This window comes from Podarcis pityusensis (assembly GCF_964106645.2).
Source record: "Podarcis pityusensis genome assembly, chromosome: 3".
Taxonomy (NCBI): Eukaryota; Metazoa; Chordata; class Lepidosauria; order Squamata; family Lacertidae; genus Podarcis; species Podarcis pityusensis.
The window spans coordinates 4,784,121-5,068,819 of record NC_138026.1 but is presented as its reverse complement, the minus strand read 5'-3'; the positions used below and the strand labels follow the sequence as shown (position 1 = coordinate 5,068,819).

At 42.7% G+C, this 284,699-nt stretch overlaps 12 protein-coding genes and 1 pseudogene across 25 annotated transcripts in view; 2 read left to right on the top strand and 11 right to left on the bottom strand.

Moving 5' to 3' along the window:
* Window positions 1-3,263, bottom strand: part of LOC308473009 (opsin-5-like) — a 4,270-nt pseudogene extending 1,007 nt beyond the window's left edge. Inside the window, exons 1-3 of the transcript XR_013991609.1 lie at window positions 3,108-3,263; window positions 1,520-1,664; window positions 520-830 (exon numbers count right to left, since the gene is read on the bottom strand). The product of XR_013991609.1 is annotated as an opsin-5-like (transcript). The remainder of the gene's footprint in view (window positions 1-519; window positions 831-1,519; window positions 1,665-3,107) is intronic.
* A 19,712-nt stretch (window positions 3,264-22,975) lies between these two features.
* On the bottom strand, window positions 22,976-40,585 carry MMUT (methylmalonyl-CoA mutase). 7 transcript variants are annotated; one of them, XM_080999082.1, is made up of 13 exons: window positions 40,469-40,585; window positions 38,182-38,599; window positions 35,048-35,415; window positions 34,790-34,947; window positions 34,114-34,285; window positions 33,190-33,438; window positions 31,577-31,688; window positions 30,105-30,220; window positions 28,694-28,809; window positions 27,482-27,613; window positions 25,962-26,109; window positions 24,673-24,840; window positions 22,976-23,428 (listed from the first exon to the last, which is right to left on the bottom strand). In XM_080999082.1, exons 2-13 carry the CDS (start codon window positions 38,558-38,560, stop codon window positions 23,300-23,302), a joined length of 2,247 nt encoding a protein of 748 aa, XP_080855208.1. In that variant the 5' UTR covers window positions 38,561-38,599; window positions 40,469-40,585; the 3' UTR covers window positions 22,976-23,299. The 7 variants fall into 7 exon arrangements, 6 of the variants coding, with proteins under 6 accessions (XP_080855208.1, XP_080855210.1, XP_080855209.1 ...); XM_080999084.1 differs by having other exon boundaries at window positions 38,182-38,613; window positions 40,469-40,563; XM_080999083.1 differs by lacking the exon at window positions 40,469-40,585 and adding an exon at window positions 40,330-40,462.
* A 75-nt stretch (window positions 40,586-40,660) lies between these two features.
* CENPQ (centromere protein Q) lies at window positions 40,661-52,474 on the top strand. Of its 2 annotated transcripts, none has more exons than XM_080999343.1 (8): window positions 40,661-40,857; window positions 44,306-44,363; window positions 46,145-46,265; window positions 48,116-48,184; window positions 49,641-49,770; window positions 50,505-50,624; window positions 51,345-51,422; window positions 51,860-52,474. In XM_080999343.1, exons 1-8 carry the CDS (start codon window positions 40,735-40,737, stop codon window positions 51,983-51,985), a joined length of 825 nt encoding a protein of 274 aa, XP_080855469.1. In that variant the 5' UTR covers window positions 40,661-40,734; the 3' UTR covers window positions 51,986-52,474. The 2 variants fall into 2 exon arrangements, with proteins under 2 accessions (XP_080855469.1, XP_080855470.1); XM_080999344.1 differs by lacking the exon at window positions 40,661-40,857 and adding an exon at window positions 42,187-42,228.
* A 2,340-nt stretch (window positions 52,475-54,814) lies between these two features.
* GLYATL3 (glycine-N-acyltransferase like 3) lies at window positions 54,815-63,524 on the top strand. 3 transcript variants are annotated; one of them, XM_080999329.1, is made up of 6 exons: window positions 54,815-55,180; window positions 55,919-56,028; window positions 58,083-58,190; window positions 59,247-59,373; window positions 60,136-60,262; window positions 62,778-63,524. In XM_080999329.1, exons 2-6 carry the CDS (start codon window positions 55,951-55,953, stop codon window positions 63,202-63,204), a joined length of 867 nt encoding a protein of 288 aa, XP_080855455.1. In that variant the 5' UTR covers window positions 54,815-55,180; window positions 55,919-55,950; the 3' UTR covers window positions 63,205-63,524. The 3 variants fall into 3 exon arrangements, with proteins under 3 accessions (XP_080855455.1, XP_080855457.1, XP_080855456.1); XM_080999331.1 differs by lacking the exon at window positions 58,083-58,190; XM_080999330.1 differs by lacking the exon at window positions 54,815-55,180 and having other exon boundaries at window positions 55,899-56,028.
* Window positions 63,525-69,244: 5,720 nt separating this feature from the next.
* Window positions 69,245-79,032, bottom strand: LOC308473517 (cytochrome P450 2K6-like). Of its 2 annotated transcripts, XM_080999207.1 has the most exons (10): window positions 78,848-79,032; window positions 78,068-78,283; window positions 76,776-76,938; window positions 76,169-76,318; window positions 74,933-75,093; window positions 74,233-74,406; window positions 73,659-73,800; window positions 72,961-73,145; window positions 71,147-71,288; window positions 69,245-70,131 (listed from the first exon to the last, which is right to left on the bottom strand). In XM_080999207.1, exons 2-10 carry the CDS (start codon window positions 78,248-78,250, stop codon window positions 69,944-69,946), a joined length of 1,488 nt encoding a protein of 495 aa, XP_080855333.1. In that variant the 5' UTR covers window positions 78,251-78,283; window positions 78,848-79,032; the 3' UTR covers window positions 69,245-69,943. The 2 variants fall into 2 exon arrangements, with proteins under 2 accessions (XP_080855333.1, XP_080855332.1); XM_080999206.1 differs by lacking the exon at window positions 78,848-79,032 and having other exon boundaries at window positions 78,068-78,385.
* Window positions 79,033-81,956: 2,924 nt separating this feature from the next.
* On the bottom strand, window positions 81,957-92,050 carry LOC308473516 (cytochrome P450 2K1-like). The gene is made up of 10 exons (XM_080999205.1): window positions 91,966-92,050; window positions 91,610-91,825; window positions 89,647-89,809; window positions 89,030-89,179; window positions 88,213-88,373; window positions 86,815-86,988; window positions 86,091-86,232; window positions 85,181-85,365; window positions 84,435-84,576; window positions 81,957-82,871 (listed from the first exon to the last, which is right to left on the bottom strand). The coding sequence occupies exons 2-10, from the start codon at window positions 91,790-91,792 to the stop codon at window positions 82,684-82,686; spliced, it is 1,488 nt and encodes a 495-aa protein (XP_080855331.1). The 5' UTR covers window positions 91,793-91,825; window positions 91,966-92,050; the 3' UTR covers window positions 81,957-82,683.
* A 2,837-nt stretch (window positions 92,051-94,887) lies between these two features.
* LOC308473515 (cytochrome P450 2K1-like) lies at window positions 94,888-114,051 on the bottom strand. 2 transcript variants are annotated; one of them, XR_013984100.1, is made up of 10 exons: window positions 113,659-113,976; window positions 111,615-111,777; window positions 111,005-111,154; window positions 110,171-110,331; window positions 108,269-108,442; window positions 100,416-100,557; window positions 99,484-99,668; window positions 97,431-97,572; window positions 95,607-96,270; window positions 94,888-95,110 (listed from the first exon to the last, which is right to left on the bottom strand). XR_013984100.1 is itself a non-coding variant. In XM_080999204.1 (10 exons), the coding sequence occupies exons 2-10, from the start codon at window positions 113,839-113,841 to the stop codon at window positions 96,083-96,085; spliced, it is 1,488 nt and encodes a 495-aa protein (XP_080855330.1). In that variant the 5' UTR covers window positions 113,842-113,874; window positions 114,015-114,051; the 3' UTR covers window positions 95,213-96,082. The 2 variants fall into 2 exon arrangements, 1 of the variants encoding a protein (XP_080855330.1); XM_080999204.1 differs by lacking the exon at window positions 94,888-95,110 and adding an exon at window positions 114,015-114,051 and having other exon boundaries at window positions 95,213-96,270; window positions 113,659-113,874.
* A 3,142-nt stretch (window positions 114,052-117,193) lies between these two features.
* On the bottom strand, window positions 117,194-141,432 carry LOC308473514 (cytochrome P450 2K1-like). Of its 2 annotated transcripts, XM_080999203.1 has the most exons (11): window positions 141,342-141,432; window positions 140,949-141,164; window positions 138,912-139,074; window positions 138,295-138,444; window positions 137,460-137,620; window positions 135,558-135,731; window positions 123,146-123,287; window positions 122,217-122,401; window positions 120,167-120,308; window positions 118,323-119,006; window positions 117,194-117,903 (listed from the first exon to the last, which is right to left on the bottom strand). In XM_080999203.1, the coding sequence occupies exons 2-10, from the start codon at window positions 141,129-141,131 to the stop codon at window positions 118,819-118,821; spliced, it is 1,488 nt and encodes a 495-aa protein (XP_080855329.1). In that variant the 5' UTR covers window positions 141,132-141,164; window positions 141,342-141,432; the 3' UTR covers window positions 117,194-117,903; window positions 118,323-118,818. The 2 variants fall into 2 exon arrangements, with proteins under 2 accessions (XP_080855329.1, XP_080855328.1); XM_080999202.1 differs by lacking the exon at window positions 141,342-141,432 and having other exon boundaries at window positions 140,949-141,267.
* A 4,887-nt stretch (window positions 141,433-146,319) lies between these two features.
* LOC308473513 (cytochrome P450 2K4-like) lies at window positions 146,320-163,185 on the bottom strand. The gene is made up of 9 exons (XM_080999201.1): window positions 162,583-163,185; window positions 158,571-158,733; window positions 156,738-156,887; window positions 154,183-154,343; window positions 153,350-153,523; window positions 150,763-150,910; window positions 148,321-148,505; window positions 147,809-147,950; window positions 146,320-147,118 (listed from the first exon to the last, which is right to left on the bottom strand). Exons 1-9 carry the CDS (start codon window positions 162,763-162,765, stop codon window positions 146,931-146,933), a joined length of 1,494 nt encoding a protein of 497 aa, XP_080855327.1. The 5' UTR covers window positions 162,766-163,185; the 3' UTR covers window positions 146,320-146,930.
* Window positions 163,186-163,229: 44 nt separating this feature from the next.
* Window positions 163,230-278,311, bottom strand: LOC308473029 (uncharacterized protein). The gene is made up of 18 exons (XM_080998278.1): window positions 278,017-278,311; window positions 276,927-277,089; window positions 214,434-214,583; window positions 197,032-197,192; window positions 195,888-196,061; window positions 195,160-195,328; window positions 186,389-186,573; window positions 185,881-186,022; window positions 185,315-185,499; window positions 181,382-181,570; window positions 175,339-175,501; window positions 174,497-174,646; window positions 173,248-173,408; window positions 172,547-172,720; window positions 170,716-170,863; window positions 166,915-167,099; window positions 166,403-166,544; window positions 163,230-165,776 (listed from the first exon to the last, which is right to left on the bottom strand). The coding sequence occupies exons 1-18, from the start codon at window positions 278,221-278,223 to the stop codon at window positions 165,589-165,591; spliced, it is 3,036 nt and encodes a 1,011-aa protein (XP_080854404.1). The 5' UTR covers window positions 278,224-278,311; the 3' UTR covers window positions 163,230-165,588.
* On the bottom strand, window positions 221,426-235,887 carry LOC308473511 (cytochrome P450 2K1-like). The gene is made up of 9 exons (XM_080999199.1): window positions 235,613-235,887; window positions 233,588-233,750; window positions 232,616-232,765; window positions 231,924-232,084; window positions 230,731-230,904; window positions 229,400-229,547; window positions 223,728-223,912; window positions 223,216-223,357; window positions 221,426-222,552 (listed from the first exon to the last, which is right to left on the bottom strand). Exons 1-9 carry the CDS (start codon window positions 235,793-235,795, stop codon window positions 222,365-222,367), a joined length of 1,494 nt encoding a protein of 497 aa, XP_080855325.1. The 5' UTR covers window positions 235,796-235,887; the 3' UTR covers window positions 221,426-222,364.
* On the bottom strand, window positions 246,063-260,883 carry LOC308473510 (cytochrome P450 2K6-like). Its single transcript, XM_080999198.1, has 9 exons — window positions 260,620-260,883; window positions 258,596-258,758; window positions 257,623-257,772; window positions 257,111-257,271; window positions 256,410-256,583; window positions 251,576-251,723; window positions 247,395-247,579; window positions 246,883-247,024; window positions 246,063-246,503 (listed from the first exon to the last, which is right to left on the bottom strand). Exons 1-9 carry the CDS (start codon window positions 260,800-260,802, stop codon window positions 246,316-246,318), a joined length of 1,494 nt encoding a protein of 497 aa, XP_080855324.1. The 5' UTR covers window positions 260,803-260,883; the 3' UTR covers window positions 246,063-246,315.
* Window positions 266,547-276,052, bottom strand: LOC308473007 (cytochrome P450 2K6-like; the record flags this gene model as incomplete). The annotated part of the gene is made up of 7 exons (XM_080998261.1): window positions 266,547-266,981; window positions 267,373-267,514; window positions 267,884-268,068; window positions 271,600-271,747; window positions 274,324-274,497; window positions 275,037-275,197; window positions 275,863-276,052. 7 exons carry the CDS (start codon window positions 276,050-276,052, stop codon window positions 266,794-266,796), a joined length of 1,188 nt encoding a protein of 395 aa, XP_080854387.1. The 3' UTR covers window positions 266,547-266,793.
* Window positions 278,312-284,699: the final 6,388 nt, after the last annotated feature.

Here is a 284,699-nt window from a genome sequence, read left to right as displayed (position 1 = left end):
TACATCATAATGGAATGTCACCTGTTTCAAATTATAGTCCTATAGAAGAAAATATGCCAGAGCTTTACCATCTCATAGAAAAGAAATACGTACACCACACGCTCTATGAGCCCATATCTTGCAAGATCTAAAAGTCTTACAGTATACAGGTTCATCATTAAGTTAGTCCCCAGTATGTATGTGGCTGCGAAAACCCAACCAGATAGGTGGGGTTTAAATATTTTGAATATTAATATTATTTCGCATTAATACAATAAGCTTTCATACCAATGAATCTAACAACTGAAAAACAGAGGAGTTGCTCAATGTCTGCAACTCAAATGGAACACAAACCATATATGAAGGCAAACACACACAAACAGCCCAGTCCATAGCATCCATAAGTGCTTTGGCATCTCCCCAATATTTTGACAATAATTTTCAATCTATAGGGACAGAATCAATGTCTGAGTCAAAGCAACACTGTCTTCCTATTGCTCTTTAAAATACAAAAATACTCTGCTCACAACACATACCCACCAATGTCAATTTCTTCTCCAGCTTTGCTGCATTTGAAGTCCTGTTGAAGTTCTGCATCTCATGAGAGGTTTTACGAACCCACCAGACTACACCCAAGTAACAGATGATGGTAATTGCTGGAGAATGGTACACAGAATGAACATGCTCAGAATAAAGGAAAGCCCATGAGACGAGTTGTGGGACTGGCTCCAGGCTATGGTGCAGGAAGTGCCAAATGGTTCTGCCTAGCAGAGGCAACATGGCCCAGAGGGCTGAATACAGCCAGATTAAAGCAATAGAAACATGGATGACTTTTCTGTTGATTGTATGACCTAGGAAAAGAAAAGAAAGTAGACTATAGACACCAACACTATTTAAATAACATAGAAATCTGCCAGGCAATTATCCCTGTAGCTCTGTTGTCCAGCTCTCCTGGTTTTCAGACTTCCCAGGTTCTATTTGGAGATGGCAAGGATTGAGCATGGGATCTTCTGCATGCTCTGTAAGCCATGACCCTTTGCTTGGGCTGTGGAGACATCATGTACAAGAATAATTCTTTGAGTTATGGCTATATAGACATACTTTAGAACACTTGCCTAGTGTGATACCTTCGTGTATATTGCCTGACAACATTTATAGGCCACCTTAAAGTATTCTCAGGGAAGCTTAGGACATTTCCATCGGTCACCAGATGTGGTTAACTATCTTTGGCTAATAGCAGATGTACACAGCCAATGTAAACAAGAACAGTGTTTTTCACACCAGCACCACAGTGCCAACTCCTACATGATATTATATGTTTCAATTTACAGCCCAAAACATATTTACGGCCAGACTGTATATCCGTCCTGATTGTTTACTGCAGTAATGCTGAATATATCTGATCTATAAACACACAGAAAAGGTTTTTAAAATACTATTCCATTGGCCTTGACATGAAGTCTAAAGCTTTGAAACTGTTTCACCTTTGCCACCCTTCTGTGCTTTGTTACTCACTATTGGACTTTGATGAGTGACTTACAGGAAAGCAGATTACAGCCGTCACAGACAAGGTCATCATGCTGGCAACACCAAAAAGGAAACCCACCAGGGCATAATAAATGCAAGTTGCATGGCTCCCCAACCAGGCATGGTTCCAGGTAGAAGCGATAGCCAGGGGATACATGCTAAAGGCCATTCCAAGATCGGTTACAGCCAAATTAACCATCAGGAGCTCAGGTGACCCTGAGATGGGAGCAGCGCTTCACAGTTACTGTCAGGACAGCCGAATTCCCCAGAACTGTCAGGATGCCTGAAAGTAGGAGGAGGAGGAAAGCAGTGTGGTTTTCAGGAGTTCACAATCCTTCATGAAACCAGTGCAAGATGAAAACATCAAGACCCACAGCCAGTGAATACTCTATAACTCAAAGTTTAGAAGCCATAGCAGTCTTCCTTTTAAAGAGAAGTGGGTATTTTATTCACAAGCCTTCCTCCACAATTAGGTGATGTGGTAACATGAAACAGCTTGTGAATTTATATCAGTGGATGTGTGACTGAAGGACAGGTAAGGGTCAGAACAAAAGTGGATTTTGTTTCAGCCACAAATCAGTCACTTTCTAGCATCTAGTCTTGATACCTGTGGTATGCTCTCTTCAACACTGTAGAGTTATTTTCTTGACATTGTAAAAGGTGAATTGAAGTGTGCATCCAAAAGAAAATGTTGGTGGGGTCACCTGACATTCCCAAGAATAGCAATCCCTAGAGTAGTAAGAAGTGGGGAGGGCGAGAAGGCTGTCCAGTCCTGATACCCTTGTTGGTGTAAACTCTGTGCTCAATAGCAGATTCTCAGACAAGACAAAATGGGTGGAAGTGATCGTGAATATGGTTCTGGACACTCTCAAGCTTATGATTCTGCAGGTCTCAATGTTCAAGCTCTCTCCCTTCTCCATCCCCAAACCTTGATAGCCATGGCTCAAGGTTTCATGGCCTCAGTGAAAACTACTAAGTAGCATCTGCACTCACCTGGTCCAATGCTTGATTTAGGCTGTAACCCAACACACAATTACTTACCTGGAAGTAAGTCACAATGAAGTCATCTAGCCTTACATTTCAGTAGACATGTATAGGATTGCACTGCCAGTTTGTTGTCAGCTCTGGTGTCCAGAGAAGTAGCTCCACTAGCACTAGAACTTCTGTTTGTGTACAGAACAACCCTTGCTGCTTCTTTCCTTGTGCCTGCTCCACAGATCTGCTCCGGAGGGTGAACAACAGAAAATAAGACAGAACCCTTTCTCTACCATTTACATGTGAAGAGAACATCTTGTTAAGGGCCACCCCAATCTCTGTCAAGTGGTGTGAGGTTCCAGGAGTCTTCGCCCTTATTCAGGGTTCATGTTTCCATTGGAAAAATGAGGCGCATTGGAGTCTTTAAGATATGGTTTTACTTACACATATATTCACCTTAACCTTGATGAAGGGAGTGCAGAGGGTGAATGTATTTTTTGCCAACCTTTCAGGGCAAAGTCTTCCCATTACAGCTTTCAAAAACTAGCTTATGACCACAATATCTAGTGATGGCTTTGATAGCTTAGGGGACCAACTGCAACCGCTGCAGATAAAAGTTTTCATACGACAGTTTCAGTCTCTGCACTCATTTCACAAGTCTGTGCCAACTCATCCAACAGGGATTCAGACACCATTAGGAGAATGTGTGAGGGGATCCATGTAGGATAGTAGCCACTTTGCTCCTCTTCCCTCTGCTGTTGCACTAGTGGGAGATAAACCATGGTTTGGCTTAATGTTACACCTGAACTGGCCTTGTAGTTTTTTCACTGCAAACAAACTGCAAGCTGTATCACAGCTCTCCAACTTCCATTCTTGCCAGCTCATTTATTGTGAGCTGCGTCTTCTTGCCAGGGTTAGGAATGCAGATCCATCACCTTCCTTCCTCCCCCCCCCTTCTTTTCTTTTTTTCAAAGAACTAGCATTGCATTTGAGTTCAGGTGAGATTTTGCAAGTACAGCATCTTCATTCCCCCCCACACTTAATTTATTTATTATTAATGTTGCAATACATATATGAAATCTTTACATATTGATACGTATACATTATATTCGTAAATTCACATTTTCACATTTCATTATGTACCAACATTTATCCATTTCTTATTTCTTACTCTGCGTCTTCCCTCCACCTGTACGTGACTTTCTTGTTATTATTTTGTAACTTTATTATTGAGATTGTGATTTTGTATCTTAATAATTAAATATTCAATCTTATATATCTGCTTAGCTTAGCTTACCGTATTTTTCGCTCTATAAGACGCACCAGACCATAAGACGCACCTAGTTTTTGGAGGAGGAAAACAAGGAAAAAAATTATTCTGAATCTCAGAAGCCAGAACAGCAGGAAGGATTGCTGTGTAGCGAAAGCAGTGATCCCTCTTGCTGTTCTGGCTCCTGGGATAGCTGCGCAGCCTGCATTCACTCCATAAGATGCACACACATTTCCCCTTACTTTTTACGAAATACGGTAACTTAACTTTGTGAAATCAGTCTATACATATCAATAAATTCTTGTTGGAGCATCTTTTGGTCATGTATTCTTCTACACATTTCCATTCCTGTTTGAGATTTTGATTAGATTGCATTCTAACTGTTGCCGTCATTTTTGCTAATTCAATCATTTCAAAAAATTTATTTTGCCAATCTTTCAATGTTGGTACTTCTTCTGATTTTCTCTCCCCTTTTTTAAAACTATATTTTTCCCTTAATATTTTTATATTATTATTATCCTCTCCATCTTCTATTACTTGATACATAAACGTCTCCCCTTTCATATATTTTAACCCCCTTTTAAAAAATCAACCCTTCCCCCCTTTCCTAAGTCTTCAGCCATTTACTTTATTATTATTGCTACCATTTTTAATTAATATTAATATTACTACCATTTTTAAAATACATCCATATATTACTTAAAACACACTTTCCACCCCACCAAAAAAGGAAAAATATCGGCGGTTAAAATGAATGTGTTGCCAAAAATGCTATTTCTTTTTCAATCAATACCAGTCATCCTGAAAGATGAATGTTTTAAAAAATGGCAGAAAGAGATTTCAAAATTTATCTGGGGGGGGGGGGGGGGCAAAAGGCCAAGGAGAAAATATAAAATACTTACAGACATAAAAGACAGAGGTGATCGAAGGGAAAGTGAAATTACTGAAGGCCGCATACAGCATACTATTAGAATGGGAGACGAAAGATGAAGAGGTAGAATCAGTTATGATTAAATGGGCACAAGATGTAGGTCACAATATTATGATGGAAGATTGGGAAAAATTATGGAAAACTGATTTAAAATTTACAGATTGTTCCCTATTGAAGGAAAATTATATGAAGATGATGTACAGATGGTACATGACACCAGTGAAGTTAGGGAAAATGTATAAAACTAGTTCAAATATATGTTGGAAGTGTAAGGAAAAGGAGGGGACATTTTATCATATGCGGTGGGATTGTAATGTAATTAAAAAATTTTGGGAAAAGATATACAACGAATTAAAGAAAATGTTTCATCTAACATTTGTTTAAAAAACCTGAAGCGTTTTTGTTGGGGATTGTAGGGAAAGACCTGCCAAAAAAGCTGAAAAACATCTTCATGTATGCGACAACGGCCGCGAGAGTCCAATAGCACAAGGATGGAAGACTGAAGAAACCCCAACTAAAGAATCGTGGCAAGAAAAATTGACGGACTATGCAGAACTGGCAAAACTGACATATAAGCTACGGGACAAGGATAACTGTGACTTTAAGGATGAATGGGAACCCTTTACAAAGTATCTGAAGAAGCAACAAAGTGAACTGGACTCCTTGGCTGGTTTTGAAAAAACATTCACAAACTTTTTATTGATAATAATCAGCTAAATAGTTTGAGGTTCTATACAACTTTGTAACATGCAGAAAACAGCATTCTTAGAGAAACCAAAGACTGGAACTGAGGGAAGTCGGGGGGGGGGCTATGTGGGAGGATGGGGGGAGGGAGGAAAAATGGGGGGGAAACAAGGATGATATGTTTTTGGATAATATGTTTTGTTTTAATTTTGAATTAAAAAAATTCAAAAGGGGGGGGGCACTTTCTTTTGTTGTTGTTGTTGTCCTCTTTCCTTTCCAATATATTTTATCTTCTTCCACCTCACCGTGCCACACACATTTTAAAAATCTTTCTTGATGTACCACCCAAGCATGGGATTGTTCTTTGAGCCCCCCAACACGGGGCAAACTTGAGTCAAGCTAGCTCTCCCCTTTCTTGACAGCAGTGTCCTGTTCCTCATACCACAATCCCCAATTTCCACTGGGGTCAGAAAAAGTTACTCCCAAGTAGAGCTATTTAGGAGGCTCAGGCCCGAAGGTGCACTTTCATGAGCAGGAGGCCTCTTTCTGACTTAGGGAAATATTCTTGCATGAGAAAAGACCAAAAGGACAGTGTGTCTAGAGATGTATTTTATTTAAGTACAGTGGTGCCTCACAAGACGAAAAGAATCCGTTCTGTGAGTCTCTTCGTCTAGCGGTTTTTTCGTCTTGCGAAGCAAGCCCATTGACGGATTAGCGGATTAGCGCTATTAGCGCTATTAGCGGCTTTTAGCGGCTTTTAGCGGCTTAGCGGCTTAGAAAAAGGGGGGGGGGAGGAAAAAAACCCCGCAGGAAACTCACAAGACATTTTCATCTTGCGAAGCAAGCCCATAGGAGATTCGTTTTGCGAAGCACCTCCAAAACGGAAAACTCTTTTGTCTAGCGAGTTTTCCGTCTTGCGAGGCATTCGTCTTGCGGGGCACCACTGTAATACTTTCGCCTGTATAATTCTAAGCACCATATCATGGGTTCCCTGGTGGTCTCCCATCTGGGCACCTCAGGACACCTGCCAAGTGTCCCTATTTTCAAGGGACAGCCCCAGATTTACAGAAGCCATTGTGACACCTCCCTCTGCTGGCTCACTGGTCACCAGAGTGCAAAAAGGCCTGGTGAACTCCTGTGGTTGGATCATTTCACGTTTGTTCCAGGAAGAAGATAGACATGTAAGTAGGATTTCTCTCAGCATCTGCATTCTGTGATGATAGTGAATTCCTCTTGAGCTTAGAGGCATGAGAGAGTACTAACTGTAAGCCCCATTTCTCTTTCTTTTCTAGGCTTTCCAGGCTGCGAAGAGCTATTTCAAGGATGGTGAGAAAAAATAAAGTTTGCCCTGTCCCAGAATCCTCCCCCCCGCCCACCCCTCCCCCTCCGGCCCCTTTTCCAAAGGACCACGAAGGTAAAACCTTTCAGCGTATAGATGCTGCTTCCAGTCCCTAATATTTCTTAGGAAAGGTCTCTGTCTGAGGCCTATTTTGAGGTTTAGATAATCATATCCCATGTGGGCTCTTTGTTTCCCTGTAGGCTCCACGTACTTCCTTGCCGCCTCAGGTGAAAGAGAAAGAAAGTCATCCTGAAGGTAATGTCTATTTCCATATATATGTTCAGTGTATATAAGATAGTCCCTAAAACACTTATAATTGATAGCCTTCTCTTCTTTTCCATTTAGATGACATAATCCTTGAAGACCTGGAGGCAGAGCAGGGGCAGGACAGCTTTGATACTGACACAACGAGCCACAGAACCTGAACACGGAGTTTGCCATCGCTCTCTACCAATGCTGGGCAGAGCTCCACCAAGGAACGACCCTCGCCATTTCCCCAGTGAGCGTGGCTCTTTCTCTGGGGTGCAAGGGAGCACACTGGCCCAACTGCAGCCTGCTCTGGGACACAGCACTCATGGTAAGGCAACCTTCTGAGAAACAGCTTTTCAGTGAGCAGCGCAGGCTGTCGTCGGCTTCGCCTGACAGCTTGGACTGTCCTGGTAGGCAGAGCATATAAAAACAAAAACATGTCATCCAAGGGGACTTACTTCTGAGTTAACCCCCTTTCATGCCATGGGCTTTACATGCACATCCTACACCTTTCAAGTACATTCTTTCCCCCAAAGAGTTCTGGGCACTGTAGTTCACTCCTCACAGAGTTGCCAGTGCCAGCAACACTTCAGGAACTGCAGTGCCCAGAATTCTTTAAGGAAAGAATGTGCCTCAGGGGTTGGACTAGATGGCCCTTAGGTCCCTTCTAACTCTACAATTCTATGATTCTGTGAATGCACATGGAACCATGTATTGGTGTGTGCTGAAAGCTATCCACACCTTGGTTCTGTTGAAATCAGTTAGTCACAGCTAGCTAAGTCCCATTGATTTATGAAAGTGTGGCTGATTTACAGCACAATCCTATGCATGTCTACTCAGAAGTAAGCCCTGTTGACTTCAATGAGGGTTACTCCCAAATAAGTGGGTATAGAATTGTGGATTCATATCAACAGAGGAGCGGCTTTTGATTTAACTGTCTCACCTGCTATGGACTATTTAATGCAAAGAAGTGACTAACAGTATAAACTTAATGATGTCTACTCAGAACTAAGTCCTTGTGAATTCCATGGGGCTTACTCCCAAGTAAATGGACGGAGAAGTAATTACATGTAAGAATGCCAGATAAAACGATGAGAATAATCTCAGAATAATTCTACCACTAGTATTGCGGTAGCATCCAGCACAATCCTATATACTCAGAAGCAAGTCTTGTTGAATGCAGTGGCTCTTACTCCCAGGTAAGTGCAGTTTAGGATTTCACCCTCAGGAAATCAGTTTTCAGCCAGTGGTCATTCATACTATCCCAGCCTCTTATTGGGGTCCCCCCCCCTTCTATTTTAGCCTTATGGTTATAAACTGGCCATCATAAATATGGATTATATGAATCTACAGGTATGCATGAATATCCCATAGTAACTAATCTTATAAGGCACAGTGAAGAAATAAGAAATAAGCAGGGGGGTAGCTGCCTCCCTAAATCAAGTAAATAAATAAAAATACTTTGCTAATTGACTAATCGCACCACAGATAGCTTGGTTCTGCCCCTTACCTACCAAGCTGCCTTCTCCCGAGTCAAAGCACTACACTTCCCAGCAGCAATAGCTTTCCAGGGATTTAGACAGGAGCTTGGCCCAGTCTAAATCCCAGGTGCTGGACCGGAGGCTCTCTGCACAGAAAGCAGACACTCCATCCACAGAGCCCTGGCCCAGGGGCCATCATAAATGTTATGTACTGATGTTCTCACCCTGGGCCAGCAGGGGGATACTGTAGATAGTTATGCAAATGAAGGATCGAAAAGTGACGTTCAGTGATTGGATAGTTTGTATGCAAATGAAGGATCGAAAAGTGACGTTCAGTGATTGGATAGTTTGTATGCAAATGAAGGATCGAAAAGTGACGTTCAGTGATTGGATAGTTTGTATGCAAATGAAGGATCGAAAAGTGACGTTCAGTGATTGGATAGTTTTAGAAAATGGCAACAGTTACATTGTTCTGGAGCTCTATATAAGCAGGCTGATTGAGCCCCTCAGTTTAGTTCTGTTCTGGCATCTGAATAAAGAAGAGCTGTTTAAAGAATCGCTGTGTCGTCTGACATATTCGCCCACAACTTAACAATAAATACGGACTGTATGAATCTACAAAAATGCATCTACAAAATATCCCCTCGTAACTAAGCTTATAAGCCATAGCGAAGAAAGAAGCAGAAGTATGGGTGTAGCCAGGAGTGGAGGGGGGTAGGTGCCCCCTAAATCAAGTAAATAACTAACTGACTAATTGTGCCACAGATAGTTTAGCTCTGCCCCCTCCCCAAGCATGAATCCGGAGCTGCCCCCACCTCCCAATCTGCCTTCTCCCGAGCCAAACCACTACACTCCCCCCCAGCAGCGATGCCCCTCCAGGGATGGAGACGGGAGCTTGGGCCCCCCTCAACCCCAGGGGCTGGACCGGGGGCTCTCTGCCAGGAAAGCAGCCCCTCCATCCCCCCAGCGCAGGACCAGGGGGGGCAAGCATGGTGCCTCTCCCCCCTTGCTAGAGGAGTGAAGACCCAGTTCTGGGCACCACAGTTCAAGAAGGACACTGACAAACTGGAACGTGTCCAGAGGAGGGCAACCAAAATGGTCAAAGGCCTGGAAACGATGCCTTATGAGGAACGGCTAAGGGAGCTGGGCATGTTTAGCCTGGAGAAGAGGAGGTTAAGGGGTGATATGATAGCCATGTTCAAAGATATAAAAGGATGTCACATAGAGGAGGGAGAAAGGTTGTTTTCTGCTGCTCCAGAGAAGCGGACACGGAGCAATGGATCCAAACTACAAGAAAGAAGATTCCACCTAAACATTAGGAAGAACTTCCTGACAGTAAGAGCTGTTCGACAGTGGAATTTGCTGCCAAGGAGTGTGGTGGAGTCTCCTTCTTTGGAGGTCTTTAAGCAGAGGCTTGACAACCATATGTCAGGAGTGCTCTGATGGTGTTTCCTGCTTGGCAGGGGGTTGGACTCGATGGCCCTTGTGGTCTCTTCCAACTCTAGGATTCTATGACCCCCCCTTGCCCAAGCAGAGCTGGAGCGCGAGAGGCAAAGGGAAGGATCCAGCCGCTGGGGGGCCGTTAGCAGCAGAACAGACCCTTGGGGGGGGGGGTCCTGTCCCTGGTCTCTCGCCTCCGGAGACGGAGCCCGCGCTGCCGCCCCTGCTGCGGCCCTGCCCGCCTCCCGGGCCCCCTCCGGCTCCCCTTCCTCCGAGAGAGGAGCGGGGACCACGGGGCGGAGAGAGCCCAGCAGCCCGAGTCCGTTGCTGGGCATGGGAGTTCTGCGAGAGGGAAACTACAATGCCCAGAATTCTTTGCGGCCAAGACTGGGCTGCTGCTGCCCGCGTGCTTTCAAAATACAGTGTTGGTGCAGCCTATGCACGCGCTTCCCTTTTCACACACCTCCCTTACTGTCCTGAAAAATTAAAATTATCCCCACCTAGCCTGGGGTGGGGATAATCTTTCTCCTTCTAGCCTGAAAAAAAACAACCCCTTGGGCAGCAGGGAGGGAAACATAGAAAATCATTTTTTTAAAAAGTCTCCCCATTTCTATTCAAGCAACCAGAGCGGAAGCAGGATCCTGCACTGAACATCCCTCGGTATATCATCATAGTCAAAAGTGCAAGGTAGAGCAGTGCAGAAAGCGTCTGTCAACCTGCCTGCCCTGAGTTAGGGACATTTCCCCTAATGTTTCCTCCCACTTCTTAACCTGCATGTGGAAGTTTCTGATCAGAACCGGAATTGTGCACTTGTACAGAGCTCTCTTTCTATCATAGATCTCTGGTGGAAGGAGACCTGCCCTTCCCTCTTTGTTCTCCCAAGCACTGCTGAAGGTGTGGTGCCCTCAGAGGCACGATTCCTTTTCAGGATTCCTATAGGAAGATGCAGAATCGGAGTAAGGGAGGCTCTGACACTTTTGACCCACCAAACTTCTCCCGTGGAAAAAGCATGTCAGCTTTTTGAGTTAGGAAAGGCTATTGAGAATTGAGCTCTTAGACTTAACACGCCTGCTTAAATTTGTGAAAATCAAAGGTGTATAAAATAAATGGTTGAAACTTAGTTCCCCTCTATCATCTGAAGATGGTTGAAAGGACACCCTATTGTGTTGTTTATTAAGAGATGGATACGAAATACTAAAGAGTATTATCTTCCCAAGTGAAGCAGCCTTGGCCGCTCTGAGAGAGGTTAACCTTTCCAGACCCTTGATTTCCCTGGCAGGTACTTGGGCTAGAAACCCGTTTACGCAAACTAGAATGAGATGGCTGTAGCTGTAAGGGACGCGGGTGGCGCTGTGGGTTAAACCACAGAGCCTAGGACTTGCTGATCAGATGGTTGGCGGTTTGAATCCCCGTGACGGGGTGAGCTCCCGTTGCTCGGTCCCTGCTCCTGCCAACCTAGCAGTTTGAAAGCATGTCAAAGTGCAAGTAGATAAATAGGTGCTGCTCCGGCGGGAAGGTAAACAGTGTTTCTGTGCGTTGCTCTGGTTCGCCAGAAGCGGCTTAGTCATGCTGGCCACATGACGCCAATAAAGCGAGATGAGCTTTATTTATTAAGCCTTGGCCGCTCTGAGCGAGGTTAACCTTTCCAGACCCTTTATTTCCCTGGCAGATACTTGGGATAGAAACTCCTTTTCGCAAACTAGAATGAGATGGCTGTAGCTGTAAGCAGCAGGCATCTTTGAGCAGGCACAGAGTATGGCACCTGGCAATCCCAGCAGATAGGAGAGGCTTTTTGCCGCCCATCAGCTGTCATCCTCTTATGACAGGCTGCAATTCCTCAAGTACTTGAGGAAACTGAGTGGCCACACCTGGCCGGCACCAGGGGAGCTTGAGAACATAAGAATCACAGAATTGTACAGCTGGAAGGGACCCAGCGGATCATCTAGTCCAACCCCTGCAATGCAGGAATATATGGCTGGCCCATCTGGGGATCAAACCTGCCGCCGTGGCAATTTATTTGTTAAGAGGGAAAGGGAACAGTTCTTCATAAGGATCAGAATAAATGTGGCTGAAATTGCGTCCTTGAAAGCACCATCCCGGATTTGGAAAACTGATACCAGGAGCCATAGGTGCAAACAGCATTTATTGTGGGGCAGGCTTTATTTTGGATGCTAAGGGCAGAGTAGAGTTATCTGTGATGCAATTGGTCAGTTAGTTAAGTATTTTTATTGATTTATTTGATTTAGAGGGGGCAGCTCCCCCCCCGCCTCCTTGGCTACGCCCATGCCAGGAGCCTGACACATCGTCTTGGGTGTGGTGATGCTTTCAAGAAAGGAATCCCCAATATTCATTTTCTTTCTTTTTATGAACTTTTATGGACTTCCAATCTATATAATGTGTTAAAGAAAGCAATAATATTTTGCTATCATCACAACAGCTTCTACGGATAAATATAATTCATACTTACCTCTTCTGGCTTGCCTAAGGAGAAAATTAAAATTCAGCTTTGAAGACAGGAGCCTGGGATCATTTTAGCAACACCATAGCTGTGTAGTAGAAAACAAATAGGGAATGCCTACTTTTATTTTTCTCCCTTTCATTCAATTCCAGAAGTCTTACAAGAAGCCCAAATTACCACGCTAGCGTTGAAATAAATGTCTGCCCTGATCAGTCGTGGTTGGTGCCATGGGGCAGAGATGCACCCCCAGTACAGGCGCTGCTGCAACTTTCCTGGATGGGGCAGCGGTGAGATTGGGGCTGTGTGTGGACACGGGTGGGAGAGCTGGATTGGCTCCACCTGTGTGTCTGCACAGTTCAGGTGAACTGCAGGAATGTGGGTGTCGTGGCTGATGAACACCATGCCCCTTCCTGGTGCACATATTTGCAACCCTTACCGTCTAACACAGGGAATATTCATGTGTTTGATTCCCTGCTGGCTGGGCCCTTGCACCTATGCAGATGCATCGGCTCTCGCCGGACTGAAAAGCTGTACCTTAGAGCATTGGGACATGATATTGAAGTGGTGTGTTTAACATTTAATGTTTTATTATGTTTTTGTATATGTTGGAAACTGCCCAGCGTGGCTGGGACAACCCAGTCAGAATTATAATAATAATAATAATAATGGAATAAGACATTCCTATTTGCATGGGAGAAATGTTGGAGAGTATGGGACAGGTGTAGGAGATAGCTAGTGCTCAGTAGGTGCAGGAACAGCTTCAGCTGGAATCGAAAGGAATAGGCACATTCTGCATACAGTGGTGCCCCGCAAGACGAATGCCTCGCAAGACGGAAAACCCGCTAGACGAAAGGGTTTTCCGTTTTTGAGTTGCTTCGCAGGACGAATTTCCCTATGGGCTTGCTTCGCAAGACGAAAATGTCTTGCGAGTCTTGAGATTTTTTTCCCGCCTTTCCCCCCCTTTTTCTAAGCCGCTAAGCCGCTAAGAGCCTTTTAGCAGCTAAGCCGCTAAGCCGCTAAGCCTTTAATAGCTGCTAAACCGCTAATAGCGCTAATCCGCTAAGCCGCTAATAGGGTTGCTTCGCAAGACGAAAAAACAGCTAGACGAAGACACTCGCGGAACGGATTAATTTCGTCTTGCGAGGCACCACTGTATTTATAAAAAGTGGAACATGGAAGAAAACCATATGTGAAAACTTAGCCGCGTCCCTTAAGAGGAGCAGGACTTGTGGCTACTGGTTTTCTCAGGGCCCGGGGGTGCCACATCGTAAGGTTCATTGTGACATCTCCCTCTGCTGGCTCACTGGTCGCCAGAGCTCTAGAAGGCCTGGGATCTCCTATGCTTGGATCATTCTGTGCTTGTGAGAGTAGAGAGAGCATGTAAGTAGGATTTCTTTCAGCATATCGGATCCTCTTAATTGAGGGTCCGCCTTGCGCACAGGCCATAGGTGCAGCCCCCTTCCTTGGGAGGGGTGGTGTGATCGAGGGGGGGGGAGGGCTTTAAAAGGCAGTGGTGCAACGTTGGGGGGGTTTGCCTGGGTTTGTGCCACCAAACACCTGCCCTCGATTTAGGTGTGTTCTGGCCTTGCTCTGGACTTCGTTGGTCGCCTGTTTTGGAACGGGCTGAGTAGGAATTTTTTCCATTTGGCAAATTGGTACTGGCCTCTTGGTTTTCGCCTACCTCTTAGCAATTGTCACAGCTTTGTAAGGTTTGGCAGTTAGGCATTGGCTTAGTGAAATGTGGGAGAGGGGAGGTGCGGCCATCACCTGCCCCTCCAGGTACAAGGGTATTCCAGTAAAGGAATCTGCGGGTCCGGATCTTGTTCAAAGTCTGCTTGGGAGGCTAGGGCCATGCCAGGACCCAGCGGGAACCCCTGGGTGAGTTTCAGTTGGTCACCATTGATGGAGCTCCAGACACGCTGAGAAGCTCCACAGCAAGAATGCAAGGAGAAGCATAAAATAAAGGTGATTAAAACCTATTTAATGATTTATGGACTGGAGGAAGGTCGTGGAGGGAAGTTACAATTTTGTTTAGGAAAGGCTGGCCTTATGAAATGCAAGATATAATAAGAGAGGAAGATGGTCGATGCTTAATAATTGTAATTAAAACAGAAGGGACAGAAATAGCAACAGTAAATGTCTATGCCCCAAACACTGAAGACCATAAGTTTATTCACAATTGCTTTAAGAGATTAAGCTTCCTATCGTATCAGCAGTTGATAATGGGTGGAGACTTTAATGAAATTTTAGATCCACAGATGGATACCACATCAGTAGCCAGGAAAAAAAGGACAAAGGTTAGAGAGACAATGAATAACTATATGATACAGTGGAATTTAGTGGATCCTTTTAATATATCATACTTAAATGGAAAAAAACTTCATTCAATATATAACCCAAGAAACACAAATATATTTTTAAAAAAACTACAAATCTTCAACCGCAAGACTGGTGGAATAGGAAGGATATAAAGGGAAGATATCAGAGGGAAGATAATATCCTTCTCTGCCAACAAAGCCAAGCTGCAAAGATTAAAACAATCTAAAAATTTATTTAAAAACACTATGGGGCGATATGTCAAATAACCCATCTAATGCTACATATGAAAGAATACAACTAACATTAGAACTGAATAATATACTAGCTCAAAAAAATGAGTTCAGCCTACTAAGTCTAAGACAAATATATTGGGAACAGGGTGAAAGACCGACAAAAATTCTAGCTAATCGTCTAAAACAAAAGAAAGCGAACCAAATAATAATCTTAATGAAATGAAAGAAATGAAAATAAAATCGCAGCGACCTCATCAATAGATATCAATAAAGAATTTTTTTAATTCTACAAAAAATTTATATCAAGGGCCAGAAAATATATCAGAGGATGAGATGGAGAACTTCTTTCAAGATATCAAAATACCAACTATTGAAGAAGATAAAAAAGATATGCTAACAGCACCCCTAAATATATTAGATATTGAGAATGGTATAGAAACAATGGAGAATGGGAAATCACCTGGACCAGACGGTTTTCCTATGGAATGGTATAAAATATTCAAAAATCTACTAGTCCCCAGACTTCTAGAAGTCTATAAGGAAATAGCTCATAAAGGTATATCTGCTACAACATTCAGTGAAGCTTTAATAATGATTATACCAAAACCTAACAAAGACCCTACTAAATGTGCAAATTATAGACCAATACCATTAATGAATGTGGATGCAAAGATTTTGAATGTAATATTGGCGGCAAAATTACAAAAAGTTATTCAGGACTTGATACCTAATAATCAAACAGGTTTTATAAAAACAAGACAAGCTGCAGATAACATCAGATTAACAATAGATTTGATAAACTTAAACAAAGATGAAGAGGAGTTTATGATATTGTCATTAGATGCAGAAAAGGCTTTTGACAGAATATATAAAGAATTCATAGGGTTTGTGTTACGTAAATTTGGTTTCCCTATAGAATACTGTAATTGGATTAAAATGAGTTATAAAAACCCAACGTCTCGGATTGTTACAAATGGAAGAATTTCGAATTTGATTAGTTTAAATTAAGGAACGAGGCAAGGATGTCCTCTTTCTCCATTATTATTTAATCTCTGCCTGGAACCATTAACAAGAGCAATAATTCAGGATGAGCATATCAAGGGTGTAAAACACAACAAAGATAATTACAAAATTGTATTATTTACAGATGATATCCTTTTATTTATTACAAAACCAGAAGATACAATTCCAAAAATTATGGAGAAAATAAAAACCTTTGGCAGAATATCGGGATATTCTATAAATTGGACAAAATCAGAGATTTTACCAATTGGGCCAAGGGCTACATTGTATAGAAACCATCAATTTCAGATGTGCAAAGACTTTATTAAATACTTGGGTATAATGATTTCATCAGATATAGACCAAATTGTAAAATTAAATTTGAATCAAATTATAAATGAGATTTCTTTTGATATTGAGAGGTGGGGACCTCTAAACCTCTCCCTTTGGGGAAAGGTTAATGTCCTTAAAATGAATGTTGTTCCAAAGCTTTTATACATTCTTAGAGGATTACCAATACATATTCCCAAATTTTACTTCCAAAAAATAAATCAACTATTTAGATCGTGCCTGTGGGGTACAAAGCCACCAAAAATATCACTACATAAAATGCAACTTCCAACTAAGGAAGGTGGTTTTGGTCTCCCAAATCTGGAACTATATCACCTGGCTTACCTGCTGAGTAAGACTAACGATTGGAAAGCTAGCAGGAATCCCAACTGGGCTACTCTCGAATATAGTTTCTTGGAAGCTCTTGTAGGGTGGACTCAACTCGGCTCCAATTTTATGAAATATCCTATTATCCTGGAGACTATTAAAGCACCTATAAAAATTTGGATGAATATAAATAAAAATAATCAACATGAGAAATTAACAATATGGGCCAACCCAAAATTAAAAATTGGAAATCAAGTAATAATTTGGCAAAATTGGATGAAAAAAGATATTTTGACATTGAATCAATTAATTGATGAAAATTATAAATTTGTGGACTATAAGACTTTGCAAGTAAAGTATGGATTAACCAGTGAAACACAACGGCAATACATCCAATTGAAACATATGTTGGAAAGGCAGTTTGGCCCTGACGCTATAGCAGCATCGGAAACACCCATGCTGCTACAAGATTTAATCTCTGCAGCAAAAACAAAAAACTCTACACTTGCACTATATAAAACCCTACTCAACAGGAAGAAATATGATTTAGAATACGATAGACAAAAATGGAGTGAAGAGTTGGGGCTCCAGATAACAAATGACATATGGGAGTCAAGTATAAAATCAACAGAAATAGCCTCTATGGATCTAAGACTAAGACTTATTCAACAGAAAATAATATTCGGAGTCCACTGGACTCCCGCAAAACTATACCAGAAGAAAATAACAAGTGCAGACAACTGCTGGTGATGTGGGAGTAAAAATGCAAACTTAGTACATGTGATGATTAATTGCCCGATGATAAGATCATTTTGGTGTGAGGTGAGGATATTTATAGGAAGAGTCATAAAAAGAAATTGTTATTTAGCAGAATTAAATTTAATTCTAAGTTATATTCTGGAAACGTGGGAGATTACAAGGGGTCAAAAAAAATATATGGATGTACCGTGCTCTATTAGAAGCAAAAAAAACTTGTTTTGATGATTTGGAAGAGCCGCAAAAAGATTCCATTGAGCACATGGATTGATAATATGGACAGACTAGCTACATACGAACGAATTGCATGTCGACGCAAATTAAGAATGGATAAATATGAAGAAATCTGGAAGGAATATTTAAGCAATAAGGTGGATAACGGTGGAAAGTAGGGGGAGGAGAGAGAGGCGGGGAAATATTGTTAAAAAGGTGTAGTCATAGGTATATCAGTGTATCCAAATCTGAATTGTCAAACTGTGTTATTAGTGTTACTATGTTTTTTGTTGCATGTGTCTTTTGCGATTCCTGTTGGTATTGAAAAAAATGATTAAATAAATTAAAAAAACAACCATTGATGGAGCGCCCTCTGTTGGTGGCTTACTCTTCCAGACTTCCTACAAGGCAGGCAGGAGTTATTACCAATGCCTAAGCCAGGCATGCCCAAAGTCCATTTTTTCTTTTTTCTTTTTTTATAAATGATTTTTATTAAGATTTCAATAAAAAGTTAGACAGAAAAACATGGGAAAAAAAATACACAAATACACAATACATAATCCAAAAAAAGAAGAAAAACACAAAGAGCAGAAAACAAAAAACAAAAAAAGAAACAGAACAATTAAAAACAATATCACCTTTTCATTTCCGTTTTTAAATTTACTTATTTTCTGGACTTCCTCATACCTCCCTCTTTTGTGTTCCAGTCCAAATTGTTTGTCCAGCAATTTCTTTTCCACTTTTTTAATCCCAATCTTTAATCTTAATGTAATATAGCATTAAAATTTTACCTCTTAAATACCAAATTTCCATTTCATTAAATTTCTTTAATCCTAATCTTTAATCTTAGTCTATCTATAACTTTATCCTGTACAACTGGAAACCACTTATTTTCAATTCAACATCACTCTAACATTCTTTAATTTTGCAGTGTTTCTGAAGATAGTCTTTGAATTTCTTCCAATCTTCCTCCATCGACTCTTCTCCCTGGTCACGGATTCTACCAGTCATTTCCGCCAATTCCATATAGTCCATCAGTTTCATCTGCCATTCCTCCAGCGTGGGAAGTTCTTGTGTCTTCCAATACTTTGCGATGAGTATTCTTGCTGCTGTTGTTGCATACATAAAGAAACTTCTATCCTTTTTTAACACCATTTGGCCGACAATGCCCAGGAGAAAGGCCTCTGGTTTCTTGGGGAAGGTATATTTAAATACCTTTTTAAATTCATTATAAATCATTTCCCAGAAAGCCTTAATCTTTGGGCACGTCCACCAAAGGTGAAAAAATGTACCTTCAGTTTCTTTACATTTCCAACATTTATTATCGGGCAAATGATAGATTTTTGCAAGCTTGACTGGGGTTATGTACCACCTGTATATCATTTTCATAATATTCTCTCTTAAGGCATTACATGCCGTAAATTTCATACCTGTGGTCCACAACTGTTCCCAGTCAGCAAACATAATGTTATGTCCAACGTCCTGTGCCCATTTAATCATAGCCGATTTTACCGTTTCATCCTGAGTATTCCATTTCAGCAGCAAGTTATACATTCTTGACAAATTCTTAGTTTTGGGTTCTAACAGTTCAGTTTCTAATTTTGATCTTTCCACCTGGAAGCCAATTTTCTTGTCCAATTTAAATGCCTCCATTATCTGATAATAATGAAGCCAGTCTCGCACTTTGTTTTTCAAAGTCCATTTTTTCAGGGTCCTAATCCGGTTAAATCTGGCCCCTGTGTCAGTTGATTTCCTCAAGCTCAACAACTTTGGTCAGCCCTTCACTTCATCAGATCTGGACTTCTTTGAAAAAAGTTTGGACACCACTGGCCTAAGCCAATACCACTCACATTGCTGTACTCAATAAAGTTGTGGCCTAAATTTTGCCCATTAACCTTCAGAGTCAAATTCTGTCTCAAGGTGTTCTTATTCTTGGGGGGTGCGCCGGGGCCTTGATGCGCAACTGAATTCTGTGGTGATGGGGAGCTTAGAGGCGTGAATGCAAAAACCAGTTTCGGGACGTAGATCAGGAGAGGACTAACTGTGAGCCCCATTTCTCACATTTTTCGCTTTCCTTTTTAGGCTTGGAAGACTGAGAAGAGTGATTTCGTGAATGGCGAAAAAAAATAAAGTGTGCCCTCTCCCCGAGTCCTCCCCCCCCGCCCCCCGCCTCCCCCTGTGGACCCCTTTTCGAAAGGACCACAAAGGTAAAACCTTTCAGCATATAGTAGTTGATTCCAGTCCCTGAGATTTCTTAGGAAAGGTCTCTGTCTGATGCCTATTTTGAGGTTTAGATAATCATACCCCATGTGGCTCTTTGTTTCCCTGTAGGCTCCCCATACTTCATTGGCACCTCAGGCAAAATAAAAAAAATGTCATCCAGAAGGTAATGTCTATTTCTATGTATGTGTTCAGAAAGCCTCTCTCTCTCTCTCTCTCTCTCTCTCTCTCTCTCTCTCTCTCTCTGTGTGTGTGTGTGTGTGTGTGTAAGAAGCCTCTCTAACTGGCAGCCTTCTCTTCTTTTCCTTTCAGAAGAACTCATCGTGGAAGACATTGAAGATCTGGAGGAAGAGGAGTAAGAGACTGTGCAACATTGGAGCAGCTTTATCAATCGTTAACAGTTCTTGGCTGTTGTAAAGTTTTGCTTTTGTGTCTTTCCTTGAAGGTGAAGCTTGCGGAGTTGTAGCGGTGTCCTGTCAGAATGCGCCACCCCAGGCCAAGGCCATTTGCTGGCCCAGCAGTGGAAGCAGCACGTGCAAGGTATTGGGGGAAATGCTGTGGTCCAGAGCATCTCTCCAGGGCTCTGCACTAACTCCCTGTGGCCCTGCTCTGGCAGCGCATAAGGAATGTGTCGGTCCATGTGTGTGACTAGAGAGATGTTTTCGATGGTGGAAAGGTCCAGATTTTAAAAGCTGTGAACCTCACTATGGGAAGTCAGTCTCTCAGCCTGATTTCCTTCACTGAGGGGCAAAGGGGTGGAGATGATGAGGCTAAATCATCACTGAGTTCTGTGCAGGAAAACCAGGAGAAAAAGACAACAAATTTATAAATAAAACCTGAATAAATATCTAAGGGAGGAGGAAAGCCAGAAGCAGCCACAACACATATTTTGCTTCTTTATATTCTCAGATGGGGCGCTGCTGAGACTGCTGCATGAGCCAGAGGTGTGCTTTGTTTGTACTAGAAATTGGCTTTTAGTAGTGTAGCTCCAGCCCTCTGGAATCCATTCCCAGCTGGAATTAAGACAGGTGCCTAGCATCATAATGTTTAGGTGTCTTCTTCAAGATATTTTATTTAGGAAAGCTCTCCCTAATGTATAACCCAGTAAGTCATCTGTAGGATCTGTACCATTCTGCCAGCAATTACCATCACCATCTGTTACTTGGGTATAGCCTGGAAGGTTCATAAAACCTCTCATGAGATGCAGAACTTCAACAGGACTTCAAATGCAGCAAAGCTGGAAAAGAAATTGACATTGGTGGGTATGTCTTGTTGTGAGCAGAGTATTTTTGTATTTTAAAGAGCAATAGGAACACAGTGTTCCTTTGACTCAGACATTGATTCTGTCCCTACAGATTGAAAATTATTGTCAAAATATTGGGGAAATGCCAAAGCACTTATGGATGCTATGGACTGGGCTGTGTGTTTGCCTTCATGTATGGTTTGTGTTCCATTTGAGTTGCAGACATTGAGCAACTCCTCTGTTTTTCAGTTGTTAGATTCATTGGTATGAAAGCTTATTGTATTAATGCGAAATAATATTAATATTCAAAATATTTATACCCCACCCATCTGGTTGGGTTTTCGCAGCCACATACATACTGGGGACTAACTTAATGATGAACCTGTATACTGTAAGACTCTCAGATCTTGCAATATATGGGCTCATAGAGCGTGTGGTGTACGTATTTCTTTTCTATGAGATGGTAAAGCTCTGGCATATTTTCTTCTATAGGACTATAATTTCAAACAGGTGACATTCCATTATGATGTAAAGCATCTGATAAACACAAAGGATGCTGTTCTTAATTTCTTATCCTAATCTTGTGTTATTTTTTACCACTAGAGGGCTGCTGTACTGCAGAGGATACTGCTTTTGGGTCTTAGGATAAAATGAATGGACAGCCTAAAATGAAAGCAAGAGCCAATTGTTTAAATATCTCTTAAATGTTGAAGCACTCATCCTTCATTTCTCTCTCACCGATTTAAAATAACAGATAGAGAAGGAGAAAATATAAAAAGCCAGCCAGTAACTAATTATAAGTGGTTGTTTTTACAGATGGCTGTACTGATCAGTGTGGGATTCCTCAGCGCATGGACACCATATGCCGCAGTCAGCTTCTGGTCAATATTTCACTCCAGTGAATGTTGCCATATCTTTTTGCTAAACCCTCAACAGCCTACAACCCTTTTCATTTACTATACTTTCAGCAAAACTTAAGTGCCTCCAGTGGTGCTGTAGTCAGAAAGTTTACTTTAGCACCTAGCATACCACCAATTGGCATGTGTCAGTGATTTGGTCAGGAAGGGATAACGCGCACATTTCTTCATTCAGAAAGACAGACAGTGGAGAAGTTCCAAATCCATCCGCTGCAGCTGCAGAAGTCTTATTCGAAAACGTTGCTCCAAAGTCCAGATCATGAAATCTCCCAGGGAAACACTGCAAGGGCAGTAATTCCTAGGAAGTTTATAATAAACTGCTTGCAGGATAATTCTTAGGTCTCTGTTTTTTAAAAAAAGACCTGCCAGCAAGAAATGAGGAATCTCAAGGAATTTTGAACACATGGACTAAATTAGAATTTGCTGTATTAATAGCTTGCAGAGGAGGTATTTATGCAGTTAAAAGAGATTGTAATGTTAGTGAACTTGGGATTTGTTTTTGTGCTTTTGTTGGACTGTATGGGATGCTGAGCTCAGGTGTCAATGATGGAGTCTCAAGAGGCACAGGCGTCTTGAAGAATAAGAAAAGACCTTTGCTTAATGGGCTGTTAACACCTCCCCCTTCAATACTTCTATTATGGTTGTTGAGCAAGAACCTTACAAAAAAGGACTTTTCATAAAAGGGTGGCTCTACCCATCTTGTGCATGTCATCTCAGTACAGGATTCGTGAGGTCACAGAACTGGAAACTGCCCATATCTCCTGCAAGGCCACCAACTTCAGACTCTACAGAGGCTATTGAGCAGGAAAAGAAAAAGGGAGACCAGGCATAGGCAACCTTCGGCCCTCCAGATGTTTTGGACTACAATTCCCATCATCCCCGACCACTGGTCCTGTTAGCTAGGGATCATGGGAGTTGTAGGCCAAAACATCTGGAGGGCCGAAGGTTGCCTGTGCCTGAGGCAGACTACCAGGGGTAGGAAATGGATATTTGTCAATCTGACAAGCAAACAAAGCTAGGGCAACGAGACTGGACCGAAAGGGCAAGAGGCATGTGAACAAACAGTATGAAATGACAGGACATAATTTCACCACCTTTCTGTATCAGTAACATTTATTTTAAATTGTAATTTGCATATCCAAAGATCTGAAGTGTATTTCAGATATAATGAAGTCTTATATGCAAAATTTTAAAATTTACTCATTTCATTTAGATTCTTTGATAGATTTTACATATGTATGTAATAATATTGCAGATAATTTCCCACTTTCTTAGAAAGCATAAGGCAACACCAGACATTGTAGATGAATTCGCATCAATTCCTTCTTTTTATCAACAGATCACAATGCATCAACACAAACTATAAGATTCACCATGAGATACAAAGTTTGTTATGAGACAGAAGTTTACACAGATTGCTGCCTCTTATCCAAGCATTTCTCAATATCTTCAAGAACTTGGACAGCTGCCTTTGGGATTCGGGTTCCAGGGCCAAAAATATTGGAAACACCAGAGTCATACAAGAAGTCATAATCCTGTGCAGGAGAAAAACAGACATAAAACATGCATGCAAACTTTGTAAAGTAAAATTCTGCAGAACACATGCTAAAAGAGCAGAGTTTAGCAATGGCAGGTCAAGAGGTAGTGCACATGGAGAAGGGAAAATAACTTAGTATGCTAGCTATGGGGGAAAGCAGTGATGCTCTCACCTACGTATACCTCGCCATGTGTGCAAAGTCCTAGTGACTACAGGTTCAAGCAATCTCTGTTCCTATCTAACATAAAGAATGAAATCATCAAAAGTGGGGAACATTTTCACCTGTGCTCCAAGACAACCAGAGACTTGTGGCTCTATACGAATCTTTTGCCAGGTGTAACAATTACCATATACCAAGGTCCAGAGATTTGAAGCAGAAAAGCAAATTCTACCCCACTCCACTTGCCATTTTCCCCTCCAGCCCTTTCTTCCCTTCTTCCTAATTAAACCAATTCATGAACTAAGAACTTCTACATTGACCACTAATAATGAAACATATGTTCTGGATATTTTCCCATATTTATTATGCTATTTTTGTGATATACAAATGACATAAGAAAACTTGGTACAGTATACAGTGTACCTCTAGTTACGAACTTCATTTGTTCCGGAGGTCCATTCTTAACCTGAAACTGTTCTTAACTAGGGGCGTGCTTTCGCTAATGGAGCTTATTGCTGCTGCTGCACCGCTGGCACACAATTTCCATTCTCATCCTGGGGCAAAGTTCTTAACTTGAGGTAACTCCAGGTTAGCGGAGTTTGTAACCTGAAGCGTTTGTAACTCGAGGTACCACTGTACTCATTTGTATAACATTATTCTTGTTTAAAACGCCCCACCACCCCCTGGAAAAAAACAAATTCTGGAAGAAGAAAAAATTATATATTTTCTATGTCAGTAAAGGAAACTAGTCCCTTTTTTCTTCATTTCTTAAAATGTTTATGAATATTTTTAACTTTAAAAAGTGATTTTTAAATTATTTGATTATATTGGCAGTTTTGGAAAGCTTTTGGGAGGCTGCTTTTCAACTGCGTTGTTCTGTGAACCCTAAACCCATAAACTACAATGCTTTCCAAAATTTGCTGAAGGATTTCCACATTTCAATAGCTAGATCTTACTTTAAAAGCCTTTCAATGGTGTTCATTTGCCTGGAGGAGGAGGAGAAAGTAGATGGAGACCCCACCTCACTGGGAACAAGTTAATCATCTCACAACAAGCCATCTTGTGATGGTGGTGCTCAGTACCTGGGGAGGGATGACTCCTCCACACATGACGAGAATGTCTGGGCGGCCAAGGGCATGCAGCTCTTTGAGGAGTTCAGGAACAAGCGTTTTGTGGCCAGCAGCCAAGGTGCTGACACCCACGCAATGCACATCCGCATCTACCGCCTGCTGGGCCACTTCACGGGGTGTCTAGGAAGAGAAAGCAAAGGAAGTGTCAAACAATATGGGAAAGAAGAATGCATAAAACCTAACACTGCATGCAGACCCACGCTTCTTTTTTCATAGAGCGACAAAAAAACACAGACACCAGCATGCACCGCTGAAGGCTGCTACTGGCATTTAGGTTAGACAATACAGTGGTACCTCGGGTTATATACGCTTCAGGTTACAGACTCCGCTAACCCAGAAATAGTACCTCGGGTTAAGAACTTTGCTTCAGGATGAGAACAGAAATCGCTTGGCGGTGATGCGGTGGCAGTGGGAGGCCCCATTAGCTAAAGTGGTGCTTCAGGTTAAGAACAGTTTCAGGTTATGAACGGACCTCCGGAACAAATTAAGTACTTAACCCGAGGTACCACTGTATGGGTGCCCAGAAAGTAGAGTACAGAGAGGAACATAGCCCACCTAACCCACTGCATCTTCCAACTCGGGAATCTGTAAAATCATCCCAGTACAACATATTCTGGTTGTTACCTTTAGTGCAAATAGGAAATTGAAACAATAGCTGCATGTATTTTTTACAAAATTATTTTACAAATTAATAAATTGCTTAAAAGCCCGAGGCCCTCATAGCTGTGTACAAAAATATAAAATACAAAAATATATTCAAAAAGTAAATAAAGCCATTCCTACAGATGACTTACTGGGAGCCTAGAGCTTGCCGATCAGAAGGTCGGCGGTTCAAATCCCCGCAACGGGGTGAGCTCCCGTTGCTCGGTCTCAGCTCCTGCCAACCTAGCAGTTCGAAAGCACATCAAAGTGAAAGTAGGTAAATAGGTACAACTCCCGGCGGGAAGGTAAATGGCGTTTCCGTGCACCGCTCTGGTTTTGCCAGAAGCGGTTTAGTCATGCTGGCTACATGACCCGGAAAAACTGCGGACAAACGTCAGCTCCCTTGGCCAGTAAAGTGAGATGAGCGCCGCAACCCCAGAGTCGTCCGCAACTGGACCTAACGGTCAGGGGTCCCTTTACTTTTAACTATCCTTTATTCAAGCGTCAGACATTTTAATTGCTAGGAGAAGCAAGCAAGCAAGCAAACAAACAAACAAACAAACAAACAAATAAAAATTTGAACGGAAGAGACTAAATACCTGGAAGAGTGGGCCTATATCCACATCAAACCCAAGGTCAGCAAATCCCGTAGCAATCACTTTGGCTCCTCTGTCATGGCCATCCTGGCCCATTTTTGCAACAAGAAGACGTGGTCTCCGACCTTCACGTTCCACAAACTTGTTAACTCTGAATTTAGAATTTGCTTTTGTAAGTTGCAGACGGTTGAAGTAACATTTTTAAGGGTATCTTAACAGCTGTGACTACAACAAAAAAGTCTTCCATTTTTAAAGATTTATCTATATGCATTTGAATTCTATTAGTAGTATGGAGTTTTATGTGTATATGGAAATTTTATAATCTCTCTCTCATTTACCTTCCTTTTGGTAATGATGAGATTGAATCAAATCAGGAACAAAAGGAAAAACAGGGAATACATTAAAATAACACAAAAAAATTCTAGTAACTCCTAATATAATAGATGCAAAATTATGCTGAGCTTGCTTTATTTATTTCATAAAAGCAATAAAATTATCAGTAACTTTTCCAAAACATTGAAAAAATAAAATCAGCAATACGCTAAACACAGATTAAAACACACACTACCATTCTCTTGGGTAGGTCTCTCAAAACAAGCATGCTTTTACCAAACAGAGTAACAGAGGTGCTTGCCTGATGTCACTAGGAAAGGAGTTTCCAAATGCAGATGTGGCTACGCTGAAGGATATTATTATTAACAAGTATTATGTGGTACCCGTAACCATGCCAGTTCTGCAGAATGAAGTGGCTGAGTGGGAAAATATGGGTTAAAGCAACCTTGCAGGTGAACTGGTCCCAAGGTGTTAAGGGCTTTATATACTACTGGTAAGACCTTGAACGCAGCCTGGTATTTTATCAGGTTCTCCTCATCATCAACAGCCTTAAATTAAAGGCGATGAGTTTATTTTGTTAAATGTCTAGTTTACAATACTTCCCATAACCAATTAATAAATACAGCGAATTTGCAGAACAAACCTGATAACAAACATAACTAACATGGTAAGGTTGAAAACCCAGCATTAACAAAACAAAACCCACCCATTTTAGACATGTGCAAAGAGGTAATAGCTTTAAGGTAATTGTTTGACTTTATAAAATTTGGAAGAACATTTATTAAGTAAAAATGGTTGGCTTATAAAGTGAATAAAAGAATGTAATCCCCCAATTAAAAATGGAGAAGATAAAAGAAATGCAGAAATTACAGAGGGCAGTATCAAATGAATACCTCCCATCAGTGCTAGGATTTCCACCTGTGAGACGGGCTTCCCCCCTCTGCCTCTTGTGCCCCCCTCAATCTGCTCTGGAGGGAAGAGGGCACAGCGGAAATCCTTGAGATGACAGGAACTAGCATTAGTGCAGTAAATTTGAGAAGTGTAAGAAATTCTGTGAAATACAAACTACTGTATAGTTTAAATATTCTAAAACTTTGGAAGTGAGATGGGACATACGTTCGCAGCATGCAAAAATTTGGAAGCCTGATAGCACACCATCTGATTTAATCCATAGAAACAGCACACCTTACCTGTTGATTGCTTGAGTAATTTCGTCACTCTCCCCAAACTCCTGACGGTAAGCTCCACTCACCATGCGGTCACTGGCTTTGTGCTCACCAAACACCTTTTTCATTGCATCCGTTATTTCACCAACTGTACATCTGAAAAAATATATGCAGCCCAAACATTAAGGTTGAGTAAACACACCTCAACAAAAAGAAATAAAAACTCAGCACCTATTTCAATGGCACTTGTCACAATAGTTTCATATTACAATAATCTAATCACAGCAAACATAATCTCAACTTTCCCCAATTCCACAATATTGGAAGTTAAAAAAGGTTAGGGACCCCTGACAGTTAAGTCCAGTTGCAGACGACTCTGGGGTTGCGGCGCTCATCTTGCTTTACTGGCCGAGGGAGCCGGCGTTTGTCCGCAGGCAGTTTTTCTGGGTTATGTGGCCAGCGTGATTAAGCCTCTTCTGACGAACCAGAGCAGCGCACGGAAACGCCATTTACCTTTCCGCCGGAGTGGTACCTATTTATCTACTTGCACTTTGACATTCTTTCAAACTGCTAGGTTGGCAGGAGCTGGGACCAAGTAATGGGAGCTCACCCCGTCGCGGGGATTCGAACTGCCGACCTTCCAATCAGCAAGCCCTAGGCTCTGTGGTTTACACTACAGCGCCACCTGCGTCCCCTATCGGAAGTTAGAATGGTGTATTAATGTTCAGTAGAGCTACGCTAAACGCTCCTAGGAGATGCCTTAGTAGGACCCAAAGCTAAGCACATACAATGGGCTTGTGGACCCTGACTTCCCAGTCATCCTCCCCACAGCAGTCTTGAAAATGCTCCACTGAGAATATAAAGGAGCAAAATATTTGTTATGGCTGCTTCTGGCTTCCCTCCTCCCTTAGATATTTATTCGGGTTTTATTTATTTAAAAATTTGTTGTCTTTTTCTTCTGGTTTTCCTGCAAAGAACTCAGAGTGATGATTTAGCTTCATAATCCCCACCCCTTTGCCCCTCAGTGAAGGAAATCAGGCTGAGAGACTGACTTCCCATAGTGAGGTTCACAGCTGAATGCCTTTTAAATCTGGACCTTTCCACCACTGAAAACATCTCTCTAGTCACACACATTACTTATGCGCTGCCAGAGCAGGGCCACAGGGAGTTAGTCAGAGCCTGGGAGAGATGCTCTGACCCACCCTTGGGTTAAATGCACAGTATTTCCCCCAGTACCTGGCACGTGCTGCTTCCACTGCTAGGCCCAGCAAATTGCCTTGGCCTGTGCCGGCGCATTCTGACAGGGCAGCAAGACAACGCTGAGCTACATCTTCATCTCTGCAAGCTTTCACCTTCAAGGAAAGACACAAAAGCAAAACTTTACAACAGCCAAGAACTGTTTGCAGCATAATTCTATAGGGCTCCCTGGTTCTGCTCAAGTTGTCCCTTTTATACAATTTGTGCTGTTTTTATATTGTAAGCCACACAGAGAGCTTTGGTTATAGGGTGGGATATAAATAATCAAAGTAAATGAGTAAGTACGGTAAGTAATAGAGACTGTTTTGTAAAAAAGAGTTTGAAGAGGACTCGTGTAATCAATATTTATTAGATTACCAGCTTCAATAAGACCTATATCAGTACATCTCCTTGGTGCCAGCAGTTTATCTATCTTACCATAAATGTCACTCCTGAAACTTAAATGAAATATCACTCATTGCCTTTGATATAATGCAAACAGATATGCTCCGAAGCCCCAAAATAGGAAACCTTCACAGAGATGCAGATTCACTTGTTTGCGTCTAAGAGGTTCCCAATCAGGGAACTTTGCTGACATCTACTATCACTGAAAAAGAACAAACCCAGGCATTGCACACACATGCCATTATTTAGTTCTAAAAATTACATCCTGACCATCAATGCTAATTAATCATCCGTCCAATATGTGTGTGTGTGTTGGGAGGATGCAGCCTGCAAACTAAACAGGTTCAGTACAGTTTTCTAACACAATTCTAGCAGTCAATTTAGGAAGGTGGTAACATTTAAAATAAAATGAAGGGTCCAGAAACAAAAAGCAACAAAGCTTTGTTTATGAAAATCAAGAATGTTCAAAATCAACAATAGTAGTTTGATAATGTATTTGCCTATTCTGGTAAAAAAGCCCAAACAGGATAAATTATTAGCTATACAACCTCCAGCTATGACTGAAATAAACCACTACCTTTGACTTTGTCAACTGTTCAGCTTCTGAAGTGTTATAATACATTTGTGAGCAATTAAAGTATGTAATTTTTTAAATAGCTATCAACACACAACAACAACAACAACCACATATTATTTATACCCCACTCATCTGGCTGGGTTTCCCCAGCTACAAGACATAGATAGACAGGACAAGAGAGGGGCTTCAGGAAAGAAGGGAGTAGAGAACAGTATTAAAATGCTATTTTCTCTGAGAGAGAGAGAGAGAGAGAGAGAGAGAGAGAGCACGCAATATGGAAAATGCATATTATTTCAATCAGTCAAAGTGATCCTAAGCATATTAAGTAGTATTCTTAACTGTAATATGGTTTGACACAAATATAAAATAACACTGTATGCTGATTTATAATGTCAATATTACTTCACCTATTAAATCTCTAACACGTACCTTTTTAAGTTTTTCAATCTGTTTGTTACGGACTGAAGTGTTATCAATTGCCAAAACTTCAACAGTCTCTTCTTTTTCCAACTGGTATTTATTCACTCCGACAATTACTTCAGAACCTGGGTATTTCCCAAACGTTAAGGATTTAAAATAAATTTCAGAAACTGACAACATAAAACAAGTTTCTATCAAGCCGCGACATGAAGTCAGATTTCTAAAAAGAAAAACACAACCTGAAAGCTTTTTCACCAACCGCATTCAAATTTTAATTTAGGTAGCTAAGATTTTCAGCTTGCATGCACGTAAAAACTGCAATGCTTCCACACAGGTGAACGTGTCGCGATCTGTATTGCAAAGGAGAGGAAACCTCAAATACAGAAAAGCCAAAGTCAATGGGACCCATGAACAATGTAAGAAACAGTGGATGCTATTAACAGAAATAGCTGTGCAATATGAAGTCACAGGCAAGATACACATATAAAAGGTAAAGGGACCCCTGACCATTAAGTCCAGTTGTGGCCAACTCTGGGGTTGCGGCGCTCATCTTGCTTAACTGGCCAAGGGAGCCAGTGTACAGCTTCCGAGTCATGTGGCCAGCATGACTAAGCTGCTTCTGGCAAACCAGAGCAGTGCACGGAAACGCCGTTTACCTTCCCGCTGAAGCAGTACCTATTTATCCACTTGCACTTTGACGTGCTTTTGAACTGATAGGTGGGCAGGAGCAGGAACCGAGCAACGGGAGCTCACCCCGTCACGGGGATTCAAACCGCCGACCTACTGATCGGCAAGTCCTAGGCTCTGTGGTTTAACCCACAGTGCCACCCATGTCCCTTATAGCAGCCAGAAAATACACAATTCCCCTATGAAACAGAGGACTTGTATAGGGCAATGAAAACCAGTTCAAAAATATAAACTACTTTTTGAAAGCCCCCCACCCCCTTTTAGTAGGTGGTTCATTATGCAGCATGGGGACTGCATGAGAAACACAATTTCCCCTGGGCTTGCAGCACTAGTTGCAGAGTTCACTGGAACCCAGCCATTGTTTCACGTATGGTGTCTAGCTCAGACAGGCAAAAAACAAATGCAACTATAGTGGTACCTTGTGTTGTGTAACCTCCGCCGCGTGTGTCCACAGAAGCGGTCCTCCAGTTACGAAATTTTCGGGATATGGCCAGGCCTCCGGAATTGATCCCGTTCGTAACCGGAGGTACCACTGTACTACTGTTTCCAAAGGATTTTATTTCATACACTGACAGACTTATCTTACTAGCAAGTGTTGCGGAAATTCAACTTGGATTCTACATTTTCATTCTCCTAATTTTGGACTAGAGTTTTAAGAGTTACGGGAACTTAAGTCTTAATATATGAATAAAGGTATTCAAGTTCAAGACTGATACTTGTCTATATGTCTGGCAGACTGCGGCTGCGCAGTTACGTAAATGTATGTTGTGTTTAAATAGTGTCCATTTCCTTACCAGAATCAATCCTTGCTTGTCTCCGAGCAGCACACTCTTCAATTCGAAGTTTGGGTATTCCTTCAGCTACAGCTTTGGCCATCCCACCCATTTCCTCAATCTCATTAATGAGCTAACCAGACAACAAAATTTGGATACTGTTAATGACTCTCAGTATGTGGCTGTCTAGCACTAAAATCACCATTAAAGTTACATTCTCTGACCCCACTATTTGCAAGGAAACTACTTACAAAACTGGGACAGATGAAATGCAACCATTTAAGACCAGGGGTGGGGAACTGCATCCAGCCAGTGTGCTGGCTCCCTAAGACTCTCACACTCTGGTGTCAAAGTCCAAAGGGGATTGTTGCAAACTGCCCAGCTGATGGGCAGTTACAGCTACCTCCTTTGAAGGTATGCTCCCAAGTCCAATCAGCTGACTGGTGCTGGGAGTGTGCCCTGAAACACAAAGCAGTTTCCATTGAAAGCATTATTTTATTTTTATTAATTATTAAATTTGTATACTGCCCTTCAGCTGATGATCACAGAGTTCCCCCTCTTGCTTTTACAAGCAGTTTCGGTGCTTCAAAAACAAACAAACAAACCCCTCCCCGATGCACTGGGTAGTTCCCATGGGGAAATTCCTGAGGAACTGTACAGCACTGAAGGGAGTTCCACTTGCAAAGGAACAATCAGGAGCTCACCCTTCCAAATGGCATTTCTTAAAACCAGGTTTGTGAATAGCTGTTTGTTTACCCACCTAAGTCAAGCAAGATGTTGTTCCTGCTAATCAGGACGGTATGTAAATTGGAAAGCATGTAGTTCTCTTATTTTAGGTAAAGGTAAAGGGACCTCTGACCATTAGGTTCAGTCGTGGACGACTCTGGGGTTGCGGCGCTCATCTCGCTTTATTGGCCGAGGGAGCCGGCATACAGCTTCCGGGTCATGTGGCCAGCATGACTAAGCCGCTTCTGGCGAACCAGAGCAGCGCACGGAAACGCCGTTTACCTTCCCGCCGGAGCGGTACCTATTTATCTACTTGCACTTTGATGTGCTTTCAAACTGCTAAGTGGGCAGGAGCTGAGACCAAACAACACGAGCGGGGATTTGAACCGCCGACCTTCTGATCGGCAAGCCCTAGGCTCTGTGGTTTAACCCATAGCGCCACCCATGTCCCTATTCTCTTATTTTTGGCATTTCCTAAGTTTGGATTGCCCAAGAGGTCAATCCAAACCTCTGACCAGTCATTGTGAAAGGGGGAGGGAGAGAGAGAGAAATATCCTTTCGCTATGCCAGCACCCAGGCTGGTGCAGGCCCAGAATGCATCTGCTGCAGTCACATGAGAACAGCAGGGTTGGCAAAGGATCAACTCTGCCAGCCAGTGATGGTAACTTCCCCCTGCCCACTGTTCAGAGGTGCCCTGGGACATTCCTCACGAATGGTGGAAAGAAGCTGAGCAGGGCAGGACAGAGGAACATTTCTGTCCCATCCAAACCCCAAACACAGCGGATCAAGGGTTTAGATCGCTCTGCAAATATACAGGCTAATAGGTTTTCAAGACTTATTTGCAAGGCTGCTTAAAATTACCAGCTTCCTTTTTCTCTCTGCCTCCCTCCTCAAAGCAAAAGACTGACCTTTAATGCAGCTTCATAGAGATCATTGGTGAGGGATTCCATCAGAAAGGAGCCACCCCATGGATCTGCGACTTTAGGAATCCCAGACTCTTCCTGTATTATAATCTGGGTATTCCGGGCAATTCGAGCACTTTTCACCGTCGGCAATCCCAAAGCTTCATCAAATGAATTTGTATGCAAGGACTGAGTACCACCAAAAACAGCTGCCATTGCCTCAATTGTAGTGCGGATGATGTTATTATAAGGATCCTAGAAGAAAAACCAGAGCATTTGTAAGGAATATAGTACACCAATATACAGAGGGCAGTAGATTAGCAATTAAAAAAACTGGGCTCCCCTACCTTTACTTTTTTTGCTGCCTCTCAGGGGATTCACGAAACTTGAATCCAGCCGATCCAAACCTACCAGTGTCCTGTCCCTATCCTCAAATGCCCTTTTGGGGCTTGTCCACAGGCCACTGCCAGAGGTAGATTCTTGCCCCACTGGGGCAGAGAGGACTGCCACAGCAACAAAGCCTTCCCTGGTGAAGGGTCCCTTTTGCCTTATCTTAACCCCCTTCAATGGTGGAGATTGGAGGCAGAAATTGTACTGTTTGGCCGTATTCAGAATTGCTGACCAGCTAAATATGACTTCCTCCTAAATATACACCACTGTTAACCACACATTTAGATACATTTAAATTGCATGTACATTTAAAATAAATTTAATTAAATATCAGGATGTAGGAAAGCTGAGCAAAATCTTATTCAGTAATGACATTAAGTAGTCAATACTACTTCCTTCTTCTCTTGGTCTTTTAACAGAAGCTGTTCGAAGGCACCCAGAGTTAGAAAAGCTACTGCTTTATTATCTGTGAGCATGCACCACTATATTTACTACTCTGAATATTACACTTGGGGTAGATAATTAAAATGGGATTCCTACCTGCTCAGTTAGTGACCACCCAGAAGTCTGACAATGAGCTCGAAGGAGAAGTGATTTGGTGTCCTTGGGCTGAAACATTTTCTCTATTAAATGAGCCCAAAGCCGCCTCCCGGCTCTTAGCTTGGCTATTTCCATGTAGAAGTTCATACCAATTCCCCAGAAGAAAGACAGCCTAGAATAAGAGCAAAATGGTCTTAACAGAGTAGAATAAGGAACAAATTACACTGTGGATTATACAGTACATATAAATAACAATGTTCTTGAACCCAAAATTGAAAGATGTGTCCTTCAGCCTATCTTGGAAATACTAAAGGGATAGCTGAGTTTTCAAGAGTACATTCGCAGAAAGTTCTGATCACAACCAACAGTCATGGCTGATAGATCAATCCCATGAAGCCACCAGATGGCCACATTTATCCTGGGGTTGGAAATGGTGGGTTGTATCTAACACTGTTGTTCCATTTCAAGCAACAGGCTTCCACTTGTGCAATGGAACTTCCCCCCTCTTCTCCAGTCCCTCCTTCCAGGGGACTGGGGGAACCTTCCAGAGCAGATTCCAACATAAGGAGAACAAAAGGTTTGTACATCACTTGCTATAGCATCAAACCATTTTATACATTGTAACCAGAGCCCAGTCTTGAAATTAAAAACAAGATTCACCCTGACAAAGATGTACCTTGGTGCAAATTCATCAATAGTGAGACCAGCCTGGAGTCCAGTTCTGCAGTACTCTAAGCCATCAGCTATAGTGTAAGCTAATTCCAAAATCGCATCAGCTCCAGCTTCTTGCATATGGTATCCACTGATGGAAATAGAATTAAATTTGGGCATGTGCTGCAATAAAAAAAGTATACAGCTTTGTTCTACAAGAGACATCAACCTATGAATGCTACACATAGTAATGATAATTAATTGATATTAAAGCAAATAATACCTTTGATGTATATTGAAATATGTCAGCAATTATCCGCATTGATGGTTCTGGAGGGAAAATATATGTATTTCGAACCATGAATTCTTTCAGTATATCATTCTGTATTGTCCCAGTGAGCTTGGATTGTGGCACTCCTTGTTCCTCCCCAGTTACGATGAACGTAGCTAGGACAGGAATTACTGCCCCGTTCATTGTCATTGAAACAGACATCTTCTCCAAAGGAATCCCATCAAAAAGTATCTTGGTATCTTCTACTGTATCAATGGCAACTCCAGCCATTCCAACATCTCCACGGACTCGGGGGTTGTCTGAATCATATCCGCGGTGAGTTGCCAGATCAAAAGCAACGGATAAACCCTGCTGGCCAGCTGGTATCATAAAAGAAAGATTAATAACAAAAGAGTTAAAATAAAAACCCCTAATATTACACATCTTAATTAAGAGTCAGACTGAATCACAATGTTCTGGCAGCATTTGAACAAGAATCATACAATAAATGTTAGCAGTAGTTTCTAACTAAAAAACTGACCACTGAGAGCTAATATAAGAATCTGCAAGTGATCAAATATTCTGCTTCCAGACCTACCCTTATAAACTACATGCCTGATCCTGCACATCAAACTCAGTGCTCCCCACTCCCAAGTAAGGGTGCACAGTGATGCAATCTTACAGCAGAATCCTATCCATAGCTACTTAGAAGAAGTGTCCTGGGTTCCTTCTAAGTATGCATGCCTAGGATTGCTCTCACAGTTATACATGAAATACTTTGGTCCCCAAACTACAGTGCAATCCTAACCATGCCTACTCGGAAGTAAGTCTTACTAAATTCAATGGGGCTTACTCCCAGGTTAGTGGGGTTAGGACTGCAGCCCTAGACCAGGCTTCCTCAGCCTTGGCCCTCCAGATGTTATAGGGTTTTTATGAAAACCTATGAGATGGCAGTGAAGGCCGCTAAGAAGTCTTACTTCTCGGCCTCCATTGCATCCGCTAGCTCTCGCCCGGCGCAATTATTTAGTATAATTCGGTCTTTAACGTCCCTTGAAGGACAGCCAAATTTAAATAACAATCTGACACACAGCTGTGAGGCATTTGCGAGCTTTTTTGCGGAAAAGGTCCTGTTGCTCCGCCATGACCTCCCTGCCAATTTGGATACAATAAAGGAACTGGAGGCCCCTTGACTGTCCTCGGGTCCAGTATTGGACCACTTTGACCGGATATCTCCAGCCGATGTGGACAGATTCCTCCAAGCTGGAAAGCCCACCACCTGTCCTCTTGACCCGTGCCCGTCATGGCTGATTAGAGCGTGTCCAGATGAGGTGCGGGCCCCCCTGGGGGATATTATCAATTTGTCCCTTGGCACCGGGATATTCCCAGGGGAACTGAAGGAGGCAGTGGTGCGTCCGCTCTTAAAGAAAACATCATTAGATCCCTCAGATCTATCCAATTACCGCCCGGTCTCGAATCTTCCATTCCTGGGTAAGGTGATTGAGAGAGCGGTTGCTGAACAGCTTGGTAGGTTTCTGGATGAAACATCTGCTTTGGATCCATTCCAGTCCGGCTTCCGCGCTGGTCATGGGACCGAGACGGCTCTGGTCGCCCTAACAGATGATCTCCGCAGGCAGCTGGATCGAGGTGGGCCGGGGCTGCTGATTCTTCTAGATCTGTCAGCAGCCTTTGACATGGTCGATCACGAACTCCTGGACCACCGCCTTGCCGACGTGGGGATCCAGGGCACAGTCCTTCAATGGCTGCGCTCGTTTCTCTCTGGTCGGGGACAGAGGGTGGCGCTTGGGGGGGAATTGTCATCGCGCCACTCCTTGGTGTGTGGAGTGCCTCAGGGTGTGATTCTCTCCCCGATGCTTTTTAACATCTTTATGCGCCCCCTCGCCCAGCTTGTCCGGAGTTTTGGGCTGGGTTGCCATCAGTATGCTGATGACACCCAACTCTATCTGTTGATGGATGGCCATCCTGACTCGGCCCCAGACACACTGACCAGATGTCTGGAAGCTGTGGCTGGATGGTTACGTGGGAGCCGGTTGAAGTTAAATCCTTCGAAGACAGAGGTCCTCTGGCTGGGGCGGGACGATATGGGATTGAGGGGGCAACTCCCATCTCTTGCGGGGGTGCAATTAGTGCCAGCACCGTCCGTTAAGAGTTTGGGTGTAATCTTCGATACCTCCCTTTCTATGGAGGCGCAGATTACAGCTATAACAAAGGCGGCATTTTTTCATCTCCGCCAAGCTAAGCAGTTGGCCCCTTATCTCTCTCGCCCTGACCTAGCCACTGTGATCCATGCGACGGTCACCTCCAGACTGGATTATTGTAACTCGCTCTACGTGGGGCTGCCCTTGAGACTGACCCAGAAACTCCAGCGGGTGCAGAATGCCGCGGCGAGACTCCTTATGGGGTCTTCGCTGCGAGATCACATTCATCCGGTACTATACCAGCTGCACTGGCTCCCGGTGGAGTACAGGATCAGGTTTAAGGTGCTGGTTTTAACCTTTAAAGCCCTATACGGCCTAGGACCCTCGTACCTACGGGACCGCCTCTCCTGGTATGCCCCACAGAGAAACCTACGGTCTGCAAATAATAACATCCTCAAGGTCCCAGGCCTCAGAGAGGTTAGGCTGGCCTCAACTAGAGCCAGGGCCTTCTCGGCTGCGGCTCCAATCTGGTGGAATGCTCTGTCACAAGAGACTAGGGCCCTGCGGGACTTGACATCTTTCCGCAGGGCCTGCAAGACAGAGTTGTTCCGCCAGGCCTTTGATCAGGGCGCAGCCTGACTCCCTCCTCTGGCAACCTGCACAGAACTTTGCTTAATTGGTTGCCATCAATTTGATTTAATTAATTTTTATAATGAAATATTTTTAGATTGTGTGATTATTTGATTTTTTGATTATTTGATTGTTGTTAGCCGCCCTGAGCCCGGCTTCGGCTGGGGAGGGCGGGATATAAATAAAATTTATTATTATTATTATTATTTTGGCCTACAACTTTCACGATCCCTAGCTAGCAGGACCAGTGGTCAGGGATGATGGGAATTGTAGTCTCAAAACATCTGGAGGACCAGGGTTGAGGAAGCCTGCCCTAGACAATATTTCCCCCCACCCCATTCCCTTAGCCCTGTGTCTCACCCCTGATGTTGTCCTTGTAGAATTTATTGCTTTCTTCAACAGTACTGAAACCAGCATACTGGCGGATGGTCCAAGGCCTATAGGTATACATGGTAGGGTAAGGACCACGGGTGAAGGGTTTGACGCCAGGTAGTTCCTCAGGAAAGTCCTTTGTGTCCCGAGTAGAGTACAACGGTTTGATGGCGATTCCTTCTGGGGTGTGCCATATCAGCTCCTCTGGATTCTTGCCCTTTAACTGCTTTTTGGCCATGGCCGCCCACTCTGGGTGGAGTACCTGTTCATGGAGCGAACGCCAAAACTGCTCACGGAGGTGTGGCCCTGCTTCTTTCCTGTAACAGGAGGGCCAGAGGCGCAGAAGTCCATTCTTGGCACGTAACATTATTATTTCTTACTGAAGTGGCAGCTGTTAAGCTGCAGCCTGTGGATTGAGATCTGAATATTACAATATGACATAGTGAGACTGTGAGTACCAGTCGCATCAAAAACTGTGTGTGCTAGAAAGGAGGAACAGATAAAGTTTGCAGATATTTTTTTTTGAAGTTTCTTTTGTTGCAGCCACCCTTAGCCTTGTTGCACAACGAAGGCTTTTAGGCAATTTAATCAGGGAGTTTTCTTATGCACTGAAGTTTTCCTTTTTTTGAAAAAAAGAGAGCGCACACAACAGCCTGCTTCCTGCCACCAGCTGAACAATGTGGCGTGTTCAGTTTGTGTGCTGACATTATTGTAGCAAGTGATCAACTACAGTGGTACCTCAGGCTACATACACTTCAGGTTACAGACGCTTCAGGTTACAGACTCTGTAACCCAGAAATAGTACCTCGGGTTAAGAACTTTGCTTCAGGATGAGAACAGAAATCGTGCTCCGGTGGCGCGGCAGCAGTGGGAGGCCCCATTAGTTTCAGGTTAAGAACAGTTTCAGGTTAAGAACAGTTTCAGGTTAAGAACGGACCTCCAGAACGAATTAAGTTCGTAACCCGAGGTACCACCGTAGTAGGTTAGTGGGGAAGCAACTAGGCAGCACCTTTCCCTTCAGCCTATCAGAATAGGAATATAGTAGGGATGGGGAGAGCAGTACATGGACTCATTTTGTTCAAGGGGAACGGAAGGCGATCTAGATCACCACTGCAGGAACACAGCTGCTGGGGAAGAAAGCACCCGAGTGGCTAGTTTTAAACTCTGAGCAGTGCCAGATGTACAATGGGCTGAGTAGTGGGCTGTAGCCCTAGCCTAGTGCCTCATAATTTAGCGGGGAATTGGGCCTCTTGCCATTTTAAAAAAAACAATCAGGCATATTTTACTATTTAGGCACAGCTGGTCTGTAACATCAAACACATGACGTAGGTGCCTGTGACTGGCCTGATTTTGTGTAATGTTACCACATAGCTACAATTTCCCTTTGAATGTTAGGAGTGAATGTCTTTGTAAATGCCGTATTTTTGCACACTTGTTAAAAGATCATGAATTTATAAGTTTTTTTTTTAATCAATGCTAACATTTCAGAGATATTCGACTTTCATCGAGCTCGATAGAGAAGAGAACGAGCTTTTGTTTTGAGATGCCCTTCAGTTTGGGCTCCCGGCCCAGGGCCTCCGGTTGCTTTCACCCGGGCCTGACTCCCCATTTTGCGCGGAAGGGAACACGCAAGCGTGCCTGTTTAGCATCACTGCCCTTATGCACTCTGCGCATGGACAGAGGCACCCTCCTCCTCCTCCTCCCTCTGGCTCATAGCTGTCAACGTTTCCCCTTTTTAAAGGGAAATTCCCTTATTCCGAATAGGAAGAAAAGGGAAAAGTTGACAGCTATGCTCTGGCTCCCAGGCAGGGCCGGGGCTGCCACGCGAATACCGTTCTCTCGCCTCGCCGAAGCTTCCGTTGTTACAGGAAAAGAGGACGACGTAAAATAAGTATTTCAAAACGGGCCTCCTGTCAGGTAAGAAGAGACCCCAACCCTCCCGTCTGCGCATGCGCGCTTGAACGATTTAACCTTGGGTCCGCAGCTGTTTTCTCGGAGGAACTACAACTCCCATCATCCCTCGCTAGCAAGACCAGCGACCGGGGGAGATGGGAACTGTAGTCCACCAGCAGCTGGAAACCCTGATTATCCCCGCTCGCTTTTCTCCTCAAGGGTCAAAGAGGCGTGGGGGGGCACCTGTGGAATCAGACGCCCGAGGGCTCTCCGTGACTGAGGGACGAGGCTCAAGCGGGAGCTGCGCGGGAGACGCTGAAGAGGAGGCCGAGAGGAAGGAAAGACAAAACCGTCTGCGCTTCTCGTCCGCCCATTACGGTACCTGCTACGGCCGCTTGCGGAGCCAGGGACGGAAGCGGAGGCGCCGTCCGACTGCAACGCGCAGGCGCCGCTGCGGCCAGGCACCCCCCCCCCCAGCGAGCCACTTCCGGGCGCCTGAGGCTTCTGCGTCTGTCTGCTCGTTTGTGTGGCCCCGCCCCCTTCCTAACGGCTCCCGGAACGTCGTCTCGCGAGAGTGGGCGGAGCGAGTGAAGCCGCCTAACGGCCTTGAGCGGGAGCGGCCGCCTGTTTCCCTCAGTTTCAGGAGCGATGAAACGCCGCCCGGGGAAGAGAGCGGCGAGGGCAGCGCCGGGGCCCAGCGGCCGGCCAGGACCCTCCGGCGCCAGAGGGGGAGCCGGCGGGAGGCGGCCGAAGAGGACGCCTGTGGGGAAAGTAAGCGGGCGGCGGTGCGGTGCAGTGGTTGGAGCGTCAGCCCTCCTGCTATTTGAGGTCCCCTTTCCGGGGACGCGGGTGGCGCTGTGGGTTAAACCACAGAGCCTAGGACTTGCTGATCAGAAGGTCGGCGGTTCGAATCCCCGCGACGGGGTGAGCTCCCGTTGCTCGGTCCCTGCTCCTGCCAACCTAGCAGTTTGAAAGCACACCAGTGCAAGTAGATAAATAGGTACCGCTCTGGTGGGAAGGTAAACGGCGTTTCCGTGCGCTGCTCTGGTTCACCAGAAGCGGCTTAGTCATGCTGGCCACATGACCCGGAAGCTGCACGCCGGCTCCCTCGGCCAATAAAGTGAGATGAGCGCCGCAACCCCAGAGTCGGTCATGACTGGACCTAATAGTCAGGGGTCACTTTACCTTTACTTTTACCTCCGTGGATGTTCATCTCTCCATTGATGAGGAGGAGGTTGTCATCTCTTTCATGGCAAACCACGACTGATAAAGAGGATTTCATGCTTGAGGGAGAGTTGTGCTAGAAATGCTGCTCAGCGTTGAAGCTCCGGATAGAGTGCTGTTTAAACGAATGCCCCCGCTTGGGAGGCGGGGTACTCGCACCACCACCCCCTTTCAGCCCTTGCTGCTGTGTTGGAGCTCACCTGGATAGATCAGGTGCAGGTAACCAGGTGCAGAATGGTTCTGCGCAGGTAACTCTCACGTGAAGGCTGCTTTCCCGTGCCATCGCAGCCTTGCACGGATTGGGGTGGGTGGGTTGGAAGTAAATGGAAAGCGGAGGGAACCCACTGTTCCCCACTCCCCTTTTATTTATTCCCACATGCGCACACCTGTGCACCTGGTGGGTTTTCCTCTGGCAGCATCCTAGCACCCCACCACCTTCCCAGCGCCTGCTAAGCAGCCTTCCCCACCTTGCAGGGGAGGGAGTTGCAGGAGTTACTGGCTTTACAGTACATGATTTCATGTTTACGTGTGGACCTCTGGAACACACATAGCTGCCAACGTTTTCCTTTTTTTAAGGGAAATCCCCTTACAGTGGTGCCCCGCAAGACGAATGCCTCGCAAGACGAAAAACTCGCTAGACGAAAGGGTTTTCTGTTTTTGCGTTGCTTCACTAGACGAATTTCCCTATGGGCTTGCTTCGCAAGACGAAAACGTCTTGCACTTTTTTTTTTTTAAATCCGCTTGAAGAGGCGCAGTTGCGACGGACCGTGCTTCGCAAGACGAAAAACATCGCAAGATGAAAAGACTCGCGGAACGAATTCTTTTCGTCTTGCGAGGCACCACTGTATTCCGAATAGGATTCCTCGCAAGAAAAGGGAAAAGTTGACAGCTATGTCCCCACAACCTTCCCAGCGCCTGGTAAGCAGCCTTCCCCACCTTGCAGGGGAGGGAGTTGCAGGGGTTACTGGCTTTACATGATTTCATGTTTACGTGTGGACCTCTGGAACCAAACCCTTGTGTAGGATGTGTGTTATGTGCACACAGTTTTGTTTCTTAGGTGTGTGTGTGTGTGTGTGTGTGTGTAGGATTGCATTCTTAGTATCCTGAAGCTGCATAACAAGCTGTGAATGTATTGCTGTATCTCTGCCATAAACTCAAGAACACAAACCTCAACCCCGTCCCACCCATCTGCAGTATAACTGACCTGCCTTAGAAGGTGATTGTAGAGATTGTATGATAATGTCATGCATGCAATGTGCTTTGTACATTCTAAATAGCTGTAAGAGTGCTAAGTAGTATCACCATAGGAAAGCCCAAATTACAGTGATGGTAGACTCAACTGGCCACTAGATGGTGGAGTTGTTCCAGAGATGTGCAACTGGGCAAGCCGTACAGTTAAATAAAGGACCAGAAGTATCCAGCAGTACATAAATGTTTGTGGGGAGGATCGCTTCAGTCATTCAGCAAAAGTTGGATGGTTACTCATAAGTTACACTATATTTTCTGATGCACAAGTGTTAAGATCTTTAGTTTGAGGCTGGAACTATGGAGAAGGAGGTTCTGCTTTCTGCTGCACAGAAAACCCCCCGCAAGTCGCTAAAATCTTTCTTTATTGGGCATGGGCCAGTGATATTTGGTTTATGTCCTGGCATGGTTGTAGGCGTCTTATGCAGGTTTCATTCTTGACTGCCAATTTGTATGATGACAACACTGCAGGTTTCTTTTTGCTGTGATGGAGCGTTCTGCCCATATTGTCTTCATACAACATGAGGCACAAAGTGTTTGTAAATTCAGAAGCAACAGACTGAAACTAACAAGAGGACAAATAGAAGAGGACACCTTCGCTCCAGTATAGGTCCCCTTTAATCACATACACAGCCCAACAAGACAACAAGAACCCACCGCCATACGAATCAATCTGGCATAGTTGACCCAACAAGCCACACCCACCCCTCATAAATGCAAACAAGCCCCACTGCAGCCAACCACAACCAACCAACCACACCTTGGGCCCCCTTAATCCCTCTCACTACCAAGGAAATTGTAACAAGTAAATAGAAAGAGAACCTATCCGGTCAGTGTTAGAAACTGAGATATGAACAATAGGAGCTAAATGGCACCTTAAACCAAGGTTATGGGCACAACAACGGAATGTCTAGGGACACATTTTTATAACAAGAATACAAAGCTGAAAATTAATTAACTGCAGCTAAAATATTATGTTCATTTTTCACATGGTCTAGTCCTTCCCCTTCCTACCGCCCATATATTATTAAGAGAGTCTCTTCTCCAGTCTTCAGAGAGTAGCTGGAAGTGGGGAGGCAGAAAAAGGTCCTCCTTTCCTTCCACTCTGCAGTTTTAATCTGAAATCTTAAGTGCAGTACTGCGCCCAGAGCTCAGAAACTGCTTGCGCTAATGATATTCCCTGTCGCAAAATGTGCCTATAACAATAGGAGTTTCGAACACTGTATCCAGTTGATGCTGACACAAACCCCCACATGTACTCTATAAAAAAGAAAGTAAGTTTCACCCCCTCCTCTCCCCCCTTTTTTCTTTTTCTTCCCCGACCTTATACTGTACTCGACACTGATGTCTCACTACAAACATAACTTCTGTAGAAAAGACCTTACAACCTGAAAAAAGAGGCAATGCATTTTCTTTTGTAAACTGAGAAAATCTTTAATAAAAAATATTTTAAAAAACCAAAAAACGAAGGGACTGACTGGAAGAACAGAGAGAAAGCAATGTATAGTGCAGATTCTGTGACTGCATACTCCACTGCATTTGATGAGGCTTACTGTCAGATAAGTGGTCATGGGAGTGCACTGAAGAATCTTGCTCATTAAGTATATGTTTAAACTTGATATGGTGCTCGTAAAGAAGCCAGTGTGGGCTTCAGTGGGTTGTGAATCAGGCATTTGTATACTACATTTGTAAAAACACATGGCAATTCAAGCATTTAATTGACTCTGTTTTCCTGTATGTTTCTCTATAGCAAGGTGTGCAAGCAGTACAGAAGAAACAAAGGCAGCAGAGAGCACAGTCTTCTGAAGGTATTAGTATTGGTATTAGTAATAATCTTATTATTAGCACAGAGATAGATCTCAAAGCTCTGTTACAATTGTGAATTTGTAGGCAGGGCAAGCCGTAGCCCATAAAGTGTAGGGATTTACTATATGAAAAGTGTATGAAAAATTAAGCCACTGTCACAATGTGTCCACACTCTGTTGGTGTTTAGTGTGGATGCATTGTGGGTAATTTAAATTGCTGACACTTCTAAGAGGCTGCTGCCTGTTTGGTCCATGGGGAGGAATCCCAGCATTCCACTGACCTCTTCCTCCCTGCCCTAACCTGGCCCAGATTATTCTCCTTTTTACTGTCTGGATATTTCCCTCATGTCTTCCCTTCTGCCTATCCAGACCCCTTCTAAAAAGGGGCAGTGTTCTGTGTTTGGATCCTGTCTCTCTGCAGGCTCCATTCTGCTCTCCTTCCTTCTTCCTTTATGTCAAAATGTAACAACCCCCTTTCTCTTCCCAACTTCTGTAAGATCCTTCCCCTTTTCTTTCAAATCTAAACTTCCCCCACCCCATCCTTTTTTATGGTGGTGGCCTATTTCTCTCTCTCTCTTGCTCTCATTCTCTCTCTTAGACTTTTTTGCACCCTAAACCCGACCAGCTTTGTGGGTCAAAACTCAAATAGCCTTTCCGACTTGTAGGAGCCGGTGGGGTCTCCTTCTTCATTGAGTGGTGTGTGGCTGCCTGCCCCTCAGCAAAGAAGTACCAGGCGGGAGGAGCAAGCTGCTTTGTGTTCTACAAGGAGGCATTTAAAAAGAACCCTGAAAGTAGGGTGCGTCCTCTCCTACTCCCAGCATCCCTTTCCCCCTCTTCATCTTTACCTCTCATCCTAGGCACCCCCCCCCTTAACAGTCACCCAGCTTTATAGGGATAGTCAGGAAAAGTCCATCCTGTGCCGGGTGCTTCTTGCTTTCCTTCCCCATAATAACAAAGTACAGTGGTACCTTGCGTTACAGACACTTCAGGTTACAGATGCTTCAGGTTACAGACTCCGCTAACCCAGAAATAGTACTTCGGGTTAAGAACTTTGCTTCAGGATGAGAACAGAAATTGTGCGACGGTGGCAGCGGAGGCCCCATTAGCTAAAGTGGTACCTCAGGTTAAGAACAGTTTCATGTTAAGAACGGACCTCCAGAATGAATTAAGTTCTTAACCTGAGGTACCACTGTATTTCTGTTTGTGATCTTGTTTTGTTCTCTCCACCCCTGTACTGCACACTAATTTCAGGAAAGGCAGGCTGGGACTGCCATGTGGAGTGTGTTAGCTCAGCCCTGCAGAGCAGTGACATTGCTTGGATTCCCCTTGGCACATGTGCTCCCACTTAAAGATGCACAAAAAATGGGCCAGTAAAGGGGCGGGGCAGAATGGGGAAATACTCATTTACACATGTACTGTAACAGAATCTTAGTGTATGTAAGTGGCTCCCACAAGGGAGCTGCAGAAAGAATGTGGTTTGTTAAGGGAGGCATGGACTCAAAAAGGTTGAAAACCACTGCTCTAGCACAACCAGGCCAGAGTTGTTAGGTATGGAGGAATCTTGAAAGGATCCCCATTGCTTAGAAGGCACTGGGCCATTCCTGGTTCCTTATTTACTATGCAAAGGGGAGGGTGGGACACATAGGCAGTATTAATTGTGGCTGATTTGCAAAGGCAGTGACTCTGTTGCCCTGCAAGTTGGTTACGAAGTTGTTGGCACAGCATTCTAGGCACATCTAGCTATCACAGTGGTGATACTGACAAACTCGCTTGTTCTTTGCCAGCCGAAACAACTTCTCTGTCTTCAAAAGTAGTGAAGGTGAGTGCAGGCCAAAGAGCAAAATGGCAGCCACTTTCAAAGAACACAAGAGAGCAGTTGGAATCCATGATGCATTGGTTAATAACGTAAGTATGAAAGACCTTTTCATCAGTACTATATTAACTTCTTTTGAGAGGCTTCAGCTATGTTGATAAATTTATTTGTGTCATCAGTAAATAGCTATACAATTACTAATAGAATTGTAGAGGTGGAAGGGACCCCGAGGGCCATCTCCCTGCAATGTGGGGATCTTAACTAACATCCCATTATATTCAGTTAGCCTTCTTCCACTCTTGTTAGCAGACCTTATATCTTGGGTGAATTAAATTTTAAGAATCACTTACAGTTTCAGGACTTCAAATGCTTTATCGATGCAGGAACTATTTACAGTGTGCGTGGAGATGAGAGACAGAAAACAGGAAACAAAATGGTTCAGCTTTTAGCAGTGGAGTTAAATTAGAGAGCTACACATGGTGGCTGGATTATTATATAAGCAGTGCCCCTTTGTGGTTTAAAGGAACACATGACTTAACTATGAACTCAAGAGAAGGAAATATATTTGGTTTTCTCCAAGAGAACTTGGCTTCCTGCCAACAAAAGGGAATGGCTTTTAATAAAAGTGGCATTGAAGCAATTAACATTTGCTGGCAGCAAATCTGTATAGTGTATGTATGGTGTGAGTGAACAGCTCAGCTGCTGCGCATACAGGTACACAGTCTGTACCCTCGTTTAACAATCATAGAACTGTAGAGATGGAAGCAGTTCTGAGTGTCTTGGTCAACCCCTTGTAATGTATGAATCTTAACTAAAGCATCCATGATCGATGGCCATCCAACCTCTGCTTAAAATCCTTCAAGGAAAGAGAGTCCAGCACCTTCCAAGGGTGTCCATTGAACAGGTCTTACAGTCAGAAAGTTCTTCCTGATGTTTAGTTGGAATCTCCCTTATTGTCATTGGTTTGGATCCTGGCTTCTGGAGCAGGGGAAAACAAGCTTTCTCCATCTTCCATGTGATAGCCCTTTGGTTGTTTGAAGATGGTTATCACATCTCCTTCCAGTCTCCTCTTTTCTAGGCTAAACATCCCCAGCTCCCTAAACTGTTCCTCACAAGACTTGGTTTACAGAACCTTGATTATCTTGGCCACCCTCCTCTGCACACATTCCAGCTTGTCAACATCCTTCTTAAATTGTGCCTAGAACTGGGCACAGTACTCCAGGTGAGATCTGACAAAGGCAGAATAGAGCAGTACTATAACTTCCCTTGATCAGAACACTATACTTCTGTTGATGCAGCCCAGAATAGCATTCACTTTTTTTGCTTCTGCATCACACTATTGACTCTGTAAAGCTTGTTGTCTATTAAGACCTCTAGATCCTTTTCACAAGTACTGCTGGCAAGGCATGGCTCTTATAATTGCGCATCTGGTTCTTCCTGCCTAAATGCAGAATGTGGTATTTTTCCCTATTGAAATTCATTCTGTTGGTTTGGGCCCAGTTCTCCAATCTATTAAGGTCATCTTGAATCCCAATCCTGTCCCCTGCAGTGTTAGCTACCCCTCCCAATTTGGTGTCATCTGCAAATTGGATGCTTATCCTCTCAATTCCTTCACCAAAGTCATTTATAAGATGTTGAATAATGACGGGCCCAGAAGAGAACAGTGCTGGACCCACCTGTTCCTTTTTTATTTTTCTTTTCTTTATAAATTTTTAATAAACCTTTTTCTTAATACAATAAGATAAAAGAAACTAAGAAAGAAAGAAAATGTAGAGTCCTCTCTGAAAGGTAGCTCTTAACCCTTATCATACACAGAAAGTGATAGCTATCAGGAAACAAAACAAATCAACCTAGTTCTTATCTGAGAGCAGCAGCAAATTCAGCAAACATTTTTCCACAAGGAAGAAATAAAATATCAATATGTTATTCTCTTTCCTTCCAGATCTCTTCAGTATGAAACTACACAGAATAACAATGAAGCTGAAAAGCACTTAAATTGCCTCAGGAAAAGGTAAGGAATATACCATAGCAAGTGGGGGAAAGGACTGCAGGTGTTTGTGCAACGTGACGCTGAGCATGTTTACATACATAAATGCTATTCAGTTACTTTTAATCCCTGGTATACATCCATTAATTTTTAGGGCTTCAGCCTTAAAGGTATAAGAGCAGGTATGGTGTGGTTAGAGTGTTGGACTAACACCTAACCCCACTTAGCCATGAAGTTCTCTGGGTGACCTTGGGTCAGTTACTGTGTCTCAGCCTAACCTACCTGAAAGGGTTGTTAAGATAAAATGGGGAGAGGGAGAACCATGTATGCCACCTTGAGCTCCTTCAAGGAACAGTGAGTTATAAACGCTATAAAATAAAATATCCAATGCAGGGATGTGCCAGATCCAGATGTGTCCAGGCCCCTGTCCCCATGGGCGATTTTGACAGGTGGGGGTGCCATGGATTTGTCAATCATCGGATCTTATATGACATCAGGTGATTGGGTACAGCTGCAAAGGAAGAATGAGGATCACATTCTGGTACTCTGTTCTTCCTTTGCCGCAGCTGCATCTTGAACTTTGCTGTAACTGATGTCATACATTATGTCAGGCTTGGGAAAGGTGGACATGGCTGGTCAAAAATAGGTTGATGGGGCAACCTCTGAGACCTTGCAGTCCTAGTCATGCACATGAGCCGGAGGTTCCCACACTTTCCTAATGCTAGGATGTCTCAGTTGGTGTCCCAGTGGATTAGGTCCCACATTATATTGCTTTACTTCTCCCCTTGGAAGCCTATTAAAGTGGTACCTTGGGTTAAGTACTTAGTTCGTTCCGGAGGTCCGTACTTAACCTGAAACTGTTCTTAACCCGAAGCACCACTTTAGCTAATGGGGCCTCCTGCTGCCGCCGCGCCGCCACTGCACAATTTCTGTTCTTATCCTGAAGCAAAGTTCTTAACCCGAGGTAATATTTCTGGGTTAGCGGAGTCTGTAACCTGAAGTGTATGTAACCTGAAGCGTATGTAACCTGAGGTACCACTGTATACCTCTGTGAAAGGAGCTGGTGAAATAGACATAGTTTCACTCATAATAAAATACGTGTTGTGAGAGTGAAACTTAATGGTAAACCTTTCCCTGAGATATTTATGCTCCAGTGTTCCTTAATTTTGAAAGCCTGGTGCCAGATTGCTCATGAGGGGGGTCAGTCTATGTGATAAAATACATTTAGACCTTTTAGCCTGTTATTTGGAGAATAAAGTGGTCCATGTGAAAACAGAAGTTAGCCATATGGGTTGACCATTTGGATTATATTGAACATTCTCTTCTTCCTCAGTCCAAAGCAGAAAATATTTATGTGCTGTTCAGTACTTCAAGTAAGCAAGGCTTGTGAGAACTCTAGTAATACAGTAATATAGTATTGCCCTTTCCATAAGTATAAATATTACACAAGGTGAGAATCTTGTTTATCGTTTTGCTCAAGGCTCGTCAAACATTTTGAGACCCTAAAGGTTCCCGTGGAGAAGGTGAGCAGCCTGAAGAATGTGCATAAGATGCTAGCAGAGGAAAAGGAAAAGAGTGTTTCTCTTGAAGAGGGTTTGGCAAAACTGCAGGTGAGGAAGGAAGAGAGGGTACATCTTGGGGATTTACATGGCATATCATCTGAGTACACAGCAAAGGACTAATCCATTCTGTGAATTAAGAAGATTATGAGCTTTAGGTGATTTGAAACCTGAAAACTTCCTCACTACTCTATAGTGCTTCAATTGGTATTCATAAAGGTTTTGTGTTATTATTGCAAGATATTTCAAATTATTTCACCCCTTCATGCCGTAATGCTACACTTCTGCACCCCTCTCTGAGGGGAAATGTAAAGCTTTTTGGTACAGATGGAGCTATTGTATTTTCCAAAATCATTATGCCTAGACCATCTTTATTGGTTACCATACAAAATCTGCTTCATGCTGCCAGTTTTTATGGCATTCTTCAAAGTAAGAGAGGTGGAAATTGGAGTAATGGACTCTTTTAAATGTCATAACAACCATGGCACCACAAATTATTGATAAGAGTTAATATTTGTGAATCATCAAATTAGCCCTTGCTTCCCAGGTTACATATTATAAACTATTATGTATTATCAAACAAGTGTTCCTTCTGTTCAAGTAGAAAAGAGATCTTTTGCAATCTATTCTGTAGAATAAATCATGAAAGATGGCGAATACTTGAGCTGCTTCAGCCTCTGATATGTAGCAGTGGGAGCTAATCTAATCCTGGCAGAATGTTTGCTACACAGATGGTTCCTTGCTTTAAATATATTTCTTCAGCTTCATTTTCCTTTGAAATGCAGGAAGAAATAAACAAAGTTTCGTCCACAGCAGATCTCCATGAAGGAAATATTCAACATCTCCAGAACAAAATACACAAATTAAAATGTCAGCTGGCTACAGAGAAAGCAACAGCAAATGAGGTATCTCTGAGATGGGGATGGAATTTTGAGTCTGGGCACGATGAACTGGGCTTGTCTCAAAGGACAATGGAGTGTGTCTCTGGGGATGAAGTCAAATGCTGTCTTCACAGCACTGAATTTACCTCTCCGGGGCACAAGCCTGGGCAGTGTGTGTGCAGGTCCTGTGCTGTCCTGACGACAAGACCTGCCTCTCGGCCTCGCTGATGTGGTCCAAACGAAAGCAGAGCAATATGTTTGGCGCCAGCTTGGCTGCAGGAGTTGCCAGAAGGAGGCATATAAGGCATCATCCAACTGTCTTAGGTCCGGATTTGTGTAGGGTTTACCCATTCTTTCCCAAAGGTATTATGCAAGGCAGTGGAGGTTTAGAATCAGAGTTGTCTTTCTAGATGAACTACTCCCCAGGTTGACCAGCCTCATCTGCCCAGACTCTTGAGTCCATGGAAGAATGAATTCAGGATTGCTGAAGGCGTATCGTTGACATAGCAGTTTGAAAAGGAGGTATAGCTAAATATATTGGAATGTAGCAGTATATAAGTATATTATAAATAACATATTAGATATGATTTAGTACAAGTACACCGGGGGGGGGGGGGATGAGGTAGATGTTTGATATATGCATGCATACATGCCGTTCCTCTCAAAGGAGCCCAGGGCAGCAAAAGATGAAACATTTTTAAAAACCCAATACAGATGCAGATATTTGCTCTCTTCCCTCTCTAGTTAATCCAGACAAATGGCAGTGATGATCTTGGTCTTCCTGATGTTGCACAGTACCGACTCACAGCACCCATTCTTCAGGTGAGTGGCGGGAGGGCTGTTTCAGAAGCCTCCCGAGAGTGAAGAGGAAGTTGCTCTTAAAAATCGCTTCTTGCAAAAGTATCTTTTCTATTTTGTTCCAGAACCAGCACCTTTCTTCTTGTTCACACAGTGATTAAATGGTATTTCCTAAACCCAGCCTCCCTCAGCCTGGTGCCCTCTAGATGATGATGGACAGCTCCCACCAATCCTAGCCGGTGTGGCAAGCAGTCAGCGGTGTGGGAGCTGTAATCCAGCAACATTTGAAAAGTTCCTGGGTGGAGAAGGCTGTCCAGAAACCATTCTTTCTTGCTGCTCCTTAATTTTGTCTGCCCTCTTTGCATCCTGAAGCTTTGCTGGAAATTGCACTGATTTCCTACCTGAAAATCCTTTGTTTTCCTCATACCATCTTAAACTTTCTCCCTTTTCACATTCTGTAGGATGAGCTTCTGAAGGTCAGGAACCAAGAAGGTCTTCTTAATGACATAAACACCATACAAGAATCAGAAGAAATGAAGACACTGTTTGCTTTTCTAGAACAGGCATATGACTACGTGGATGTCTGAAGAAAGTCAGCTGAAGGACATTACTTATTGAAGAACAAGGCTTAGCCCTATTTCTTGGTGCTTTTATCTTCCATGAACGTTTTGTTCTCAAAGCATGATGGTTATGATGGTACTCTGTCTTCAGGAAAGTGATGGATTGTTACAATCTGCGTTGTGTTTTGTGCAGACTTTTAAAACAAATTAATTGAGATATCTTAAAGTTAACCACCCTATCTGACAATATGTATATATCTTTGTAGCTTATTTGCCTGTATCATGAGAAATTTCCCTTTTATTGCAGTAATCCTGATAAATGAGTGCAATATTCTACAGTTCTAGTGATACAAAGAACTTGAGAGACTGGCTTCACACAAAAGAGCTCTATGAGACTTTTGCTTTTATAAATTTCTATTTATTTTTCCAGATAATGAAATGTAAATATTTTTCCAGATAATGAAATGTATTGTATTGATTGCTGGGTCTAATATGAATAAAGTAGCATCTGCCTCACTTTTGTGACATGCTGCAGACATATATTTTTGTGTAACCATGTGTAGCCATCCTTGCTACAAATAGGGTTGGTTTTGGCTACTCAAGTCAGTGCTGCTGCAGGTAAAACCAGTCAGCAGTTTGGTTTACTAATCTCATCAACAAGCTGATTTAAGTGTGAACAAGTTAGGCTTAGTCATTGTTTATGGCTCTTTCAAATCATCCAGGTGCAGCCCAGGCTGGGGGAGCAGCAGTTCCAAAAGATTAATTGCAAGAGGGGATGATCTTAAGCATGGCATGCTGGACATTTTAACCCGTTAGTAGTAGTAGTAGTAGTAGTAGTAATATGTTGTTTATATGCCGCCCATCTGACTGGGTTACACCAACAAATTAAAACACAATACTTTATTTAAGGGGTCTCAGTGCCCCACCCCAACCCATAGACACTTCCTTTTCCATCAACCAACATTAAGGGGTAGGGCCTATTGAGGGGGGGGGGCTTTCCTGATGGGATGAGCCAACCTAGCCTCTCCTTCCTATGTGTGCGACATTCAGTAGCTGAGAAGCTTGCAGTAAGTATCCTGGAGATTGAACTTGGCTCTCATCATCCCAAGTCATTGTCATACAGTGCTACCTCGGGTTAAGTACTTAATTCGTTCCAGAGGTCTGTTCTTAACCTGAAACTGTTCTTAACCTGAAGACCACTTTAGCTAATGGGGCCTCCTGCTGCTGCTGCGCTGCCGCTGCACAATTTCTGTTCTCATCTTGAAGCAAAGTTCTTAACCCGAGGTACTATTTCTGGATTAGTGGAGTCTGTAACCTGAAGCGTCTGTAACCCGAGGTAACACTGTATTCCGTTGATTCTAAGCAGAAGGAGCAGCTGCCAAGTGCCTCTTCTTTTGAAGTAAGCATGCAGAAGAAGGGTGGATAAGCAAATTTGACCTTTCCAATCTAGCAGAGCAACTCCCTGCTTAGCTCCCCAATGTAAGTTGTCAGGGTTTTATTCAGTGCTTCCTGCCTCAGTGCCCTAGAAATCTACTGAGTTTCTCATGAAAATCGTAAGGTACAAGAATAGGTTTTCATTTATATCAAATGGGAAGGGTTGTGAATGATTTAGGCTTCTATCTGCATTTTAAAAGAGGAAAATAAAGTCTTGCTTGCAATCTAACAAAATATAATTTTACCTACTTGCAGTCGCCTCTTCAAGTTAAATTTGATCTCATGGATATTGGAACTAATGCCAAAAAGAGAGAAAACTGAAATTAAAGGATTACATTTTATTTTCAAAGCAGGGTTTGGTTCCTTTTCAATAAGGAAAGTCACACCTGGCATTTCTTAGGTTTAGAAACCACAAGATTAAGGTGTAACTCTCCTTTCTTATAGTTCTGTTTTCTTAGGTTTAATTGTCAAGCGCCATTCAGTTTTGGAAAACAAGCAAAACAGGTATATCACATCTCTGGCTTGCATATTTTTCTCTCTGCATCTTCTGAAATAAGCCTGAATAAAAGAAACAGCTTTCCGCTACACCCATAAAGATGTTGCTAGAACACTGTACAGCCAAGAGAACTGTCGAATCAGTTTGTTTACATGCTACTGATCTCGGTTTTGTTTAATGACAAATGTGCTCTAGCCTGTGGTCCACAGGGAACTAAAAGTGCATGTATGGTTGCCAAGGATGAGACTTCAGCACCTAGGCTATATGGAAGACAGATTTTAGCTAGAAGTTAGAATTGCTTTGTTTCAAAAGAAGTATTCATATTTATATAAGTTTTAAGCAGGTTGTAAATCAGCCATGTTTCCCACACCTAATATTTAATCAGCTTATCTGTGCAATAAAGATCTATGGTAAAGACTGGGATACTGAGGTAGATACATAGGTAAATGCTTTAGAGAGAACAATGAAAATGAAATTATATCTGATTCCTGAAGTTTCTGCCTTCTTTGGAAGGGGTATGCAACTGGCCTGCTTCCAAACTTTAATTTCAGTTTAGGAATTTCAGTTTAGAAATCTATAGCCTTCTAATTTCTAAACTAAATTCAGTTTAGAAATCTATAGCCTTGCAAGTAATTGAAGATGGACACAGGATTATTCCACGTGTCTGTTCCAGATATAAGACTTTTAGGACCTCTTCTTACAGATGTCTTCTCAAGAGATGCAGAGCTTTTTCCTGACTCTGATAACATTCTAGTCAGTTTCTGTTCAGCAGATTCAGTCCGGCCCAAAGGATTGTGGGAAGAAGCTAGAGCAGCATTAGGAAAAGCCTAACCGAACAAACGGGGTTTTGAACATGGAGGAAATTGAGAGCTTTCAAAGGCACAGAGGTCTTCTGCTTCCCACAATATTTGCACAGTTTAGACCATTTCCCACAAGACTGTGTAGAACTATGACTAGTTCTTTGAAGTCTGGTTACACCGTTGTAATTGCTCAATAATTCCTTAATAATCATTGTAATTTGTTTTAAAGTATGTGGAAATGGGATATCTTACAAGAAACAGGGCTGCAATATCAAATGTCTTGTGGGCAGTGAGGCAAGTTTGCAGGGCTTTTGAGTTTTTTGACCTTTACTATTGTCTTTTAAAGCTTGTGTTGTAAGTCCCTCCTTCCGAAGGTGTGGCTATTTCCTCTTCATCTTCCACCTGCTCCCAGAAAATCTATGTAACCGAAAGTGCCTCTTAGCGTTCCAGCTGTTTCCTATATCTGAACAGCCAGTTGAAAATCAGCCCCAGGTATGCGACCTAGATATATGAGGGTTGTGTGGGATATTTGTATATTTGTATATTTTGTTCAGGGAGTGGCACGTGTCTGTGTCCGCAGCCCATTTTGACGCAAAATGCAGACATGGTGTCTTGAAACTTCCACCCAATTTAAAATGCCGTTTTGATCTATACGCTATCCGTAACGGGCTATGCATTTCTATAAGATGGTGTTTCTTTCTTACCCCATTGTAGAAGAATTTTGAGTTCTGCATTCCAACAAAATAATCTCTGCCTTGTGAATTTAGAGAGGGCGGCTGCCCATGTACAGCTCCCCACCCTCTCAGGTTTAGGGTGAAGACAGGCTCTCTGTATACTGCCCTTTATTGGGTTTAAAACTATGAGAGTGGACAAGAGTGCTGTCAAAGTTTTTATTAATTTTATTTATAAAATGTTTACCCCTTCAGACTTGTCACTCTCGTAGCTGCTTACAGCAAACTGGAAAAGGTAGAGCAGTAAAAACATCAAATTTGTGGCACTTACTGTGAAATTTTCTTTTCCAAGAAGATTGTAATGGGTTTTAGTCCAGAATAAAGTCCAGCTGATTATAGGGTGCTGGGGGGTGGGGTGGGCGATGGCACTGTATAAAATGTAATCTATAAATACAGAAGGGTATGATCTCTAGGATTATGTTTTGGGCTTCCATTTTTCCAGCGCACTGAAGTAACATTTGCTGCTGGTCACGGTTTTTCTTCTGCTTGTGCCCTCTAGTAGGCCACCTATGTTTGCATGAAGGTTGCAAGATGCTGGTGTTAAACTGTTCTACAAAGCTGCAAATACTGGAACACAAATTACTCAGTAATTTTCCTGAATCACTCAAGGTAATGCAAATCTACGTAGACTTTATTTATGGGCTTGAAAGTCTGAACTATCAGGGTGTATCTTTTAGAGAGATGGTGGAGTACAGATTTTTGCTATTAGACCTGAATTTGAACTTGTGTTCCATGCAGAAATTCAGTGGGGGGCTGTTTTTTGTCTTTTTGAAAAGATGGATGGTCTGTATACTTTTATTATATAAAAATGCATTTTATATTTATATTAGCACCCCCAGAACAACATTTAAACTTGCATAAAACAATTACAAAATGATCACTACAGTATTATGATAATGAACATTAGAATTTTATCAGGGGGTTGACAGTTATAATAATAATAATCTGATGCAAAATGGCAGGCTGGTTTTGTTCCTGCCTTCAAACATTGGCATCAGTGATTAATGGAGACCTGTTGAAAATTCATAAAGATGAAATGTTATATCTACCCTATAAATTCAGTTCGTCATAAATGTGCAACACATGCATAGACATAGATGCTCAGAGAGGGTAGCAGTGATTATGCTCTGCAGGTATGTGCCAGTTCTGAATGAAAAGTGCAAGGCTCCATTATGCTGGTGTCTCTCAGGTACCCACGTTCAACTGAGGTCTCAATTGCAGCCAGCAAATCAAGTGAGGTGATGCTTAACTCTGTAAGCTGAAGCATTCAAGAAAGCCGAATGTTTACTCCCTGAGAAAAACAAAACAAAAACTCGCCATCGTTTCTGATACAGAATTGTGCCTGATTCATTTCAGGTAAAACATACACAACTTTTCTGGAAAACATCAGAATTTGCAGTCTTTTGAAACATCTTTAAAGGCTCTTTTCAGTTTGTTGTTTTTGGAAACTTGCTTTGCTCTCCCTTGTGTTTTCCCTCCGTTTGAGCTCATTACTGCAGCCAAGCCTTTGGCTTGCAGAGTGTCATGGGAGTAGGGGAAGAACAACGGCCTCCATCCTCTCTGTCCTCTTTTCTCCGTAAATGTCAGTAAGATCTTGCTTCCATCTACAATGGTTCTCTGAAAACACATTTGCAGAAGAGAGAGGGAAATAACTCAACCTTTTAAAGCAGCCTAATTCTTAGTTCCTTAGGCAGTGATGAATATAGGTAAAGGTAAAGGGACTGCTGACTATTAGGTCCAGTCGCGGACGACTCTGGGGTTGCAGTGCTCATCTCGCTTTATTGGCCGAGGGAGCCCGCGTACGGCTTCCGGGTCATGTGGCCAGCATGACTAAGGCGCTTCTGGCAAACCAGAGCAGCGCACGGAAACACTGTTTACCTTCCCTCCGGAGCGGTACCTATTTATCTACTTGCACTTTGATGTGCTTTCAAACTGCTAGGTTGGCAGGAGCAGGGATGGAGCAACGGGAGCTCACCCCATCACGGGGATTCGAACTGCCGACCTTCTGATCGGCAAGTCCTAGGCTCTGTGGTTTAACCCACAGCGCCACCTGCATCCCTATTATGCATATATCCAGTGCTTTTTACTTCTTAAAAAAAAATGTTTAGGGGTCCTCTCATTTTCCTATTCATATTGAAATGCTGCCCCTCACTGAGGCCATACTTAGATTCACAAAATGTTTAGGGGTCTGCGTCCCCCCTGAAATAAAGCGCTGCATATATCCAACCTGAGCATAGGATGGGGGCACTCACAGCATTAACACCCCAACAGATCTTGCTTCCCTATTAGGTTTCCAGATGGGCACCAAAGTCCAGCGTAGAGGCCGACGCGTCTCTGTCTCCTCCAGCTTCCAGCTCTTATACACAACAGCTCTGTTGTTCTGCTGCCTAGGATCACCTGGCATCCAGCCAGGTGGGGGAAAATGCCTACCCCCCCTTTGTGGAGAGCACGGTCCCTTGGCTCATGTTTTCGGATGCTTATGAGCACTTAACTGGCCAGCGAAAGCCAAATGACTTAATTTGGCCGATCTTCCAGGTTCCCTCATGCAATCTAGCCTCACTGATACAGGATCACAGGTTTTGGAAGGGACCTAGGGTTTCATCCAGACTGACCCTCATAACAATATTTTTTCCAACCTCTAAACAGCTCATCTCCTTTTGAAGGTTTATGGAGCAGTGCTAAATATAAACAGAGGAAACCCCTTCAGGAAGGAAGTGGTGGTGGATTCATGGCCAGAATTTAAAGCTGTTATTACCCGCCGGCAGAGAACGGTATAGTAAAGGGTATAATCTAGTGTGCTCTCTCTCCATCTCCCTCCCCTCCCCCATACACACAACATTTAGGTACTGGGTGTTCAGCATTGCTTAAAAGAGCCAAGGATTTGTGAGTTATCCTCTTGTCTTGCAGCATGAGTGAAATACACTCGGAGTCGAGTGTGGATTTCATGCTCTTTGTTTAGCTCATAGTAGTGAGGAATCGAAGTTCCCCCAAAATGTCTGCTTTATATACATTATTTACACAATGGGCCCCACGTGATTGGCTAATTCCGGGATTCTCCTGTAGGCCAATCAGGTTGCGGACTCACTTCCACCTGGAGTTGGATTGGGTGGCTCCTGTGGACCAATCACACTGCTGCATTCTGGATCCTGTTGTTCTAGGACCAATCAGACTGCAGCATTCTGAAGCCTATTGTTCTAGGACTAATCAGACTGCTGCAATTTGGATCCTATTCAACTCAGTACATAACAATGAGCATGAGGGGAGAAGAAGCTTTCACTTCCGCTTTTTATTATGCCTGAAGCTGAACAAACCAGTTAGTTTTAAGCATGGTTTAGGGAGTCAGGCTAGCTTCAAACCATGTTTTATTATACTGGCTTGTTTGCCCTAAATCACAGCTGAGACTGATTACAGTTTAGGTTCATAGATAATGATGAACTATACTTAATTGACAATAGAAGTTTCAACATGAGTCCTTAAAGCAAACAAGCTTTTTCATTTAGTTTTCTTGATTTATATACAAATTTTCCTGATTTATATACAAATGACTGCTGAAACTTGCTGTTAATATTTGACATGCTCCCTTACTCCTGAAATTTGAAATGGGAAGCCTAATAAGAATCGCTACAAAACTCATTTATTGAGAAGAAATAAAGGCTTTTGGCCATTGTTTCTTCATTCTAAGTTCTCTTCACTTGACCAGCCGTTTGACCAGGCCTCCTGATTTGAGCCCTGTGGCACATCACAGTTTTGATCATAGCAACAAAACTATTATGTATATGTGTGTATAATGGGATGAACTAGGGGTTTTTGTGTCTTTAAAATCATAGGCTGAAAGTGATGACCTAGACCATTTTACCAATGGCTATGCTGTATTCTACAAGGACCAGCAAGCATATCAAGCGTTGCTGGAGAACCCAGAAACCGTGAACTGGGAGCAAGTCTTCCAAATACAAGGTAAAGCTTATTTCTTGCTGGGTATTGGAAATAAGGATGGGCCAATGCTGTGACTGACTTCTGAAGAAAGATTTCCAAGCAATATTGTCAGAGTGTGGAAAGAATTAGTGGCACAGACTTGAGAATTTCAGCAATGTGTCCTTTGTCACAAACTAGATTTTTGCCAGGGTATATTGTACCTGCAATATCCTAAGAATATCTAGATCAAACGCTGTGCTCTAAAGATTATCAAATGAATGGTGCAAATATAGCAGAAATTAAATGGTGTATGTTCTCTTGCAGGCTTTCACATAAACACTTGCTTATTTATGTGGCCAGCAGCAAAGTGATTCTCTCTTTCTCATACACACAGACATGGTTGGTTTTGCACTTGGGAATTTAATGTGATGATTGCAGCTAATGAAAATGTGTATACAAGTTGTTTTATTTAAACCATTGTGCTAGATTCTTTCAGCTGTTTGTTTAAACGCCCCAGGGTACCTTCTCACAAAACGAAATGAATTTAACTTTTAATCTGAATCATTCAGTGAGGGATGTAAATTTGGTTGTCAGTACAGGTGCCCCAAAATATCTATATAAAGCATCAAAATGAATTTTGGGTTCTGTCTTATGAGTGTGAAAAAGGAGCATTTCTAAAGAAATGACAAAAAGTATTTTGTGGGACACAATACAGCACCTTTAGCTAGTTTGGCTAAACTGAATTAGTCCATTTCCTTATATCTTGCATTTTAAAGGCTTATTCTCTCATTTATTTGCACGCAGGACTGCAGGATGGATTATACGACGCTTCCCAAGCTGTAGCTAGTTCCAAGCTTGTGGATGTAAAGCAGTCTTGTTTCCAAATGGTTATCCATCCAGATCCTGATACACTTCCTGAGGTTAAACTCCCGTATGTTCAGTCATATCATTACTATTTTCCACAGCAATGCCGCTCTTGAAATATGTGCCAAAATTAGACACTGATTTATGAAGGTGGGTGAAGACGCCCCAGTGCCCTCAAGGATTCCCCCACTCCACCCAGTCTGCTGATTCCTGTCCTTTTCTGTATTAATGTTTTGCAACATCGGGGGGCAGATTTCAGGCTTGTAGAATCTCATTTGTTGATGTTTTTTACTAGATCCACTGGCCAATGACAGGTGCAAAATACGATTGGAAGGAAAGTTGGGTGGGTGACACACAGCATAGTGTTAAACAAGAAGGTTTAAAATACACTCGCCACATTTTCTAAATTAGGATGCTGTGACAGATGAAGAAAAGAATCCCCTTTTTGTATTTTTTAACCATTTCCAGGAGCAACTCCATGGACAAAATTGCTACCCTGCAGGTGTGAAAGCAAAGAATGCATTGTTTCTGTTGGATGCATTCCTTGAAACTCACCTTTGGTATTAAGAATGGACTTGTATTAGCAGGATCCAAAGGGACGTGGGTGGCACTGTGGGTTAAACCACAGAGCCTAGGGCTTGCAAATCAGAAGGTTCGAATCCCCATGACGGGGTGAGCTCCCGTTGCTCTGTCCCAGCTCCTGCAAACCTAGCAGTTCAAAAGCACATCAGAGTGTAAGTAGATAAATAGGTACCGCTCCGGCGGGAAGGTAAACGGCGTTTCCGTGTGCTGCTCTGGTTCGCCAGAAGCGGCTTAGTCATGCTGGCCACATGCTGGCCACGAGGGAGCTGTACGCCGGCTCCCTCGGCCAATAAAGCGAAATGAGCACCGCAACCCCAGAGTCGGTCACAACTGGACCTAATGTTCAGGGGTCCCTTTACCTTTACCTATAAGTATTATCCCAAAAGGCCGAGGTGGGGAGCGACAGCACGGAATATCTGATAGGCTTTACTGCCTACAGGCTCCACTTTTCCCTTCTGTTTGTCTTCATTCCTTCCATTGCCACCCATCTCACGTAGGGCTTATCCACACTTGCCTTTTGGCCCACTCTTTCCAGGCACTGGTCTGTGCTTAAAAGCTCTGCGTCCAATCCCTTTTTTGCCCCAGAGCTTTCTCCTCAAAAGCCAGCTCTTTAGCACTCAATCAAGCAAATGTCAGTTCAGGTTTCCCACAGATTGAGCTTTAAAGGGCAGATTTTCGCTGGGAGAACTCCAGAGCAATAGATAAATGCTTTTCAATATCTTTATGCGCCCCCTTGCCCAGGTTGTCCGGAGTTTTGGGCTGGGTTGTCATCAATATGCTGATGACACCCAGCTTTATCTGTTGATGGACGGCCACCCTGACTCGGTCCCACACACTGACCAGATGCTTGGAAGCTGTGGCTTCAATCCTTTGAAGACAGAGGTCCTCTGGCTGGATCAGGACACCATGGGGTTGGGGTGCCAACTCCCATCTCTTGTGGGGGCTCAGTTAGTGCCAGCGCCTTCTGTCAAGAGTTTGGGTGTCACCTTCGACACCTCCCTTTCTATGGAGGCGCAAGTTGCAGTCACAGCAAAGGTGGCATTTTCCCATCTCTGCCGTATTTAGCAGTTGGTCCCTTCCCTCTCTCGCCCTGATCTGGCCACAGTGATCCATGCGACGGTCACCTCCAGGCTTGATTATTGTAACTCGCTCTACGCAGGGCTGCCCTTGAAGCTGACCCAGAAACTCCAGCGGGTGCAGAATGCTGCGGCGAGGCTCCTTACGGGGTCCTTGCTGTGGGATCACATTACCAGCTGCACTGGCTCCCGGTGGAGTACAGGGTCAGGTTTAAGGTCCTGGTTTTGACCTTTAAAGCCCTATGCAGCCTAGGACCCTCGTACCTACGGGACCACCTCTCCTGGTATGCCCCGAGGAGGACCTTAAGGTCCATAAATTACAGCACTTTGGAGGTCCCGAGCCTCAAGGAGGTTAGATTGGTCTCAACTAGGGCCAGGGCCTTTTCAGCATGGGCCCCGACTTGGTAGAACACTCTGTCACAAGAGACCAGGGCCCTGCTGGATTTGACATCTTTCCGCAGGATGGAGCTGTTCCGCCTGGCCTTCGGCTTGGACTCACTCTGACTCCTTATATGGGATTTGGTCTATAAATGTTTCCTCCCTTTATGGTCTTGATTTATGGGCTACTATTAAAATGAGGCTGCATTTTAAGCTGTATTTTAAACCATATTTTAAGCCGTATTTTAATTAACTTTTTTTCTTTTTCTTTTTTTTCCTATTATGTTTTATTGTAATTTATATTCAGTGTTAGCCGCCCTGAGCCTGGCCCTGGCTGGTGAGGGCGGGGTATAAATAAAAAATGTATTATTATTATTATTATTATTATTATTATTATTATTATATGACGGGCACTCGGAAACAGAGCTTTAAAGTGCTCACTGTGCCTGGAAAGAGCAGAGGATAAGCCCCTTAGTATGTATTCCCTGTTTCTGTGTGTACCTTATGGATTTTACAGCACATTTTAAGTGGATAAATCTTTTTTAGGCTAGTACCTCCACCCAAGCTTGCTTCCCTTGATGTCTCCCATGCCAGCCTGCTGAACAGCACATGGTCCCGAGGAGGAAGCGAACAATGCCGAAAATACCTTGCCAACCTCATTTCCTGTTTCCCTAGTACCTGTGTCCTGGATGAAGGGGGCTGCCCCATTGCCTGGGGTTTGACGGACCAATTTGCTACTATGATCCATGGTTATACTTTGCCGGAACACCGCAGGAAAGGGTACAACCGCCTCATAGCGACAGTCCTTGCTAAGAAGTTACATAGCCAGGGCTTCCCAGCTCAGGGAAATGTCCTGGAGGATAACGTCCCATCAGTAACTCTACTGAAAAGCATGAATGCCCAGTTCTTGCCATGCCAGTTTGTCAGACTTATCCACACGCCTTTCGGTTTTGTAAACACATCTCGGCTGTAGCTTAGCTTAGAGATTCAGTGACCTTTGTGGCATTTCTTTACAATGGATGAAAGATACACTGCAGCAGTTTGGGGGGTGAAATTTGGTGAGATGCAGAAAGTCAGAAAACTTCATAGAATCTTAGAGTTAGTCCAGCCCCCTAGAATGCGGGAATCTCAGCTAAAGCAGTATGCATAGTACCATATTTTCCGGCGTATAAGACGGCTTGGCGTATAAGACGACCCCCCAACTTTTCCAGTTAAAATATAGAGTTTGGGATATACTCGCCGTATAAGACTACCCCTCTTCCAACGCACACCAAATAAAAATTTAAAAAACCAGTCTCCAGTCTGGCTCAGAAATCTGCTCCACTTCCCAGTGGCCAGGGGCTTCTGGGGCCAATTTTCAAGCATATTTCTGCTTCATCTAGAGAGCTTGGTGTCCTCTGATTTAATTTGCTGTCATTTTATCCTTTGGTGGGGAGTTGCTGTAGGAGCTGCTGCTGTAGCCGGCGTATAAGACGACCCATGATTTTTTAGAAGATTTTCCTGGGTTAAAAAGTAGTCTTATACGCCAGAAAATACAGTACTTTCTTGTGCATGAAAATCTATCTGGAAAACCAGTCCTCCCCGAAGTCTATGATAAAGCTCTGATGGACCTCAGTAAGATTTTATTTTAACCTAATCCAAATGTATCTACCACCAGGTGTTTATTATATGAATTCAAAAGTAGCCTCCTGGGCAGTGGGGTGGCGGTGGGGGGCAGCCAAGCACTCTTGCCCCTGGCCTCGGAGGGCTAAGCTGGCCAGAGGGCCCCTGCCAGGGGTCCGACAAGCTGCACAGAGCTTTTTCTGTGCATGTTGTGAATATGAATCTGGGTGAATATCACCAATCCATAATGCAAGCTTATCCGAGTCCAATCAAACAAATGCATTTTCTAATCCAAATCGGTTTGGGCACCCTACATTAAGAGCTACCAAAATAGATAGATATTGTGATCCCAGAAGTCTCTGCTTTAGTGCTTAGTGCAGGGGTCAGCAAACTTTTTCAGCAGGTTGCCAGTCCACTGTCCCTCAGACCTTGTGGGGGGCCAGACTATATTTTGGAAAAAAAAATATGAACAAATTCCTATGCCCCACAAATAACCCAGAGATGCATTTTAAATAAAAGCAAACATTCTACTCATGTAAAAACACACTGGTTCCTGGACTGTCCGCAGGCCGGATTTAGAAGACAATTGGGCTGGATCCGGCCCCGGGGCTTTAGTTTGCCCACCCATGGCTTAGTGCATCATTTCATACTGTTTAAATGAACCTTAAGTGTTTGCTGCTTCAATGGTTTGTTCTTAATTATTGCCTTATCCTCTCATAGAAATATTAAGAATGAATAATAGATTGCAGTCGCACTTTCATTAAACTAGCTATTCTCTCACCTACCATACACTTTGCCTCTATACTTTCAGTTTAGAGTTCTTCTAATCCGGTGATGGGCAAACTTGGCCCTCCAGCTGTTTTTGGACTACAACTCCCATCATCCCTAGCTAACAGGACCAGTGGTCAGGGATGATGGGAATTGTAGTCCCAAAACAGCTGGAGGGCCAAGTTTGGCCATCACTGTTCTAATTGGTATCTGCCAACATGGTCATATTTTTTTTACCTTACATGGAGGAGTAAAGAAAGATCTTTTAAGGGACTTGAGAAATATACTTTCCTTAAGCCTAGTACAGTGGTACCTCAGGTTACATACGCTTCAGGTTACATACGCTTCAGGTTACAGACTCCGCTAACCCAGAAATAGTACCTTGGATTAAGAACTTTGCTTCAGGATGAGAACAGAAATTGTGCTCTGGCGGCGCGGTGACAGCAGGAGGTCCCATTAGCTAAAATGGTGCTTCAGGTTAAGAACAGTTTCAGGTTAAGTACGGACCTCCGGAATGAATTAAGTACTTAACCCGAGGTACCGCTGTACTGTTAAAATCTCTTGCTAACATGATCCATAATTCCCTGGGAATTGTAGCTATTTGAAGGAAGGCCTCCTAGCAACTCTCAGCACCCTTGACAAACCACAGCTCCCAGAATTCCTTGGGGGAAGCCATGACAGTATAAAGTGGCATCATAGTGCTTCAAATGTATGGTGTTCATTTTGGCCAAGTAGAAGAAGAAGAAGAGTTTGGATTTGATATCCCGCCTTTCACTCCCCTTCAGGAGTCTCAAAGCGGCTAACAGTCTCCTTTCCCTTCCTCCCCCACAACAAACACTCTGTGAGGTGAGTGGGGCTGAGAGACTTCAGAGAAGTGTGACTGGCCCAAGGTCACCCAGCAGCTGCAGGTGGAGGAGCGGAGACGCGAACCCGGTTCCCCAGATTACGAGTCTATCGCTACTCTTAACCACTACACCACACTGGCCTTTAAGATATGCTTGTTCTTATTGCAGCTACCACTATTGTTCTCCCCCCTGTATCTTCTCATACGATATCTTCTTGTTAACATAAATACTGCTGGATATTTGAAAGTAAATTAGTTTTTATAGACTTTCCTCTCAAGTATCTCAACTCATTATTGTATGTCTGTATGTTGCTTGTCAGAACCTACAGGAAAATACATGTTATGTTGTTTGTCTGCACATTCTGATTAACATATGCAACCAATAGTTTTCCTTGCCACAGGGGTCTGAAAACTGCAGCAGGGTGACCACTCACAGCTGGAATGAACGTTGTCTTGTCCAGTTTGTTCCCCTTCGTGGCTCAGGCCTCGCTCCCTGGGCAAATGGGCCACTGCAAGTGGGTCTGTAATGGCATGTGGGACATTTTTAAGTTCGTGGGCCAATTCCACTGAGAGCCAAATTTTGGGGAACATCCTTGGGGGTGCAGTTCTGCAGGTTTGCATTACACTAGGGACAGAAAGAAATTCTATTATGCTTGCATTTAAAGGGGAACCTAGCTAATTCATACTTTCTGAAACAATATGCAATGTGCTTGCTTGACTGCTTTGATAGGTATACATGGTATTGTTAATTTGGCCTCAGTTACAAGATCAGCCCACCCATGAGGTAAGGTGAGGCGACTGCTTCAGGTGGCAGAGTCCACAAGGGCAGCAGACCCCGCTGTCAACCTCTCCCTGCTTGTTTTTGATGTAGTTCTTCCTTTACCCCTTCTTTCCTGGCAGGGCAGAATGCTTTATTTTGGAGCTGGCCCTCTTCTGCTGCCAACCTAGCAGTTCAAAAGTACATCAAAGTGCAAGTAGATAAATAGGTACCGCTCCGGCAGGAAGGTAAACGGCGTTTCCATGCGCTGCTCTGGTTCGCCAGAAGTGGCTTAGTCATGCTGGCCACATGAACCGGAAGCTGGACGCCGGCTCCCTCGGCCAATAAAGCAAGTTGAGTGCCGCAACCCCAGAGTCGGCCACAACTGGACCTAACGGTCAGGGGTCCCTTTACCTTTACCCTTTACCTGTTCTGCTAGGCCTGTGGAACTACTAACTTCAGCAAATAGTTGAGACACCTTGAGAGACGAAAATGGAGGAGAAGGTCAACTCTGAAAGTGTTGAAGTCAGCCCATGGCACCGTGGATGATGATAAAGTGAAAGTCAACACCACTCTCTCAGCATAAAGAGCATAAACTGGGTGGTGTTTCTCTTTCAAAAGGATGCTAAAGAACACAAAGATTTCACTATCATTCCATTTCCTGCCTTTCTCAGAAAGGTTTACAGTATCATAAAAACAGAACAATATAATAAATCAAGACAAAATATAATCAAAGAATAAACCTACAACAATAAAAACATACAGCAAAAATGAAAAACACCACAATTCCAAAAATAGTTTCTAAAATGGCCACTAAATGTCAGTTTTCAATGGCATCATATAGGCAGGCAAAGGGATCCAGCAAATTCCCTCTTGGAAAAGCAGAACATGATTTATTTGCCATGATAGAAATGGTCTTCTCCCTTATCTCCACCAACTTATGTTCTCCTTTGTGGGTAGGAACCAAGATGGACAACAAAAAGGCTCAATTTGCCCGCTGCTTTTTGGGGTGTGGTGGAGGAGGGACAACAAGGACCCCAGAAAATGAGAGACATTTTCAAGCAAGCTTTTACGGGAGAGGGCAGTTCCTGAAATACTCAAGCCCCAGACCATTTAGGTCTTTAGAGACCAATGCCAACACATTTATTAGAGACAGGAAACAACCTGGAAGCCAGTGAAATGGATATAAAACTGACATAACACAGCTCATTCTGTTACACCTTGATACCACGGAGATATTAGGATCATGGAGCTCATAAGGTTTTTCTTCTGCTGGCCCAGATGACAAAAAAAGAAGCAAACACACAAATATAATTCCTTGATGAATTTGGAAACGAAGGTAAATTTCCCCAAACCCAGCACAAACTGAAGGAGATCTTTAAGAACAGCAATGAATGGAGCAGTGAAATGGAGGGGGTGGGTCAGGCACCCCTGCAACCCCCCCCCCCAAATCGGGGGTCATGGGCCTCTGAAAATTTATCAGGTCCTCCATTCCCAGCCTGCCTTGCACCATCCCCCAAATGAACTTATTGACCTTCAGTCCAAACTGTGACACACCAATTGCAAAGAATGAAATAAGCTGAAACAAGATAGCATTGGACAAAGGTTTATTGCTTTGCACATTGCACATCGCATTTGATATAGGGAAAGCCAATGTCTATTTGCTCTAAAAGATCCACATAATCCAGAGACCTTTGGCTGGCCATGGAAAGAACTGCAAGCTTTGCCTTTAACATCTCTTTAGATCCATTATGTGGAGATTCCCAACAAGCAGTAAAGGCCTGGGTCCTGGTGGAAGATTTTGGGAGCTCTTGTTCCAGAAAGTGCCCAGTTTCAAAATGAATGTAATTGTAGGAATACCGCTAGAATCTGCTCAGCCCAATCTATTTCCTTTCAGCAACTTGCCTGTAGTGATTATAATGAAAATTTTGATCACAGGGTCAAGTGAAATGAGCAGCATATATGCTGAGCTAGGCATTCTCTCTAGTGAACCATTTAACTTACCTGGCAGGGGAGACACCTTGATCATTAAACCATCCAGTTAAATGGGATGTGCCCCAATTTTCCCTAGTTCTTATTCAAATCTTCGCTTGATGGTTTACTCTCCATTTTAATACTTAGTGCCTACCTCCTCAAACAGGGATGTGGGTGGCACTGTGGGTTAAGCCACAGAGCCTAGGACTTGCTGATCAGAAGGTGGCTGGTTTGAATCCCTGAGATGGGGTGAGCTCCTGTTGCTCGGTCCCTGCTCCTGCCCACCTAGCAGTTCAAAAGAACGTCAAAGTGCAAGTAGATAAATAGGTACCGCTCTGGCGGGAAGGTAAACGGCGTTTCCGTGTGCTGCTCTGGTTTGCCAGAACCAGCTTAGTCATGCTGGCCACATGACTTGGAAGCCAATAAAGCGAGATGAGCGCCGCAACCCCAGAGTCGGTCACGACTGGACCTAATGGTCAGGGGTCCCTTTACCTTTATCTCCTCAAACAAAAACTTTACTAAACTGGTTTAACCTCTTGAAACCTACAGAGACTCAACACAGGATAAACTGCAACATTCAATTGCCCTTAATGATGCAAGGTAGAAAGAGTAGCCTTTTGAAATCCTCCTGGATTAGTGGATTACAACTTGCAAGAGAGCATTGAAAAGTTACATCAGATTTTCACTGTCCTTTGAGTACCGCTTACCAATTTTTTGCTATTCATGTAAGAAATCCACCACTAGGACATTAGTTTAGTTAATTAAATGGATTGGACCAATACTGGGTCCAGCAGTCAAGAAGACTGTTTCTGCACATGTTGTGGAGGGAAGTGAGAAGCCTGCCTCATCCGGGGAGTCTCCCCCTCCTGCTGCGACCAGCTCCCTTCACCCTGGTCAACCAGAACATGGAGAGAAATGAAGACGGCAAAGTCATGAGATGCAGGGTGATGGAGCTGTAGGCTGCTGGGGGAGGGGCCTTAGGGGGCAGTGGGAAGGTGGAGACCTTCAGTCCTCATAAGCTGGCAGGAGCTGGAGGCAGGAGTAGGTCAGCAATAAAAACACCACCAGTGCCGGGGAAGTTAACTCTTTATTCAAAGAAAGCAAAATAGGGCAGGCCTAGTGATCACAGCATCTCCCACCCAGTTTTTCCATACCCACCCAAATTTTTAAAACAGGATTTCTACACAGAAAGTTTTTAATGTTTTTAATCAAATTCCTGATGTAAATTTTAAAAACCAGTGGAATTTATCATTGCTCTTTTCACATGGAAAGACTTAATCTATTTTTTTACCTGTAGACTTGCTATACCTGCGGCCCTCAGTTAAAATCTGAGCCTCTTGATCAGAGTGGGGAGAAACACCTGCATTTGACTACTCCCTTTTGACCATCCATCACTTAAATCTTTGTTTTTAAAGTGCCCTTCACTTAGAACCACATGATGACACAATAAAATACACAAGGAATGAAGTGGCTTGACACAAAATATACAGATTTCAATGCTAGTAGGTAATTTTTTTCTGAACAGAATCAAGTAAATTTCAAAATTAAATTCCTAGGCTGAACTAAAGCACTACAATTAACACAAAATCATATTTACTACAAACATTAAGCAGAACATAAGTGTGCAACACTTAAGTTTTGTGACACAGCATAGGCCAATCCGACTGGAAGTCTACTGAACCAAAATGTCCATGGTTAATAAGGGTGTTTTAAAAAAGGCTTGCATTGCACACACAGGGAGGATAAGCAACCCATGAACTTTGCGTCTTATGAACGTGGCAGAGCACAGAGTTGGTGGGGCATGGGTGGTGTTGATAACCCAACAGCAGGGGTAAGATCCAGGTCATCTTCAGATGTTCCAGGAGGTAGCTGGAATGTGAATCTCTGCAGGAGGCTTGTAAAGAAGAGGAAGAGCTCCATTTTGGCAAGATTCTCACCTAAACATGCTCTCCGACCTGTAAGGAAGCGCAAGCAGGATTGAAACTGGGTTCATGGCTTACTAAATAACATTTTATTGGTTTATCTATAATGGAATGCATCAAACTGCTTACTGTTTGAAATTTCATAATGATATCATTCTAAAATGCAACAAGAATGAACACTAATCTTGAAGAAATGCATGTTCTCCAAGTGTCCCAATTCTCCAGTGCCAGTCCCACAATGCATGCTCTGCTGCTGAGCTTGGGGAAAAGTATGAGTCAGCACTTGCCCCTCCATAGTGGCTGCTGGAGGAGAGGATGTGGCCTCTTTCTAAAATGTGTTTATCGGTGTGTGTTTTTCCTTTTGTAAATCTACCAAAAGAATAAAATCAGATTGGGGCTAGGGGTTTTCTCAGGACAGTGGAGGGTGCGTGTCCTGAGTTCTGTTGGTTTAGAAATGGAGGCACCCGACCTTCTTCTGAAAGGGGGGGGGGACACCACAAATGGTCTTTCGAGGAGGGTGAGTTGGATGAGTATGAAAAATGTCCTGATTTTCATCTGAGGAATGTTGGCAAGTATGCAAAAGATGAACTCCCAGCAAGAAGCATTCTACAGAGCTGAAAACCAAGGGGAGCGGATGTTTTTCAGCCCACGGTCTGAGAGTTTTCTGTACCCTAATCCTCCAAACAGCCTGTATCCATTCTCCACCCTAGCAAGCAGGTGGCATTATCATAGATCAATGGCACATTCCGGCCAGGCAAAAGCCCACGAGGGGAACACAGAGCAGGTCCACTGAAAGCCAAGGCCTGGGGGAAGTTCTGAGGGTGGTTAGAGAGCCTTGAAGAGTCCCATTTGGCCACTGGCCCAGAAGCTGCCCTACTGAAAATGAATGATGTTGCGTATCTTATTGCAGTTCTAAATGACAGATATAAGTACTCCAAAGTTTGGGATTGTGTCTTCCATCCAAGTTTTATTTTATGTTAATATACTTAGGATGGCCTATTCATTAAGTTCACATTGGATATGTATAAATAGACGCAAAATAAGTTACCTGCAGAGAAAGGCATGAATGCCTCTCTCTTTATGAACTTTCCTTCAGAGTCAAGAAAGTGCTCTGGATAAAATTGGTATGGTTTTTCCCACTGAGATTCATCATGCAGCACGGAGGTCAGTAGTGGCATGATGTGAGTCCCCTGCAAAGGAAAAGCAAGAGTTATTTAAAAAATGGATATGGCCTGTCAAGCAAATCATTATGGTATAGTCCTCAATGTCTTTTTTTAAAAAAGCAAGAAACAATCCACATTATAAAGCAGAGATTATATACCATTAGCTCCTTAAACAGTAATAATAATAATAATAATAATAATAATAATAATAATAATAATAATTTATTATTTATACCCCGCCCATCTGGCTGAGTTTCCCCAGCCACTCTGGGCGGCTGCCAATCAAGTATTAAAAACAATACAGCCTTAAATATTAAAAACTTCCCTGAACAGGGCTGCCTTCAGATGTCTTTTAAAAATAGGATAGCTACTTATTTCCTTCACATCTGAAAGGAGGGTGTTCCACAGGGTGGGCACCACTACCAAGAAGGCCCTCTGTCTGGTTCCCTGTAACCTTACTTCTCGCAATGAGGGAACCGCCAGAAGGCCCTCGGCGCTGGATCTCAGTGTCCGGGCTGAACGATGGGGGTGGAGATGCTCCTTCAGGTATACTGGACCAAGGTCGTTTAGGGCTTTAAAGGTCAGCACCAACACTTTGAATTGTGCTCGGAAACGTACTGGGAGCCAATGCAGATCTCTCAGAACCGATGTTATGTGGTCCTGGCAGCCAGTCCCAGTCACCAGTCTAGCTGCCACATTCTGGATTAATTGCAGTTTCCGGGTCACCTTCAAAGGTAGCCCCACGTAGAGCGCGTTGCAGTAGTCCAAGCGGGAGATAACTAGAGCATGCACCACTCTGGTGAGACAGTCCGCGGGCAGGTAGGGTCTTAGCCTGCGTACCAGGTGGAGCTGGTAGACAGCTGCCCTGGACACAGAATTGACCTGCACCTCCATGGACAGCTGTGAGTCCAAAATGACTCCCACCTGGTCCTTCAGGGGCACAGTTACCCCATTCAGGACCAGGGAATCCCCCACACCTGCCCGCCCCCTGTCCCCCAAAAACAGTACTTCTGTCTTGTCAGGATTCAACCTCAATCTGTTAGCCGCCATCCATCCTCCAACCGCCTCCAGGCACTCACACAGAACCTTCACCGCCTTCACTGGTTCTGATTTAAAGGAGAGGTAGAGCTGGGTGTCATCTGTATACTGATGAACACCCAGCCCAAACCCCCTGATGATCTCTCCCAGCGGCTTCATATAGATATTAAAAAGCATGGGGGAGAGGATGGAACCCTGAGGCACCCCACAAGTGAGAGGCCAGGGGTCTGAACACTCATTCCCCACCACCACTTTCTGGACACGGCCCAGGAGGAAGGAGCGGAACCACCGTATAACAGTGACCCCAGCTCCCAGCCCCTCTAGACAGTCCAGAAGGATGTTGTGGTCGATGGTGTCAAAGGCCACTGAGACATCCAGCAGAACTGGACTGGACTGAGAGAATAGTGGACTGAGCCCCTTGCCCAACTTTTCTGGGATAACTCAATAAAGACATGTATGCAGCGAGGAAGGAAGAAGCAAGTAGGCCCAGTCTAGGGAACTGGGGCTCCAACAGGGACCCCAGGGGGGCAAGGGCCCCCTACTTTACAAGGAGGTCAGTGGGGCCTGCTCCTAGGGTTAGCCTAAAGTGTCATGTCCTAATTAATGAAGAAATTGATTGCAGTCAGCTGAGCAAAGAATGCAGTTTAATCAAAGTGGTTACCTTTGGAATGAAGTAGCCTTTGAGGGTAACATCCACAGTGGTTGCATGTGGCAGATTTGTTGGGCAAACGTCAGAAAATCTCTGGATCTCATGGATCACTGCATCTACATATGGCATTTTCGTTCGGTGCTCAATCCTTGGTTGAGAAGATCCAACTACCTTTGTAATTTCTTCTTGGACCTTATCTGGGGGCAGTGGAGGGGGAATTTTTTTGTTAAAATAAACTCATTGGTGGTTTTTTTTGTCCCCACCCCCAAATGCCAAACTCAAAAGCTTATTTTTGCCACCAACTCATATCTTCAGATTTCCTAGAGCAACTGACAGCTAATTATGCAATGGGACTGCCTGATCTATGAGCACAATCTCACAACATAATGCAAAATTGTGGAAGACGCTATTCACCTGAGAATTTTAGTGGAAATATACAATTTGCTTATAGTTATGTAGGATGTGAAAGTCAGAAACATGCATGCTTGATTACACCCAACATTGGGGGGGGGGGGGCTGACATGTGTGATGTCACACATTGAAACTAGGCCCAACAAGGCCCACCGTGGAATATTGAGGGGGGCTGTCCCCCCATTGAGAATTGTGGGGCTCAGCCCCCCAGCTTCCCGGGACCCCAGATAGTTATTTATAACTGGAATCAAGATATGCTAGCTAGGGTAATGGGAGCCAACCCAATGAAAAGCACTCACTCTGAATTTCAGGATATTTCATCATTAGTAACAGTCCCCAGCGCAGTGTGATAGCAGTGGTCTCTGTGCCAGCAGAAAATAAGTTACTCACAACTGCTTTTAGGTTTTCAGTGTTGAAATATCCATTCAGCTTGTCCTTCTCCTGGGGTGTAAAGAGAAAGAATTGGCTATAACAAGGTGACGAGCAAATTCCATGTGCAGATCAAATTCCATGTGAGGATCATCTGTTCCAAACATCTGCAGTGTAGGACTGCAGCTGTCCGTTAGAGGGATTGAATCTGCAACCTTGGCGTACGCAGCAACGTGTTCCAACCAACTGAGCTACCGTATCTCAAAGGTTGTTTTCTTTTCTTTTTCTTTTGAGAGGAGCGGGAGTCCGAGTGGAAAACAGCCCTGCAAGCAATCATATCACAGACTCCGTATATTAGCCAAAGCTTTATAGAGGAAAAATAAAATAAAACGTGCAGAGTATATTAGACACCAGCACACATGGAAATGTATTTTTAAAATGTGAAAATTTCAACTTTTGACAATATCGAAAAACATTATTGGTGGGCTTAAAGGACTCCATTACCTCTTGCTGTTTCAGAAGAAATGAATCAATGAAGCTCCTTTGGTCATTTTCATCCAGATCTCTGAGGTGTTGTATGAAGGTGGCATTTATGAAGGCATGCATCTCATCTCTGTTGTGAAGGAGAGTCTTATGAACTCCCAAAAGCGAGCCAAGAGCAGGAAATACATTATACAGCTGTAAGGATAAAATATGACAAAGAGAAAAGCCCAGTGCTTAATTCTCAGGTGGTACTCCAAATATCTCATCTTCCACAGAGGAATAAACAATGATACAGAACAATAATGTATTTGGGTTGGAGCAACGTTGAGTCAATATCCCTTAGAGGCCAAGGCTGGAGGGCCACTTTCTTATGTGCTGTTGTATTTATGGAGCCCCCTTGTACTTGTGGATTAGCAGTTTGCTCAGATGTGGACAAGACCATATACTTAGACCATTAGTGGCCAGGGGCATCAATACTGTATACAAAAAGTCAATTATGGTTTAAGTTATCTAGCTATTATATTTTAAGCAGAATATCCAATTATATGAATGAAAATAATAAATGGGGGGAAGACTGCTTTTTTAAAATGGTCTGAAAGCGACTCATATTTCTCAAAATGAGTTTTTAAGTGAATCCTGAACAATATGGAATTGCACCCACATTAAGTATTCAGTGAATACAACCAACTATTTCTTTTCCATTTGAAAAAGCTTAGATTACCATGACAGAGGGGCTTCCAAAAAGCCGGATATTTTCATTGACCATCTTTAGAAGTTTTCTAAATGTGGAGTCTTCGTATTCAAATCGCTTGTTTAGTAGGATGGATGCTATGATATTGGCAGCAGCGGCATTTATAATTGTGGTGGTTTCAAATGGTTGTCCTATACATAAATATTAAGCAATGCTCAGATAAAATACCAAGTAGAATTGCTCTTCTCTGCCTTAGGTTACCAGTGTCAGCCTACCGATGTATAGAGCACATTTATCTTAGAAACTGATCCTACATTCTGGTGTACTTGAAGATATCTGAGTTAAGAAATGCTAAAAAGAGTCATGGGCAGTATATACCTAAGCAGAGGTCTTCATCCTTTTTGAGTCCATGACTCCCTTGACCAGCTACATTCTTTCTGTGGTTTTCCTGTGGGGCTAATGCACTCCAAGCCACAGGAGCCAGTTATGTCACCCCTTGCCTGCAAAGCCGGCGGCCTCTCACACTTTCCCAAACACCCTCCCTCATGAAGTGTTCCCTCAGCCTCTTTTCCTCTCCGCTCTCCTTGGGAGTCCTCTAGGCAGCCGCCACAGCCACCCCTGGTCTCTGAGCCACCCCCTGCCCCAAAGAGAGGTGCTTCCTCATGCTGCCCCACAAGGGCCTAGGAAGACAATGCCCCAGCATTAGCAGCCTGACGGAGACTGGACAAAGGTGAATGTGAAGCCAGCACCTTTACATGCCTTGGGAGGCAGCAGTGGTAGCAGTGGGCGCCACCAGGCCTGAATGGGGAAAAGGCTCCCTTTGGCACTGTACACTCAGCTCCCAGGCAGGCCTTGCACACAGCAAGCACAATAAAGGCCAGTGCAGTGCCTGCCTGCCCAGCCTCCCACTTGCCTGTCCATTACCAACATCAAGGGCTGGTGGACTGGCTGAACCAGCACCCCCTGGCCAGCCACAAAGGCACCGTTCACTTGGGGAACTTGTAGCCAGGGCTGCTGCAACAAACAGCTGTGCAAGCCTTTGGGAGGCAGAGATGCGAGAGGGAATCATAGGAGGAAGGACAGGAAAGAGGGACAGAGGCCAGCATTACCTCACACTGACCTGAACACTGCAGATTGGTTACCTCTTCACAGGGAATCCTGGTTACTATAGTTCTGAGAGTTAGCAATATGTATACAACACAATATTGTGGGCATCTAATGTAGTGTTGTTTTGCCCTGGAGGAGTAGAGGGAAACACTAACCCACCTTGGTAAGATTCAAATGTCTTAATCAGGACACTGCATTCTTCCACAATTCTGTCCTCTATGGACCTTTTCCCCATGCCATAGTCCCGTAATGTGCTTAGTGAGAACCGCCGCATCGCTTTCCAGTTTTCACCATGTGAAAAAACAACACCTGAAGAGCAGAGATCAAGTTTCAAGTTATCATGGCCACAATAATATGTTTTGGCTTATCTCACCCTTCTTCTGTGGAACTGAGGATGCCTCTCAGCTGGTCCCTCTGATAAGACACACACGCTGCAGTACTTCAGCAATATCCCTATGGGTTGTACCCTCAGAACACAATTGGAGAGGGGGTTCTCCAGTTTACGGCCCTTCAGCTGTAATGGTACATTATCTTATGACCAGATTCTCCTATTCCCTCAACACTACTCTTTTGCTGGCAGTGACAAAGACATCTGACATTATCCATCCAATGGCTGCAGCTACACTGGTCGATTGGCAAGCTGTCCTCCAAGCTATAATTGAAACTAAGAATCAGTTCTATGAACCTTTTGGCACAGATTCTATATTGCTATGATAACTAAATTTCACAAACAGCACAAGCTATTATACAGAAGGAAAGGCCTCACCAAAGCCCCTTGTATACTCCTCAAAAATTGGGATGGCGGGTCTCTCTGCAAATGCGTCCGCCTGATTCACCAGAGCCTCCTTGACTGTCTCATACCCTGTCAGCACCACCATTTTCTGGAATCCCATTTGGATGCGGAAGATGGGGCCATGTTCTTTTGACAACTGGAGTTCAATGACCAAAAGAGAGAAACATCAAATAAATCCCCCTAAACATACATACATACATACTGTCACAGATCTGAAATGAAAACTGATTTCATTTACATGGTTGTATGGTATAATTTGTCAACTTTAAATGTCTAAGCACTGACCAACACGTGGGTGCCTTTAGGACGAGGAGCAACCTCAAATTATTAAGAAGAAAGTGCAGTTGGATGGCAAATTCTGCAGGTCCTTTATTTTATTTGGCGGAAACCGAAAGCAATTAAAGCTGAAAACTGATGTGAATTTTCCTTCCTTAACAAATGGAAAGTTAGAATCATAGAATTGTAGGCTCCTCTGTTTCCTCCGGGGAGTGCCAGTGCTTTCCAATATTGCCTTTAGCTAAAATTACACTGGAGACTTTATCTAAGGTAAAGCTAAAGGTACCCCTGCCCGTACGGGCCAGTCATGTCCGACTCTAGGGTTGCGCGCTCATCTTGCTTAAGAGGCCGGGAGCCAGCGCTGTCCGAAGACACTTCTGGGTCACGTGGCCAGTGTGACGAAGCTGCTGTGACGAGCCAGCAACAGCGCAGCACACGGAAACGCCGACTTAATCTAGACTTAATCTAGATTTAATCTAATGCAAATTTTTTCACCTGCGCAAAGAATCCTGGGAACTGTGGGTGTTGCGAAGAGACGAACATTCTCAATAAGAACATAATTTTAGACATTAAAAAATTTCATACATAGGCACACTTAAAAGCCCACATTCAGCAATATAAATGCTTTGTTTTGTTTCACATTAGATGATTGTGAAAACTTGACTGGATTCTAAGAGCGTATTTAGAAGTGCTGACTTCACATTGAAAAGTTTAATAATTTTGCAGCTAATTTTTGCACATAAGGCTGGTTGTGGCATTCCTATTCCCCTCCTCCAGTGACGCAGTCCCTCCACTGCGCAGATCAGCTATCAGCCTAAACCATAACAGCAGTCACACACAAAAAGGAAGAAAAAAACGAATAAGCCATACTTGACAGAGTTTTATCATTTTGGCATATCTGCATATATGAGATGGAACACTGACATCTACCTGGCCTAAAAAGATCCACAGAATCTTTGCCTTGCTGCAGAAAGAACAGAAAACGTTACCTTTAACATTGTTCTGTAAGGTCTCTTCAGATCCATCATGTGGAGATTCCCAACAAGTGGTAAAGGTGTCGGACCTGGTGGGAGATTTTTGGAGCTCCTATTCCAGAAACTGCCCCATTTCCAAATGAATATGATCGTAAGGATGAGCAGGAATAATGCTGGAATCTGTTCAGTCCAATCCATTTCTTTTCAGTGAGCAAATTTCTGAAGCGATTACTGTGAAAGTCACAACATCGTTTGATCAAGGACAATGTCCGCTGGCTGAAATGAGCAGCAAATTTATCATACTAGGAACTGTCTCTAGTGAATCATTTCATTCAATGGAATGCCTTCCACTTTCCCCAAGACTTCACTGCAGTCTACGCTTGATGATTTAGCTTTCCCTTTAAAGGTACGGTAAAGGACCCCTGGATGGTTAAGTCCAGTCAAAGGCGACTATGGGGTTGTGGCACTCATCTCGCTTTCAGGCGGCGGGAGCTGGCGTTTGTCCACAGACAGTTTTCCGGGTCATGTGGCCAGCAGGACTAAACTGCTACTGGTGCACAGAGGACCATGACAAGTGCCAGAGTGCACGGAAATGCTGTTTATCTTCCCTCCGCAGTGGTACCTATTTATCTACTTGCACTGGCATGCTTTTGAGCCGCTAGGTTGGCAGGAGTTGGGACAGAGGAATGGGAGCTCACCCTGTTATGGGGATTCGAACTGCCGAACTTCGAATCAGCAAGCCCAAGAGACTCAGTGGTTTAGACCACAGCGCCACCCGCATCCCTCTATACTTACTTGAGCAGGGGTGTTTTCTTCCCGAAATGAAAACATCGTTCAGCCGGTTCAACCTCTTTTGAATACTTGGGAGGTCCAATGTTCAGGCTTAAAACAACATTATAGAATCACAGAACTGGAGAGTTGGAAGGAACCCAAACAACTGTTAAGAAATTCTCTTGTGTAATTATTGAACTAGTGAGAAATTTTTGAGATAGTCTCAGAATCTGCTGAACTCCTTCTTTGCAAATATTCTGCTATTCAGCATGTGTGTGTAGCTAGTTTAGTTAATTAATATACCGGTGCCAACAACATAGGGAGATGTTCTTGGAGAAATACTGCACAAATATTTTGGGGGGGGTGTGTGTGCAATTTTCTGCACTATGCAGCGTGGCTCTCTTCTGTCAGTCATCTCTGGAACTATTTGCTCCATAGACATACTTGTGTGATATATTTCCTCTTGGCTTGTGCAATATTGTGGTTAATAATAATAATAATAATAATAATAATAATAATTTATTAATTATACCCCGCCCATCTGGCTGGGTTTCCCCAGCCACTCTGGGCGGCTTCCAACTGAATATTAAAAACAGTACAGCATCAAACATTAAAAACTTCCCTAAAGAGGGCTGCCTTCAGATGACTTTTAAAAGTAAAATAGTTGTTTATTGCTTTGACATCTTCTGGGAGGTCGTTCCACAGGGCAGGCGCCACTACCGAGAAGGCCCTCTGCCTGGTTCCCTGTAACCTTACTTCTCGCAATGAGGGAACCGCCAGAAGGCCCTCGGCGCTGGACCTCAGTGTCCGGGCAGAACGATGGGGGTGGAGACGCTCCTTCAGGTATACTGGACCGAGGCCGTTAAAGCTGATGATGATGTCTTTTATTTATAGTTGCTCTTGATCCTTAAGGTCCCTGGGCAGATTACAGCCATTTGAAGCACATGCTGTTCTGCATCTGGTGGCAGGAGGCTCAGGTGTTGACAGGCGTTTACCATGGTATCAGAGCAGGTACAGTGGTACTTCAGGTTAAGTACTTAATTGGTTCCGGAAGTTCGTTCTTAACCTGAAGTGTTCTTAACCTGAAGCACACTTTCCCATTGAAAATAATGGAAAGTGGATTGATCCGTTCCAGACGATGAAAAAAAACCCCTAAAACAGCAATTTAACACGATTTTACTAACGAGACCATTGATCCAAAAAATGAAGGCAATAATCAATTTACAGCACTATAAAATAAATAAGACAGTATTTTAATGGGAAAAAAAATTAACTGATGATAGTCAGTTTGAATGGGTTTTTTTATCCATTTCTACAGTCACACAATCAATCAGTAGCTGAACTGGGTTCCACACAGTCACAAAAACAAGTCACAAATATGAAATCACAAGCCACAGTCACAAAAGCGAATGAAGAACAAGTCACGTCAAAAAATTGAAAAAGCCAGACAACCAAAATGCAAAAAAGAAAAGAAAAGCAAAAACAAAACTTCCAACTATAAGTTGTGTGTTGCGTGGGTGCTCAGGACTCAACAGCTGGCAGACTCAACAGGAAGCCTCTGATTAGCAGCGAGGGACTCAATTAACAAACGAAACACACTCAACAGGAACCAGACGATGAAAAGCGACCCCAAAAACAGCAATTTTGCATACATTTTACTATCTAACGAGGCCATTGACCAAAAAATTGAAATCAATAAAACAGTACAAAATGAAAATGTGATTTTTTCCTTACCTGCGCTGATGATAGTCCTTGTTTGGATGGGGGCTCAGGGTCCTCTTCCACAATCACAATTGGCTTGGCTCCCAGCATTCGCGGATGCCTCGTGGAGCATCCGTAGGCCCCACGGATGTTGGGACTCGGCAGCGGCGAGGCCTCCGAGAGCTCAGAAAACTCACGTCTGGGTTAAAATTATTTGTAACCCGACAAAACGTAACTTGAAGCATTCGTAACCCGAGGTACCACTGAAATTCTAGTGGGCCCAGGGAGGAATATATATGTTAAGAGTCCAGTGAGCAATACTTCAGTAGAAATTTCAGCATTTGGGCCATCTTATTGAGTGCTTCTGACCATAGGATCTCACCCAGTAGTTCCTTCAGCTTTTGAAATCAGCCTTCTTAAAGTGAATAACTGTGAATAATTGTCTGACTGTACAGCTTAGCTACTTGTGTATGCAGATTGAACATTTGTTGAATGTAACATGTGAAGATTGCTACATTCTCAAATTAGAGTAAATGTTTGTATCTGACAGGAATTGGTAGGGGAGTGCAAACCCTGGATTTGAAGAGCCCACTCTCTCCGCATGAGGGGGCTTCACAGATAAGTTCCTTGTATAAAAAACTATTTTTAGGTCTTTGCAGCTTGTACAGTTGTTGTATTTCCCAAGTGAAACCATCATCACTAGCTCATATTTGGACATTTAACTGGGAATATGATGCTTCGAGATATTTGAAGGCATTTGTTAACATGTGAATACAAGTCAGTTGATCTCTATGCCCGAAGCAGAGGGACTAACTTGCACCCAAGATGTGACATCAGGAGCGCACAACATCACAATGTCGGGAGAGATATGACAAGAGACTGCAAGATGGACCCGAGCCCTATTTATTTCTTTCATAACATTTATATACCACTTGGCTGTAAAAAAAGAAGAAGCTCAAAGTGGGTAGGTATCATGGACTGGCTGTGATGGGAGGCAGCAGCTGGGAAACCCCCAGAGGGAGAAGGTTCAGAGCCAGGGCACTGGTGGTGGGATGAGTGGTCAGTGGGAGAACAGGGAGCTGACTGGGAGGAGGAGGTGTTGGAAGCTGAAGAGGTAACAGGGTTTCGTGAGTGGGAAGAAGCTGGGGCAGAGAGCAGTTCAGACAGGAGAGGAAGGGGGCCAGGAGACAGAGATGATGAGGCCTGCCTCATCTGGGGAGTCTCCCCCTCCTGCTGCAACCAGCTCCCTTCTCTCTGGTCACCCAGAACATGGAGAGAAATGAAGACGGCAAAGTCATGAGATGCAAGGTGATGGAGCTGTAGGCTGCTGGGGGAGGAGCCTTAGAGGGCAGTGGGAAGGTGGAGACCTTCAGTCCTCATAAGCTGGCAGGAGCTGGAGGCAGGAGTAGGTCAGCAATAAAAACACCACCAGTGCCGGGGAAGTTAACTCTTTATTCAAAGAAAGCAAAATAGGGCAGGCCTAGTGATCACAGCATCTCCCACCCAGTTTTTCCATACCCACCCAAATTTTTAAAACAGGATTTTTACACAGAAGGTTTTTAATGTTTTTAATCAAATTCCTGATGTAAATTTTAAAAACCAGTGGAATTTATCATTGCTCTTTTCACATGGAAAGACTTAATCTATTTTGTTACCTGTAGACTTGCTATACCTGTGACCCTCAGTTAAAATCTGAGCCTCTTGATCAGAGTGGGGAGAAACACCCGCATTTGACTACTCCCTTTTGACCATCCATTGCTTAAATCTTTGTTTTTAAAGTACCCTTCAATTAGAACCAAAAGATGAAGCAGTAAAATACACAAGGAATGAAGTGGCTTGACACAAAATATACAGATTATATGTAGATTATATATATTACCGAAATACAGATTATAGTAGGAATTTTTTTTTCTGAACAGAATCAAGTAAATTTCAAAATTTAATTCCTAGGCTGAACTAAAGCACTACAATTAACACGGAATCGTATTTACTACAAACATTAAGCAGAACATAAGTGTGCAACACTTAAGTTTTGTGACACATCATGGGCCAATCCGACTGGAAGTCTACTGAACCAAAATGTCCATGGTTAATAAGGGTGTTTAAAAAGGTTTGCATTGCACACACAGGGAGGATAAGCAACCCATGAACTTTGCGTCTTATGAACGTGGCAGAGCACAGAGTTGGTGGGGCATGGGAGGTGTTGTGAACCCAACAGCAGGGGTCAAATCCAGGTCATCTTCAGATGTTCCAGGAGGTAGCTGGAATGTGAATCTCTGCAGGAGGCTTGTAAAGAAGAGGAAGAGCTCCATTTTGGCAAGATTCTCACCTAAACATGCTCTCCGACCTGTAAGGAAGCGCAAGCAGGATTGAAACTGGGTTCCTTGCTTACTTAACAACATTTTCTTGGTTTATTTATAATGGAATGCATCAAACTGCTTACTGTTTGAAATTTCATAATGATACCATTCTAAAATGCAACAAGAATGAACACTAATCTTGAAGAAATGCATGTTCTCCAAGTGTCCCAATTCTCCAGTGCCAGTCCCACAATGCATGCTCTGCTGCTGAGCTTGGGGAAAAGTATGAGTCAGCACTTGCCCCTCCATAGTGGCTGCTGGAGGAGAGGATGTGGCTGTCGAGAACTAGCATGATGATGCAGTGGCTCTGAGGGGGAGGCAGAGGGCAGAGCAGTCCTGGGTGGGAGGAAGGGGGAGCAGAACGGAGCACAAGGAGTCTGGATTTATAAAAAAATGCTTGGGGCAGCCACGTCTAATCTTGCCATTTTCTAAAATGTGTTTATCGGTGTGTGTTTTTCCTTTTGTAAATCTACCAAAAGAATAAAATCAGATTGGGCCTAAGAGGTTTTCTCAGGACAGTGGAGGGTGCAAGTCGTGAGTCCTGTTGGTTTAGAAATGGCAGCACTTGACTTCTTCTGACGGGGGACAGGGGACCACAAATGGTCTTTCGAGGAGGATGAGTTGGATGGGTATAAAAAATGTCCTGATTTTCATCTGAAGAATGTTGGCAAGTATGCAAAAGATGAACTCCCAGCAAGAAGCATTCTACAGAGCTGAAAACCAAGGGGAGTGAATGTTTTTCAGCCCACGGTCTGAGAGTTTCTTGTACCCTAATCCTCCAAACAGCCTGTATCCATTCTCTACCACAGCAAGCAGGTGGCATTAGCATAGATGGCACATTCCGGCCAGGCAAAAGCACATGAGGGGAACACAGAGCAGGTCCACTGAAAGCCAAGGCCTGGGGGAAGTTCTGAGGGTGGTTAGAGAGCCTTGAAGAGTCCAATTTGGCCACTGGCCCAGAAGCTGCCCTACTGAAAATGAATGATGTTGCGTATCTTATTGCAGTTCTAAATGACAGTTTGGGATTGTGTCTTCCATCCAAGTTTTATTTTATGTTAATATACTTAGGATGGTGTCAGGGAACTGACATCGGAGCTAGAGGTGGAGGCAAGGCTCCCAAGCGATGCTGGAGAAGGGCCCAGCAGGGAGAGGGGCAGCTCATCAGCTGGGGAAGGAAATCAGCGTAACACCAGGGAGATGGGGGAATCGGCGAGGGGGCTCCAGGACTCCTCGCCGGAGACCAGCGGGGAGAGTACGGGTCCTCCGCTACCCACACCCTCCCTGCGCAGAAGACTTCCGCACAGGGAGAGTAGGAGGAGACTTGGCGTCAAACAGCTTTTATGCTGGAAAAGGTTTAAGAAACGCCCACTGACAGATTCTGCTAGCGACTGAAACAGCCACGAAGTGAAGGGCTGTCCAGACAGAAAAGGTTTAACAAGGCAACCTAGCCAGGAGTGGCGGCAACTTACGCACGAGGAACCCCTATATTTATTACAGATGGCCTGTTCATTAAGCTCACATTGGATATGTATAGACAGAAATTGAGTTACCTGCAGAGAAAGGCATGAATGCATCTCTCTTTATGAACTTTCCTTCAGAGTCAAGAAAGTGCTCAGGATAAAATTGGTATGGCTTTTCCCACTGAGATTCATCGTGCAGCACGGAGGTCAGTAGTGGCATGATGTGAGTCCCCTGCAAAGGAAAAGCAAGAGTTATTTAAAAAATGGATATCGGCTGTCAAGCAAATCGTTATGGTATAGTCCTCAATGTCTTTTTTTTAAAAGCAAGAAACAATCTGGATTATAATCCAGAGATTATATACCATTAGCTCCTTAAACAGTCATCATTGGGCTGAGAGAATTGTTGACTGAGCCCCTTGCCCAACTTTTCTGGGATGACTCAATAAAGACCTGTATGCAGCGAGGAAGGCAGAAGCAAGTACGCCCAGACTAGGGAACTGGGGCTCCAACAGGGGCCCCCAGGGGGGCAATGGCCCCCTACTTTACAAGGAGGTCAGTGGGGCCTGCTCCTAGTGGTTCAGAGTGGTAGACTTGTAATCTGGTGGACTCGTAATCTTCTCTGAAGTCTTTCAGCCCCACTCACCTCACAGAGTGTTTGTTGTGGGGGAGGAGGGGAAAGGAGAATGTTAGCTGCTTTGAGACTCCTTAGGGTAGTGATAAAGCGGGATATCAAAGCCAAACTATTCTTCTTCATAGCCTAAAGCGTAATGTCCTAATTAAAGAAGAAATGATTGCAGTCAGCTGAGCAAAGAATGCAGTTTAATCAAAGTGATTACCTTTGGAATGAAGTAGCCTTTGAGGGTAACATCCACAGTGGTTGCATGTGGAATATTTGTGGGGACAATGTCAGAAAATCTCTGGATCTCATGTATCACTGCATCTACATATGGCATTTTCGTTCGGTGCTCAATCCTTGGTTGAGAAGATCCAACAACCTTTGCAATTTCTTCTTGGACCTTATCTGGGGGCAGTGGAGGGGGAATTTTTGTGTTAAAATAAACTCATTGGTGGTTTTCTTTGTCCCCACCCCCAATGCCAAACTCAAAAGCATATGTTTGCCACCAACTCATATCTTCAGATTTCCTGGTGTAACTGACAGCTAATTATGCAATGGGACAGCCTGATCTATGAGCACAATCTAACAACATAAGGCAAAATTGTGGAAGATGCTATTCACCTGAGAATTTGCTTATAGTTATGTAGGAAGCAAAAGTCAGCATGGTTACACCCAACATTGGGGGGACTGACATGTGTCATGTCACACAGTGAAACTAGGCCCAAAAAGGCCCACCCGGTTGTGGAATATTGAGGGGGGCCATCCCCCTCATTGAAAATTGTGGGGCTCAGCCCCCCAGCTTCCCGGGCCCCCAGATACAGTCATACCTTGGGTTACAGACACTTCAGGTTACATCGCTTCAGGTTACAGACTCCGCTAACCCAGCAATAGTACCTCGGGTTAAGAACTTTGATTCAGGATGAGAATAGAAATCGCGCTCCAATGGCACGGTGGCAGTGGGAGGCCCCATTAGCTAAAATGGTGCTTCAGGTTAAGAACAGTTTCAGGTTAAGAACGAACCTCCGGAAAGAATTGAGTACGTAACCAGAAGTACCACTCTAGTTATGTATAACTAGAATCAAGATATGCTAGCTAAAGTAATGGGAGCCAACCCAATGAAAAGCACTCACTCTGAATTTCAGGATATTTCATCATTAGTAACAGTCCCCAGCGCAGTGTGGTAGAAGTGGTCTCCATGCCAGCAGCAAATAAGTTACTCACAACGGCTTTTAGGTTTTCATTGTGGAAATATCCATTCGGCTTGTCCTTCTCCTGTGGTGTAAAAAGAAAGAACTGGCAATAACAAGGTGAATGAGGAAATTCCATTTGCAGATATCAAAGTAGCTAGCCAAGGGCTGGGAGGGCACTCACTGGAATGGAAAGAGCAGAGAAGCGGTCTAGGAAAGTAGAAAAATCATACACAGCCAGCACACTCAAATCTCTTTTCTACATGAAAGCATGTCACAGGCATAAGAAAGGAGCATGGTGCAAAAGAAATACTGGGGGGGGGGGGAGCATGATGCGTTGGACTAGTCATGGAATCATGGAATCATAGAGTTGGAAGGACCTGAAGATCATCTGTTCCAAACATCTGCAGTGTAGGACTGCAGCTGTCCGTTAGAGGGATTGAATCTGCAACCTTGGCATACGCAGCAACGTGTTCCAACCAACTGAGCTACCGTATCTCAAAGGTGGTTTTTTTCTTTTTTTTTTGAGAGGAGCGGGAGTCCGAGTGGAAAACAGCCCTGCAAGCAGTCAGGTCACAGACTCCAGATATTAGCCAAAGCTTTATATTATTATTAACAATTGAAAATATCAAAAAAAAATATTGGTGGGCTTAAAAGACTCCATTACCTCTTGCTGTTTCAGAAGAAATGAATCAATGAAGCTCCTTTGGTCATTTTCATCCAGATCTCTGAGGTATTGTATGAAGGTGACATTTATGAAGGCATGCATCTCATCTTTGTTTTGAAGGATAGTTTTACGGCCTCCCAAAAGCGAGCCAAGAGCAGGAAATATATTATACAGCTGTAAGGATAAAATACGACAAAGAGAAAAGCCCAGTGCTTAATTCTCAGGTGGTACTCCAAATATCTCATCTTCCACAGAGGAATAAACAATGACACAGAACAATAATGTATTTGGGTTGGAGCAACGTTGAGTCAATATCCCTTAGAGGCCAAGGCTGGAGGGCCATTTTCTTACGTGCTGTTGTAGTTATGGAGCCCCCTTGTACTTGTGTATTAGCAGTTTGCTGAGATGTGGACAAGCCCCTAGACAGAGGTCAACCAGAAGTAGCCAGGGGCAGCAAAATTCCCCCCTGGCACTGTCCCCCCACAGGCCCATGGTGTCACTCACAGTGCTGCCACAAAACAGGGCACTGTGGCAGCAGCCATGGTTGCATGGGCAAAACTGAGACATGGCTGGCAGTGGTGCAACAGCAGGGACAGGGAAGCGGTTGGATCTGCCACCTGAGGCAAATTGCTTCACCTCGGCTCATGTCAGCATCTGCCTTGGGCTGGCGGTGGGGCATTTTTAGCTCTACCCCAACGTTGCTTGTATTATCCCTGTGCATTAGCCAGGGTCAAAGGTTCCCCACACATGACTTAGACTTTCAAAAAAGCTTGCACAACAAAGACTCCTGGGTAAGAAAAGCAGGCGTTGGAATAAGGAGGAGAGGTCCTCTAGTGGGTCAAGAAGTGGGTTAAAATCATATTGGTACCAAGAATTTAATTTATAACCAAAAGCTTTTAATCTTACAAGAAGTCCAAAATATATGTGTAAAATAGCTGCTCCTATATTTTTGAATTTCCAACAATTGTCTCTTTGAAAATTATAACCACTTCCATTCATCTTTAGTAACTGGAGAATTAATGTCTCTTTGTCACTTCTGCTCAAAACTGAAGGATGATTGATCTAAACCGAATAATTATTTGTATTATTTGGCCAATATACCTTTACTTTGGAAGGTGAGTATTAATTTCTCTGCTTTCCTTAATACCTGAAGATTGCAAATCCTTTCTACTAATACTTTTCCTTGCAAATATGCAATACCTCTCCCCTCCTAAAAACTGCACAAAGACAACTGAGTGAGGACCTTTGGAAGGAAATGCTGTCCTGGGATCTTACGCAACTCATATTTCTCAAGATGTGTTTTGCAGTGAAGCCCGAACAATATGGAATTGCACCCACATTGAGTATTCTGTGAATACAACCAACTATTTCTTTTCCATTTGAAAAAGCTTAGATTACCATGACAGAGGGGCTTCCCAAAAGCTGGAGATTTTCATTGACCAACTTCAGAAGTTTTCTAAATGTGGAGTCTTCGTATTCAAATCGCTTGTTTAGTAGGATGGACACTATGATATTGGCAACAGCGGCATTCATAATTGTGGTGGTTTCAAATGGTTGTCCTATACATAAATATTAAACGATGTTCAGATAAAATACCAATTAGAATAGCTCTTCTCTGTGTTAGGTTCCTACCGATGTATTGAGCACATTTATTTTAGAAACTGATCCCAAATTCTGGTGTACTTGAAGATATCTGAGTTAAGCAACTCTAAAAAGAGTCATGGGCAGAATATACCTAAGCAGAGGTCTTTTTGAGACCATGACTCCCTTGACCAGCTACATTCTTTCTGTGGTTTTCCTGGGGGGCAAATGCACTCCAAGCCTCAGAAGCCAGTTACCGGTATGTCACCCCTTGCCTGCAGAGCCAGTGGTCTCTCACCCTTTTTCAAACACCCTCCCTCATGAAGTGTTCCCTCAGCCACCTCTCCTCTCCCCTCTCCTTGGGAGCTTGAAGCCAGGGCTGCTGCAAAAAACAGCTGTGCAAGCCTTTGGGAGGCAAAGATGCGAGAGGGGATCGTAGGAGCGAGGACAGGAAAGAGGGACAGAGGTCAGCATTACCTCACACTGACCTGAACACTGCAGATTGGTAACTTCTTCACAGGGAATCCTGGTTACTATAGTTCTGAGTGTTAACAATATGTATATAACACATTATTCTGGGCATCTAATGTAGTGTTGTTTTGCCCTGGAGCTGTAGAGGGAAACACTAACCCACCTTGGTAAGATTCAAATGTCTTAATCAGGACACTGCATTCTTCCACAATTCTGTCCTCTATGGACCTTTTCCCCATGCCATAGTCCCGTAATGTGCTTAGTGAGAACCGCCGCATCGCTTTCCAGTTTTCACCATGTGAAAAAACAACACCTGAAGAGCAGAGATCAAGTTTCAAGTTATCATGGCTACAATAATATGTTTTGGCTTATCTCACCCTTCTTCTGTGGAACTGAGGATGCCTCTCAGCTGGTCCCTCATCTGGTCTCTGATAAGACACACACGCTGCAGTACTTCAGCAATATCCCTATGGGTTGTACCCTCAGAACACAATTGGAGAGGGGGTTCTCCAGTTTATGGCCCTTCAGCTGTAATGGTACATTATTTTATGACCAGATTCTCCTATTCCTTCAACCCTACTCTTTTGCTGGCAGTGACAAAGACATTTGGCATTATCCATCCAATGGCTGCAGCTACACTGGTCGAGTGGCAGGCTGTCCTCCAAGCTATAATTGAAACTAAGAATCAGTTCTATGAACCTTTTGGCACAGATTCTATATTGCTATGATAACTAAATTTCACAAACAGCACAAGCTATTATACAGAAGGAAAGACCTCACCAAAGCCTCTTGCATGGTCCTCAAAAATTGGGATGGTGGGTCTCTCTGCAAATGCGTCCGCCTGATTCACCAGAGCCTCCTTGACTGTCTCATACCCTGTCAGCACCACCATTTTCTGGAATCCCATTTGGATGCGGAAGATGGGGCCATGTTCTTTTGACAACTGGAGTTCAATGACCAAAAGAGAGAAACATCAAATAAACCCCCCAAACATACAGACATACTGTCACAGATCTGAAATAAAAACTGATTTCGTTTACATAGTTGCATGGTATAATTCGTCAACTTTAAATGTCTAAGCACTGTTCATCACGTGGGTGCCTTTAGCAAGAGGAGTAACCTCAAATTATTAAGAAGAAAGTGCAGTAGGATGGCAAATTCTGCAGGTCTTTTATTTTATCTGGAGATAATTGTGAGCAAATAATGTTGAAAACTGATGTGAATTTTCCTTCCTTAAGAAATTGAAAGTTAGAATCATAGAATTGTAGAGTTGGAAGGGACCACAAGGATCATCTAGTCCAACCCCCTGAAATGTAGGAATCTTTTTGCCTAACGTGGGATCGAACCCACGACCCTGTGATTAAAAGTCTCATGCTCAACCAACTGAGCTATCAGTTGTGGCTGCTCATAATTAGGCTCCTATGTTTCACCCGAGGAGTGCCAGTGCTTTCCAATATTGCCTTTAGCTAAAATTACCCTGGAGACCTAGATTTAATCTAATAAATTTTTTTACACCTGCCCAAAGAATCATGGGAATTGTGGGTGTTGCAAAGAAATGAACATTCTCTTTTTCAAAAAAATAATTTTTATTGAATGATTTTATGTTACAAAAAAACAATGCAACCATACTACCACCACGTCTGTCCTTTTTCCATTCTCTTCATTGTATACTGTGGCTCGCTTTAAAGCAGCAAAGTGGACAGGAGCCACCCAGTTTGCTGTTTGAAATAGTTTAGTACAACATTTGAGTCAGATTTTTCTTCTTCTTGTTTTCCTGCTCTAAAAACTTGGTGCGTCTTTTGATCAGGTGCGTCCTATGGAGCGAAAAATACGGTAGTTGACCCACCTCTTCCCTTAATTTTGTGTTATACGTTATCCAGTTCTCTTTGATGTTGTTGTTTTTTTTAACAGTGACTGCTTCCAGTGCAGATGAACATTTTCAATAAGAACATAATTTCAGACATGGGCGCACTTAAAAGCCCACATTCAGCAATATAATTGCTTTGTTTTGTTTCACGTAAGATAATTGTGAAAACTTGAGTGGATTCTAAAATGATGTATTTAGAAGTGCTGGCTTCACACTGAAAAGTTCGATAATTTTGCAGCTAATTTTTGCGGATAAGGCTGGTTAAGGTGAAGGTAAAGGGATCCCTGACTGTTAAGTCCAGTTATGGACGACTCTGGGGTTGCGGTGCTCATCGTGCTTTCAGGCCAAGGGAGCTGGCGTTTGTCTGCAGACAGTTTTCCGGGTCATGTGGCCAGCATGACTAAGCCGCTTCTGGCGAACCAGAGCAGCGCATGGAAACGCCGTTTACCGTCCCTGCAGAGCGTTACCTATTTATCTACTTGCACTTTAACGTGCTTTTGAACTGCCAGGTTGGCAGGAGCAGGGACCGAGCAACGGGAGCTCACCCTGTCACGGGGATGTGAACTGCTGATCTTCTAATCAGCAAGCCCTAGGCTCTGTGGTTTAGACCACAGCGTCACCCATATCCCAGGCTGGTTGTGACATTCCTATTCCCCTCCTCCAGTGACCCAGTCCCTCCACTGCACAGATCAGCTATCAGCCTAAACCATAGCAGCAATCACACACAAAAAGGAAGAAAAAAACGAATAAGCCATACTTGACATTGTTTTATCATTTTTGCATATCTGCATATATGAGATGGAACACTGACATCTACCTGGCCTAAAAACATCCACAGAATCTTTGCCTTGCTGCAGAAAGAACAGAAAATGTTACCTTTAACATTGTTCTGTAAGGTCTCTTCAGATCCATCATGTGGAGATTCCCAACAAGTGGTAAAGGTGTAGGACCTGGTGGGAGATTTTTGGAGCTCCTTTTCCAGAAACTGCCCCATTTCCAAATGAATATAATCGTAAGAATGAGCAGGAATAATGCTGTAATCTGTTCAGTCCAATCCATTTCTTTTCAGTGAGCAAATTTCTGAAGCGATTACTGTGAAAGTCACAACATAGTTTGATCATGTCTGCTTGCTGAAATGAGCAGCAAATACCAGGCACTGTCAATGGAATGAACTTTCCCCCAGATTTTATTGCAAGCTACGCTTGATGACTCAGCATTCCCTTTATACTTACTTGAGCAGCGGTATTTTCTTCCTGAAATGAAATCGTCCAGCACATTCAACCTCTTTTGAATACTTGGGAGGTCCAATGTTCAGGTTTAAAACAACATTATAGAATCACAGAACTGGAGAGTTGGAAGGGACCCAAACAACTGTTAAGAAATCTTCTTGTGTAATTATTGAACTAGTGAGAAATTTTTAAGATAGTCTCAGAACCTGCGGAACTCGTTCTTTACAAATATTCTGCTATGCGGCATGTGTGTGTAGCTAGTTTAGATAATTAATATACCGGTGCCAGCAACATAAGGAGATGTTCTCGGAGAAATACTGCACAAATATTTTGGTGTGTGTGTGTGTGTGTGTGCGCGCGCAATTTTCTGCACTACGCAGCGTGGCTCTCTTCTGTCAGTCATCTCTGGAACTATTTGCTCCATAGACAAACTTGTGTGATATACTTCCTCTTGGCTTGTGCAACATTGTGGTTTAGCTGATGATGATGTCTTTTGTTTATTGTTGCTCTTGATCCATAAGGTCCCTGGGCAGATTACAGCCATTTAAAGCACATGCTGTTCTGCATCTGGTGGCAGGAGGCTCAGGTGTTGACAGGCGGTTACCACGGTATCAGAGCAGGTACAGTGGTACCTGCAGTGGCACCTCAGGTTAAGTACTTAATTGGTTCTGGAAGTCCGTTCTTAACCTGAAGCGTTCTTAACTTGAAGCGCACTTTCCCATTGAAAGTTATGGAAAGTGGATTGATCCATTTCAGATGATGAAAAACACCCCCTAAAACAGCAATTTAACATGAATTTTACTGTCTAACGAGACCACTGATCCATAAAATGAAGGCAATAATCAATGTACTGCACTATAAAATAAATAAGACAGTATTTTAGATGAATAAAATTAACGGATGATAGTCAGTTTGAATGGGGGGCTTTTATCCATTTCTGCAGTCACACAGACTAAAACAGCAATTTTACATAAATTTTACTATCTAACGAGGCCATAGACCAAAAATTGAAGTCAATAAATCTGTACAAAATGAAAATGTGATTTTTTTTCTTACCTGCGCTGATGAGTAATTATTTGGATGGGGGCTCAGGGTCCTCTTCCACAATCACAATTGGCTTGGCTCCTGGTATTTGCGGAGGCCTCGGAGAGCTCACACGGCTGGAGGCCAATTGTGGAGCGTCCGTAGGCCCCACGGATGTTGGGACTCGGCAGCGGCGAGGCCTCCGAGAGGTCAGAAAACTCATGTCTGGGTTAAAATTATTTGTGACCCGGCAAAACGTAACTCGAAGCATTCGTAGCCCGAGGTACCACTGAAATTCTAGTGGGCCCAGGGAGGAATATATATGTTAAGAGTCCAGTGAGCAATACTTCAGTAGAAATTTCAGCACTTGGACCATCTTATTGAGTGTTTCTGACCATAGGATCTCACCCAGTAGTTCCTTCAGCTTTTTGAAATCAGCCTTCTTAAAGTGAATAACTGTGAATAATTGTATGAGTGTACAACTTAGCTACTTGTGTATGCAGATTGAACATTTGTTGAATGTAACATGTGAAGATTGCTACATTCTCAAATTAGAGTAAATGTTTGTATCTGCCCTTTAAGGTGAAGAACAACATGCTACACTTGAGGCCACTGTTTCAGATGTGGGCAGACCTGGATTCCTCACTGACAGAAATTGGTAGGGGAGTGCAAATCCTAGATTTGAAGAGGCAACTCTCTCCGCATGAGGGGGCTTCACAGATAATTTGCTTGTATAAAAAACTATTTTTAGGTCTCTGCAGCTTGTACAGTTGTATTTCCCAAGCGAAACCATTATCACTAGCTCATATTTGGACATTTAACTGGGAATATGATGCTTCGAGATATTTTGTCGGGATTCACAGAATGCTGTGAAAGGAAGTCTGCAGGCTTGAGTTTGCTAGTTGATGCAACAGGCTGATGCAATACTTTCTATAGAGTTACTGGGTCAGAATGACTAAGCAGTAATGTGCTGTCATCGGTTTAAAAGGAAAACATGTCCAGAGGTCATGGTGGTGGTGTAGAGGAGTGTAGTCAGAGAGAAAGAGTCTTCATATTTGCTTTAAGGTGCAGCCAGGTACTCTGTCTGACTGTATGCACTGCTTCTGTAGATATTTGTATATATTTAGCTCACAATAAATAATACTGCACTGAAGAACCTGGGACTCTGAGCATTCTGCTAAAGCACCGCGAAGAATTCGCGACAATTTGAAGGCATTTGTTAACATGTGAATACAAGAAACCAGTTTTGTCGGTTGATCTCTATACACGAAGCAGAGGCACCAACTTGCGCCCAAGATGTGACATCATGAGCGCACAACATCGCAATGTCAGGAGAGATATGACAAGAGACTGCTAGATGGACCCGAGCCCTATTTATTTATTTCATAACATTTACACATCACTTGGCTGTAAATAAATAAAAAGTTCAAAGTGGGTAGGTATCATGGACTGGCTGAGATGGGAGGCAGCAGCTGGGAAACCCCCAGGGGGAGAAAGTTCAGAGCCAGGGCACTGGTGGTGGGATGAGTGGTCAGTGGGAGAACAGGGAGCTGACTGGGAGGAGGAGGTGTTGGAAGCTGAAGAGGTAACAGGGTTTCGTGAGTGGGAAGAAGCTGGAGCAGAGAGCAGTTCAGACAGGAGAGGAAGGGGCCAGGAGACAGAGATGATGAGGCCTGCCTCATCCGGGGAGTCTCCCCCTCCTGCTGCGACCAGCTCCCTTCTCCCTGGTCACCCAGAACATGGAGAGAAATGAAGACGGCAAAGTCATGAGATGCAAGGTGATGGAGCTGTAGGCTGCTGGGGGAGGAGCCTTAGAGGGCAGTGGGAAGGTGGAGACCTTCAGTCCTCATAAGCTGGCAGGAGCTGGAGGCAGGAGTAGGTCAGCAATAAAAACACCACCAGTGCCGGGGAAGTTAACTCTTTATTCAAAGAAAGCAAAATAGGGCAGGCCTAGTGATCACAGCATCTCCCACCCAGTTTTTCCATACCCATCCAAATTTTTAAAACAGGATTTTTACACAGAAAGTTTTTAATGTTTTTAATCAAATTCCTGATGTAAATTTTAAAAACCAGTGGAATTTATCATTGCTCTTTTCACATGGAAAGACTTAATCTATTTTGTTACCTGTAGACTTGCTATCAGTTAAAACAGTGATTTCTCCCATTCAGTTTTTCTATAATACCCCCCGTCCCCAATTTTTAAAATAGAATTTCTCCACAGAGTAAGTTTTGCATCTGAAAGTGAATGAAATTTATTTTTATTGGCTAATATATTCCATATCTTTCTAACAGACTTAACTGTTTCAAGAGTTGTTTGAACTTTCAAATATCTTGATCCTAATGCTGCCCAGCCTCCCAAAGGTGCTTTGTATTTATGTAAAATCATCCAAAGACCCAAAGACATTTCCTAAACAGGGAGTTTATCTTTTGGAAATATGATCTGGATATAGATGCATAGAATATAGAATATAGGATATATAATATAGATAAATCTGGGGACAATGTTCTTAATCAGATTCCTGATGCAAATTTTAAAAAAACCAGTGGAATTTATCATTGGACTTAACTGTCAGGGGTCCCTTTACCTTTTCACATGGAAAGACTTAATCTATTTTTTTTACCTGTAGACTTGCTATTTCTGCGGCCCTCAGTTAAAATCTGAGCCTCTTCATCAGAGTGAGGAGAAGCACCTGCATTTGACTACTCTTTTTTGACCATCCATCACTTAAATCTTTGTTTTTAAAAGTGCCCTTCACTTAGAACCACATGATGACACAATAAAATACACAAGGAATGAAGTGGCTTGACACAAAATATATAGATTTCAATGTTAGTAGGTAATTTTTTTCTGAACAGAATCAAGTAAATTTCAAAGTTTAATTCCTAGGCTGAACTAAAGCACTACAATTAACACAGAATCGTATTTACTACAAACATTAAGCAGAACATAGTGTGCAACACTTAAGTTTTGTGACACAGCATAGGCCAATCCTACTGGAAGTCTACTGAACCAAAATGTCCATGGTTAATAAGGGTGTTTAAAAAGCGGTTTGCGTTGCACACACAGGGAGGATAAGCAACCCATGAACTTTGCGTCTTATGAACGTGGCAGAGCACAGAGTTGGTGGGGCATGGGAGGTGTTGTGAACCCAACAGCAGGGGTAAGATCCAGGTCATCTTCAGATGTTCCAGGAGGTAGCTGGAATGTGAATCTTTGCAGGAGGCTTGTAAAGAAGAGGAAGAGCTCCATTTTGGCAAGATTCTCACCTAAACATGCTCTCCGACCTGTAAGGAAGCGCAAGCAGGATTGAAACTGGGTTCCTTGCTTACTTAACAACATTTTCTTGGTTTATTTATAATGGAATGCATCAAACTGCTTACTGTTTGAAATTTCATAATGATACCATTCTAAAATGCAACAAGAATGAACACTAATCTTGAAGAAATGCATGTTCTCCAAGTGTCCCAATTCTCCAGTGCCAGTCCCACAATGCATGCTCTGCTGCTGAGCTTGGGGAAAAGTATGAGTCAGCACTTGCCCCTCCATAGTGGCTGCTGGAGGAGAGGATGTGGCTGTCGAGAACTAGCATGATGATGCAGTGGCTCTGAGGGGGAGGCAGAGGGCAGAGCAGTCCTGGGTGGGAGGAAGGGGGAGCAGAACGGAGCACAAGGAGTCTGGATTTATTAAAAAATGCTTGGGGCAGCCATGTCTAATCTTGCCCCTTTCTAAAATGTGTTTATCGGTGTGTGTTTTTCCTTTTGTAAATCTACCCAAAGAATAAAATCAGATTGGGGCTAAGAGGTTTTCTCAGGACAGTGGAGGGTGCAAGTCGTGAGTCCTGTTGGTTTAGAAATGGCAGCACTTGACTTTTTCTGACGGGGGACAGGGGACCACAAATGGTCTTTCGAGGAGGGTGAGTTGGATGAGTATGAAAAATGTCCTGATTTTCATCTGAGGAATGTTGGCAAGTATGCAAAAGATGAACTCCCAGCAAGAAGCATTCTACAGGGCTGAAAACCAAGGGGAGCGGATGTTTTTCAGCCCACGGTCTGAGAGTTTCTTGTACCCTAATCCTCCAAACAGCCTGTATCCATTCTCCACCACAGCAAGCAGCTGGCATTATCATAGATCAATGGCACAGTGCAGCCAGGCAAAAGCCCACAAGGGGAACACAGAGCAGGTCCACTGAAAGCCAAGGCCTGGGGGAAGTTCTGAGGGTGGTTAGAGAGCCTTGAAGAGTCCCATTTGGCCACTGGCCCAGAAGTTGCCCTACTGAAAATGAATGATGTTGCGTATCTTATTGCAGTTCTAAATGACAGATATAAGTACTCCAAAGTTTGTCACTGGGTCCTCCATCCAAGTTTTATTTTATGTTAATATACTTAGGATGGCCTGTTCATTAAGCTCACATTGGATATGTATAAATAGACAGAAATTGAGTTACCTGCAGAGAAAGGCATGAATGCATCTCTCTTTATGAACTTTCCTTCAGAGTCAAGAAAGTGCTCTGGATAAAATTGGTATGGTTTTTCCCACTGAGATTCATCATGCAGCACGGAGGTCAGTAGTGGCATGATGTGAGTCCCCTGCGAAGGAAAAGCAAGAGTTATTTAAAAAATGCATATGGCCCGTCAAGCAAATCATTATGGTATAGTCCTCAGTGTCTTTTTTTTTTTTAAGCAAGAAATGATCCGTAATATAATCCAGAGATTATATACCATTGTTGTTGTTGTTTAGTCGTTTAGTCGTGTCCGACTCTTCGTGACCCCATGGACCAGAGTACGCCAGGCACTCCTGTCTTCCACTGCCTCCCGCAGTTTGGTCAGACTCATGTTTGTAGCTTCGAGAACACTGTTCAACCATCTCGTCCTCTGTCGTCCCCTTCTCCTTGTGCCCTCAATCTTTCCCAACATCAGGGTCTTTTCCAGGGAGTCTTCTCTTCTCATGAGGTGGCCAAAGTACTGGAGCCTCAGCTTCACGATCTGTCATTCCTGTGAGCACTCAGGGCTAATTTCCTTAAGAATGGATGCATTTGATCTTCTTGCAGTCCATGGGACTCTCAAGAGTCTCCTCCAGCACCATAATTCAAAAGCATCAATTCTTCGGCGATGAGCCTTCTTTATGGTCCAGCTCTCACTTCCATACATCACTACTGGGAAAACCATGGCTTTAACTTTACGGACCTTTGTTGGCAGGATGATGTCTCTGCTTTTTAAGATGCTGTCTAGGTTTGCCATCGCCTTTCTCCCAAGGAGCAGGTGTCTTTTAATTTCACGGCTGCTGTCACCATCTGCAGTGATCATGGAGCCCAAGAAAGAAAAATCTTTCACTGCCTCCATTTCTTCCCCTTCTATTTGCCAGGAGGTGTTGGGACCAGTGGCCATGATCTTCGTTTTTTTGATGTTGAGCTTCAGACCATATTTTGCGCTCTCTTCTTTCACCCTCATTAAAAGGTTCTTTAATTCCTCCTCACTTTCTGCCATCAAGGTTGTGTCATCTGCATATCTGAGGTTGTTGATATTTCTTCCGGGAATCTTAATTCCGGCTTGGGATTCATCCAGCCCAGCCTTTCGCATGATGAATTCTGCATATAAGTTAAATAAGCAGGGGGACAATATACAGCCTTGCCGTACCCCTTTCCCAATTTTGAACCAATCAGTTGTTCCATATCCAGTTCTAACTGTAGCTTCTTGTCCCACATAGAGATTTCTCAGGAGACAGATGAGGTGATCAGGCACTCCCATTTCTTTAAGAACTTGCCATAGTTTGCTGTGGTCAACACAGTCAAAGGCTTTTGCATAGTCAATGAAGCAGAAGTAGATGTCTTTCTGGAACTCTCTAGCTTTCTCCATAATCCAACGCATGTTTGCAATTTGGTCTCTGGTTCCTCTGCCCCTTCGAAATCCAGCTTGCAGTTCTGGGAGTTCTTGGTCCACATACTGCTTAAGCCTGCCTTGTAGAATTTCAAGCATAACCTTGCTAGCGTTTGAAATGAGTGCAATTGTGCGGTAGTTGGAGCATTCTTTGGCACTGCCCTTCTTTGTGATTGGGATGTAGATTGATCTTCTCCAATCCTCTGGCCACTGCTGAGTTTTCCAAATATACCATTAGCTCCTTAAACTGTCATCATTGGGCTGAGAGAACAGTTGACTGAGCCCCTTGCCCAACGTTTCTGGGATGACTCAATAAAGACCTGTGTGCAGCAAAGAAGGCAGAAGCAAGTATGCCCAGACTAGGGAACTGGGGCTCCAACAGGGGCCCCAAGGGGGGCAATGGCCCCCTACTTTACAAGAAGGTCAGTGGGGCCTGCTCCTAGGGTTAGCCTAAAGTGTAATGTCCTAATTAATGGAGAAATTGATCGCAGTCAGCTGAGCAAAGAATGCAGTTTATCAAAAGCCAAACTATTCTTCTTCATAGCCTAAAGTGTAATGTCCTAATTAAAGAAGAAATGATTGCAGTCAGCTGAGCAAAGAATGCAGTTTAATCAAAGTGATTACCTTTGGAATGAAGTAGCCTTTGAGGGTAACATCCACAGTGGTTGCATGTGGCAGATTTGTGGGGACAATGTCAGAAAATCTCTGGAGCTCATGGATCACTGCATCTACATATGGCATTTTCGTTCGGTGCTCAATCCTTGGTTGAGAAGATCCAACAACCTTCGTAATTTCTTCTTGGACCTTATCTGGGGGCAGTGGAGTGCGATTTTTGTTGTTAAAATAAACTCATTGGTTTTTTTTTTTGTCCCCACCCCCCAAATGCCAAACTCAAAAGCATATGTTTGCCATCAACTCATATCTTCAGATTTCCTGGTGTAACTGACAGCTAATTATTCAATGGGACTGGCTGATCTATGAGCACAATCTAACAACATAATGCAAAGTTGTGGAAGATGCTATTCACCTGAGAATTTTAGTGAAAATACACAATTTGCTTATAGTTATGTAGGAAGCGAAAGTCAGGAACATGCATGCTTGACTACACCCAACATTGGGGGGGGGGGGCTGACATGTGTGATGTCACACAGTGAAACTAGGCCCAACAAGGCCCACCCGGTTGTGGAATATTGAGGAGGGCCACCCCCCTCATTGAATATTGTGGGGCTCAGCCCCCCAGCTTCCCAGGCCCCCAGATACAGTGGTACCTCGGGTTACAGACGCTTCAGGTTACACACTCCGCTAGCCCAGAAATAGTACCTCAGGTTAAGAACTTTGCTTCAGGATGAGAACAGAAATCGTGCTCCGGCGGCGTGGTGGCAGCAGGAGGCCCCATTAGCTAAAGTGGTGCTTCAGGTTAAGAGCAGTTTCAGGTTAAGAACGGACCTCCGGAACGAATTAAGTACGTAAGCAGAGCTACCACTGTAGTTATGTATAACTAGAATCAAGATATGCTAGCTAGAGTAATGGGAGCCAACCCAATGAAAAGCACTCACTCTGAATTTCAGGATATTTCATCATTAGTAACAGTCCCCAGCGCAGTGTTGTAGAAGTGGTCTCCATGCCAGCAGCAAATAAGTTACCCACAACGGCTTTTAGGTTTTCATTGTGGAAATATCCATTTGGCTTGTCCTTCTCCTGTGGTGTAAAAAGAAAGAACTGGCAATAACAAGGTGAATGAGGAAATTCCATTTGCAGATATCAAAGTAGCTAGCCAAGGGTTGGTAGGGCACTCACTGGAACGGAAAGAGCAGAGAAGCGGTCTAGGAAAGTAGAATATTCATACACAGCAAGCACACTCAAATCTCTTTTATCCATGAAAGCATGTCACAGGGTCCCTCGGCCGTCAGGTAGCCTCTGTTTAGAGGTGAAGAGAACGGCGAGATTGAGACGCTGGCACTACGGGACACCATTTTCTATCCTTCGAAAGCGCAGCCCCAGGCTTGCACGTTGCAGCGATTGATTCTCAAACAGTAAGAAACCCGAATTTAATTGGCAGTATCTATCGGGATATGTTAATTTGGAACGATTTGGAAGCAGCGGGGTGCTAAGAAGAGGTCAGCCTCGTCTGGAATCTTATTTATATGCAAAGATTACCCACAGAGCGGATGAAACAGTGAGTTACCTTAAACGGAATTTTTTAACTTAAAAGAGACATTTATTTAATTTAAGAAGGTGGATTTAAGCGGGGAAGGGATAAAACCCTGAACAAGAACTTTTTATTTGCCTTTTTGGTGGACCTCTGGGACTGCAGGTAAAGGAAACTTCTAAGAATTTTTTTTTACTTTCGATTTTAATGAACTGCGTGGTCAATTGTTTGGAAGCCTTCTCTAGTTATTATTGATTTCTTTTTAAAATTTCTCTTTGTGCCAAAGCAGCATTATGTGGAAGTGAGAAGCCAAGCTAGACTGAGCTGTTTTTTTTTTTTAAGTTTGGTTAATTTTTATGTGGAAACAAGGAGTGGGGAGAAGAAGTTATTCAACCACCCGTCCCTTCTGTTTCTTTGAGGACGTGGGAAGGATAGTGAGCATCACCATTTTTTACTTTCTTTTTTGAGACACCAAATACTTCTTGAGACATTAGATTACATCTATAAAAATAGCTTTTTTTCGTTCCTTCCCCTCTCTGACGATTTCTGTTGGACCTCCACTCTTATTTTTGTTTTTGTTTTGATGTGGGCTTAGCTGCTTTGGTGAAGAAAATTGACTGGGACTTCTCCCCCCCTTTATTTTTTTATTTTTTATTTCTTTTTTTGTTCTGTCTCTTCTCTACTATCTGTGTTATAATTTTTGTCTTGCCCTTCCTTATCATTCTTTGAGTTGGTTTGGTGTATGATTTTTTTGTTTGGTTTCTCCTTTTAATCTCCCCTTTTGGATTTTTATACCTAGCTTTGCCTCTTTTAGTTTTCCTTTTCCTCTCTTTTTCTTTATTTTTATTTTTTATTAGAATATTACAATATTTCTTCTCAGATATCTTACATTTTAATTTTTAATTTGTTTTTCTGTTTCCTTCTTTGTATTCTGAATCAGTTTTATAATTCAACTTTTCTTTTTTATTGCTTATTTTACTTCCTTCTTAATCTGTTATTATCTATTGTTCTGTTTCACCCCCTTCTCCAGTATGATGGATCATAACTAATTTGATTGGATTAGCCAAACAAGTGGCAAGAAAATTTAATCTCCCAATTTTTGAATGTTATAAAACTTGATCGGGGATTAGCCAAGCAAGTGGCAAGAAGAATTTTTTTTAAAAAAACTTTGGATGTTATAATTTTAATTGGAAATTACTAAGACAAGAGAATGTCCCACACGCAGAAAAAAGGGAGTGAAAGTGCGACACCTGGGGAAAGAAGGGGATCCAAACAGGAGATGGAACTGAAAGGAGACATATTAAAGATGTTCGCAGAGATAAAGAGAGATATTAAACAAAGTGAGAAAAACTTAGAGACAAGGTTGGAGCAGATGGATAAAAAAATTGATTTGACAGTTAATGAATTGAAAGGACAAATGAGGGATGTAACAAAGAGAACACAAAGTTTGGAGGAGGGAATGAATGAAAAGAACAAAATTGGAGATGAGAGAGGTAAAGAGGGAAGAGGAAAGGATGAGAGCTGAAGTTTCAGAAATTAATAAAACACAAGAAGGAATATGGGACGCGATTGCTATGAATGACTTGAGGCAAAGAGAGGCGAATTTGAGATTGAGGTTGGTACCTGAGGTACAAGGGGAGAATATAAGGGAGAAACTGGCATCAGAAATTGCTCAGTGGTTAGGCATGGAAGTAGAAGATGTTAGGAAAACCATTCAAAATGCATTTCGAATTAAGACAAGATCTGTTCAAGCAAAGAAGTTTCCAGGTGACTGTTTAATTATTTTTAAAGACAGAGAAATGAAGAATTTGATATTACAGAAAAATAGAGAAAAAAGATTGAGTATTGATGGGAATTTTATAATCATCTTTAAGGACATTCCACTTCGATTATTGAAAAAACGGGACCCTTACAAACCACCGACACAGACCTTGAGGAGAAATCAAATTGAATTTAAATGGGAATTCCCAGAAGGGATTTCCTTTTTTCACAAAGGGAAGAAATTTAAACTCACAAATCCAGATGAAACACAGAAGTTTCTGAGAAGATACAAGGAACTGGGAAGGGGAGAGGAAGCAGTCGAAGCTGGAGCGGGAGCAGGGGGCCCGGCGGGACCGGAAAGAGGGGAGAAGGACCACAAAGAAGAACAAGGAGAAAGGGAAGAAGAAGAAGAGGAAGAGGAAGAAGAAAAAGAAGAAGAAGAGGAAAAGGAAGAAGAAGAAGAAGAAGAAGAAGAAGAAGAAGAAGAAGAAGAAGAAGAGGCTTAAGACTTTAATTTATTTGGTTTATAAAAAGAACACAAGATGGCGTTGAAATTATGGACTTGGAATATTAATGGGATGAACGATAAGAAAAAACACAATAAAATTGAATATTATTTGAAGAAGAAGAATTTGGACATCATTTGTTTGCAAGAGACTCATGTGGCGAGAAGACACAAAAAAGTATTAATTAATAAAAAACTAGGAAATGAATTTATTTCATCAGACAGAAGCAAGAAGAGAGGGGGGTGTTGTATATAAAAAATAAATTAGAAGCTCAGCAGATTTTCAAAGATGAGGAAGGTAGGGTTATTGCAGTTCAAGTCAAATGGCAAGGCGAAAAATTTATAATAGTCAGGGTCTATGCACCTAATGGAAATAAAACTGATTTCTACAAAGATTTGGAGGAAAAGTTATTTGAATTTATGGATCAGAAAATCATAATAATGGGAGATATGAATGGAGTGGTGTCAATGGAAATGGATAGATTAAGAGCAAGTGGGAATGTTAAGGAAGGGAAATTACGCAAGACTTTCTTTTCTATGATTGAGAACTGTAATTTGATAGATATTTGGAGATTAAGACACCCATTAGAAAAGCAATTTACTTACCACTCAGAAGCAAATCAGTCAATGTCAAGAATCGATCAGGTTTGGATTTCTAGTGAATTAACACCATGAATTTTAAAAATTGAAATACAACCAAAGGTACTTTCGGATCACAATGCAATAAAGTGTGTTATTAAAGGAATAGAAGAAAAATCCTTTCGATGGAGAATAAATGAGAGTCTTTTAGATGATCAGAAAATAATAGAAAAGGCACGTAAGAACTTAACAGACTACTTTGTGAATAACTGTAATAAGGGTACGAAAACTAGTATAGTATGGGATGCCAGCAAAGCTGTGGTGCAAAGAGAGAAAAGAAATTTTAAAACAAATAATGGAAAATGAGAAGAATTTAATTAAAAAAGCAAATGATTTGAAAATAAAGCAAAATATTAAAATATTACAAACTCAATTTGCAATGATAATAAATAAAGAAGTAGAATGGAATATCAAAAGAATGAGACAGAATTTTTTTGCAAATAAGTCTGGAAAATGGCTGGCATGGCAAATTAAGAAAAGAAAGGAGCAGAATACAATTAATAAAATTATTGTAGATGGAAAAGAAATAGATAATCCGAAGGAAATTAGGAAAGGATTTGTGGACTTTTACAGACGTTTATATAAAAGAACTGAGAAAAGTGACATTAAAAAAATAGAAGAATTCCTGAGGAAAAAGGAGGTGCAGAAAATCCTGACTGATAAAAAAGACAGTCTGAACGACCCAATTGATGTAGAGGAAATTAAAGAAGCTATAAAAGAATTGAAAAGTGGGAAGACACCAGGACCGGATGGATTTACTGCAAGATATATATAAAGAAATGAAACACACCCTACTTGTACCAATGAAAGAAGTTATGAATAATATATTAAAGAAGGGAGAATTACCAGAAACATGGAAAGAAGCATATATTACATTTATTCCGAAGCAGGACTCAGATTTAACGCAAGTAAAGAATTATTGGCCAATTTCATTGTTGAATAAAGATTATAAATTATTTGCAAGTATATTAGCGAACAGGATGAAAAAAATATTGAAAGAAATTATACATAAAGATCAGGCAGGTTTTCTTCCTGGCAGACAGATGAAAGATAACATAAGAAATATAAAAATCATTCAAGTAGCACCTTTAAGACCAACTAAGTTAGTTCTTGGTATGAGCTTTCGTGTGCAAGCACACTTCTTCAGATACACTGAAACAGAAGTTGCCAGATCCTTCTATATAGTGAGAAGGTGGGGAGGGGTATTACTCAGAAGGGTGGTGGGAATGGGAGATAGGCAGATAGCTGGGATGAGCCTGCTGACGACTCTTAACGACTGTAATGGGTCTTACAGGAAAAGGCAAGGGGTGAGAAGGTGAGAAATGGCTTAGTCATGTATAATGGGATAAGAATCCAATGTCTTTGTTCAAACCAGGTTTCTCCATGGTTTCTATAAGAAATATAGTCAATATAACTGAATATCTGACAGCCAGGAATGAAAAACAAGCAATGTTAATTTTTGTGGATGCTGAAAAGGCCTTTGATAATATATCTTGGGAATTTATGTTAAAAAATTTGGAATCTATGGACATGGGTCAATTCTTCCTAAATGGACTAAAAGCTATATATACTGAGCAAAATAACAGAAAACATTGCAATTACTAAAGGTACAAGACAAGGGTGTCCTCTTTCACCATTATTATTCATATTGGTACTGGAAGTTCTTTTAAGATCTATAAGGAGAAATGAGTTAATAAAGGGTGTTACAGTTGGTTGAAATGAATATAAGGTAAAAGCCTTTGCTGATGACTTGGTATTAACAATTGAAAATCCATCAATAACTATTAAGGAAGTAATAGAGGAGATAGAACAGTTCGGTCAAGTGGCAGGTTTTAAATTAAACAAAAGGAAAACTAAGATGATTGCTAAAAATATGGAACAGGAATTGGTTGAAACGTTGCAGCAACAGATAGGTATAGAAGTGGTAAAGAAAGTTAAATATTTAGGAATTTGGTTAACTCCCAAAAATATTGATCTGTATCAAAATAATTATACACCAATGTGTAATAGTGTCAAAAGAGCTCTAGAGGTATGGGGAAGGTTGAAATTATCATTTTGGGGAAGGATTTCAGCGATAAAGATGAATGTGCTACCAAAGATGTTGTTCTTGTTTCAGACAATTCCAATAATAAAAGGGGCAGCAATATTTAAAGAGTGGCAGAAGATAATTTCAAGATATATCTGGCAGGGCAAAAAGCCGAGAATACAATTTAAGTTACTAACAGATGCTAAGGAAAGAGGAGGCTTTGCCCTGACGGACTTGAAATTATATTATGAAGCATTGTGCCTCTTGTTGGTTGAAGGAATGGATGAAATTGGAAAATACAGAATTGCTGGACTTAGAAGGTTATGATAATAGATTTGGATGGCATACATATTTATGGTATGATAAGAAAAAAGTCCATAAAGGATTTGGAAACCACATATTTTGAAAATCTCTTATAGAAATTTGGGATAGGTATAAAAGCCTTCTGGAACCAAAAATACCACATTGGTTGTCTCCATTAGAAGTGATGTGTGTAAAAAAGGTCAATATGAGTGGGAAGTGGATAACATATGGGAAACTAATAATTACAGAAGGAGGAAAATGGAAATTGAAACCATACGAGGAGGTGAAAGAGTATGTTAACGATTGGTTACATCATTACCAGGTGAATGAAATATTTAAACAGGATGTTAAAGAAAAAGGTTTCTCTGGAAAAGAATCGAAGTTTCAACAAGAAATGTTGAATAATGATTTTAAAATTTTGTCTAAAATGTATGAATTACTGCTTGAATGGCACTTGAAAGATGAGGAGGTAAAATCAGTTATGATTCATTGGGCAAAAGATTTTGGATATAACATACAGTTAAGTGATTGGATAAAACTGTGGAAAGAAGGTTTGAGATTTACCACATGTAATGCATTAAAAGAAAATGTGATGAAGATGGTGTATAAATGGTATATCACACCAGTTAAGTTAGCAAAAATGTATAAAGTGAGTAATAAATGTTGGAAATGTAAAGAAAAAGAAGGATCATTTTACCATATGTGGTGGGAATGTAAAAAAGTGAAATGCTTTTGGGAGATGATATATAACGAGTTGAAAAAATGATGAAATATACTTTTATAAAGAAGCCAGAAGCATTTATTTTGGGTATTGTTGGAAATGATATAAATAGAAAAGACTGCAAGCTTTTTTTATATGCGGTAACAGCAGCAAGAATATTACTGGCCCAAAAATGGAAACAAGAAGAACTACCAACGTTAGAAGAATGGAGGATGAAACTAATGGACTACACAGAATTAGACAAGCTAACAGGAAGGATCTGAAACCGGCAGGACCAGAGGTTCACCGAAGACTGGACTAAATTTATGGAGTATTTGAAAAAATATTTGTGATGATCAAATTACGTTTGTAGGTTTACAAGCAGTTCTGTGAGGAGTAATTTAAGAAATATTGTAAAAATGGAAAGGGGGAGATGATTTGTTAAGAAAGGTAAAGGCAATATTAAGTCAAGAATTGCAGGAGAAGTGATTAGGACGGAGGTGTTGAAGGAAGTCCAAATAAGAATATGTATGTAAGAATTTGTGTGGTATGTCTTTAAACAATTTTGTACATTAAAATTAATAAAAATATTTTAAAAGAAAGAAAGAAAGCATGTCACAGGCTGAAGAAAGGAGCATGGTGCAAAAGAAATACTGGGGGGGGGGGAGCATGACGTGTTGGACTAGTCATGGAATCATGGAATCATAGAGTTGGAAGGACCTGAGGATCATCTGTTCCAAACATTTGCAGTGTAGGACTGCAGCTGTCCCTTACAGGGATCAAATCTGCAACCTTGGCGTACGCAGCAACGTGTTCCAACCAACTGAGCTACCATATCTCAAAGGTTGATTTTTTTCTTTTTCTCTTGAGAGGAGTGGGAGTCCCACTGGAAAACAGCCCTGCAAGCAATCAGGTCACAGACTCCAGATATTAGCCAAAGCTTTATAGAGCAAAAATAAAATAAAATGTGCAGAGTACAGTGGTACCTCGGGTTACATACACTTCAGGTTACATATGCTTCAGGTTACAGACTCCGCTAACCCAGAAATAGTGCTTCAGGTTAAGAACTTTGCTTCATGATGAGAACAGAAAACGTGCAGTGGCGGCGCAGCAGCAGCAGCAGGAGGCCCCATTAGCTAAAGTGGTGCTTTAGGTTAAGAACAGTTTCAGGTTAAGAACGGACCTCCGGAACGAATTAAGTACTTAACCCGAGGTACCACTGTATATTAGACACCAGCTCACATGGAAATGTATTTTTAAAACGTGAAAATTTCAACATTTGAAAGTATAAAAAAAATTATTGGTGGGCTTAAAAGACTCCATTACCTCTTGCTGTCTCAGAAGAAATGAATCAATCAAGCTCCTTTGGTCATTTTTATCCAGATCTCTGAGGTGTTGTATGAAGGTGGCATTTATGAAGGCATGCATCTCATCTCTGTTCTGAAGGATAGTCTTACGGGCTCCCAAAAGCGAGCCAAGAGCAGGAAATACGTTATAAAGCTGTAAGGATAAAATACAACGAAGAGTAAAGCCCAGTGCTTAATTCTCAGGTGATACTCCAAATATCTCATCTTCCACAGAGGAATAAACAATGACACAGAACAAAAATGTACTTGGGTTGGAGCAACATTGAATAAATATCCCTTAGAGGCCAAGGCTGGAGGCCATTTTCTTACGTGCTGTTGTAGTTATGGAGCCCCCTTGTACTTCTGTATTAGCAGTTTGCTGAGATGTGGACAAGCCCCTAGACAGAGGTCAACCAGAAGTGGCCAGGGGCAGCAAAATTCCCCCCTGGCACTGTCCCCCCACAGGCCCATGGTGTCACTCACAGTGCTGCCACAAAACAGGGCACTGTGGCAGCAGCCATGGTGGCATGGGCAAAACTGAGACATGGCTGGCAGTGGTGCAACAGCAGGGACAGGGAAGCGGTTGGATCTGCCACCTGAGGCAAATTGCTTCACCTCGGCTCATGTCAGCATCAGTCTTGGGCTGGCGGTGGGGCATTTTTAGCTCTACCCCAACGTTGCTTGTATTATCCCTGTGCATTAGCCAGGGTCAAAGGTTCCCCACACCCGACTTAGACTTTCAAAAAAGCTTGCACAACAAAGACTCCTGGTTAAGAAAAGCAGGCGTTGGAATAAGGAGGAGAGGTCCTCTAGTGGGTCAGGAAGTGGGGCATAGGAATAGACAGGCATTCTCCCAATAGAAGGATGTAGAAGTGGAGTCCCCAAAAGATAGATATGGGGTCGTGTATATTAAAAAAAAACCACCTTTATTTTTTAAAAAGATGAAATTACAAAAGAAATAAAATATTTCAACTATATATAATTTCATAAGATCATGCATACAATATACAAAACGTCAGTTATGTTTGAGTTATCTAACTATTATATTTTAAGCAGAATATCCAATTATATGAATGAAAATAATAATTGGTGTGAATATTGTCTTAAATTTTATATTTGCTTTTTAAAAATAAATTTATTTGGGCTCCTTCTATCAATATCTCTTTTAAAACTTTTAAGTTGTGTTAACAATGCTGCATCCCATGTGTTTTATACATATATACATTTATACATATATTTAGCTTTGACTAGTCTTGCTGTAGTGGTTATAACAGTTGCAATGTCCAAAATCTCCCTTGCTTGCTATGCCTTTCCAAATCAAATGTATTTGGGTATTAAAATCATATTGGTACCAAGAATTTAATATATAACCAAAAGCTTTTAATCTTACAAGAAGTCCAAAATATATGTGTAAAATAGCTGCTCCTATATTTTTGAATTTACAAGAATTGTCTCTTTGAAAATTATAACCACTTCCATTCATCTTTAGTAACTGGAGAATTAATGTCTCTTTGTCACTTCTGCTCAAAACTGAAGGATGATTGATCTAAACCGAATAATTATTTGTATTATTTGGCCAATATACCTTTACTTTGAAAGGTGAGTATTAATTTCTCTGCTTTCCTTAATACCTGAAGATTGCAATTCCTTTCTACTAATACTTTTCCTTGCAAATATGCAATACCTCTCCCCTCCTAAAAGCTGCACAAAGACAACTGAGTGAGGACCTTTGGAAGGAAATGCTGTCCTGGGATCTTACGCAACTCATATTTCTCAAGATGTGTTTTGTAGTGAAGCCCAAACAATATGGAATTGCACCCACATTGAGTATTCTGTGAATACAACCAACTATTTCTTTTCCATTTGAGAAAGCTTAGATTACCATGACAGAGGGGCTTCCAAAAAGCCGGACATTTTCATTGACCAACTTCAGAAGTTTTCTAAATGTGGAGTCTTCGTATTCAAATCGCTTGTTTAGTAGGATGGACACTATGATATTGGCAACAGCGGCATTCATAATTGTGGTGGTTTCAAATGGTTGTCCTATACATAAATATTAAGCAATGCTCAGATAAAATACCAAGTAGAATTGCTCTTCTCTGCCTTAGGTTCCCAGTGTCAGCCTACCGATATATAGAGCACATTTATCTTAGAAACTGATCCTACGTTCTGGTGTACTTGAAGATATCTGAGTTAAGAAACGCTAAAAAGAGTCATGGGCAGTATATACCTAAGCAGAGGTCTTCATCCTTTTTGAGTCCATGACTCCCTTGACCAGCTACATTCTTTCTGTGGTTTTCCTGGGGGCAAATGCACTCCAAGCCTCAGGAGCCAGTTACCGGTATGTCACCCCTTGCCTGCACAGACAGTAGCCTCTCACCCTTTTTCAAACACCCTCCCTCATGAAGTGTTCCCTCAGCCACCTCTCCTTTCCTCTCTCCTTGGGAGCTTGAAGCCAGGGCTGCTGCAACAAACAGCTGTGCAAGCCTTTGGGAGGCAGAGATGCAAGAGGGGATCGTAGGAGGGAGGACAGGAAAGAGGGACAGAGGCCAGCATTACCTCACACTGACCTGAACACTGCAGATTGGTAACTTCTTCACAGGGAATCCTGGTTACTATAGTTCTGAGAGTTAACAATACGTATATAACACATTATTCTGGGCATCTAATGTAGTGTTGTTTTGCCCTGGAGCTGTAGAGGGAAACACTAACCCACCTTGGTAAGATTCAAATGTCTTAATCAGGACACTGCATTCTTCCACAATTCTGTCCTCTATGGACCTTTTCCCCATGCCATAGTCCCGTAATGTGCTTAGTGAGAACCGCCGCATCGCTTTCCAGTTTTCACCATGTGAAAAAAGAACACCTGAAGAGCAGAGTTCAAGTTATCATGGCCACAATAATATGTTTTGGCTTATCTCACCCTTCTTCTGTGGAACTGAGGATGCCTCTCAGCTGGTCCCTCTTCCGGTCTCTGATAGGACACACATTATCCAGAACTTCAGCAATATTCCTATGGGTTGTACCCTCAAAACACAATTGCACAGGGGGTTCTCTAGTTTACGGCCCTTCAGTTGTAACGGTACATTATTTTATGACCAGATTCTCCTATTCCCTCAACCCTACTCTTTTGCTGGCAGTGACAAAGACATTTGGCATTATCCATCCAATGGCTGCAGCTGAACTGGTCGAGTGGCAGGCTGTCCTCCAAGCTATAATTTCAACTAAGAATCAGTTCTACGAACCTTTTGGCACAGATTCTATATTGCTATGATAACTAAATTTCACAAACAGCACAAGCTATTATACAGAAGGAAAGGCCTCACCAAAGCCCCTTGTAAACTCCTCAAAAATTGGGATGGTGGGTCTCTCTGCAAATGCGTCCGCCTGATTCACCAGAGCCTCCTTGACTGTCTCATACCCTGTCAGCACCACCATTTTCTGGAATCCCATTTGGATGCGGAAGATGGGGCCATGTTCTTTTGACAACTGGAGTTCAATGACCAAAAGAGAGAAACATCAAATAAACCCCCCAAACATACTGACATACTGTCACAGATCTGAAATAAAAACTGATTTCATTTACATAGTTGCATGGTATAATTCATCAACTTTAAATGTCTAAGCACTGTTCATCACGTGGGTGCCTTTAGCAAGAGGAGTAACCTCAAATTATTAAGAAGAAAGTGCAGTAGGATGGCAAATTCTGCAGGTCTTCTATTTTATTTGGAGATGTTGTTGTTTAGTCGTTTAGTCATGTCTGACTCTTCGTGACCCCATGGACCAGAGCACGCCGGGCACTCCTGTCTTCCACTGCCTCCCGCAGTTTGGTCAAACTCATGCTGGTAGCTTCGAGAACACTGTCCAACCATCTCATCCTCTGTCGTCCTTTTCTCCTTGTGCCCTCCATCTTTCCCAACATCAAGGTCTTTTCCAGGGAGTCTTCTCTTCTCATGAGGTGGCCAAAGTATTGGAGCCTCAACTTTATGGATCACTGCCTTGCAGTGGCAAAGGGGCTTGAATAACTCAGAGAAGCTGTGAGCTGTGCCGTGCAGGGCCACCCAAGATGGACAGGTTATAGTGGAGAGTTTTGACCAAACGTGAACCACCTGGAGCAGGAACCGGCAAGCCACCCCAGTATCCCTGCCAGGAAAACTCCATGGACAAAGAAAACAGGCATATTTGGAGATAATTGTGAGCAAATAAAGTTGAAAACTGATGTGAATTTTCCTTCCTTAACAAATTGAAAGTTAGAATCATAGAATTGTAGAACTGGAAGGGACCACAAGAATCATCTAGTCCAACCCCCTGAAATGTAAGAATCTTTTTGCCCAACGTGGGATCAAACCCACGACCCTGTGATTAAGAGTCCCCTGCTTGATCAACTGAGCTATCAGTTCTGGCTGCTCAGAATTAGGCTCCTAAGTTTCACCCGAGGAGCGCCAGTGCTTTCCAATATTGCCTTTAGCTAAAATTACCCTGGAGACCTAGATTTAATCTAATAAAAATTTTTACACCTGCCTAAAGAATCCTGGGAACTGTGGGTGTTGCGAAGAGATGAACATTTTCAATAAGAACATAATTTCAGACATGGGCGCACTTAAAAGCCCACATTCAGCAATATAATTGCTTTGTTTTGTTTCACGTAAGATAATTGTGAAAACTTGAGTGGATTCTAAAATGATGTATTTAGAAGTGCTGGCTTCACACTGAAAAGTTCGATAATTTTGCAGCTAATTTTTGCGGATAAGGCTGGTTAAGGTGAAGGTAAAGGGATCCCTGACTGGTAAGTCCAGTTATGGACGACTCTGGGGTTGAGGTGCTCATTGTGCTTTCAGGCCGAGGGAGCTGGCGTTTGTCTGCAGACAGTTTTCCGGGTCATGTGGCCAGCATGACTAAGCCGCTTCTGGCGAACCAGAGCAGCGCATGGAAACGCCGTTTACCGTCCCTGCGGAGCGTTACCTATTTATCTACTTGCACTTTAACGTGCTTTTGAACTGCCAGGTTGGCAGGAGCAGGGACCGAGCAACGGGAGCTCACCCTGTCATGGGGATTTGAACTGCTGATCTTCTAATCGGCAAGCCCTAGGCTCTGTGGTTTAGACCACAGCGTCACCCATATCCCAGGCTGGTTGTAGCATTCCTATTCCCCTCCTCCAGTCACCCAGTCCCTCCACTGCACAGATCAGCTATCAGCCTAAACCATAACAGCAATCACACACAAAAAGGACGAAAAAAAGAATAAGCCATACTTGACATTGTTTTATCATTTTTGCATATATGCATTTATGAGATGGAACACTGACATCTACCTGGCCTAAAAACACCCACAGAATCTTTGCCTTGCTGCAGAAAGAACAGAAAACATTACCTTTAACATTGTTCTGTAAGGTCTCTTCAGATCCATCATGTGGAGATTCCCAACAAGTGGTAAAGGTGTAGGACCTGGTGGGAGATTTTTGGAGCTCCTATTCCAGAAACTGCCCCATTTCCAAATGAATATAATCGTAAGAATGAGCAGGAATAATGCTGGAATCTGTTCAGTCCAATCCATTTCTTTTCAGTGAGCAAATTTCTGAAGCGATTACTGTGAAAGTCACAACATAGTTTGATCATGTCTGCTTGCTGAAATGAGCAGCAAATACTAGGCACTGTCAATGGAATGAACTTTCCCCCAGATTTTATTGCAAGCTACGCTTGATGATTTAGCTTTCCCTTTATACTTACTTGAGCAGCGGTGTTTTCTTCCTGAAAAGAAAACATCGTTCAGCCGTTTCAACCTCTTTTGAATTCTCGGGAGGTCCAATGTTCAGGTTTAGAAAAACATTATAGAATCACAGAGCTGGAGAGTTGGAAGGGACCCAAACAACTGTTAAGAAATCCTCTTGTGTAATTATTGAACTAGTGAGAAATTTTTGAGATAGTCTCAGAATCTGCTGAACTCCTTCTTTACAAATATTCTGCTATTCGGCATGTGTGCGTAGCTAGTTTAGTTAATTAATATACTGGTGCCAACAACATAGGGAGATGTTCTTGGGGAAATACTGCACAAATATTTTGGGGTGTGTGTGTGTGTGTGCAATTTTCTGCACTATGCAGCGTGGCTCTCTTCTGTCAGTCATCTCTGGAACTATTTGCTCCATAGACAAACTTGTGTGATATACTTCCTCTTGGCTTGTGCAACATTGTGGTTTAGCTGATGATGATGTCTTTTATTTATAGTTGCTCTTGATCCATAAGGTCCCTGGGCAGATTACAGCCATTTGAAGCACATGCTGTTCTGCATCTGGTGGCAGGAGGCTCAGATGTTGACAGGCGGTTACCACGGTATCAGAGCAGGTACAGTGGTACCTCAGGTTCAGTACTTAATTGGTTCTGGAAGTCCGTTCTTAACCTGAAGCGTTCTTAACCTGAAGCGCACTTTCCCATTGAAAGTAATGGAAAGTGGATTGATCCATTCCAGATGATGAAAAAAACCCCTAAAACAGCAATTTAACACGAATTTTACTGTCTAACGAGACAATGAAGGCAATAATCATTGTACTGCATTATAAAATAAATAAGACAGCAGTTTAGATGAAAAAAATTAACTGATGATAGTCAGTTTGAATGGGTTTTTTTATCCATTTCTACAGTCACACAATCAACCAGTAGCTGAACTGGGTTCCACACAATCACAAAAACCAGTCACAAATACGAAATCACAAGCCACAGTCACAAAAGCAAAGTCACGAGTCAGTCCCATAAAATGAACTACAAGTCACGTCAAAAAATTGAAAAAGCCAGACAACCAAAACGCAAAAAAATAGCAAAAACAAAACTTCCAACTATAAGTTCTGTGTTGCATGGGTGCTCGGGACTCAACAGCTGGCAGACTCAACAGGAAGCCTCTGATTAGCAGCGAGGGACTCAAACGAAACACACTCAACAGGAACCAGACGATGAAAAGCGACCCCCAAAACAGCAATTTTGCATAAACTTTACTATCTAACGAAGCCATTGATCCATCAAATGAAATCAATAAAACAGTACAAAATGAAAATGTGATTTTTTCCTTACCTGCGCTGATGATAGTCCTTGTTTGGATGGGGGCTCAGGGTCCTCTTCCACAATCACAATTGGCTTGGCTCCCAGCATTCGCGGATGCCTCGTGGAGCATCCGTAGGCCCCACGGATGTTGGGACTCGGCAGCGGCGAGGCCTCCGAGAGCTCAGAAAACTCACGTCTGGGTTAAAATTATTTGTGACCCGACAAAACGTAACTCGAAGCATTCGTAGCCCGAGGTACCACTGAAATTCTAGTGGGCCCAGGGAGGAATATATATGTTAAGAGTCCAGTGAGCAATACTTCAGTAGAAATTTCAGCATTTGGGCCATCTTATTGAGTGTTTCTGACCATAGGATCTCACCCAGTAGTTCCTTCAGCTTTTTGAAATCAGCCTTCTTAAAGTGAATAACTGTGAATAATTGTATGAGTGTACAACTTAGCTACTTGTGTACGCAGATTGAACATTTGTTGAATGTAATATGTGAAGATTGCTACATTCTCAAATTAGAGTAAATGTTTGTATCTGCCCTTTAAGGTGAAGAACAACATGCTACACTTGAGGCCACTGTTTCAGATGTGGGCAGACCTGGATTCCTCACTGACAGAAATTGGTAGGGGAGTGCAAACCCTAGATTTGAAGAGGCAACTCTCTCCGCATGAGGGGGCTTCACAGATAATTTGCTTGTATAAAAAACTATTTTTAGGTCTCTGCAGCTTGTACAGTTGTTGTATTTCCCAAGTGAAACCATTATCACTAGCTCATATTTGGGCATTTAACTGGGAATATGGTGCTTCAAGATATTTTGTCGGGATTCACAGAATGCTGTGAAAGGAAGTCTGCAGGCTTGAGTTTGCTAGTTGATGCAACAGGCTGATGCAATACTTTCTATAGAGTTACTGGGTCAGAATGACTAAGCAGTAATGTGCTGTCATCGGTTTAAAAGGAAAACATGTCCAGAGGTCATGGTGGTGGTGTAGAGGAGTGTAGTCAGAGAGAAAGAGTCTTCATATTTGCTTTAAGGTGCAGCCAGGTACTCTGTCTGACTGTATGCACTGCTTCTGTAGATATTAGTATATATTTAGCTCACAATAAATAATACTGCATTGAAGAACCTGGGACTCTGAGCATTCTGCTAAAGCACCGTGAAGAATTCGCGACAATTTGAAGGCATTTGTTAACATGTGAATACAAGAAACCAGTTTTGTCGGTTGATCTCTATGCCCGAAGCAGAGGCACCAACTTGCGCCCAAGATGTGACATCATGAGCGCACAACATCGCAGTGTCAGGAGAGATATGACAAGAGACTGCTAGATGGACCCGAGCCCTATTTATTTATTTCATAACATTTACACATCACTTGGCTGTAAATAAATAAAAAGTTCAAAGTGGGTAGGTATCATGGACTGGCTGAGATGGGAGGCAGCAGCTGGGAAACCCCCAGAGGGAGAAGGTTCAGAGCCAGGGCACTGGTGGTGGGATGAGTGGTCAGTGGGAGAACAGGGAGCTGACTGGGAGGAGGAGGTGTTGGAAGCTGAAGAGGTAACAGGGTTTCGTGAGTGGGAAGAAGCTGGAGCAGAGAGCAGTTCAGACAGGAGAGGAAGGGGGCCAGGAGACAGAGATGATGAGGCCTGCCTCATCCGGGGAGTCTCCCCCTCCTGCTGCGACCAGCTCCCTTCACCCTGGTCAGCCAGAACACGGAGAGAAATGAAGACGGCAAAGTCATGAGATGCAAGGTGATGGAGCTGTAGGCTGCTGGGGGAGGAGCCTTAGAGGGCAGTGGGAAGGTGGAGACCTTCAGTCCTCATAAGCTGGCAGGAGCTGGAGGCAGGAGTAGGTCAGCAATAAAAACACCACCAGTGCCGGGGAAGTTAACTCTTTATTCAAAGAAAGCAAAATAGGGCAGGCCTAGTGATCACAGCATCTCCCACCCAGTTTTTCCATACCCACCCAAATTTTGAAAACAGGATTTCTACACAGAAAGTTTTTAATGTTTTTAATCAAATTCCTGATGTAAATTTTAAAAACCAGTGGAATTTATCATTGCTCTTTTCACATGGAAAGACTTAATCTATTTTTTACCTGTAGACTTGCTATTTCTGCGGCCCTCAGTTAAAACAGTGATTTCTCCCATTCAGTTTTCCCATAATACCCCCCGCCCCCAATTTTTAAAATAGAATTTCTCCACAGAGTAAGTTTTGCATCTGAAAGTGAATGAAATTTATTTTTATTGGCTAATATATTCCATATCTTTCTAACAGACTTAACTGTTTCAAGAGTTGTTTGAACTTTCAAATATCTTGATCCTAATGCTGCCCAACCTCCCAAAGGTGCTTTGTATTTATGTAAAATCATCCCAAGACCCAAAGACATTTCCTAAACAGGGAGTTTCTCTTTTGGAAATATGATCTGGATATAGATGCATAGAATATAGAATATAGGATATATAATATAGATAAATCTGGGGACAATGTTCTTAATCAGATTCCTGATGCAAATTTTAAAAAACCAGTGGAATTTATCATTGGACTTAACTGTCAGGGGTCCCTTTACCTTTTCACATGGAAAGACTTACCGTATTTTTCGCCCTATAGGACGCACTTTTTCCCCTCCAAAAATGAAGGGGAAATGTGTGTGCGTCCTATGGGGCGAATGCAGGCTTTCGCTGAAGCCTGGAGAGCGAGAGGGGTCGGTGCCCACTGACCCCTCTCACTCTCCAGGCTTCAGGAAGCTCTGCACAACCCTCGGGAGACCGGCTCCGAGGGTTGCGCAGAGCTGCCTGCAGTCCCGGGATCAGCGCACTTCTCCCCATCGCCAGCCCCACAAGCTTGGGGGACAGCGGGGAGGCAGAGCGCACCTTCCCGCTGTTCCCCGACCTAGTTCTTCCAGCCCCGCACCTGGGGGGGAAATAAATTTTTTTCCCTTTATTTCCCCCCCAAAAAACTAGGTGCGTCCTATGGGCCGGAGCGTCCTATGGAGCGCAAAATACGGTAATCTATTTTTTTACCTGTAGACTTGCTATTTCTGCGGCCCTCAGTTAAAATCTGAGCCTCTTCATCAGAGTGAGGAGAAGCACCTGCATTTGACTACTCCCTTTTGACCATCCATCACTTAAATCTTTGTTTTTAAAAGTGCCCTTCACTTAGAACCACATGATGACACAATAAAATACACAAGGAATGAAGTGGCTTGACACAAAATATATAGATTTCAATGTTAGTAGGTAATTTTTTTTCTGAACAGAATCAAGTAAATTTCAAAGTTTAATTCCTAGGCTGAACTAAAGCACTACAATTAACACAAAATCATATTTACTACAAACATTAAGCAGAACATAAGTGTGCAACACTTAAGTTTTGTGACACAGCATAGGCCAATCCTACTGGAAGTCTACTGAACCAAAATGTCCATGGTTAATAAGGGTGTTTAAAAAGCGGTTTGCGTTGCACACACAGGGAGGATAAGCAACCCATGAACTTTGCGTCTTATGAACGTGGCAGAGCACAGAGTTGGTGGGGCATGGGAGGTGTTGTGAACCCAACAGCAGGGGTCAAATCCAGGTCATCTTCAGATGTTCCAGGAGGTAGCTGGAATGTGAATCTTTGCAGGAGGCTTGTAAAGAAGAGGAAGAGCTCCATTTTGGCAAGATTCTCACCTAAACATGCTCTCCGACCTGTAAGGAAGCGCAAGCAGGATTGAAACTGGGTTCCTTGCTTACTTAACAACATTTTCTTGGTTTATTTATAATGGAATGCATCAAACTGCTTACTGTTTGAAATTTCATAATGATACCATTCTAAAATGCAACAAGAATGAACACTAATCTTGAAGAAATGCATGTTCTCCAAGTGTCCCAATTCTCCAGTGCCAGTCCCACAATGCATGCTCTGCTGCTGAGCTTGGGGAAAAGTATGAGTCAGCACTTGCCCCTCCATAGTGGCTGCTGGAGGAGAGGATGTGGCTGTCGAGAACTAGCATGATGATGCAGTGGCTCTGAGGGGGAGGCAGAGGGCAGAGCAGTCCTGGGTGGGAGGAAGGGGGAGCAGAACGGAGCACAAGGAGTCTGGATTTATAAAAAAATGCTTGGGGCAGCCACGTCTAATCTTGCCTCTTTCTAAAATGTGTTTATCGGTGTGTGTTTTTCCTTTTGTAAATCTACCCAAAGAATAAAATCAGATTGGGGCTAAGAGGTTTTCTCAGAACAGTGGAGGGTGCAAGTCGTGAGTCCTGTTGGTTTAGAAATGGCAGCACTCGACTTTTTCTGACGGGGGACAGGGGACCACAAATGGTCTTTCGAGGAGGGTGAGTTGGATGAGTATGAAAAATGTCCTGATTTTCATCTGCGGAATGTTGGCAAGTATGCAAAAGATGAACTCCCAGCAAGAAGCATTCTACAGGGCTGAAAACCAAGGGGAGCGGATGTTTTTCAGCCCACGGTCTGAGAGTTTCTTGTACCCTAATCCTCCAAACAGCCTGTATCCATTCTCCACCACAGCAAGCAGCTGGCATTATCATAGATCAATGGCACAGTGCAGCCAGGCAAAAGCCCACAAGGGGAACACAGAGCAGGTCCACTGAAAGCCAAGGCCTGGGGGAAGTTCTGAGGGTGGTTAGAGAGCCTTGAAGAGTCCCATTTGGCCACTGGCCCAGAAGTTGCCCTACTGAAAATGAATGATGTTGCGTATCTTATTGCAGTTCTAAATGACAGATATAAGTACTCCAAAGTTTGTCACTGGGTCCTCCATCCAAGTTTTATTTTATGTTAATATACTTAGGATGGCCTGTTCATTAAGCTCACATTGGATATGTATAAATAGACAGAAATTGAGTTACCTGCAGAGAAAGGCATGAATGCATCTCTCTTTATGAACTTTCCTTCAGAGTCAAGAAAGTGCTCTGGATAAAATTGGTATGGTTTTTCCCACTGAGATTCATCATGCAGCACGGAGGTCAGTAGTGGCATGATGTGAGTCCCCTGCGAAGGAAAAGCAAGAGTTATTTAAAAAATGCATATGGCCCGTCAAGCAAATCATTATGGTATAGTCCTCAGTGTCTTTTTTTTTTTTAAGCAAGAAATGATCCGTAATATAATCCAGAGATTATATACCATTGTTGTTGTTGTTTAGTCGTTTAGTCGTGTCCGACTCTTCGTGACCCCATGGACCAGAGTACGCCAGGCACTCCTGTCTTCCACTGCCTCCCGCAGTTTGGTCAGACTCATGTTTGTAGCTTCGAGAACACTGTTCAACCATCTCGTCCTCTGTCGTCCCCTTCTCCTTGTGCCCTCAATCTTTCCCAACATCAGGGTCTTTTCCAGGGAGTCTTCTCTTCTCATGAGGTGGCCAAAGTACTGGAGCCTCAGCTTCACGATCTGTCATTCCTGTGAGCACTCAGGGCTAATTTCCTTAAGAATGGATGCATTTGATCTTCTTGCAGTCCATGGGACTCTCAAGAGTCTCCTCCAGCACCATAATTCAAAAGCATCAATTCTTCGGCGATGAGCCTTCTTTATGGTCCAGCTCTCACTTCCATACATCACTACTGGGAAAACCATGGCTTTAACTTTACGGACCTTTGTTGGCAGGATGATGTCTCTGCTTTTTAAGATGCTGTCTAGGTTTGCCATCGCCTTTCTCCCAAGGAGCAGGTGTCTTTTAATTTCACGGCTGCTGTCACCATCTGCAGTGATCATGGAGCCCAAGAAAGAAAAATCTTTCACTGCCTCCATTTCTTCCCCTTCTATTTGCCAGGAGGTGTTGGGACCAGTGGCCATGATCTTCGTTTTTTTGATGTTGAGCTTCAGACCATATTTTGCGCTCTCTTCTTTCACCCTCATTAAAAGGTTCTTTAATTCCTCCTCACTTTCTGCCATCAAGGTTGTGTCATCTGCATATCTGAGGTTGTTGATATTTCTTCCGGCAATCTTAATTCCGGCTTGGGATTCATCCAGCCCAGCCTTTCGCATGATGAATTCTGCATATAAGTTAAATAAGCAGGGGGACAATATACAGCCTTGCCGTACTCCTTTCCCAATTTTGAACCAATCAGTTGTTCCATATCCAGTTCTAACTGTAGCTTCTTGTCCCACATAGAGATTTCTCAGGAGACAGATGAGGTGATCAGGCACTCCCATTTCTTTAAGAACTTGCCATAGTTTGCTGTGGTCAACACAGTCAAAGGCTTTTGCATAGTCAATGAAGCAGAAGTAGATGTCTTTCTGGAACTCTCTAGCTTTCTCCATAATCCAACGCATGTTTGCAATTTGGTCTCTGGTTCCTCTGCCCCTTCGAAATCCAGCTTGCAGTTCTGGGAGTTCTCGGTCCACATACTGCTTAAGCCTGCCTTGTAGAATTTCAAGCATAACCTTGCTAGCGTTTGAAATGAGTGCAATTGTGCGGTAGTTGGAGCATTCTTTGGCACTGCCCTTCTTTGTGATTGGGATGTAGATTGATCTTCTCCAATCCTCTGGCCACTGCTGAGTTTTCCAAATATACCATTAGCTCCTTAAACTGTCATCATTGGGCTGAGAGAATGGTGGACTGAGCCCCTTGCCCAACGTTTCTGGGATGACTCAATAAAGACCTGTGTGCAGCAAAGAAGGCAGAAGCAAGTATGCCCAGACTAGGGAACTGGGGCTCCAACAGGGGCCCCAAGGGGGGCAATGGCCCCCTACTTTACAAGAAGGTCAGTGGGGCCTGCTCCTAGGGTTAGCCTAAAGTGTAATGTCCTAATTAATGGAGAAATTGATCGCAGTCAGCTGAGCAAAGAATGCAGTTTATCAAAAGCCAAACTATTCTTCATAGCCTAAAGTGTAATGTCCTAATTAAAGAAGAAATGATTGCAGTCAGCTGAGCAAAGAATGCAGTTTAATCAAAGTGATTACCTTTGGAATGAAGTAGCCTTTGAGGGTAACATCCACAGTGGTTGCATGTGGCAGATTTGTGGGGACAATGTCAGAAAATCTCTGGAGCTCATGGATCACTGCATCTACATATGGCATTTTCGTTCGGTGCTCAATCCTTGGTTGAGAAGATCCAACAACCTTCGTAATTTCTTCTTGGACCTTATCTGGGGGCAGTGGAGTGCGATTTTTGTTGTTAAAATAAACTCATTGGTGTTTTTTTTTGTCCCCACCCCCCAAATGCCAAACTCAAAAGCATATGTTTGCCATCAACTCATATCTTCAGATTTCCTGGTGTAACTGACAGCTAATTATTCAATGGGACTGGCTGATCTATGAGCACAATCTAACAACATAATGCAAAGTTGTGGAAGATGCTATTCACCTGAGAATTTTAGTGAAAATACACAATTTGCTTATAGTTATGTAGGAAGCGAAAGTCAGGAACATGCATGCTTGACTACACCCAACATTGGGGGGGGGCTGACATGTGTGATGTCACACAGTGAAACTAGGCCCAACAAGGCCCACCCGGTTGTGGAATATTGAGGAGGGCCACCCCCCTCATTGAATATTGTGGGGCTCAGCCCCCCAGCTTCCCAGGCCCCCAGATACAGTGGTACCTCGGGTTACAGACGCTTCAGGTTACAGACTCCGCTAGCCCAGAAATAGTACCTCAGGTTAAGAACTTTGCTTCAGGATGAGAACAGAAATCGTGCTCCGGCGGCGTGGTGGCAGCAGGAGGCCCCATTAGCTAAAGTGGTGCTTCAGGTTAAGAGCAGTTTCAGGTTAAGAACGGACCTCCGGAACGAATTAAGTACGTAAGCAGAGGTACCACTGTAGTTATGTATAACTAGAATCAAGATATGCTAGCTAGAGTAATGGGAGCCAACCCAATGAAAAGCACTCACTCTGAATTTCAGGATATTTCATCATTAGTAACAGTCCCCAGCGCAGTGTTGTAGAAGTGGTCTCCATGCCAGCAGCAAATAAGTTACCCACAACGGCTTTTAGGTTTTCATTGTGGAAATATCCATTTGGCTTGTCCTTCTCCTGTGGTGTAAAAAGAAAGAACTGGCAATAACAAGGTGAATGAGGAAATTCCATTTGCAGATATCAAAGTAGCTAGCCAAGGGTTGGGAGGGCACTCACTGGAACGGAAAGAGCAGAGAAGCGGTCTAGGAAAGTAGAATATTCATACACCGCAAGCACACTCAAATCTCTTTTATCCATGAAAGCATGTCACAGGGTCCCTCGGCCGTCAGGTAGCCTCTGTTTAGAGGTGAAGAGAACGGCGAGATTGAGACGCTGGCACTACGGGACACCATTTTCTACCCTCCGAAAGCGCAGCCCCAGGCTTGCACGTTGCAGCGATTGATTCTCAAACAGTAAGAAACCCGAATTTAATTGGCAATATCTATCAGGATATGTTAATTTGGAACGATTTGGAAGCAGCGGGGTGCTAAGAAGGAGGTCAGCCTCGTCTGGAATCTTATTTATATGCAAAGATTACCCACAGAGCGGATGAAACAGTGAGTTACCTCAAACGGAATTTTTTAACTTAAAAGAGACATTTATTTAATTTAAGAAGGTGGATTTAAGCGGGGAAGGGATAAAACCCTGAACAAGAACTTTTTATTTGCCTTTTTGGTGGACCTCTGGGACTGCAGGTAAAGGAAACTTCTAAGAATTTTTTTTTTTACTTTCGATTTTAATGAACTGCGTTGTCAGTTGTTTGGAAGCCTTCTCTAGTTATTATTGATTCTTTTTAAAATTTCTCTTTGTGCCAAAGCAGCCTTATGTGGAAGTGAGAAGCCAAACTAGACTGAGCTGTTTTTTTTATTAAGTTTGGTTAATTTTTATGTGGAAACAAGGAGTGGGGAGAAGAAGTTATTCAACCACCCGTCCCTTCTGTTTCTTTGAGGACGTGGGAAGGATAGTGAGCATTTTTATAGATGCAATCTAACCAGTGGCGTAGCGTGGGTTGTCAGCACCCGGGGCAAGGCAAGTAATTTGCGCCCCCTAACCCATGGATTTGCGCCCCCTAACCTGTGGATTTGCGCCCCCTAACCCATGGATTTGCCCTAACCCCAGATGTTGCGCCCGGTGTGGCCGGCCCCCCCTGCACCCCCCATGCTACGCCACTGGGTTGGCCAGTTGGTGTTAAAAAAGATAGAACTTTTTTTATGTATGCTACAACAGCAGCAAGAATACTCATTGCAAAGTATTGGAAGACGCAAGATTTACCCACTCTGGAAGAATGGCAGATGAAGTTGATTGACTGCATGGGATTGGCAGAAATGACTGGCAGAATCCGCAACCAGGGAGAAGAGTCGGCAGAAGAAGATTGGAAGAAATTTAAGGACTATTTACAGAAATACTGCAATATTAAGGAATGTTGAATGATGTTGGATTGAAATTACGTTAAGCGGTTTCTAGCTGTAATGGTATAAAAGGTTATGAAAAAATGGTTTTTTAAAGTAAAAGTTTAAGTTTCAAGAACTTGGATAGAAAATAAGGTGTTATTTAGCGGTAATGCTATGAGATAAGGATTTGCTGAACAAATAATTTGAACTAGAAAACAAGAAGGGGAGGTATGAGGAGGTCAGGGAAATATGTTATTGAAAAATAAGTTGTGAATTTTATGTGTTTTTAATATATATTTTTTCTATTTTTTGCATTTTTCTCTTTGTATAAAATTGAAAACTTTAATAAATATCTTATTTTTAAAAAAGGAATTTATTAAATTTATTATTTGTGGAGCCCCCGCGGGCCGAGGCAGCCAAAGCCCCCTCCCCTTGGGCGCCCGACGGAGGAAGGAACCACGGCCCGCCGGGCGGCCAGCGGCCTCTCTCCCGGTGCTGGGGGCGCACGGCGGCGGCGGCAGCGGCAGCGGCGGCTTCTCCTCCTCCTCCTCCTCCTCCTCCTCCTCCTCCTCGGGACTCGCTTCTCCGGAGGCTGCCCCAAGGTGAGCCCGAGCCTTTCTCCCTGCTCCGCGTCTGGCTGCCTTGCTCTGCCGCGGGGGCGACAGGGTGTGTGTGTGTTGTGCGTTGCGTTCTGCCTCCCGGGGCGGGAGGGAGCATCCCGGAGCCGCCTCCCCCTCCTCCTCCTGCGCGGGGCATGTGCCAGAGGAGGCTCCCCGGGAAATGGCCCTGGGCGCTGGGGGGTCTGGGCGGCATCCGCGGCGGCGGCGCTGAGCGAGGCGAGGAGGAGAAGCTGCCGGCGGGCGAGGGATGCGCAGGCTGAGCGAGGGGCGTTCCCCTTCCCTCTGGACTCGCGCCCCCCCCAGAAGTTGCGCCCGGTGCGGCCGGCACCCCTGGCACCCCCCACGCTACGCCACTGAATCTAACGTCTCAAGAAGTATTTGGTGTCTCAAATTCTTTTTTGAGACACCAAATACTTCTTGAGACGTTAGATTGCATCTATAAAAATAGCTTTTTTTCGTTCCTTCCCCTCTCTGACGATTTCTGTTGGACCTCCACTCTTATTTTTGTTTTTGTTTTGATGTGGGCTTAGCTGCTTTGGTGAAGAAAATTGACTGGGACTTCTCCCCCCCTTTATTTTTTATTTCTTTTTTTTTGTTCTGTCTCTTCTCTACTATCTGTGTTATAATTTTTGTCTTGCCCTTCCTTATCATTCTTTGAGTTGGTTTGGTGTATGATTTTTTGTTTGGTTTCTCCTTTTAATCTCCCCTTTTGGATTTTTATACCTAGATTTGCCTCTTTTAGTTTTCCTTTTCCTCTCTTTTTCTTTATTTTTATTTTTTATTAGAATATTAGAATATTTCTTCTCAGATATCTTACATTTTAATTTTTAATTTGTTTTTCTGTTTCCTTCTTTGTATTCTGAATCGGTTTTATAATTCAACTTTTCTTTTCTATTGCTTATTTTACTTCCTTCTTAATATGTTATTATCTATTGTTCTGCTTCACCCCCTTCTCCAGTATGATGGATCATAACTAATTTGATTGGATTAGCCAATCAAGTGGCAAGAAAATTTAATCTCCCAATTTTTGAATGTTATAAAACTTGATCGGGGATTAGCCAAGCAAGTGGAATTTTTTTTTATTTATTTTTTTTAATCATATTTATTAAAATTTCCAATAATAACAGAATAAAGAAGATAGAAAAGATAAAGAAAAAAAAGAAAGAAAAGAGACCAATTTTAAACCCTTATTTTCATAACCTTCTTTCTGGGACTCCCTCCTTCCCCTCCCGACTGTATTCCCCTTTCCCTACGTTGGTTCCACAAGTTCTCATTCCCAATTTAACCTAATATGTTATGCCTGATAGCCAATTTAAATTACAATCTTAACATCACTCCTCACCTTTAACAAAATAGAACAAAGATTTTTTTCCCCAAAATCTACCCCGTTTCCTTCCACGAATTCCCCCTTTTCTTTTTTTTCCCCAAAACTTGTTAAATCAAAATACCAAAGTTATATATAAAAAAAAAATTTAAAAGATAGAAAATAGAAGAAGGTTCCAGAAGTTGATTACATAGCCTTTGGATTCTAGAATTCCCCCTCCCTTCCCCGGTTTAGATTCCCTATGTCCATCAGTCTGTATGTTGTCGGCCTGGAGGTCTCAAGTCCACAGCCAAACTTTCTCAATTCATCTTGCCGGTTTTCTTTAAATTTACTTGTTTTGATAATGTTTAATTTCAAAAGTCCAGTCTAATCGAGGCCTTTAATTTCCCTTGATCATTGTTACTCCTCCCATTGTTCTTGCCGTGGCGTAGTTGGTCCTTTACTCTTTTGTTTCTTACTTTCTCAGGTTTCTGTCTTGTTCAGCTGCAAAACCATTCTTATTCTGAAATCTAGTATCTCTACAGAGGTTTGTTATTCAGGAGCTTACTTAAATAGAAAGATTCTATTGTGTTGTCACCTCTGTAGACAAAACAAATATTTCAGTTTTGCTACTTTCCCAGGAGCTAAGACCAGTAGTACACATCCCAGAGTAGTTTTCCATATACGCCGCTTGTAATGTCCCAAAGCCCCTCTAGAGGGATTGCAATAACTTTGTGTCCTCTCATCCAAAAGTCAAATTGTTGTTTCTTTTTCCACCCGACATTTTATATCCATATTTATATCCAATTGTATCAAAATTAACCAGCAAAATACTTGTAGCAAAGTCCTCTTTATATTCTCAAGATTTGACAGCTACTTTGACAGCTGTCAAACTCTCCATCTCTCTCCGCCAGGTTCTCTGAATCGCCCCGGTTCCCGGGGGGGGGGGTTGCCTTTTCCCTCTCACCCTCAACTCTCCTCCAGCACAATTCTTGTAGTAATTCCATCGTGGAATTTGGTATTTTTAGTCAGCAATAAACTTCTGAATTGATCTTGGTTTCTCAGTCCTTGTTTTAGCATGTTTACAATCAGGGAGGGGACTGACTTCCTTTTTAGATCCCCCCCGCTCGTGCCGAATCCGAAAAAAAAAAATTCCTTTTTTTTTTCCTCCTTTTGTACCCGGTTACCCAATTACTCACGGGTTTTTGTTAAATGTCCGAATTTCAAATGGAAGAAGCCAGCGCTCTCCGACGAATGGCATGCGGCTGCACTCGGCAGGGGAAGCGATAGACTCAAAGTACCACGCCACTCCCAGGCACCCGATCCGTAGCCTTTAAAAAGGCTCCTTCACGAGTCGGGAGGGCGCTGACGGTACCAGCCGAGTCCCCATGTCCACGGGCCCCGTGCCCGTGGTTTTTAAGGGTCCCCGCGTCGCCGGCGCGGTAGGACCCAGCCCCTGCCGAGCCGACTCCCTCCGGAGCTCGGAGGGAGTTCGCCATTCGGCGATGGCGCCAACCCGGAAGTCCAAGAAGAATTTTTTTTTAAAAACTTTGGATGTTATAATTTTAATTGGAAATTACTAAGACAAGAGAATGTCCCACACGCAGAAAAAAGGGAGTGAAAGTGCGACACCTGGGTCAAAGAAGGGGATCCAAACAGGAGATGGAACTGAAAGGAGACATATTAAAGATGTTCGCAGAGATAAAGAGAGATATTAAACAGACTTCCGGGTTGGCGCCATCGCCAAATGGCGGACTCCCTCCGAGCTCCGGAGGGAGCCTGCTCGGCAGGGGCTGGGTCCTACCGCACCAGCGATGCGGGGACCCTTAAAAACCACGGCCACGGAGGCCGTGGACATGGAGACTCGGCTGGCACCGCTAGCGCCCTCCCGACTCATGAAGGAGCCTTTTTAAAGGCTACGGATCGGGTGCCGGGGAGAAGCGTGGTGCTTTGAGTCCTCTGCTATCCCTGCCGAGCGCAGCCACATGCCATCCGGCGGAGAGCGCTGACTTCTTCTATTGAAAATTCGGACTTCTTAACAACAACCCGTGAGTAATTTGGAAACCGGGTTCAAAAGGAGAAAAAAAATTTTTTTTTTTCGGATTGGACACGAGCGGGGGGGGGATCCAAAAAGGAAGTCAGTCCCCCTCCCTACTGTAAACCTTCCAAAACAAGGACGGGGAAACCAAGGTCCAAAAAGATTTGTATTGCTGATAAAAACTAAGAATTCCACGATGGGGAACTACAAGAACTGTGCTGGAGGAAGAATTGAGGGAGAAGGGAAACGTGACCCCCCCCCCTGGGAACCGGGGTGATTGAAGAGAGAGCCTGGTGAAAAGAGTCGGAGAGTTTGACAGCTGTCAAAGTAGCTGTCAAAGTCGGAAAGCAGAGAGGATTTTATTATGAGAACTTTGCTGGTTAAATTTGTTACAATTTGCTATAACCCGTTAAAACTTGGATACAAAATGGCGAAAACATGGATAACAATCGGACTTTTGGACTAGAGAAAACAAAGTTACAACAATCCCCCTAGAGGAGTTTTGGGACATTACAAAGATGGTCGTAAGTGGAAAAATACCATTGGAATTTTACAGGACTGGTTATCTTCTGGGAAAGCTGCAAAACGGAAATAATATTTTGTCTACAGGGTGTTCAGCTAAAGGAGACAATAGAATTTTCTATTGAAGAAAGGAAGGGACTGAACGCAAGTTTTTGTTCCTGAATAACAATAATCCCTGCAGAGTTACTAAACTTCTGAATTAGAACGTTTCAGCAGCGGAACAAGAGGAAATTGGACTACAACTTGGAAAGAACAATGGGGGGAGTTTTATTAAAGATTTGAAGTTAAATGTTTTAAAAAATAACTATAAAAAGAAAAAGCCAGCAAGGAGTTGGGGGAAATAGGTGATTTATGGATTTTAAGAATTCCAGGCAGATAACATGGTTTGGTGGTCAGGGGGAAATTAAACCGGGGACAGGGGGGGGAGAACTAAAATCCAAAGGCTTGTCAACTTTTTTTTCTGAACTGGCTCTTTTTCACCTACTATACTTTTTATTTCTTATTTCTTATATTTCTATTGTGTGGGGTGTCCTTATCTTTAAAAAAAGGGAAATTGTGGAATGAAAATGGGGTGGGCCCTGGGGAGAGAACTTTTGTCTTTTATTAAGGGTATTGATGAGGAGTGTATAAATTTTAAATTCGAATAACGGTCTAAACAAATTAAGTTTTAATTAGAACTGAGAGCTTGTGGAGCCAACAATATGAAAGGGGAATATGGTAGGGGTGGGGGAAGGGGGGAGTCCCAGAAAGTGGATGTATGAAAATAAGGCTTTGAATGTACTTTAATCTTTACTTTCTGTATTTTTGAAAATCTTAATAAATATCATTTAAAAAAAAAAAAAGAGAGATATTAAACAAAGTGAGAAAAACTTAGAGACAAGGTTGGAGCAGATGGATAAAAAAATTGATTTGACAGTTAATGAATTGAAAGGACAAATGAGGGATGTAACAAAGAGAACACAAAGTTTGGAGGAGGGAATGAATGAAAAGAACAAAATTGGAGATGAGAGAGGTAAAGAGGGAAGAGGAAAGGATGAGAGCTGAAGTTTCAGAAATTAATAAAACACAAGAAGGAATATGGGACGCAATTGCTATGAATGACTTGAGGCAAAGAGAGGCGAATTTGAGATTGAGGTTGGTACCTGAGGTACAAGGGGAGAATATAAGGGAGAAACTGGCATCAGAAATTGCTCAGTGGTTAGGCATGGAAGTAGAAGATGTTAGGAAAACCATTCAAAATGCATTTCGAATTAAGACAAGATCTGGTAAAGCAAAGAAGTTTCCAGGTGACTGTTTAATTATTTTTAAAGACAGAGAAATGAAGAATTTGATATTACAGAAAAATAGAGAAAAAAGATTGAGTATTGATGGGAATTTTATAATCATCTTTAAGGACATTCCACTTCGATTATTGAAAAAACGGGACCCTTACAAACCACCGACACAGACCTTGAGGAGAAATCAAATTGAATTTAAATGGGAATTCCCAGAAGGGATTTCCTTTTTTCACAAAGGGAAGAAATTTAAACTCACAAATCCAGATGAAACACAGAAGTTTCTGAGAAGATACAAGGAACTGGGAAGGGGAGAGGAAGCAGTCGAAGCTGGAGCGGGAGCAGGGGGCCCGGCGCGACCGGAAAGAGGGGAGAAGGACCACAAAGAAGAACAAGGAGAAAGGGAAGAAGAAGAAGAGGAAGAGGAAGAAGAAAAAGAAGAAGAAGAGGAAAAGGAAGAAGAAGAAGAAGAAGAAGAAGAAGAAGAAGAAGAAGAAGAAGAACAGGCTTAAGACTTTAATTTATTTGGTTTATAAAAAGAACACAAGATGGCGTTGAAATTATGGACTTGGAATATTAATGGGATGAACGATAAGAAAAAACACAATAAAATTGAATATTATTTGAAGAAGAAGAATTTGGACATCATTTGTTTGCAAGAGACTCATGTGGCGAGAAGACACAAAAAAAGTATTAATTAATAAAAAACTAGGAAATGAATTTATTTCATCAGACAGAAGCAAGAAGAGAGGGGTGGTGTTGTATATAAAAAATAAATTAGAAGCTCAGCAGATTTTCAAAGATGAGGAAGGTAGGGTTATTGCAGTTCAAGTCAAATGGCAAGGCGAAAAATTTATGATAGTCAGGGTCTATGCACCTAATGGAAATAAAACCGATTTCTACAAAGATTTGGAGGAAAAGTTATTTGAATTTATGGATCAGAAAATCATAATAATGGAAGATATGAATGGAGTGGTGTCAATGGAAATGGATAGATTAAGAGCAAGTGGGAATGTTAAGGAAGGGAAATTACGCAAGACTTTCTTTTCTATGATTGAGAACTGTAATTTGATAGATATTTGGAGATTAAGACACCCATTAGAAAAGCAATTTACTTACCACTCAGAAGCAAATCAGTCAATGTCAAGAATCGATCAGGTTTGGATTTCTAGTGAATTAACACCATGAATTTTAAAAATTGAAATACAACCAAAGGTACTTTCGGATCACAATGCAATAAAGTGTGTTATTAAAGGAATAGAAGAAAAATCCTTTCGATGGAGAATAAATGAGAGTCTTTTAGATGATCAGAAAATAATAGAAAAGGCACGTAAGAACTTAACAGACTACTTTGTGAATAACTGTAATAAGGGTACGAAAACTAGTATAGTATGGGATGCCAGCAAAGCTGTGGTGCAAGGTTTTTTTATTCAGCAGAATACGATAAAAAGAAAATTAGAGAAAAAGGGAGAAAAGAAATTTTAAAACAAATAATGGAAAATGAGAAGAATTTAATTAAAAAAGCAAATGATTTGAAAATAAAGCAAAATATTAAAATATTACAAACTCAATTTGCAATGATAATAAATAAAGAAGTAGAATGGAATATCAAAAGAATGAGACAGAAATTTTTTGCAAATAAGTCTTGAAAATGGCTGGCATGGCAAATTAAGAAAAGAAAGGAACAGAATACAATTAATAAAATTGTTGTAGATGGAAAAGAAATAGATAATCCGAAGGAAATTAGGAAAGGATTTGTGGACTTTTACAGACATTTATATAAAAGAACTGAGAAAAGTGACATTAAAAAAATAGAAGAATTCCTGAGGAAAAAGGAGGTGCAGAAAATCCTGACTGATAAAAAAGACAGTCTGAACAACCCAATTGATGTAGAGGAAATTAAAGAAGCTATAAAAGAATTGAAAAGTGGGAAGACACCAGGACCGGATGGATTTACTGCAAGATACTATAAAGAAATGAAACATACCCTACTTGTACCAATGAAAGAAGTTATGAATAATATATTAAAGAAGGGAGAATTACCAGAAACATGGAAAGAAGCATACATTACATTTATTCCGAAGCAGGACTCAGATTTAACGCAAGTAAAGAATTATTGGCCAATTTCGTTGTTGAATAAAGATTATAAATTATTTGCAAGTATATTAGCGAACAGGATGAAAAAAATATTGAAAGAAATTATACCTAAAGATCAGGCAGGTTTTCTTCCTGGCAGACAGATGAAAGATAACATAAGAAATATAGTCAATATAACTGAATATCTGACAGCCAGGAATGAAAAACAAGCAATGTTAATTTTTGTGGATGCTGAAAAGGCCTTTGATAATATATCTTGGGAATTTATGTTAAAAAAATTGGAATCTATGGACATGGGTCAATTCTTCCTAAATGGATTAAAAGCTATATATACTGAGCAAAATAACAGAAAACATTGCAATTACTAAAGGTACAAGACAAGGGTGTCCTCTTTCACCATTATTATTCATATTGGTACTGGAAGTTCTTTTAAGATCTATAAGGAGAAATGAGTTAATAAAGGGTGTTACAGTTGGTCGAAATGAATATAAGGTAAAAGCCTTTGCTGATGACTTGGTATTAACAATTGAAAATCCATCAATAACTATTAAGGAAGTAATAGAGGAGATAGAACAGTTCGGTCAAGTGGCAGGTTTTAAATTAAACAAAAGGAAAACTAAGATGATTGCTAAAAATATGGAAGAGGAATTGGTTGAAACGTTGCAGCAACAGATAGGTATAGAAGTGGTAAAGAAAGTTAAATATTTAGGAATTTGGTTAACTCCCAAAAATATTGATCTGTATCAAAATAATTATACACCAATGTGGAATAGTGTCAAAAGAGCTCTAGAGGTATGGGGAAGGTTGAAATTATCATTTTGGGGAAGGATTTCAGCGATAAAGATGAATGTGCTACCAAAGATGTTTTTCTTGTTTCAGACAATTCCAATAATAAAAGGGGCAGCAATATTTAAAGAGTGGCAGAAGATAATTTCAAGATATATCTGGCAGGGCAAAAAGCCGAGAATACAATTTAAGTTACTAACAGATGCTAAGGAAAGAGGAGGCTTTGCCCTGCCGGACTTGAAATTATATTATGAAGCATTGTGCCTCTGTTGGTTGAAGGAATGGATGAAATTGGAAAATACAGAATTGCTGGACTTAGAAGGTTATGATAATAGATTTGGATGGCATACATAAGAAAAAAGTCCATAAAGGATTTGGAAACCACATATTTTGAAGATCTCTTATAGAAATTTGGGATAGGTATAAAAGCCTTCTGGAACCAAAAATACCACATTGGTTGTCTCCATTAGAAGTGATGTGTGTAAAAAAGGTCAATATGAGTGGGAAGTGGATAACATATGGGAAACTAATAATTAGAGAAGGAGGGAAATGGAAATTGAAACCATATGAGGAGGTGAAAGAGTATGTTAACGATTGGTTACATTATTACCAGGTGAATGAAATATTTAAACAGGATGTTAAAGAAAAAGGTTTCTCTGGAAAAGAATCGAAGTTTCAACAAGAAATGTTGAATAATGATTTTAAAATTTTGTCTAAAATGTATGAATTACTGCTTGAATGGCACTTGAAAGATGAGGAGGTAAAATCAGTTATGATTCATTGGGCAAAAGATTTTGGATATAACATACAGTTAAGTGATTGGATAAAACTGTGGAAAGAAGGTTTGAGATTTACCACATGTAATGCATTAAAAGAAAATATGATGAAGATGGTGTATAAATGGTATATCACACCAGTTAAGTTAGCAAAAATGTATAAAGTGAGTAATAAATGTTGGAAATGTAAAGAAAAAGAAGGATCATTTTACCATATGTGGTGGGAATGTAAAAAAGTGAAATGCTTTTGGGAGATGATATATAACGAGTTGAAAAAATGATGAAATATACTTTTATAAAGAAGCCAGAAGCATTTATTTTGGGTATTGTTGGAAATGATATAAATAGAAAAGACTGTAAGCTTTTTTTATATGCGGTAACAGCAGCAAGAATATTACTGGCCCAAAAATGGAAACAAGAAGAACTACCAACGTTAGAAGAATGGAGGATGAAACTAATGGACTACACAGAATTAGACAAGCTAACAGGAAGGATCTGAAACCGGCGGGCCAGAGGTTCACCGAAGACTGGACTAAATTTATGGAGTATTTGAAAAAATATTTGTGATGATCAAATTACGTTTGTAGGTTTACAAGAAGTTCTGTGAGGAGTAATTTAAGAAATATTGTAAAAATGGAAAGGGGGAGATGATTTGTTAAGAAAGGTAAAGGCAATATTAAGTCAAGAATTGCAGGAGAAGTGATTAGGACGGAGGTGTTGAAGGAAGTCCAAATAAGAATATGTATGTAAGAATTTGTGTGGTATGTCTTTAAACAATTTTGTACATTAAAATTAATAAAAATATTTTAAAAGAAAGAAAGAAAGCATGTCACAGGCTGAAGAAAGGAGCATGGTGCAAAAGAAATACTGGGGGGGGGGGGAGCATGACGTGTTGGACTAGTCATGGAATCATGGAATCATAGAGTTGGAAGGACCTGAGGATCATCTATTCCAAACATCTGCAGTGTAGGACTGCAGCTGTCCCTTACAGGGATCAAATCTGCAACCTTGGCGTACGCAGCAACGTGTTCCAACCAACTGAGCTACCGTATCTCAAAGGTTGTTTTTTTTCTTTTTCTCTTGAGAGGAGTGGGAGTCCCACTGGAAAACAGCCCTGCAAGCAATCAGGTCACAGACTCCAGATATTAGCCAAAGCTTTATAGAGCAAAAATAAAATAAAATGTGCAGAGTACAGTGGTACCTCGGGTTACATACACTTCAGGTTACATATGCTTCAGGTTACAGACTCCGCTAACCCAGAAATAGTGCTTCAGGTTAAGAACTTTGCTTCAGGATGAGAACAGAAATCGTGCAGTGGCGGCGCAGCAGCAGCAGCAGGAGGCCCCATTAGCTAAAGTGGTGCTTTAGGTTAAGAACAGTTTCAGGTTAAGAACGGACCTCCGGAACGAATTAAGTACTTAACCTGAGGTACCACTGTATATTAGACACCAGCTCACATGGAAATGTATTTTTAAAACGTGAAAATTTCAACATTTGAAAGTATAAAAAAAATTATTGGTGGGCTTAAAAGACTCCATTACCTCTTGCTGTCTCAGAAGAAATGAATCAATCAAGCTCCTTTGGTCATTTTTATCCAGATCTCTGAGGTGTTGTATGAAGGTGGCATTTATGAAGGCATGCATCTCATCTCTGTTCTGAAGGATAGTCTTACGGGCTCCCAAAAGCGAACCAAGAGCAGGAAATACGTTATAAAGCTGTAAGGATAAAATACAACGAAGAGTAAAGCCCAGTGCTTAATTCTCAGGTGATACTCCAAATATCTCATCTTCCACAGAGGAATAAACAATGACACAGAACAAAAATGTACTTGGGTTGGAGCAACGTTGAATAAATATCCCTTAGAGGCCAAGGCTGGAGGCCATTTTCTTACGTGCTGTTGTAGTTATGGAGCTCCCTTGTACTTCTGTATTAGCAGTTTGCTGAGATGTGGACAAGCCCCTAGACAGAGGTCAACCAGAAGTGGCCAGGGGCAGCAAAATTCCCCCCTGGCACTGTCCCCCCACAGGCCCATGGTGTCACCCACAGTGCTGCCACAAAACAGGGCACTGTGGCAGCAGCCATGGTGGCATGGGCAAAACTGAGACATGGCTGGCAGTGGTGCAACAGCAGGGACAGGGAAGCTGTTGGATCTGCCACCTGAGGCAAATTGCTTCACCTCGGCTCATGTCAGCATCTGTCTTGGGCTGGCGGTGGGGCATTTTTAGCTCTACCCCAACGTTGCTTGTATTATCCCTGTGCATTAGCCAGGGTCAAAGGTTCCCCACACCCGACTTAGACTTTCAAAAAAGCTTGCACAACAAAGACTCCTGGTTAAGAAAAGCAGGCGTTGGAATAAGGAGGAGAGGTCCTCTAGTGGGTCAGGAAGTGGGGCATAGGAATAGACAGGCATTCTCCCAATAGAAGGATGTAGAAGTGGAGTCCCCAAAAGATAGATATGGGGTCGTGTATATTAAAAAAAAACCACCTTTATTTTTAAAAAAGATGAAATTACAAAAGAAATAAAATATTTCAACTATATATAATTTCATAAGATCATGCATACAATATACAAAACGTCAGTTATGTTTGAGTTATCTAACTATTATATTTTAAGCAGAATATCCAATTATATGAATGAAAATAATAATTGGTGTGAATATTGTCTTAAATTTTATATTTGCTTTTTAAAAATAAATTTATTTGGGGTCCTTCTTTCAATATCTCTTTTAAAACTTTTAAGTTGTGTTAACAATGCTGCATCCCATGTGTTTTATACATATATACATTTATACATATATTTAGCTTTGACTAGTCTTGCTGTAGTGGTTATAACAGTTGCAATGTCCAAAATCTCCCTTGCTTGCTATGCCTTTCCAAATCAAATGTATTTGGGTATTAAAATCATATTGGTACCAAGAATTTAATATAGAACCAAAAGCTTTTAATCTTACAACAAGTCCAAAATATATGTGTAAAATAGCTGCTCCTATATTTTTGAATTTCCAACAATTGTCTCTTTGAAAATTATAACCACTTCCATTCATCTTTAGTAACTGGAGAATTAATGTCTCTTTGTCACTTCTGCTCAAAACTGAAGGATGATTGATCTAAACCGAATAATTATTTGTATTATTTGGCCAATATACCTTTACTTTGAAAGGTGAGTATTAATTTCTCTGCTTTCCTTAATACCTGAAGATTGCAATTCCTTTCTACTAATACTTTTCCTTCCAAATATGCAATACCTCTCCCCTCCTAAAAGCTGCACAAAGACAACTGAGTGAGGACCTTTGGAAGGAAATGCTGTCCTGGGATCTTACGCAACTCATATTTCTCAAGATGTGTTTTGTAGTGAAGCCCGAACAATATGGAATTGCACCCACATTGAGTATTCTGTGAATACAACCAACTATTTCTTTTCCATTTGAGAAAGCTTAGATTACCATGACAGAGGGGCTTCCAAAAAGCCGGACATTTTCATTGACCAACTTCAGAAGTTTTCTAAATGTGGAGTCTTCGTATTCAAATCGCTTGTTTAGTAGGATGGACACTATGATATTGGCAACAGCGGCATTCATAATTGTGGTGGTTTCAAATGGTTGTCCTATACATAAATATTAAGCAATGCTCAGATAAAATACCAAGTAGAATTGCTCTTCTCTGCCTTAGGTTCCCAGTGTCAGCCTACCGATATATAGAGCACATTTATCTTAGAAACTGATCCTACGTTCTGGTGTACTTGAAGATATCTGAGTTAAGAAACGCTAAAAAGAGTCATGGGCAGTATATACCTAAGCAGAGGTCTTCATCCTTTTTGAGTCCATGACTCCCTTGACCAGCTACATTCTTTCTGTGGTTTTCCTGGGGGGCAAATGCACTCCAAGCCTCAGGAGCCAGTTACCGCTATGTCACCCCTTGCCTGCAGAGCCAGTAGCCTCTCACCCTTTTTCAAACACCCTCCCTCATGAAGTGTTCCCTCAGCCACCTCTCCTTTCCCCTCTCCTTGGGAGCTTGAAGCCAGGGCTGCTGCAAAAAACAGCTGTGCAAGCCTTTGGGAGGCAGAGATGCGAGAGGGGATCGTAGGAGGGAGGACAGGAAAGAGGGACAGAGGCCAGCATTACCTCACACTGACCTGAACACTGCAGATTGGTAACTTCTTCACAGGGAATCCTGGTTACTATAGTTCTGAGAGTTAGCAATATGTATATAACACAATATTGTGGGCATCTAATGTAGTGTTGTTTTGCCCTGGAGGAGTAGAGGGAAACACTAACCCACCTTGGTAAGATTCAAATGTCTTAATCAGGACACTGCATTCTTCCACAATTCTGTCCTCTATGGACCTTTTCCCCATGCCATAGTCCCGTAATGTGCTTAGTGAGAACCGCCGCATCACTTTCCAGTTTTCACCATGTGAAAAAAGAACACCTGAAGAGCAGAGATCAAGTTTCAAGTTATCATGGCCACAATAATATGTTTTGGCTTATCTCACCCTTCTTCTGTGGAACTGAGGATGCCTCTCAGTTGGTCCCTCTTCCGGTCTCTGATAAGACACACATTCTCCAGAACTTCAGCAATATTCCTATGGGTTGTACCCTCAAAACACAATTGCACAGGGGGTTCTCTAGTTTACGGCCCTTCAGTTGTAACGGTACATTATTTTATGACCAGATTCTCCTATTCCCTCAACCCTACTCTTTTGCTGGCAGTGACAAAGACATTTGGCATTATCCATCCAATGGCTGCAGCTACACTGGTCGAGTGGCAGGCTGTCCTCCAAGCTATAATTGAAACTAACAATCAGTTCTATGAACCTTTTGGCACAGATTCTATATTGCTATGATAACTAAATTTCACAAACAGCACAAGCTATTATACAGAAGGAAAGGCCTCACCAAAGCCCCTTGTAAACTCCTCAAACATTGGGATGGTGGGTCTCTCTGCAAATGCGTCCGCCTGATTCACCAGAGCCTCCTTGACTGTCTCATACCCTGTCAGCACCACCATTTTCTGGAATCCCATTTGGATGCGGAAGATGGGGCCATGTTCTTTTGACAACTGGAGTTCAATGACCAAAAGAGAGAAACATCAAATAAATCCCCCTAAACATACATAGATACTCTCTCAGATCTGAAATAAAAACTGATTTAATTTACATGATTGCATGGTATAATTCATCAACTTAAAATGTCTAAGCATTGTCTATCACATGGGTGCCTTTAGCAAGAGGAGTAACTTCAAATTATTAAGAAGAAAGTGCAGTAAGACAGCAAATTCTGCAGCTCTTCTATTTTATTTGGAGATGTTTTTGTTGTTTAGTCGATTAGTCATGTCCGACTCTTCGTGACCCCATGGACCAGAGCACGCCAGGCACTCCTGTCTTCCACTGCCTCCCGCAGTTTGGTCAAACTCATGCTGGTAGCTTCGAGAACACTGTCCCACCATCTCATCCTCTGCCGTCCTTTTCTCCTTGTGCCCTCCATCTTTCCCAACATCAAGGTCTTTTCCAGGGAGTCTTCTCTTCTCATGAGGTGGCCAAAGTTGGAGCCTCAACTTCATGGATCACTGCCTTGCAGTGGCAAAGGGGCTTGAATAACTGTGAGCTGTACCGTGCAGGGCCACCCAAGATGGACAGGTTATAGTGGAGAGTTTTGACCAAACGTGATCCACCTGGAGCAGGAACCGGCAAGCCACCCCAGTATCCCTGCCAGGAAAACTCCATGGACAAAGACAACAGGCATATTTGGAGATAATTGTGAGCAAATAAAGTTGAAAACTGATGTGAATTTTCCTTCCTTAACAAATTGAAAGTTAGAATCATAGAATTGTAGAACTGGAAGGGACCACAAGAATCATCTAGTCCAACCCCCTGAAATGTAAGAATCTTTCTGCCCAACGTGGGATCGAACCCACGACCCTGTGATTAAGAGTCCCCTGCTTGATCAACTGAGCTATCAGTTCTGGCTGCTCAGAATTAGGCTCCTAAGTTTCACCCGAGGAACGCCAGTGCTTTCCAATATTGCCTTTAGCTAAAATTACCCTGGAGACCTAGATTTAATCTAATAAATTTTTTTACACCTGCCTAAAGAATCCTGGGAACTGTGGGTGTTGCGAAGAGATGAACATTTTCAATAAGAACATAATTTCAGACATGGGCACACTTAAAAGCCCACATTCAGCAATATAATTGCTTTGTTTTGTTTCACGTAAGATAATTGTGAAAACTTGAGTGGATTCTAAAATGATGTATTTAGAAGTGCTGGCTTCACACTGAAAAGTTCGACAATTTTGCAGCTAATTTTTGCGGATAAGGCTGGTTAAGGTGAAGGTAAAGGGATCCCTGACTGTTAAGTCCAGTTATGGACGACTCTGGGGTTGCGGTGCTCATCGTGCTTTCAGGCCGAGGGAGCTGGTGTTTGTCTGCAGACAGTTTTCCGGGTCATATGGCCAGCATGACTAAGCCGCTTCTGGCGAACCAGAGCAGCACATGGAAATGCCGTTTACCTTCCCGCCGGAACAGTACCTATTTATCTACTTGCACTTTAATGTGCTTTCGAACTGCTAGGTTGGCAGGAGCAGGGACCGAGCAACGGGAGCTCACCCTGTTGCAGGGATGTGAACTGCTGATCTTCCTATCAGCAAGCCCTAGGCTCTGTGGTTTAGACCACAGCGTCACCCATATCCCAGGCTGGTTGTGACATTCCTATTCCCCTCCTCCAGTCACCCAGTCCCTCCACTGCACAGATCAGCTATCAGCCTAAACCATAGCAGCAGTCACACACAAAAAGGAAGAAAAAAAAGAATAAGCCATACTTGACATAGTTTTATCATTTTTGCATATCTGCATATATGAGATGGAACACTGACATCTACCTGGCCTAAAAAGATCCACAGAATCTTTGCCTTGCTGCAGAAAGAACAGAAAACGTTACCTTTAACATTGTTCTGTAAGGTCTCTTCAGATCCATCATATGGAGATTCCCAACAAGTGGTAAAGGTGTAGGACCTGGTGGGAGATTTTTGGAGCTCCTATTCCAGAAACTGCCCCATTTCCAAATGAATATAATTGTAAGGATGAGCAGGAACAATGTTGGAATCTGTTCAGTCCAATCCATTTCTTTTCAGCGAGCAAATTTCTGAAGCGATTACTGTGAAAGTCACAACATAGTTTGATCAAGGACAATGTCCGCTGGCTGAAATGAGCAGCAAATACTAGGAACTGTCTCTAGTGAATCATTTCATTCAATGAATTGCCTTCCACTCTCCCCCCCCCCCGACTTTATTGCAATCTAAGCTTCATGATTTAGCTTTCCCTTTATACTTACTTGAGCAGGGGTGTTTTCTTCCGGAAAAGAAAACATCGTTCAGCCGGTTCAACCTCTTTTGAATTCTCGGGAAGTCCAATGTTCAGTTTTCGAACAACATTATAGAATCACAGAACTAGAGAGTTGGAAAGGACCCAAACAACCGTTAAGAAATCCTCTTGTGTAATTATTGAACTAGTGAGATATTTTTGAAATAGTTTCCGAACCTCTTGAACTTCTTCTTTACCAATATTCTGCTATTCAGCATTTGTTTGTAACTAGTTTAGTTAATTAATATACTGGTGGCAGTAAAATAGGGAGATGTTCCCTGGGAAATACTGCACAAATATTTTGTGTGTGTGTGTGTGCAATTTTCTCTACTATGTAGCGCGGCCCTCTTCTGTCAAGTCATCTCTGGAACTATTTGCTTCATAAACAAACTTGTGTTATATACTTTCTCTTGGCTTATGCAACATTGTGGTTTAGCTGCTGCTGCTGTATTTCATTTACAGTTGCTCTTGACTCATAAGGTCCCAGAACAGATTACATCCATTTTAAGCACCTGGTGGCAGGAGGCTCAGGTGTTGATAGGTGGCTACTACAGTATTAGAGCAGGTACTGGCTTATTTTGTGTCTTAGGACTTATCTGTGTGAGATAACCAGCCTCATACAACCAGCATGCTAATGCATGAATGGGTTAAAGCCATAGAGTAAGCTGTCCTGCCAGGTTTATTTAGGACACTTCCCCTCACCTTGGAAGATATCGAAGCCTGTTGTTGTACCTCAGTCTGCCTGAGAAGCTCAGTATGTAAAAGAAGTCGGAGCTGGTTGCTCACAAGCCATTCTTGAGTTCCTATACCAATAATTTAAAAACGTTCACCACTTTTTTTTTAAAAAAAATATTTTTTATTAACTGGCCAATCAAATCAAATTAAATCACATCACATAAATTCCGAATTACAAAGCTGAATTTTAAATTTTGTTGGGGGGACCCATATTTCAAGATCCGAAGGGGGATTCTGATCATCTTCTTGCTACTGTGTTAATGTCCAAATCAGTCCAAACAGAGTTCATAATTCTATCCAGTCTTATCTTGCTGTTTCCACATCACATCTTGCTTATATATTTTCTCTTTTTTCTTTATGATCTCTTCTGATAGTCTCCTTAAGCCGATAAACACCAATAATAATAATAATCCTGTGTGAATTTTCCGTTCTTCCATTCCTCAAATTGAGATGGTTTTCATATATCATCGCCTTCATAGATAACCTCGCTCTTTCCATCTCGCAAAACTGTCGCTCTTAAGTCCCTCTGAGGAGTTTCACCCACAATATATAAACATCTCTATTTCTCTCTTTCTCCTCCCAGACTCAAGACCTCCGACAGAACTTCCCAATATGGCGACGGCATTTTTAACTGCGTCATTCCCAAGCTCTTATACATTCCTTGCTCTTCTTAAAACATGCTTTGGTTCGAAAGTTTATCTCCACACAGCCTTAAATCCACAGCTTAAGTCCTTAAAACGACATTTCTGACTCGTGACTCGTGAGGGGAGGGGATTCTTGTTAATCACATAAGAAAAGAAAGGAAAGTTTTTTCCCCCTCCCCCATCAGTCATTTGCCATACCGTGTCTTGGCGTATCTTCTCATGTTTTATTCTTGTCTTGTTTTATCAGAGATCTCTTCTATAGCAGTCTTTACTCCCCCTCCTTCCTTGAAATATGTGCATTCCTTCATCCAAATTGTTTTCTTGCAGCTAGTGGCGCGAATCAGGGACGGCGTCCAGGAGTGCCGGAATCCCACAGGAGGGCTTTGTGCCTAGTCCCCCATCCCCACAGTTTCGGGGGTGGTATAGGGCACAGCAGGCAAGGGCAGTCCCCCCCACCGTCCTGGGGGGGTTAGGGAGGCTAATTACTCCCATCATAGCCTCCAAATTACCTCGTGTGGGTCGGAGAGATGTTATTGTCAGCCATCTTCCGATGCACCCCCTAGTGGCCCCCCAAAAATGTTCACCACTTTGAATCTTAGCCAGGTTTTACTGCCTGTGTCTTTTCTGACCGATGTATGGAAAAGCACATGAACCTGACCTTTGTAAGTAAACCAGTTTTTAACTTATCAAACTTGTGTTCTTTTCTTATGCAGAGGGAAGAAGAAAGTTTTGGTATTCACAAGGATATATTTTAAAGGTCCAACGGCCTATATTTCCACACTTTACTTTGATGCATATTTTGTAATTTTAAATGTCTGCTGGAGTTCTCTCATCAAAGAGTACTTGCCGCAAACTCAGATCTTGGTACCCAGGAATTCTAGTGGGTCCAGGGAAGAATATATTTGTTAAGAGTCCAGTGGGGAATACTTTAGTAGACATTTTGGCATTTAAAATGATTTTTAAAAACCTGATGTCAGGGAACTGACATCGGAGCTAGAGGCGGAGGGGAGGCTCTCAAATGATGCTGGAGAAGGGCCCAGCAGGGAGAGAGGCAGCTCAGCAGATGGGGAAGCAAATCAGCGCAACACCAGAGATAAAGGGGGGCAGATGGGGGAATCGGCGAGAGGGCTCCAGGACTCTTCACTGGACACCAGTGGGGAGAGCACGGGTCCTCCGCTACCCACGCCCTCCCTGCGCAGAAGGCTTCCACGCAGGGAGAGTAGGAGGAGACTTGGCGTCAAACAACTTTTATGTTGGAAAAGGTTTAAGAAACGCCCACTGACGGATTCTGCTAGTGACTGAGGCAGCCACGAAGTGAAGGGCTGTCCAGACAGAAAGGTTTAAACAAGGCAACATAGCCAGGAGAGGCGGCAACTTACGCACGAGCAACCCATACTCATTACACCTGACTTTAAAAACAGAGAAAGATTGCCCTTCCCCATGGTTTCACTCAGCCATGAGACTCCATGTTGTATTTTTGTTTTTTGTTCTTTTATTATTCTGAGGTGTCCCCCCCCCCACATTATAGAGTTTTGAGAACAATCTCTTATTTTCTGCATTGTTCCTGACATATTTTTAAATTCCTTTGGGTTTTCTCTCTCTTTTATGATGGATATCCACAATCTCATTGCTTCTCATACTGCTTAGATGCACAGAGAGTAACTTTATCCAATGGAAGTGAAGATTGGATGTCATTCTTAGAATGAGAGGGTCATTTCTTGCATCAAACAAGAGAAACATAGAAATGATGCAGCCTTAATAAGCAGATGGGAACCGCAGGATTACTATGGATTACTGTGGATTAACAGTGTATTACTGTGGATATTCTTTCAGACTCCCAAGCTAATTCGCACCAACAATTGTGAAACAGCCATTCAGATGATTGGCAGTTTACAGAAAGCCGTTGGAGTTACAAGCAAGCATGCGCTTTGAGCTTGAATGAGGGAACTATTCAAATTAAAGCTCTTGTTGAGAAGCTGGAATGAGCAAATTTTAAATTACACGATGAACTGAAAGTTTGCTACCCCGCATAATCAATCACATGACATGACACGGCACACACACACACCATTTGAATGGGAATGCCCATCACCTGGGGGGGGGCAGCCCCTTGAAATATTTTATTGGCAGGGCCAAAGGGTCCTTGGCCCCTAGGAGTTTGCTTCTATGTTTCCTGGTATCAACATTGAACTGACTGGTCGGTAGTTACCTGGGTAACTACCCACTTTTAAAGATGGAAACAACAATCCTCCAGACTGCAGGGACCTAACCTGTTCTCCAGGAATTCTCAAAGATTATAGACAGAAGCTCTGAGACATCTGTAAGCTCCCTTAGTATCCTTGAGTGCAGCTCAACATGCCCCAGAGATTTGATTTAAAGTAGCTAGGTGTTCCCTTACCACCTCTTTTCCTATCTTGGACTGCAGCTCCCTCTTTGCACTGTTCATTCTGTTATCACCAGGTCTGGCACTGCTTTCATTTTGGGTGAAGACACAGGCATAGTACCGTAGTTGTTGAGCAGTTTCAGCTTCTCTCTGTTACCCTAGCATTTCCCCATTTTCTCCATGCAGAGGACCTATTATTTGCTTGTTCTTCTTACTTCAGAGCCAGTGTGGTGTAGTGGTTAAGAGCGGTAGTCTCCTAATCTGGGGAACCGGGTTCGTGTCTCCGCTCCTCCACATGCAGCTGCTGGGTGACCTTGGGCCAGTCACACTTCTCTGAAGTCTCTCAGCCCCACTCACCTCACAGAGTGTTTGTTGTGGGGGAGGAAGGGAAAGGAGATTGTTAGCCGCTTTGAGACTCCTGAAGGGGAGTGAAAGGCGGGATATCAAATCCAAACTCTTCTTCTTCTTCTTCTTCAAACATAGCTGAAAAAACCTCTCTTGAAGTCTGAGTTCATTCTGAGTTTTGGCCCACCTGACCTTCTCCATGCAAATGTTGGCTACTCGTGTATATTCCTCCTTTGTGGTTTTCCCCTTTTTTCATTTCTTATACATGTCCTTCTTAAATCTCAGCTCATCTGTGAACTCCTCATGCAACCACACTAGTTTATTTAGATGCCTCCCACTTTTCTTTCCTGCTGGAATTGCCTGCATTTGGGCCTTCAATATTTCACATTTAAGAAAGGTGGACTCCCTTCTTATTAAGTATTTCTGGCCATGGGATCTCACCCAGTAGTTCCTTAAGCTTTTTGAAATCAGCCTTCTTAAAGTGAATAACTGTGAATGATTGCATGAGTGTACAACTTAGCTACTTGCGTACACAGATTGTAAACTTGTTGAATGTAACATGAAGATTGCTACTTTCTCAAATTAGAGTGAATGTTTGTGTCTGCCCTTCAAGGCAAAGAACAACATACTACACTTGAGGACACTGCTTCAGGTGTAGGCAGACCTGGATTCCCCACTGACAGAAATTGGTAGGGGAGTGCAAACCCTAGATTTGAAGAGGCAACTCTCTCCGCATGAGGGGGCTTCACAGATAATTTGCTTGTATAAAAAACCATTTTGGGGTCTCTGCAGCTTGTACAGTTGTATTTCCCAAGCAAAACCATTATCACTAGCTCATATTTGGACATTTAACTGGGAATATGATGCTTCAAGATATTTGAAGGCATTTGTTAACATGTGACTACAAGAAACCAGTTTCATTGGTTGATCTCTATGCCCAAAGCAGAGGCACCAACTTGCACCCAAGATGTGACATCATGAGTGCATAACATCCCATCATCAGGGGAGACCAAGCATGGAGTCCACAATGGCTTGGCTTCAATGGCCGGTGGTTCCTCCCCTCCTGCACTCAGGAGGAGCCAGTCAGTGGAGCTGCACTGTTCTGCACTGCGCTCAGCTCCGTGGATGGCCTCCCTTGCCCTCTCAACATTGAGGGGGCATGGCCCCTTCCAACAGATATGGGGGGGGGGAGAGAGAGGCTAAGACACCTCAGCCCCATAGAGTTGGTGCCCCAGCCCCAATGTCATAATAATTCAGGTCTAGTGCTTCAACACTAGCTTTATGCGATTCATCAGCATGGCAGGTAAAGGGGAACACTTAAGGTTTGTGACAAAGCACAGACCAATTCCACCCATAGGCTACTCAACCCAAATACCCTTGTTGAACAGGGGTGTTTAAAAAAGACTCGCATTGCACACACAGGTAGGCTAAGCAAGCCAGGAGCTTGTGAGTCTTAGAAACGTGGCAGAGCACAGAGCTGGTGGGGCATGGGAGGTGTTGTAAGCCCAACAACAGGAGTAAGGTCCAGGTCTTCTTGGGATGTTCCAGGGGGTGGCTGGAAGGTGAATCTCTGCAGGAGACTTGTGAAGAAGAGGAAGAGCTCCATTTTGGCAAGAGTCTCACCTACACATGCTCTCCGACCTGTAACAAATCACAGGGGGCAGAGAAACCAGGTTTATTGGTTGCTTAGTATTATGATCAACTACCGTATTTTTTGCTCTATAAGACTCACTTTTTCCCTCCTAAAAAGTAAGGGGAAATGTGTGTGCGTCTTATGGAGCGAATGCAGGCTGCGCAGCTATCCCAGAAGCCAGAACAGCAAGAGGGATTGCTGCTTTCACTGCGCAGCAATCCCTCTTGCTGTTCTGGCTTCTGAGATTCAGAATATTTTTTTCTTGTTTTCCTCCTCCAAAAACTAGGTGCGTCTTGTGGTCTGGTGCGTCTTATAGAGCAAAAAATACGGTATTTGGAGCAATGTGTCATTGCTCCAAATAGTTGATCATAAGAAGAAAATATCCCAAATACTTTAAAGCATACTAAAATGCAGTGATAAAGTAACAGCTAACGGTGCCCATCTTAAAAGAATTACGTACTCCCAATACTATCCCTCCCTGCAGTCCTGAAAACCAGGGGTGGGAAACCTTTTTCAGCGAGAGGGCAACATTCCCGGGTGAGCAACATTCATGGTGGCCAGATCTGGTGGCAGAAATGGCCATAGCAACTGATGTGATCCTTACCTTTGCACAGTATTCTACATTCCAGGCATGTAAAGATCCCATTGATTAAGCACAAACTATACAGGTATACACAAAAGTAAAAAAAAAAAATTACCTGCAGAGAAAGGCATGAAAGCATCTCTCTTTACGAATTTTCCATCAGAATTAAGAAAATGCTCAGGATAGAATTTATGTGGTTTCTCCCATTGAGATTCATCATGGAGCACAGAAGACAGCAACGGTATGATGTGAGTCCCCTGCAAAGGCAAAGCAAAAGTCATTTTAATATAAAGCATATGCCGCCGGTACAATTAATATTCAGTGCAGGAGAAATGAGATTTGAGATCATTTGAGAAATGTCTTTAGTTTGAAAAACTTTAACATATAAGTCATGATCTTCCACCAGAAATGGTTTCTTTTCCAACCTTGTGCTCCTTTCCACTGAGATCTGTTTAATGGGTTGAAGCTGATGCCTGACAGCTTCCAAAGGGTAGATTGCATGCTTGCAGTGCAATCCTATACAAGTCTGCACAGATGTCACCCATGCTGAAGTCCAAGGGGCTTACTCCCAGAAAAGCCTTAAAATATATTGTAACTAGTGGGCAGCAGTTCAATGAAAAGGATCACCTTTGGAATGAAGTAGCCATTAAGGGTAACATCTGTAGTCGTGGCATGTGGCAGGTTGGTTGGGACGATATCGGCAAATCTCTGGATCTCATGGACCACGGCATCTGTATAAGGCATTTTTGTTCGGTGTTCAATCCTTGGCTGAGAAGATCCAATAACCTTTGCAATTTCTTCTTGGACCTTTACTGGGGGAAACAAAAAACGGAAAAGCATTCATTTTTCTGCTAAGATTATCTCTTTGACTTTGGCTTTTGTCTCTCAAAATATTAATCTCTCCAGCATAGAACTGGCATAAACTGGTTCTCCAATTCCGTGGGCTCACAAATTTAATCTCTAGAATTATACACAGGTATTTTTAAGCAAGAGAAACATTTAAGGCAGTGGTTCTCAGTGAGGGGTTCAGGGACTGCTGTGGGTCTGCAGCACCATCACCTGCTGGGGGACTCACATATTTTGTTAATTGCACAGTGAAAGCCTTTCAGGCATCATTCAACCTCTGCTCAGGAGCGGCAGGGGAAAAACTTGTGAAAGAGTTCCTGGGTGGGAAGTGACCTGGGACTGAGCAAAAACCTCTGACACAATTTCTTAGGGCTCTTGCGATTGGAGTGGGGAATAGGGAGAGGGAGAGGGAGAGAGAACAGCTTGTTCCACGGGGTGGCTTTACATGGGACGTGGGTGGCGCTATGGTCCACACCACTGAGCCTCTTGGGCTTGATGATCGGAAGGTCTGCAGTTTGAATCCCGGCGACAGGGTGAACTCCCATTGCTTTGTCCCAGTTTCTGCCAACCTAGCAGTTCGAAAGCACACCAGTGAAAGTAGATAAATAGGTACTGCTGCAGTGGGAAGGTAAACAGCATTTTGGAAGTCCAACGGGGAAATAGCTAAGCAAATTGCCACAATGATTAGCACAACAGCTCACTCTCTGATTTAAAATTTTGACAGATTCAAAATTTCCATGTGATCAGTTAAACAACTTTGCATGGTTGTGTATGATAGACGTTTTCACATACATTCTCAACATAAGCCTTCAAGGCAGTGATGTGAATATTTTTTACACTGAAGATAAGATTGAGGCAGTTATTCAAAAATTTGGGGAAACCGAGTAGAAGGTTGTAGCCTCACTAACATCCCAACAGAGGAGACATTTCTAGAGGCCATTGAAGAAGAATTGATAACAGAAGTAAAACATTACATCACTGAGCACCTGCATAATTTAGCGACTATCTTCTGGGATTACTTTCCTGTACCAAATCCTGAAAACTCATGGATAAGGAATCCTTTTGAATGTGGTGATGTACAACTAACAGCGCCATTTGTGGAACAGCAAGATGCACTTGCTGATGTAACTTGTGGTGGTTCACTGAAGTAATTTACAAAGTATGTAGACTGGACCAATTCTGGGTGAAGGTTTTTGCTGATTATAAGAAGTTGGGTGAAAAAACTCTGAAAAATCTAGTTCTCTTTGGGTCCGCATATCTTTGTGAACAAACATTTTCAACATTTTGTTATATGAAGAACAAGCATAGAAATCAGCTTGATGTTGAACCAGATTTGAGAATAAAAGTAGGAAATATTGAACCAGATGTGGAAGGGATTGTTTTAGACGAAAAGAGGCATGATTTCTCCCATCACATTTAGGTTTAGTGTGTTTTTAACATTCTGTTGGGAGCTGCCCAGAGTGGCTGGGGCAACTCAGTCAGATGGGTGGCATGTAAATAAATCAACAAGTAAATTATTATTATTATTATTATTATTATTATTATTATTATTAAGGTTTAGTAGCTGTTGGCATGTCATAATTTGTTCACTTGTACTATACGTTAATAAAATTAAATTTGTCTCTCCCCCAACTAAATCTTTGTCATTTTGTGTGGAAATATCACAAATTTTATGGTCTATTTAGTATACCTAAAATCCTTTTCTTATTAGAGGCTGCCCCACATTTTTTAAAATGACTTGCACAGGTAACTGCCATAGAGTTATCAAAATTTTCAAAAGTAGGGGTTCTGTGGCTTGGCTTTTGAAAAGTCCTCAGTAATTGGCTAATTGGGAACCACTGATTTAAGCCAATGCCTGATATACTGATGGAGACAAATGCATCCAGGATTGCTATTTAAATATCAGGTTGGAAAATGGCTGTAGCTCTCATAAGGTGGCCACTTCCATGGAGATTCCTGACCAAGCAGGGCTCTACAATATGCGTTTCCAGTGTTTTCATATTCATAATCACCTTACACAATCCTGCCCCTTGGTTGATTAATTAATTCACACCAATCTTCACAGTGACAGGAAGGGCAATGTACTCATCCCTTCCTGCTGCTGTTTCAGGTAACATCCAAATCTGCCCCAAGTTTTCTTTGAGCTCTTGCTCTAATAGTTACATAAAATTGAAATTAAGATATCTCAGAATAATGGGAGCCAACCCAATGAAAAGCACTCACTCTGAACTTCAGGATATTTCATCATTAATAACAGTCCCCAGCGTAGTGTGATAGCAGTGGTCTCTGTGCCAGCAGCAAATAAATTGGCCACAACAGCTTTTAAGTTTTCGTTGTGGAAATATCCATTCGTTTTGTTCTTCTTCTCCTCCTGGGTTGCAAAGAGTTAAAACAAATGGAGTGAGAAAATTTCATGTGCAGAGATAAAAAGGAATACCTGACTAGACCCGATGATCCAAAGTATCACTGCACATAACCCCAATCGCTGAGCAGTGAGAGATTCCAGGTTTCCAGACCATGCCAACATGATGATATAGGATTTATTTACACATATATACAATCCAAGCATAAGACAGTGGGGCTCAACACCCCAAAGTGTCTTGCTCATCCATTAGTCACAGCTTTGGAGTCAAGCAAACACCAAGAATGGGTCTGACTCAGCTCTCTCCCTATTGTTCTCTGTTTACCAACTAAGTGAAGAGGTGGTTGTAGCTTGGCAATCCAGTTCCTTCTTCTCTGATGCTAATCGTGGCACTTAACTGCTCAGCCAACAGCCTTGGTTTAGACTAAGGAAATAATGGCATTATGTAGGTGGCAAGTGTGTGGTCCTCATCTTACAAATAAACTTGTCTGACTGGTTCAACAATAGATTCCTCCATTAGAATTAACCAGTGCTTTTCTTCTAGAAAAAAAGAAGAAGATTCTGGAACTGCATACCCTATAGAATCCCCAGGGAAAAAAGCACTGGTTAACCCTTACTGGGTGCAAGACCCCATGATTTAGAACATACTCAGGCATCATGCAGACTTAATATGAATGCATACATGAAAGGCAGCATTTCTGGTGAACACTTGGTTAGTGGCCATTTTGCATAAAGTGCTATTTTCAGCTAACATCTTTGGTGAATTTACACATAGTCCAAAAGGAAAGCATGACACAGAAATAGCACATGTCAGTCTGGAACTATATTTGGTTAACCTTCTTTAAACTGAGGTGAGCAACATGGGGCCCTCTAGACATTGCAGATCACAGCTCCCACCAGCCCCAGCCAACTTGTGATGGAGGTCACAGTATAGTAGGGACAAGCTTTGCGTCCTTCTTGTTACTGGTTGTAGAAGTGAATGTATGCCTGGCTTTTGCAGTGGAAAAGAGAAATTTAACCCACCATTTGTCCTCAAAAAGGAATCTCAGAGCAGAGTTTCTGTGTAGAGTATGTGTGTGTGAATGTGTTATTGCATCTGACACAATGGCTCATGAAACCTTATACAAAGAGAGATTCCTAATCTCCAGGAGCAGAGTTGAGCACAGTGGTTACTGTTCCAGGCACCAGGTTAGATTTGTATCTGCCCTCATTCAGCTTTAAACAAGCACAAACCATGAAAATACTTAGGCTGGAATAAATCACAGAACTTAACTTTGCAAATAAGTGAGTATTTTACTCAGAGTTTCCTGCAGTTACATCAAACAAGTCTCTGTCTGCTGGCAGTAAGACAAAGATGAAAGAAGGTTCTAAGCGGATTAAAAAGAAAAGGACTTGGTTTCCTTACAAAAAGGATCATGCAATCTTTGGATTAGCAAAAGTGCAGGCTATAAAATCTCCCATTTGAAGAGAGTTAGTTCTCTTGCAGGGAACCAGAAGCTGCCTGGCTCCTTCACTGCTTGTTCCAGGAAGCACGAAGAGCAACAGACTGGGGAACAGAGTCTGCTGAGAGCCACACACACTCAGGTAACTTGAGCTGAGGTTAACCCTTCATATGCACACAAGTGTGAATCAGTAAGTGTATACAGGTGACTCTCAACTTACACAAGAGTTACGTTCCAGGTAAAGCCCGTAAAGCCAAAATTGTTTATAGTCAGAGCACATTGGGTTCAATGGCGAGTAGGATTGCCAAGACTTTTTTGTTGGATGCCCACTGCTTTTTTGATTTTGTAAAAAAAATGCCAAGTGCATAAGGCAAGTTAAATGTGCCTATGTTGTGAGTTCCCTGTATTTCAATAGCACCAGGAGCAGCAGCACGGATAATAGCTGCCTGTCCTGCCAGGAACCAGAGGGGAGAGAGCAGAGGAAGAAAGAAAAGGGAGAAGTCAGAACTGTGGAGGTTAAGTGGAAGGAGGAGAAATGCAAAGAGCAAATCCATTCCTACCCCCCCAAATGGCTATTCCTGCCTGTCTAAATGTGGCCATCCTCAGAACGCAATGAATTTCTAGCAGGACAAACTAGCCACTATTCCCCCTTTGTACTATTAGCACAAAACCTAGCATAATTGGCAGCCTTGGCTATGCAATCTCCTCTTCAGCCTCTGCTGTGTCTACAAAAAGGAATGTGATAGCAAGAAACAACTGACTAACAATTGCACAACAGATGCCATTTGATTAAGGTAGATTTTCAGAAATGCTGACAAGCATGCAACCTTTGGCCCTGCAGAGACTGTTTCTGTAACACATTAATGATGGTGGAATAGTTAGAAATGGCAGAAAGTGTGCTTCTGAAGTGAGGCTTACTGACTACTCCTTATGCAACCACTTGCAAACATACACTTAAAGCATGAATTGAAAATTTCTCCTGGGCAAACTTAAAATGCTCTGTTACCTCTTGCTGTCGAATAAGAAAAGAATCAATAAAGCTCCTTTGGTCATTTTCATCCAAATCTCGGAGGTGTTTTATGAAGGTGGCATTTATGAAGGCAAACAGCTCATCTCTGTTGTGAAGGACAGTCTTAGGAGCCCCCAAAAGAAAACCAAGAGCAGGAAACATGTTATACAGCTGAAAGGATAAAATGTGAAAAAAGAAAAAGAAAACATTAGGAAAGCCCAGTACTGTACACTCAGATGGGTGTCTCAAAGCGTGGTTGCCCATATATAATACAAAACAATAATGTATTCAGGTTGATTTAATGTTTAGTAATTACACCTTAAAGACTTCTTAAAGCTACTTTGGCTAAAAGGGTGGTGTAAGTCAAATTGCCCCATAGCAGTCAGCAGTGTCTCCTGGAGGCTCTGAAATGGCGTTTGGAATGGGGGGGTAGGGTACCTCAGGATAGCATAATTTATGTGCAACCCCAGGATAATAGGCTATTGTGATTCTCCTCTGGAGGTTCATCTTCAGGGAAGGAGATCTGCCCTCGGGGGCCCCTTCTGAGCTTTCATGGAACCAGCTATCACTGGTTCTTCCTTGTACTTGGAGTCCCAATGGCAATGAGGCCAAAAAGACTTCGTTATAGTTATGGGATAACTGTGCCATCTGTTTGAGTTTTCTAAATATTTCAAATCACCACCAAGTTTCTCAAGATACCAAGATTCTGTGTTTTATAGTGAATCCTGAACAGTATACAATAAACAGGTTGCCCTGCCCACACTGCATACACTGTTATTACAACCAACTGTTTGTTTGTTTGTTTGTTTTAATTGGAAAAAATAGATTACCATGACTGAGAAGTTTCCAAGAAGCCGGGTATTTTCATTGACCAACTTCAGAAGTCTTATGTATGTGGGATCTTCATAATCAAATCGCTTGCCTAGTAGTATGGCCACTATAATATTGGCAACAGCTGCATTCATAATTGTGACGGTCTCAAACGGGTTTCCTATACATAAATATGACAGTTAAACAAAAATATTCTGTTGAAATTCCAAGTATGGAAAGGGCATTGTTTTTAAGTCTGCTCTTTGTTGCCTTAAATCCCTACTGGCAGCTTACCTATGTGTAGACCTCATTTATCAAAGAAACTGATCCTAAGTGCTGCTGGATGTGGCCAGAGCTGGGCTAAGAAATGTTAAAGAGGACTTGGAAGTCATAGGAGCTATTGGAATATAATCTACACACTACAGGAACAGACCGATTATGTCTCCACAAGGAACCAACCCTGGGAACTGTAGTTCTGGAGTTAACCATAAGTATGGGCTCATCCACACTTCCACTTCACACACGCTTTCTAGGCATGGTTGAAGCAGTTTTTCCCTTCCCCCACTCCTTTCCAAGGGGAAAACCACTCTTTAGCAGTAATTCAGAACTAATGGCAATCTGGGGAAAACCCAAATTGTTCCAAAGAGTGGCTTTTCCCAAGGGAAAGCAGCGGGATCATAGAATCATAGAATCATAGAGTTGGAATAGACCACAAGGGCCATCGAGTCCAACCCCCTGCCAAGCAGGAAACACCATCAGAGCACTCCTGACATATGGTTGTCAAGCCTCTGCTTAAAGACCTCCAAAGAAGGAGACTCCACCACACTCCTTGGCAGCAAATTCCACGGTCGAACAGCTCTTACTGTCAGGAAGTTCTTCCTAATGTTTAGGTGGAATCTTCTTTCTTGTAGTTTGGATCCATTGCTCCGTGTCCGCTTCTCTGGAGCAGCAGAAAACAACCTTTCTCCCTCCTCTATATGACATCCTTTTATATATTTGAACATGGCTATCATATCACCCCTTAACCTCCTCTTCTCCAGGCTAAACATGCCCAGCTCCCTTAGCCGTTCCTCATAAGGCATCGTTTCCAGGCCTTTGACCATTTTGGTTGCCCTCCTCTGGACACGTTCCAGTTTGTCAGTGTCCTTCTTGAACTGTGGTGCCCAGAACTGGACACAGTACTCCAGGTGAGGTCTGACCAGAGCATAATACAGTGGCACTATTACTTCCCTTGATCTAGATGCTATACTCCTATTGATGCAGCCCAGAATTGCATTGGCTTTTTTAGCTGCCGCGTCACACTGTTGGCTCATGTCAAGTTTGTGGTCAACCAAGACTCCTAGATCCTTTTCACATGTACTGCTCTCAAGCCAGGTGTCACCCATCTTGTATTTGTGCCTCTCATTTTTTTTGCCCAAGTGCAATACTTTACATTTCTCCCTGTTAAAGTTCATCTTGTTTGTTTTGGCCCAGTTCTCTAATCTGTCAAGGTCGTTTTGAAGTGTGATCCTGTCCTCTGGGGTGTTAGCCACCCCTCCCAGTTTGGTGTCATCTGCAAATTTGATCAGGATGCCCTTGAGTCCATCATCCAAGTCGTTGATAAAGATGTTGAATAAGACCGGGCCCAAGACAGAACCCTGTGGCACCCCACTAGTCACTCTTCTCCAGGATGAAGAGGAACCATTGATGAGCACCCTTCGGGTTCGGTCAGTCAGCCAGTTACAAATCCACTGAGTGGTAGCATAGTCAAGACCGCATTTTACCAGCTTCTTTACAAGAATATCATGGGGCACCTTGCCAAATGCCTTGCTGAAATCAAGGTAGGCTACATCCACTGCGTTCCCTTCATCTACCAGGCTTGTAATTCTGTCAAAAAACGAGATCAGGTTAGTCTGACATGACTTATTTTTCAGAAATCCATGCTGACTATTGGTGATCACAGCATTCCTTTCTAGGTGCTCACAGACTGTTTGCTTAATGATCTGCTCCAGAATCTTCCCTGGTATTGATGTCAGACTGACTGGGCGGTAATTATTTGGGTCCTCTCTTTTCCCCTTTTTGAAAATAGGGACAACATTTGCCCTCCTCCAGTCTGCCGGGACTTCGCCTGTTCTCCAGGAATTCTCAAAGATGACTGCCAGTGGTTCTGAGATCACATCTGCCAGTTCTTTTAATACTCTTGGATGCACTTCATCTGGCCCTGGAGACTTGAATACATCTAAACTAGCCAAGTATTCTTGTACTATCTCCTTAGTTATTCTGGGCTGTGTTTCCTCTGCTGAATCATTTGCTCCAAATTCTTCAGGTCGGGCATTGTTTTCTTTATCGGAGAAGACTGAGGCAAAGAAGGCATTGAGGAGTTCAGCCCTTTCTGTGTCCCCTTTTTCTGTTCTCCCCTGGAGAAGAGGAGGTGTGGATAAAGCCCATGGAACACAACACTCCAGGCATTTTTAAACTGCTGTGCTTATGCACTGGTTTGACTTCACCCCTGGAGGCACACTCCATTGTCTCTCGAGGCAGACAGATGCCAACAACAAGATGCACCCTGGAGCACCAGAGACAAATACCAACCCACCTTGGTAAGATTCAAATTTCTTAACCAGGACACTGCACTCTTCAACAATTCTGTCCTCTATGGACCTCTTTCCCATGCCGTAATCCCGTAATGTGGTTAGCGCAAACCGTCGCATCACTTTCCAGTATTCACCATGAGAAAAAGCTACACCTGAAGAGAGAAAAAAGCGGGGCAGGTTCAAAGTCATTCTGGCCATAGTAATATGTACTTGCTGTTTAACATCTCATCCTTTAATTACAGAATTGAGACAGGCACAGACAAGACCCCCAACTGTCATGGACTGGCTAGATGAGAAGGAGTGGTGGAAACCCCCTGACCAAGAGTCTCCCATGGAAAGTGCAGAGGAAGAAGACTTGGAGTTGGGCTCTTGGTGGTGGACAACCGGACGCACCTCAGAGGAGGGGAAGAGCTGGGGGTTACTGAAGGCTGGGAGCTTAGAGGGTGAGGAAAAGGGGATAACAAGCAGGTGGCCCAGCACAGAGCAAATACAGGAGTCAGACTTAGCAGCTTCACCACAAGCCCCTCACCCCCTTGACAGTGTGTCTGTTGACGGGCTGCCAGCTCTTCCTCCCACTCCCAGAGGAAATAACAAGGCAGTTATTTCACAAAGTAGAACACAGGGCAAAGCAGAGAAGGAGAGGGTCCCTTGGAACTCGCCAGAGACAGGAGGAGGGGCTTGACTCAGAAGGAATAGAATGAAGTGGGAGGTACCAGGCAGTCTCAGCAACAGCTCAATATAAGGGAGCATTTCTCATGAGTCTCTGCATGGATCATGCTTTGATTCCTTAATAAAGCTACTAACTTCAAGGTTTTTTTGTGCCACGTGTCAGTGCTCCCATGATAACAACCTTTTAAAGGTTTTTCAGACAATGATTTTCATGATTATTTTATTACTGTGGAATAGAAATTAAACAAATGAGTACATGAGACAGTGCATAGAAATCCTTTATACGCGTATGCAGTATTTTATACACATATGCAGTCTTTTATTCATTTTTATTTATTCAAGAGACCTTACTAAACTCTGGCCTATTTTTTAAAAAAACCCCAAAACTTCATTTGATCCACAGAAATCCGCAGATGACGCTTCATATGACATTGGGGGCCTGGGGTGTGGAGGGACCCAGGATCAGCCTAATGCCTGCAGATCCTGTGCTCCTATCAAAGGAACACAGGTTGGTAGAAAAATTCAAAAGCTATTCTCAAGTTATAGAGCAGTGTTTCCCAAAGGGGGAGATAGCACTCCCTGGGGGATGCTAGTAGCCTCGGGTGCAATTGGGGGGCATTGAATACAAATAAAGGGGCGGTGGAAGCATAAAGGAAGAAGAGAAGAAAAATTTGAAAAATCGTCCGTGCGTGTTTCATCTGTTGTGTAATGACGTTTATTGCCAGGTTGGGCGCCATTAAGGGATGGCAACAACTCCTCCCCTGGATCGGGCGGTTGTGCTGAAGGTGTGGGGTTTTCCCAGGATGGGGGAACCCTTTTCAGCTTCACCCAGGCCTGGGAAGTGGATTGCAGCTTGCCTGCCTATTTGGCCAATGGCAGACAGGCTGCAGCGCCAGCCCTGCCCCTGGGGCAGATCGGACTGTTTGTTTGCATAAAGAAGGTAGATTTCCGGGGGGGGGGGGGGCATTGAGTATATATTTTTTTCTGAAAAAAGGGGCGATATGCCAAATAAGTTTGGGAACCTCTGTTATAGAGTAAGCCACAAATCTACAGAGAGGGGAAAGTATACTTTGCATTTCTCCCATGATAACTTTTGGATTAGACTCTTTTGGCATGGTTAATCTATTTACAAGCAGTACCAGATACTATATAAGGAACGGACTCACCAAAGCCCTTTGTGATCTCTTCCAAAATTGGGACAATGGGCCTCTCGGCAAATGCATCGGCCTGATTCACCAGGGCCTCCTTTACCGTCTCATATCCTGTCAGCACCACCATTTTCACGGAACCCATTTGGATGCTGAAGACAGAGCCATACTCTTTTGACCACTGAAATTCAATAGAACGAACACAGTGTGGTCACCAAATAAGGCCCTTCTCACTATTCAAGGGTACTCAAATAATATATTAATGTAAAGCCACTCTCATGGATGCAAAACTGCAGTAGCTTGTACACTTGCCTCAGAGTAAGAACTATTTTATACATTCTACAGAATCAAGTAGTAAAGTTTTCACGTAAGATTATTTGCAGTTTTATTCAATAAATGCTACTACAGTCAGTAGAAAGGGACACGGGTGGTGCTGTGGTTTAAACCACTGAGCCTCTTGGGCTTGCTGATTGGAAGGTCAGCAGTTTGAATCCCTGTGGCAGGGTGAGCTCCTGTTTTTCGGTCCCAGCTCCTGCCAACCTAGCAGTTCGAAAGCACGCCGAAAAGTGCAAGTAGATAAATAGGTACCACTCCAGAGGGAAGGTAAACAGCGTTTCCGTGCACTGCTCTGGTTTTGCCAGAAGCGGCTTAGTCATGCTGGCCATATGACCCAGAAAAACTGTCTGCAGAGCGGACAAACGCTGGCTCCCTCGGCCTGTAAAGCGAGATGAGCGCCGCAACCTCAGAGTCATTCGCGACTGGACTTAACTGTCAGGGGTCCCTTTACCTTTACCTTTACAGTCAGTAGAAATCACTTACAAGTCACTGTGCCTTGGACCGAGCTGAAAACATGTGATTTAAAAACAGTAATTTTGCAGATGAATTTACTTTTCTATCTTTGCAAATCACTGTGCATAACAGAATCCAAATGACATACAGTGGAACCTGTACTCACGACCACAATCCGTTCCAGAGGCCCGTCTAAAAGTCGAGACGGGTCGCTGGGCAAGGCGCCGTTGTGCACAGGCACAGGCGACGATTACCCGCTTCTGCACAGGCACGAACGGCAATTGCCGCTCCTCCACATGCATGAACGGTGGCAAACCTGTTGGCTACTTCCAGGCGGAGACGGACGTAAGAAGTGGTTTGACTGTAATGATAAAGCTCATTGTCTATCCTCCAGGGTTTGGGCGCCGCTGCCTGTCCATGCAAATACGTTTGCTACTACTAGCTGCAGCAGCAACAACAGTAGATCAGCCCTTTCACCCACTTTTTAAGGAGCGCTCAGAAAACCAGAACAAAAAGAGGCAGTTGTAAGGATAAATGTGATTTACCTTTAATAGCACCTCTCTAATCTAGTTTAAAAGTTAGGCTCAAGCAAGAGGGCTGCACTAGAGGCAGTTAAGGAGAGAAGACCTGTTGTTTTACGTTTCAAATTTAATTTTACTTTTAAAATGCAGGTTTAGTGGGGCCTGCCTGCCCATTAGCCTTAGGCAGCAGGCTGGGAAGACCACTCCCCTTTCCTGGGGGGTGGAATTGCGGGAGGGCATCCAGGACCACTCTGTGACCCAGCAGTGGGCAGAGGGATGCTGCCCGCATCATTGGGACTCCCAGCTGCGTCACACACCCCGGCGGACCAGTCTGGTTAGCCAGGGGGCATGGCCACTGCAGTTTAAATCACAGTGCAGCGGAGGGGGCGGCCTCCTTTTTGCCTCCTCGTCGGATCACCCAGCCCACCCGCCCTCTTTTATGCGTTGCTTGACTTTGGCCTATAGACTAATGTTGGTTGCCTTATTGTTGGGGCCAGGTAGGCATTTTTCCACTTGGCAAATTGGCACCAGCCATTTGGTTTTCGCTTACCTTGTAGCAATCATCACAACTTTGTAAGGTTAGGCATTGCGTAAGCCTTGTTTATGGGAGGGAAGGTTGTTGCCTCTGCCTGCCCCTCCTTGTTAAACGTATCCCGTTAAAGGGATCCAGGAGTGTGGATCCTGTCCGAAGCCTGAGCATGGGCTAGGGCCATGCCACAACCCCATCAGGGACCCTGGGGGAGCTTTTAATTGATGTATATCATAGGGCTCTCCCTACTGGTGGTTGACCCTTAAGAGACTTCCTGTGGACGTGCAGGAATCAGGATATAGTCTGGTTTCACACAATGCCTAAGCCAAACCACTCACATCTGTAACCAATAAAGTTCTGGCCTTATTTATCCCATTAACTAAAAATATTTGTGTCCATGTGTTTATTATCTAAGGGGAACTGGGGGCCCTGGGGCCTTGCCACATAACAGAGGAGAGGTGCAGCAGATCCAAGGAGCCTAAACCCACCCACCACGACTCTCCCCCTTTGTGTCTCTGTAGCTTGAAGGCCTCCAAGGGGCATGCTGCTCACGGCCACTTGGGAGTTGGGGCTGTAGCTGCTCTTTTTGCTCTCCCCGCTGCCTTGAGTGCACCAAGGCTTAACCAGGCCACCTTGAGTTGCGTCAGAAGGTGGAGGAGAAGGTGTTGGGGCTCATTTTCTGTTTTGCTTCGAGTGACAAAATGTGGCTGGCCAGCCCTGAGGTTTAATGTGGTAAAAACTGGGACGTGAAATTCAGACCGTTCTGTACACTTTGACAAAGAGACTAGAAGCTTAATAAAGGAGCACTGATAAAATCTACAGGTAATAAGACAAGTAGCTTCTTTCCATGTGAAAAGAACAAAGAGCGATGCATTCCACAACAGGAAGCAGATTATGGTTGAAATTCTCACTTGACTAACCTGGGAGTAAGCCTTACTGGTTTCAGAGGGATTTACTTCTGAGTAGGCATGGTGAAGATTGCCAAAGCCATATGGGTTGCCTTGGGGGGGGGGGGAGGGACCAACACAAATAAGTGCACCTGCGCACACTAATGATTTTTCACACCTTGACATCCCCTTTCTCAATCAACAACAAATTCACATGTTTTTCACCTCCATCAATTGGCCCATGAAGTAGCCTTCGGAGAAAGGGCAGGAAATAAATTGAATCATCATCATCAATAAACCATCTCCCCCAGTGAAGTTCCAAGCCTCTCTTGAGCTTCATGTGGACAGAGTTAGGAAACATTAAGGCAAGCAACATACCAAATAAGAAGGCAGTAATTATGTATAATCTGCAGATTTAAGGCAAACAAAAACACCCGCTGTGAATGAATGGCTGCTTGCCAGGGTGCTGTAAACAGTAAGGCAGAGCCAGAAAAGAAACCTGCAGACATATACTGATCCTTTGCATCACCTCGGCAGCATATTAGAAAATGCTAAAAGTTCACAGGTGGGTCTGGTCTGTGGTATCCTTCCCCAACCCCTCTCTTTAGTTACCATTTTCCATAAGAAGATACCTATTTCTAAAATCAAACTTGGATTTCATTTATTTAGAAGGTGGCCATATCTAAAATAAATATCTTTCTGCAAAGCTTATTTTTCTTTTTCTTTGTTTCATTTGCAGTTCTCTCCTTGGACTTGAAAGTTTTATTGGGAAAATAAGTACAAGCATCCCAAAATGGGTTTCCATGTTACAAACAGGTGGTGCATGCAAGAGTGTAACAAGACAGGGACAGACTTAGCCAAGACATCGATCAAATACTTGACACACCCCCTTTTGTAGGGGGGCACCTCTACTTGCATGGCTTATGCCCTGAGCTTTGGGATTGGGCAAGCAAGGGCCCTCCTCCGCAGGTCTGGCTGCTGGTAAGGTTTGCACCGGCACTTTTGCATCCTTGAAAATGGAGGCAGGGTCAAACGTGATTTGACACCAGACACCCCCAGACGTCTTGTTCAAATTACAAGTTATAAATTGCAACTAGGTCCTATGACTATTTATTGGGAAAGATAAGAGGAGGTTCTATAGCACACAAAGGGGAGATGAGATTTATAGGTTGTAAAAGAACAAAATGCAATGTTGCAGTAGTAATAATAATAATAATAATAATAATAATAATAATACCCCACTCTTCTGACTGGGCTGCCTCAGTACCCTTTAGCTTTGGCATGGGAAGAACCAGAAGCTTTACCTTTAACATGGTTCTGTAAGGCATCTTCAGATCCATGCTGTGGAGATTCCCAATGAGAGGTAAAGGCCTTGGTCCTGGTGGAAGTTTTTGGGAGCTCTTGTTCCAGAAAGTGCCCAGTTTCAAAACAAAGGAAACCATAAGGATAAAGAGGAAAAACACTAGAATCGGCTCCGTCCAATCCATTTTGTTTCAGGAAGCAATTTTTTTGGGGTAGTGGTTATAATGAAAGCCACAGTGCAATTCAGTCAACAACTGTGTCTACCAACTGCAATGAGCAGCCCATATATAATGGTATGTAATGTCTCTAGTGAATCATTAAACCATCCCTCCGATTTTTTTCTTCTCCACAACTATTCAGAGCTGTACACTGGATGATTTGCCTTTCAGTTTAATGTTTATTCAAGTGAGTGGTGCTTACTTGCAGAAACTAATGCTTTCCAGAACAGATTCAAATGCTCTTGAAGGCAGCGAACTCATCACTCAGGATTACCTGTAAACTTAGTTTGTTTGTTACCCTGGGAATAGAGAGCAGCATTGTGAAATCATTTGCAGATGAAATTATTCAACTTTAATTAGGGACAACTGCATTTAGTTTGAAAGTGTCCAGTATTTCCTGAACTTTCTCCCATTGAAACACTCACACATACTTCTCTTTTTAGCATAGTTTTTATTCATTTCCATCCTAAAACTGTTTAACATGATGGCAATAGGGTATATCTTTATATACATTAGAGCATATGAGATGCAGCAATGTGGCAAGGAAGAATACTAACTAAGTAGTGCATCCTCTCATTTCAAAAGGGCTGGAATAAATTTATACAATACAGTAATACCTCCGTGAATATCTGCCTCGTCTAGCATCTGCGGCAAACCTGGAAGTACTGGAATGGGTTACTTCTGGGTTTGCCGCTCGTGCATGCACAGAAGCGCTAAATTGCACTTCATGCATGCACAGAAGCGCAGATGCGGCGCTTTGCCCTGCTTCCTTTTTGGCTAGCAGCCGGGGCTCCGGAACAGATCCCGGTCACAAAACAAGGTCCGACTGTATCTGAAAGATTATTGTAAGCAATTAACATCACTAGCAGGGGTGTGTGAAGACTTGTAATGAGAAATTTTCTACCTTTCTATATTTAAATTTTGAATTATTTTGTAATGAGTGTAATTAGAATTGGAAAACGTACAAAATACAATGGTGTAAAGGTTAATTTTGAAAGCCATGAGGCGGGAGGGAAGGAAGTTGATAGGCTCTAAAGAGCCAGGGACGTAAAGTGGATTGTAATGATGTGAACGTATATTATTAAATGGGAAATAAAATTATATATATACAGAAACAAAGAAAGACTAAGAGGTGGTGGCCTTGGGGGGGGGGGGGAGAGACAAAATTCAAAGTTTTTTAGTGGATGTGGCTGGGTTTTCTTAAGAGAGATTCAAAGCGGACATTTTTTCTATTTCCTGGTGATCACATTGTGACTTACATTGACTCCAATGTGAAATTTGCTCCCTCTTCCCTCCCAGAGCAGTAGCTAGGCATAGAAGGTTTTGAGTTTTTCATCTTTTGGAGATGTAAATTTTGATTTTGAATTTGACACATTTCCCCCATTTTTATTTTTGATATAACCAGTCAGAATTCTGTTGATGAGGGAAGCCTTAAGCTACCCAGACTCTCAGAGAAAGTTCATTATAGTGGTATCTTGGTTTAAGAACGGCTTAGTTTATGAACAACTTAGATTAAGAACACGGCAAACCCAGAAGTAGGTGTTTTGGTTTGTGAGCTTTGCCTTGGAAGCAGGACATTTTCCACTTTCTGTTGAGTGTGTTCCCTTTGAAAATTGAGTCCCCCGCTGCTATGGGAAAGCACGCCTTGGTTTAAGAATGCTTTGGTTTAAGAACGGACTTCCGGAATGGATTAAGTTCATAAACCAAGGTACCACTGTACTATCTAGGAGTCCAAATACAGAGAAAAGATGGTTGTTTTATTCTAAGCCAGAAGCAGAAAATCACTGAACTAATTGACAGCATAGAGATGCCAGAAGCAAACCCAGTTGACGCATCTATTATGGCAGAGTTTTTAAAGAACCAGGAGGAAACAAAGCCATTGCCTAACATCAACAAATACAGTTCAGAATCCGAATACATTGGAGCCACAGAAGTTAACATACCCAACTTCCTCAACCATTCCTCATAAGGCTTGGTTTCCAGACCCTTTATTGTCTTGGTCACAATTCACTGCACATCCACCTGGGAATATGATGCTTCAAGATCTTTGAAGGTATATGTTAAAATGGCAATACATGAAACCAGCTTTGTTGGTTGATCTCTATGCCCCAAGTGTCATAAGAACTCGGGCCAGGTTTTAAGTAAGAGATGCTCCAATGCTAGTTTCATGGGATTCAGCAGTATGGCAGGTAAAGGGGAACACTTCATGTTTGTGACAAAGCACAGATCAATTCTACCTGTAGGCTACTCAACCCAAATACCCAAGTTGAACAGGGGTGTTTTAAAAAAGGCTTGCATTGCAAAAACAGGTAGGATAAGCATGTTAGAATTCCTGCTCCGTGATTGCAGTCATGGGATTGTTGTCTTTCACATGACAGTGTATGTTTTCACTCCACAAAGCGGGAAGTGACGGAGACAGGATGTTTGTGTTACTTTCTTTTGTGAAGTGGGACTATTGTCCTTTGCTCTTTCTCTTTGCTGTCTGATGCTAGAGAGAGAGGGAGCCATGTTGCAGTGCTCCGTGTGTGTTTATATGTAAATAAAGTAGATTAGCCAAAATGCTGAGTTGCTGAGGTCTGGTACGCAAGCTGTGAAGACTCTGTGGATCCCTAAGTGTGCCGATGTCTGTTGGCATCGGTCGCTGTAATGTTCAGGCTGAGGAAAGCTTTTGAAGCTCCCGAACGAACGACCAGGAGGGAAAGAATATGCCAGTCAGGCATGTGACTCTACCAGGGTCCTACTCGAGTGTAGGACGAGTTCCTGACAAAGCAATCCAGGAGCTTGTGAGTCTTAGAAACGTGGCAGAGCGCAGAGTTGGTAGGGCATGGGAGGTGTTGTAAGCCCAACAGCAGGAGTAAGGTCCAGGTCTTCTTGAGATGTTCCAGGGGGTGGCTGGAAGGCGAATCTCTGCAGCAGAGTTGTGAAGAAGAGGAAGAGCTCCATTTTGGCAAGAGTCTCACCTACACATGCTCTCCGACCTGTAACGAATCACAGGGGGCAGAGAAACCAGGTTTATCAGTTGCTTAAAAACATCCCAAATACAGTGGTACCTCGGTTTAAGAACAACCCTATTTACGAACGATTTGGAAGTAGTGTCCCGGTTTGCAAATGTTACCTCAGTCTAAGAACGGAATCTGAGCGGTGGAAAGGCACCAGTGGCAGGAGGCCTCATTAGTGAAAGCGCACCTCGGTTTAAGAACGGTTTCAGTTTAAGAATGGACTTCTGAAACGGATTAAGTTCATAAACTGAGGTACCACTGTAGTTTAAAGCAGATTAAATTGCAGCAATAAAATAACAGCTAATGGTATCCATCTTAAAAGAATTATGAACTCCAAATACGAGCCATCCTGCAATGCTGAAAAATGGGGGGAAGGGGAATCCTTTTCACCCTGAGGGCCACATTCCCTGGTGAGCAACATTGCAGGGGCCACACCCCAATGGTGGCCAGATCTGGTGGCAGAAATGGCCACAGCAACTGATGTGATCCTTACCTTTGCACAGTATTCTACATTCCAGGTATGTCAAAATCCCATTGACTAAGCACACACTATGCAGATACACACAAAAGCAAAAAAAAAAAAAAAAAAAAAAAAAAAAAGTTACCTGCAGAGAAAGGCATGAAAGCATCTCTCTTTATGAATTTTCCATCAGAATTAAGAAAATGCTCAGGATAGAATTTGTGTGGTTTCTCCCATTGAGATTCATCATGCAGCACAGAAGACAGCAACGGTATGATATGAGTCCCCTGCAAAAGCAAAGCGAGAGTTATTTTAAAATAAAGCATATGCCTCTAGTCCAATAAATATTGAGTGCTGTAGAAATGAGATTTGAATTCATATGAGAAATGTCTTTAGTTTGAAAAGCTTTAACATATAAGTCATGATCTCCCACCAGAAATGGTTTGTTTTCCAACCTTGTTCTCCTTCCCATTGATATCTGTTTAATGGGTTGAAGCTGATGCCCGACAGCTTCCGAAGGGTAGATTGCATGCTTGCAGTGCAATCCTATACAAGTCTGCTCAGATGTCACCCACACTGAAGTCAACGGGGCTTACTCCCAGGAAAGCCTTAAAATATATTGTAACTAGTAGGCAGCAGTTCAATGAAAAGGATCACCTTTGGAATGAAGTAGCCATTAAGGGTAACATCTGTAGTCGTGGCATGTGGCAGGTTGGTTGGGACAATATCAGCAAATCTCTGGATCTCATGGACCACGGCATCTGTATAAGGCATTTTTGTTCGGTGTTCAATCCTTGGCTGAGAAGATCCAACAACCTTTGCAATTTCTTCTTGGACCTTTACTGGAGGAAATTAAAAGAAAAGCATTAATTTTTCTACTGAGATTATCTCCTTGACCTTGATGTCTTAAGATATTAGTACTTGAAGCATAAAACTGCCATAAATTGGTTCTCCAATTCCCTAGGCTTGCAAATTTAATCTCTAGGCCAAGGTATTTGAAAACAGGACAAACAAACATTTTAGCCAATAACCTGATATACTGATGGAGAGAAATTCATCCAGGATGATTATTGAAATATCACTGCTGGGAATATCTTGAGGTGGTATCTTTTACATATAAAGGCAAGACAAATTTTGGAGAAAATATGGGGAAAAGTTATTTGGAGAAAGAGCATTTGGACAGAAAGCTGGACAGGAAGAGGAAGATTCAACAGAGGTGGAGGTGAAAGAGAAATAAATATGGAACAAGATGGCTTTGAAAATTCTAACTTGGAATGTAAATAGGCTAAATAAGAAGAGTAAAGGGGAAAAAATTGAACATGTTGTAAAGAAGTTAAACTTGGATAAATAAAACTTAAATAAAAGGTTGGGAAAGAACTTTGGATATTTCCGTTCCACCTTAAAAAGGGGACAGGCTGTTGTGAGTCACAGCCTACGTATTTCCTGCTCACAGGAAGTTTCTGTTTGTCTATTGCTTTCGTTTCTCTCTCTGTGCCTGAGACATCGAAGCAGGCAGTCATGTTTTTTTCTTTGTTCTGAACAACGCTAAATAAAGTTGTAAATATGCTCTCCTGCGTGCATCTTTCTTTGTGCGAACTCTGCTGATAGAGCGTGCACGAGCTCTGGAATGTGGAAAGCTATTTCCGAGTCTTCGTGTCGCTAATTGACTGATACTGTATCTACGGGAGATCGATGGGTGTCCAGAGGCAGCGGCTTGGGGACCATGATGGCTTTTGTCTCCCTGGCAGTATCCCAACACTTTGTACCTTCTGATATAACAAAAAAGAGAGGAGTTGTAATGTGTATAAAACCAGATTTGGACCCAAAACAATTATTCAAAGATGAACAAGGAAGAATATTGATAATGGGAAAATACACCAGATTTTCATTAGGGGCTAGAAGAAATATTATTTGAACATTTGAATGAAAAGGTGATTTTGATGGGTGATATGAATGGTGTAGCCTCCCTAGATTGGTACAGGAGTATAAGTATAAGAAAAAATGAAACAAAAGAAGGCAAGCTGAATGCCTTTTTTAGGATGACTGACAAATTAAGTTTAATTGACATTTGGAGAGAAAAACACCCACAGTACATTTTATTCGACTGCGAATCATTCTGCAAGCTGATAAAAACCCTGTATGGACTTCTAAAGATTTTTATACTACGGTAAAGAGGGTGGAAATTCTATCAAGAACATTATAAGACCACAACTCTAAAATAGTGGAATTAAGAACAGGGACAAGTTTCCCGATGAGATGGAGACTAAAGGAAAAATTAGTAAATTATAAAATTTATTAAATCAAGAAATATTAGAAAAGGGGGCAAAAAAAATTAAAGGATTATTTTGAAATTAATTTAAACCAAGAGATAGATTTAAAGGTGGTATGGGGTGTGAGTAAAGTGGTAATATAGGGGTGGTTTTTTTTTACATAGCAAAGCGCATACCAAACAAATATAAGAGAGCAGAAAAAACCAAGAAATTTTACCAGAAATAAAAGGGAAAGGGAAACAATAAATTTCCCTTGAAAAGAGATAGTGAAACAGGATGTCAAGATGTTGCAAATGCAATATTCAATGATAATAAACCAAGAAATAGAGTGGGAAAGTGTTTTAAATATTTAAAACAGAAACACTAAAAACAGAAACCTGTTGGAGACCAAAACACCACTATGACTTTCACCTTTGGAGAATTTAAAGTAAAATAATTGAAGGTTTTATCAGAGAAGTTAACAACATGGTTACAATGTCATCATTTGAATGAAGTATTTAAAAAGGATATGAAGCGGGGGGTTGGGAAACAAGCATCACAACTGGAAAGAGACCTATTAAACTGTAATGTTAAAGTGATATCTAAAATGTATAAGATGTTATTGGAATGGGAGACAAAGGATGAACAAGTGAAATCTTCAAGGATACACTGGCAATAGATATTGTTAATAATATACAGTGGTGCCTCGCAAGACGAAAAGAATCCGTTCCGCGAGTCTCTTCGTCTTGCGGGTTTTTTCGTCTTGCGAAGCAAGCCCATTAGCAGTTTAGCGGATTAGTGCTACAGGGCTTAGCAGGCTTAGTGGATCAGCTGATAAGCGGCTTAACAATAAGCTGATAAGCGGCTTAAGGATCAGCTGATAAGCGGCTTAACGATAAGCTGATAAGCGGCTTAACGATCAGCTGATAAGCGGCTTAGCATCAGCTGTTAAGCGGCTTAGCCATCAGCTGATAAGCGGTTTAGCGGCTTGGGAAAAAGGGAAAAAGGAAAAAAAACCTGCAGGAACTCGCAAGACATTTTCGTCTTGCGAAGCAAGCACATAGGAAATTCGTTTTGCGAAGCACCTCCAAAACGGAAAACCCTTTCGTCTAGCGGGTTTTCCGTCTTGCGAGGCATTCGTCTTGCGGGGCACCACTGTAAAAACGGATGTATGGGAAAGTTTATCAAAGGTGGATATAAAATTTGGAGCATTTTATAGTTTAAGATCAAAACTATATGAAAATGTTATATAGATGGTAAAGGTAAAGGGACCCCTGACCATTAGTTCCAGTCGGGGACGACTCTGGGGTTGTGGTGCTTATCTCGCTTTATTGGCCACGGGAGCCGGTGTACAGCTTCCAGGTCATGTGGCCAGCATGACTAAGCCGCTTCTGGCAAACCAGAGCAGCGCACGGAAACGCCGTTTACCTTCCCACCGGAGCGGTACCGATTTATCTACTTGCAATTTGACGTGCTTTCAAACTGCTAGGTTGGCAGGAGCAGGGACCGAACAACGGGAGTTTACCTCGTTGTGGGGATTTGAACCGCCGACTTTCTGATCGGCAAGCCCTAGGCTCTGTTGTTTAACCCACAGCACCACCCGTGTCCCATATAGATGGGACCTAACACCTAATAGATTGGCTAAAATGTATAAACCCAAACTGAATATGTGCTGGAAATGTAAAGACAAAGAAGGTAGACTTTTTCATATGTGGTGCTCTACTAATAAAGTTAAAGCTTACTGGGAAATGATATATAATGAACTGAAAAAGATGTTTAAGATGTTTAAAAAACCATTAGCTTTACTTTCGGGAATTTTGGAATCAGAACTACCTAAAAAGGAATGAAATGAATGGAAATGGTTTATAGAGTATTTACAAACAAACTGTAAACATACTAAGACATTGGGAGGATTAATGTAAAAACCTTCTGTTTCAATATACATATGGGATATATATGGAAATATATATCTAGATGAATATTTTGAGATAATTTGGAGTATTGCAGGAAGATGAAATGAAATGTAAAAACCACAGAAAGGGAGAAGGGAGTCCAAATTGAAATGTTAAATTTAGGATTGAATAATTGTTGTCACACACACACACACACACACACACACACACACACACACAGACTTTCTAATAGTTACATATAACTGGAATTAAGATATCTCAGATTAATGGTTGCCAAGCCAATGAAAAGCACTCACTCTGAATTTCAGGATATTTCATCATTAGTAACAGTCCCCAGCGCAGTGTGGTAGAAGTTGTCTCCGTGCCAGCACCAAATAAGTCGGCCACAACAGTTTTTAAGTTTTCGTTGTGGAAATATGCATTCGTCTTGTTCTTCTCCTCCTCCTGGGTTGCAAAGAGTATGAACTGGTTAAAACGAATGGAGTGAGAAAATTTCAAGTGCAAAGATACAGATGAAAACCTCACAGGACCCAATGACCCAAAGTATCATTGCACATCACCACAATCGCTAAGTAGTGAGAGATTCCAGGTCTTCCAGACTATGCCATCATGATAATATGGGGTTTATTTACACATGTATACAACCCGAGCCTAAGATGGAGGGGCTCAGCACCAAGACCCCAAAACATCTAGTTTCTCAATAGACACAGCTGTTGCTCTCCATCTACCAGCTAAGTGAGGAGGTTGGGGAGGCTTGGCAATCCAGCTCCTTCTTCTCTGATGCTAATCGTGGTGCTTAACTGCTCAGCCAGTGCTTAACCTGCAAGAGTATTATATGACTGCATACATGGAAGGCAGCATTTCTGGCGAACACTTGTGGAGATCTGAAATCAAGGTTAACATAAAGTGTTGTTTTCTGCTGACATATATGGTTCTCAGTTGAACATCTTTAATGTATTTACTCATAGTCTAAAAAGGAAAAATAACACTGAAATACCACATATGCATCTGGAAATGTTTCATTAAACTGAGATAGACAATGTGGTGCCCTCCATATTTTGGAGATTGCAACTCACTTCTGCCACACTTTCCAACAGGAAGAGTAACACCAATAGTTCTTAACCCGAGGTACTATTACTGGGTTAGCAGAGTCTGTAACCTGAGCGTCTGAAACCTGAAGCGTCTGTAACCCAAGGTACCACTGTATAGTTAAAGCTATCACCATTAGTGATGTATGGAAGTGAGAGCCGGAGCATAAAGAAGGCTGATGGCCGTAGAATTGATGCTTTTGATTTATGGTGATGGAGGAGACTCTTGAGAGTCCCATGGACTTCAAGAAGATCAAACCTATCCATTCTTAAGGAAATCAGCCCTGAGTGCTCACTAGAAGGACAGTTCGTGAAGCTGAGGTTCCAATACTTTGGCCACATCATGAGAAGACTCCCTGGAAAAGACCCTGATGCTGGGAAAGATGGAGGGCGCAAGGAGAAGGGGACGACAGAGGACGAGATGGTTGGACAGTGTTCTCGAAGCTACGAACATGAGTTTGACCAAACTGCGGGAGGCAGTGGAAGACAGGAGTGCCTGGCGTGCTCTGGTCCATGGGGTCACAGAGAGTCGGACACGACTAAACGACTAAACACCACCACCACCACCAACAACAACAAGCGCAGTGCATGGGCCAATGTTTTTTCCTTGCTCCGAGATGCCTCTCCACCCACAAAGTTTCCTATCTCCTCCAGTGTGAAGAACGCCTTCTTCTGAGCACATGAGGCATTTTCCCATCCCCCTTGTATCAAAAGGGAGTCAGGCAACTATTACCTCTCATAAGCCAATGGTCTATCTGCCATAATTCCACCCCTGAAAACTCATACACCCCAACTGTCATGTTTTCTTGATCAGGGATTTACCCCAGAAATGCTGTTGAGCACGCAACCTTTGCCCCTGCAGAGGCAACTTCTGTAAGACATTAACAATGGCTGACTATTGGGAAATGATAGGAAGTATGCCAGGTTGGTCCCTTCTGCAATAAGACTACTCCTTATGCATTCACTTGCAAATATGCCCTTAAAAAATGAATCGAAAATGTCAACGCTTATTCTGGGCCAACTTAAAAGACTCCATTACCTCTTGCTGTCGGATAAGAAATGAGTCAATAAAGCTCCTCTGGTCATTTTCATCCAGATCTCTGAGGTGTTTTATGAAGGTGGCATTTATGAAGGCAAAAAACTCATCTCTGTTTTGAATTATAGTCTTACGAGCCCCCAGAAGAAAACCAAGAGCAGGAAACATGTTATACAGCTGAAAGGATAAAAATGTGAAAAAAGAAAGAGATATTAGGAAAGCTCAGTATAGTTCTCTCAACTGCGTCTCTCAAAGCATGGTTGCCCAAATACCAACAAAACTCTTGAATGCCATTTGGAATGGGGTTAGGGCTACCTCAGGAAAGTGTAATTTATGTGCAACCCCGGGATAATAGGCTATGAAGGGTCTCCTCTGGAGGTCCACCTTCAGAGAGGGAGATCTGCCCTTGGAGGCCCCTTCTGAGCCATCATGGAACCAACTATCACTTGTTCTTCCTTGTCCTTGGAGTCCCGATGGCAGTGAGACAAGAAAGGGTGTGCGCAAAAGAGACTTTATTATAGTTATGGGATGACTGTGCCATGTGAGTTTTCTAAATATTTCGAATCACCACCTGGTTTCTCAAGATATCATTCTGTGTTTTGTAGTGAATCCTGAACAATATACAATAAACAGGTTGCCCTGCCCACTTTGCATACAATGTCATTACAATCAACTGTTTGTTTTATTGGAAAAGAATAGATTACCAGGACTGAAGAGCTTCCAACGAGCCGGGTATTTTCATTGACCAACTTCAGAAGCCTTATGTATGTGGAATCTTCATAATCAAATCGCTTGTCTAGTAGTATGGCCACTATAATATTGGCAACAGCTGCATTCATAATTGTGGTGGTCTCAAATGGGTTTCCTAGAAATAATTATGACAGTTAAGCAAAAATATTCTTTTTAAAATGTGGGATGTAAAACACACAGGAGTCGAGTACAACGTTCCTAGAATGGACATGCTAGTGGATGCTTTCTACTAGCCAGGAGAAAACTTCCTGTTTCCTCCTGAGCTGGGACAAACTTCCTCTGCATGTGACTAGATGTGGGTGTGGCCTAATCTGGGTTATGGGAGCACACCTCCTTCTTTGCTGCTGCTGCTGCTTCTCCTCCTCCTCCTCCTCCTCCTCCTCCTCCTCCTCCTCCTCCATTTTTCTACGTGTTAATAGAAGTGACTGCCTGTCTGCAGTCACTTGGGACAAACTCCCTTATGGGATAGTTCCACATGTATATATACTTTTGTAACCTAAGTCTGCCTTGAGGGATCCATCCATCCATGAACTGAATGAATGTGAGTAAACTACTTTTATATTGACTTTAGTAAGATTGTCGTGTCTATTCTTTTTAAGAGGGAAAAGAAGGGATCTTACCAGGAATCTTATATAGAGAAGCTCAGAGAAGCCTGCAACAAGCAAACCGCTATGCGTTTATATCTGCTAAGATATAGAACTTGCTAACACAAGTTAGGGAGGATATAATTAAACAATATATCCCCTCCTGCCTCCCTGAACATCCCCACAGAAATTCAAAGTATGGAAAGGGCATTGTTTTTAAGTCTGTTCTTTGTTGCCTTAAATCCCTACTGGCAGCTTCCCTATGTGTAGACCTCATTTAACAAATAAACTGATCCTAAGTGTTGCCGGATGCGGCCATAGCTGGGCTAAGACCTGCTTGGAAGTCACAGGAGTTGTTGCAGTACAATCTGCACATTACAGGAACAGAACAATAGTTAGGAACCCTGGGATCTGTGCTTCTGGAAGTTAGGAATATGTAACACAATAGTCTTAGCACCTTTAAACAACGGTTGACTCGCTGCAGGACGACGAGGACTGAGGGGGAGGAGAAGGAGGGGCAGGGGCTAAGGCCCCTGCCAGGGCGGAGTCCGGGCTCCCGCCCACAACCACTCCCCTCTCTTGCAGGGAGGAGAGTCTTTGTTGGAAAACAGCAACCCACCTTCGTAAGATTCAAATTTATTTATCAGGACACTGCATTCCTCAAGAATTCTGTCCTCTATGGTCTTCTTTCCCATTCCATAGTCCCGCAATGTGCTTAAAGCAAACCGCCGCATTACTTTCCAGTTTTCACCATTAGACAGAGTTAAACCTGAAGAGACAGGAAGAAAGGTTTCATGTTTGCATGGCCATTGAACAAAGTGTAGGGTAGAGTAGAGGGTGATTTGTACATGTCAGGCGTCACAGCAGAACTCAGCTTGTTATTTGTATTCCATGGGCAGACATTATGCCTCCTTCATTTTTCCTCTCTGTATAGGCTGGGCCAGAAAATGGTCAGTTTCCCCTTGGTGTGTGGCATTACTTTTCCATGTGACAATTATTCACAATTCAGATGTGACAACTATTACATTCTCCTGCCCCATTCTCCCCCAGCTCTACAATATGACTGCTGGGAAGAAAGCGGGAATGGGAAAGGTTTGCTTTAACTGGTCTCCATTTTTGTTTCTTCAACAGAGCCCCACTGAGCCACTGAAAGTCAAGAGCAAAAAGTTGGCCTGGTCTACTCTTTTTAACATTTTAGCTTGATCTGCAGAAATCCACAGGTGACACTTTTTGTGACACATTCTCAGCCTAATGCCTGCAGATACTCTGTCAATGTCAAAGGCACTGAGGTTGGTTGAAAAATTCACAAGGATTTCCCTCACAGGAAACAATGGATGTTGTTGACTTGCTTTGCAAAGCTCATCTTACAAACCATTTCTTGGGAATTGATTGTGTTCACCTGGCAGGACCTGTTTGTGTTTGTAAGCATTACCAGTTCCAGTAGAAAGGGAAGTGCCTCACCAAAGCCTTGTGCAAACTCTTGAAACATTGGGACGATGGGCCTGTCTGCAAATGCGTCCGCCTGATTAACCAGAGCCTCCTTTACTGTCTCATATCCTGTCAACACCACAGTTTTCTGGGGTCCCATTTGGATGCTGAAGACAGGGCCATACTGCTTTGACAACTGGAATTCAACAGAAGAAAAAGTGAGAAAGAGAGTTCTGGTATACCCAAAAAATATATTAATGTAAATCATCTCTGACAGAACCAAGACTGCATTAGCTTGCACATTTACCTAAGAGAAAAGGCCATTCCACAGAATCTAGTAGCAAAGTTTGACCTTTAGACTAGTATCAGTTTCCCCCCAATAACTACTATTGGGCTAGTCATACTTCTCTGAAGTCTCTCAGCCTCACTCACCTCACAGAGTGTTTGTTGTGGGGAAGGAGGGGAAAGGAGATTGTGAGCCTCTTTGAAACTCCTTAGCGTAATGATAAAGCAGGATATCAAATCCAAAATCCAAACTACTATAGAAGTTGGTAGAAATTACTTCCATGTCATTGTGCCTTGGACCGAGCTGAAAACATATGATTTAAGAATAGTAATTTTGTGGAATGAATTCCCTTTTTGTATCTTTGCAAATCACCATGCAAAACAGAATCCAAATAACATAATGATAAATTAAAAGAGCATTGTCTATGCCTCAATGCTCTTTAAGACATTTGCTACTAATAGCTGTAGCAGCAACAGTTGCTGGACTCATGATACAGCAGCTCAGCCCTTTCATCCAGTTCAGTAGACTCCACCGTGGGAGCAGGCCCGGGGCGGGAGAGTGCTGGATTTCTGGAATTCCAGTGTGTTACCTCTGAGGCTGAGAAGCTATGAGCTATGCCGTGCAGGGCCACCCAAGATGGACAGGTCATAGTGGAGAGTTTTGACCAAATGTGATCCACCTGGAGCAGGAACCGGCAAGCCACTCCTGTATCCCTGCCAATAAAACTCCATGGACAAAGAGAACAGGCATATGAAAGTTATGACGCTGGAAGATGAGCCCCTCAGATCGGAAGGCGTCCAACATGCTACTGAGGAAGAGCGGAGGACAAGTACAAGTAGATTCAGAGCTGATGAAGCGGCTGGGCCAAAGCTGAAAGGACGCTCAGTTGTGGATATGCCTGGAAGCGAAAGGAAAGTCCAATGCTGTAAAGAAAATATTGCATAGGAACCTGGAATGTAAGAACCATAAACCTGGGTAAGTTGGATGTGGTCAAAAATGAGATGGCAAGAATAAATATTGACATCCTGGGCATCAGTGAACTAAAATGGACGGGAATGAGCGAATTCAGTTCGGATGACCATCATATCTACTACTGTGGGCAAGAATCCCGTAAAAGAAATGGAGTGGCCCTCATAGTCAACAAAAGAGTGGTGAAAGCTGTACTGGGATGCAATCTCAAAAATGATAGAATGATCTCAATACGAATCCAAGGCAGACCTTTTAACATCACAGTAATCCAAGTTTATGCACCAACTACTGGTGCTGAAGAAACTGAAATTGAGCAATTCTATGAAGACTTATAACACCTTATAGAAATGACACCAAAGAAGGATGTTCTTCTCATTATAGGGGATTGGAATGCTAAAGTAGGGAGTCAAGAGATAAAAGGAACAACTGGCAAGTTTGGCCTTGGAGTTCAAAACAAAGCAGGGCAAAGGCTAATAGAGTTCTGCCAAGAGAACAAGCTGGTCATCACAAACACTCTTTTCCAACACAAGAGACGACTCTACACATGGACATCACCAGATGAGCAGCATCGAAATCAGATTGATTATATTCTCTGCAGCCAAAGATGGAGAAGCTCTATACAGTCAGCAAAAACAAGACCTGGAGCTGACTGTGGCTCAGATCATCAGCTTCTTATAGCAAAATTCAAGCTTAAACTGAAGAAAGTAGGAAAAACCACTGGGCCGGTAAGATACAATCTAAGTCAAATCCCTTATGAATACACAGTGGAAGTGAGGAACAGGTTTAAGGATTTAGATTTGGTGGACAGAGTGCCTGAAGAACTATGGATGGAGGCTCGTAACATTATACAGGAGGCAGCAACTAAAACCATCCCAACGAAAAGGAAATGCAAGAAAGCAAAGTGGCTGTCCAACGAGGCCTTACAAATAGCGGGGGAGAGAAGGCAAGCAAAATGCGAGGGAGATAGTGAAAGATACAGGAAATTGAATGCAGATTTCCAAAGAATAGCAAGGAGAGACAAGAAGGCCTTCTTAAACGAGTAAGGCAAAGAAATAGAGGCAAACAATAGAATAGGGAAAACCAGAGATCTGTTCAAGAAAATTGGAGATATGAAAGGAACATTTCGTACAAAGATTACCATAATAAAAGACCAAAGTGGAAAGGACCTAACAGAAGCAGAAGACATCAAGAAGAGGTGGCAAGAATACACAGAGGAACTATACCAGAAAGAAATGGATGTCTCGTATACCCCAGGTAGTGTGGTTGCTGACCTTGAGCCAGACATCTTGGAGAGTGAAGTCAAATGGGCCTTAGAAAACACTGCTAATAACAAGGCCAGTGGAAATGATGATATTCTAGCTGAACTATTTAAAATTTTAAAAGATGATGCTGTTAAGGTGCTACACTCAATATGCCAGCAAATTTGGAAAACTCAGCAGTGGCCAGAGGATTGGAGAAGATCAGTCTACATCCCAATCCCAAAGAAGGGCAGTGCCAAAGAATGCTCCAACTACCGCACAATTGCACTCATTTCAAACGCTAGCAAGGTTATGCTTAAAATTCTACAAGGCAGGCTTAAGCAGTATGTGGACCGAGAAAGCAAGCTGGATTTCGAAGGGGCAGAGGAACCAGAGACCAAATTGCAAACATGCGTTGGATTATGGAGAAAGCTAGAGAGTTCCAGAAAGACATCTACTTCTGCTTCATTGACTATGCAAAAGCCTTTGACTGTGTTGACCACAGCAAACTATGGCAAGTTCTTAAAGAAATGGGAGTGCCTGATTGCCTCATCTGTCTCCTGAGAAATCTCTATGTGGGACAAGAAGCTACAGTTAGAACTGGATATGGAACAACTGATTGGTTCAAAATTGGGAAAGGAGTACGGCAAGGCTGTATATTGTCTCCCTGCTTATTTAACTTATATGCAGAATTCATCATGCAAAGGCTGGGCTGTATGAATCCCAAGCCGGAATTAAGATTGCCGGAAGAAATATCAACAACCTCAGATATGCAGATGATACAACCTTGATGGCAGAAAGTGAAGAGGAATTAAAGAACCTTTCAATGAGGGTGAAAGAGGAGAGCGCAAAATATGGTCTGAAGCTCAACATCAAAAAAACGAAGATCATGGCCACTGGGCTCATCACCTCCTGGCAAATAGAAGGGGAAGAAATGGAGGCAGTGAGAGATTTTACTTTCTTGGGCTCCATGATCACTGCACATGGTGTCAGCAGTCACGAAATTAAAAGACGCCTGCTCCTTGGGAGAAAGGCGATGGCAAACCTAGACAGCATCTTAAAAAGCAGAGACATCACCTTGCCAACAAAGGTCCATATAGTTAAAGCCATGGTTTTCCCAGTAGTGATGTATGGAAGTGAGAGCTGGACCATAAAGAAGGCTGATCGCCGAAGAATTGATGCTTTTGAATTATGGTGCTGGAGGAAACTCTTGAGAGTCCCATGGACTGCAAGAAGATCAAACACATCCATTCTTAAGGAAATCAGCCCTGAGTGGTCACTGGAAGGACAGATCATGAAGCTGAGGCTCCAATACTTTGGCCACCTCATGAGAAGAGAAGACTCCCTGGAAAAGACCCTGATGTTGGGAAAGATTGAGGGCACAAGGAGAAGGGGACGACAGAGGACGAGATGGTTGGACAGTGTTCTCAAAGCCACAAACATGAGTTTGACCAAACTGTGGGAGGCAGTGGAAGATAGGGGTGCCTGGCGTGCTCTGGTCCATGGGGTCACGAAGAGTCGGACACGACTAAACGACTAAACAACAACAACAACAACAACAACAACAACAACCTCTGAGGCTGCTTGGATGAGTGAAACTGACCACCTGTCTCCTTCATCCTTGCCCATCCTGGCTCATAAAAGCTCTGTGGGGTGGTGAATGCTACCCTCTGTTAAGTAGCCTTCCCAAACCCACTGAAAATGCTGGTTATAAAACTGCTTATTAAAAAATAAGTATCTGAACCCAGCCAATATGGCCAACTATCACTCAGTCTCAAATCTTCCATTCTTGGGCAAGGTGGTTGCTGAACAGCTCCAAGCACGCCTGGAGGATGTGGACCATTTGGATCCCTTCCAATTGGGATTCTGGCCTCATCATGGGACTGAAACTGCCGTGGTCGTGCTGATTAATACCTCCGGCAGGCTAAGGACAAAGGTGAAAGCTGTTTCCTAGTTCTGCTGGATCTCTCAGCAGCTTTTGATACCATCGACCATAACATCCTTCTGGACCGTCTAGAGGGGCTGGGAGCTGTGGGCACTGTTATGCAGTGGTTTTGCTCCTTCCTCCTGGACTGTGTCCAGAAAGTGGTGTTTGGGGATAAGTGCTCAGACCCCTGGGCTCTCACCTCTCACCAAAGGGTTCTGTCCTCTCCCTCATGCTTTTTAACATCTATATGAAGCCTCTGTGAGGGCTCTTCAGGGGGTTTGGGCTGCGTGTTCATCAGTATGTGGATGATAACCTGCTCTACCTCTCTTTTAAATCAGAACCAGTGAAAGCGTTGAAGGTCCTGTGTGAATGTTGGGAGGTGGTTGGATGGCAGCTGACAGATTGAGGTTGAGGTTGAATCCTGACAAGACAGAAGTACTGTTTTGGGGGGACAGGGGGCAGGCAGGTGTGGGGGAGTCTCTGGTCCTGAATGGGGCAGCTGTGGCCCTCAAGGACCAGGTGTGCAGCATGGGAGTCATTTTGGACTCACAGCTGTCCATGGGGGCGCAAGTCAATTCTGTGTCCAGGGCAGCTATCTACGAGCTCCATCTGGTACGCAGGCTGAGACCCTACCTGTCGGCAGACTGTCTCACCAGAGTGGTGCATGCTCTGATTATCTCCCGCTTTGACTACTGCAACACGCTGTACGTGGGGCTACTTTTGAAGGTGACCCAGAAACTGCAACTGATCCAGAATGTAGCAGCTAGACTGGTGACTGTAAGACCATATAACACCAGTTCTGAAAGACCTAGATTGGCTTCCCAGTACGTTTCTGAGCACAATTCAAAGTGTTGGTGCTGACCTGTAAAGCGCTAAACGTCCTCAGCTCAGTATACCTAAAGAAATGTCTCCACCCCATCGTCCAAGGTCCAGGGCCGAGGGACTTCTGGCAGTTCCCTCACTGCGAGAAATGAGGTTACAGGGAAACAAACAGAGGGTGTTCTCGGTAGTGGCACCTGCCCTGTGGAACACCCTCCCATCAGATGTCAAGGAAATAAACAACTATCTGACTTTTAGATGACACACCTGAAGGCAGTCTTTTTTAGGGAAGTTTTCAATGTTTGATGCTTTATCGTGTTTTTAATCTGTTGGGAGCCGCCCAGAGTGGCCGGGGATACCCAGACAGATTAAATTATTATTAATTTATTATTGTTATTCAGTTGCAGCAGCACAAATATTTCCTAGGAATGCTCAGAAAACCAGAACAGAATAGTCAGTTATAAGGATGAATGTGATTATACCTTTCATGGCACCTCTCAAATCTAGAAAGATAGGCTGAAGGAGGACTTTGGCCTAGGCAAGGTTTGCACCGGCACTTTTGCATCCTTGAAAATGGAGACAGAGTCAAACATGATTTGACACCAGACATCTTGTTCAAATTACCGGTTATAAATTGCAACTTGGTCCTATGACTATTTATTGGGAAAGCTAAGAGGAGGTTCTGTAGCGCACAAAGGGAAGATGAGATTTATAGGGTTTAAAAGAACAATTATTATTATTATTATTATTATTATTATTATTATTATTATCCCACTCTGCTGACTGGGCTTCCCCAGTACCCTTTAGCTTTGGCATGGGAAGAACCAGAAGCTTTACCTTTAACATGGTTCTGTAAGGCGTCTTCAGATCCATGATGTGGAGATTCCCAATGAGAGGTAAAGGCCTCGGTCCTGGTGGAAGATTTTGGGAGCTCTTGTTCCAGAAAGTGCCCAGTTTCAAAACAAAGGAAACCATAAGGATAAAGAGGAACAATGCTGGAATTGGCTCCGTCCAATCCATTTCGTTTCAGCAAGCAATTTGTTTTGCAATGGTTATAATGAAAGCTACAGTGCAGTTTGGTCAAGGATAATATCTTGCAACTGCAGTGAGCAGTATTTATATTATGCTAGATACTGTCTCTAGCAAATCATTAAACCATCCAGTAAAAAGTGTCCCGCTTTGGCCCTCTGGTTTTGTTTTCTTCTCCTCAACTATTCAAAGCTGTACATTGGATTGTTTGCCTTTCAGCTTAATGTTTACTCAAGTGAGTGGTGCCCACTTCCTCAAACTATTGCTTTCAGGAGCAAATTCAAACTCTCTTGAACCTGCTTGCAGACCTGTCACCCAGATTATGTGTAAAATTAATCTGTTATAATGGGAGTGAAGGGCAGCATTGTGAAATCATTTGCAGATGAATAATAATAATAATAATAATAATAATAATAATAATAATAATAATAATAAATTTTATTTATATCCCGCCCTCCCCAGCCGAAGCCGGGCTCAGGGCGGCTAACAACAATAAAACAGTACAAAAGTACAACACAAACAACACTCTAAAATCATTCATTATAAAATTAATTAATTCAAGCCACTGGCAACCATTGGGCCAGAGCTCCACGACGATTGCCGAGGGAGGGAGTCAGGCTGTGCCCTGGCCAAAGGCCTGGTGGAACAGCTCTGTCTTGCAGGCCCTGCGGAAAGATGTCAAGTCCCGCAGGGCCCTGGTCTCTTGTGACAGAGTGTTCCACCAGATCGGAGCCACAGCCGAAAAAGCCCTGGCTCTAGTTGAGGCCAGCCTAACTTCTCTGTGGCCTGGGACCTTCAAGATGTTTTTATTTGAAGACCGTAAGTTTCTCTGTGGGGCATACCAGGAGAGGCGGTCCCGTAGGTACGAGGGTCCTAGGCCGTATTCAACTTATTCAACTTTAATTAGGAACAACTGCATTTAGTTTGAAAGTGTCCAGTATCTCCTGAACTTCCTCCCATTCAAACATAATAATAATAATAATAATAATAATAATAATAATTGATACGGAAAGGGGTGTGTGCCTTCCTTCACCCTTCCTTTTGAGAATCCGAGGCGATGACCTCAAGGGCACCCAGCCCTACATTCACCCCTCAGCCCCACACCGTTGCACAAGCACCACACCCTACCCAAGCCCCAAGTTTAAAGTGCCTTTCCCTTTTCCACACGGGCAAAATAAGCCCAAACTCTCAAGCCTTTTTCTCTCTCTCGCTCCATCTTTATCGTGGGTTGACCGTATCAAACTGTATTCCCCATTCGTTTCAATGGCCGCGTTCTACCCAATCAGAACCATGCATTCGCTTTGCAGAGCTAGCTCAGCGAGCTCCTGCACGCCTCATTTAACCTCTTGACAAGCTGCTGACGGCTCCCTGCTGGGAGAACAATGGAATCGAAACTCGTGAACCCATAAAAGTGTCAAATCTTGCAACAATGTATCTATTTTGTTTCCGTCTTCAATTATTAATATAAGAATGGACTGAAACGGACTAAAACTTCTAAAAATCGTATAAAATCAACCACAGCTCCAATTTCCTTGGTTTTGGTGTCGATCGACTCAGTTTCTTCAGGACTCCATGACACCTCCTCTGCCTCCATAATCCCTCGAGCGAGGAGTCACGTACTCAGGAAGACCCTAATCCGGTCAAATCACTCTGCCCAACCTTTCCTCCGGGCAATGCCAGGTGGCAGACTTTACATACTTGGACTATTGTCTTCTCATCACTGGTACTCAGGAAGCGCTTATCCGCGCATATCTCCAGCTCTGCATATTCCCTCCTCCATATGTTAATCTGTGTAACCCAACCTCTCCTTAAAATATTCATGATGTAACCTGTGTAACCCAACCTCTCTCTAATGTATTCATGATGTAATTCTGATGTATTTTGCACTGTATTCTGGGACATGGAGGGAAGTTTCAAAAACTCATGTCGCCCCTTTCTTGGGGTTCAATCTCATCTTGAACCTGTTGCGCAATAAACTTGGGTCTTCTACAGTTTGCTCCTGTCTCCGGCTGAGCTCATTTTCTTCTGCAGGGACCCGTGGACCTAGTCCGACGAGCTGGGTGGCTGAGTAGCCCCGCACCCAGATTTTTTCCGTAACATAATGATAATAATAATAATAATAATAATAATAATAATAAATTTTATTTATATCCCGCCCTCCCCAGCCAAAGCCGGGCTCAGAGCGGCTAACATCAAATGTATAATACATTAACATAAAATCAGACAATCAATTAAAATACATCTTCAAATCAAATCAGGATCAGAATAAAATCCAATCGGATGGCAACCCGCAGATTAGGGTTGGGGACCTTAAATGCTCACCAGGCCCAACTGTTTGTGCTGAACTTATATGGGCCTGTGAGAAAACTGGGAGGCTACTTTCATGTAAGTTCTTATGAAAGGGGAGAGGAGTCAGACTGAACCCTGACCAAAGGCCTGGCAGAACAGCTCCATCTTGCAGGCCCTGCGGAAAGATGTCAAGTCTGCGGAAACACTCACACATATTTTCTTTATAGCATAGTTTTTATTCATTTTCATTTTGAAACTGTTTAACATGGTGGCATTAGGGTATATCTTTGTATACATTAGAGCATATGACATGCAACAATGTGAGCAAGGAAGGATAATAACTAAGCAGTGCATCCTCTCATGGGGCCTACATCCATTCTTACAAAGTTTATGGGGCCCTGTTAAGACAAAAATCAAAGTGTGGCTGGATTTTCTTAAGAGAGAAGAGACATTCGAACTAGACATTTTTTCTATTTCCTGGGGTGAGACCATGGAGACTTCCACTGACACCAGTGTGAAAGGGATTAGCTCCCGCTTCCCTCTCAGAGCAGTAGCTAGGCAGAGAAGGTTTTGAGTTTTTCCTCTTGTGGAGATTTAAGTTTTGATTTTGGTTTTGACACATTTCCACCATTTTCATTTTTCATATGACCAGTCAGAATTCCGTTGATGAGGGAAGCCTTAAGCTACCCCGACTCTCAGAGAAAGCTCATTCAGATACAGAGAGAAGATGGAAGATGGTTGTTTAATTCTAAGCCAGAAGCAGAAAGCCACTGAACTAAGCCAGAAGCAGAATTCTAAGCCAGAAGCAGAAAGCCACTGATGCTCCAATGCTAGTTTCATGGGATTCGGCAGTATGGCAGGTAAAGGGAAACACTTCATGTTTGTGACAAAGCATGGACCAATTCCACCAGTAGGCTACTCAACCCAAATACCCTTGTTGAACAGGGGTGTTTAAAAAAGACTCGCATTGCAAAAACAGGTAGGCTAAGCATGTTAGAATTCCTGCTCCGTGATTGCAGTCATGGGATTGTTGTCTTTCACATGACAGTGTATGTTTTCACTCCACAAAGCGGGAAGTGATGGAGACAGGATGTTTGTGTTACTTTGTTTTGTGAAGTGGGACTATTGTCCTTTGCTCTTTCTCTTTGCTGTCTGATGCTAGAGAGAGAGGGAGCCATGTTGCAGTGCTCCGTGTGTGTTTATATGTAAATAAAGTAGATTAGCCAAAATGCTGAGTTGCTGAGGTCTGTTACGCAAGCTGTGAAGACTCTGCGGATCCCTAAGTGTGCCGATGTCTGTTGGTATCGGTCGCTGTGATGTTCAGGCTGAAGAAAGCCTTTGAAGCTCCTGAATGAACGACCGGGAGGGAGAGAACATGCCAGTCAGACATGTGACTCTACCAGGGTCCTACTCGAGTGTAGGACAAAGCAACCCAGGAGCTTGTGAGTCTTAGAAACGTGGCAGAGCGCAGAGTTGGTAGGGCATGGGAGGTGTTGTAAGCCCAACAGCAGGAGTAAGGTCCAGGTCTTCTTGAGATGTTCCAGGGGGTGGCTGGAAGGTGAATCTCTGCAGCAGAGTTGTGAAGAAGAGGAAGAGCTCCATTTTGGCAAGAGTCTCACCTATACATGCTCTCCGACCTGTAAGGAAACATAGGCAGCAGAGAAACTGGGTTTAGCAGTTGCTTAATAACATCCCTAATATTTTGAAGCAGAAGGAAATGCAGAGATAAAATAACAGCTCACGGTGCCCATCTTAAAAGAATTATGAACTCCCAATACTAGCCATTCTGCAATGCTGAAAACTGGGGGGGGGGGGGGTCTTTTCAGCCTGAGGGCCACATTCCCTGGTGAGCAACATTCCAGGGGCCGCACACCAATGGTGGCCAGATCTAGTGGCAGAAATGGCCACAGCAACAAATGTGATTCTTTCATTTGCACAATAGGCTACATTCCAGACATGTAAAAATCCCATTGACTAAGCACACACTGCAGATATACACAAAAATAGAAAAAAATTACCTGCAGAGAAAGGCATGAAAGCATCTCTCTTTACAAATTTTCCATCAGAATTAAGAAAATGCTCAGGATAGAATTTATGTGGTTTCTCCCATTGAGATTCATCATGCAGCACAGAGGACAGCAATGGTATGATGAATGTGCCCTGCAAAAGCAAAAGAAGAGTTATTTTAAAATAAAGTATATTCCTCTACAATAAATATTGAGTGCAAGAGAAATGAGATTTGAGTTCATTTGAGAAATGTCATTAGTCTGACAAACTTAACATATAAACCATGATCCCCCACTAGAAATGGTTTGTTTTCCAACCTTGTTCTCCTTCCCATTGATATCTGTTTAATGGGTTGAAGCTGATGCCTAACAGTTTCCAAAGGGTAGATTGCTTGCTTACAGTGCAATCCTATACAAGTCTGCTCAGATGTCACCCACACTGAAGTCCAAGGGGCTTACTCCCAGGAAAGCCTAAAAATATATTGTAACTAGTGGGCAGAAGTTTAGTGAAATGGATCACCTTTGGAATGAAGTAGCCATTAAGGGTAACATCTGTAGTTGTGGCATGTGGCAGGTTGGTTGGGTTAACATTGGCAAATCTCTGTATCTCATGGACCACGGCATCTGTATAAGGCATTTTTGTTCGGTGTTCAATCCTTGGCTGAGAAGATCCAACAACCTTTGCAATTTCTTCTTGGACCTTTACTGGCGGCAACAAAAAGAACAACGTTTATTTTTCTGCTCAGCTTATCTCTTTGATTTTGGCTTTTGTCTCTCAAAATATTAATCTCCGCAGCATAGAACTGCCATCAACTGGTTCTCCAATTCCGTCGACTCACAAATTTAATCTCTAGAATATGATACAGGTATTTTTAAAACAGGACAAACATTTTAGCCAATAACCTGATACACTGAGGGAGAGAAATTCATCCAGGATGATTATTAAAATACCGTATTTTTCGCACTATTGGACGCACCGGTCCATAGGACGCACCTAGATTTGGGGGGGGGAAATAAAGGCAAAAAAAATTATTCCCCCCCCGCCAGGCGCGGGGCTGGGGCGGGGGAAGCCCGAGCTTCCCCCTCCCCCAGAACGGGACCCAGAGCCATGCCGAAGCTGCGCACAGCTTTGGCATCGCTCTGGGAGCTTGCGGGGCTGGGGGAGGAGGAAGCCCTCCGCCAGCCTCCAAACCATGTCGGGAGACAGCGGGATGGCGCGCTGCGCCTCTCCCGCTGTCCCCCGAGTTTGCGGGGCTGGGCCAGCCTTCTAACCAAGTCGGGGGACAGCGGGAAGGGCGCGCTGCGCCCCTGCTGCTGTCTCCCGAGTTTGCGGGGCTGGCGACGGGGAGGAGCAGGCTTCTCCCCCCGCCAGCCTTCTAGCCAAGTCGGGGGACAGCGGGAAGGGCGCGCTGCACCCCTGCCGCTGTCTCCCGAGTTTGCGGGGCTGGCGACGGGGAGGAGCAGGCTTCTCCCCCCGCCAGCCTTCTAACCAAGTCGGGGGACAGCGGGAAGGGCGCGCTGCGCCCCTGCCGCTGTCTCCCGAGTTTGCGGGGCTGGCGACGGGGAGGAGCAGGCTTCTCCCCCCGCCAGCCTTCTAGCCAAGTCGGGGGACAGCGGGAAGGGCGCGCTGCGCCTCTCCCACTTTCTCCCGAGTTTGCGGGGCTGGCGACGGGGAGGAACAGGCTTCTCCCCCCCGCCAGCCTGCTAGCCAAGTCGGGGGACAGCGGGAAGGGCGCGCTGCGCCTCTCCCACTTTCTCCCGAGTTTGCGGGGCTGGCGACGGGGAGGAGCAGGCTTCTCCCCCCCGCCAGCCTGCTAGCCAAGTCGGGGGACAGCGGGAAGGGCGCGCTGCGCCTCTCCCGCTGTCTCCCGAGTTTGCGGGGCTGGCGACGGGGAGGAGCAGGCTTCTCCCCCCCGCCAGCCTTCTAGCCAAGTCGGGGGACAGCGGGAAGGGCGCGCTGCGCCCCTGCCGCTGTCTCCCGAGTTTGCGGGGCTGGCGACGGGGAGGAGCAGGCTTCTCCCCCCCGCCAGCCTTCTAGCCAAGTCGGGGGACAGCGGGAAGGGCGCGCTGCGCCCCTGCCGCTGTCTCCCGAGTTTGCGGGGCTGGCGACGGGGAGGAGCAGGCTTCTCCCCCCGCCAGCCTTCTAGCCAAGTCGGGGGACAGCGGGAAGGGCGCGCTGCGCCCCTGCCGCTGTCTCCCGAGTTTGCGGGGCTGGCGACGGGGAGGAGCAGGCTCCCCCCCCGCCAGCCTTCTAACCAAGTCGGGGGACAGCGGGAAGGGCGCGCTGCGCCTCTCCCGCTGTCCCCCGAGCTTGTGGGGCTGGCGGTGGGGCTCTCCTGAAGCCTGGAGAGCGAGAGGGGTCGGTGCACACCGACCCCTCTCGCTCTCCAGGCTTCAGCGAAAGCCTGCATTCGCACCATAGGACGCACACACATTTCCCCTTCATTTTTGGAGGGGAAAAAGTGCGTCCTATAGTGCAAAAAATACGGTATCACCGCTGGGAATATCCTGAAGTGGTATGTTTGACATTTAAAGGTCAAAAACAAAGATTTCGTGATCCTACAGAGCCAGACAAATTTTGGAGAAAATATGGGCAAGAGTTAGCTGGAGAAAGAGCATTTGGAAGGGAAGCTGGACAGGAAGAGGAAGATTCAACAGAAGTGGAGGTGAAAGAGAAATAAATATGGAACAAGATGGTTTTGAAAATTCTAACTTGAAATATAAATAGGCTAAATAATAAGACTAAATGAATAAAATTGAACATGTTGCAAAGAAGTTAAACTTGGATAAATAAAAGTTAAATAAAAGGGTAGGAAAGGACTTTGTTCCTTCTGATACAACAAATAAGAGAGGAGTTGTAATGTGTATAAAACCAGGGTTGGACCCAAAGCAATTATTCAAAATCAACAAGGAAGAATATTGATAACTTAGATACCATCACATGGAGAAAAAGTATTATTAACGCATTAGGTGTGTATGCACCTAATGAGAAAAAAAATACTATTTTTAAAAGAGGCTGGAAGAAATATTATTTGAACATTTGAATGAAAAGGTGATTTGGATGGGCGATATGAATGGTGTAGCCTCCCTAGATTGGGACAGGACTGTGAGAAAAAATGAAACAAAAGAAGCTACTGAATGCCTTTTTTAGGATGACTGACAATTTAAGTTTAATTGACATTTGGAGAGAAAAACACCCAAAGGACAATGTACATTTTATTTGACTGCAAATTATTCTGCAAGCTGAAAAGACTCTGTATGGACTTCTAAAGATTTGTATTCTAAAGTAAAGAGGGCAGAAATTCTATCAAGAACATTATGAGACTATGACTCTATAACAGTGGAATTAAGAACAGGGACAAGTTTCCCGAAGAGATAGAGACTAAATGAAAATTTATTAAATGATCAAGAAATATTAGGAAAAGGGGCAAAAAATTAAAGGGTTATTTTGAAATTAATTTGAACCAAGAGGCAGATTCAGAGGTGGTATGGGATGCCCGTAAAGTGGTAATGTGGGGTGTTTTTTGGTTTTTTTTACACAGCAAAGCACATACAGAAGAAATATGAGAGCAGAAAAATCAAGAAATTTTAGGAGAAATAAAAGGAAAAGGAAAAGAATTAATAAATCCCTCTCAAAAAGAGATAGTGAAACAGGATAACGAGATGTTTCAATTGCAATATTCAATGATAATAAACAAGGAAATAGAGTGGAAAATTAAATATTTAAAACAGAAACAATTTGACAAGGCTAACGAGCCAGGGAAACTATTATGTAGGTAAATAAAGAAGAAACAAGAAAAAACCTGCATTTATAGAATAAATGCAGGAGGTACAGTTGTGGAAAATCCGAAAGAAATAAGAACATCATTTCTTAATGGGCCTGTCACAATGATGGAATTATAGCAAGCTATTTTACACGCAAAATTAGGGAAGGCACCTGGATCTGATGAAGTTTCAGCAATTCATTATAAGAAAAATTACAAGATTACCTAATGCAACCTATAAAAGATATTATGAATATCTCTTTGAATATAGGAGAGTTACCCAAATCCCGGAAGAGTGCATACATAACTTTGATTCATAAGCAAAATAGAGATCCAAAGCTGGTTAAGAGCTATCGACCTATTTCATTGTTGAATAACAATTATAAACTGTTTTCAGACATATTAGCTAATAGGTTGAAAACTGTATTAAAAGTGGGAATCCATCAAGATCAGGCTGGATTTTTGCTGGGAAGACAAATGAAAGATAATAATAATAATAGAAACATAATTGATGTAATAGAATATTTAGTAGTGAGAAATGAAAAACGGGCAGCTTTAATATTTTTAGACTCTGAGAAAGCATTTGACAATGTCTCCTAGGACTTTATATATTTAAAGCTTTGGAATACAGTGGAACCTCTGGTTACGAACTTAATTCATTCTGGAGGTCCGTTCTTAACCTGAAACCGTTCCTAACCTGAGGTTATTTTGAAATTACAGTGGTACTTCAGTTTTCGAACATAATCTGTTCAGGAATACTGTTCAAGTTCTGAAACATTCAAAAACTGAGTCACAAATGGCAGTCTGGGAATTTAATAGAGAAAACTGAGAAAAATAACATATACACTCAGTGGAAGCCATTCTAAAACTATAATGTTCCTCAACGAAGATGTTTGGAAACTGAGGTACCACTGTATTTTAAACCAAGAGACAGATTTAAAGGTGGTATGGGATGCAAGTAAAGTGGTAGTGTGGGGGCGTTTTTTACACTCCAAAGGGCATAGACAAGAAATAAAAGAGAGCAGGAAAAAGCAAGAATTTTTTACAAGAAACAAAAGGAAAAGAATTAATAAATTCCCCTTGCAAAGAGATAGTGAAACAGGAAATCAAGATGTTGCAAATGCAATATTCAGTGATAATAGATCAAGAAATAGAGTGGAAAATTAAATATTTAAAACAGAAACAATTTCAACAGGCTGACAAGCCAGGGAAACTATTAGCTTGGCAAATAAAGAAAAAACCTGCATTAATAGAATAAATATAGGAGATAGAGTTGTGGAAAATCCGAAAGAAATAAGAAATTGACACTGAACTTGGTAAAAACAGAGATTCTGAACAAATCTCTCTCAGACCATAATCCAGTTACTATACACATAAAATTTAAAAAACATATGAGAGGGAGGTGGAGGATGAATGATGAGGTATGGAGAGATGAGCAAAAGGTGAATAAAATGAGGGAATTGTTGAAGGAATTTTTTGAAATTAATGAGAGACATGGGACTGACAGGAAAATCATTTGGGATACCAGTAAAGCCTATATGAGAGGAATTGGAATACAACAATACAATACAACAAATGGCAAGAATAAGGAAGGCTAAAGCAAATGATACTATGGAAATCAATAAACAGATAAGGGAGAATGAAAAAGAATTGTTGAAAAATCCAAAACAAGAAAGTATAATCCAAAATATTAAAATTCTACAATCCCAACTAATTAATTTAATAAACAAAGAGGTGGAAAATAAGATCAAATGGACAAAACAAAGGTATTTTGAATCGGCAAATAAACCTGGTAGAATGTTGTCTTGGTTAACTAAGGAGAAACAAGCGGATAGGGTTATAATAAGATTATTGAACAAGGAAAAGAAATTACAGATCCGGACCAAATAAAAACGATGTTTAGGAACTTTTATAAAAAATTATATGAATTGGAAGGTAAGGATAAGAATAAAATTAAAGAGTATGTAAGAGAAAACAAAATCCCTGAAATAGATGGTAAGGAATTTAGCAATTTAAACTAGTGCATAAGCTCGGAAGAAATAAGAGAAGTGATAAGGAAAATGGAAACTGGGAAATCACCAGGCCCAGACAGAATACTGACTATTTATTACAAGAAACTAGAAGAAGTAGTAATCTCTAGACTTAAAAAGATGAGATAATGGAAGAAGGGAAAATCCCTGATGTTATGTACTGAAGTTCTCACCCTGGGCCAGCAAGGGGATACTGTAGATAGTTCAGGTCCACATATGCAAATAAGGGATCGAAAGTGACGTTCAGTGATTGGCTAGTTACAGAAAATGGTTCCTGTTGCATTCTAGTGGAGCTCTATATAAGCAGGCTGGCTGAACCCTTCAGTTCAGTTCTGTTCTGGCCTGTGAATAAACAAGAGCTGTTTGAAGAACCGCTGTGTCGTCTGATATGTTCACCCACAACTTAACATCTGACTCTTGGCATGCATGAAGCGTTGATAACCATACAGCGGTACCTCGGGTTACATACGCTTCAGGTTACATACGCTTCAGGTTACAGACTCCGCTAACCCAGAAATAATACCTTAGGTTAAGAACTTTGCTTCAGAATGAGAACAGAAATCGTGCAGCAGCGGCACAGCGGCAGCAGGAGGCCCATTAGCTAAAGTGGTAGTTCCGGTTAAGAACAGTTTCAGGTTAAGAACGGACCTCCGGAACAAATTAAGTACGTAACCAGAGGAACCACTGTACTACCAAAACAAGGAATGGACCCAAACATTATAAAGAACTACAGGCCAATTTCACTATTGAATATTGATTACAAAATCTTTGCAGGTGTGTTAGCAAATAGATTGAAAAAATGCTTGAACAGAATAATAGGCAAGGATCAGAATGGGAGACAGATAAAAAATAATACAAGAGTAGTGATTGATCTTCTAGAATATATTGATATGAAACCTAGTAAAAAGGTGGCAATGTTACTGGTAGACGCGGAGAAAGCCTTTGGCAGTGTGGCCTGGAATTTTCTGGTCCACACAGTGGAAAGTTTGAAACTTGGGAACAAAATTTTGAATGGTATTAAAGCGATTTATGAAAACCAGAAAGCTAAATTAATAATTAACAATGAAATAACTGAAGAATTCCAAATTGAAAGAGGCAGCAGACAAGGATGTCCTTTATCCCCACTTTTGTTCATTGTGATGCTGGAAACACTCCTAATATCGATAAGAAAGGACCTAAAAATCAAGGGGATTAGTCTAAGCAATAGACAATTTAAAGTTAAAGCATTTTATTATTACAGAAAATCCAGAAGAAAGTATACAAGAAGCCCTAAAGAAATTGTTTGAGTATGGAGGAGTATCAGGCTTCAAGTTAGATAAAGAAAAATCAAAATTATTAACGAAAAATATGAGGGTAAAGGAACAGGAAGAATTGGAAAGGGTAACAGGCCTTAAAATCACCACAAAAGTTAAGTATTTGGGGATCTGGATCACAAAAAAATACCAGTTTGTACAAGGATAACTAAGTGGAAGGAAATAAAAGGATATTTAAATAAATGGAATATATTGAACTTGTCTTTATGGGGTAGGATATCCTTGATAAAAATGTCAATTCTCCCAAAAATGCTCTTCCTTTTCCAGACGATCCCAATAATTATTGGGATAAAATGTTTTAAAGGCTGGCAAAAATGAATAAAACATATAATAATAAGTGCTGGAGATGTAAGAAACTAAAAGGAACCTTCTACCATATGTGGTGGACTTGCCCCCAAATTGGGAAATTTTGGAGCATGATCCACGAAGAAATAAAGAAAATACTAAGAAGATCATATAGTAAAAGGCCAGAGGCATTCCTTTTAGGGATTTTAAATGATGATATTCCAAAAGACAAAACTATTTTTTTCTTATACGCAACGTCTGCAGCAAGAATCCTGGTGGCTAAGTACTGGAAAGGGAATCAGTTACCTCATTAGAACTGTCGGTTGAACTGACCTAAGCAGGATGATTAAGGTCTGTGTGGAGATAAACTTTAACCAAAAGTATGCTTTATGGAGACCGAGAAGCAATAAGAGCTTTTGGGAATGGCGCAGCAATTAATTCGGAGTCGCCATCTTGCCAAAGGATTTACAGCCGGGAGGAAGAACGGATTTGTTTTCAGACTGCATTCCTAGTGAATCTCCTCAGAGGTTTTGAGAAAGGAGGCAGATTGGTGAAGATTAATGACGCTAAGACTGTTTTGATGTATGGAAGTGATGTTACATGGAAAACGTCTGGATATGGCTACTGGATAAAAAAAAAAAAATATCCACACAGGATTACAAACTGTTCTAACCAGCTTGCGGAGACTATCAGAGGTCACAAAGAGAAAGGAAAAATATATGAAAATAACAACAAGAGATGTGGAAAAATAATAAGAAAGGACTGGAACATCATACTGTGAACATCATAAGGTTAGATTTGTGGACATTAAAACAGCAGTAAGAAGCAAGAAGTTGATTGGATCCCTTCGGAACTTGGAATATGGGTACCCCCAACAAAAATTTAAAATTCGGCTCTGTAATTTGGAATTTATGTAATTTGGTTTGATTTGATGTGATTGGTCGGTTAATAAAAAATTATTCTTAAAAAAAAAGATTTTTTGTATGTTGGTTTTGTGTATTGTTATTTTTCAATATTTTTCATGTTGTTGTTGTTGTGTGGAAAATACTAATAAAATTTATAAACATGTAAAAAATTAAAGTAATCAATTTGTGAGTTTTTGTACAGAACTTTATTGAGGCGAATGAGGCAATTTGGAAGAAATGGGTAAATATTTAGAATACAGCAAACTACCTAAGATACCAAAAGATAAAATGTCATTTCATAATGGACATGTCACATAGATGGAATTACAACAAGCAAAATTACAGGGTAAATTAGGGAAGGCACCCAGACATGATGGACTTTCAGCAATATAATATAAAAATTACAAGATTACTTAATACAGCCTTTAAAAGAATTATGAGTAACTCTTAGAATACAGGAAAGTTACCCAAATCCTGGAAGAGTGCATACTGTACATAACTTTGAATAAGCAAGATAGAGATCCAAAGCTGGTTAAGAGGTATCAGCCTATTTCATTATTGAAAAAAGATTATAAACTGTTTGCAGACAAATTAGCTAATAGGTTGAAAACTGTATTAAAAGAAGTAATATTATGATTTTATCATGAAGCACCTTGTCTGTGCTGGTTGAAGGAATGGTTGTTATTGAATATTTACAAGCAAACTGTAAACATACTAAGACATTGGCAGGATTAATGTAAAAACCTGCAGTTTCAATATATATATTGGATATATATGGGAATATATATCTGAAAGCATATGTTGAGATAATTTGGAGTACGCAGGAAGATGAAACGAAATGCAAAGAACCACAGAAAGAGGGTGAAGCGAGATCAGATTAAAATGTTAAACTTATGATTAAATATTATAAATATTTTCGCTCTTTGATAGTTACATATAACTGAAATCAAGCTTTCTCAGAATGATGGGAGACAACCCAATGAAAAACACTCACTCTGAATTCCAGGATATTTCATCATTAGTAACAGTCCCCAGCGCAGTGTGGTAGAAATGGTCTCCATGCCAGCAGCAAATAAGTTGGCCACAATAACTATTAAGTTTCTGTTGTGGAAATAAGCATTCATTTTGTTTTTCTTCTCCTCCTGGGATGCAAAGAGTATGAACTGGTTAAAACAAATGGAGTGAGAAAATTTCATGTGCAAAGATAAGAATGAATAACTGAGTGGACCTGATGATCCAAAGTATCATTTCATATCACCCCAATCACTGAGCAGTGAGAGATTCCAGGTTTTTCAGACTATGCCATCATGGTGGTATAGGGTTTATTTACACACATATATGTTGTTGTTGTTTAGTCGTTTAGTCGTGTCCGACTCTTCGTGACCCCATGGACCAGAGCACGCCACGCATATATATGTGCGTGTAAATACATATACATATATATATAACCCAAGCCAGTCCAGCTCCTTGACCCAGTTTTCTTGCTCAGGGATTTTTTTTCAGAAATGCTGGTGAGCACACAACCTTTGCCCCTGCAGAGGCAACTTCTGTACACATTAACAATGGCTGACTATTGGGAAATGGTAGGAAGTATGCCAGGTTGGTCCCTTCTGAAGTGAGACTTCCTGACTACTCCTTATGCATTCACTTGCAAATATACCCTGAAAACACGAATCGAAAATGTCAACGTTTATTCTGCTCCAACTTAAAAGATTCCATTACCTCTTGTTGTCGGATAAGAAATGTGTCAATAAAGCTCCTCTGGTCATTTTCATCCAGATCTCTGAGGTGTTTTATGAAGGTGGCATTTATGAAGGCAAACAGCTCATCTCTATTTTGGATGACAGTCTTACGAGCCCCCAAAAGAAAACCAAGAGCAGGAAACATGTTATACAGCTGAAAGGATAAAAATGTGAAAAAAGAAAAAGAGACATTAGGAAAGCTCAGTACAGTTCTCTCAATTGCGTCTCTCAAAGCGTGGTTGTCCAAATACAAACAAAACTCTTGAATGGCATTTGGAATGGGGTTAGGGCTACCTCAGGACAGCATAATTTATGTGCAACCCTGGAATAATAGGTTATGGCAGTTCTCCTCTGGAGGTTCATCTTCAGAGAGGGAGATCTGCCCTTGGAGCCCCTTCTGAGCCATCATGGAACCAACTATCACTTCTTCTTCCTTGTCCTTGGAGTCCCGATGGCAGTGAGGCCAGGAAGCGTGTTGTTACAGCTTGGTCTCTCCCACAAATGCAAGACAACACTGGCTGTTAATTGCTAAAACAACAAACTAGGACGGAGCTCCTCTACTCATCGTCCTCCCCAGAAGATGCAGTCGCCCAGAGTGAGCTCCTCCCCCTTCCCCAGAATGGAAGCCCCCACCTTTTCTTCCGGTATCTTTCACGCAGCTCTGCCGCTTTTGAAATCCTACGAGATTTGGCAGAGAGTATTTCCTGCATTCCAATGTCTTGCCCACTATTGGAGTTCTCACACCTCTGTCTGTCCCTTTGGTCAGAGCTCAGATTACAGCTGCTTTCCCCCTCCTCTCTGCTTTCTGCTGTTAACTGTCCTCTCCCTATGCCTGCTTCTCCTCCTGTCAGAATCTGAGCTTCGCTGACACGTGTTTGCAAAAGAGACTTTGTTGTAGTTACGAGATGACTGTGCCGTCTGGGTTTTCTAAATATTTCGAATCACCAGCAGGTATCTCAAGATATCAATATTCTGTGTTTTGTAGTGAATCCTGAACAATATACAATAAACATGTTGCCCTCCCCACTTTGCACACACTGCCATTACAATGAACTGTTTGTTTGTTTGTTTGTTTGTTTGTTTGTTTGTTTGTTTGTTTGTTTTAATTGGAAAAAATAGATTACCGTGACTGAAGGGCTTCCGAAAAGCCGGATATTTTCATTGATCAACTTCAGAAGTCTTATGTATGTGGAATCTTCATAATCAAATCGCTTGTCTAGTAGTATGGACACTATAATATTGGCAACAGCAGCATTCATAATTGAGGTGGTTTCAAATGGGTTACCTAGACATAAACAAGACAGTTAAAGAAAAATATTCTGTTGAAATTCCAAATATGGAAAGGGCATTGTTTTTAAGTCTGCTCTTTGTTGCCTTAAATCCCTACTGGCAGCTTCCCTATGTGTAGACCTCCTTTATCAAAGAAACTGATCCTAAGTGTTGCTGGATGTGGCCATAGCTGGGCTAAGAAATGCTTGGAAGTCACAGGAGTTGTTGCAGTACAATCTGCACATTACAGGAACAGACCAATTGCAGGGAACCCTGGGATCTGTGCTTCTGGAAGTTAGGAATATGTAACACAATAGTCTTGGCACCTTTAAACTATGGTAGTGTAGCTATGCACCAGAGGAAAACACCAACCCACCTTCGTAAGATTCAAATTTGTTTATCAGGACACTGCATTCCTCAACAATTCTATCTTCTATGGTCCTCTTTCCCATTCCGTAGTCCCGTAATGTGCTTAAAGCAAACCGCCGCATCACTTTCCAGTTCTCACCATTAGACAAAGTTACACCTAAAAATGGGAGGAAAGGTTTTATGTCTGCATGGCCATTGAACAAAGAATCAATAAATTGTGTTCTGCATTTCTTCCATGGAACTGAGAATGGATCCCAGCTATTCTCCCATTCAGACTTCGGAGCTGGCAGCTGTGCCATCAGAGCATGACCTGAGAACCCATTGATCAATATTTTCCATTTCAAAGTGTAGGATAGAGTAGAGGGTGGTTTGTACATGTCAGGGATCCCAGCAGAACTTTGTATTACATGGGCAGATATTATGCCTCCTTCATGTTTCCTCTTTGCATAGGCTGGGCAAGAAAATGGTGTGTGGCATTACTTTTCCATGTAATCTGCAGAAATCCACATTTGACACTTTTTGTGACACATTCTCAGCCTAATGCCTGCAGATACTCTGTCAATGTCAAAGGCACTGAGGTTGGTTGAAAAATTCACAAGGATTTCCCCCACAGGAAACAATGGATTTCAATGACTTGCTTTGCAAACGCTTATCCTACAAACCATTTCTTGGGAACAGATTGTATTCACCTTGTGGGCCCTGTGTGTGTCTGCAAGCATTACCAGTTCCAATAGAAAGGGAAGTGCCTCACCTAAGCCTTGTGCAAGCTCTTGAAACATTGGAACGATGGGCCTGTCTGCAAATGCGTCCGCGTGATTAACCAGAGCCTCCTTTACTGTCTCATATCCTGTCAACACCACAGTTTTCCGGGGTCCCATTTGGATGCTGAAGACAGGGCCATACTGCTTTGACAACTGGAATTCAACAGAAGAAAAAGTGAGAAACAGAGTTCTGGTATATCCAAAAAATATATTAATGTAAATCATCTCTGGCAGAACCAAGACTGCATTAGCTTGCACATTTACCTAAGAGTCAAGGTTATTTTATACATTCCACAGAATCTAGTAGCAAAGTTTGACTGTTAGACTAGTACCAGGTTTTTTTTAATCACTACTATTGAACTTGGTAGAAATTACTTCCATGTCATTGTGCCTTGGACCGAGATGAAAACATATGACTTAAGAATAATAATTTTGTGGAATGAATTCCCTTTTGTATCTTTGCAAATCACCATGCAAAACAGAATCCAAATAACATAATGACAAAGTAAAAGAGCATTGTCTATGCCTCAGTGCTCTTCAAGACATCTGCTAATAATAGCTGTAGCAGCAACAGTTGCTGCTACAGCTGCATGATAGCACTCTCCCTCCCTGGCCCTGCTCCCATGGTGGAGTCTACTGAACTGAGCTTAGCCTTTTCACCCAGTTCAGTAGACTCCACCGTGGGAGAGGGACCAGGGCGGGAGAGTGCCAGATTTCTGGAATTCCAATGTGTTACCTCTGAGGATGTGGACAGGCTGCTTGGACAGTGAAACTGATCACCTGTCTCCTTCATCCTTGCCCATCCTGGCTCATAAAAGCTCTGTGGGGTGGTGAATGCTTCCCTCTGTTAAGGAGCCTTCCCAGCTCCACTGAAAGTGGTGGTTATAAAACCACTTATTAAAAAATAAATCTTTGGACCCAGCTAATATGGTGAATTACCACCCAGTCTCAAATCTTCCATTCTTGGGCAAGGTGATTGAGCGGGTGGTTGCTGAACAACTCCAGGCATGCCTGGAGGATTTATTTTGAAATAAATCCATGTTCATTGTGGTTAACCAAATTCCTAAATACTTAACTTTTTTGACTACTTCTATACCAATTTCCTCCTGCAATATATCAACCAAATCTTGTTTCATATTTCTAACTAATATTTTAGTCTTGATTTTGTTTTATTTAAAACCTGCTACTTGTCCAAATTGTTCGATTTCTTTAATAACTTCTTTGGCATTATTTAATGGTTCTTCTATAGTTAGTACCAAGTCATCTGCAAAGGCTTTCACTTTATGTTCTTTCCGGCCAACTGAAATTCCTTTTATTTTCTCATTTTCTCTTATTGTCCTTAGAAAGACTTCCAGTACCAATATGAATAATAGTGGTGAGAGCAGACACCCTTTCGTAATTTCAATATTTTCAGTTATTATATTATTTACTATCAATTTTGCTTTTTGATCAGAATATATATAACTTTTATACCTTTTATAAACAATTGTCTAATGCCCATTAATTCAATATTCTTTATCATAAATTCCCAAGATATATTATCAAAGGCCTTTTCCGCATCTACAAACATTAATATCGCTTGTTTATCATTCCTGGCCGTCAGGTATTCAAACGAATTAAGTTCTTAACCCACGGTAAAGGTAAAGGTAAAGGTAAAGGGACCCCTGACCATTAGGTCCAGTCGTGACCAACGGGAGCTCACGCCATCACAGGGATTCAAACCGCTGACCTTCTGATCGGCAAGTCCTAGGCTCTGTGGTTTAACCCACAGCACCACCCACGTTATCCTTACAACTGCCTATTTTTTTCTGGTTTTCTGAGTATTCCTAGCAAATATTTGTGCTGCCACAACTGAATAATAATAATAATTTAATAATAATTTATTATTTATACCCTGCCCATCTGGCTGGGTTTCCCTGGCCAATCTGGGCGACTCCCAACAGATTAATAACACGATAAAACATTAAACATTAAAATTTACCTAAAAACTATTGCCGTCAGGTGTCTTACAAAAGTCATATAGTTGTTTATTTCCTTGACATCTGATGGGAGGGCGTTCCACAGTGTGGGTGCCACTACCGAGAAGGACCTCTACCTGGTTCCCTGTAACCTGAGGGAACCGCCAGAAGGCCCTCGAAGCTGGACCTCAGTGTCTGGGCTGAACAATGGGGTGGAGACTCTCCTTCAGGTATACTGGGCCGAGGCCATGTAGGTCTTTAAAGGTCAGCACCAACACTTTGAATTGTGCTTGGAAACGTACCCGGAGCCAACAGTGGCATAGCAAGGTCAGGTGATACCCAGTGTGGGTTTATTGTCACCCCCCCACACACACACCTTGAAATATATACAGTGGAACCTGGTGGCACTGTGGGTTAAACCACAGAGCCTAGGACTTGCTGATCAGAAGGTCAGCGGTTCGAATCCCCACGACGGGGTGAGCTCCTGCTGCTCGGTCCCTGCTCCTGCCAACCTAGCAGTTCAATAGCACGTCAAAGTGCAAGTAGATAAATAGGTACCACTCCGGCGGGAAGGTAAATGGCGTTTCCATGCGCTGCTCTGGTTCACCAGAAGTGGCTTAGTCATGCTGGCCACATGACCCGGAAGCTGTATGCCGGCTCCCTTGGCCAATAAAGCGAGATGAGCGCCACAATCCCAGAGTCGGCCACTACTGGACCTTATGGTCAGGGGTCCCTTTACCTTTAAGGATAAAGGTGATTATACCTTTAATGGCACCGCTCAAATCTAATTTAGAAAGATAGGTTCAAGGAGGAGGCTGGGCTAGGCAAGGTTTGTATTGGCACTTTTGCATCCTTGAAAATGGAGGCAGAGTCAAACGGGATTCGACACCAGACACCCCCAGACACCTTGTTCAAATTACCAGTTATAAATTGCAACTAGGTTCTATGACTAGTTATTGGGAAAGATAAGAGAAGGTTCTGTTGCACACAAAGGAAAGATGAGATTTATAGGCTGTAAAAGAACAAAATGTAAAGCTTTACCTTTAACATGGTTCTATAAGGCCTCTTGAGATCCATGATGTGGAGATTCCCAATGAGAGGTAAAGGCCTTGGGCCTGGTGGAAGTTTTTGGGAGCTCTTGTTCCAGAAAGTGCCCAGTTTCAAAACAAAGGAAACCATAAGGATAAAGAGGAACAAAGCTGGAATCGGCTCCGTCCAATCCATTTTGTTTCAGGAAGCAATTTTTTTGGGGTAGTGGTTGTAATGAAAGCCACAGTGCAATTCGGTCTACAACTGTGTCTACCAACTGCAATGAGCAGCCCATATATAATGTTATGTAATGTCTCTAGCGAATCATTAAACCATCCCTCCGATTTTTTTCTTCTCCACAACTATTCAGTGGTTATAATGAAAGCTACAGGGTAGTTTGGTCAAGGACAATGTCTTGCAACTGCAGTGAGCAGCATATATATTATGCTAGGTACTGTCTCTAGCGAGTCATTAAACCACCCACTAAAACTGAAAGTGTCCTGCTTTGTCCCTCTGATTTTTTCTTCTCCTTCTCCACAATTATTCAAAGCTGTATATTGGATGTTTTGCTTTTCAGTTTAATGTTTACTCAAGGGGGTACTGCCCACTTCCACAAACTAATCCTTTCCAGAACAAATTCAAACTCTCTTGAATCTGGTTGTAGACCTGTCACTCAGGATTAGCTGTAAAATCAATCTATTATAATGGGAGTAAAGGGCAGCATTGTGAAATTCTTCGGAGTGATCATTGAACTGCATTCAGGGATGGATGTTACAAAGTGCACCAGTATGGACTTCCGGCGAGGCAAGATGGCAAGCGCCAAAGAAGCACGGAGCTTCTGAGGACCGCAAGCACTAATGGCACTGCCTGGATGGTGCCTGCACTGCCAACCCGGCCACTGCTGCCACCATGATTGGGGGGTAACCAGGGGTGCCCAGCGTGACAACCAAGGAGGCCGTGAAGAGCCCCAAGCCCCCTCCCAGTGGCCTCGACCCGGCTGGGACTGGGAGCATCCCAACGATAGCTGAGAAGAAGAAGAAGAAGAGTTTGGATTTGATATCCCGCTTTTTCATCAGCCGAAGGAGACTCAAAGCGGCTAACACTCTCCTTTCCCTTCCTCCCCCACAACAAACACTCTGTGAGGTGAGTGGGGCTGAGAGACTTCAAAGAAGTGTGACTGGCCCAAGGTCACCCAGCAGCTGCATGTGGAGGAGCAGAGATGCAAACCCGGTTCCCCAGATTACGAGTCTACTGCTCTTAACCACTACACCAGGCCCGGAGGCCTCTGGAGCCAAACAGAAAAAAAGCAGAAACCTCCAGATAAAAACCTGGCAAGCCAAAGGCTGACACGGTCTAAAAGACTTCTACAAAAACAACAAAGCTACAGAGCAGTTTGGTCAACAGCAGTGTCTACCAACTGCAATGAGCTACCCATATATTATGTTATGTAATGTCTCTAGCGAATCAGTAAATCATCCCTCCGATTTTTTTCTTCTCCACAACTATTCAAAGCTGTACATTGGATGATATGCCTTTCAGTTTAATGTTTACTCAAGTGAGTGGTGCTTACTTCCACAAACGAATGCTTTCCAGAACAGATTACAATGCTCTTGAACACGGCGAACTCATAACTCAGGATTATCAGTAGAGAGCAGCATTGTGAAATCATTTGCAGATGAAATTATTCAACTTCAATTAGGGACGACAGCATTAATTTGAAAGTGTCCAGTATTTCCTGAACTTTCTCCCATTGAAACACTCACACATATTTTTCTTTTTAGCATAATTTCTATTCATTTTCATCTTGAAACTGTTTAACATGGTGGCATTAGCTTATATCTTTGTATACATTAGAGCATATGACATGCAACAATATGAGCAAGGAAGGATAATAACTAAACTGTACATCCTCTCATAGTGCCTAAATCCATTCCTACAAAGGTTATGGGGCCCAGTGAAGACAAAAATCAAAGTATTATAGTGGGTGTGGCTGGATTTTCTTAAGAGAGAAGAGAGATTCAAACCAGACATTTTTTCTATTTCCTGGTGAGACCATGGTGACTTCCCTTGTCTCTGTTGTGAAAGGGATTAGCTCCCTCTTCCCTTTCAGAGCAGAAGCTAGGCAGAGGAGGTATTGAGTTTTTTCTCTTGTGGAGATTTAAGTTTTGATTTTGATTTTGACATATTTCTGCCATTTTTATTTTTCATATGACCAGTCAGAATTCCATTGATGAGGGTAGCCTTAAGCTACCCAGACTCTCAGAGAAAGTTCATTCAGATACAGAGAGAAGATGGAAGATGGTTGTTTTATTCTAAGCCAGAAGCAAAAAGTCACTGAACTAATTGACAGCATGGAGATTCCAGAAGCAAACCCAGTTGCCAGATCTATTATGACAGATTTTTTAAAGAACCCGGAGGAAACAAAGCCATTGCCTGACATCAACACATACATTTCAGTATCAGAATATACTGCAGCCACAGATGTTAACATACCCAACTTCCTCTACCATTCCTCATAAGGCATGGTTTCCAGACACTTTACCGTCTTGGTCACAATTCTCAGCACATCTACTTGGGAATATGATGCTTCAAGATCTTTGAAAGTATATGTTAACATGGGAATACATGCAATCAGATTTGTTGATTGATCTCTATGCCCCAAGTGTCATAAGAATTCAAGGCCAGGTTTTATTTAAAAGATTCTCCAGTATTAATTTCTCGGGATTCAGCAGTATGGCAGGTAAAGGGGAACACAAGATTTGTGACAAAGCATGCACCAATTCCACCACTAGGCTACTCAACCCAAATACCCTTGCAGAACAGGGGTGTTTTAAGAAAGGCTTGCATTGCACACACAGGTAGGTTAAGCAAGCCAGGAGCTTGTGAGTCTTAGAAACGTGGCAGAGCGCAGAGCTTGTGGGGCATGGGCGATGTTGTAAGCCCAATAGCAGGAGTAAGGTCCAGGTCTTCCTGAGATGTTCCAGGGGGTAGCTGGAAGGTGAATTTCTGCAGGAGACTTGTGAAGAAGAGGAAGAGCTCCATTTTGGCAAGAGTCTCACCTAAACATGCTCTCCGACCTGTATGGAAACATAGGCAGCAGAGAAACTGGGTTTAGCAGTTGCATAATAACATCCCAAGGGACGTGGGTGGTGGTGTGGGTTAAACCACAGAGCCTAGGACTTGCCAATCAGAAGGCTGGCGGTACGCATCCCTGCGATGGGGTGAGCTCCTGTTGCTTGGTCCCTGTTCCTGCCAACCTAGCAGTTTGAAAGCACATCAAAGTGCAAGTAGATAAATAGGTACCACTCCTGCGGGAAGGTAAATGGCATTTCCGTGCGCAGCTCTGGTTCACCAGAAGCGGCTTAGTCATGCTGGCCACATGACCCGGAAGCTGTACGCCTGCTCCCTCGGCCAGTAAAGCGAGATGAGAGCCACAACCCCAGAGTCGGCCACGAGTGGACCTTTACCTTTAATAACATCCCAAATACTTAAAAGCAGATGGAAATGCAGAGATGAAATAACAGCTCACAGTGCCCATCTTAAAAGAATTAAGAACTCCCAATACGAGCCATCCTGCAATGCTGAAAACCGGGGTGGGGATTTTTCAGCCTGAGGGCCACATTCCCTGGTGAGCAACATTCCAGGGGTGACTCACCAACAGTGGGCAGATCTAGTGGCAGAAATGGCCACAGCAACTGATGTGATTCTTTCCTTTGCACAATAGGTTACATTCGTGGCATGTAAAAATCCCATTGACTAAGCACACACTATGCAGGTATACACAAAAGTTAAAAAAAAGTTACCTGCGGAGAAAGGCATGAAAGCATCTCTCTTTACAAATTCTCCATCAGAATTAAGAAAATGTTCTGGATAGAATTTATGTGGTTTCTCCCATTGAGATTCATCATGCAGCACAGAGGACAGCAATGGCATGATGTGTGTCCCCTGCAAAAACAAAGCAAGAGCTATTTTAAAATAAAGCATATGCCTCTGGTACAATAAATACTGACTGCAGGATAAATGAGATTTTTAGTTCACTTGAAAAATGTCTTTCGTTTGAAAAACTTTAACATATAAACCATGATCTCCCACCAGAAATGGTTTCTTTTCCAACCTTGTGCTCCTTCCCATTGAGATCTGTTTAACAGGTTGAAGATGACGCTGAAGAGCTTGCTTACAGTGCAATCGTATACAAGTCTGCACAGATGTCACCCACAATGAAGTCCAAGGGGCTTACTCCCAGGAAACCTTAAAATATATTGTAAATAGTAGGCAGCAGTTCAATGAAAAGGATCACCTTAGGAATGAAGTAGCCATTGAGGGTAACATCTGTAGCCGTGGCATGTGGCAGGTTGGTTGGGACAATATCAGCAAATCTCTGGATCTCATGGACCACAGCATCTGTATAAGGCATTTTTGTTCGGTGTTCAATCCTTGGCTGAGAAGATCCAACAACCCTTGCAATTTCTTCTTGGACCTTTGCTGGGGGAAACAAAAAAAGAAAGCATTCATTTTTCTGCCAAGATAATCTGTTTGACTTTGGCCTCTTAAAATATTAATCTCTGCAGCATAGAACTGCCATAAACTGGTTCTCCAATTTCCCAGACTCACAAATTTAATCTCTAGAATTTGACAAAGGTATTTTTAAAAAAGACAAACATTTTAATCAATAACCTGATATACTGAGGGAGAGAAATGCATCCAGGATAATTATTAAAATATCACTGCTGGGAATATCCTGAAGCGGTAGCATTTACAGTGGTACCTCGGGTTAAGAACTTAATTCGTTCTGGAGGTCTGTTCTTAACCTGAAACTGTACTTAACCTGAAGCACCACTTTAGCTAATGGGGCCTCCTGTTGCCGCTGCGCCACCACTGCACAATTTCTGTTCTCATCCTGAAGCAAAGTTCTTAACCCGAGGTACTATTTCTGGGTTAGTGGAGTCTGTAACCTGAAGCGTATGAAACTGAAGCATATGTAACCTTGAGGTACCACTGTACATAAAAAGGCAGAAAACAAAGATTTCTGGATCCTACAGAGCCAGACAAATTTTGGAGAAAATATGGGCAGAATTAGCTGGAGAAAGGGCATTTGAACTGGAAGGTGGAAGATTCAACAGAGGTGGAGAAATAAATAAGGAACAAGATGGCTTTGAAAATTCTAACTTGGAATGTTAATAGGCTAAATAATAGGACTAAATGAATAAAATTGAACATGTAAAGAAGTTAAACTGGGATGTTATATGCCTCCAAGAAACACATTGTGAAGAAACATAGAAGAATTTTAATAAATAAAAGGCATGGAAAGGACTTTGTACCTTCTGATATAACAAAAAAGAGAGGAGTTGCAATGTGTATAAAACCTGAGCTGGACCCAAAACAATTACAGTGGTACCTTGGGTTAAGTACTTAATTCGTCTGTAACCTGAAGCGTATGTAACCTGAAGTGTATGTAACCCGAGGTACCACTGTATTCAAAAATGAACAAAAGCAGTTTTAGAAGAAATAGGTAAATATTTAGAAGAAATAGGTAAATAGGTAAATATTTAGAAGACAGCATACTACGTAAGATACCAAAATGATGGAATTACAGCAAGCTATTTTACAGGCAAAATTAGGGAAGGCACGTGGACCTAATGGACTTTCAGCAATATGTTATTAAAAAATTACAAGATTACCTGATGCAACCTTTAAAAGATATTATGAATATAACTTTGAATACAGGAGAGTTACCCAAATACTGGAAGAGTACAAACATAACTTTGATTCATAATCAAAATAGAGATCCAAAGCTGGTTAAGAGCTATTAACCAATTTCATTGTTGAATAACAATTATAAACTGTTTGCAGACAGATTAGCTAATAGGTTTAAAACTGTATTATAATAAATCTTTATTGCGGTTCAAAGTCCCATAGAGCAATTTCAGAAAAAAATACAGTTAAGACAGTCAACCACACAAGAAAGAGCAACAGAGGGGGTCATTTTGTTTTGTCTCTAGCATGATAATCTTTGTTTCTTATAACTTCTGAAAGAAACTTTGCCACGGCCAGTGTAATATCATTAGACCTGTCATCCAAAAGATATTTAGCATGGGAGGCTTCAGATTTTCCCAGCAGATTTGCCAGTAGGGGTTTGATCAGTTGGTCGTACTGCCACAATGCAGTAAAATATGCGATGTCCTGAGAACATAAACAAAGCCTATTCTCATAAGGGATGCCGCTCAGTCAACCATTTAGCACAGGGGTCAGCAAACATTTTGAGCAGGGGGCCAATCCACTGTCCCTCAGACCTTGTGGGGGGCCGGACTATGTTTTTTTTTGGGGGGGGATGAACAAATTCCTATGCCCCACTAATAACCCAGAGGTGCATTTGAAATAAAAAGACACTCATGTAAAAACACGCTGATTCCCGGACTGTCCGCGGGCCGGATTTAGAAGGTGATTGGGCCGGATATGGCCCCCGGGCCTTAGTTTGCCTACTCATGATTTAGCACTTCCGATGGAAATACATTTAGTCTGGCTTTGGTAAATAAATGCTGATAGGTTGGTACAGACAGGTTCCTAAGATATGAGGCTATCTGGATGGTGTACTCATGTTGGATTCCTGCGGCTACTGGGCCACAAATTGCATGAGATCAAGATCACAGGTCACTATGTGAAATGTCCTTTGCCTCAGGGATTCAAGGGCGGTCTCATAGGCCAGATGATACAAGATTACCGAATGCAACCTTTAAAAGATATTTTGAATATAACTTGGAATGTCGGAGAATTACCCAAATCCCGGAAGAGTGTATACATAACTTTGATTCATAAGCAAAATAGAGATCCAAAGCTGGTTAAGAGCTATCAACCTATTTCGTGGTTGAATAACGATTATAAACTGTTTGCAGACATATTAGCTAATGGGTTGAAAACTGTATTAAAAGAGGTAATCCATTAAGGCTGGATCAGGCTGATTTTTTGCTGGGAAGACAAATGAAAGATAATAATAGAAACATAATTGATGTAATAGAATATTTAGTAGTGAGAAATGAAAAATGGGCAGCTTTAATGTTTTTAGACTGTGAGAAAGCATTTGACAACGTCTCCTGGGAATTTATATCTTTAAGGCTTTGGAATATATGGTTTGTGGAGACACTTTTAAAAAGGAGTTACGGCAATATATACTGATCTATCAGTAAGTAATGTATTGACTGAGAATTGTAAAATAACTAAAGGAAGTAGACATGGTTGCCCACTGTCACCTTCATTGTTTATAACAGTTTTAGAAGTTTTGGCACAAAGAATAAGATGTAACCAAGAAAATAAAGGAATAAAAGTGGGACAGAGACAATATAAATATATTATATATAATATAATAAAAATAAATAATAATATAATATAAAGTAAAAGCTTTTGCAGATAACGTGCTGATATTTGTTGAGGAACCTATAGAGTCAACCCTGAAGGCACTGTAAGATTTTTTATTTTATTTTTTAGAAATAGCAGGTCTTAAAATTAATAAGATAAAACCAAACTCCTGGTGAAAAATTTGAATGATGAGAGTAAAAATAAATTACAAAGTTTATCCATCTTAAAGAGTGAAAAGAAGATTAAATATTTGGATGTGTGGTTAAGAGCAAAGAATATAAACTTGTATAAGGATAATTATTTAAAAACTTGGGAGGATATTAAAATAAATTTGCAAATATGGAGGAGAATGAAACTTTCGTTACTGGGTAGGGTATCAACCATTAAAATGAATGTATTACTGAGGATATTATTTTAGTTTATGCTTCTTATTATTATTTATTGAATTTATATACTGCCCTATATCCAGAGGTTCACAGAATAAAATCAAATATAAAACCACAAAATACATAATCAAAATGAAAACAACAACCCAATAAATGCCCCAAACCACATTTTAAAAGGTCCTAGGACATTTCAATTATTACCAGCAAGACAGATTGTTTCAACAAATGGCAAAAATATATTTATAAATATATCTGGCAAGAGAAAAAATGAGAATAAAATATAAAATATTGATAGATGTGAAAGAGAGAGGAGGTTTCTTCCCGCCGCATATGAGATTCTATTATGAAGCACCTTGTCTGTGCTGTTTGAGGGAATGATTGTTATTGAAGAATCCACATATTTTAGATTTGGAAGGTCATGACAATATTTTTGGTTGGCACGCTTACTTGAGGTATGAAAATGTGAAAGTACATAAAGGTTTTATAAACTATATAATCAGAAAAAAATGTATAGAGTATGGATAAGTATAAAAACCTGTTGGAGACCAAAACACCAATATGGCTTTCACTTTGGAGAATTTAAATTAAAATAATTCAAGGATTTATCAGAGATGTTACCAACATAGTTACAATATCATCATTTGAATGAAGTCTTTAAAAGGGATATGAAGCGGGGGGTTGGGGAACAAAAATCACAACTAGAAAGAAACCTGTTAAACTGTAATGTTAAAGTGATATCTAAAATGTATAAGATGTTATTGGAATGGGAGACAAAGGACGAACAAGTGAAATCTACAAGGATACTCTGGACAATAGTTATTAATAATATAGAAATGGATGCATGGGAACAGATATACAATTTACAGAATGTTATAGTTTAAGAGAAAACTATATGAAAATGTTATATAAATGGTATCTAGCACCTAATAGATTGGCTCAAATGTATAAATCCAACTTGAATATGTGCTGGAAACATAAAGAGAAAGAAAGTACCTTTTTGATATGTGGTGGTCTAGTAATAAAGTTAAAGCTTACTGGGAAATGATATAAAATGAACTGAAAAAGATGTTTAAGATGTTTAAAAAACCAGAAGCTTTTCTTTTGGAAATTTTGGGATTGGAACTACAGTATATAAATTTATTTATGTATGCAACCACAGCTGCAAGAATGTTATTTGCCCATATATTTATACATAAATAAATGGAAGGAAGAAGAGGTCCCGACAAGAGAAGAAAGGATACAGAGGTTAATGGACTACACAGAAATGACGAAACTTACCATGAGAATAATATATCAAGATAACCTTTTTTAAAAAAGAAAGAAAGAAAGGAATGGAAATGCTTTATTGAATATTAGCAAACAAACTGTAAACATACTAAGACATTGGCAGGATTAATGTAAAACCTGCAGTTTCAATATATATATGGGATATATATGGGAATATATATCTAAAAGATATGTTGGGATAATTTGGAGTATGCAGGAATATGAAATGAAATGTAAAGAACCGCAGAAAGAGGGAGAAGGGAGTCCAGGTTGAAATGTTAAGCTTATGACTGAACAATTGTTGTGAGATAGATAGATATGAAAATTATTAATATTTTCTCTCTCTAATAGTTACATATATCTGGAATTAAGCTATCTCAGACTAATCGGAGACAACCCAATGAAAAGCACTCACTCTGAATTTCAGGATGTTTCATCATTAGTAACAGTCCCCAGCGCAGTGTGGTAGCAGTGGTCTCTGTGCCAGCAGCAAATAGGTTGGCCACAATAACTGTTAAGTTTTTGTTGTGGAAATATACATTCGTCTTGTTCTTCTCCTTCTCCTGGGTTGCAAAGAGTATGAACTGGTTAAAACGAATGGAGTGAGAAAATTTCATGTGCAAAGATAAAAATGAATACCTGACTGGACCCGATGATCCAAAGTATCATTGCACATCACCACAGTCGCTGAGCAGTGAGAGATTCCAGGTTTCCAGACTATGCCATCATGATGAAAGAGGGTTTATTTAAACATACAGTGGTACCTCGGGATGTGAACTGGATCTGTTCTGGAGCCCCGTTCGCATCCTGAACAGAACATAAGATGCGACTGTGTGTCTTCACATGCGCTGGTCATGTTTCACTGCTTCCGTGCATGTGTGTGATTTCATTTTGCCCGTCTGCGCATGCTCGAGCGGCAAAACCCAGAAGTAATGCACTCTGTTAGTTCCGGGTTCCCACGGAGCGCAACCCGAAAATACTTATCCTGAAGCGTATTTATCCCGAGGTATGACTATATATTCAACCTGAGCCTAAGATAGAAGGGCTCAGCATCAAGACCCCAAAATGTCTTGCTTCTCCATAGTCACAGCTGTTCTTCTCCATCTACCAGCTAAGAGAGGAGGTTGGGGAAGCTTGGCAATCCAGCTCCTTCTTCTCTGATGCGAACTGTTGTGCTTGACTCCTCAGCCAACAGCCTTTGTTTAGACAAAGGAACTAGTGGCAGTATTTAGATGACAAGTATATGGCCCTCATCTCACAAAGAAACTTGTCTGACTGATTCAACAATAGATTCCTCCATTAGAATTAACCCTTACTGGGTACAAGGTCTCCACAAGTTGGAACATTCTCAGGCATCATGCAGACTGACCCCACAAACCTGCAACAGTATTATGATTGCATACATGGAAGGCAGCATTTCTGGTGAACACTTGTGGAGATCTGAAATCAGGGTTACCATAAAGTGTTGTTTTCTGCTGACATATATGGTTCTCAGTGAACTTCTTTAATGTACTTACTCATAGTCTTTAATGTATTTACTCATAGTCTAAAATGGAAAAAAATGACACAGAAAAACCACATATTCATCTAGAACTGTTTCATTAAACTGAGATAGACAATGTGGTGCCCTCCATATTTTTGCGATTGCAACTCCCTTCTGCCACACTTTCCAACAGGAAGAGTAACACCGATAGAGTTGCTGGTTGTAATAGCTGCCTGTCCCGCTGGGAGCCAGAGGGGAGTGAAGAGACGGAGGAGAAAAGGGAAGAATCTTAAGAGGGAGAAGGATAAATGCCTGGCCTATTGCCAAAGAGCAAATGCTTCCCTACTGTGGAGTAACCTGCCTCACATAAGGAGCATACTTAAAATTAATTAAGTCCTAGTCCAACTGCCAACTGAGGACTGCAATACATCAAAGACTACCTCTCCCCATATAAATCGACCAAGATCCTGCAGATTCATCTGAGGCTTCTTCCTGTAGCTCCTCTCCAAGACCAACGGAGCGTGGCAACATGAGAATTGGCCTTTTCAGCAGCAGCTCCCCATTATTAACAATTTAATGCCTCTCCACTCTAAGTTCTTCCAATTGTTCATTCAATAGTTGGTGCATGGCACCAACAGGCAGTGGGGTGTTTTTCAGTATTTTCACCACACTGAGCACTTTTTTTCATTCTGCTAGATGATATTTTTCAATCTTTACTCCCAGGCCTCTTGGGTTCACCTTATTCAACTGAAAAAGTCCAAATATAGCTCTTTAATTGTTGTTCTCATCAACTGTCTAAAACAGCCTTTCTCTGTTTCAATATGATGAGTTGTCAAGGGTTCCAACAAATCTTAACAGTAAAATAGCCCATAAATATTTGCATATTGTATCTTCATTAAATCATACCTAGTGCCACATTCCAATCTCATTTCTTGTTGGTGATGTTTGACTTCGGGGTTTTTTTTAAAAAGGAAAGATTTCTCTCTCTTTTTTACAATTTCATCCAGTCATTTTACAAACCTATGAAGTGAGGGGTTTTTTCTTCCTTCCATTTGTTAACTAGAATCTCGCTTTCTAAATCCAATCTCTGTCACCTCCAGTCATCTTTTAAGATAAATCCATCAATCTCTTTGGGCTTCACAACAGCTCTTTTATATACCCCCATTGTCATGTTTTCTTGATTAGGGATTTTTTTCAGAAATGCGGGTGAGCATGCAAACTTTGCTCCTACACAGGCAACATCTGTACCAGTAACACATTAACAATGGCCGAAGATTGGGAAATGGTAGGAAGTCTGCCATGTTGGTCCCTTCTGAAGTGAGACTTCCTGACTACAACTTATGCATTCACTTGCGAATATGCCCTTAAAACATGAATTGAAAATGTCAACATTTATTATGGGCCAACTTAAAAGACTCCATTACCTCTTGCTGTTGGATAAGAAATGAGTCAATAAAGCTCCTCTGGTCATTTTCATCCAGATCTCTGAGGTGTTTTATGAAGGTGGCATTTATGAAGGCAAACAGCTCATCTCTGTTTTGAATGACAGTCTTATAAGCCCCCAAAAGAAAACCAAGAGCAGGAAACATGTTATACAGCTGAAAGGATAAAATGTGAAAAAAGAAGAAGAAAACATTAGGAAAGCCCAGTACAGTTCTCTCAGCTGGGTCTCTCAAAGCATGACTGCCCAAATACAAACAAAACTCTTGAATGGCATTTGGAATGGGGTTAGGGCTACGTCAGGGCAGCGTAATTTATGTGCAACCCCAGAATAATAGGCTATGGCAGTTCCCCTCTGGAGGTTCGCCTTCAGAGAGGGAGATCTGCCCTTGGAGGCCCCTTCTGAGCCATCATGGAACCAACTATCACTTGTTCTTCCTTGTCCTTGGAGTCCCGATGGCAGTGAGGCCAGAAAGCATGTGTGCAAAAGAGACTTTATTATAGTTACGGGATGACTGTGCCGTGTGAGTTTTCTTAATATTTTGAATTAGCACCAGGTTTCTCAAGATATCAATATTCTGTGTTTTGTAGTGAACCCTGAACAATATACAATAAACAGGTAGCCCTGCGCACTTTGCGTACACTGTTATTATAATCAAGTGTTTGTTTGTTTTAAATGGAAAAAATAGATTACCGTGAGTGAAGAGCTTCCGAAAAGCCGGATATTTTCATTGACCAACTTCAGAAGTCTTATGTATGTGGGATCTTCATAATCAAATCGCTTGTCTAGTAGTATGGCCACTATAATATTGGAAACAGCTGCATTCATAATTGTGACGGTCTCAAACGGGTTTCCTATACATAAATATGACAGTTAAACAAAAATATTCTGTTGAAATTCCAAGTATGGAAAAGGCATTGTTTTTAAGTCTGCTCTTTGTTGCCTTAAATCCCTATTGGCAGCTTCCCTATGTGTAGACCTCATTTATCAAAGAAACTGATCCTAAGTGTTGCCGGATGTGGCCATAGCTGGGCTAAGAAATGCTTGGAAGTCACAGGAGTTATTGCAGTGCAATCTTCACATTACAGGGACAGACCAATTGCAGGGAACCCTGGGAGCTGTGCTTCTGGAAGTTAGGAATATGTAACACAATAGTCTTGGCACCTTTAAACTATGGTAGTGTAGCTGTGCACCAGAGGAAAACACCAACCCACCTTCATAAGATTCAAATTTCTTTATCAGGACACTGCATTCCTCAAGAATTCTGTCCTCTATGGTCCTCTTTCCCATTCCGTAGTCCCGTAATGTGCTTAAAGCAAACCGCCGCATCACTTTCCAGTTCTCACCATTAGACAGACTTACACCTGAAAACGGGAGGAAAGGTTTCATGTTTGCATGGCCATTGAACAAAGAATCAATAAATTATGTTCTGCATTTCTTCTATGGAACTGAGAATGCATCCCAGCTATTCTCTCAGTCAGACTCAGACTTCTGAGCTTTGACAAAGTAGCTGGCAGCTGTGCCATCAGAGCAAGACCTGAGAACACATTGAACAATATTTTCCCCTACTAAGTGTAGGATAGAGTAGAGGGTGGTTTGTACATGTCAGGCCAAGCAGAACTCAGCTTGTTATTTGTATTCCATTATGCCTTCTTAATTTATCCTCTCTGTGTAGGCTAGGCCAGAAAATGGTCAGTCAGTTTCCCCTTGGTGTGTGGCATTACTTTGCTGTGCAACTATTATTCACAATCCTCCTGTCTCATTCTCCCCCACCTCTACAATATGACTGTTGGGAAGAAGGTGGGAATGGGAAAGGTTTGCTTTAAATGGCCTCCATTTTTGTTTCTTCAACAGAGCCCCACTGAGCCACTGAAAGTCAAGACCAAAAAAAGTTGGTCTGGTCTACTCTTTTTAACATTTTAGCTTGATCTGCAGAAATTGACAGACGACACTTTTTGTGACACATTCTCAGCCTAATGCCTACAGATACACTGTCAATTTCAACGGCACTGAGGTGGGTTGAAGAATTCACAAGGATTTTCCCCACAGGAAACAATGGATTTCATTGACTTGCTTTGCAAACGCTCATCTTACGAACCATTTCTTGGGAACATATTGTGTTCACCTGGTGGGATCTGTTTGTGTCTGCAAGCATTACAAGTTGCAATAGAAAGGGAGGTGCCTCACCAAAGCCTTGTGCAAGCTCTTGAAATAATGCAAAGGTGGGCCTGTCTGCAAATGCGTCCGCCTGATTAACCAGAGCCTCCTTTACTGTCTCATATCCTGTCAACACCACAATTCTCCGGGGTCCCATTTGGATGCCCAAGACAGGGCCATATTGCTTTGACAACTGGAATTCAACAGAAGAAAAAGTGAGAAACAGAGTTCTGGCATACCCAAAGAATATATTAATGTAAATCATATCTCACAGAACCAAGACTGCATTAGCTTGCACATTTACCTAAGAGTAAAGGCTCTTTTATACAATCCACAGAATCTAGTAGCACAGTTTGACTGTTAGACTATTATCAGTTTTTTTCAATAACAGAATCCAAATAACATAATGATAAAGTAAAAGAGCATTGTCTATGCCACAATCCTCTTCGAGACATTTGCTACTAATAGCTGTAGCAGCAACAGTTGCTGGACTCATGATACAGCAGCTCAGCCTTTTCACCCAGTTCAGTAGACTCCATCTTGGGAGCAGGGCCAGGGCGGGAGAGTGCTAGGGTCACGTTGCATGGGATGTCTAGTCAAGTTGCATGGGATCAATTCCAAACTGTTACCTCCGAGGATGTGGATAGGCTGCTTGGACAAGTGCAACTGACCTCCTGTCTCCTTCATCCTTGCCCATCCTGGCTCATAAAAGTTCTGCGGGGTGGTGCATGCTTCACTCTGTTAAAGAGCCTTCCCAAACCCGCTAAAAGTGGTGGTTATAAAGCCACTTATTAAAAAATAAATCTTTGCACCCAGCCAGTATGGTGAACTATCACCCAGTCTCAAATCTTCCATTCTTTGGCAAGGTGATTGAGCGGGTGGTTGCTGAACAACTCCAGGCACGCCTGGAGGATGCGGACCATTTGGATCTCTTCCAATTTGGATTCAGGCCTCATCATGGGACTGAAACTGTGGGCCAGTGATCTCCGGCCAGCTAAGAACAAAGGTGAAAGCTGTTTCCTAGTTCTGCTGGATCTTTCAGTGGCCTTTGATACCATCGACCATGACATCCTTCTGGACCACCTAGAGGGGCTGGGAGCTGGAAACACTGCTATACAGTGGTTTTGCTCCTTCCTCCTGGACCGTGTCCAGAAAGTGGTGTTGGGAGATAGGGTTGTTCATGACCCTGGGCTCTCACTTGTGGGGTGCCTCAGGGTTCCCTCCTCTCCTCCATTATTTTCAACATCAACATGAAGCTGCTGGGAGGGATAATCAGGAGGTTTGGGGTACATGTTCATCAGTATGCGGATGATAACCAGCTCTAGCTCTCTTTTAAAACAGAACAGTGAAGGTCCTGTGTGAGTGTCAGGAGGCGGTTGGAGGTAGATGGTGGCTGAATTGAAGCTGAATCCTGACAAGACAGAAGTACTGTTTTGCGGGGACAGGGGGTGAGCAGGTGTGGAGGACTCCCTCATCCTGAATGGGGTAACTGTGCCCTGGAAGGAACAGGTGCGCAGCCTTGGAGTAATTTTGGACTCGCAGCTGCCCATGAAGGCACAGGTCAATTCTTTGTCCAGGGCAGCTGTCTACCAGCTCCATCTGGTACACAGGCTGAGACCCTATCCGCCCGCAGACTGCCCGCAGACTGTCTCGCCAGAGCGGTGCATGCTCTAGTTATCTCCCGCTTGGACTACTGCAATACGCTCTACGTGGGGCTACATTTGAAGGTGACCCAGAAACTGCAACTAATCCAGAATGCAGCAGCTAGACTGGTTACTGGGAGTGGCTGCCGAGACCATATAACACCGGCCCGTAAAGACCAATATTGGCTACCAGTACATTTTTAAGCGCAATTCAAAGTGTTGGTGGTGACCTTTAAAGCCCCAACCGGCCTCCGCCCAGTATACCTGAAGGAGCGTCTCCACCCCCATCATTGAGCCCGAACACTGAGATCCAGCTCTGAGGGCCTTCTAGCGGTTCCCTCACTGCGAGAAGTGAGCTTACAGGGAACCAAGCAGAGGGCCTTCTTGGTAGTGATGCCTGCCCTGTGGAATGCCCTCCCATCAGATGTCAAGGAAATAAACAACTATCTGACTTTTAGAAGACACCTGAAGGCAGTCCTTTTAAAGTAAGTTTTAAAGTTTGGTGTTTGATCATGTTTGATCATGTTCATAATCTGTTGGGAGCCATCCAGAGTGGCCGGGGAAACCAAGCCAGATGGGTGGGGTATAAATAATAAGTTATTTTTATATTATTATTATTATTCAGTTGCGGCAGCACAAATATTTGCTAGGAATAATCAGAAAACCAGAACAAAATAGGCAGTTGTAAGGATAAATGTGATTATACCTTTAATGGCACCTCTCAAATCTTGTTTAGAAAGATAGGCTGAAGGAGGAGGCTGGGCTAGGCAAGGTTTGTACCAGCACTTTTACATCCTTGAAAATGGAGGCAGAGTCAAATGGACACCAGACACCCCCAGACACCTTGTTCAAATTACCAGTTATAAATTGCAACTAGGTCCTATGACTGAGAATGTTAAGAGGCGGTTCTGTAGCACACAAAGGGGAGATGAGATTTATAGGCTCTAAAAGAACAAAATGTAATGTATTGTTGATATTAAGAATAATAATAATAATTTTCTACCCCGCTCATCTGACTTGGCTGCCCCAGTACACTTCAGCCTTGCCATGGGAAGAACTGGAATCTTTACCTTTAACATGGTTCTGTAAGGCCTCTTGAGATCCATGATGTGGAGATTCCCAATGAGAGGTAAAGGCCTTGGTCCTGGTGGAAGATTTTGGGAGCTCTTGTTCCAGAAAGTGCCTAGTTTCAAAATAAAGGAAATCATAAGGATAAAGAGGAACAACGCTGGAATCGGCTCTATCCAATCCATTTCGTTATTGCAAGCAATTATTTGGGGTAGTGGTTATAATGAAAGCTACAGTGCAATTTGTGAAGAACAATGTCTTGCAACTGCAGTGAGCAGCATATATATTATGCTAGGTACTGTCTCTAGCAAATCATTAAACCATCCAGTAAAATGGAAATGTGTTCTGATTTGCCCCTCTGATTTTTTTCTTCTTCTCCACAACTATTAAAATCTGTACATGGGATGATTTGCCTTTCAGTTTAATGTTTACTCAAGTGAGTGGTGCTTACTTCCACAAACTATTGCCTTCCAGAACAGATTCAAATTCTCTTGAACCTGGCTGCAGACCTGTCACCCAGATTATGTATAAATATATCTGTTATAATGGGTGTAAAGGGCAGCATTCTGAAATTCTTTGGAGTAATCATTGAACTGCATTCAGGGATGGATGTTTCAAAGTGCACCAGTATGGACTTCCGGTGAGGCAAGATGGCAAGCGCCAAGGTCAGCATGGAGCTTCTGAGGACCACAAGCACCAATGGCGTTGTCTGGATGGTACCTGCACCGCCATCAGCACCATGGTTGGGGGGTAACCAGTGGTGCCCAACGCAACAACCGAGGAGGCTGTGAAGAGCCCCAAGCCACCTCCCAGTGGCCTCGACCCCGCTGGGACTGGTAGCATCCCACTGATAGCTGAGCAGAGCTCCAAGGCCTGGAGGCCTGCCTCCGGAGCCAAACAGAAAAAAAGCAGAAACCTCCAGATAAAAACCTGGCAACCCAAAGGCCGACACGGTCTAAAAGACTTCTACAAAAACAACAAAGCTACAGAGCAGTTTGGTCAACAACAGTGTCTACCAACTGCAATGAGCCACCCATATATTATGTTATGTAATGTCTCTAGCGAATCATTAAGCCATCCCTCCGATTTTTTTCTTCTCCACAACTATTCAAAGCTGTACATTGGATGATATGCCTTTCAGTTTAATGTTTACTCAAGTGAGTGGTGCTTACTCACAGAAACTAATGCTTTCCAGAACAGATTAAAAGGGAGTGAACTCATCATTCAGGATTACCTGTAAACTTTGTTTGTTTGTTACACTGGGAGTAGATAGCAGCATTGTGAAATCATTTGCAGATGAAATTATTCCACTTTAATTAGGTACGACTGTATTGTGTCCAGTATTTCCTGAACTTTCTCCAGTTGAAACACTCACAAATATTTTTCTTTTTCACATAGTTTTTATTCATTTTCATCTTGAAACTGTTTAACATGGTGGCAATAGGGTATATCTTTGTATACATTAGAGCATATGACATGCAACAATATGAGCAAGGAAGGATAATAACTAAACTGTACATCCTCTCATAGTGCCTAAATCCATTCCTACAAAGGTTATGGGGCCCAGTGAAGACAAAATTCAAAGTATTTTAGTGGATGTGGCTGGATTTACTTAAGAGAGAAGAGAGATTCAAACCAAACATTTTTTCTATTTCCTGGTGAGACCATGGTGACTTCCACTGACTCCAATGTGAATGGGATTAGCTCCCTCTTCCCTCTCAGAGCAGAAGCTAGGCGGAGAAGGTTTTGAGTTTTTCCTCTTGTGGAGATTGAAGTTTTGGTTTTGAAATTGACACATTTCCACCATTTTCATTTTTCATATGACCAGTCAGAATTCCATTGATGAGGGAAGCCTTAAGCTAACCCAGACTCTCAGAGAAAGTTCATTCAGATACAGAGAGAACATGGTAGTTTTATTCCAGGGATAACCAACAGGTTGATCGGGATCGACTGATCGATACCCGGGAGGTTCTGGTCGATTGCTGGCTCCTTTTCCTTTGTTTTTGCCTCAGAGCAGCTGGCCCTTCCCCCTCTCCCCGCCCACCATTTTCAGCTGATCGCTGGAACAGAAGGCTGAGTTTTCACCGTGAGGCAAATTGTTTCCATAGCAATCTTTTGGTGAATGACTAATCCCCTCTCCCCTTTACTCTCGTCTGACATTTTCCCCTTAATAACGGAGATTTTCTCCATAAAAAGGCTCAAGAACCTTGGCCTTAACCCCTAAAATGGAACTTTCCTCTCTAAAAGAAGCTGAACAACTTTGGCTGCCAGTCCCCCCTGCCCTTGATCGTAGTCTCGTGGGAGTTGGATGTCCCTGTTCTAAGCCAGAAGCAGAAAGTCACAGAATTAATTGGCAGCAAGGAGATGCCAGAAGCAAACCCAGTTGCCAGATCTATTATTACAGACTTTTTAAAGAACCTGGAGGAAACAAAGCCATTGCCCGACAACAACAAATACAGTTCAGAATCAGCATACATTGCAGCCACAGATGTTAACATTCCCAATTTCCTCAACCTTTCCTCATAAGGCATGATTTCCAGACCCTTTTTCATCTTGGTCACAATTGTGTGGCGAGTTCCTGCCTCGCCCTATAGAAATAAAGACACAGGACACAAGAGTTCAAGTTAACCAACTGCTGCTGCTGGGCTTCCTGTTTCCGGCCGTGGAAAATGGCGGATCCCACACGATTGGACCTCAACCGTTCCGGTAATTCAGGGCTGATATGGGGGTAATTAGCCCTGGCAGCCTCCCCAGGGCAGGGGAGGACTGTCTCGACGACCCGCGGTTTGCCCCAGATTGCTGATGTGGCAGACGGCAGGGGCACTGGGTCACGGAGCAAGGGACGGACTGACACTCCTCCGATTCCACCCCATAGCCGGACGCATCTGTTTGGGAAAATATAAAGATTTGGAAAACAACCAGACACGCTCTGAACTGACGAAGCTGGGGAAAAACCTGCAGTATGTACAGTCTCTGATACATCAAACTTCAAAGAGATCCTCATCATGATGTTTGGAATCTGGACGGTCTTGGTATGTTTTTTCTTTTCCCTCTTACATTAACAATTTGCATTGCATGCCAAGCCTCATTAAGAACCTAAATTGCTCTTCAAAAAGTGAGTACAGATGGACTTTCATATATAATTGGGACCTATTCGCAGCGGCTTTGCTTCTAAGATTTGAAATGCCTGTTAAAGACGAAAACAAAGGACAAAGGACAAAATGGCTTCTACCCACCACGCACTTATGGAATATCTGAAATACTTCCCTGATTAAGAGAAACAGGAGCTAACTGATGGTTGGTCATAAAGACTGGAAACAATATTATATACACAACTGTTTGCAAAAAGATGTTTTTTATTATGAGCGAGAGAGAGGGCCGAATGGATGTCTGGCAGCCCCACTCTAGGGCCTGGAGGGGGGATTGGGAGGATTGCAAAGGCCAATTGTTAACTGTCTGATATATTGCTACATTGCAAACAGTCTGCTTAAGAATAAAGAAGGAGGTTTCTCTCTGTTTCTTTGATAACACCTGGACGGGAAAGATCAACGATTTGGGAGCTGCCAAAATAACAATTCTCAAAGAGCTGGACAGAACTTTGAAATTGGATGCAATTAAATGAAGCGGTGCGATGAAAAAACAAAAGCAGCTGAAAGAGTACAATATACGGACAAATCTGCACTCCATAGTCAGAGAGCCTAGCCTAAAGGGTGGGAGGGGAGGGAAAACCAGGTCAGCTGCGGCGCGGGAAAGAGGAAGAGCCCTGGCCACGCCAGACCTAAGTAGGCGAGGCCATGCCCCCCAAGCCAGCTGATTGGCTGGCTCGGGGTATGACGCATCCGAGGATTCTCCACTATCGTGTGCGCTGGAGCCAGCCCCCGCGAGTGTGGGAAGGGGCGTGAAGCCCGCAACCCCACCTCCTCCCTAGCTCGGAAGTGGCTTTCTCTGCACTTCTACCTGGGAATATGATGCTGCAAGATATTTGAAAGTATATGTTAACATGGGAATACATGCAACCAGATTTGTTGGTTGATCTCTATGCCCCAAGTGTCATAAGAAACTCAGGGCCAGGTTTTATTTAAGAGATGCTCCAATGCTAGTTTCTCGGGATTTGGCAGTATGGCAGGTAAAGGGGAACACTTCAGGTTTGTGACAAAGCATGCACCAATTCCACCACTAGGCTACTCAACCCAAATACCCCTGCAGAACAGGGGTGTTTTAAGAAAGGCTCGCATTGCACACACAGGTAGGCTAAGCAAGCCAGGAGCTTGTGAGTCTTAGAAACGTGGCAGAGCACAGAGTTGGTGGGGCATGGGCGATGTTGTAAGCCCAATAGCAGGAGTAAGATCCAGGTCTTCTTGAGATGTTCCAGGGGGTAGCTGGAAGGTGAATTTCTGCAGAAGACTTGTGAAGAAGAGGAAGAGCTCCGTTTTGGCAAGAGTCTCACCTAAACATGCTCTCCGACCTGTAAGGACACACAGGCAGCAGAGAAACTGGGTTTAGGCAGTTGCTTAATAACATCCCAAATACTTTAAAGCAGACTAAAATGCAGAGATAAAATAACAGCCCACGGTGCCCATCTTAAAAGAATTATGACCTCCCAATATGAGCCATCCTGCAATGCTGAAAACCAGGGGTGGGAAACCTTTCTCGGCCTGAGGGCCACATTCCCTGGTGAGCAACATTCCAGGGGCCGCACACCAATGGTGGCCAGATCTAGTGGCAGAAATGGCCACAGCAACGGATGTGATTCTTACCTTTGCACAATAGGCTACATTCCAGGCATGTAAAAATCCCATTGACTAAGCACACACTATGGAACCAGGCAGAGGGCCTTCTCAGTAGTGGCGCCCTCCCTGTGGAACACCCTCCCACCAGATGTCAAAGAGAACAACAACTACCAGACTTTTAGAAGACATCTGAAGGCAGCCCTGTTTAGGGAAGCTTTTAATGTTTGATGTATCACAGTATTGTAATATTCTTTTGGTAGCCGCCCAGAGTGGCTGGGGAAGAGTGGCTGGGGAAGCCCAGCCAGATGGGCGGGGTATAAATAATAAATTATTATTATTATTATTATTATTATTATTATTATTATCATGCAGGTATACACAAAAGTAAAAAAAAATACCTGCAGAGAAAGGCATGAAAGCATCTCTCTTTACGAATTTTCCTTCAGAGTTAAGAAAATGTTCAGGATAGAATTTATGTGGTTTCTCCCATTGAGATTCATCGTGCAGCACAGAGGACAGCAATGGTATGATGTATGTTCCCTGCAAAGGCAAAGCAAGAGTCATTTTAAAATAAAGTGTATTCCTCTGGTATAATAAATATTTAGTGTATGAGAAATGAGATTTGAGTTCATCTGAGAAATGTCTTTAGTTTGACAAACTTTAATGTATAAACCATGATCTCCCACTAGAAATGGTTTCTTTTCCAACCTTGTTCTCCTTCCCACTGAGATCTGTTTAATGGGTTGAAGCTGATGCCTGACACCTTCCGAAGGGTAGATTGCATGCTTACAATGCAATCCTATACAAGTCTGCTCAGATGTCACCCACACTGAAGTCCAAGGGGCTTACTCCCAGGAAAGTCTTAAAATATATTGTAACTAGTGGGCAGCAGTTCAATGAAAAGGATCACCTTTGGAATGAAGTAGCCATTAAGGGTAACATCTGTAGCCGTGGCATGTGGCAGGTTGGTTGGGACGATATTGGCAAACCTCTGGATCTCATGGACCACGGCATCCGTATAAGGCATTTTTGTTCGGTGTTCAATCCTTGGCTGAGAAGATCCAACAACCTTTGCAATTTCTTCTTGGACCTTTACTGGGGGAAACAAAAAGAAAAAAAGAAAAGCATTCATTTTTCTGCTCAGATTATGTCTTTGATTTAGGTCTCTTAAAAATTAATCTCTGAACCATAAAACTGCCACAAACTCATTCTACAATTCCATAGGCTCACAAATTTAATCTCTAGAATTTAACAAATGTATTTTTAAGAAGGACAAACAAACAATTTAGACAATAACCTGATATAGTGAGGGAGAGATATGCATCCAGGATGATTATTAAAATATCACTGCTGGGAATATTCTGAAGTGGTATCTTTTACATATAAAGGTCAAAAATAAAGATTTTGGGATCCTCCGGACCCTGACAAATTCTTGAGAAAATATGGGAAAGAGTTAGCTGGAGAAAGAGCATTTGGAAGGGAAGCAGGACAGGAAGAGGAAGAGTCAACAGAGGTACAGGCAAAAGACAAACAAATAGGGAATATACTCACATACTTAGTCTCTAGAATGTGACACTGGTATTTTTTAAACAGGAAAAACATTTTAGCCAATAACCTGATATACTGATGTAGGGCAATTCATCCAGGATGATTATTACATTATCACTGCTGGGAATATCCTGAAGTGGTATCTTTTACATATAATGGTAAAAACCAAATATTTCGTGATCCTACCGAGCCATACAGATTTTGGAGAAAATATGGTGGAAAGTTAGCTGGAGAAAGAGCATTTGTACAGGAAGAGGAAGATTCAACCGAGGTGGAGGCGAAAGAGAAATAACTATGGAACAAGATGGCTTTGAAAATTCTAACTGGGAATGTAAATAAGCAAAATAATAAGACTAAGTGAATAAAATTGATCATGTTGTAAAGAAGTTAAACTTGGAAGTTATATGCCTCCAAGAAACAGGAAAACTATTAGCTTGGCAAATAAAGAAGAAAGAAGAAAAAACTGCATTGATAGAATAAAGGTAGGAGGCAGAGTTGTGGAAAATCTGAAAAAAATAATAGATCAATTTGTGAGTTTTTATACAGCACCATATTAAGGCAAATGAGTTAAGGTAGAAGAAATGGGTAAATATTTAGAAGACAACAGACTGCTTAAGATACCAAAAGTTAAAATGTCATTTCTGAATGGAGCTTTCACAATGATGGTTTTACAGCAAGTAATTTTACAGGCAAAATTAGGGAAGGCACCCGGACCTGATGGAGTTTCAGCAATATATTATTAAAAAATTACAAGATTACCTAATGCAACCTTTAAAAGATATTATGATTATAACTTTGAATACAGGACAGTTACCCAAATCCCGGAAGAGTGTATACATAACATTGATTCATAAACAAAATAGAGATCCAAAGCTGGTTAAGAGCTATTGACCTATTTCGATGTTGGATAAGGATTATAAATATGTTTGCAGACATATTAGCTAATAGGTTGAAAACTGTATTAAAAGAGAAAGCATTTAAACTCTGAGAAAGCATTTGACAATGTTTCCTGGGACTTTATATGTTTAAGGCTTTGGAATATATGGTTTGTGGAGACAGTTTTATAAAAGGAGTTAAGGCAATATATACTGATCCATCAGTAAGTAATGTATTGAATGAGAATTGTAAAATAACTAAAGGAACTAGACATGGTTGCCCACTGTCACCTTTATTGTTTATAACAGTTTTAGAAGTTTTGGTACAAAGAATAAGATGTAATGAAACAAATAAGTGGGAATAAAAGCAGGAAAGAGACAATATGAATAATAATATAATAATATAATATAATATAATATAATATAATATAATATAATATAATATAATATAATACAATACAATACAATACAATATATAGATTTTGCAGATAATTTGGTGATATTTGTTGAGGAACCAATACAGTCAATCCCAAAGGCATTGGAAAAGATTATTTATTTATTTATTTAGAAATAGCAGGTCTTAAAATTAATAAAGACATGGCAAACTAGAGTTTAGAAAATCATTTCTAAAGGATCAACTTTCATCATCTAAAACTACTGAACCCCCTTCGGAAGCAGGAGAAGAGGGGGGATTTTTTCCGGACTGTTTAAACCTGCAGAAGAGTGTAAAGAAAAGTAATTTTCCACCGTCTTGAACCTGGGAGCGGGGTGTCAGGACAGACTTTTTGGGAAGTTCATTGACTATAGACAAATGTTTTTGACAGACAGCTAAAAGAAGAGAAACATAGTGATTCCATTGTTCTCTTTCGCATTTTAAAGGAACAAATATTGACAAAATATCTGAAAAAGGAAACTTTGTTGTGAGATCTGCTGTTAAAAAAAAAAGAAAAGAAAGAAAAGAGATTGATACAAATAGAAGTTCTTCCCCTAGAGGGAGCTTGTGAAACTGTTATTAAATTTGAACTGGGGAGCTTCGCAGCTGCAAACAGATTAAGATCGTGGGAACAGACTTCTGACCTTGCATAACAATGTATTCAGAGGCTCTGGTGTGTGCTTTCTGCAAGACAAGTGCTTTATTGGAACAGTTACATGAGAAGACGAATTTGATGACTGTTGCGATTAGAAATTTTGGACAGGTAGTGGGTATCTATATAGAGCCCACCCAGGAATCAACTCAGGAGTGTGCTCTGACAGATCAGATGAGGGAGGAGGTTGTTGCTGGACCCTATGCAGGGATGTCTTGACTTTTCAAGTCTGGCAATGGGCCGTGAGGAGTTTGGGGTTGTGGGGGTCCTCAACTCTGGAGGGACCTTGAAACATGCTTTTAAATACCACATGGAGTTCAGTGTGGACTATGGAAAAGGCGCTGATCTGTCGAGAAGGGACAAAAATACTGTCAAGTTGGAGTTTCCACGAGTGAAAGGATCAGGAGACAAAGTAAAGTACAGGTATAAAGATGAAGAAGATCTGCGGAAGGGACATGGAAGAGACTTAAGGGCCTCGGACAGGTTAATTACCAGGTTAATGAACTAGATGGATGGGATAGAAAGGACTGACAAAACCCGGGACCAGGAGGAAGAGACGTTGGATGAAGATTGGAAGAAAGTTTTTTTTAATTTTTTTTTATTTAGGATTGTTTTGTAAAATTAATGAGTATTAGAAAAATGTTGGAACGAAATTATTTGGCTTTAGCAGAAATGTTAAAAAGAACTATGCAAGAATATGTCATGGTTATGAGAAATTGGTATAAATAAGTTTTAAGTTTAAAGTTTTAGGGTTTTTTATTGTAAGATAAGGTTAAAATAGATTAAGGTAATTTAATGACAGAATATTATGAAAAATGGGAAGGATTTGCTGTGATAATTAATAACTAGAATACAAAAAAGGGAGGTGTGAGGAGGTCGACGAAATAAGGTAATGGCAGTTAAGGATTTGAGAATATTGGATTTGTTTTTAAATTTTTGTGGTTTACTTCTGTTTTTTGATTTTGATGTGTTATGTGTTTTGGTTTTGCTCTTTGATTTTGATTTTTATCGATTTGTATTGTTTGATTGCTGTTTGTTTTTCCCTTTTTTTGTTTTTTCTGTAATTTTAAAATGCTTAATAAATATCATTTTTAAAAAAATTAAAATTAATAAAGATAAAACTAAACTCCTGGTAAAAAATATGAATGATGAGAGTAAAAATAAATTACAAAGTTTATCTATCTTAAAGAGTAAAAAGAAGATTAAATATTTGGGTGTGTGGTTAAGAGCAAGAATATAAATTTGTATAAGGATAATTATTTAAAAACTTGGGAGGATATTAAAATAAATTTGCAAATATGGAGGAGAATGAAACTTTCATTACTCCAACAATTAAAATGAATGTATTACTGACAATATTCTTTTTGATTGATTGATTGATTGATTATTATTTAGTGAATGTATATACCACCCTATATCCAGAGGTTCACAGAATAAAATCAAAATATAAAACCACAAAATACATAATCAAAATAAAAACAACCACCCAATAACCTCCCTACAAAAAAACCACATTTTAAAAGGTCATAGAATGTTTCAATCAATACCAGTGATCAGGACGACAAATTGTTTCAACAAATGGCAAAAATATATTTCTAAATATATCTGACAAGGAAAAATAAGAATAAAACATAAAAAATTGACAGATGAAAGAGAAAGGAGGTTTTTTCCTGCCGCATATGAGAGTCTATTATGAAGCATCTTGTGTATGCTGTTTGAGGGAATGATTGTTATTGAATAATCCACATATTTCAGATTGGGAAGGTCATGATAATATTTTTGGTTGGCACGCTTACTTGAAGTATGAAAATGTGAAAGTACATAAAGGATTTACAAACCATATAATCAGGGGAAAAAAATGCATACAGTATGGGATAAGTATAAAAACCTGCTGGAGACCAAAACACCACTATGGCTTTCACTTTTGGAGAATTTACCGGTAAATTAATTTTTAAAAAAGATTTATCAGAGATGTTAACAACATGGTTACAATATCATTTGAATGAAGTATTTAAAAGGGATATGAAGCGGGGGGTTGGGGAATGAAAATCACAACGAGAAAGAGACCTGTTAAACTGTAATGTTAAAGTGATATGTAAAATGTATAAGATCTTATTGGAATGGGAGACAAAGGACGAACAAGTGAAATCTTCAATGATACACTAGGCAATAGATATTAGTAATAATACAGAAATGGAGGCATGGGAAAGTTTATCAAACGTGGATATAAAATTTACAGAATGTTTTAGTTTAAGAGACAACTATATGAAAATGTTACATAGATGGTACCTGACACCTAGTAAATTGGTTAAATGTATAAATCCAAACTGAATATGTGCTGGAAACGTAAAGAGAAAGAAGGTACTATTTTTCATATGTGGTGGGCTTGTAATAAGGTTAAAGTTTACTGGGAAATGATATATGATGAACTGAAAACAATGTTTAAAAAACCATAAGCTTTTTCTTTTGGAAATTATGAGATCAGAACTACCTAGAAATTTATTTAGTATAGAATATTTAGAAATTTATTTATGTATGCAATTTATATAAATTTATACAAATTTATTTATTTATGCAACCATAGCTGCAAGGTTATTATTTGCTCAAAAATGGAACGATGAAGAGGTCCCGACAAGAGAAGAATGGATACAGAAATTAATGGTCTACGCAGAAATGGCAAAACAAAAAGATTATTATTATTTTTAGAAAGCAATGGAAGTGGTTTATTGCGTATTTACAAACAAACTGTAAACATACTAAGACATTGGCAGGATTAATGTAAAAACCCGCAGTTTCAATATATCTATTGGATATATACGGGAATATATATCTAAAAGAATATGTTGAGATAATTTGGAGTATGCAGTAATATGAAATGAAATGTAAAGAACCACAGAAAGAGGGAGAAGGGAGTGCAGGTTGAAATGTTAAGCTTATGACTGAACAATTTTGTGTGTGTGTGTGTGTGTGTGTGTGTATGCAAATTATAAATATTTTATCTCTCTAATAGTTACATATAACTGGAATTAAGATATCTCAGAATAATGGGAGCCAACCCAATTAAAAGCACTCACTCTGAATTTCAGGATGTTTCATCATTAGTAACAGTCCCCAGCGCAGTGTGGTAGAAGTGGTCTCCATGCCAGCAGCAAATAAATTGGCCACAACAGTTTTTAAGTTTTCGTTGTGGAAATATGCATTTGTCTTCTTCTTCTTCTCCTCCTGGGTTGCAAAGAGTATGAACTGATTAAAACGAATGTAGTGAGAAAATTTCATGTGCAAAGATAAAAATGAATACCTGACTGGACCCGATGATCCAAAGTATCATTGCACATCACTCCAGTCACTAAGTAGTGAGAGATTCCAGGTTTTCCAGACTATGCCATCATGATGATATAGGGTTCCTGCAGGAGGAGTGCTCGCCTCCAGGCCAAGAGAGGCGAGTCACCAGAGGATTGGGGCCGCCCTATGCCTTGGGGCAGATAAAAGCCGGCCAGCCCCAGTCCCAACTTGCGGGAGCAACATTGTTGGTTGCTAGTTCCTGCCTGGCCCCTGTCCTGCTTTCCTGCCTGAGCTCATGACCCGCCCTGTCTCCCTGCTTGCATGCCTGTTCCTGACTTCACCCGACTCCCTGCCCTGCACCCAGCTTCTGCTACTACGGACTGCCTCCATGTTGCGTCTTTGACCACGGACCGGACTTGGACCTCGCCTCTCGGGTAACCCATGGGACCAGCACACAAGGCCTGTATATCTGCTTTAACTTTTCAAACTCATCAGTAATTAGTTTAAGATTTTAGAAATCATTTCCAGCCTGTTATTTAGAACTCTGTCATCACCCAACCACCTGTTTCCTTTTCTGGGTGCTAATTAATTGATAAGCAGAAACTCCAATTCATATTCATTTCCAGTCTTAGTAATGGTTAAAAGAACTGAAGCCCTAATTTAAGGGTGATTGGTCAGTGCATGGGCCAATGTTTTTTCCTTGCTCTGAGATACCTCCCCACCCTCAAAGCTTCCTATCTCCTCCAGTGTAAAGAATGCCTTCTTCTGAGCACATGAGGCATTATCCCATTGTCCCTTGTATCAAAAGGGAGTCTGGCAACCAATATTTATGACTTGATTACCTCTCATCACTGCATAATTATCTATAATTACATGTTTTCTTGATCAGGGATTTTTTTCCAGAAATGCTGTTGAGCATGCAACCTTTGACCTTGCAGAGGCAACTTCTGTAACACATTAACAATGGCTGACTATTGGGAAAGGGGAGGAAGTATGCCAGGTTGGTCCCTTCTGAAGTGAGACTTCCTGACTACAACTTATGCATTCACTTGCGAATATGCCCTCAAAACATGAATTGAAAATGGCAACGCTTATTCTGGGCCAACTTAAAAGACTCCATTACCTCTTGCTGTTGGATAAGAAATGAGTCAATAAAGCTCCTCTGGTCATTTTCATCCAGATCTCTGAGGTGTTTTATGAAGGTGGCATTTATGAAGGCAAACAGCTCATCTCTGTTTTGGATGACAGTCTTACGAGCCCCCAAAAGAAAACCAAGAGCAGGAAACATGTTATACAGCTGAAAGGATAAAAATGTGAAAATAGAAAAAGAGACATTAGAAAAACTCAGTATTGTACTCTCAGCTGGGTCTCTCAGAGCATGACTGCCCAAATACAAAACAAAACTCTTGAATGCCATTTGGAATGGGGTTAGGGCTACCTCAGCATAGCATAATTTATGTGCAACCCCAAAATAATATGCTATGGCAGTTCTCTTGCCTTCAGAGAGGGAGATCTGCCCTTGGAGGCCCCTTCTGAGCCATCATGGAACAAACAATCACTTGTTCTTCCTTGTCCTTGGAGTCCCGATGGCAGTGAGGCCAGGAAGCGTGTTGTTACAGCTTGGTCTCTCCCACAAATGCAAGACAACACTGGCTGTTAACTGCTAAAACAACAAACTAGGACGGAGCTCCTCTACTCATCGTCCTCCCCAGAAGATGCAGTCGCCCAGACTGAGCTCCTCCCCCTTCCCCAGAATGGAAGCCCCCACCTTTTCTTCCGGTATCTTTCACGCAGCTCTGCCACTTTTGAAATCCTACGAGATTTGGCAGAGAGTATTTCCTGCATTCCAATGTCTTGCCCACTATTGGAGTTCTCACACCTCTGTCTGTCCCTTTGGTCGGAGCTCAGATTACAGCTGCTTTCCCCCTCCTCTCTGCTTTCTGCTGTTAACTATCCTCTCCCTGTGCCTGCTTCTTCTCCTCCTGTCAGAATCTGAGCTTCGCTGACACGTGTTTGCAAAAGAGACTTTGTTGTAGTTACGAGATGACTGTCACTTGTTCTTCCTTGTCCTTGGAGTCCTGACTGCAATCAGGCCAGAAAGGGTTTGTGCAAAAGAGACTTTATTATAGTTACGGGATGACTGTGCCGTATGAGTTTTCTAAATATTTCGAATCACCACCAGGTTTCTCACAATATCATTTTGTGTTTTGTAGTGAATCGTGAACAATATACAATAAACAGGTTGCCCTGCCCACTTTGCATACACCGTTATTATAATCAACTGTTTGTTTGTTTTAAATGGAAAAAATAGATTACCGTGACTGAAAAGCTTGCGAAAAGCTGGACATTTTCATTGACCAACTTCAGAAGTCTTATGTATGTGGGATCTTCATAATCAAATCGCTTGTCTAGTAGTATGGCCACTATAATATTAGCAACAGCTGCATTCATAATTGTTGTGGTCTCAAATGGGTTTCCTATACATAAATATGACAGTTAAACAAAAATACATTTTTAAAAATGTGGGATGTAAAACACATAGGAGTCAAGTACAACATTCCTAGAATAGACATGCTATGGGGTGCTTTCTACCAGCCAGGAGAAAACTTCCTGTTTCCTCTGCTAACGCAAGTTGGGAGATATAATTAAACAATATATCCCCTCCTGCCTCCCTGAACATCCCCACAGAAATTCAAAGTATGGAAAGGGCATTGTTTTTAAGTCTGTTCTTTGTTGCCTTAAATCCCTACTGGCAGCTTCCCTATGTGTAGACCTCCTTTATCAAAGAAACTGATCCTAAGTGTTGCCGGATGTGGCCATAGCTGGGCTAAGAAATGCTTGGAAGTCACAGGAGTTATTGCAGTGCAATCTGCACATTACAGGAACAGACCAATTGCAGGGAACCTTGGGATCTGTGCTTCTGGAATTTAGGAATATGTAACACAATAGTCTTGGCACCTTTAAACTATGGTAGTGTAGCTATGCACCAGAGGAAAACACCAACCCACCTTCGTAAGATTCAAATTTATTTATCAGGACACTGCATTCCTCAACAATTCTATCCTCTATGGTCCTCTTTCCCATTCCGTAGTCCCGTAATGTGCTTAAAGCAAACCGCCGCATCACTTTCCAGTTTTCACCATTAGATAGAATTACACCTGAAGAGACGGGAAGAAAGGTATCATGTTTGTATGGACATTGAACAAAGAATCAATAAATTGTGTTCTGCATTTCTTCCATGGAACCGAGAATTGATCCCAGCTATTCTCCCATTCAGACTCAGACTTCTGAGCTTTGACAAAGTAGCTGGCAGCTGTGCCATCAGAGCAAGACCTGAGAACACATTGAACAATATTTTCCCCTACTAAGTGTAGGATAGAGTAGAGGGTGGTTTGTACATGTCAGGCCAAGCAGAACTCAGCTTGTTATTTGTATTCCATTATGCCTTCTTAATTTATCCTCTCTGTGTAGGCTAGGCCAGAAAATGGTCAGTCAGTTTCCCCTTGGTGTGTGGCATTACTTTTCCATGTGACTATTATTCACAATCCTCCTGTCTCATTCTCCCCCACCTCTACAATATGACTCCCACTCTACAATATGGAAGAAGGTGGGAATGGGAAAGGTTTGCTTTAAATGGTCTCCATTTTTGTTTCTTCAACAGAGCACCACTGAGCCACTGAAAGTCAAGACCTGGTCCACTCTTTTTAACATTTTAGCTTGATCTGCAGAAATCCACAGGTGACACTTTTTGTGACACATTCTCAGCCTAATGCCTGCAGATACTCTGTCAATGTCAAAGGCACTGAGGTGGGTTGAAAAATTCACAAGGATTTCCCCCACAGGAAACAATGGATTTCGATGACTTGCTTTGCAAACACTCATCTTACAAACCATTTCTTGGGAACATATTGTGTTCACCTGGTGGGATCTGTTTGTGTCTGCAAGCATTACAAGTTGCAATAGAAAGGGAGGTGCCTCACCAAAGCCTTGTGCAAGCTCTTGAAATAATGGAACGATGGGCCTGTCAGCAAATGCGTCCGCCTGATTAACCAGAGCCTCCTTTACTGTCTCATATCCTGTCAACACCACAGTTTTCTGGGGTCCCAGTTGGATGCTGAAGACAGGGCCATATTGCTTTGACAACTGGAATTCAACAGAAGAAAAAGTGAGAAACAGAGTTCTGGCATACCCAAAGAATATATTAATGCAAATCCTCTCTGACAGAACCAATACTGCATTAACTACCACCCAGTCTCAAATCTTCCATTCTTTTGCAAGGTAATTGAGCGGGTGGTTGCTGAACAACTCCAGGAATGTCTAGAGGATGCGGACTATTTGGATGCCTTCCATTTGGGATTCAAGCCTCATCATGAGACTGAAACTGCCTTGGTTGTGCTGCTCGATTATCTCCGGCCGGCTAAGGACAAAGGTGAAAGCTGTTTCCTAGTTCTGCTGGTTCTCTGTGACCTTTGATACCATCGACCATGGCATCCTTCTGGACTGTCTAGAGGGGCTGGGATCTGGGGGCACTGTTATACGGTGGTTCCGCTCCTTTCTCCTGGGCCGTTTCCAGAAAGTGGTGTTGGGAGATGAGTGTTCAGGCCCCTGGGCTCTCACTTGTGGGGTTTGCGGATAATAACCAGCTCTACCTCTCTTTTAAATAAAAACCATTGAAGGCGGTGAAGGTCCTGTGTGAGTGTCGGGGGGCGGTTGGAGGATGGATGGTGGCTGACAGATGGAGGTTGAATCCTGACAAGACAGAAGTACTGTTTTTGGGGGACAGGAGGCAGGCAGGTGTGGAGGACTCCTGGTCCTGAATGGGGTAACTGGGCCTCTGAAGGACCAGATGTGTAGCCTGGGATTCATTTTGGACTCACAGCTGTTCATGGAGGCGCAGGTCAATTCTGTGTCCAGGGCAGCTGTCTACCAGCTCCATCTGGTACGCAGGCTGAGACCCTATCTGCCAGCAGACTGTCTTGCCAGAATGGTGCATGCTCTCGTTATCTCCTGCTTGTACTACTGCAATGTGCTCTATGTGGGACTACTTTTGAAGGTGACCCAGAAACTGCAACAAATCCAGAATGCGGTAGCTACACTGGTGACTGGGAGTGGCTGCCGAGACAATATACCACTGGTTCTGAAAGACCTACGTTGGCTCCCAGTACATTTCCAAGCACTATTCAAAGTGTTGATGCTGACCTTTAAAGCCCTAAATGGCCTCGGCCCAGTATCCTGAAGGAGCGTCTCCACCCCCACCGTTCAGCCTGGACACTCAGGTCCAGGGCTCAGGGCCTTATGGTGGTTCCCTCACTGTGAGAAGTGAGGTTACAGGTTACAGGACAGAGTGCCTTCTCGGTAGTGGCACCTGCCCTGTGGAATGCCATCCCATCAGATGTCAAGGCAATAAACAACTATCTGATTTTTAGAAGACACCTGAAGGCAGTCCTTTTAAGGAAAGTTTTTAATGTTTGATGTTTTATCATATTCTTAGTCTGTTGGGTGGCCGGGGAAACCCAGCCAGATGGGCAAAGTATAAATAATAAATTATTATTATTATTCAGTTGTGGCAGAACAAATATTTGCTAGGAATAATCAGAAAACCAGAACAAATCAGGCAGTTGCAAGGATAAAAGTGATTATACCTTTAATGGCACCTCTCAAATCTAGTTTAGAAAGATAGGCTGAAGGAGGAGGCTGGGCTAGGCAAGGTTTGCATTGGCACTTTTGAATCCTTGAAAACGGAGGCAGAGTCAAACGGGATTCGACACCAAACACCTTGTTCAAATTACCAATTATAAAATGCAACTAGGTCCTATGATTGGGAAAGTTAAGAGGTGGTTCTGTAGCACACAAAGGGAAGATGAGATTTATAGGCTCTAAAAGAACAAAATGTAACGCATTATTGATATTAATAATAATAATAATACTAATTTTCTACTCCGCTCATCTGATTGGGCTGCCCCAGTACCCTTCAGCCTTGCCATGGGAAGAACTGGAATCTTTACCTTTAACATGGTTCTGTGAGGCCTCTTGCGATCCATGATGTGGAGATTCCCAATGAGAGGTAAAGGCCTTGGTCCTGGTGGAAGATTTTGGGAGCTCTTGTTCCAGAAAGTGCCCAGTTTCAAAACAAAGTAAACCATAAGGATAAAGAGGAACAATGCTGGAATCGGCTCCATCCAATCCATTTTGTTTCAGCAAGCAATTTTTTTTGCAGTGGGTATAATGAAAGCTACAGTGCAGTTTGGTCGAGGACAATGTCTTGCAACTGCAGTGAGCAGCATATATATTATGCTAGGTACTGTCTCAAGCTAATCATTAAACCATTATTAAACTCTCTTGAACCTGGCTGCAGATCTGTCACCCAGATTATGTGTAAAATTAATCTGTTATAAGGGGAGTAAAGGGCAGCAGTATGTTGAAATTCTTTGTAGTGATTATTGAACTGCATTCAGGGATGGATTTCTGAAAGTGCAGCAGTATGGACTTCTGGAGAGGCAAGTTGGCAAGCGCCACAGCAGCATGGAGCCCCTGAGGACCACAAGCACCAATGGCACTGCCTGGCTGGTGCCCGCACTGCCACCATGGCTGCCGTCGCCACCATGATTGGGGGGTAACCAGGGTTTCCCAACATGACAACCATGGAGGCTGCACAGAGCCCCAGCCCCCCAGTGGCCTCAACCCCGCTGTGGCTGGGAGCATCCCACTGAGATCTCAGCAGAGCCAGAGGAGTAGCAAGCTCAGGTGGTACCTGGTGTGGAATTTTTTTTGTCACCCCTCCATGACTCCCAAGCCTACAGCAAGCCAGGGGAAGGGGGGGGGAGCTTCACCACTTTGCTGGGGCCGCTCGCTGTCAGCTTGGGATTCATGGGCGGGGAGAGTGACAAGAAATTTTCCACAACCCCCTTGCTCTGCTCCTGGCCCAATGCCCTGCATTGCAAGAGGTTCAAAATCCTTTTCTAAATGTGCATGAAGTAAGAACATTCTGGCGGTCAGATCTATTCCTCAGTGGAACAGTCTCCCTCGGAAGGGGGCGTACTCTCCTTCCTTGGAGGTTTTTATAGAGAGGTTGGATGGCCATCTGTCCTGGATGCTTTAGCGGAGATTCCTACATTGCAGGGGGTTGGGCTCGCTCAAGTTAGAGGAAACGTCTCAGCCTTGCATGCTCACTTGGGGTCTTTTTCATTCCCTCAGCCAGAGGCTGGGCTAAGGCAGGGAGCGGCTGGTGGGAGGGTCGTTCATCTGGAATTCCCCTGCAGAAACACCATCGAGCAGCTGAGGAATGGCTTTTAATGAGCGCCTCTCACCTGTTGATTATTGTGCAATTATGCAGCGTACGGTTTACATGGGTTGGATCGGCAGCAGCCCCCTACCCACTGTACAGGTAGACTGCACATGGCCAGGGGCTCAGTCAGCTCCGACACTGCACCTAGCCTTGCCTGCCGGCCCCGATCCCAAATGGGGTGCAGCGCTCGGCCTGAATCGCGTGCATGTTGGGGGGCGAGGGCACAGCCACGGGTCCTCGCCCCCTCTCTCGGCTCGAGACGTGCAGGGCGCAAACTTCATGTAACTAGCAGCAAAGAGTTCTCTGATAATTATTTTCAAAATAAATGCACATGTGTTACTCATATTTAGATATCTGTTTTGTTGGAGGGTTTTTTTTCTTGGGGGTAGAGAATTCTCTGGGGTTTTGTTTTGAAATCGTGGAACATCCAGGCTTAAAAAGTGATCTGTGCATCTGCACTCTTAATCAAAAGCTCCAATTCAGATTGATACGGCATTATTTTATTAAAACTGTGAATTACTGTAATGAGAGAGAGAACAATCACAACCCACTGATAGTTATCCAATTTCCATCTATGTCTGCACAGGATCCCTTCACTGTTCACCAACTATAATAGATATTCGCAAAAGGTTGAGTACAAAGCCGGTCCGCTGGCTGCTGCCTTATTCTAAGAAAAGAAGAGAAAAACCGTGGCAGGATCTCCATGAATAAAGTCACCTACTTTGCAGGAGCACAAGTGGAAAAGTCATAACGTAGGAACAGAACAAAATTGAGGCCTGCAAATATCGAATCCGCCTGGCAATGGGAGAATTACAAAAGAGCAACGACCTTAGTTGTATTTGCAAAATTGCAGCCAAGCAGCGAATTGCCCTTTGGTTTTATTTCAGAAAACCACTACTATACGTCAACGCAAACGTACCATGGCTGGGAGGGGGGCGCATTATTTCATTAAAGGCAACGCCATGCATCAGAACAAAGCATTGCAAAGGCGTTTTTTTACCCTGCTGGTGCAATCCCCAATGGTTGTAGCCAAAACTAATCGTTGTATCCATAAAAGAGACAAGCTCAAAACAGTGACTTTTCTTTTTGGTTTCTCTGGAATGTTAGAGAGAGCCTGTTTTACAGGCGCGAGGGGGTGGTTCTTGCTCCGTGCGTGCAGAAGAGCCAGGAAGGGGCAAGGAAAGGAGGCCACCCACCAGCTGGCGGGTGGATGGGAGGGGGCACTTTTCGTGGCCCACCGACGCCCCTCCCTGGCCCGCCCCTCGCCTCCACCAGCAGCCCGAGCAGGAAGGAAGCGAAGCACCAAGCGGGCAAGCAGGAGATCTGTGGAGCAAGGCTTTTTCCTGGATGATGGGGCAACCCGCCCATGACTCCCAAGCCTACAGTGAGCCGGGGGAAGGGGGGAGCTTTGCCGCTTTGCCAGCGGCCCCGACAGGCGTAGGCTTGGAGTCACGGGTGGGGATACGCATGCAGAGAGTCACCCTCCCTAAGGATGTTACCCGGTGTGGTCCGGCATCACTGCACCCCCTTGCTCAGCCCCTGAGCAGAGCTCCAAGGCCTGGAGGCCTCCGAAGTCAAACAGAAAAAAAGCAAAAACTTCCATATAAAAACCTGGCAACCCAAAGGCTAACACTGTCTAAAAGACTTCTTCGAAAACAACAAAGCTACAGTGCAGTTTGGTCAACAACAGTGTCTACCAACTGCAATGAACAGCCCAAATATTATGTTACATAACGTTTCTAGCAAATCATTAAACAATCCCTCTGATTTTTCTTCTTCTCCACAACTATTCAAAGCTGTACATTGGATGATATGCCTTTCAGTTTAATGTTTACTCAAGTGGGTACTTGCAGAAACTAATGCTTTCCAGAACAGATTAAAATGCTCTTGAAGGCAGTGAACTCATCACTCATGATTACCTGTAAACTTTGTTTGTTAGACTGGGAGTAGAGAGCACCATTGCGAAATCATTTGCAGATGAAATCATTCCACTTTAATTAGGTACGACTGTATTGTGTCCAGTATTTCCTGAACTTTCTCCAATTGAAAAACACAAATATTTTTCTTTTTAGCATAGTTTTTATTCATTTTCATCTTGAAACTGTTGAACATGGTGGCATTAGGGTATATCTTTGTATACATTAGAGCATATGACATGCAAGAATGTGAACAAGGAAGGACAATAACTAAACCGTACATCCTCTCATAGTGCCTAAATCCATTCCTACAAAGGTTATGGCACCCAGTGAAGACAAAAATCAAAGCATTTTAGTGGATGTGGCTGGATTTTCTTAAGAGAGAAGAGAGATTCAAACCAGACATTTTTTCTACTTCCTGGTGAGACCATGGTGACTTCCCTTGTCTCTGTTGTGAATGGGATTAGCTCCCTCTCAGAGCAGAAGCTAGGCGGAGAAGGTTTTGAGTTTTTCCTCTTGTGGAGATTGAAGTTTTGATTTTGAATTTGACACATTTCCACCATTTTCATTTTTCATATGACCAGTCAGAATTCCATTGATGAGGGAAGCCTTAAGCTAACCCAGACTCTCAGAGAAAGTTCATTCAGATACAGAGAGAAGATGGTAGTTTTATTCCAGGGATAACCAACAGGTTGATCGGGATCGACTGATCGATACCGGGGAGGTTCTGGCCGATTCTTGGCTCCTTTTCCTTTGTTTTTGCCTCAGAGCAGCTGGCCCTTCCCCTCCCCCCGCCCACCATTTTCAGCTGATCGCTGGAACAGAAGACGGAGTTTTCGCTGTGAGGCAAATTGTTTCCATAGCAATCTTTTGGTGAATGACTAATCCCCTCTCCCCTTTACTCTCGTCTGACATTTTCCCCTTAATAACGGAGATTTTCTCCATAAAAAAGACTCAACAAGCTTGGCCTTAACACCCAAAATGGAACTTTCCTCTCTAAAAGGAGCTGAACAACTTTGGCTGCCAGTCCCCCCCGCCCCTGAGTAGATCGCAGTCTCACGGGAGTTGGATGTCCCTGTTCTAAGTCAAAAGCAGAAAGTCACAGAATTAATTGGCAGCATGGAGATGCCAGAAGCAAACCCAGTTGCCAGATCTATTATTACAGACTTTTTAAAGAATCCGGAGGAAACAAAGCCATTGCCTGACATCAACAAATACAGTTCAGAATCAGAATACATTGCAGCCACAGAAGCTAACATACCCAACTTCCTCAACCATTCCTCATAAGGCATGGTTTCCAGACCCTTTCATAGAATCATAGAGTTGTAAGAGACCACAAGGGCCATCGAGTCCAACCCCCTGCCAAGCAGGAAACACCATCAGAGCATATGGTTGTCAAGCCTCTTCTTAAAGACCTCCAAAGAAGGAGACTCCACCACACTCCTTGGCAGCAAATTCCACTGTCGAACAGCTCAGGAAGTTCTTCCTAATTATAATGGTATGGGGTTGCTCGTGCGTAAGTTGCCGCCTCTCCTGGCTATGTTGCCTTGTTAAACCTTTCTATCTGGACAGCCCTTCAATTCGTGGCTGCCTCAGTCGCTAGCAGAATCCGTCAGTGGGCGTTTCTTAAACCTTTTCCAACATAAAAGTTGTTTGACACCCAGTCTCCTCCTACTTTCTCTGCGTGGAAGTCTTCTGCGCAGGGAGGGCGTGGGTAACGGAGGACCAGTGCTCTCCCCGCTGGTGTCTGGTGAAGAGTCTGCGAGCCCTCTCGCCGATTCCCCCATCTGCCCCTCCTTATTCCTGGTGTTGCACTGAATTGCTTCCCCATCTGCTGAGCTGCCTCTCTCCCTGCTGGGCCCTTCTCCAGCATCATTAGAGAGCCTTCCCTCCACCTCTAGCTCCGATGTCAGTTCCCTGACATCCACCTCCCCCCCAGGACCCCCTCCACCCCCGGCCCAACCTGTTGATCCAACTTCGTCCCTTTCTTCGACTGACGATGCGGGGAACCCCCGGAAGGAGCTGTCGTCATCCTCAGAGGATTCGAAGCCCGCTTCCCACCCGTTCTGATCCCTTCCCGCGGGGTGGGCCTCCCAGTCTGATTCTTCTTCCTCCGAAACCTCTCCTCCCTCCTCCACGGAGGCAGGAAAACCCACAAAATCCTCTTCATCGTCTGTGGTTCCAAATTGCTCCTCCCAGAATCTCGCCAGTGGTTTGGGTTTGCCTGGGAACAGGCGGTGGAATTCCTCCACCAGAAACCCGTCATCAATTGCCTCCACGGGAACCCACGTGTTTTCCGACCCGGGTTCTCCCTCCCGAGCTACCAAGTACTCCACCTGGCGTCCTCGCCACCTTGAATCAAGTATTTCCGTGGCCAAGTGGTGGTGCTCCCTCTCTTCTACCTGCGGGTGTGTGGTGACTTCTCCCTCTCGCCCCGGGAATTCCCGCCCCTCCCTGTACGGTGAGAGTAGGGACCTATGGAGCACCGGGTGTATTTTCATGCTGTCAGGCAACTTGAGCTTGAATGCCACGGGGTTCACCTGCTGTGTTACCTCAAACGGTCCCAGCCGCCTGGGCTGCAACTTCTTGCACCCCCCCTTAAAGGGTAACCCTTGGGTTGACAACCACACTCTGTCCCCCACCCGTATGGTTTCCCCTTCCCTACGGTGCTTGTCTGCCTGCCTCTTGTAAATTTCCTTGGCCCGCTCCAAGTTCATCTTAAGTTGCTGGTGCAGGGCCTCCATTTCTTCCACAAACTGCTCTGCCACAGGTACGCTCCAACTTTCCTCCCCACTCCCCGGGAAGGCCCTGGGGTGACACCCATAATTGGCCATGAACGGGCTCATTCCCGTGGACACATGTTCAGCGTTATTGTACGCAAATTCAGCCAGCGCTAGTTTCTCCACCCAATCGTTCTGCCTCTCGCTGACGTAACAGCGTAGGTATTGCTGGAGTATACTGTTCACTCTTTCTGCTTGCCCGTTGGTTTCCGGGTGTCTCGCCGTTGAGAAGCCCACTTCGACCTGTAGCAAGCTCATGAGCTTCCTCCAGAACCAGGAAGTAAATTGTTTCCCGCGGTCGGAGATAACCCTCGAGGGAGCTCCATGCAACCTGAAGATGTGATCTACAAACAACCTGGCTGTTTCCTCTGCCGTAACCGCATGTGAGCAGGCTATAAAATGGCACATTTTTGTCAGTAAATCGACCACTACCATGACTGCTGTCTTTCCCCGGGACTTGGGGAGATCGGTCATAAAATCAATGGACACCACCTCCCAGGGTTTTCCCGGCGTGGGTAAGGGTTCCAGTAATCCTGCGGGGGCAGCCCGCTCCCCCTTTGCCCTTTGGCAGCGGTCGCAACCCCGTACATATTCCCGTACATCCTCCCTCACCCTGGGCCACCAGAACTGCCTGGTGACAAGCATCATGGTTTTGTGCTGTCCAAAGTGTCCAGCTGTGGGATTGTCGTGCAGTTGTTTGAGTACCTTCCCCTGTAGGGTCTCCCCCGGTACATACAGCGCCCCCTTATAGTACAGCACCCCTTCCTTCTCCTCAAACCCTCCCTGGGTTTCTCTTCCATCTCGGATTTCCCGGATTTTAGTTTGTGCGAACACGTCATTTCTAGTGAGTCCGGCCAGTTCTCGTTTCCCCACCAAGATTCCCCCACACATCCACCGGTCCTCGGGGATCACGTGTTGTATCTCCGGCGGCCCCTCTCCTTCCCAGTACTCTGGCTTCCTGGAGAGCGCATCTGCTCTCGTGTTTTCCTCCCCAGGTACGTATCGGATTTCGAAGGAAAACTTGGAGAACTCCTGTGCCCATCGAATCTGTCTCTGGTTGAGTACTCGTGCGGTCCTCCAGTATTCCAAGTTCTTGTGATCTGTACAAACCTGGATCTTGTGCTGCGCCCCTATTAGTAGATGGCGCCATCGACGAAACGCCGCATAGATCGCAAGCAGTTCACGGTCATACACAGTATAGTTTTGCTCCGATTTGCTCAGCTTTCGCGAGAAAAAGGCACACGGCTTCCATTCCTGCTTGCTCCTCCCTGGCTGCATAAGAACCGCCCCAATGGCTCTGTCGGACGCGTCGGTCTCTAGCCTCATGGGTTTCTCCAGATCCACGTGCAGGAGCTGCTCTTCCGATGCGAACGCCTTCTTCAGTCTTTCAAAGGACTGCTGGGCTCCCTCTGTCCAGACGAACTTCCTTTTGCTACTGAGACAATCTGTGATGGGCGCTGTCAAGTGGGCGAAGTTCTTGATGAACTTCCTGTAGAAGTTGCTGAACCCTAGGAACCTCTGCACGTCCTTCCGGGTTTTGGGAGCCTTCCACTCCAGCACTGCCTGCACCTTGCTTGGGTCCATCGCTAGGCCCTTGTCTGACAACCAGTACCCCAGAAATTCGACTTCTCTGGCATGAAACTGACATTTTTCCAGTTTGACCCACAACTGGTGCTTCTGCAGTCGTTTCAGCACTTCCCTGACATGTTGCTCCTCATTGTCCGAATAGATTAAGACGTCGTCCAAGAAGGCTACCAGTTCTTGTACAGCAGGGACCCCAGCACGTGGTGCATGAATGCTTGAAAACAGGGGGAGCCCAACTGTAATCCAAAAGGCATAGCTAGGTACTCAAAGGCCCCTAGGGGTGTGAACATTGTGGTCTTCCATTCGTCCCCTTCCCTCATCCTAATCAAATTGTATGCTCCCCTGAGGTCCAGCTTGGTAAAAATTTTCCCTTGCCTCACCTGTGTTAAAATGTCGTCAATCCTGGGCATCGGGAAGGTCACGGGTTCCGACACCAAATTGATGGCCCTATAGTCCACAACGAGCCTGGGCTTATTTGTGTCCTTTTTGTCCACAAAGAACACTGGACTGCCCCCCACCGCTTTCGATTCTCTTATGAAGCCTCTTTTCAGGTTCTTGTCAATAAATTCCCGCAACTCCTTCATCTCCCTGTCCAACATGGCATACAGTTTAGCCACCGGCAGCTGCGCCCCCGGGAGCATGTTGATTTGGCAGTCAAAGGGCCTATGGGGGGGTAGTCTATCTGCCTCCTTCTCGCTGAAGACCTCCTGCAGGTCAGCATATTGTGGTGGCACCTCCCCTTTTCGCTCCACAGCTATCCCAGCCACCCTGGCCATGGTCATTCTTGGGGTTCCCCCCCTAGACAGTGTTACAAACAGTAAGCGGACCCAAAGGTGAACGTCCTCTGATGCCACGCCACCACTGGATCATGTTGTGCTAGCCAGCTCATCCCTAATATTATTGGGGGCCCTGCCAGTGAGGCTACATGAAAGGCGATGGTCTCCGAGTGCCTGGAAACCCTCATTCTCATTGGTGGGGTCTGGTGTGTCACTTCCCCTCCCAGCAGCTCTCTGCCATCAATGGTGGTTACTTGCAAGGGGAAATCTAAGGGCAGCAGGTGGAGCTGGTGCTCTAGTGCAAAGTCCTTGCTGAAGAAATTGCAGGAACTGCCTGAATCCAACAGCCCTTTCACCTTGACTGGGTGCCCATTTGGGAGTTCTAGCACAACTTCTATGGCTATAGCCGCCCTGGGGGGGTCTGGTTGGGGCACTTCTATTGGTTGCTGGCCTGGCTGCTGTGCCCGCTGAGTGGCAGCCAAGCGTTGTCGTTTCCCATCTCCTTTGCTTTTTCCACCTCCTCCTCACCCCCTGCAGCTCCCACCATTCCTTGCCAGGCCTTTCTTTGAGGGCAGACCCTGGCTAAATGTCCTGGCCGCTGGCAGAGGAAACACTTCTTATTAGTTTTCCAATCCTTTCCCTTCTTCTTGTGACCGTTGCTGGAATTTGAAACCTCCCCCGCGCGCGCCCCATCTATTTCCATTGGCTCCGCCGGCGGGGAAGGCTGCCTTGGTATTTCAGGAATGCAGTAGTCATGGTAACGTTGCTCTCTCCCTTCCCGCTTCTCCTGAGCCCGCGCTTCCTGCCTTACACCAATCGCAAGCACAGCCTTGGTCAGCTGATCCATCGACTGCGGGCGGGGTGCACGGGAAAGCTCGTCCTTCACCGTTGGGGACAACCCCTCCTCAAACAACATTTGAATGGGTTCAGAGTCCAGTTCCCACCCGAGCCGGTGAACTAACATGGCAAAGCGTGACCAGTAGTCTCTAACTGACTGGTGCCCCTGTTTACAGTTCATCAGTTCCCGCCGAGTCACACTTTGCTGCACATCACTGGAGTACATTGCATACATCGCCTGAAAAAATTTCCTCAGGTCCTTCAAGGCGGCATTCTGCGTTGCCATTAGGGGTCTGATCCATTCCCTGGCCCCATCCTGCAGATGCCCAACAATATAAGCCACCCGCTCCCCGTCGTCTGCAAAATCATTCTGCTGCAGTTCCAAAGCGTACTCTATTTCCGTCCGGAACGCACTATAGTCCTGAGGCTTCCCTCCAAATTTGTGTACCAGTCCCGGTACCTTCCTTGCTACGGGGGTGGGTCTGACCTGTGCATCTTGAGCCCACCTTTCGTCCAGCCGCGCCGTTAGAAGAGCCACATGCTGCTCCAAATCTCGGTTCCTCTCCACCAGATTTTGCACTCCTGCTGCTCCCTCCGTGGTGCCAGCTTCTCCGGTTTTGCTCATGATGCTGCCTGCCGCTGTGCACAAGCAACGTCAGCGACTGACGGATTGCTATAATGGTATGGGGTTGCTCGTGCGTAAGTTGCCGCCTCTCCTGGCTATGTTGCCTTGTTAAAGGACAGCCCTTCAATTCGTGGCTGCCTCAGTCGCTAGCAGAATCCGTCAGTGGGCGTTTCTTAAACCTTTTCCAACATAAAAGTTGTTTGACACCCAGTCTCCTCCTACTTTCTCTGCGCAGAAGTCTTCTGCGCAGGGAGGGCGTGGGTAGCGGAGGACCAGTGCTCTCCCCGCTGGTGTCCGGTGAAGAGTCTGCGAGCCCTCTCGCCGATTCCCCCATCTGCCCCTCCTTATTCCTGGTGTTCCACTGAATTGCTTCCCCATCTGCTGAGCTGCCTCTCTCCCTGCTGGGCCCTTCTCCAGCATCATTAGAGAGCCTTCCCTCCACCTCTAGCTCCGATGTCAGTTCCCTGAAACTAATGTTTAGGTGGAATCTTCTTTCTTGTAGTTTGGATCCATTGCTCCGTGTCCGCTTCTCTGGAGCAGCAGAAAACAACCTTTTATCGTCTTGGTCACAATTATCTTCACATCTACTTGGGAATATGATGCTTCAAGATCTTTGAAAGTATATGTTAACATGGGAATACATGCAATCAGATTTGTTGATTGATCTCTATGCCCCAAGTGTCATAAGAACTCAGGGCCAGGTTTTATTTAAGAGATTCTCCAGTATTAGTTTCTCGGGATTTGGCAGTATGGCAGGTAAAGGGGAACACAAGATTTGTGACAAAGCATGCACCAATTCCACCACTAGGCTACTCAACCCAAATACCCTTGCAGAACAGGGGTGTTTTAAGAAAGGCTTGCATTGCACACACAGGTAGGTTAAGCAAGCCAGGAGCTTGTGAGTCTTAGAAACGTGGCAGAGCACAGAGCTTGTGGGGCATGGGAGGTGTTGTAAGCCCAATAGCAGGAGTAAGGTCCAGGTCTTCCTGAGATGTTCCTGGGGGTGGCTGGAAGGTGAATCTCTGCAGGAGACTTGTGAAGAAGAGGAAGAGCTCCATTTTGGCAAGAGTCTCACCTAAACATACTCTCCGACCTGTAAGGACACACAGGCAGCAGAGAAACTGGGTTTAGCAGTTGCTTACTAACATCCCAAATACTTTAAAGCAGACTAAAATGCAGAGATAAAATAACAGCTCACGGTGCCCATCTTAAAAGAATTATGACCTCCCAATACGAGTCATCCTGCAGTGCTGAAAAATGGGGGGGGGGTCTTTTCAGCCTGAGGGCCACATTCCCTGGAGAGCAACATTCTAGGGGCCGCACACCAATGGTGGCCAGATCTAGTGGCAGAAATGACCACAGGAACTGATGTGATTCTTACCTTTGCACAATAGGCTACATTCCATGCATGTAAAAATCCCATTGACTAAGCACACACTATGCAGGTATACACAAAAGTAAAAAAAAAATACCTGCAGAGAAAGGCATGAAAGCATCTCTCTTTATGAATTTCCCTTCAGAGTTAAGAAAATGTTCAGGATAGAATTTATGTGGTTTCTCCCATTGAGATTCATCATGCAGCACAGAAGACAGCAATGGTATGATGTGAGTCCCCTGCAAAGGCAAAGCAAGAGTCATTTTAAAATAAAGTGTATGCCTCTGGTACAATAAATATTTAGTGTAGGAGAAATGAGATTTCAGTTCATCTAAGAAATGTCTTTAGTGTGACAAACTTTAACGTATAAGTCATGATATCCCACTAGAAATGGTTTCTTTTCCAACCTTGTGCTCCTTTCCACTGAGATCTGTTTAATGGGTTGAAGCTGATGCCTGACACCTTCCGAAGGGTAGATTGCTTGCTTACAATGCAATCCTATACAAGTCTGCTCAGATGTCACCCACACTGAAGTCCAAGGGGCTTACTCCCAGGAAAGCCTTAAAATATATTGTAACTAGTGGGCAGCAGTTCAATGAAAAGGATCACCTTTGGAATGAAGTAGCCATTAAGGGTAACATCTGTAGTCGTGGCATGCGGCAGGTTAGTTGGGATGATATTGGCAAACCTCTGGATCTCATGGACCACGGCATCTGTATAAGGCATTTTTGTTCGGTGTTCAATTCTTGGCTGAGAAGATCCAACAACCTTTGCAATTTCTTCTTGGACCTTTACTGGGGGGAGGGGGGGGAGAAAGAAAGAAAAGCATTAATTTTTCTGCTCAGATTATGTCTTTGACTTAAAAATTAATATCTGAAGCATAAAACTGCCACAAACTCGTTCTACAATTCCAGAGGCTCAGAAATTTAATCTCTAGAATTTAACAAATGTATTTTTAAGAAGAACAAACAAACAATTTAGACCATAACCTGATATACTGAGGGAGAGATATGCATCCAGGATGATTATTAAAATATCACTGCTGGGAATATTCTGAAGTGGTATCTTTTACACATAAAGGTCAAAAACAAAGATTTGGGGATCCTCCAGACCCTGACAAATTCTGGAGAAAATATGGGAAAGAGTTAGCTGGAGAAAGAGCATTTGAACTGGAAGCTGGACAGGAAGAGGAAGATTCAACAGAGGTAGAGGCAAAAGACAAACAAATAGGGAATATACTCACATACTTAGTCTCTAGAATGTGACACTGGTATTTTTTAAACAGGAAAAACATTTTAGCCAATAACCTGATATACTGATGTAGGGAATTTTATCCAGGATGATTATTAAAATATCACTGCTGGGAATATCCTGAAGTGGTATCTTTTACATATAATGGTAAAAACCAAATATTTCGTGATCCTACCGAGCCATACAAATTTTGGAGAAAAGATGGTGGAAAATTAGCTGGAGAAAGAGCATTTGGACAGGAAGAGGAAGATTCAACCGAGGTGGAGGCGAAAGAGAAATAACTATGGAACAAGATGGCTTTCAAAATTCTAACTGGGAATGTAAATAAGCAAAATAATAAGACTAAGTGAATAAAATCGATCATGTTGTAAAGAAGTTAAAACTGGAAGTTATATGCTTCCAAGAAACAGGAAAACTATTAGCTTGGCAAATAAAGAAGAAAGAGGAAAAAACTGCATTGATAGAATAAAGGTAGGAGGTAGAGTTGTGGAAAATCTGAAAAAAATAATAGATCAATTTGTGAGTTTTTATACAGCACCATATTAAGGCAAATGAGTTAAGGTAGAAGAAATGGGTAAATATTTAGAAGACAACAGACTGTTTAAGATACCAAAAGTTGAAATGTCATTTCTGAATAGCCCTGTCACAATGATGATTTTAGAGCAAGTAATTTTACAGGCAAAATTAGGGAAGGCACCCGGACCTGATGGAGTTTCAGCAATATATTACAGTGGTGCCTCGCAAGACGAAATTAATCCGTTCCGCGAGTCTCTTCGTCTTGCGGTTTTTTTGTCTTGCGAAGCATGGCTATTAGCGGCTTAGTGGCTTTAAGAAAAAGGAAACAAACTCGCAAGACGTTTCATCTTGCGAAGCAAGCCCATAGGGAAATTCGTCTTGCGGAACGACTCAAAAAACGGAAAACTCTTTCGTCTTGCGCGTTTTTCGTCTTGCGAGGCATTCGTCTTGCGAGGTAGCACTGTATTAAAAAATTACAAGATTACCTAATGCAACCTTTAAAAGATATTATAATTATAACTTTGAATACAGGACAGTTACCCAAATCCCAGAAGAGTGTATACATAACATTGATTCATAAACAAAATAGAGATCCAAAGCTGGTTAAGAGCTATTTCGATGTTGGATAACGATTATAAACTGTTTGTAGACACATTAGCTAATATGTTTAAAACTGTATTAAAAGAGAAAGCATTTAGGCTCCGAGAAAGCATTTGACAATGTCTCCTGGAACTTTATATGTTTAAGGCTTTGGAATATATGGCTTGTGGAGACAGTTTTATAAAAGGAGTTAACTCAATATATACTGATCCATCAGTAAGTAATGTATTGACTGAGAATTGTAAAATAACTAAAGGAAGTAGACATGGTTGCCCACTGTCACCTTCATTGTTTATAACAGTTTTAGAAGTTTTGGCACAAATAAGATGTAATAAAAAAAAATAAGTGGGAATAAAAGCGGGAAAGAGACAATATGAATATAATATAGTATAATATAATAGCTTTTGCAGTTAATGTGGTGATATTTGTTGAGGAACCAATAGAGTCAATCCCAAAGGCATTGGAAAAGATTTTTTATTTTATTTTTTTAGAAATAGCAGGTCTTGAAATTAATAAAGATAAAACCAAACTCCTGGTAAAAAATATGAATGATGAGAGTAAAAATAAATTACAAAGTTTATCCATCTTAAAGAGTGAAAAGAAGATTAAATATTTGGGTGTGTGGTTAAGAGCAAGAATATGAATTTCTATAAGGATAATTATTTAAAAATTTTGGAGGATATTAAAATAAATTTGCAAATATGGAGTAGAATGAAACTTGCATTACTTCAACCATTAAAATGAATGTATCACTGACAATATTCTTTTTGTTTATCCTTATTATTCACAGAATAAAATCAAAATAGAAAACCACAAAATACATAATCAAAATAAAAACAACCACCCAATAACCCCCCTACAAAAAAACCACATTTTAAAAGGTCATGGAATGCTTCAATCAATACCGGTGATCAGGACGACAAATTGTTTCAACAAATGGCAAAAATATATTTCTAAATATATCTGACAAGGAAAAATAAGAATAAAACATAAAAAATTGACAGATGAAAGAGAAAGGAGGTTTCCTCCTGCTGCATATGAGATTTTATTATGAAGCATCTTGTCTATGCTGTTTGAGGGAATGATTGTTATTGAATAATCCACATATTTCAGATTGGGAAGGTCATGATAATATTTTTGGTTGGCACGCTTACTTGAGGTATGAAAATGTGAAAGTACATAAAGGATTTACAAACCATATAATCAGGGAAAAAATGTATGGAGTATGGGATAAGTATAAAAACCTGTTGGAGACCAAAACACCACTATGGCTTTCACTTTTGGAGAATTTACCGGTAAATTAATTAAAAAAAAAGATTTATCGGAGATGTTAACAACATGGTTACAATATCATCATTTGAATGAAGTCTTTAAAAGGGATATGAAGCGGGGGGTTGCGGAACAAACATCACAACTGGAAAGAGACCTGTTAAACTGTAATGTTAAAGTGATATCTAAAATGTATAAGATCTTATTGGAATGGGAGACAAAGGACGAACAAGTGAAATCTTCAATGATACACTGGGCAATAGATATTAGTAATAATACAGAAATGGAGGCATGGGAAAGTTTATCAAACGTGGATATAAAATTTACAGAATGTTTTAGTTTAAGAGACAGCTATATGAAAATGTTACATAGATGGTACCTGACACCTAGTAAATTGGTTAAATGTATAAATCCAAACTGAATATGTGCTGGAAACATTAAGAGAAAGAAAGTACTATTTTTCATATGTTTACTGGGAAATGATATATGATGAACTGAAAAAGATGTTTATGATGTTTAAAAAGCCATAAGCTTTTCTTTTGGAAATTATGAGATCAGAACTACCTAGAAATTTATTTAGTATAGAGTACTTAGAAATTTATTTATGTATGCCATTTATATAAATTCATACAAATTTGTTTATGCAACCATTGCTGCAAGATTAATATTTGCTCAAAAATGGAACGATGAAGAGGTCCCGACAAGAGAAGAATGGATACAGAAATTAATGGACTACGCAGAAATGGCAAAATGTACTCGGAGAACAAGATTATTCTTATTTTTAGAAAGCAATGGAAATGGTTTATTACAAATTTACAAACAAACTGTAAACATACTAAGACATTGGCAGGATTAATGTAAAAACCCGCAGTTTCAATATATCTATTGGATATATACGGGAATATATATCTAAAATAATATGTTGAGATAATCTGGAGTATGCAGGAATATGAATCGAAATGTAAAGAACCACAGAAAGAGGGAGAAGGGAGTCCAGGTTGAAATGTTAAGCTTATGACTGAACAATTGTTGTGATTATACATATATATATATATATATGCAAATTATAAATATTTTCTCTCTCTAATAGTTACATATAACTGGAATTAAGATATCTCAGAATAATGGGAGCCAACCCAATTAAAAGCACTCACTCTGAATTTCAGGATATTTCATCATTAGTAACAGTCCCCAGCACAGTGTGGTAGAAGTGGTCTCCATGCCAGCACCAAATAAGTTGGCCACAACAGCTTTTAAGTTTTTGTTATGGAAATATACATTCGTCTTCTTCTTCTTCTCCTCCTGGGTTGCAAAGAGTATGAACTGATTAGAATGGATGCAGTGAGAAAATTTCATGTACAAAGATGAAAATGAATACCTGACTGAACCCGATGATCCAAAGTATCATTGCACATCACTTCAGTAGCTAAGTAGTGAGAGATGCCAGGCTTTCCAGACTATGCCATCAGGATGATATAGGGTTTATTTATTTATTTTAAAATAAGGTTTATTAATTTTCCAATAAAAATATTCCAATTATTAACAAATTAAATGAAATAATATACCATATTACCAATTATATATTCCAAATTCAAAGAAATTTAAAAGGTAGGATTCCTCATTTCCTGGGTTTCAGAGATAATATATTTATTTGTTTTCTGCTTTCTTGTTAATTTCCAGTTTCCAAATTCTGATTAACCATCCTTGTCTTCTCAATCAATCATTCACTGGTATGTGACTCCCAATCTTGTTTTAACAGGAGCTTTTATTTCAATATTTCCCTCTCTTAGATTATTTTAAAAGATAGTTCTCTCTTGGTGGCACCTCCCTCTGCTGAAAGTCCTGGGCTTCCATCCAAAGTTAAGAATAACGGCCAAGTTTTCTCTTTGTTCTCTTTTGATGAACTGATGTTTTGAATGTGTCCAGTAAATGCAATTCGGTGAGGGTGTGCTTCATAAACAGTAAGTTATATAGAAATTGTTCTTCTATGCACTCCATATCCCCCTACCAGTTTTCCCGGGCCCTAGGAAAACCAGCAGGCACCCAAAATTTGCTGTCACTCTCTCTTCAAACCATGTGTAAAAATATATCCATGCAAGCAAATGCATTTTTATGTAAAATACACCCCTTTTTATAATCGAGAAAATATTTCCAGCCTCTCTGGGGAAGGAGGATTCTTCTTTTTGTAAGTGTGCAGCAACCGCAGCCATCTTATCTCCTCTTCAGCCCAAGCCACTTCAGCCCAAGCAACTGTATAATTTAGCAGATTTTTCTTTCATTTCCTCCATCCAAGAAACGCCCGTTTTTGGTCTGAATCTTAGCAATTTTTAAAAACAGGTGTCCCTGCTCGAGAGATTGAATCCAGAGAGTTCTTCTGTGCCAGGGTCCAGCACCCAGCGTCCTCTGCCCCCACATCTTGTTGTGGGTGACAGATATCAGACGATCTGTGGGTGAGACAGCCCCCTCACCCCCTGGAGGGGTCAGCAGGACAAATTACCCTCATATTAGTCTTGAATTTCTGGCACAACTGGGTGTCCTATCTCTTGGGAAGCAGCCATATCCCTCGGCAAGAAACAGGAAGTCCGATATAGGGTTTATTTACACATATATACATCCCGAGCATAAGATAGAAGGGCTCAGCATCAAGACCACAAAACGTCTTGCTTCTCCATAGTCACAGCTGTTGTTCACCATCTACCAGCTAAGAGAGGAGGTCGGGGAAGCTAGGCAATCCAGCTCCTCCTTCTCTGATGCGAATCGTGGTGCTTAACTACTTAGCCAACAGCCTTTGTTTAGACAAAGGAACTAGCGGCAGTATTTAGATGACAAGTATATGGCCCTCATCTCACAAAGAAACTTGTCTGCCTGATTCAATAATAGATTCAGTTCCATTAGAATTAACCCTTACTGGGTACAAGATCCCCACAAGCTGGAACGTGCTCAGGCATCATGCAGACTGACCCCACAAACCTGCAACAGTATTATGATTGCATACATGGAAGGCAGAATTTCTGGCGAACACTTGTGGAGATCTGAAATCAGCGTTACCATAAAGTGTTGTTTTCTGCTGACATATATGGTTCTCAGTTGAACTTCTTTAATGCATTTACTCATAGTCTTTAATGTATTTACTCATAGTCTAAACTGGAAAAATGACACAGAAATACCACATATTCATCTGGAACTGTTTCATTAAACTGATATAGACAATGTGGTGCCCTCCATATTTTTGAGATTGCAACTCCCTTCTGCCACACTTTCTAACAGGAAGAGTAACACCGATAGAGTTGCTGGTTGTAATAGCTGCCTGTCCTGCTGGGAGCCAGAAGGGAGTGAAGAGAGGAAGGAGTTCATCCAATTGTTCATTCAATAGTTGCCGTACGGCACCGACCAACAGTGGTGTGTTTTTCGGGATATTCACCATACTGAGCACTTTTTCTAAGATCCACACAGTCCTTGCTTATCAGGGATACATTCCTAGCATTTCTCTCTCACAAAGGTGCAGCCATGCAGTTTCACATTACAAGCAGCAGATTCACAAGTGAGGCAGAGGATCAAAAGCAGAGTGAAAAAATATTAAAACTTCTTAGCTGTTTAGAACCTTTATTTGGTACATATGCTAAAAGATGCTTTTCAACAACTTATATTTCCACTATTATTTTGCTGCATATTTTGTCCTTTTTAAATCTATGCTGTAGTTCTCTCACGAAACAGTACTTGCCCAAAACTTGGATCTTAGCATCCAATAATTCTCCTTTCTACCATTTCCCCCCATCGTACAACTGGTCTCCCAAATGGCCATCCTGCCGATCTAAAAGTGGCTCAGTCTCAGACTGCTGTGAATTTGCAGCAGGACAAACTAGAAACCCAAAAAGAAGAGAATTTTTTAAAAGAGAAAAGAAAAAGAAAAAGAAAGGGGAAGGATAACAATTCTAAGATCTTTATTATTTATACCTTAACCCTTATTCCAGACCCAGAAGAGCGAACCCTCCCAGTTCCCACCTCTTTCCTCAGCTTCCCACCCTGAGGGATCCTCTCTGCATCTCACACAGATGTCCATCTTTGGTCCATCTCCTTCCTGAGGGTATCTTCATTTATCCAAAATATATAACTTCAAAAAACAAAACATACATACAAATAGAACGTACAGAGAACTAACAATGATTAAAAGTCACAGAAAAAGCAAGCTAAAAAATAAAATAAAGCAAAGGAAGAAAAGTAGTATTCCGCATCTCTGTATGTGAATTATGTATATAACTATTATTCAAAATATTCAGATTTTCACAACAGCTTCTTTTATTTGTTTCATCCCTTTATACAGCTGTAAAGCTGTTGTTTCCCCATTTAGGCAGGGAAAAGTCCAAGTCTTTTCCCACAGGTTCTATAGATTATTTCATCTGCAATTGCATCTCTGATTAAATCTCTCCAAACTTTCTGCACATCTCATCTCTTAACTGTGCTAACTGTTCATTATGGCATTTTCATATATTTTCAAGAAGCAATGAAGGAGTCAGTTATTTTTGCCTGATTTATGAGACACACACCCCCTTGAGCGTCTCCGTTATGCTGCCCTTGTGATGCAGATAGAATTCACTTTTATTTCCCAGTCAGGATAGCATGGGAAAGACAGGAAGAAAACAGTTTTACAGGCAATGTAGATTGAAAGTTAAAAGCAAATTCAGGTGTGATGGCCTGGGATTCGGACTCAGAGGCTGAAACTGAGGGATCCCAGCCTGCACAGGATTCCCCACCTCCAGAACCAGCTGAGCCAGGGCTGGGGCTTGAGCCTGAAGGGTCCTCACCTGTGCTGGATCCTCAGGGGCAGGCATCAGCTGAGTCTGCTCTGGCTCCTGAGGTGATGGAGGACCCATTGCCTGCAGGTACTCCACTCTCAGCCCCGTCAGAGGAAGCTGAGGTTGCCTCTGGGTCCGGAAACAGTCAAGCCTTTTCTGAGCTGCAGAGGCTCAGGGCAGAGAGGAGGAAGGAACTAAGTTCCTGCAGGAGGAGTGCTCGCCTCCAGGCCAGGAGAGGCGAGTCACCAGAAAGATCGGGGCCACCCTATGCCTCGGGGCAGATAAAAGCCGGCCAGCCCCAGTCCCAACTTGCGAGAGCAACATTGTTGGTTGCTAGTTCCTGCCTGGCCCCTGTCCTGCTTTCCTGCCTGAGCTCATGACCCGCCCTGTCTCCCTGCTTGCATGCCTGTTCCTGACTTCACCCGACTCCCTGCCCTGCACCCAGCTTCTGCTACTACGGACTGCCTCCATGTTTCGTCTTTGACCACAGACTGGACTTGGACCTCGCCTCTCGGGTAACCCATGGGACCAGCACACCAGGCCTGTATATCTGCTTTAACTTTTCAAACTCATCATTAATTAGCTTAAGATTTTAGAAATAATTTCCAACCTGTTATTTAGAACTTTGTTGTCACCCAACCACCTGTTTCCTTTTCTGGGTGCTAATTAAATGATAAGCAGAAACTCCAATTCATGTTCATTTCCAATCTTAGTAATGGTTAAAAGAACTGAAGGCATAATTTAAGGGTGATTGGTCAGTGCATGGGCCAATGTTTTTTCCTTGCTCTGAGATACCTCCCCACCCTCAAAGCTTCCTATCTCCTCCAGTGTAAAGAATGCCTTCTTCTGAGCACATGAGGCATTATCCCATCGTCCCTTGTATCTCTGGCAACCAATATTTATGACTTGATTACCTCTCATCACTTCATAATTATCTATAATTACATGTTTTCTTGATCAGGGATTTTTTTCCAGAAATGCTGTTGAGCATGCAACCTTTGACCTTGCAGAGGCAACTTCTGTAACACATTAACAATAGCCGACTATTGGGAAAGGGGAGGAAGTATGCCAGGTTGGTCCCTTCTGAAGTGAGACTTCCTGACTACAACTTATGCATTCACTTGCGAATATGCCCTTAAAACATGAATTGAAAATGGCAACGCTTATTCTGGGCCAACTTAAAAGACTCCATTACCTCTTGCTGTTGGATAAGAAATGAGTCAATAAAGCTCCTCTGGTCATTTTCATCCAAATCTCTGAGGTGTTTTATGAAGGTGGCATTTATGAAGGCAAACAGCTCATCTCTGTTTTGCTTGATAGTCTTATAAGCCCCCAGAAGAAAACGAAGAGCAGGAAACATGTTATACAGCTGAAAGGATAAAAATGTGAAAATAGAAAAAGAGACATTAGAAAAACTCAGTATTGTACTCTCAGCTGGGTCTCTCAGAGCATGACTGCCCAAATACAAAACAAAACTCTTGAATGCCATTTGGAATGGGGGGTGGGCTACCTCAGCATAGCATAATTTATGTGCAACCCCAAAATAATATGCTATGGCAGTTCTCTTGCCTTCAGAGAGGGAGATCTGCCCTTGGAGGCCCCTTCTGAGCCATCATGGAACAGACAATCACTTGTTCTTCCTTGTCCTTGGAGTCCCGATGGCAGTGAGGCCAGAAAGCGTGTGTGCAAAAGAGACGTTATTATAGTTATGGGATGACTGTACCGTGTGAGTTTTCTAAATATTTTGAATTAGCACCAGGTTTCTCAAGATATCAATATTCTGTGTTTTGTAGTGAACCCTGAACAATATACAATAAACAGGTAGCCCTGCCCACTTTGCATACACTGTTATTATAATCAACTGTTTGTTTGTTTTAATTGTAAAAAATAGATTACCGTGACTGAAAAGCTTCCGGCGAGTCGGATATTTTCATTGACCAACTTCAGAAGTCTTATGTATGTGGGATCTTCATAATCAAATCGCTTGTCTAGTAGTAGGGCCACTATTATATTGGCAACAGCTGCATTCATAATTGTGGTGGTCTCAAATGGGTTTCCTATACATAAATATGACAGTAAAACAAAAATACACTTTTAAAAATGTGGGATGTAAAACACATAGGAGTCAAGTACAACATTCCTAGAATGGACATGCTATGGGATGCTTTCTAGCAGCCAGGAGAAAACTTCCTGTTTCCTGTTTCCCCTGGATGTTGCCGTAGCTGGGCTAAGAAATGCTTGGAAGTCACAGGAGTTATTGCAGTGCAATCTGCACATTACAGGAACAGACCAATTGCAGGGAACCCTGGGATCTGTGCTTCTGGAAGTTAGGAATATGTAACACAATAGTCTTGGCACCTTTAAACAACGGTAGTGTAGCTATGCACCAGAGGAAAACACCAACTCACCTTCATAAGATTCAAATTTCTTTATCAGGACACTGCATTCCTCAACAATTCTGTCCTCTATGGTCCTCTTTCCCATTCCGTAGTCCCGTAATGTGCTTAAAGCAAACCGCCGCATCACTTTCCAGTTTTCACCATTAGACTGAATTACACCTGAAGAGACGGGAGGAAAGCTTTCATGTCTGCATGGCCATTGTACAAAAATATCAATACATTGTGTTCTGCATTTCTTTCATGGAACTGAGAATGGATCCCAGCTATTCTCCCATTCAGACTTCTGAGCTTTAACAAAGCAGCTGGCAGCTGTGCCATCAGAGCATGACCTGAGAACCCATTGATCAATATTTTTCATTACAAAGTGTAGGCTAGAGTGGAGGGTGGTTTTTACATGTCAGGCGTCCCAGCAGGACTCAGCTTGTTACTTTGTATTCCATTATGCCTCCTTCATTTTTCTTCTCTATATAGTCTGGGGCAGAAAACGGTCAGTCAGTTTCCCCTTGGTGTGTGGCATTACTTTGCTGTGTGACTATTATTCACAATCCTCCTGTCTCATTCTCCCCCACCTCTACAATATGACTGTTGGGAAGAAGGTGGGAATGGGAAAGGTTTGCTTTAAATGGTCTCCATTTTTGTTTCTTCAACAGAGCACCACTGAGCCACTGAAAGTCAAGACCAAAAAAGTTGGCCTGGTCTACTCTTTTTAACATTTTAGCTTTATCTGCAGAAATCCACAGGTGACACTTTTTGTGACACATTCTCAGCCTAACGCCTGCAGATACTCTGTCAATGTCAAAGGCACTGAGGTGGGTTGAAGAATTCACAAGGATTTTCCCCACAGGAAACAATGGATTTCGATGACTTGCTTTGCAAACACTCATCTTACAAACCATTTCTTGGGAACAGATTGTGTTAACCTGGTGGGACCAGTGTGTGTTTGTAAGCATTACCAGTTCCAATAGAAAGGGAGGTGCCTCACCAAAGCCTTGTGCAAGCTCTTGAAATAATGGAACGATGGGCCTGTCAGCAAATGCGTCCGCCTGATTAACCAGAGCCTCCTTTACTGTCTCATATCCTGTCAACACCACAGTTTTCTGGGGTCCCATTTGGATGCTGAAGACAGGGCCATACTGCTTTGACAACTGGAATTCAACAGAAGAAAAAGTGAGAAACAGAGTTCTGGCATACCCAAAGAATATATTAATGCAAATCCTCTCTGACAGAACCAATACTGCATTAACTACCACCCAGTCTCAAATCTTCCATTCTTTTGCAAGGTAATAGAGCGGGTGGTTGCTGAACAACTCCAGGAATGTCTAGAGGATGCGGTCCATTTGGATGCCTTCCATTTGGGATTCAAGCCTCATCATGAGACTGAAACTGCCTTGGTTGTGCTGCTCGATTATCTCCGGCCGGCTAAGGACAAAGGTGAAAGCTGTTTCCTAGTTCTGCTGAATCTCTCAGTGGCCTTTGATACCATCGACCATGACATCCTTCTGGACCGTCTAGAGGGGCTGGGATCTGGGGGCACTGTTATACGGTGGTTTTGCTCCTTCTTCCTGGGCCGTGTCCAGAAAGTGGTGTTGGGGGATGAGTGTTCAGGCCCCTGGGCTCTCACTTGTGGGGTTTGCGGATAGTAACCAGCTCTACCTCTCTTTTAAATAAAAACCATTGAAGGCGGTGAAGGTCCTGTGTGAGTGTCGGGGGGCGGTTGGAGGATGGATGGTGGCTGACAGATGGAGGTTGAATCCTGACAAGACAGAAGTACTGTTTTTGGGGGACAGGAGGCAGGCAGGTGTGGAGGACTCCTGGTCCTGAATGGGGTAACTGTGCCTCTGAAGGACCAGATGTGTAGCCTGGGATTCATTTTGGACTCACAGCTGTCCATGGAGGCGCAGGTCAATTCTGTGTCAACGCAGCTGTCTGGTACGCAGGCTGAGACCCTATCTGCCAGCAGACTGTCTTGCCAGAGTGGTGCATGCTCTAGTTATCTCCTGCTTGTACTACTGCAATGTGCTCTATGTGGGACTACTTTTGAAGGTGACCTGGAAACTGAAACAAATACAGAATGTGGCAGCTACACTGGTGACTGGGAGTGGCTGCTGAGACAATATACCACTGGTCCTGAAAGACCTACGTTGGCTCCCAGTACATTTCCAAGCACTATTGAAAGTGTTGATGCTGACCTTTAAAGCCCTAAATGGCCTCGGTCCGGTATTCCTGAAGGAACGTCTCCACCCCCACTGTTCAGCCTGGACACTCAGGTCCAGGGCTCAGGGCCTTATGGTGGTTCCCTCACTGTGAGAAGTGAGGTTACAGGTTACAGGACAGAGTGCCTTCTTGGTAGTGGCACCTGCCCTGTGGAACGCCATCCCAACAGATGTCAAGGCAATAAACAACTATCTGATTTTTAGAAGACACCTGAAGGCAGTCCTTTTAAGGGAGGTTTTTAATGTTTGATGTTTTATCATATTCTTAGTCTGTTGGGTGGCCGGGGAAACCCAGCCAGATGGGCAGGGTATAAATAATAAATTATTATTATTATTCAGTTGTGACAGAACAAATATTTGCTAGGAATAATCAGAAAACCAGAACAACATAGGCAGTTGTAAGGATAAAAGTGATTATACCTTTAATGGCACCTCTCAAATCTAGTTTAGAAAGATAAGCTGAAGGAGGAGGCTGGGCTAGGCAAGGTTTGTATTGGCACTTTTGCATCCTTGAAAATGGAGGCAGAGTCAAACGGGATTAGACACCAGACACCCCCAGACACCTTGTTCAAATTACCAGTTATAAATTGCAACTAAGTCCTATGATTGGGAAAGTTAAGAGGCGGTTCTGTAGCATACAAAGGGGAGATGAGATTTATAGGCTCTAAAAGAACAAAATGTATTCTATTACTGATACTATTATTAATAATAATACTAATTTTCTACTCCGCTCATCTGATTGGGCTGCCCCAGTACCCTTCAGCCTTGCCATGGGAAGAACTGGAATCTTTACCTTTAACATGGTTCTGTAAGGCCTCTTGCGATCCATGATGTGGAGATTCCCAATGAGAGGTAAAGGCCTTGGTCCTGGTGGAAGATTTTGGGAGCTCTTGTTCCAGAAAGTGCCCAGTTTCAAAACAAAGGAAACCATAAGGATAAAGAGCAACAATACTGGAATCGGCTCCGTCCAATCCATTTTGTTTCAGCAAGCAATTTGTTTTGCAGTGGTTATAAGGAAAGCTACAGTGCAGTTTGGTCGAGGACAATGTCTTGCAACTGCAGTGAGCAGCATATATATTATGCTAGGTGCTGTCTCGAGCTAATCATTAAACCACTATTAAACTCTCTTGAACCTGGCTGCAGACCTGTCACCCAGATTTTGTGTAAAATAAACTGTTATAATGGGAGTAAAGGACAGCATTGTGAAATTCTTTGGAGTAATCAGTGAACTGCATTCAGGGATGGATTTCCGAAAGTGCACCAGTATGGACTTCTGGAGAGGCAAGATGGCAAGCACCACAGCAGCATGGAGCTCCTGAGGACCACAAGCACCAATGGCGCTGCCTGGCTGGTCCCAGCACCACTACCATGGCTGGGAGGGGGGCGCATTATTTCATTAAAGGCGAGGCCATGCATCAGAACAAAGCATTGAAAATGCGTTTTTCTACCCTGCTGGTGCAATCCCCAATGGTTCATAGACTCATAGAATCATAGAGTTGGAAAAGATCACAAGGGCCATCGAGTCCAACCCCCTGCCAAGCAGGAAACACCATCAGAGCACTCCTGACATATGGTTGTCAAGCCTCTGCTTAAAGACCTCCAAAGAAGGAGACTCCACCACACTCCTTGGCAGCAAATTCCACTGTCAAACAGCTCTTACTGTCAGGAAGTTCTTCTTAATGTTTAGGTGGAATCTTCTTGCTTGTAGTTTGGATCCATTGCTCCGTGTCCGCTTCTCTGGAGCAGCAGAAAGCAACCTTTCTCCCTCCTCTATGTGACATCCTTTTATATATTTGAACATGGCTATCATATCACCCCTTAACCTCTTCTTCTCCAGGCTAAACATGCCCAGCTCCCTTAGCCGTTCCTCATAAGGCATCGTTTCCAGGCCTTTGACCATTTTGGTTGCCCTCCTCTGGACACGTTCCAGTTTGTCAGTGTCCTTCTTGAACTGTGGTGCCCAGAACTGGACACAGTACTCCAGGTGAGGTCTGACCAGAGCAGAATACAGTGGCACTATTACGTCCCTTGATCTAGATGCTATACTCCTATTGATGCAGCCCAGAATTGCATTGGCTTTTTTAGCTGCCGCGTCACACTGTTGGCTCATGTCAAGTTTGTGGTCAACCAAGACTCTTAGATCCTTTTCACATGGCCCACCGACGCCCCTTCTCATGGCCCACCGACGTCCCTTCCTGGCCCGCCCCTCGCAGCCCAAGCAGGAAGGAAGCGAAGCACCAGCGGGCAAGCAGGCGATCTGTGGAGCAAGGCTTTTTCCTGGATGACGGGGCAACCCGCCCATGACTCCCAAGCCTACAGTGAGCTGGGGGAGGGGGGAGCTTTGCCACTTTGCCAGCGGCCCCGACAGGCGTAGGCTTGGGAGTCGTGGGCAGGGATACACATGCAGAGTGTCACCCTCCCTCAGGATGTCACCCGGTGTGACCCACCCCCACGCTCAGCCCCTGAACAGAGCTCCAAGGCCTGGGGGTCTCCAGAGCCAAACAGAAAAATACCAAAGACCTCCATATAAAAACCTGGCAACCAAAAGGCTAACACTGTCTAAAAGACTTCTTCAGAAACAACAAAACTACAGTGCAGTTTGGTCAACAACAGTGTCTACCAACTGCAATGAGCAGCCAATATATTATGTTACATAATGTTTCTAGCGAATCATTAATCATCCCTCTGATTTTTTTTTCTTCACAACTATTCAATGCTGTACATTGGATGATTTGCATTTCAGTTTAATGTATACTCAAGTGGGTGGTGCTTACTTGCAGAAACTAATGCTTTCCAGAACATAGCTGTCAACCGTCCCTTATTTGGTGGGAAAGTCCCTTATTCCAGTGCTGTGTCCAGCTGCTGTCCCTTATTGATGATGTCCCTTAAATTTCCCGGGTTTCAAAGGAAGTAGCTCCTCTCCCTCCCTCCCTGCCGGCCAGGGAGGAGGGAGGCTCCAACTGTGTTGCTTGGCTGCGTTGCTCACCCAATAATGAGTCTAAGAACGACTGGGGGGTGTAGCTTGCATGCTTTGTGCCGATCAAATTGGCCACGTTGCCTGGGGACTCGCCTTTGCTCAGCGCTTCCCAGCTGAGAGGTGACGGTGGTTTTCCTTGCCGCATCCCCTTGGCCGGGTTGCTGCGCTGTGGGAACCACCGCTTGAGGCTTCGTTTGGCTGCTGGTTGACTAAAAACCCTTATTTTGGCTGCTGAATCCTTATTTTCAAGGCTGCTGGTCCCTTATTTTCAAATCTGCAAGTTGACAGCTATGTTCCAGAACAGATCCAAATGCTCTTGAAGGCAGCGAAGTCATCATTCAGGATTACCTGTAAACTTAGTTTGTTTGTTACACTGGGAGTAGATAGCAGCATTGTGAAATCATTTGCAGATGAAATTATTATACTTTAATTAGGTACGACTGCATTGTGTCCAGTATTTCCTGAACTTTCTCCCATTGAAACACTCACACATATTTTTCTTTTTAGCATAGTTTTTATTCATTTTTATCTTGAAACTGTTGAACATGGTGGCATTAGGGTATATCTTTGTATACATTAGAGCATATGACATGCAACAATGTGAACAAGGAAGGACAATAACTAAACCGTACATCCTCTCATAGTGCCTAAATCCATTCCTACAAAGGTTATGGGGCCCAGTGAAGACAAAATTCAAAGTATTATAGTGGGTGTGGCTGGATTTTCTTAAGAGAGAAGAGAGATTCAAAGCGGGCATTTTTTCTATTTCCTGGTGAGCACATGGTGACTTCCACTGACTCCAGTGTGAAAGGGATTAGCTCCCTCTTGCCTCTCAGAGCAGTAGCTAGTCCAGATACAGAGAGAAGATGGCTGTTTTATTCTAAGCCAGAAACAGAAAGTCACTTAACTAACTGACAGCATGGAGATGCCAAAGGCAAACCCATCTATTACTACAGACTTTTTAAAGAACCAGGAGGAAACAAAGCCATTGCCTGACAACAACAAATACAGGTCAGCAATACTTTTATACCTGACCATGACATGCAGGTTGGTTATATCAAATGCAGTAATTATTCTGAGCAGAAAAGTGAAAGTTCCTACTGAACACGACTGGACAGCTATCAAGAGAGTTGTCAGACATCTAAATAGTATAATGAACTGTAAATTAAAGTTGCCAACTTACAGTGATCCTGAACTGGTAGGTTACATGGACACTGAATGGGCTGGGGGTGCAAAAAACTATAAATCTGTGGGTGGGTATGTCTTTATGTCTGCCAATGGTCCAATCTCCTGGGGGTAGTTATATACAGAATTGTATAGCCTTGTCTTCTACAGGATCCAAATACATTGGAGCCATCCTGTCTGAACTAGTTAAAGCCAAGCCAGACTGGTGAGCTCCGATTCTAGCGGAACTATTCACTGTGGTGGACAAAACTGGAATTCTGCCTAATTCATGACAGAATTCCATAATTATTCCAATCTTTAAAAAGTGGGACAAAAAGTTACCTTCGAACTATCAACCAATAAGCCTATTGTCAAATATTGGGAAATTGTATGCAAAACATCTATTATCCAAATTAACTACATGGCTTGACCTGAACATCATCACAGACCCAGAGCAGGCAGTTTTTAGGCCAGGAAATCCACTTTACGTAACTGTATAGTGTTATCCCATTTAGCCACCAAGTACATGCGGCACCATAAGGAAGGACTATTTGTGGCCTTTTTAGAGCTTAAGGCTGCTTTTGACTCAGTCGACAGGGGGCTGTTATGGTCCAAACTGGAGATACTGGGCTTAGACCCCAGGTTACTTTACCTGATTAAAAAGCTTTACTCAAATAATACCTGTCGTATAAGAATAACTCCAGGGGACGATGTATCAGACCCTGTTGCTATAAATCAAGGTGTGAAACAGGGCTATGTTCTTGCTCCCTCTTTTTAATCTCTTCTTAAATGACCTTGCCCCATTACTAAAACTGGTGGATGCTCACAGCCCAAAACTCAATGCATCAAAAATTCCCATTTTCCTATATGCAGATGATATGTTTCTGCTCTCACGGACTAGAATTGGCTTAAAGCATTTGTTAAATGCCTGTATTGACTATCTGTCTAGTATGAAAATGAGTATGAATTTTGACAAAAGCAAAATAATGGTTTTCAGGAATTCTCGTAAGAGATATATTTGGGTTTTTTGGTGGGAAACACATCCAGGAGATATTTGAATTCAACTACTTGGGGATCACTTTCCGTCACAGGCTCCGGTGGTCTTCACACTGCTCAGGGGCGGTAAACGCCAACAAGCTGTCCATGCGGGCCATATTGCGCTTCTTTGCAACAAGAGGTAACAAACACATCCCTTCAGCCCTCAAGGCTTTTAATGCTAAAGCCAGAGCTCAACTGCTCTATGGAATTCCAATCTGGATGTCAGGGTTTTCCCAGTCAGCAGAAAGAGTGCAGGCAGCCTTTCTAGTTAAGATCTTTGCTGTCCCATGATGCATACTTTACGCAGCCCTGTGTTTAGAGGGAGGCCAACATAAGCTAGAGACAGTTGCCTTGATGAGTTTTCTTTTATGCTGGCTAAACATCTGTTTTTCAGCAGACAAAGATACCTTACTCAGTGAAGTTCTGTCTGACTCCTTCCCTTCCCAGGGCTACAACTGTTTCGCACAAAGATACGGCAACTCGGGCTTTCAGAGGATCTCCTGGACGGTGCGGCTTTCCCAGTTGCCAAGACCATGTTAAAAACTAGGCTGTGGGGCATAGACTGCAGGAACTAATCTCAGTTGGGGAAAAAACATGCTCCCCTCTTTATTTTCAACTCTCTTGGGTGCAGGAATTTAATCTTAATTATTTACAATTTCCATTTAATGCGCAAGAAAGAAGGGCCTTTTCACTGGCTAGGTTCAATTCTAATCCTTCTAACCTCCTTTGGGGTAGGTTTGCGGGTTTGGCAGAAGGAGACAGGATCTGCCCATGCAATGCCCACCTGGTGGAAACTCTAGCTCACATGGCCCTTAAATGTAAAAGGTATGATGATCTCCACCAACAGTTTCTAGACCATCTATGTATTCCAACATGGAAACCAGAGACGGAGGTTATATGCTTCTTATTACAGGGGAGAGACCAGGAGCTCACCAAGACAGTAGCTAAGTTCCTCTATTTGATTTTTTGTCGCTGAAGTATGCTACAGGATCCTGCCCTTGCTGGAAACCCACAGAGATGAGGCAGATTGCTCACCTCTTCTGCCCTTTGGCGGGTGACTATGCCATTGGGGTGGTGGCGAGATCACACTGGCCTATCTATTCTGAATGTATTCTGAATGTTCTTATGTAATGCCAATAAAGGTTACTTGACTTGACTAATTGGAGCCACAGAAGCTAATACAGTGGTACCTCGGGTTACATACGCTTCAGGTTACAGACTCCGCTAACCCAGAAATAGTGCTTCAGGTTGAGAACAGAAATCGTGCTTCAGTGGCGCAGTGGCAGCTGGAGGCCCCATTAGCTAAAGTGGTGCTTCAGGTTAAGAACAGTTTCAGGGTAAGTACAGACCTCCGGAACAAATTAATTACTTAACTTGAGATACCACTGTATACCCAACTTCCGCAATTTCAGCATAAGGCATGGTTTCCAGACCCTTTCTCGTCTTGGTCACAATTCTCTGCATTCTACCTGGGAATATGATGCTTCAAGATATTTGAAGGTATACCTTAACATGGGAATACATGAAACCAGCTTTGCTGATTGATCTCTATGCCCCAAGTGTCATAAGAACTCAGGGCCAGGTTTTATTTAAGAGATGCTCCAATGCTAGTTTCATGGGATTCGGCAGTATGGCAGGTAAAGGGGAACACTTCAGGTTTGTGACAAAGCATGGACCAATTCCACCGCTAGGCTACTCAACCCAAATACCCTTGCAGAACAGGGGTGTTTTAAGAAAGGCTTGCATTGCACACACAGGTAGGCTAAGCAAGCCAGGAGCTTGTGAACCTTAGAAACGTGGCAGAGCGCAGAGCTGGTGGGGCATGGGAGGTGTTATAACCCCAACAGCAGGAGTAAGATCCAGGTCTTCTTGAGATGTTCCAGGGGGTGGCTGGAAGGTGAATTTCTGCAGGAGACTTGTGAAGAAGAGGAAGAGCTCCATTTTGGCAAGAGTCTCACCTATACATGCTCTCCGACCTGTAAGGACACACAGGCAGCAGAGAAACTGGGTTTAGGCAGTTGCTTACTAACATCCCAAATACTTTAAAGCAGACTAAAATGCAGAGATAAAATAACAGCTCACGGTGCCCATCTTAAAAGAATTATGACCTCCCAATACGAGCCATCCTGCAGTGCTGAAAAACGGGGGGGGGGGGTGTCTTTTCAGCCTGTGGGGCACATTCCCTGGAGAGCAACATTCTAGGGGCCGCACACCAATGGTGGCCAGATCTAGTGGCAGAAATGACCACAGGAACTGATGTGATTCTTACCTTTGCACAATAGGCTACATTCCAGGCATGTAAAAATCCCATTGACTAAGCACACACTATGCAGATATACACAAAAGAAAAAGGGGGAAAAAAGTTACCTGCAGAGAAAGGCATGAAAGCATCTCTCTTTACGAATTTCCCTTCAGAGTTAAGAAAATGTTCAGGATAGAATTTATGTGGTTTCTCCCATTGAGATTCATCGTGCAGCACAGAGGACAGCAATGGTATGATGTATGTCCCCTGCAAAGGCAAAGCAAGAGTTATTTAAAAATAAACATATGTCTCTGGTACAATAAATATTCAGTGCAGGAGAAATGAGATTTGAGTTCATCTGAGAAATGTCTTTAGTTCAAAAAACTTTAACATATAAGTCAGGATCTCCCACCAGAAAAGGTTTGTTTTCCAACCTTGTTCTCCTTCCCACTGAGATGTGTTTAATGGGTTGAAGCTGATGCCTGACAGCTTCCGAATGGTAGATTGCATGCTTGCAGTGCAATCCTATACAAGTCTGCTCAGATGTCACCCACACTGAAGTCCAAGGGGCTTACTCCCAGGATAGCCTTTAAATATATTGTAACTAGTGGGCAGCAGTTCAATGAAATGTATCACCTTTGGAATGAAGTAGCCATTAAGGGTAACATCTGTAGTCGTGGCATGTGGCAGGTTGGTTGGGTTAATATTGGCAAACCTCTGGATCTCATGGACCACGGCATCTGTATAAGGCATTTTTCTTCGGTGTTCAATCCTTGGCTGAGAAGATCCAACAACCTTTGCAATTTCTTCTTGGACCTTTACTGGGGGAAGCAAAAAAGAAAAGGATTAATTTTTCTGCTAAGATTATCTCTTTGATTTGGCTTTTGTCTCTCAAAATACTAATCTCTCCAGCATAGAACTGGAATAAACTGGTTCTCCGATTCCCTGGGCTCACATACTTAATCTCTAGAATGTGACATGGGTATTTTTTAAACAGGACAAACATTTTAGCCAATAACTTGATATACTGATGGAGAGAAATTCATCCAGGATGATTATTAAAATATCACTGCTGGGAATATCCTGAAGTGGTATCTTTTACATATAATGGTAAAAACCAAATATTTCATGATCCTACCGAGCCATACAGATTTTGGAGAAAATATGGTGGAAAGTTAGCTAGAGAAAGAGCATTTGGACAGGAAGAAGAAGATTCAACTGAGGTGGAGGCGAAAGAGAAATAAATTTGGAACAATATGCCTTTGAAAATTCTAACTTGGAATGTAAATAGACTAAATAATAAGACTAAAGGGAACAAAAATTGAACATGTAAAGAAGTTAAACTTGGATAAATAAAACTTAAATAAAAGGTTGGGAAAGGACTTTGTAACTTCTGATGTAACAAAAAGGAGAGGAGTTGTAATGTGTATAAAACCAGGGTTGGACCCAAAACAATTATTCAAAGACCAACAAGGAAGAATATTGATAACCCAGATACCTTCACATGGAGAAAAAGTATTATTAATTGGTGTGTATGCACCTAATGAGGAAAAAAAAACAGATTTTTAAAAGAGGCTAGAAGAAATATTATTTGAAAATTTGAATGAAAAGATTATTTTGATGGGTGATATGAATGGTGTAGCCTCCCTAGATTGGGACAGGAGGCTTCTAAAGATTTGTATACTAAGGTAAAGAGGGCAGAAATTCTATCAAGAACATTATGAGACTACAACTCTATAATAGTGGAATTAAGAACAGGGACAAGTTTCCCGATGAGATGGAGACTAAATGAAAATTTATTAAATGATCAAGTAATATTAGAAAAAGGGGGCAAAAAAATTAAAGGATTATTTTGAAATTAATTTGAACCAAGAGACAGATTCAAAGGTGGTATGGGATGCCAGTAAAGTAGTAATGTGGTGGTGGGGTTACATAGCAACGCGCATAGCAAAGAAATATTAGAGAGCAGAAAAAACAAGAAATTTTACAAGAAATAAAAGGGAAAGGGAAAGAGTTAATAAATTCCCCTTGAAAAGAGATAGTGAAACAGGATATCAATATGTTGCAAATGCAATATTCAATTATAATAAACCAAGAAATAGAGTGGAAAATTAAATATTTAAACAGAAACAATTTAAACAGGCTAACAAGCCATGGAAACTATTAACTTGGCAAATAAAGAAGAAAAAAGAAAAAACCTGCATTAATAGAATAAATGTAGGAGGTAGAGTTGTGCAAAAACTGAAAGAAATAAGAAATCAATTTGTGAGGTTTTTATACAGAACTATATCGAGCTAATATGAGGTAATTTAGAAGAAGTGGGTAGATATTTAGAAGACAGCAGACTACCTAAGATACCAAAAGGTAAAATGTCATTTGTTAATGGACCTGTCACAATGATGGAATTACAGCAAGCAATTTTAAACGGTAACTTAGGGAACGTACCCTGACCTTATTGACTTTCATCAATATAATATAAAAAATTAAAGGATTACTTAATACAACGTTTAAAAGATATTATGAATACATCTTTGAATACAGGAAAGTTACCCAAATCCTGGAAGAGTGCATGCATAACTTTGATTCATAAGCAAAATAGAGATCTAAAGCTGGTTAAGAACTATCAGCCTATTTCGTTGTTGAATAAAGATTCTAAACTGTTTGCAGACAAAATAGCTAATGGGTTGAAAACTGTATTAAAAGAGGAAGGAATGGTTGTTATTGAAGAATCCACATATTTTAGATTTGGAAGGTCATGATATCATTTTTGGTTGGCACATTTATTTGTGGTATGGAAAGGTGAAAGTACATAAAGGTTTTACAAACCATACAATCATAATATTAAATATTATAAAACAGAAATTCAATTAAAATTAATTTTAAAAATGCAAACCATATAATTGGGGGGGGGGGTATAGAGTATGGGATCAGTATAAAAACCTGTTGGAGACCAAAACACCACTATGGCTTTCAGCTTTGGAAGCCATAGCGGTGAAAAAGAAAAACATGATGGAAAATTGGGCAACATAGAAATTTAAGTGGAGAAGGTGGAGAATTGAAATTAAAATAATGATTTATCAGAGATGTTAACAACATGATTACAATATCATCATTTGAATGAAGTATTTTAAAAGGATATATAGCAGGGGGTTGGGGATGAAACATCACACTTGAAAGAGACCTGTTAAACTGTAATGTTAAAGTGATATCTAAAATGTATAAAATATTATTGGAATGGGAGACAAAGGAAGAACAAGTGAAATCTTCAATGATACTCTGAATAATAAAGGTAAAGGTAAAGGTACCCCTGCCCGTACGGGCCAGTCTTGACAGACTCTAGGGTTGTGCGCTCATCTCACTCTAGAGGCCGGGAGCCAGTGCTGTCCGCAGACACTTCCGGGTCACGTGGCCAGCGTGACGAAGCTGCTCCGCCAAACCGGCACCAGAGCAGCACACGGAACGCCGTTTACCTTCCCGCTAGAAGCGGTACCTATTTATCTACTTGCACTTAATTGTGCTTTCGAACTGCTAGGTGGGCAGGAGCTGGGACCAAATGGAGGGAGCTCACCCCACTGCGGGGATTCAAACCGCCGACCATGCGATCGGCAAGTCCTAGGCGCTGAGGTTTTACCCACAGCGCCACCCGCGTCCCTGCTCTGAACAATAGTTATTGGTAATAATACAGAAATGGCCGGATGGGAAAGTTTATCGAACATGGATATAAAATTTACATAATGTTATAGTTTAAGAGAAAATTATATGAAAGCGTTATATAGATGGTACTTAACACCTAGTAGATTGGCTAAAATGTATAAATCCAACTTGAATATGTGCTGGAAACGTAAAGAGAAAGAAGGTACCGTTATTCATATGTGGTGGTCTTGTAATAAGGTTAAAGCTTACTGGGAAATGATATATAATAAAATAAAAAAGATGTTTAAGATGTTTAAAAAACCAGAAGATAACATTTTTTTTAAAAAAAAGTAAGGAATGGAAATGGTTTATTGAATATTTACAAACAAACTGTAAACATACGAAGACATTGGCAGGATTAATGTAAAAACCTGCAGTCTCAATATATATATGGGATCTATACAGGAATATATATCTAAAATAATATGTTGAGATAATTTGGAGTATGCAGGAATATGAAATGAAATGTAAAGTGCCACAGAAAGAGGGAGAAGGGAGTCCAGGTTGAAATGTTAAACTTATGACTGAACAATTGTTGTTATACATACACACACACACACATATGCAAATTATAAACATTTTCTCTCTCCAATAGTTACATATAACTGGAATTAAGATATCTCAGAATAATGGGAGCCAACCCAATTAAGAGCACTCACTCTGAATTTCAGGATATTTCATCATTAGAAACAGTCCCCAGCGCAGTGTGGTAGAAGTGGTCTCCATGCCAGCAGCTATTAAGTTGGCCACAACAGTTTTTAAGTTTTCGTTGTGGAAATATGCATTTGTCTTGTTCTTCTTCTCCTCCTGGGTTGCAAAGAGTATGAATGGGTCAAAACGAATGGAGTGAGAAAATTTCATATGCAGAGATAAAAATGAATACCTGACAGGACCTGATGATCAAAGTATTGCTTCTTGCTGAGCAGTGAGAGATTCCAGGTTTCCAGACTATGCGATGATGATGGTATAGGGTTTATTTACACATATATACAACCCGAGCCTAAGATAGAAGGGCTCAGCATCAAGACCCCAAAATGTCTTGCTTCTCCATAGTCACAGCTGTTGCCCTCCATCTACCAGCTAAGAGAGGAGGTTGGGGAAGCTTGGCAGTCCAGCTCCTTCTTCTTTGATACTCATAGTGGTGCTTAACTCCTCAGCCAAATGCCTTTGTTTAGACCAGTGGTAGTCAACCTTTTTATAACTACTGCCCACTAATGCATCTTTCCTGATGGTAAAATTTTCTTACCGCCCGCCAGTGTTCAATGAAAGGAGGATTCAGCTTGTGATGTAGAACCCCTACCGTCCACCTAGAATGCTGAAACGCCCACTAGTGGGTGGTAGGGACCAGGTTGATAACCCCTGGTTTAGACCAGGCATAGGCAAAGTCCAGCCCTCCAGATGTTTGGGATTACAATTCCCATCATCCCTAACCACTGGTCCTGTTAGCTAGGGATGATGGAAATTGTAGTCCCAAACATCTGGAGGGCCGGACTTTGCCTATGCCTGGTTTAGACAAAGGAACTAGTGGTAGTATTTACGTGACACGTATATGGCCCTCATCTCACAAAGAAACTTGTCTGACTGATTCAACAATAGATTCAATTCCATTAGAATTAACCCTTACTGGGTACGAGATCCCCACAATTTGGAACGTACTCAGGCATCATGCTGACTGACCCCATAAACCTGCAACAGTATTATATGATTACATACATGGAAGGCAGCATTTCTGGTGAACACTTGTGGAGATCTGAAATCAGGGTTACCATAAAGTGTTGCTTTTTGCTGACATATATCGTTCTCAGCTGAACATCTCATAAGATCTTTAATGTATTTACTCATAGTTTAAACTGGAAAAATGACTCAGAAATACCACATATTCATCTGGAACTGTTTCATTAAACTGAGATAGACAATGTGGTGCCCTCCATATTTTGGAGAGAGCAACTACCTTCAGCCACACTTTTCAACACCTGTAACACAAATAGAGTTGCTGGTTGTAATAGCTGCCTGTCCTGCTGGGAGTCAGAGGGGAGTGAAGAGAGGAAGGAGTTCTTCCAATTGTTCATTCAATAGTTGCCGTACGGCACCAACCAACAGTGGTGTGTTTTTCAGGATATTCACCATACTGAGCACTTTTTCTAAGATCCACACAGTCCTTGCTTATCAGGGATACATTCCTAGCATTTTTCTCTCACAACGGCGCAGCCATGCAGTTTCACATTACAACCAGCAGATTCACAAGTGAGGCAGAGGATCAAAAGAAGAGTGAAATAACATTAAAACTTCTTAGCTGTTTAGAACCTTTATTTGATACATATGTTAAAAGATGCTTTTCAACAACTTATATTTCCACTATTACTTTGCTGCATATTTTGTGATTTTTAAATCTCTGCTAGAGTTCTCTCATGAAACAGTATTTGCCCCAAAATTGGATCTTAGCACCCAATAATTCTACTTTCTACCATTTTCCCCCATTGTACAAACACCTACTCTCCCAAATGGCCATCCTGCCTATCTAAAAGAGGCTCAGCCTCAGACTGCCATGTATTTGCAGCAGGACAAGCTAGAAACCAAAAAAGAGGAGAATTTTTTAAAAGAGAAAACAAAAAGAAGGGGGGAGGATTATAATTCTAAGCTCTTTATCACTTATACCTTAACCCTACAGGCAGTGTAGATTGAAAATTAAAAGCAAATTCAGACCTATATATATTATAACTTTTCCAACCCTTTAAAAATAATTTCCAACCTGTTATTTAGAACTCTGTCGTCACCCAACCACCTGTTTCCTTTTCTGGGTGCTAATTAATTGGTAAACAGAAACTCCAATTCATATTCATTTCCAATCTTAGTAATGGTTAAAAGAACTGAAGCCATAATTTAAGGGTGATTGGTCAGTGCATGGGCAAATGTTTTTTCCTTGCTCCAAGATGCCTCCCCACCCTCAAAGTTTCCTATCTCCTCCAGTGTGAAAAACGCCTTCTTCCTAGCACACAAGGCATTTTCCCATCCCCCTTGTATCAAAAGGGAGTCTGGCAACCATTACCTCTTATCACTGCATAATTATCTCTCTTGGCAGAAGCTCCAGCAGCTGATGGTCAGTCTGACATAATTCCACCCCTGGAAACTCATATACGCCCATTGGCCTGTTTATTTGATCAGGGAATTTTTTTCAGAAATGTTGGTGAGCACACAACCTTTGCCCCTGCAGAGGTAACTTCTGTAACACATTAACAATGGCTGACTATTGGGAAATGGTAGGAAGTATGCCATGTTGGTCCCTTCTGCAATAAGACTTCCTGACTACTCCTTATGCATTCACTTGCAAACACAAATTGAAAATGGCAACGCTTATTCTGGGCCAACTTAAAAGACTCCATTACCTCTTGTTTTTGGATAAGAAATGAGTCAATAAAGCTCCTCTGGTCATTTTCATCCAGATCTCTGAGGTGTTTTATGAAGGTGGCATTTATGAAGGCAAACAGCTCATCTCTGTTTTGATTGAAAGTCTTAGGAGCCCCCAAAAGAAAACCAAGAGCAGGAAACATGTTATACAGCTGAAAGGATAAACATGTGAAAAAAGGAAAAGAGACATTAGGAAAGCCCAGTACAGTTCTCTCAGCTGGGTCTCTCAAAGCATGATTGCCCAAATACAACACAAAGCTCTTGAATGGCATTTGGAATGGGGGATGGGGTAACTCAGCATAGCATAATTTACGTGCAACCCCAAAATAATACGCAATGGCAGTTTTCCTCTGGAGGTTCGCCTTCAGAGAGGGAGATCTGCCCTTGGAGGCCCCTTCTGAGCCATCATGGAACCAACTATCACTTGTTCTTCCTTGTCCTTGGAGTCCTGATGGCAGTGAGACAAGAAAGGGTGTGCGCAAAAGAGACTTTATTATAGTTATGGGATGACTGTGCCATGTGAGTTTTCTAAATATTTTGAATCATCACCAAGTTTCTCAAGAGACCAATATTCTGTGTTTTGTGGTGAAACCTGAACAATATACAATAAACATGTTTCCCTGCCCACTTTGCATACACTGTTATTACAATCAACTGTTTGTTTGTTTTAATTGGAAAAAAAATAGATTACCATGACTGAAGAGCTTCCAAAAAGTTGGGCATTTTCATTAGTCAACTTCAGAAGTCTTATGTATGTGGGATCTTCATAATCAAATCGCTTGCCTAGTAGTATGGACACTATTATATTGGCAACAGCTGCATTCATAATTGTGGTGGTCTCAGTCGGGTTTCCTATACATGAATATGACAATTAAACAAAAATATTCTGTTGAAATTCCAAGTATGGAAAGGGCATTGTTTTTAAGTCTGCTCTTTGTTGCCTTAAATCGCTACTGGCAGCTTCCCTATGTGTAGACCTCCTTTATCAAAGAAACTGATCCTAAGTGCTGCTGGATGTGGCCAGAGCTGGGCTAAGAAATGCTTAAAGGGGCTTGGAAGTCACAGCAGCTATTGGAGTATAATCTACACACTACAGAAGAAACAGACCGATTACGTCTCCACAGGAAACCCTGGGAACTGTATTTGTGGAGTTAGCGATAAGTATGGGCTCATCCACACTTCCACTTCACACACGCTTTCTAGGTATGGTTGAAGCATTTCTCCCCTTTCCCCATTCCTTTCCAAGGGGGAACCCACTCTTTAGCAGTAGATCAGAACCAATGGCAACTGGAGAAAGCCCAAATTGCTCAACATGTGTTTTTTCTGAAGGGAAAGCAACGGGAGAAGAGGATATGTGGATGAGCCCTGTGGAACACAACACTCTAAGCACCTTTAAAGTGCTATGCTTATGCAGTGGTTTGACTTCACCCCTGGAGGCACACACTTCTGGAAGTTAGCAATATGTAACACGATACTATGGTAGTGTAGCTATGCACCAGAGGAAAACACCAACCCACCTTCGTAAGATTCAAATTTCTTTATCAGGACACTGCATTCCTCAACAATTCTATCCTCGATGGACCTCTTTCCCATTCCGTAGTCCCGTAATGTGCTTACAGCAAACCGCCGCATCACTTTCCAGTTCTCACCATTAGACAGAACTATACCTGAAGAGATGGGAAGAAAGGTTCGTGTCTGCATGGTCATTGTACAAAAATATCAATAAATTATGTTCTGCATTTCTTCTACGGAACTGAGAATGGGTCCCAGCTATTCTCCCATTCAGACTCAGACTTCTGAGCTTTGACAAAGTAGCTGGTAGATGTGCCATCAAAGCATGACCTGAGAACACATCGATAGATAGGATAGAATAGAGGGTTGTTTGTACATGTCAGGGGTCCCAGCAGCACTCAGCTTGTTACTTTGTAATCCATGGGTGGACATTATGCCTCCTTCGTGTTTCCTCTCTGTATAGACTGGACCAGAAAATGGTTAGTCAGTTTCCACCCGGTGTGTGGCATTACTTTTCCATGGGATGATTATTGGCAGGTACCATGCTGAGGAGAACTACCATGAGGAGGCATGGCTGGAGCTGCCTCTTCCCCCTCACCCTGAATCTCCCCAGGAGCAGGAGGACAGTATAGATTTAGATCGGTGGTTTGCAGAGGGGCATAGCTGAGAAGGCAAAAGCTGGATGGAGTTAGGAGAAGAAACACTGGAAAAGAGAGGGTTTACACATTCACAGTCATTGGATAACATCCTCCCCCCCTCGATCTAGGAGGGCTCAGAAAGTCTCCGAACAGAAAGCACAGCAACTACATGCTCAGGTTATGAGATGTAGGAGTGACGTGGATGGATAGGGATGGCAGGGGGGGGGAGCCTTAATTGGGAGCACCACCATTCTAGCGGGAGGCATTTGTTGTCCCTTGCTGTGATTATTGAAGAATTCTAACTGGTAAGAAGACTCTGTTTCCTTTGTTCTGCTTATCTACTGCCATGGGTGGAGGAAGCCAATTCCCTGAAGCCTGACAATTATTCACAATTCACATTACCAGTTTCAATAAAAAGGGAAGTGCCTCACCGAAGTCTTGTGCAAGCCCTTGAAATAATGGAACGATGGGCCTGTCTGCAAATGCGTCCGCCTGATTAACCAGCGCCTCCTTTACTGTCTCATATCCTGCCAACACCACAGTTTTTCGGGGTCCCATTTGGATGCTGAAGATGGGGCCATATTGCTTTGACAACTGGAATTCAATGGAAGAAAAAATGGGAAACAGAGTATACCCAAAGAATATATTAATGTAAATAATCTCTGACAGAACTCACTGCATTAGCTTGCACATTTACCTAAGAGAAAAGACTCTTTTATACATTCCACAGAATCTAGTAGCAAAGTTTTCCTATTTTTTTCAGCTTTTTTCAATAACTACTATTGAACTCAGTAGAAATTACTTCCATGTCATTGTGCCTTGGACCGAGCTGAAAACATATGACTTAAGAATAGTAATTTTGTGGAATGAATTCCCTTTTTATATCTTTGCAAATCACCATGCAAAACAGAATCCAAATAACACAATGATAAAGTAAAAGAGCATTGTCTATGCTCTTCAAAACATTTGCTACTAATAGCTGTAGCAGCAACATTTGCTGGACTCATGATACAGCAGCTCAGCCCTTTCATCCAGTTCAGTTGTGGTGCAGCCGCACAAATATTGGTTAGGCATGCTCAGGAAGCCAGAACAAAATAGGCAGTTGTAAGGATAAAAGTGATTATACCTTTAATGGCACCTCTCAAATTTAGTTTAGAAGATAGGCTCAAGGAGGAGGCTGGGCTGGGCAAGATTTGCATTGGCACTTTTGCATCCTTGAAAATGGAGGCAATCGTGATTCGACACCAGACACCCCCAGACATCTTGTTCAAATTACCAGTTATAAATTGCAACTAGGTCCTATGACTATTTATTGGGAAAGATAAGAGGATGTTCTGTAGCACAAAAAGGGGAGATGAGATTTATAGGCTCTAAAAGAACAAAATGTAATGTAATATGTAGTAGTAGTAGCAGTAATAATAATAATAGTAATAATAATAATAATAATAATAATAATAATAATAATAATAATTTTTTACCCCTCTCATCTGACTGGGCTGCCCCAGTACCCTTCAGCCTTGCCATGAGAAGAACTGGAAGCTTTACCTTTAACATGGTTCTGTAAGGCCTCTTGAGATCCATGATGTGGAGATTCCCAATGAGAGGTAAAGGCCTTGGACCTGGTGGAAGATTTTGGGAGCTCTTGTTCCAAAAAGCGCCCAGTTTCAAAACAAAGTAAACCATAAGGATAAAGAGGAACAATGCTGGAATTGTCTCTGTCCAATCCATTTTGTTTCAAGCACTTTTTTTTGCAGTGGTTATAATGAAAGCTACAGGGTAGTTTGGTCAAAGACAATGTCTTGCAACTGCAGTGAGCAGCATATATATTATGCTAGGTACTGTCTCTAGTGAGTCATTAAACCACCCACTAAAACTGAAAGTGTCCTGCTTTGTCCCTCCAATTTTTTCTTCTCCTCCACAACTATTCAAAGCTGTATCTTGGATGATTTGCCTTGCAGTTTAATATTTACTCAAGGGGGTACTGCCCACTTCCACAAACTAATGCTTTCCAGAACAGATTCAAACTCTCTTGAATCTGGCCGCAGACCTGTCACTCAGGATTATCTGTAAAATTAATCTGTTATAATGGGAGTAAAGGGCAGCATTGTGAAATTCTTTGGAGTAATAATTGAACTGCATTTAGGGATGGATGTTTGAATGTGCACCAGTGTGGACTTCCAGTGAGGCAAGATGGCAAACTCCACAGCAGCATGGAGCCTCTGAGGACCACAAGCACCAATGGCGCTGCCTGGCTGGTGCCCGCACTGCCAACTCGGCCGCTGCTGCTGCTGTAACCAGTAGGTTAGCACGGGGCCCAACACGACAACCAGGGAGGCTGCACCTTCCAGTCTCCCCAGTGGCCTTCACCCCACTGGGACCTGAAGGGTCTCATCAACAGCCCAGCAGAGTTCCAAGGCCTGGAGGCCTCCAGAGCCAAACAGAAAAGAAGAAAAAACCTCCAGATGAAAACCTGGCAAGCCAAAGGCCTACACTGTCTAAGAGACTTCTACAAAAACAGCAAACCCATACCAACACATGAAATCCAAGACAAACTAGGGGACACCTAAATACCTTGGCTAACACACCATCAACTACATGCCTTCTTAAACAACCCAGCAGTAAAATCAGTAGCCATTAGGCCCTTGACCACCTTCAAAAACTTTCTTTTGACAGCAGAGGGACACAGCAAAGGGATGGTATCCACAATATAAAAAATATTGCTCCAAAATCCCACAACCCCCCTTGACACAATCAAAGAACAATGGGAGCACAACATAGGCTATGAAATTAACACTACCCAATGCACTAGAATATGGTCTAAACCTCCCTTTAAGACCGTATCAGCCAAAAGAATGGAACTCTGGAACTCACCTACAATACAGGTGGTACTTCACACCATGGAAACTGGCACTGATACACCCAGGAACCTCACCAAGATGTTGGAGAGGCTGCACCTCCACAAGCACATACCTCCACATGTGGTGGGAATGCCCTCCAATCCAACCCTTCTAGACAGCAGTCCTACAAGAGATATGCAAAATAACTAAACAGATATTAGAACTCACCCCAGAACTGGCCCTACTGAACATCTTCCAAGATCATAATGACCACTCACATTATACAGAGCTTATAACCCACCTACTCTCAGCAGCCAGAAGCCTCATAGGCAGACACTGGAGAGACCTGTCAGGAGTAAACATGAACCAATAGTATCAAATTGTATGGGAAATGGCCTTACTAAAAAAGTTAACTAATACAGTGGTACCTCTGGTTATGAACTTAATTTGTTCTGGAGGTCCGTTCTTAACCTGAGGTACCACTTTAGCTAATGGGGCCTCCTGCTGCCGCCGCGCTGCTGGCACGCGATTTCTGTTATCATCCTGAGGTAACGTTTTTAACCCGAGGAACTACTTCCAGGTTAGTGGAGTCTGTAACCCGAAGTGTTTGTAACCCAAGGTGTTTGTAACCAGAGGTTCCACTGTAAACTGAAACTGACACAGGGACAAATTGAAGAGGATGCCTTCACCCCAGTATGGCTCCCCTTTATCACGTACACAGCCCAACAATAACAAAAATCCACTGACAGCATACGGATCAATCTGGCTTACCTAACCCAACAACCCCCCCCCCCAAATGCAAACAAACCCCACTGCAACCAACCACAGAGAACCAACCACGCCCTGGTCTCCCCCAATCCCTCTCACTACCAAGGAAATGTAATAAATTAATAGAGAACCTGCTCAGTTGACACTGACAGGAAACCCCACACTACACTATACAGAAGAATATAAGCCTCACCACCCCACACCTCCTCTCCCCTCGCTTCTTCCCCAACCTTATACTGTAGTCAACACTAATGTCTCACAACAAATGTAACTGATTTGTAAGAAAGACTGTACAACCTGAAAAAAGAGACAAGATACTGTATTTTCTGGTGTATAAGACTACTTTTTAACCCTGGAAAATCTTCTCAAAAGTCAAGGGTAGTCTTATACGCCGGCTACAGCAGCAGGTCCTGCAGTAACTCCCCACCAAAGGATAAAACGACAGCAAATTAAATCAGAGGACACCAAGCTCTCTAGATGAAGTAGAAATACGCTTGAAAATTGGCCCCAGAAGCCCCCCGGCCACTGGGAAGTGGAGCGGATTTCCGAGCCAGACTGGAGACTGTTTTTTTTTTTAATTTTTATTTGATGTGCGTTGGAAGAGGGGTAGTCTTATACGGCGAGTATATCTCAAACTCTATATTTTAACTGGAAAAGTTGGGGGGGTCGTCTTATATGCCCAGTCGTCTTATACGCCGGAAAATACGGTATGTACTTTTTTAAACCAATAAAATCTTTAATAAAAATTAATTAAAAAGAAAAAAAGAAAGTGCACCAGTATTTCCTGAATTTCTCCCATTGAACCCCTCACAAAGATGTTGCCACATCAACCAGCTCAATGATGTGATGGAGTGGAATCTGCATTTTTCTTTTTCTTTTTAATTTTTTCCTTAAAGGTTTTCTTGGGTTACAGAAGTACAAACATTGTCTCCATTTTCGGATTATAAAGTCCTTTTTACAGATCAGCTGTATTTGATGTGAGACTTCAGTGTTGCGAGGGTTGCCATACGTCCAGAATTTCCCGGACATAGCCATTGGAAACAGCGTCCGGGTGAAAAACACTGAAATGTCCAGGAAAATCCCAACTTATGGCAACCTGTGTCAGCAGTGTCGTTTTTGGCAATTTCCCCTCAGAAAAAGCTCAACAATTTTGTGCAAAACTTTGCCCCCCAGATGTTCACTTTTTGAACTATGGCAACCCTGGCTGTTGTACACAGTAAAAGGTTGAGGGGAGAAGCCGGGGGGGGGAGAGAAGGGGGGTAGTTTTTGTGGCAGCTTGATGTGGGTACGTTCTTTTTCTATTGACTCATTAGGTTTCATTTGTTGGTGGGTTCATGTTGTTGTCTTGTTGGGCTGTGTGTAGAATAAAGGTGAGCCACACCGGGGTGAAGGCATCCTCTTTTATTTGTCGCTGTGCGAGTTTCCGTTTGCTGGTTAGCTTTTAGAGTAAGACTGTTTCCCATACAGTTTGGTACCAGTGGTCCATGTTCACTCCTGTTCACATTCCCTTCAATGGAATCTGCATTTTTCTGTAGCATCTTGCTTGGTTCTCTTTTTGAGCCATTTGGAGTTATTTGCCCCTTTCTAAAATATGCATCTGTATCATACAACAAGGGACGCGGGTGGTGCTGTGGGTAAAAGCCTCAGCGCCTAGGGCTTGCCGATCGAAAGGTCGGCGGTTCAAATCCCCGCGGTGGGGTGCGCTCCCGTTGCTCGGTCCCAGCGCCTGCCAACCTAGCAGTTCGAAAGCACCCCCGGCTGCAAGTAGATAAATAGGGACCGCTTACTGGTGGGAAGGTAAACGGCGTTTCCGTGTGTTGCGCTGGCTCGCCAGATGCAGCTTTGTCACGCTGGCCACGTGACCCGGAAGTGTCTCCGGACAGCGCTGGCCCCCGGCCTCTTGAGTGAGATGGGTGCACAACCCTCGAGTCTGTCAAGACTGGCCCGTCAGGCAGGGGTACCTTTACCTTTACCTTTATCATACAACAAACCTGTCTTCTTTCTTCCAGGGCTCAGTCTGTCTCTCATGCTTTTCTGTGTGGCTGGACAGGGTTGCCAAACCAAACCAAACCAAACCAAACCAAACCAAACCAAACCAAACCAAACCAAACCAAACCACAAAAATCACATTCCACCCTTCTTCTGAAAGGAGCCTGTGAGTCATTGCCATGATAAAAGGTGAGGCATTCAGCAGCAGACAAGGAAGAGGGGAGCTTGCCAGGGTATCAGGGGTGTGGGACACCTCCCCAGGAAGAAAGGTGTCCTTTTAAAACTGAGGTTTGAGCAAGGGCTTTTGAGAAGAAGAAAAGAAGGGGCCAGAACTGCATGAGGGGGTGGAAGGTCAGAACCATATTGGGGGTCTGGCTGAAGGCAGACTAGGACAGAGGCACAGAGATAACTTGGAGTCCAGTACTGCACTGCGGTGGGGAACAAGCAGTGCTGAAAATGCAGCAGTCCTCCACTGAAATATGTGTAAAATAAACCGAATTTCTTAAAGACAAGCCAGTCTCTGCGATGTCTTGATTCCCTACAGAAACACGACCCTGGCTAAGCTCCCGAAACCCAGCTGGAATCTTGCTAATGATCAGCAGAGACTGGGGCTGCCACCAACCAGGTCCTCCCCCGTAAAATCACTTCAGCCTCATTCAGGTTCTCAATTAGTAAAGAAGAGTGTATTTTATTTCAGACACAAACAAACTTTTCCGGCATTCCAAACATTGTTACTCTTTACTGTCTTAGTCTTATTTTCCTCTCTCTTTCTCTTCTACCTTCCCTCACTCAAGAATCCACTGCCCTGTCTCTCTATTACCAACTGTCTGCCAACTGCTTTTCCAACTGCCTTTCCCAACCAGTCAACCCACTAAAACCAACCAACTACCCACCAACAACTCCAACAACAACAACTCCAACCTCGGGCTAAGCCCTTTTATACACAGGTGGGCTCCGCCTCCGGCTTTCCTATTGGTCTATATTTTTAACCCTATCTCTCCCCCCTGTACAGACAGGCTCAAATGAACGGGCAAACGCCACACCACCCTTCTTCTGAAAGGAGCCTGTGAATCATTGCCGTGATAAAAGGTGAGGCATTCAGCAGCAGACGAGAAAGTGGGGAGCTTGCCAGGGTATCAGGGGTGTGGGACACCTCCCCAGGAAGAAAGGTGTCCTTTTAAAACTGAGGTTTGAGCAAGGGCTTTTGAGAAGAAGAAAAGAAGGGGCCAGAACTGCATGAGGGGGTGGAAGGTCAGAACCATATTGGGGGCTGGCTGAAGGCAGACTAGGACAGAGGCACAGAGATATCTTGGAGTCCAGTACTGCACTGCGGTGGGGAACAAGCAGTGCTGAAAATGCAGCAGTCCTCCACTGAAATATGTGTAAAATAAACCAAATTTCTTAAAGACAAGCCAGTCTCTGCCATGTCTTGATTCCCTACAGAAACACGACCCTGGCTAAGCTCCCGAAACCCAGCTGGAATCTTGCTAATGATCAGCAGAGTTTGGGAGTGGTGTGCAACCTATGTAACAAACAGTGCTTTTTTCTGGCAGAGCTCCGTGGTACACAGCACTGGCACCTTTATATATATATGTAGGAAAAAAGCTGAAGGCTGATCGCTGGAGAATTGATGCTTTTGAATTGTGGTGCTGGGGGAGACTCTTGGGAGCCCCATGGACTGCAAGATCAAACCTATCCATTCTGAAGGAAATCAGCCCTGAGTGCTTACTGGAAGGACAGATCCTGAAGCTGAGGCTCCAATACTTTGGCCACTTCATGAGAAGAGAAGACTCCCTGGAAAAGACCCTGATGATGGGAAAGATGGAGGGCACAAGGAGAAGGGGACAGCAGAGGACGAGATGGTTGGACAGTGTTCTCGAAGCTACCAGCATGAGTTTGACCAAACTGCAGGAAGAAGTGGAAGACAGGAGTGCCTGGCGTGCTCTGGTCCAGGGGGTCACAGAGAGTCAGACGTGCCTGGCGTGCTCTGGTCCATGGGGTCACAGAGAGTCAGACACGACTAAACGACTAAACAACAACAAGGAAAAAAGCACTAGTCACAAGTAATGCTTTCCATGGTTTGAATGCTTTCCATGGTCTTAAATAAATTGTACTGCTTGTATTTCAGTTTCTTTGACTACAGTGGTATTATTTCCTTTTACTCAGTACCATCATAATCAATAGCTACTGTTTATTTTATGCAACTGATGCCCAGATTAGGATTTTAAAATTTAACTACCAATATTATGGTGGAAGGGACGTGGGTGGTGCTGTGGGTTAAACCACAGAGCCTAGCGCTTGCTGATCAGAAGGTCGACAGTTCGAATCCCCGTGACGGGGTGAGCTCCCGTTGCTCGGTCCCTGCTCCTGCCAACCTAGCAGTTTGAAAGCATGTCAAAGTGCAAGTAGATAAATAGGTACCGCTCCGGCGGGAAGGTAAATGCCGTTTCTGTCCGCTGCTCTGGTTTGCCAGAAGCGGCTGGCCACATGACCCAGAAGCTGTACGCCGGCTCCCTCGGCTAATAAAACAAGTTGAGCACCGCAACCCCAGTGTCGTCCGCAACTGGACCTAATGGTCAGGGATCCCTTTACCTTTACCTTTGTTATGGT

What these genes read in the sequence shown, in the direction of transcription:
- MMUT (XM_080999082.1), bottom strand. Translation starts at nt 38,560, where the DNA reads ATGTTACGTGCCAAGAATGGACTTCTGCGCCTCTGGCCCTCCTGTTAC. An exon ending in GGTGGTCACTAACTGAGCAG is followed by an intron (nt 33,439 to 34,113) that starts GTAGGAATCCCA and finishes TTTTTCTTCTAG; the next exon opens with GATCCTTATAATAACATCAT. An exon ending in ACAAGCAAGGATTGATTCTG is followed by an intron (nt 30,221 to 31,576) that starts GTAAGGAAATGG and finishes GGAAATACCCAG; the next exon opens with GTTCTGAAGTAATTGTCGGA.
- CENPQ (XM_080999343.1), top strand. Translation starts at nt 40,735, where the DNA reads ATGAAACGCCGCCCGGGGAAGAGAGCGGCGAGGGCAGCGCCGGGGCCC. An exon ending in GAGAGCACAGTCTTCTGAAG is followed by an intron (nt 44,364 to 46,144) that starts GTATTAGTATTG and finishes GTTCTTTGCCAG; the next exon opens with CCGAAACAACTTCTCTGTCT. An exon ending in TTAAATTGCCTCAGGAAAAG is followed by an intron (nt 48,185 to 49,640) that starts GTAAGGAATATA and finishes GTTTTGCTCAAG; the next exon opens with GCTCGTCAAACATTTTGAGA.
- GLYATL3 (XM_080999329.1), top strand. Translation starts at nt 55,951, where the DNA reads ATGCTGGTGTTAAACTGTTCTACAAAGCTGCAAATACTGGAACACAAA. An exon ending in GCAAGTCTTCCAAATACAAG is followed by an intron (nt 59,374 to 60,135) that starts GTAAAGCTTATT and finishes ATTTGCACGCAG; the next exon opens with GACTGCAGGATGGATTATAC. An exon ending in CTTCCTGAGGTTAAACTCCC is followed by an intron (nt 60,263 to 62,777) that starts GTATGTTCAGTC and finishes AATCTTTTTTAG; the next exon opens with GCTAGTACCTCCACCCAAGC.
- LOC308473517 (XM_080999207.1), bottom strand. Translation starts at nt 78,250, where the DNA reads ATGGATTGGACTGAACAGATTCCAGCATTATTCCTGCTCATCCTTACG. An exon ending in GGAGTATACAAGGGGCTTTG is followed by an intron (nt 76,319 to 76,775) that starts GTGAGGCCTTTC and finishes TCTGCTCTTCAG; the next exon opens with GTGTTGTTTTTTCACATGGT. An exon ending in GACATTTGAATCTTACCAAG is followed by an intron (nt 75,094 to 76,168) that starts GTGGGTTAGTGT and finishes ATTTATGTATAG; the next exon opens with GACAACCATTTGAAACCACC.
- LOC308473516 (XM_080999205.1), bottom strand. Translation starts at nt 91,792, where the DNA reads ATGGATTGGACTGAACAGATTACAGCATTATTCCTGCTCATTCTTACG. An exon ending in GAAATATCCTGAAATTCAGA is followed by an intron (nt 85,366 to 86,090) that starts GTGAGTGCTTTT and finishes CACTGCCCCCAG; the next exon opens with ATAAGGTCCAAGAAGAAATT. An exon ending in ATTCATGCCTTTCTCTGCAG is followed by an intron (nt 82,872 to 84,434) that starts GTAACTCAATTT and finishes GCTTCCTTACAG; the next exon opens with GTCGGAGAGCATGTTTAGGT.
- LOC308473515 (XM_080999204.1), bottom strand. Translation starts at nt 113,841, where the DNA reads ATGGATTGGACTGAACAGATTCCAGCATTATTCCTGCTCATTCTTACG. An exon ending in GGAGTTTACAAGGGGCTTTG is followed by an intron (nt 111,155 to 111,614) that starts GTGAGGCCTTTC and finishes TCTGCTCTTCAG; the next exon opens with GTGTTCTTTTTTCACATGGT. An exon ending in TTGGAAGCCCCTCTGTCATG is followed by an intron (nt 108,443 to 110,170) that starts GTAATCTAAGCT and finishes TTATCCTTACAG; the next exon opens with CTTTATAACGTATTTCCTGC.
- LOC308473514 (XM_080999203.1), bottom strand. Translation starts at nt 141,131, where the DNA reads ATGGATTGGACTGAACAGATTCCAACATTGTTCCTGCTCATCCTTACA. An exon ending in TTGGAAGCCCCTCTGTCATG is followed by an intron (nt 135,732 to 137,459) that starts GTAATCTAAGCT and finishes TTATCCTTACAG; the next exon opens with CTTTATAACGTATTTCCTGC. An exon ending in GAAATATCCTGAAATTCAGA is followed by an intron (nt 122,402 to 123,145) that starts GTGAGTGCTTTT and finishes CACTGCCCCCAG; the next exon opens with ATAAGGTCCAAGAAGAAATT.
- LOC308473513 (XM_080999201.1), bottom strand. Translation starts at nt 162,765, where the DNA reads ATGGATTGGACGGAGCCGATTCTAGTGTTTTTCCTCTTTATCCTTATG. An exon ending in TTCTTATTCGACAGCAAGAG is followed by an intron (nt 150,911 to 153,349) that starts GTAACAGAGCAT and finishes TTTGCAACCCAG; the next exon opens with GAGGAGAAGAAGAACAAAAC. An exon ending in ATGGCTACTTCATTCCAAAG is followed by an intron (nt 147,951 to 148,320) that starts GTGATCCTTTTC and finishes TTGCCTTTGCAG; the next exon opens with GGGACTCACATCATACCGTT.
- LOC308473511 (XM_080999199.1), bottom strand. Translation starts at nt 235,795, where the DNA reads ATGGATTGGATGGAGCCGATTCCAGCATTGTTCCTCTTTATCCTTATG. An exon ending in CTCACAGAACCATGTTAAAG is followed by an intron (nt 233,751 to 235,612) that starts GTAAAGATTCCA and finishes GTTGAATTCCAG; the next exon opens with TTGTCAAAGCAATATGGCCC. An exon ending in TAAATTTGAATCTTACGAAG is followed by an intron (nt 232,085 to 232,615) that starts GTGGGTTGGTGT and finishes ATTTATGTATAG; the next exon opens with GAAACCCATTTGAGACCACA.
- LOC308473510 (XM_080999198.1), bottom strand. Translation starts at nt 260,802, where the DNA reads ATGGATTGGACGGAGCCGATTCCAGTATTGTTGCTCTTTATCCTTATG. An exon ending in GAAATTTGAATCTTATGAAG is followed by an intron (nt 257,272 to 257,622) that starts GTGAGTTGGTGT and finishes ATTTATGTATAG; the next exon opens with GAAACCCATTTGAGACCACC. An exon ending in TTCTTATCCAACAGCAAGAG is followed by an intron (nt 251,724 to 256,409) that starts GTAATGGAGTCT and finishes TTTGCAACCCAG; the next exon opens with GAGGAGAAGAAGAAGAAGAC.
- LOC308473029 (XM_080998278.1), bottom strand. Translation starts at nt 278,223, where the DNA reads ATGGATTGGACAGAGACAATTCCAGCATTGTTCCTCTTTATCCTTATG. An exon ending in GAAATATCCTGGAATTCAGA is followed by an intron (nt 186,574 to 195,159) that starts GTGAGTGTTTTT and finishes TGTTGCCGCCAG; the next exon opens with TAAAGGTCCAAGAAGAAATT. An exon ending in TTTCATGCCTTTCTCTGCAG is followed by an intron (nt 185,500 to 185,880) that starts GTAATTTTTTTC and finishes GTTTCCTTACAG; the next exon opens with GTCGGAGAGCATGTATAGGT.